We start from the raw sequence: 288,358 nt of genomic DNA, 5'->3' as shown, positions 1-288,358 counted from the left end.
CTTCCTGTGCAAGAAGTAGTGGGGGTTTTTCTTTCCCCCTTTTTTGTTAAGAATTATTAATTTTTTTAGCTTTAGATTACATAATCCTTTAATGCTTTGCTGCTCTTTTAATTAGCCTGTTATCACTATCTTTCAAGTATCATTTCTGAGCATCCTGCATGCCCTTTAATCTTGTCTATTCAGTGGTGCCTCTGTGACTTTTTCCTATACAAGTATTTTCCAAACAAAAACCTTTCACCATCCTTTGTGTCTTAAACCATCGCCTCTGCAGCAGAAAGAAGGTATCATCCAGTGAGTGTAGTCCGTGAAATATTGCAAAACATCAAAAGCACTTGAGCAGAAATTTTAAAAGCATGCAGAGAATGTAAGCTAGTTTAAAAAGTTTGCAGTGATTGGTACATCTAGCAAGCAATACCCTACCATGACCTTTTAAAAGCACCTAATACCTAGTGAAAAATACCAAGCAAGAAGGATAACAATTTTTTTGTGTGTGTTTTGTGTGTAGCCTCTCTTTGTGAAGTAGGGAAAAAGAGAAGCTGCTACCTTAAAAGCACTTTGTTAAGAGGCACTGTGCAGCTGCAGTTGTACCATGATGTCTCTGTCCAAATTAAACTCCAAATTTCTGCAATTACCTAAGTGGTAAATGCTGAATTTTAAACCTTTGCTGGGTCTTTTGTAAACTACTTCTGTTTCTCTGTTTTCAGGGAGCTCTGGCTTCTCTGTAACCACCAGAGCATGGAAAGAAAAGCAGAGAATAAAGGTGAATTCTTTAGTTTCGGCTCCAACAACAAAGCACTACTAGAGCTGCAGCTTTTGGAGAAAGAAAACAGATACAAGACAAAGGGTAGACTTAAGACAGGGCTTTTCGAGGAACCTGTTTCCAGCCTTTCCATTTGGGAGAGCATTTGTTAGATGAGTTACTTTGGGCTCAGTTACGACTGTCGTAAAGATCCACACTTTGAAAAACCATTTGTACCAGGCACAGAAATTCTGAAAAAGAAAATCCCTGCAGGAGGCACAAGCAGTGTAAATATTTTCTGTAACATAGCATTACAGTCTGTAACTCCCTGGAGCAATTAGTGCACATATATAACTATATCCAAGTTTGCACCTAACTAACCCCACGCTTTGCTTGGGGAAAAGTCTTCTGCCCTGTTGCACACACACACCAAGCCCCACAGACCATGCTTGCTGCAGAGCATCCGTACATGTGCGGGCTATAGGGGCTGCCCTATAGCTGTGACTGCTACCCTGAGGCTGAGCTTTCATTCTGAAAGTACAGGAGACTAGAGCCAGAAGCGTGCATGGGTCCTACACGAGCTGACACCTATCCTCACCAGTAAGAATGGTTTCTTCTTATCAGTTGCCAGCCCCTTCCCACATGCTGCTCTAGTGCAGAAGTAGCAAACCGTTTCCTCTGCAGCTACAGAGACGAAAGCTCTATTCTAACAGTCAGTGAGTTAGACTGTGCCTTTAGTGGGTTGTACTTTGTTTACACAATTATTTTGCTGCATATATATTTTAAACTTTAATCCTCAATGATTTATTTTTTTTTTTAACTGTTTTATTGGAGTAGTTTCCTGCTCTACTGCTTCCCTACCAACCATGCAGTCAACAGTCCTTTTACCACGTGGGCCACATACACGGCCAGCTGAGTTTGCAGCCTGGGAGCTAACCTGCTTCTGATACTCTATAGGAAGACTCTAGCAAGACTTCCACAGTTCAAATCGGTGTAAAGTGCTATGGTCTGACTTGGTCCAGGTTAACGCATTCTTCCCGTTTTGAAGTCCGGAGCCTGTTTGGCCTGTATTATACATGACATGAACACCACTGGCCTCCCCTCCAGGCAGTGCATCAGCTCAGCGGGCTGCTGGCTTGTCTTATGTCCTATGTCACATGTCTGATTTGGTGCTTCAGGTCTGATCCAAGTTTAAAGTTCAAGTCCCGTGGGTCTAAGTTTAGGGCATTTTGTTGTTTGTCAAGGCTGAAATATTTTCTTTCTTGATATTCTTGAACTGACTTCTTGTCAGTATTTTAGCTCTTTATTTAAACACCCACAGTTCCTTGCTAAAGCCAGTGAGAACTGTTTAAAAACATTGCTAATATTCTTTCAGAAATACGGGGTATTTTAATCTTGATCTTTCACTACATGAGTGAAAACTCATGAAAGAAACCAATGATTTTGGATGATGCTGATTCTGCATTCATGACTTGTCACATTAAGAAATCTTGTTTTTCCCCACTGTAAACACTCAGCACTTCAAGAAGTTAGGCATCCAGAAAACCTCTAAACACATTTTGAAAATTTAAACCTCGTTTGCATTAAGATCTCAGTGCTGCAGTTCTTTATCAGATCTTTCTTTCATTTCAGCCAACATCTGATACCAAGTCTGTTTTTCCTCTCTTCCTTCCAGTTTCTGCATCTATAATGATTTTAAGCTCTTTGGCACAGGACTTGCCTTTCCATATGCCTGTGCCATTAGTATCACACTCCGAATGCTGTGGCTGTAAATAGGACACAATAACAGAAGTACTGATCTTAGTTGTGTTCATGTCCAGCTTTTACTGTTCCACTCCCAATACACCCTGATGCAAGGTTCAGCGCTGAAGACACAGCTCTGGTGTGGCAGGTGAAGTAAGATTTTGGCAGGAGAACTACCAGCTGGAGCAAATACAAACTCCAAGAAGGTGAAATATTCTTCCTCCAAATTGATTTCCTTGGCCTGGTCTACACAGATACGGTTGTGCAGTGTAGTTCCTTATGTTAAGCCCTAGTAAAGATTTTACATGATGCTGTAAGTGACTGACAACAATGCCAGTGAGCAGCCAGCTGACTTTTCCATGGCACCAGTGCTTTCTCTTGTGCCATTTAGGTGAATGTGTCATAGCTTCACTAGGCATGCCGGCACTGAGTATCTGCAATATTATAGCCATACAGCCCCCCAAACCCCACCACAGCTACAGAGACAAAGCTTTCGCTATAAGAGGTGTCAGATGGAAGATGACACACTGTGTGCTTGTTCTACAGGATTACGCAAATAGAATTTTTGACAGATTTTCTTCGTGGGATCAGCAGCTCATTTAAAATGTATTCCTTCCATAGGTACTTTATTAACACTAACGCCTCGGGTTGTTAATTTGGCATCCTGTACTGCCTGCGCATTGAGACATTAATCAGGTTTCTTCTTCAGCTGGGCTACCTGTGTACATGTGGAGGAGCAGCAGGACCTGGAAGGCATGACAACCCCTGCTGACTGCCATACACTAGCTCTCAGGCGCCGCTGCTGCTGGGGCAGCGTGCTGTCAGTTACTGCCCGCAGATATATTTTTTTCTGCAGAGTCAACTCATCAGAGCAGAGGGCAGGCAGCCAGTAGTCTAGAAATAGTAGAAACAATTGCTGCAAGAGCATTTAAAAGCCATTGGAAACTTTTGAAGCTGGATCATGACAAAAATAAGACAGAATAGACTAATACCTAGAGAAGATGACCTAGAGGAAGCCTGTACCTCTCCAGAGATTTATCCCTGATTCCGTTCTTTCCTTTTCCCTCAACATCTTCACAATCCCTCCTCGTGGCTGTTTTCTAGACATAGGGCATGACCTGTGAGCATGAGACAGCAGAAATCCTCTTCCCTTGCTAATATTGTGAGACAAATATCAGTAAGCCTTTGCTGGGTGTTTGCCACTCATAAGCTCTCCTGCAAGTGTCAGGTAGGGGGGTGCAAGGGACCCACAATGGTAGGGCATTAAAGAAGCCAGAGCTCACGAGGCCACTCGCGTCTGAGTGCCAAAGCAGCTAAGAGTGCAGCAATCTTCCTTCAGACAAGCAACTTAACTTTAAGAAAGTGGCTCTTGAGGAGCTGCAGAGCTAGCTGACGCCTTGCCAGGGGATGCGCTCAGCTGCACTGCCCCATAGGCACAGTCCTGGCAGAGCAGCCCTGGCCATGCTGCAGGGAAGGGCTCTGATCATCCTCTGGCTCAAGCAGGGCTGCACTGTGACACCATTCTCCTTCTCTGGACATCACTTGACAGAGGAGGATCACATCCTTCTGGCTCAACATGGTGGGCAGGGACCTGCTATGTTACTGCTGGCACCTGAGTACAGTTATGCTATAAGTGGTCTCATAAGCCTTTAGGGGCCAAAGGAGAAAACTGCAGTATCCTTATCCCACAAACATTTTTTCCTGCTGTACCTTATGAGTCATAGTGTCAGAGAAATCAAAGTGTCATTTACTCCCATCATCAGCCTGTTTGCACAGAAGAGCTTTGCAGTGGCTACTAAACCCCCAGGAGGCTGAAGGGATAGGAGGTCACCTGTACTTGCTGAGGCACCTACAAATCCCCAGGTGCCAATAAGAAGGAAGATGTGACACCTGTTTGAAGAGAATCTCGTATCTGAGTAAGTCATATTTTTTTTTTGCAGAGAACACTCAAAGATTTAAGCCAACCCACAACTGAGTGGAATTTTCCCACTGAAGTTAGGGAATGTAGTAAAAAACTGATTTCCTATGAGTTAATCTTATGAAAACCACAACTCATTATGGGATTGGAGAGAATTATTTCAGTTTAGGTACTCTTAAGAAATATTCTCTCTCTTGTTTACATTTGTGTCAGATGCAGAGTGGAGAGGTAGAAACTCAAGAGACACAGCTGGTGGTCCTGCCTCAGGAAAAAAAAAAATAATCTGTTATGAATGACCTGGTGAAACACTAGTTACCCAGAATGGTTTGAAGATAGCCTCTTTTCCAAGTTTTATTCTTATGTTCTTCTTATCTGGGAAGCGTGTCCTTCTAAGAGATCAAAGACTATTATTCTTTCAAGCATTAAAGCGGAACTGAAAGTGAGTCAGAGCTGGGACATTACCGGACTGAGAGAGACAATTGAAAAAAAAAACCCAAAAAACTAGAGATTTCTTCTGAGAAAAGGCTTAAATATTTCCTTTTGAATATACTTTATTCAAGGGTGAGAAAATCCTTGTCAGGAAATCCAGTCTTTTCACCAGATACCGTGTGTGCTGCTTTGACTGATTTATATTGATAACGCCCAGTACATAGCGCTCGAGGTGGAAGAACAGGCACTTTCCTCCAGCCCATCTGTGTGATGCTGTGCCAAGGCGAGGCAGGAGAAGCCCTCACCAGGGAGCATCAGGCACCTGGATCAGTTGTCATCCCTTGAGCCCTGAATGCAGAGCAGATCACATCTATGTCTAAGGGTCCTTTGGGCCACAGTTTAATGATCTTTTAAGTAATTCTGGACCAGTCTTGATCATGCTTTCGGTACTGGATACTTATCAGAGGCCCTGATCATATTTAACTAACCATTTAGCTGTTCCCAGCCAAATAAGAATATTTTCCAAGTGTTCAAATATTCATGCATGCATCTCAGAACTGGATCTACTTTAAATTCACACCACCCCTCGGTTTTTTTTTTTTTTTAATGTAATGTCAACATACTGAATGTCTGTGGATGTACTCAGAAAGTTTGCTAGAAAACAGTCAACTACAGTCAATTCTGAATATAAAATATTTCCCCTTTTGTTTGAAATGAAAAATTACCTGAAAGCCTTTCCCTGATACTAAACCAAGCTCTGTAACTAACATGCATTTTTAGAAGAAAAAAGGAATTATGGAGTATTCAAAAAGAAAGAGACCTCATCATGGTATCAAAAATAATATGTACTCCTAAGCATAGAATATAACAGTATTCTCTTTGATGAATAGGAATTGCTCCGTTTTTAAGCAGGAAGTGCCTAATGAGGAGACACAGGCTGGCAAAGCAAAGTCTCAGAGCATTTGCATCCCAACCTCAAGTTGCCAGCAGGTTTTACCCACACATTGTATTTACATGCTCACAACTGAAAACTAGATCAAATTTCTCTCCTTGACCAGCATTTTATCCGTGTTCTTCCTTATTTAATTAATGGATCTTTGTTTTATTCTTAGATCGCAGTACTTAGTAGGGGGAGGAAGACTTTTGTTTTTAATTTAACAAATCAAACCAACAATCTTGTGATAAAGTGTGGCACATTAAAAACAGCTGTCTGCAGCCTTCTGTGTTTTCATGAATCCCATTCTCTCTTCCAGCTTGGGAACATCTCATTTAAATTTAATCAGAAAAAAAACCCCAACCCCAAACCAGAAAACATGTTTTGTTAGAAAACCACTAAAGAAAATAACATGGCTATTTAGAAAAAACCTCACTCGTGTGTGAGGAATTCAGGACTTCACACAAGTAGAAAAAGCTAGAGGTGTCTGACAACCTGCAAACTGCTAATTTCAGCATTACATTTGATTTAGAAAATTGGCTGTTCCCCTCAAGTAGCATCATCAGGTTGGCTCTGCTTTCATTACTTATTCTACGAAATGCTGGTCTCCCTTAAGTGACAGCAGTACATGGGGGTTGGGGTGGGGTAGGGGAACAGAACTTTAGAAAACAAATCTAGACTAATTAAAAAGATGAAACAAAAAATTCTTTGCCAATTAAATGTGTCTAATTTTTACTTAGTTACTAAATCTAGTTCGAAAATCTCAACACAACCAAACAAAATCTGATTTTGTTGGATGGCAGTTTAATGAAATTGGAAAAAAAAAAAAAGTTTTCAAATCACAAGACTCACAGTTTCCATAAAACCTTAGTCTGAAGGCAGAGCTGCTAAAAACAAATGCAAAATTGTCTATAACAACAGCAGCCCCCAAGGTATTTCCCTTTTCACAGCACAAGCTCAAATCCATGGCATAGTGTAATTACACTAGACAGAAAAAAAGCAAAATGTAGGATGTGACTCAATCAAGCACATTGTATCTATTATTCCTTACTTTTTACATTTCTCCAGTTCCCACCTATAACTGCTTTTAAGGCTGTAGAAGTCCTGATTCAGTTTATGTGTCTCTAGAGACTCACTGCCATAACTAATTTACACATATAATTAGCTCATACTCTGTAGACAGGTTGTGCTGCCTTGAGAGAGGGAACTCACGAGCTCACCAGTAATACTCTGGAGATCTGATTAATTCTTTAAAATGAGACTTTTTCTCCCAACTAGCTATATCAGGAGCCTGTTTCCTAACCTTGGCTATTGTTTAGTAGACATGATTCTGCAGTTTTTCTTTTTCCCAGGCTGTCAGGGAGCACTGACCTTGCGAGAGAGCCCATCCTCGCATATGCTTGGTTCAGTTCTACAGCTGGATACGCTGTCTGGAGAGTCTGTGACACAGATGATCTTCTTTACTCCACTATGCTTTAATTACATATGTGGTTCACCAATCTCAAGATGACAAGAACACTTGAAACCAATGGCATATTCCAGGAAATGTGATATTTGTAAGGGATGGACACTACTATTCTTCTGAAAAATCTAAGTTAGACTGGAGCCGAGGTACAAAAAAGTAAGGTAAGAATGAAAAAGCCTGAGGTCAAAACTTACTTATATTTGGGATAATCTTGCAAGTATTTGTATACATATCCAAGGTCTTTTAAAGTCATTATGCTCTTTTTTATCTCCCGCTATAAACAAAGACAGATGTGATTGTCTAATCTTTCATGAACTGGAATTACTAAAGCATTTGTGAAACCTTAGGTCAGGTTAAAATATGAGCCCTCCAGGCCGCGTAAGTGAATTAAATCTGTTTCTGGACTACTGCTAAAATGTTTTTTTACAGCGTTCAACTTCTTTTGATTTACTGTGAACTTCTGTTTTTCTGTCTCTCCTCTTGCTACCAAGAAAGAGTTCAGAAACCATATGGTTTCCCTGTCATTTTAGGTAGATCATGTCTTGGCTAAGGAAAGATAAAGGCAGTAGTGAGGTTTTTTGGCTTGTTTGTTTACTTGTGAAGGTTAACTAGGACAGCATCCCATAAGTTGTCAGTAATAAAGAACAGGGTTTATTCTTCCTCTCTAAAACTACAGCTCATCACACTAACTGTTTCAGTGTACAGGAGTTTTTATCAGTGTTATTTGAGCTTCAAAACCCATGCAAAGAGGACCACCACAAAAAATTTAAACCCAGTTCCAGTACAAGCTCTTATCAGCTTCAGGAGTGCATTGCCTTTGTCAACTTTTAGAAGTAAAGGTATGTGAAATATAGGTCAATTATTATCTGGCTTTAACAACAAAGCCATAATTCTGTTTTGCACTGAATGAAAATGAGGGTTTCTAATCTCTTTTGAAATCCTAATATTGTCAGGGGAAATACTGTATTTTATGAAACTCAATATTTATGAAAATGTTTTATAATGCAGCCCCAGTATCAAGCTTTTGGAAACAGCACCACATTAGGGCCAATGTGCTTTCTGCAGATGCAAATAGTTGGAGATAAAAGAGATATCATTTTAATGCCAGAGCTATAGACATCCCAATGACACTAAGCAACTCACAGACAGCAGAGAAAAATGGCACGTCTCTTTTTAAACATGTGCAAATGTGAATAACAAATATTGCCTCCCCCCTCAAGCATTCTTCAACTGTTTCGCAGAGTCAAAAAACACATCTCCTACACCTTACACTCAAAGTGTAATATTGCCCCTGTGCACCCTTCACGCACTTTGCACATGTGGTTTTGGGTATTGAAAGTCAAGGAAATGGATCCAGTCATAATCCCCCTGTGAATGCCAAGCCAGATGGTTTATGTGTCCACAGCTGTGAAGATCTGCCTTTACGAGGCCGATGTAAGAAGCGCCTGCATGTACATCCTTTTCCAACTAATGCTTAAACAGGGGTTTAGTGAATAAAGGAGCAGGTCACCGTGAATGACACTGTGCTGCCATCTGACTTGCTGAGGGTTTGCAAACCCTACTCCATGTCTGCCCCCAAATGGGACTGCTTGGGACAAATTTTATCAGAAATCTCTTCTGATCTTATTCATAGTAGCTTTCGAGGTAGCTCCCTTCAGTCTATTTGGAAAGAATATTTTGCAATTATTTTTTACAGTTGACTGCAGCACACGTTCAGTAACACTCAGGTAAAGTGTTGCGCCTCCAAAGCTCCCTTGACTCTGCTTGGCAGTCCCAGCACAGCTCCACAGTTTAGCTACGATTCACCAGGAACCACAGCTTTATGATAAGATTAAGCTAAATTTCAATAAACTTTGACCAAGTTTTCTGCAATATGCTTCCAGAACAGCTGTGGTTTATGATTGAGAAGAATTGGTTACCACAGCTGAGTTTTGATGCAAGTTTTTGAGTTTTCATACTGGGCCCTGAAAACAAAGTGCAGATTAAAATGCTCAGGGCTTCTTGAAAGCTGACAGCAATATTTCTACTAGAGCTACTGTTTCTCGTAGCACACAAAAGAGACACAATGTCAGCAGGGTGCCTTCTGAAGTGCTGTGGATTAGAGTAAGGCAAGTGCCCATTTCATTACACAACCAGAAAAAACATTTTCCATACATCACCACAAAGTGTTTCTACCGTATTTGATTGCCATGCAACAGAAGCACTGATGACAGCTTAAAATAAGGTTGTCTTTCTCTAACTAGGGCCTTAACAAGATGAACCACACAGAACATTAGGAGAAGAAATAGTAACTAAACGTATCAGGGGAAAGTCGAGATGTTTGAGATTTTGAATGCTGCAATATAATGATTTAAAACTAACAGTGAAGTAGCTCTGTCTTATCAAGGCAAACTTTCTTCTAGACAAGTCAGACTGTCAGAATGCATCCTGTTCACCTCCCCTGCTCTATACTTGTGTGTGTATAATTGTTGTGGCACAAATCCTACCTTTACACCTGCAGTATTACCTCTTGTGGATTATCTTATTTTCACAGTTATAAAGAAAAAATCTGATGGGTCACAGCTGATGTATTAAACCCTTAAAGAACAGCAAAACAGTTTTTCTCTATCACACCAGAGTTCAATTTGTCCTAGAAATTTCAGGTAATTTCAAGTCTACTGAACATTTTCCCTCCAAATTCAGAAAGCTCCTAGCAATTTTATATCCCTAATCACTCCTTTGCAAATTTGTTCTTATGCACATCCTCCATGCAGGAATGCAGCCTTTTGCTACTTCCATTAAAATTTTCATTCCAATTTTCTACAACGAAGGAGTATTCTGACTGTCCAGTCTGCTCACTCAAACAGAGTAAGCTCTCATAACTGCTGACAAAAAGGTCACTTTGCTAATATTTTGTTATTCAGTGTCTTTTCTAAGTCTTGATTTTTACTCAACACTATAATAAGTCATTTTGTGTTCTGCAGGCCTCAAAGGTTGTCAAAATGCTTTTGGAGCTATTAGAATAATTTATTTTGAAGGTGATGGCTGAGACTCTTTGCATGTACTGAAAACACTGAATTGTCGTTATTCTGATGTCTGCCCATGGAAGAATGTACATGCTCTCCTCTTCTTCTCATATTCTAGGTACAGGTTAAGATAAAAATAAAATGGAAGGGACTACTTTTATTAAGCAAAATCAAAGCTCCTCGTGAGGAACAGTTTATTCAGAATACAGTTTATTCAGAACTGTAGTCTTACAAATCAATCCCACAGTATTTTTCACAGAAGTAAGGTGCTACCCTCCACCACTTTGGACAACTTCCTGGTCTTGTTGCTAATGTTTTTTTCCAAACCTGTTTCTTTATTCAATTTCTGCGATAAAATCGGTCTTCACTGACCATCCCCAACTACACTGTAGTATTGCAATTAGGCTGTTAAACAATTGCAACATGACGTCCTCAGGCAAGGTGCACAGAAGATCAACAGTGCAATCTGTGCCTATTATCTTCTACATCATGCTATGTCACTGGAGCTTTTTGCTCCTGCAGAATAGCAATTTGCAGTAGGAGCCTTTAGGTCTTTTGGTTGCACTTGCAGTACCATGAAAATAACACACACTTCTAATGCTCGTTTTGATGGGAAAGGAGCTCAATCTTGCCCTCCCAGTCAGATGTCAGAGAGACTCTCCCATGCCCACACTCTTCTCCTCCAAGACACTGGGAAAAAAACCCCAACAACTTCTATTTCTTATTTATTATTTTAAGTAGATTACAGGTAGGCTGAAAGCTCAAGTTATCTCAGATTAGACGGTTGGACTTGATGATCTTAGAGGTCTATTCTAACTTAATGATTCTACGATTATTCAAGCCAAGGTAGTTTTTACAGCTTCTCAGGGTAATATGCCATATTCACATATGGCTTTTCCTGTGAAGCACTGCAGACTTCTGCCCAGAACTCTGCCTGCAAGTGTGGGACTTCAGAGCACTTGAAAACATACAGTCTCTACTGGTTATATGCTCGAACAGATTCCAGCTTCTGCTTATACAACTGTGGAAAGAGAGTGAAATGCGGACTTATTTTTAGTGGCACAGACGCACCTACTGTCTCTCATTGAGACTGGCACAAAGACAATGGCACATTACCAAATTGAGACAGCATCTGTCCTCAACTGTTTTTCCTCTTTAAAAGAGGATTCTTTCCTTTTTCACCCTCTGTCCTTCCTGTTTTTAAGGCTGGGAAAGGTCAGCACATGGGCTCTTGCTGCCTACCAGCCTAAGCAATGTTTGCCACAGATACTCCTTTAATACTGAGTAAAAGAAGAAGCTGGTGCCAGGTTTCAGGTTCAATACCTTCATTCCGCTTGGAGCTGAGAAACAGAACCTCCTCCACCTGTAAAGGCTTTCCCTGAATTCAGTTTCCTCTGGGGATCTCCCCCAAGACACATGCTATTTAAATCCACCAGCTGGGAGTTCTCCCTTCTGCTGACATGATGCCTACAGGGTGTAGCTGCTTTCCTGAGCCCTTACAGGGCCCATCCATGCCACCACAGAGGGATATTTAGGGTAAAGGCATTTCAACTACAATCCAAAACCACTAAGATTTTGGTTCAGATTTGCATTAAAAAAAAGCAAGAATGGGACACTTAGTATATAGAGATGAAGTATCCACAAGCCAGGTACAAGTAAAAAACTTGAAGAAACTGATGCACTTGAAATGAAGGCACAGGACAATTCACTCCCCAGAGTCTTGCGGAAAGCAACTGGCAATATGCCAGGTTTACATGGGAAGTAGCAGTCAGCAGTGTTATCTGACTGGGGAAAAGCAAACACAATGCCTTTATCTAATAAAGGTGCCATAAATTATGTTGGCAGCAATGGAGCCATTGGTTTGGCTTTACTGTTACCAAAACTCAAGTGAATTTTAAAGAAACATTATAGACATGGAAGGAAATAGGTAATAGCAAATAGGACAAGACACAATGTGAATTTAACAGTGTTAGATCAAATTAGACTGATTTCTTTCTCTGATGAGATAATTAGTGTTCACACAGGGAAATATATGGCTGATCTAACATTAGAAAATTGTTTAAATTGCTACCACATAAGAAGTTATTAATTAAACTGGAGAAGATAGGGAATACCTATGAGAATTGTGAGCTGCAAGAAAGGGGCTAAAGAGGGTGGCTTCAAAGGGAATGTCAAGCTAGAAAGGAAAAAAGACAGGGAGTTCCTCAGCAATTGGTCTCTTAGTCTCATCTTACATAATGTTCTTGTGAGTATTTGGAGCATGCTGGTGAGGTTTGCTGACCCTGTGAAGTTGGGAAGCATTATGGAGATATAATAGGGTTAGACAATTGGATTGGAAGAAATCGATGACTTTGCAGACTGGAGTAATAGAAATTGCACTAGTGAATGTCATTCCACATAGAAAGTTTATTCATTTCAGGACAGACAGCAAAAGCTTCTGCTTTAAGGGATGGATATCAACTAGAAATGACAGGAGAGGAAAGACCTGGTTGTTTCCAAGTGTGGGATAGTCACTGTCCTCTCTGATGATTAGGAAAAACATTTCTGTAACACTGCCACAGTCAGCCATCTTTGCAATAGGACAGAGGTTTTTTCCTGCCAGGCCTTTTCCATACACTCAGAAAAGCAGCACATTAGGAGGCTGGCATTTAAGACACCATGATAAGGCACTGTGATGAATGGAGCACTTGTACCTTTCCAAAGCCATTATTTCAGGTGTCTGAAAATGCAAACAGACATAGTACCCTAGTGCCACGACTATACTGAGGACAATCAGCTCTTAGAGCTTTCTCAGTGACCATGTTAGAGACTATTTAAAAAAAAAAAAGAAATCAGATTCTTGGGAACAAGATGTCAGTGAGAGAAATGTGCCAATATGTCATTTTGTGTTAGATCAGCTGAATGTGAGCCTGCCATGAAATCATAATCAAACTTTTTACATATCTGGCCAGTATGCTTACCTTGGAACTAATTCTTTGTGGGCTTCCAGTTTTTTAATTTGTCCTGCTTAAACTCAGCTTAAATAGGAGCACAAAATGTCAAAGAAAGGCAAACTTCAAGATAAGGGATGTCACAGTGGAAATGCTGGCTCTTGTACTTCATAAGGCTGTCACATTAAACTTTATGAAGGGCCAATCTGGAACTGGGGAACACATTTATTCTGAAATGAACTTCCAAAAAACAACAAAAAAATTGTGCTGCTTCAAAGCTAATTGGAAGGTACATCTCTTGAACTTGGTCTTCTGTAGCATAATCATGTGGTAATGCAAGTATTAATTCAAGGAGATCTAAAATACCCCCCCCTAAAATGCAAGAGAACTTTTTCCTTCACTTCAGTCCAGAGCAGGACTCAACCTTCCAAAATAAGAAGCTTCTTAAACACATTTGTGTCTCAAGGGAGGATGTGAAAAAACAGACACTCAATAGGGATGATCACATTGCTTAATACATTATTAAAAGGGTGCTCAAAGTGAAAACTATAGAATAAAAGTCCTTCAGAACACAACCAGAGATTGTATTGCCACCTAGCAGAATATGTAAAAATGGGTAAGATTGACTAAAATATCCTTTAAAGATTAGTGAGGAAAATCTCTTGATTTCCTAACAGAAGGAAAAACCTAAATTATTAATGAAGTTAGGGTACTGACTGCTGTTGAAATTGAAAGTAGGCTTGCAAACACATACATCAGGCCCTGAGCACATCTATGCTCCAAGTTTGGCAGAAGAGAAGACGCTTTGGCAAACACAAATATACCTTTCATTAGAAATACTTCCACCATAGGAAGGGATCAAAAGTTCCCCAGTTCTGTCTACCCCAGGGACACCCTATGATGAGTGCCCCATGAATTACTGCAGGTTTCAAAACACTCCACAGCTGCTAAGGGACAGAGTCTGGTGAACTGATCAATAAATTAAAAGATTCATCTGGTTCCTAACAAGCATTCTTAAAAAAAAAAAAAAGCTAGAGAATGACCACAGTATTTAATTACCAAACGGTCTGCCTGTTAGACACCCTTTTACCAAAACTCCTGTTCAAATTTTGCAACTTTAGCTGATCTGAGCAGATAGCAGGCTGTTCAGGCATGGCTAGAGCTGAGCTCTGCTCCTCCATCTGCTGCAAGATGGCTTTATGCACAGCAAGGCATCACATCTCTGGGAATCAGAAAAGTACAGGTCTCCAGACAGCAGACTGCTGGAGTGGCAAAGCAGCCTAGCATTCCTTGTCTGTTTTGTCATTGTGATAGCCCTGGGTGGCGGGACTGGTGTCACCCTTGCTGCCAAGGAAGGGCTCAGGGCTTCTGGGTCAGGCTGTTGCTGGTGTCTGTAGCAGCAGTAAACTCTCGCCTTCCTACATCCCATCCTCATTCAGCCTTGGAAGGAGCGGTAGGAATAGATCTCCCAGAGCATCCCACAGCCACCTTCCATCTCAGCCCTGCTCTTCTCTAACCCTCTGACTCCTCATCCTCTTCCTACAGTAGCAGTGGCCTGGTCCCTGTCCCACATCCTTGTGGTAGCAAAATTCAATTTTGCATTCTCTATCTAAAAGTCTAAGTGAGTGCTGAACTCTTCAGGGCCTACAGGGTTTGCTATTAAGGACTAGTATTGATATAACCTTTTGCATTTCAATGGGAAGGGCATGACTTTTGGAACACATGCAATGACAGGGTGAGTTTGAGTCTTAGTGAAAGACTGCAGGAGTCTCAGATATTCTGTTAATAAGGAGGACTTGAGTCAAAGAAGCAGAAGTTGTTGGTCCCAAAGGAAGTAGCATCTCCTCTGTGAGCTTTGTCACGGTCACTTGCAAGTACCTCAGTTATTTCTAGGAGTGCACGTTGGATCAGAAAAGCCAGATATTTTAGAGCTCAAATCACTGCTGCTCTCTGTGGGGCTACAGGGCAGGAAGGGAAAGTTTCTTAGGTGTCCCATAGGGAGAAAAATATGTATTTCTGGCTATTAAAAATGATAGGGAGAGAACCAGCCTTTCAGCAAGATACTGAGAACCTAAAGCATTCCTTAAAAGGACTGAAGAAGTTGAGGGTAATTGGTAAGACTTCAGTTTTCACTAAGAGTTTCTTCTCTTTGGGCTTGGTGGCAGCACCTATTTGCAGAAGCAGAAAGCCTCTGGAGCGCGAGTCACTGCTGCCGAGGCTTTCAGGGATAGAGAAGCAGCATGGGGATTGCACTCGTATGGCACTTAAGTTACTTAGTGGTATTCCCACGACAGATTTTGTATGTCTAGGATCTGAACCACTTCTGATTTGAGTACAACTGTATTACTCTTTTGAATGCCTTGTGCCATTTTAAACAGAGAGAAAGAAAACATAGTCAAGGTCTAAGATCACTTCACTGCACTGCTAAGGCATGTCATCCTCCCCACACCCCAGTTGCAGTACCTCCTTCCACTCCTTGGTTATCCACAGACAAAGTGCATGCCATAACGTGCAAGCTTAAGGATAAAAATGGCATCTAGAAAACTTAAGGTTTTTGCAAAAAACAAAATAGTTTTAAGGCATTGGCACTATTGCTGCAATTATGAAAGAGTTACTGGTCATTACTTGTGGTCATTAGGAGAACAGCCAGTGAAAAACTGCAGTAAGGGAAAAGCACAAGAGTTGAACATCAACAAAATGAACAAGGAATAATGTACAATCTCTGTCTCTAGTCCCTAAATGAATAAATACATTTGTCAGACACACTTTAAGTTGTCATTAAACAGAGCAAATAATATCAGGTTTGGACCTTGGAACCAACAGTTTCAGCTTCACATGCTGGTATACAGTTGTACAAGGTAGTACAGAATAAAACTGAGCTGTGCCAGCTTCTGACCAGAATGACGTTAAAAACTAGAATCAAAGACAATTGAGATTTGTGTTTAAATTTCATTGAGCATGTCGAAAACTAAAACATACTGGAACAGCTCCTTTTCACCTAGAATTGAGAAAGTTGTATTCTTCTCATACACAGACACATAAATGATCATCAGCATGCATGCAGAACAAAACACCACAGTCAACATGAGTAAATGCTGATTTTAGAAAGCCAGGCTTCTCAGACACTTCTGAAAATCTCAATTATCATCTACCTTCCTGTCTACACAGCATTATGGCTTTGAAAAATCTGACCCCATGACTCATTTGGGACTTAAGTACTTTGAAAGTTTTGCCTCTCAGCAGCATGTATCAAATTCAGACTTTCCTTCTAATCCATTGTTGCAAGATCCCCAGGAAACTTGGTATCACTGCCATTTATGATCACATTTGGCTCGAACTGAGCTTTTGAGTTTCCCTGTAGCTTGGCAGCACAGCAAGGACTGCAAAGTTGACACATATGAACAGAAATTTTTAGGAAAGGGATAAAAATCCTTTACAAGTCAATAGCACACTCACCTGGATCTGGGTTTTGATTATACTAAGATGCCAAGTGATGCAAAACACAATTTGTTTCTGTTCTTTCCCCTCAGAAACCTGCACTGTATGAGCAAGATTATAGCAAAAGGCCTGGCGCGTGAATAATTTACTTGAAGGATATCATTATCAGCTTGCTGTGTTCTCAGTCAACTGCCTGTTCCTATCCACCTCAGTATTTGTTAAGGAGTGTATACTGGTTTCATTTTAGAACATTCCATTATGCAGTTGTCTGTAGGAAACAAATTTGCCATGCATATTAGCCAGATTCTTCAGCATTAGCTTACCTTTGGTCCAACTTCTTTTCTATGTGGAGTGTGACAAGAGTGTTTTCTTCTCCTCCATACTCTTTCGGGGGTGGGGGGGGTGGGGGGGTGGGGTAGTTTAATGCTATGTAATCCATGCTTTGACAGTTCTAATGCACAAGAAAGACCTTATACTATGTGCAGCAGGTAAGAGTGCTTTTCTTGCGAGAGTCCTCAGCATTGTTATTGTTATACACAGTAGTAATACCCAAACTCTTTCTGGGTGAGTTCGAACATAAAACAGTTATTTTAAAAAATAGGTTTCCACCCTCCACACCCTGGTTGCTGTTCTTGAGGGGATGCAGAGTCCTAACACATTTGCATTTTGGTTGCTGATACATAGAGAAGTCCCTTGGTAGTACATGACTATTACATAGAAAATGAGTAGCAACTGTTCAAAGAGATTCCAATATTTTCTGCACCTTGCTTATTTTTTTTAACCATAAAATCTAAGAAAAAAAGCAGTGTACAAGGGTAGCAAGACCTTTCATATTGGCATACGGTTCACTTCTAGGTGTCTCACTACAGTGAGAATTGCAACAAAAATATCACAATAAACCCTAAAAAAAGTATATGCCTAGAGTATGTTAGTACCCAGCTCTCTCAAGGCAATGTACTTTTCAGATTCAGAAACAGATCATGTAGAGGGAATCTGTAAATCTGAATATACAGCTGCTCTCAAGTTACACCAGCTGTTTAGGCTTGTATAACTGATGCTGCTACCCAGCCCATACTTGGAGACTTTACTACCAGCACACCTTAGTAGTATTAAACGGCAGGTGAGGCAGCAACAGGGTTTAGCTAAGCAGGTTTGAAATTCTGATATGAATCTCACCCTGTCAGGAGGTGTATTAGTACAAGCATGTGCCTAGGAGTATTGCAAAAGTTTCTCTGCTGCTACAGAAAGTGAAACCTGTATACAGACACTTATGTAGCTGTTTGAATACCTGCAATATATCTACATAAAGTTCTAACTTTATTGCATATTAAGTTATTTGAATGTATGACAGGTTGCTTACCTGGCCTTGTACCGATACAGATGCATAGTCTTAGAAAGAATATGGTTTCTACACACAGATCAGAGAACTTCATAAATATCAAAGGAGTTTAACAAGGGTGTGACAAACGTGATGATATCATCATAGTGCCGTTCATCTAGTACTGCCTTTATCAGTTACAATGCACACATTTCCAAAACTACACAGATATTGCATGATTATTTTTAACATTATATTAATCGAGCGTATTTTTCTTCTATTTATAAAGAAAGGTGGGAGGATAACTGTACTAAAGAGGAAGAGAAATACAAATTTTCTGGAAGTGTTTATGAAAGTTTTTATATTTAGCTATCTTCTCGGTAAAGTGGTGAGATGAAAAAAGGACACTTGACATACTGCCTTCATGACTGAAAAAGATGTTTAGCTTTAAACAAGTCTCTCCCAACGACAGCAAATGGATTTTGGTTTATCCAATTATAACATTAGCTTTTAGAAACATGCTATTTTCCTGAATTATTATTGGATTGGACAAAGGGAAACCAAATAGATGTGTCACGCAGTGCAAAAAGAAGGAAATAACACTGTGCAATTCAAGAGGCCCTGGCTTTGTTTTTGGACTTCCGAAGAAGGAAGCAAGACATGCTTGTGCAGAAATGCACCGTTGCAGACATTCTCCATCAGCCTGATGCCAGGAGGCGCATTCACTCTGGGAGAAGGGGGCATTCTGGATCTGGTCTATCCTACAAAAACGTTTCTGCTATCAGTAGACACTATGGAGGGCAATTAAACCTCTATTTCAGTTGCACAGTGGACTAGATAGAAGTTGAAGCTCTTCCAGTTGCTGCTGCATTTTGGACTGAAGGACCAAGCCTGAAAATTTCTGGCAAGTACAGGAAAACAGAAACGCTGTATATCTAATATTGCTCTGCAAACAAGCTGTGGATCATTCATCACTGTTTCAGCTAAACATGTCATATAGGACTACCAAAGCCATACATATATTAATTCCATTTGTGACGGGGTTAAAAAAAAAAAGTGGAGGTGCTGCAAAACAAAGACCAGTGAGTCTATATGTACCAACTGAAATGAAATTAGGGAGGAATTAGATTTGTTCTATAAAACTGTTGGGGGGAACCCTTAAAACAAAACCCCAGCCCCTCTTGAGCCCATTTCTCCCTAGATAGGATTTGAGCCAGTTCATTAGCACAATTGTCAGTATTGACTGTTGGGCTGACTACATTACTTATTACCAGTAGGTAGTACATCTCAAAACACTCATCTGCACCCAGCCCGTTACACAGATAGCCCTTCCTTTGGGAAAACTTGGTGGAGGAAAGTGTTGTCTCTCAATGTCAATAGCAAAACAACCATTATCTTCATCTGGGTCAGGATTTCACCAGCTGTCTACCTCTTGACCTTAACTAGCCAAGATAAGGTCAACTCACAACTTCAACTAGCCTTTGGACAAATAAATTTATCATACAGCATTTTGTACAAAATAACAGTTACAAAACCACAATGCATAAGAGCAGGAGGAACAGAAATCCAACTGAGACACCTTGCAGAGGAAAAAATACCCACTCATCTCTGCACTGATGAATACAGAGTCTGAGGTTGTGCTGAACCTTGGCTCCAAATGTGAAAGTTTTTTATCTTTGTGTGGCAGTGTTTAAGGTATTTCCAACTCTAAAAGCATCTTTCTCATTGAGTGTAATTGTCAAAAGCCCCTCCATGCTGAAGCAGCACCACTTAGAACAAATCCTGATAGGAACCTCTGGACCTAAGCAGTCTTCCGACTGGTAGTGCAAAAGAAATTAACAGCAAGTTCAGCAGAAAACTGTGCAGAAGATGTCTGCCCATGTGCATGCAGATGCACACAGATGTGTCTACATACTCCTTTAGATTACAGTTCCCCTTATTCATGACATAGCTGTTTAAAAGTGACTCCTACATTATTACCATATTTCTTGGTGATAGGACTAATTTATCAAATACATAAACAATCTGCAAAACAAGTCAACCTGGGGACTCACGGTCCTAGTGCTAATCCCAGCAATATGCTAATCTCAGATTGCTTCCAACAAGGAAAAGTGTTGTTAGTATGGGAGCACAGGATCTTAGAAGGCTCAAATGAGAGGAGCTGAACACTGCCTCATTAATTGATTAGAAGCAAGTGCGAAAGAAGTCTTATTCTGTACATGCTGAGCCATCCAGGAAAAAAACTTGAGCCATAAAAGCAGTTTAGTAGAGTTCCACATTAAAATGTTATAATTCCTCCCAATTTTTTTTACCTTTTTTTTTTTTAATTGAGAACACATGGGGATATATTTCCTTTTTTAATTAATTTGAAATAAATATTGAAGCTTTTTTTTTTTTTTTTTTTTTTTACAATTACATTAAATGGTACATAATTGTAATGGGTCTGCCTGAGATGCAGCCCTCACCGTGCTGTGCAGTGGTAGGTAGATAACACACCAGTATTTTGACTACTGCTGAGCTGGGCTCACACAGCACCAAGGCTGTTTCCCCAACATTTCCCCAGTAGGCTGGGGATGAGTAAAAACTTGGGAGGGGCTATAGCCAGGACAGCTGACCCAGATTGACCAAAGGGATACTCCATATCACATGACGTCTGCTCAGCAATATAAGTTGGGGAAAACAGGAAGAAGGAGGGGACATTCGTTTCGCGTTTGTCGTCCAGAGCAACTGCTACGCGTACCGGAGCCCTGCTTCCCGGGAAGTGGCTGGACATTGCCTGCTGATGGGAAGTAGAGAATAAGATCTTTTGTTTTGCTTTTGCTTCCGCGCGCAGCTTTTGCTTCGTTAAACTGTCTTTATCTGACCCACGTGCCTGTTGTTATATTTTCTCTCCCCTGTCCAGCTGAGGGGGTGAGAGTGATAGAGTGGCTTTGGTGGGTACCTGGCATCTGGCCAGGGCCAAACCACCACAATAATTTAATAAGCACAACAAATAACAGGGTGCTTCACTACCCATTGTCCAGAAGTGAAACTCAAGGAGATTTGGTTATTATTCTTACACAGTACCCTGGTTGTATATACTATATTTGTATTGCACCAATAAAGGAAGTTAAACCAGGAACAATTAGGAATTTAATATGCCACAAAAAAGTTGCCGCCTTCCCTAAAATGTGAGGAAGGCAATATGGACACATTCTTGTGCTGTGTAAATATGAATAGAGTAGTTTAAATAAGCCAACTTCAAAACATTACTGAAAAAAACTCACACATCAACTTAAATTTTTTCCAATGAATGTCTCAAATTTCTTTTTGCGTGGGTTCCACGTCCCCTGCAAAACTGGGTACCAGAGCTCAGCTGTGGCAACTTGTGAAAAAAAATGAAAGAGAGAAAGCTGTTGCACTAGGCAATGTAAAGCCTGTTGTTTGAAGTCAATGATGTGCACTTCACCAGATCATGATTACTGCCAGTAACAGCTAGAACACTTATGTCTCCCTCTGCACAGCTATTTTCAGTGGCTTTCAGGTCCTCTTGCCTTTGTCACACAGCAGCTCTGCCAAGGTTTTCCAGGACCACAAACAGCTGTTATTTCATAGGGACTCTAAGCTGGTCAAAGCATCAATGCAAGCCCTATGACTTACAACAAGGTGGAATTTTCCAATTTTCCTAATAAGCAAAGAGCCTGGGATCAAGCAGATGCTCTGTACAACTCAATTACGTTGCTTTGGAGCAAATGATTTTGGGGTTGTTTTTACAAGCCAGGCTGAAGCTGTACCCTGGCCTGTCCCATCGGCTATGCTGATGCTGCATCAGTTTGCTGGGCAGTATGGCTGCACTGAGATGCAGTACAACAGCAACACGTCACTGGAGCTATCAGTCCCACTCTCAGTGCAGTAATGTTATATATTAACTCTGGGGCAAGAAAGCCCCTCATGGAAGCAAATGCGGGAAGCACTCATTTGCCAGGCTGCTTCAATAGGTAACTGCAGGCAGAAGGAGCAAAGATGCTATTTTAGTTACTAATTTAAAAGACATCTGGAAAAAAAAAAAAAAAGTATGTGGCTGATGGGGATTTGTTTCCCTTGCACTTAGGCTGGAAATGTTCCCATTAGACTCCAAATCCAGAAGACTGGCTGTTTCTTGTTTCATTAGAATGATCAAGAAGGAGCCTGAAACTCTAAAAGTGTATTTTTTCCCTCCCCCTTCATTGCACTCAGTATGCATATTAAATACAATGTGCTTTTAGATGCTGATGTAAAAGTTATTTTGTGGGTGGGTGTTCTGAGGACTTAATTAGCTGTGTACTGTATCTTGATTCAGACCAGCTAAATCTTGTTCACCTTTTTCAAGCAAGACCCTCTGAATTTGGCAGGAATTTACTTGTGGAAAGTGACTAAATAAGCCAGATTCTATTCATATCAAATATATCAAGCAGTGCATGGAAAATTGAAGGTCTTTATTACAAACCTTTTTCTGTCTTCTCAACTGCTTTGCACTTGTGACACTAATTATTTCTCTAAAATTGAAATTTTGAAACATAATTCAGAATTTTATTGTCAGTTCATAAAGTCTACTCTTTTTTCAGGTCTGACTCATTCTTCCCACTTAGCAATAATCTTGCAAGAGTGACTGGAGTCGCAACCAAAATACAATTTAATTTACATGTAAATTAAATTAAGTATAATTATGTTTCATAATTACCATTTGCAACTGAAAATGCCTCTTTCAGAAACTCAACAGAAATAATTTCTCAGCAATTTCTTCTTTGTAATTAACAGAGACTTGGTTAAAAAAATATAATAATCCTACTAGCTAGACATGCCTTGCAGACAGTGCTTGTGGATGAAATGATATCATCTGCTGCACAGTAATTTAAGTCACACCATTTTCACTCGCCTTCCTGCTTTTGAGGTTTCTTACCAGTTTGCCTCAATTTTGAGATGGCTGTTTACAGGAGGAGACTACAGATGCTGTGTCCTGGTGTGGGTTTTTGTTATTGTTTTGTTTGTTGTTGTTATTGTTGTTTTTAAACTCCTTGGCAGTGCATACCAACCCCTACCCAACAGAACTACCTGGAAATATTTGTTCCATAGCTGGGATTACTGAAATGAAGGCGGGGGGGGGGGGGGGTGGGGAGGAAGGCATTTGCCAACGACTCCTCACTTCTGTTACCACTTCAGGCCACAGAAAGTGATAATCGTCAGACCTGGCAGGTGCTGGAGGCCATTAGATTTTCATTGCTGGAAAAGGACGACTTTCTTCATCTTTCAGTTGTTGGCAGTCCCTCCTAAAGGGAGTATTAGTGCCACCTCAAGGGGGAAGCAGGAATCACTTTGAGCACTGCAATCCTTGCTGGGAAGAGGTTGAACATATTTTCACCTTTCTGTGTATCCAGGTGTAAGTAACAAGACAGTCGGATGTGTTCTGTCTCCTTCCTTTCCAACCTCCAAACTTATTTGATGCATTTTAACTTCAACAATGCTCACAGTGATGGTTTCATCACTAAATATCTTGAGGATTACAGGGAGGGAAGACAAAAGTATAATCGTAGAAGCAAACTATCAAGTGCTAACACTGCAGTGTCATTCAATACCAAAAAGTGTTTGTATGGGAAGCTTATGTGGCAGACAATCAAGGTAGGACTTTTTCCTCCAAAGTGACTCCGAGACAATACAAACTGTCTTTGACCTCTTTTCCCAACAGGCAGCCTCTAGCCATATATTTAACTTGCCAGTTAACATTCTGAGAGATTCTTTCAGTTTACGCAAGGTTTGAGATGTCTCCCGTGATTTTCCAAGCTGCCTCTGAACACTTGCAGTCCCTTTGCTTTGTGAGGGAAAGAAGTTTTTCCTAGTAATCCTAGTAGATACATACTCAAACCTTAAGTTACTACCTCAGAAAGGCCATCCACTTGCAGAGCAGAACTGTCTTCCAGCAGCAATTTAGCATTTTATGAAGAGAAAACTGGTGCAGTCATACATTGGAAAAGCTCAGACATAATCTGTTTCCAGACATATTTACATGGGTGGACATTTTATATTCAGCAAATAACAACTGTTTGTCTGTTGGTAAGGCTGACGCAAGATGCCGTTTGTAAGGAAGTCTATTGTGGGTTATTTACACATTGAAAGCAGTGGACAACACTGGTTTTGCACAGATCAAAAGTAAACCGATATCATAGTATTAACCCATATCTAAGCAAACAGCATGGCTTAGCTAGCAAATGAAATTAAGTAGAGGTCTTTTGACCTACCTGCATATATTAATCCTACTAGAGAATTGCTGAAGTCCTAATCCTTCAACTACACTCCTGATTTTATGCACCCAACTGAAAGCCATTTATTAGCTGGACATGTAGCCAACAAAAAAAGAAAGCCCGCTCCACAGGACGATCTGTCATGTCCAAATGGAGGCAACGTCAGTGCATGGGAGGAATAAAGCATTGAAAGTACTTTCTCTGCGCATCAAATACAGATGTCCAGAACAACTTGCCTAGACCAGTTTCAGAGAACAAAGTTCAGGCAAAATAAATCCAATTTCACCATATATACTGCATCTTATAAATGAGCAGGCAAATTCAACTTCACTAAAAGTCATATTCAAGTGGCTGAAAATACCATTGCAGTTTCTCATTGGTCTATCAACAGCTGCAAGCCATTAAGGCATATAACACAAAATTAAACAATCTCACTGAAAAATAAACTACCACTTGCAACAGCATTTGTGCTGGTATTAGAATTAAAGCCCAGAATAAATGTTATGATTCTACCACCACTGAAAGAGATCAGAAAGTCCTTGTAAATCAACATCTGATCAAGGAGAAAAAAAGAGAACAAGACAGAAATTGCAAAGTTTTCTATGAATGCCTACACACTGTATTATATAATATAATGTATGTACATGGAAGTGCTGGTCAAATTATGTCAAGACTTATTTACAAGGAACAATCATTTTCCCTTTTCTCGGATGACAGCAGTAGCTGGAGGGACTCAGGCGTATTTGCTTTGGTTCGGCACTGCTCTCGGAGGGGTGCCTGCAGTGGGTGTCCTCTGTATGACACCCTGCCTGCTATTCTGGTCACAGCACAACACAGCATTAAAAGCTGGTTCAATGTTAGAAATTCTATTTTAGCGTAAGAGAAGAGCTCGCTGGATAAAATTGAACTAAAATGCCTCAACCTTATCGCAACTAAATTGTGTTTTGACCTTCCCGAGATTAAGCATTTCAACAGAATCCAAACAAAAAAGTTGGTTTTGGCAAATGAATATTTTTTGACTTGTTTTATAATTCATTCTGACCACTTGTAGTGTGCAGACAGGGCACAAAGCTCAGCGCTAATGGGCCAGTAGGATCAAAGCATTAGGTATAAAACCTGTCATGACTAGAAAGATCACAGCACGTCTTCCTTTACTGATCTTGTTACTAGGCATTTTTCCCCTTCTTCCACAGGAAGACAAGGATATATGTGTAGCATCCAAGAATGTGCCCACAAGTCAGCTGGACTCAGAGCATTAGGAAAGCAGATATACAATGAAGGGTCTTGAATTCCTTTAATAATTACATTTAAGACTCGGATGCAACTCTTTTGGTGTTTTAATCAGCCTTAAAGATGTAGCTGCACAGGATCGTTCTGGTTCAAATAGATGGCAATATTTCAGGATACCCACATTCAGAAAGCTGCTACCAGCAGACAATATTGCTTGTGTTTCTTAGTATCTGATAAAATTGTTAATTTATAAGCAGGAAGCCTCACTGAGTAGCCTTAGTTTTATGTTAAGATCCCCCTAAAGATAGGCTTCAAGACATGCCATATACACCCAGAAGAAGCAAAGTTCAGGTTAGACCACTACTCTCCCTAATTGCCTGGTTTAGAATGACAAAATCAAATGACATCAAAGTAAACGAAGCAGTTAGGGATTAAAATAATTTCTTGTGTATTTTTAAATTGTCACACTTATCTTTTCCTTTTTACTGAAGGCCTCCTTGGTGCTTAGCAACTATGAGCTATCTGAACTGTTCATTGCAGTCACTGCCATCCAATGAGAGAGACTTAGAGAAAAACATCAAAAGGTTACAGAACAAGTTCATCAGGAACTCATTTACTATATGAAGCAATAAAAATGATCCAGAATTTGCCAGTTCATCCACGTGGTGCTACTGATTCAGAATACAACACAAATTCCCTTTTTTCATGTGTATGTATATGTTGTATACACATAAATTCTATGGGTATATATATATAGTATATATAGGTGGTTTTGGTTTTTTGTTGTTTTTTGTTTGTTTGTTTTTTTCCAGTGTTCAGTGAGTGCACAAAGGACTTAAGGGATACAAAACTATCACTGATACCTAGAACAAGTTTCAAGGTAAAAAAGCAAGGAATCCCTGATCCGATCACTCAGAGCTGAAAAAAATGATATCTCTCCTTCCTCACAGCAGAAAAATTACTTGCAAAAAGTCAGTACTCTGTGTAAAATTAAAGAAAAACTTATTAAAGACAAGGTATAGCTAAAAGAACTACATCAAAGGCTGAGGGAGCTGGGTCTCTTTAGCTTGGAAGAGACTGAGGGGTGACCTCATCAATGTTTATAAATACATAAAGGGTGAGTGTCAGGAGGATGGAGCCGGGCTCTTCTCGGTAATGGCCAATGACAGGACAAGGGGCAGCGGGTGCAAGCTGGAGCACAGGAGGTTCCACATTAACAGAAGGAAAAACTTTTTCACTGTGAGGGTGCCAGAGCACTGGAACAGGCTGCCCAGAGAGGTTGTGGAGTCTCCTTCTCTGGAGACATTCAAAACCTGCCTGGACACGTTCCTGTGTGACCTACTCTAGGTGGTCCTGCTCTGGCAGAGGGGGTTGGACTAGATGATCTTTCGAGGCCCCTTCCAACCCCAACGGTCTGCGATTCTGTGATCCACACACTCAAAGTTGTGTAAAGCCAACATATTGAAAGCATGAGGCCAATAAATATCATCTACTGATAAATCCTTGAGAAAGGGAGCAAAAGGTGTTTAATATATTGCTACATGGTACATTAACAGAGGCAGCCCTCAGAAAGCTGAAGAGGTGTGTCCAAGTGAGCTGAATAAAAAGGATCATGAACTGCAGATTAAAGCCTAAATATACAGTGAAGCAGACAAAAATACTTTGAAGTGCAATTTATAAAAGGTATCAGTAATAAATCTACTTTTAAGTACATGAGAAGCAGAACACCTGTCAAAGATTACAAAGAGTCAATTGATCATAACATTAAGAGCAGAAACCTGTGGAGAGAAGATGTTGTTTCTTGCACTGCTGTTCATTCTGGGAGAAGCTGGGAAGATTCCCATGTCAAAAAAAAAAAGTTGGGGGTCTTTTGGTGGATTTTTTTTTTTTTTTTTAGATGAGTGACTCAGAGGAGCTGTCTGAAATTAAAGTGACTATAGAATAAGTTATGGAACAAATTGACAAAATTAACTTAACAAATTGCCAAGACCAGATGGTATTCGACCAGGAGCTCTAAAGGAACTCAAGGATGAAATAACTCAATTACCAAGGATAGTGTGAAGCCTCTCACTACATTGGTACCTGAGGAACACAACAAATGTGATGACAATTTTTAATGAACAGTGTAATGGGCCTGCCTGAGATGCAGCCCTCATCGTGCTATATAGTGGTAGGTAGATAACACACCAGTGTTTTGACTCCTGCTGAGCAGGGCTTACACAGCATCAAGGCTGTTTCCCCAACATTTCCCCAGTAGGCTGGGGGTGGGTAAACACTTGGGAGGGGATATAGCCAGGACAGCTGACCCAAACGACCAAAGGGATATTCCATACCACATGACGTCTGCTCAGCAATATAAGCTGGGAAAAACAGGAAGAAGGGGGGGACATTCGTTTTACGTTTGTCATCCAGAGCAACTGCTACGCGTACCGGAGCTCTACTTCCCGGGAAGTGGCTGGACATCGCCTGCTGATGGGAAGTAGAGAATAAAATATTTTGTTTTCTTTTGCTTCTGCGCGTGGCTTTGCTTTATTAAAATGTCTTTATCTGACCCACGTGCCTGTTATATTTTCTCTCCCCTGTCCAGCTGAGGGGGATGAGACTGATAGAGCTGCTTTGGTGGGCACCTGGCATCTAGCCAGGGTCAGAGCACCACAAACAGTTTCAAGGGAACCCCAGGCCTCTTAACCTGATGTTTTTAGTGGGCAAGTAAGCGGCAACTTCAACTAAAAAACCCTCAGAATTCATAGGCATCTGAATGATCAACTTCAAGAGTCAACATGACTTTGAAGACAAGTTATGCTTTGCAAAACTGTATTTCGAAGGAGGCAAGAAACTCCACGGATAAGAGTGATAAAGCTGATATCTACTTAGATTTCCAAAAGGATATCTTATTAAAGTCACAGAAACAAGCAACTACAGCATAAAATAGGAAGGAGTTAGCATAGACAAATGATCAGTGAAAGGAGTAGAAACTGAAGTTGAAAGTAAATGGTCATTTCTTGATGACTACTGGTTCTGCCTGGACTCATGCTGATTCTGGTGAGAGAGTTTTATTATTTTGTAAAAATTAAGTTATCAAGGATGAGGGCCAACAGAAAAACAGCAGGACCAGAGAGCTGAATGGACATTAAAGGAGCAGGAGAAATTCAGTGTAGGTGTTAATAAAGGATGCACACAAGAAAAAGCATAATCCCAGCTTCAAATATAAATAATGGCCTTTACTATTGAGCTTACTGTTACCACTCAGAAGTGGTATCTTGAGACTATAACAGAAATAGGAACATAGTATATAACTATATGAATGTAATAGGAAGCTCCATGAAAACACCAGCTCAATAATTTGCAATACTTAAAAACTTAAAGTTTGGGCACTATTAAGTGAACAGAGAACAAAATGAGACCATTGTTATGCCATAGTTCATTTGGACCATGAATATTATGTGCAGCGTCCTCATCTCTTCTGGGAGTCTGGAACACTGAGAGGTGGGAAAAAACAGAGTAAGGACACAGGATTGCACTGCTCGGTCACAAAAAGAGATGACCTAAGGGGGATATGGTAGAGGTCATACCATGCCCTCTGAAAAAATAAAAAGAAGTCATGAAGATCATGAATAGGTTAAAAAGTTACTCCTTGTTTGCCTTCTGACAGTAAAATAAATGAGGCATTAAAGAAAGCCATTTGGAGCCAGGTCCAGAGCAAATGAAAGGATAAGGTTCATCATACAACTTTCCCTAAGACAAAAATACCTGTAGCTGGGAGAATATTCAAGGTTACCTATGTTTGCTCTGTTTTCATGTTTCCACATGCCTCCATTTGTGGCCAGCTGGACAGTAAGCCAGACGGATCCTTAGTTTGTCCTGTAGTCTCTTTTCTATTGTCATATTAAGTTGAAGATGCATAGCACCTCACTTCTAGATTAATTCAGACACATCTGAACCACAGATCCAGAACAGCAGCTTATCTGGATTTCAGGATAAATATCGACACTGTTTACCACAACCAACAGCTTTTCAAGAAGGAGGTATCATGGATCTGAATGTCATCTCTACAAAAGCATGCATGTAACAGATGAAGAGATTTTAAAAGGAGACAGATCTCTTGAAATCAAAGAGAGAATTGTTTCAGTGTGCTTTCCTCTTGGCAATTAACTATCAGATTTTCAGTAGCTAAATATCAGTACAGCTTCTGTCATTTCACTGCAGCTCCCCAGGAACACCCAGCAAAGAGTCTCAGAAAGGGAATACTTGTGCTGTTTGTCCTCATTAATTAAATAATGCTTAAGATTGTTCCTGGGAATGGGGATGTGATGGTCTGTACTGTTGTTAGCATGGTCCTATCAACTAGCACCGTATCAGAAACTTGCAGCCACACTTCTAAACCTAAGGTGTTCCAGGGACCCTTGCCGTGTCAGTTTGCATATTGACATCCTACTTTGATGTCAAGTGGTAGGACGTGACTTTTTGACCAAAGGAGGTAGCGGTGGGGAGGGGGGAGAAAAGGGAAAAGGAGGTGGGAAGGAGAAGGTAAAGAACTTCTTTATGCTTTCATTGCCATAAATCTGCACTCAAATGTCATGCTACTGTTGCATTTCCCTTCTCACATATTTTTCTCTTGCCTTCCTACCTTAGTATCCTGGCAAGCCCTGTTGCTCAAATCCTCTGTTTTTTCCTGTCAAATGGTCTAAAGGCAGCAGCCTTTCACTCATCAATTGCTCTGCTTGAAACTCTGAAATCTCCCTCGCCACATCAGCAGCAGCCTCCCCAGTGTAAGAAAAGCTATGGATATATGAAACAAGGCCAATTTTGTTTCATTGGTGTTCCCTGTACAAAGGCTAGCAAAGCTGGCAAATTTCAGGAATGTTCCAGCATATGTAGATATCAAGTACAAGGAAGCCATGTTTCTAGCATCTATTTAACGAACTATGTTTTCAATTTCCTACTGTCCCTTGAATTTAAGGTAGTATGTATAGCAGAACTCTATAGTGACCTATAGGTGGTATGAAGCCTACTAATCTTTCCAGTTGCGTATATTTTTGGCTTGCCTATTTCTGTTTCTTCCAAAGTGGCAAAAGACTTAACTGAGACTATATGCTGCACAACACATGTGCTACATGCCCAAAGTTTGTGTAGCCAGGGAAAGGCTGGGTGCATAGCTGTCATCCACTCCAGGAGACAGCTATGCAGTTGTGAATGGTATGTCACTGGTAGCAGTAAACAGACAAGAGATCAGCAGTCTCAACAGTCTGAAGCCCATTTCCTTTTGTTACAGATGAGCATTACATGATCTATTGATATAAAGGAGCTGTCTAGTACCCCTACCACCCTCCACAGTCCTCTAGAAATCCCATTCATGAAATGTGTGATTCTTCCAAAGTCAGTGAGAAGCTGTGGATGAGGGAAGGTGCATTTGTCTGCTTTACACTGTCCTGCAGTTTTGGCAATAGATTTGATCCTACTAAAATCCTGACTGTGATGCAGATCAGAGTATTTATGCTATTAATATTTCTGTTACTTACTTTGCAACAAAACAATAACATATGAACTTTTGTAAAGGGATTAAAGGGCAGCAAGATGGGTTTGGTCCAAGCTCATCAAGTAAACTTCAGGAAGAACATCACACACCATCAACACCACATTAAATAGCTGATGTAAAGAAACACATTTTGTCTCCAGATATAACCTGTGACAAGTATTGCAATAAAACTTCATTATTGCTCCTTAAAAAAAGTGAGTTAGTCTAGATTCTGTGTGAGGACCCTACAATTTTCTCTCATCTCATTAAAGGATGCTAGAAATCTTTCCCTCATTTCAGCCATATCTATCTCGGTGCCTATTCAAGCCTTTTGGACACTGACGCAGTACTAGCCCAGTTGACCTTTCTTTCCAGCTCTCCTGTTCTCTGCTCTTGGGAAACCCCACCCAATTAATATAGCTCAGTTTATGGGCGTATGAGGCCATTAAGAGTGTTGATACTTTTGTAGTTCTTATGCGATGCAGTCTGGCGTTTACTTGCACATGATGAAAGGCCCCTTTACACACCACTCGAATACAAATATTCTAGCCAAGTCATGCAGAAAATCCATACTTTTTGAGGTAGCTCAGAAATAGTATCAATTACTGCTTCACTCCTAAATTGTAACGCTGCAGGCACTTGTAGAAGTTACAGTAGCCTGAGTAAAAGTGATTTACCCTCTTGCCACATATGTCAATGTATAAAAATAATGTAATCCCACGTGTAGGCAAGACCTCACTCCAGTTGCTCCTTCCACTACCATGAACAACTTGCTCTAAGCAAATCTGTTCTCTCCCTTATTCCATTCGGCACAGAAGAGCACCTAGACTTGGAGAAGGCTGGGGGTCCATACCTAAAACGGAGTTCAGGGACTCATGGCCACATAGCCACTCAAAGCCTCATACTAACTCTGTGGGCAGGGAATCCAAAGGAATTCTTTTCCTGCCAGAGGTACTGCTTTGCATATATACAAGTATACACCTTTGATTATGTTTGTTTTTTTTTTCTCCCCTACTTGACAGCTGAAGAATCCTCTTCAGCCCAACCTCTTCCCACCCCAGAGACAGCCTGGCTAATCTCAGGGCAGTCTTCATGATCTATCCTGCATCTACTGTTCTTGAATAGAAAGGGAACCTCTCTGTAGATGCAGCTCTTAGTCTGTCAGTTTAAGGGGAAAAAAAAAAACAAACCCAAAAGATTGCACTTTACCTTCTCAACAGTCAAATAAGTAATTTTTCTGCCACTTTGGTTATATTAAGTATAAATGCTGAAGTGGAACTGATTCAAATAGAACTGACCATGTTACGTCACACTTCAAAATCTGTTAGCCCTGCTGTAAGAGTAAGAACTTATATATTTATCTTCGGAAGTTTTATTTTTTTGCAAAGTAAACAACAGTTGGGCAATTTAATTTCAAGGGAAGTGACATTTGTTGTTAAGGTTTCTTACAGAGATCACTGCAACAAACCGAACATTTAAAGTCAACGTTTTCTTCTTGGCAAAATGGCCCTGGATAAAGATGAATAAAACCTGAGATAAGAATAAAATTGAGATCTACATAGAAAAGATAATACCATTCCCTCTCCAAATGATTAGAAGTTCCCAAATCAGAAGTAGTCTGTATGTAAACAGAGATTTAGATAGTAGGGCCAAGCATCTATTCCATTCTGGGAAAGGGTTGTAAATCTCTCTTAACCAGAGACTTGATGCTAGGAATAGATAGTCAGTGGTGGAACTGGGGACTGAGAAAGGATAGGAAAAATTGCTTTGTGCACAAGTGAAGACTAGGTCTTTTCTAAAAATACTCCTAAATGAAAACAACTCACCTCCACATCAGCTGGATGAGTCTTGAAATGATTGAGCATCTCTTTTCCTTTTAGAGCAAATGTTTTGTTTTGTGTTTCTGATTTTATTTTTTCTTTAAATAAAATATGTTGAGAGATTCTGGCACAAAGTCATTCTACCATATTAACTTTACTGTAAGGTTAATGTGAAGAGACTATAAAGCCACAGAACTATTTTGAACATTAAGACAGGTCAGGGAAACCATAATTTTGGAAAAAGCAGTCCCTTCAGTAAATAAAAGAATTTAAACATAATCAAAGAAAAAAAGCCATTGACTTAGCATCCTCTGTGATGAATGAGGTTCAGCTAGATTCAAACCCTTTTTTTCTGCCTGCGGAAGAAGTGTGTTGGGGTAGCATGACTTAGCCCTCTGAATAATATTTTAAATATAAAGAGCTTCCTCATTGCACCATAATTTTTGCAGCAGTGCACCACTTTGCTTCTTGTAATGTCAAATTTTCTGTCCTTGTTACCTCTCCCCAGCACTTGCCAAGTGTTTAAAAAACCAGAAACCTATTCCTGGCCTATCCTCTCCCCATGGCTCCCAGCAGTGCAGCACCAATGGGGTAATAATCATTGCACTACCCACCTGAATCACAAGGGCTTTTGCAAAGAGCCTGAGGGTTTCCAGCTCGTATTCATGGGCACAGAGAAAAGCTCAAGGAAAGTTTGAGAAGTTTAAGAATTAAACCCATTGCAGTGCCTTCTTAAGCAAGGTGATCAAATGGGTGTGATAATTATTCACCATTTCAAAGAAAGAAAACCCCCACCCCGGGTCCCAAAACTGCAATCGTATCCAAGTTGCTTAGCTGTATAAGAAAGCCTGGGCTTTATCTTCCAAAAGCGTTCTGGGCACAGCAGCACACATTTAGGTGCCTTTTCATTAAAACAGCAAAAGTCTATTAGCATATATGTCCCACAGAGATTTTCTTTCTGCGAGAGAACAATTACCTCCCATATCTCTGAACTGTCATCCAGCCTTACAAAAACAGTCTCCCACATGTGTCCCACGGAGTTTTCTAAGGGAATAACTCAGTGTGGGGAGGTCAAGCCATCACTTCAGTAGAGGATCAATTCACTAGAATTATTATTTTCAGACAAAGAACAGAGTTCATATTCATGACAGCCAAGATCATTGTCAGTGTTACAACACCTCCTCCTAGGATTTGCAGTTCTACTGTATGGGATGAAGCACAGAACAAGCAATCCAAGAACACCACAGCATAAATGGGGTCCCCGTAAGGTGCAAGGTGGAGAGGACTGAAAATAAACAGTGTTTTTATTTCTGCCATCAAGGAACTAACTCTAAGTTGCATGTATTAATGAAGTATATGATTTTGAAATGTCATACTAATGGGGTTAAACAGAAAGCAAGAAGATATTAATGAGAGAGGTCACCTGCCTACACAAACAGGAATTCTGCCTGGTTTGGCCCAGTGCTATTCATGAAATCAAGACAGGAAAGACTGGAATGGCATATGGTTGACAGATGCAAGCATGTAATTTGATGGTGCAGTGGAAAGAATTACTCAGTACATCATTATGAACTTAGTATTTTCCAATTTCTTATGAGAAAAATACCTGACTTCTGGTTCAGCCATTTAGAAGTTAACCTTTCCATGAAGGCAATATGTGTGTGTTGCATTTCATATGTAAGCTTTATGCACAAGTCACAGCACTATACAAGATGGTTAGAAAGGTTTTTTCAAGTCACATAGTGTGTGCCCAGGTCCACCTTCAGTCTTGTCATTTCTGATGGATGTTTGTCCAATCTGTTCTTAAAGACAGCTTCCCAAGCCTAAGACAATATCTCATTATAGAATCATACAATTGTTAGGTTGGAAAAGACCTTTAAGATCATCGAGTCCAACCATTAACCTAGCACTGACAAGTCCACCACTAAACCATGTCCCCAAGCACCACATCTACAGGTCTTTTGAATACCTGCGGGGTGGTGACTCAACCACTTCCCTGGGCAGCCTGTTCCAGTGCTTGACAACACTTTTGGCAAAGCAACCTAAACCTTCCCTGGCACAACTAGAGGCCATTTCCTCTTGTCCTATGTCTTGTTACCTACAGGGAGAGACCAACACACAGCTCCCTACAACCTCCTTTCAGGTAGCTGTAGAGAGTGATAAGTTCTCCCCTCAGCCTCCTTTTCCACCCAAAACTGAACCCAGTATTCAAGGTGCGGCCTCACAAAGCCCAGTACAGGGGGACAACCTACTCCTGCTGGCCACCCTGTTTCTGATACAGACCAGAATGATGTTGGCCTTGGCCACCTGGGCACAGTGCCTGCTCATGTTCAGCCGGTGTCAACCAGCACCCCCAGGTCCTTTTCCGCCGGGCAGCTCTCCAGCCACTCACCCCCAGGCCTGTAGCGCTGCATGGGGTTGTTGTGACCCAAGTGCAGAACCCAGCACTTGGCCTGGTTGAACCTCATACAATTGGCCTCAGCCTGTCCAGATCCCTCTGCAGAGCCTTTCTACTCTCAAGCAGATCAACACTCCCACCCAATTTAGTGTCATCGGCAAACTTACTTAGGGTGCATTTGACCTCTTGTTCAGACCATTGATAAACATATTCAACAGAACTGGCCCCAATACAGAGCCCTTTACTTTATCTTTACTTTTTGACTGATGTTTTGTTTGGGTTTGTGTTTTTGGGTTTTTTTTTGTAATACCTGATCTCTCCCTCTGTTGTTGCAATTAAAGCTCAGTGAATTAAATGCTCAACAAACTCAGAAGTTTTTAATCTATTTTTGAAGGGTTGAGATCAGATTATTCTTTCACGTTTTGTAAAAACAAAAAAAACCCACCACCCCAAAACACCCTTTCATACAAAGAATCCAACTTGGTATCTCCAATTTTGAAGCTGAAGGAGAGCAGCTTATCTGGAGATAACCAATTTTTCACCCAACCCACTTTCCTGAAGACCGTGTTTCCCTGGTTAACTCGCAAGAATTTCATGTGAAATAATGTCAAAAGATTCCTTTCCTTTTAGGGCATTATCATGCTGTCCAGCTAGAACTCTACGTTCACAGATAAATACTTAATGCTCTAGCTAAGTTAACTGCAGGCTATGGAAGATAGCAAATAGACCATTCAAACTATTTTTCATTATTACAAATTGTAGGCAGTGACCCTACATGTCTTCTCTTTCTTGCTTCATCTTTGTTTTACAGGATGCATCTCTTGGAGGAAAGCCTAGAAAGACTATGGGATGGCGGTATACAACTGAACAGGTCCACCTCACTTTTTGGCCAGTGTATTTTGGTCCAAACCAGTCTCCTCTTCCACATCACTGAAGTTGGTACTTGACATTCACTTGGCATTGCCAAGCAAGCAGCAGCTTGAATTCTGAGTCATCTGGCAGGAATACTCTCTCCAAAACAGTAAGTTCAAAGTTTCATCCTCTCCACCTTTCCTGTCTATTTTTCCATCCTTTAAACATGGGTGGTTTTGGAAGAGTGAAAAAGGAATTCTTCTGTTCAGAAGTGAACATACAGAATACATTTTGTTTTCAGAAAAGGATGAACTGTACCCTATATTAACAGCTTAGATATCAATCTCAATAACAGGTATAGGTTTTGTCACATGGTAAACCACATACATCCTGGAATATTAAATTACAACCTGAAAGCATAGGAAAACGGGATTCGATACCTTGAGCCAAGGTCCAGTCTTCATTTGTTTAAATTTAAATTACCTTAATCAATTATTTTCCAAAGACCGATTTTTCACATTAGCTGGCTTAGCTGCAAGTATTTGCTTCACTGGCAGCTAATACACACATTTAGCAATTAGAAGAAGAGCACTCTACTAGATGTTAATTACTTGTGGTTTTTTTTTTCCCATGCTCAAAAATGTAGCTCAATCACATATTTAGTGGTGTTTAGACCACATAGTTGGTGCATCCATCCAGAAGCTTACCTGTAAGCAGCTAAGAGGCCGTTCTGCAAGATCTGTACTTTCTGTAATTGGAAATGCCTGAAGGTACAGTTGCAGCTCATGTATTCTTTGCATCCTGAGGGAACCAGCTGAGTCCCTACACATTTTTCTGGAGTGAAAGTGAAGTTCAAACAAAAGCAGAGGGTCATATTTCCTAAGGATTCTCTTTATTCTTAGCTGAACCTTTTCTCAGGCAAGCAACCCCCATGCAAGTGCAGATGCACTAGCTCAGACAACCATACGTCTAAGGTAATTTACCCATCCCATGCTTTTACTGCATCCCACACCTGTTTTTTAATCTGATTTCAGAAGCACGGCTTCTGTACTATGAGCTCCTGTGTGTCTATACAACGCCATATTACTGTATGCAAAGCCCAGTGGTAAAAGACTGTTTCACTAGCAATGCATCCAGCCCTTTTCAACTAGGGTATACCACTGTGTGACCTGTAATGAACTGTCCCTGTATGACTCACAGGCTTAATTTCCACTCACCCCTTCTGCCCCTCCCCATTAGCAAGCTGCCCCAGAGGGAAAAAAAAGTAGAGAGGGAGAAGCGGCGATGTTTCTGCCTCACTGAATTCTGCACATGCCCTGACTCAAAAGCATTAATGGAGAAGGAGAGAGTCTGGAAAGTGCTCTTGCAAAGCTGCCTTTGTGCGCTGGTTTAGATTGCAGAGGGATGGGTGAGGTATTGCTCTTGTTAGCTGTTACACTCCCCGTGCTGAAGTGCAATGTTTTCTGACCACTGCTCACATTTTGGCAGCTACAGAAAGAGGCTATGACTGGAGATAATGTCTGAATCTAAGGAATAGCCTTGAAGGAATTTGCTTGTTTTGCCTTCCATACAGCAAATCAGATTAACTCTAGCTTAAACCTCACGATTTACATTAACGAGTCATTTGTCTACATACCATGAAAAGATATTCCTCAAGTTAGAAAAAGGCCATGTTTGGGATCACTAGTTTCAAAGACTAGAAATGAATCAGCAGTTTTGAAATCACACAGACAGACCAACCAAGCACTGCAGCAAAATACGGCCCAGGACAGCGCTTCTGCTTGCCTCTCCTGTAAATACAACATGAGCCAAGGCTCTTGTCTAAAAACAATTGTTGGGTATTTCAGTAGAAAAGTAGTGATTCAGGATCACATGCCCTTAGGCTGAGGTTTGTAGAAAATCTGATGATACAAGGCCATGCCAAACAGCACAGCTGTGAACAAACCTTCCCTGGGAAGGGAAGTGGCTGAATCACAAAACAGAAACATGAGTGAAGTCCTGTGCCTTTATCCTAAATTTACAGAATACTTCTGTGAGAGATCTGGGATATTATTTAGAAAGGCTGTTCCTGAGCCACCTCCTCAGATGAGATAGCTCTTTAATTTGCCTGGTTCCAAATAATGACATCTTTGAAATCCCAGAGATGTTGACAGGTCCTATGCCAGACTGTAAAAGGGCTACCAGTGCCTAAATCGATGTCTCTGCCAGCACAGCTTTGATGAAAACAGCCTCTGGACACCCATGAGGCTTACTATGCCCCTGGCTTTTACATATCCTAGACCTGAACCTCCACACTTCGCACAGGGAGCCACCTCCTTCAGTTCTGTGGTGCCCTAGAGCCTCTCCAGAGAGGACTCCCTGGCTAGGAGACAACAGTCCTCCTGGTAGTATGTGACACACTGATTCCAGCCGCCTGCAGTGTGCTATCCAGGGACATTGGTGGAGAACAGCAAAATGGAGTTCAAAAGTACCAGCCCTGTTCAGTCTCCCAACTGAGACTGCTCAGGCAGGCATGTGTGGCCTGCTACAAAGACAACACTTGCAGCTGAAGAACTGGATTCTCATTTGCATCCTTTTTCATCCAAAAGCTTTGTCTTGAACTCTAACACGACCACTTTTACACTTATTGTACCATACCTTGAGCTTTAACACGACCACTTTTACACTTATTGTACCATACCCTCTTTAAATGTGGAGAGAGAAGAGAAGGCAGGATGATTTAAGGACTACCTTTTAAATTGCAAGTTGGCTTTGGCCATGAGCAATTCACATTAACTCAGAGATACGTGATACACATCCAGACAAAGCCTTGCTGATAACTTGTCCCAACTCTTTCTTGCCCAGCAAATAACAATCCAGAAATTAGTACTTTTTAATTGAAGTAATGCAGCCATTCCTCTCGTCCTGCATGCAGATATTGCCCCTGAGCTATTGCACCATAAACTGGCAGCTGTGATGAAAGACCAAATAACTAGTTGGGCTGGGTGCTACCAATGAAACCCTTACAAGGCTGAAACAATCAAGTCCAAAACCCAAGCATAACAAGAAGAGTAGTATACAGTCTGCTGTCTTCAAATTCATAACACTCCAGGTGATATCAAATGGCTGCTAGGCAATAAGGTCATGCCTTTTTTTATCTGTTCCAAAACATAGACTGAAAGGTTTAAGCATTATTACCCTGCATCTCTCATCCAAATACAGAAGAATCATAATCTGTTATAGTACTTCACTGCAAAAACGTGCGTTTTCCACCAACCTCTCCAGATTGTGGCCTTTTCCTCTGTGCACAGGAAGACCGCATTTCTTTCAACAAAAATTATTGAACCTATCAAAATTAGGTAGGAATACAAACCCAGAACTGGACATGGATTGAATAGAATTTTAAAAGTTTTTTTTTTGTAGCTTTTTGTTTATTGAAAGAGAAGATAGAGATGCTGAGCGTTTAAATATGTAATTGCCTAAAGGCACATGAAGGAAGCCATGCAAGTCACTTGTTTCCAAATGATTTTAGCAGGTCTTCAACCTTGCAGCTCTTATTGAGCATATGCCCAGCACGTTGTACAGCAATGCTCCTCATATAATTTAGTATTCTGTAAATAGGGATCTCTCTAGCATCCAGCTCCCACTTCTTAATGCCTTGGACATAGTTTTCTCTCATTTATTCAGCTAGTAATTAAAACTTTACATAGAAGCTAATATTAAGAAAATAATAGTTTGGGTGCAGAAATTCTTAAATAAAAATAGAAGTCTACTACACAGCTGTATTTTTCTTCCCTTTTGTGTATTGCAGCTCAGTCCATGTTACCAGTTTCCCTTACTGTCCACCCCTGTCCTAATCAATGATGAAGCAAATACTGGTCAGCACAGGCAAACCTAGGACAGATGACAAGGAAACACAGATTTTTTTTTTGCAATCAGATTGAGAATATAGCTTGTGCTCCTTGTGCAGTTTTAAAGGTCTTTTTTAGTCCTTTTTATTTAATAAATTTCATAGCTGATGAACAATTTGGCTGCAGAATCTAAGAAAACCAAGGGCCTGAAGCATAATGTTAATCAACTCAACCATTATAGCAGTTCTTATTTACTTTTTTTTTTTTCTTTTAAACACAAACCCCTTACAAGATATCCTGCAAACTGGAGAAAACTGTGACCACTATACTAGCAACACAACAGACTATAAACAGACTAAAAATAGACTGTTATTTTTAGATCTTTGTGTTTCTTAATTGCCTATAAACTTACCCAGTTGTGAGCACTTTGCGAATACTCTGATGAAAGAATGCACTCTCCAATTTTCCACAGGGCACAGAGACTCTACATTATATCTTGTGGATGGGATGCTGACATTAACTGACAGAAGTAGAAACACAGCAAGACAGATATTTTTAAATGAGAGGAGAGGAAGAAGGAGCCCTATTAGCTCTTTCGCCCCACCCCCAGCTCTGCTCCACCTGGTTCAGCTGTGGCTCACAACTGTGAGGAGCTGAGGGTGCCCATCAGACCTCAACCCTGACTGAATTTCAGATTGCCTCTAGTGAGACCTGGATCTCCATGGATTTGCACGTACCAAAGAGAATTGAAGCCAGATGGGAACATCCAAGTGAAAATGCCTAGAAACCAGCTTTTGACCTCACCAGGCCCAGAACCCACTGATGATTTATGCAGCACGCAGCCTCAGTCAAATAGTAAAATCCTTTTCACCTTAGAAACTATTGTTCTGAGAAATGATTGTTCTGAGATAAAAAGTGTCTGTGAGTCTGCATCCATGGGGCTAATCACCATTAACAGACAGATCGAAGTGACTGATGTTACAATTTTAATAACAAGTCAGAAACACCAGCAAAACATTGACAAGTGGAATTTGTTCACAGAGGTTTTGCAAGATCCTTAGGAGAAAAAACAACCTTAATAAAGACAGACGCAATTATTGAGAAAATTACTGGGTACTATGAGCTGTGTCGTTCAGTCCATGGCACCAGTGAGGTAAATACTTCAGAGTAAACCAGCAGTCTTCTGAGAGGTGCTGCATCTTCACAGGGAATGAATAACCACTGAGTGCCCCATGGCCTTCCCTTGCTGGCCTCCTCTGGGCATACGTCTCTGCCCGCCTGCTGTACCTGTCACAACCATTCACATTCTCCTCCAGTCTTATGCCGCTGTGATGCTCCACATGTGTTTCTACCTCAGCTTTTCAAGTGTTTCCACCATTTTCCTGCTGGTTAGTCTCTTGTTTCCAAGGCCTTCTCTCCTCCCTGTCCTCTAAAGTTCCTCAGCTTTACTTCAACTACCCTCTTCACACCAACTACCCTCTTCACCCTGTTTTTGACCTGATGACGACTTTTTTTTTTTTTATTTATTTATTTTTCTTACTAGAATGGAAGTACCTCCTCGGTTTGCATGGCTCAGGTTGCTTTGCACACTTTCGGTCTTGTAGTGCCTGTCTAGCCCCTCCGTCAGTGCTCATGGGCTTCAAGATGGACTCCATATGGCCCATGCACCAATATCCTTGAAAGCATCAACTTCCCAGCAGAGAAGAAGTCACTGAAAAAAGGTATGGCTCTTCACTCTAAAGTATTCAATTACTTACTCCTTGTTTTTTGCAATAGAGGTACTCAGACAGTGTGCAAAAAAACCCCTTTCTCAGGAATCTGAACAGTTCTCTAAGGCCAGATCTGTCTCAAGTATTTTATTTGGTTTGATAGGTGAGGCAAGGAGCCAATGCCTAGTTTTTGGCCAAGGACGTTTCACTAGAAAATGAGCAGCAATGCAGAATTTATTCAAAGATGTAGCAAGCTTTGCACAGCTGTAAAAAGAAGTTTTATCACTATGAGTAACAGTGCCATCTGCTGACTCCTGCTATAACCATACTGGGAGGGTTCCATAATAGATAATTAAGCAATAAATTTTTCCAAAATCCAATAGCTTTTCACAGAAAACAGCTGCTGTTAGGGGTTTTTTAAGCCATCTGACAGGGTTCTGAGGTAAAAATTCTTTTCAGTATGACTTCTGAAGTCAAGAAAGCCTCAGCTGTTTTCCTATGGACCCGAGAGACAGCAGAGTCTTCTATTAAATATTGCTCTGACATCTATAGGACATTTGAATTACTTTACGTTATTACACAAAGCACAGGAAAGCTTTACATAGCTCTTCCCAATTTGCCACCTCTCTAAGTGATTTTCTGGGCCTGATGAACTGAGTGCTTACCTTTCCAGATGGAAGCAGGACCCTTGAGGTATGCAGACAAAATCAAAGCAGCAGTCTGAGCTCAGCTATTTGGAAGAGAAGCTGCTGCTTTTCAGAAAATTTAAAAAAAAAAAAAAAAAAAAAGTTAAACTGTTATGTGCACTGAGTCTGCCAGTCTTAGGAGGCTAAAATCCAATTATTGGTCCCAAGGAATCTAATAGAATGGGGACTGGTGCTGATGACATCCATTGTAGGTGCCAGTCTCCACAAAGTCCTGATCACAGCCTTATTCGCATTCAGGCACATTAGCTGTTTTTATTGTGATTTTTTTAAAAGACATAGACCTGCTTGAGCAGGTCCAGAGGAGGTCATGAAGATGATCATGGGGCTGGAGCACCTCCCCTATGAGGACAGGCTGAGGGAGTTAGGGTTGCTCAGCCTGGAGAAGAGAAGGCTCTGGGGAGACCTTAGAGTGGCCTTCCAGTACTTAAAGGGGCCCTACAAGAAACATGGGGAAGGACTCTTGGTCAGGGAGTGTAGTGATAGGATGAGGGGTAAGGGTTTTAAACTGAAAGACGGTAGGTTTACATTAGATATTAGGAAGAAATTCTTCACTGTGAGGGAGGTGAGGCACTGGAACAGGTTGCCCAGAGAAGCTGTGGCTGCCCCCTCCCTGGCAGTGTTCAAAGCCAGGTTGGATGGGGCTTTGAGCAACCTGGTCTGGTGGAAGGTGTCCCTGCCCGTGGAAGGTGTCCCTGCCCATGGCAGGGGGTTAGAACTAGATGGTCTTTAGTGTCCCTTCCAACACAAACCATTCTATGATTCTATGATCAGTTATTTTTCAATCAAAATGTACTTGACGGAGCATTCCTTTCTAAATAAGGAAGATTACTTCCATATTTGCATCATCTTTGTTCTTGCCAGGGGAAAGCTTTTTGTCTACTGTTCACTTTGCCACAATTAGTTTCACGCAAAAGATTTTAAAGATGGACCACTAAGAAAAACAGAAGTTAAAAAAAAAAAAAAAGATACTTGTGTGGGGAAGCAGTATAGCTGCAAGACCTGCTGAGTCAACCCAAATCCTCATGCAAATGATGCTTTATCACATATTTCTTAGCAGTCCGGAAGAATTTGCCTTTCAGCCCGCTATTGCTAGGCTGATGTGGGCTGGCTGCAAACTGAAGATGAGATTTGCTGCTTCTTCAGATGTTCCTTTCCTGCCACCCCAGATGGCTGAGTAGCATCTACAGCTTACACACTATAGAGACCTTTGCTGTGGGGCTGGCATCACTATATAATACTATCACCAATTCTAAAACATTATCATATCACATATCAAATTTGCTAGACCCAAACTGGCAGAAAATGCGAGCAAGGCAGATTTACTTGTCTAATCTTTATTCTGTGTTAATATGACAAAGCTTGGATGGGCTAAGCATATGTAAATTAAAAGGCTGAGACAAAAAGTGCAGAAAATAAAGAGTAGAAACTGCATACAAAGTCTACCTTAAAGAGTAGGGATAAGTTTTGGGCTCTTACAGTGTTGGTCTTTGTGCGATAATGCCAAATTCTGAGATTACGAGGACCACAGCAGTGGCTAGGGGTGAGTGTGGGAAGGTAAATAGCAAGCAAATTTCTGAGAGCTGTGGTTGCCAAGGAGGGATTTCACTGACGGCTTTGGCAGAGGTTTTTGGAGCCTTGACTGAGATGCTGTTAGAGAGTTTCTACGAAATCATTAAATAAGACTGAAATTAATAATCCCTTTGAAGGAAGGTCTTTGGCTATGTAGCTGTGCACACTAGCTTGCAAATATACTGGAAAAGTTTTATACATTAACCTCTTCTTCTGGGTCTGCTCCACTCAAGTCAATGAGCATTCTGCAATTCCTTCCAGTGGGTGTAGGGCAAAACTGACACCAGGCCAACATTCATATGCGTATATTGCTGCCTCCATCTGGTAATGTGAAAGGAGGCCGTCTGCTTTTCCTTCCAGACTGGAAAAGGGAACCTAGGAGGTAGATTGAACTGTCATAATCAGTTTGATGGTAAATGAGGCAATAACTCTATCCCTGGCTTCACTTTCTCTTTTTCAATACTATTTGCTGTGCACAGAATTAATCTCTATTTATCAGTTTTCTCCTCATCTGGCTTGCTCTTTCAAATAGGAGAGGAGGAAGACTTTTGATGCTTAAAGAGGCCCTACTTGAACATCCACTGCCAATCCAGCCAAGGGTTACTTCATGTATCTTTCGGGCTGTGCTCCAGTTAAGTACACCCTAGCGTGAAATATGCTATTTTCTTTTCAGTGTGCTGTTTCTGACTCCAGGTCAGCTTGCTACCCTCTGAAATCCCTAGCAGAATTAATTCCCGGAAAGCTGCTACTCAAGCAATTCGTATGTATTTCTGCCTTGGCCCACCTTACTCTTCCACATCTCATGTCATTGTGAAGGGGGTCTTTAATTCGTCACATTTTTCAAATTAATCTTGATTTACAATCCTGTTCTCCAGCATATCCACAGTTCTTCCCAGCCTGGTGCAACCTGCAAATTTAATACACTTATGGTGATGTTGCCTGTGACAAGATGCTGCTCAAGATGTCTTCTGTGCTGGCACTTCAAAGATCCAGGCTGGACTGCCAGCCCATGAAATCACTTCAAGGGTTGGGAAAAAAAAAAAAAGATAATTCTGGAGCTTGTACCCAGTCTTACTGGGTAATGAGGTCTGTTCAGCAGGAAGTAGTGGGTAGGATCCAGTTCTGCCCACACAACCATATGATAGATACTGGTCGTGCTGGGAACTGCGGCAGGACACCTCAGCTGGTCCATGAGAGATCCAAGAGAATGGTTCTGGAGTTCCTCCCAAGAATGCAGGAAATGCCACATACCTGGACTTCGATAAAATCCAGTCCAGACTTATTCACGAGACATATATACATCATTCTGCTCTGTATTATTCAGCAGTGACCCTAGAACCATGTAGAAGTGTGTATGGGCCAGGTGTGGGGTGGCTCTTCCAGCTATATTTGTACATGTAAGGTTCAGTGTGTGCCGCAGAGTTTGGCCAGGTAGCCACAGAGGCTTCCAAGGAATCCTTCAGTGGCTGGAGTCTATCTCAACATCTTCATGTCTGTGGTGAGCATATGATGCCTCTCATTCCTAGTTATTTTTTATATATTTTGATAGGGTGAAAGACAGAGCTAAACACTTGTTAATTTAACTGCCCTCTTTTAATTCCTCACAGAAAACTCCTTCCTGATAGAGGCACCTTTATACCAAGCAGCTTCAACGCTATCCTAAGCATAACAGAGCCATCCTCAGCAATTCCTGAACCAAACCATTTGAATCCTTTACTCTTCAAAACCTCCCTTCTATGGTAACCTTTACAGTGGTCCACTTACCTGCTTGTAGTGCTGAGATATGTTCATGTCTCCTTCCTCACCAATACTCACTTCTGTCAATCCACCCTGTTTAAAGTTAGCTTGCAGGACATCATTGTACAGTGATTTATATTAACAACAAACTACTGAGCAGTCACAATGGTGTTAGGAACTGGTAATAACTTTTACTCACTGAAGAGTTCCTTTTCCTTGAATGAACTATAGCTGGGATCTTATCATGATCGTTATCACTTGAAAACTAATAATCCTTTTTTAACCAGAAATAGAACTCCCTGCTAATCTGATGACAGGACTGCTACCGGCTGCTTTGCATGAAGAGTGAAATCAGTGTAGTCATGGTACAACGAGTTCTACTACTGTAATATAAAAAAGGTTCTTGTGCGGATACCTATCTGCAATATGAGTGCCAATATTCAGTACTGTGTGCACACAGAGGGAATTTTTCTGTGGAACTTATATAGCAAAATAACTTCTTTAATTTCTATGCCAATCCGTTTCTCCATTTAAAGGCAAAAAAAAGTGCTCAGAGAACAGATCAGTCCTAATATCTGTTGCCTAACAAATCTATATGATGGCTTTTGATCTTCAAAGTAGACAAAGATTATTAAACATACAACACAGCCTCAAACTGGAAAATCTTTCCTGGACCCAGGAGCAGATGTTGGAATCTCCTTTCACATCTGTGGTTACCCTACATGCAGTATATAGAAAAGCTAAGGCTTGGGGGTCTGAAGAGGTTCAGATGTGGGGTTCCATTCCCATCACACACTAACACTTTGATGCTGGATCATAGTTTTGCCCATCATGGATATAAAGGAATTTGGAGCTAGATCTTCAGTCTTTATGATCTTTAGTTTGCTGTCTGACTCTGCAATTTAGTTTTATCAGCCTGGGAGGACCACAGATTCTAAGTTAATCCTCTGTACTGTTAACTGGAGTCGTCTGGGTTTTTAGCAGAATATTGCAGTGGAAAGAATACAAAAGACAAGGCACCAGTCAGTATGCTGCAGAGGTGCTACTGTTCCGGCACAAGTTTTTGTTTTAGTTTTGGCTGTTCACTGAATTCATCCTTTTGCTCTTCATATTACGCAACACAGAAAGAATCAGCAAACTGACATTCTTTTCCTTTAATACCTGTGTGTGATTTTAATCCCCAAATTTCTATTTATAAAGCTGAACATAATTTAATAAAAAAGAGACTGCATCTGCTAAGATTAATAAATTGTGAAAAGCTATTTCAGCTACTTTGATTAAGAAACTACTCAAGCTAGGAACTACTCAACACTTAAAACTGAATCCAATGTATTTATTGCATGCACAAAACCCATTCAAGACTATAAAAACTGACTGCTTATTCTGGAGATTTTTTAAAAAACAAAGTGAGTCAGAAATGTTTCCAACCCTCCGTTGGCTCATTATAACCCCCAAGTTCAGGATTTTTTTGTTGGTTCTTGTTTCTTCGTGTCATCTTCTATAGCAGAGCTTGGCTGCACTGCAGGCAGCACTTGGTGCTTTGCAACACCTCCCAGGTACAGGGGTACCATGTCCCCACGTCCCTGGGGGCTCCATCTATTTGGCATGGTAGCGACCATCTGTGGAGCTAGAACTGCTCCTTTGCAAGTCAAATCTCCCAACTGGAAACTGTGGGGTGAGGTAGTAGGTCACGGTGGGAAGACACGGAGGCAATGCCCCAACGCCTACCAAACTGACCCTGTTCCTTCAGTGCTATTCTTGCACTGAAAGTCAGCAGCATTGTCCATGTGGGGACATCATCCAGCTGCTTCAGTCCAGTGCTGTGTGCAGAAGGGCTCGTCCTCAGAGCAGGGCCGCATCTGAAGTTGTCTGCAGCGAGGAGCCGGCGGCTCCTCGCTGCAGACAACTTCAGATGCGGCCCCGCTCTGAGGCAGCTTGGGCCTCTATTTTTGTCCCTTTTCATTTTCTAGCAAAGTCATGAACACAAGATTATTTCTTCAGATGTCGGCAATACCCAGTGATTATTCCCCTGCTCACTTGTAACTGTTCAGTAGCTGAATCACTTCCCAGCCAGCAATTGTGAGCTCAGAGATGGAGGCATCTGTTCACACAAACTGAGGTGTGGGAACAAATTAACTCTAGGTTTGGAAAGGGGTGAGAGGGAAGGGGGAGACTCTTTTAACTACAAGTATCTCAAGCCCTAAGGCAGGCAAGACATTCCAGAAAAATATCCCACACTGCCCTGCAATGCTATTTGAAATGGACTTCTCAAAATCACACAGAAAGTATTTCTGAACTTACTAATAAAGAAATCACGAACAGCACTGGAGCTGCAGGGTTGCACCTTATTATTGGTTGTTGCCAGTCCAGTTCAGATACACATTTTGTAGCTTGGCCTAAATAGTTTACCAGATTCTATCACTATACATGGCAGTATGATTTGATACTTGTTCTGGTGCAGAAAACCTTTCACCAATGTGAGAAGATTAAGGACTCATCAGTCTGGAATTGCTGGGTTCTGCTGGCTGAGGTGCCCCTAAGCCTTTGAGCCACTAAACAGAGCACCCTGTTGTTTTTTTCCATTTCTTTTGCTCTCCTATATGGCTGTTCACGGTATTTCCTAAATGCAACAGACTGCCTCTCAGCATCCGAGTTGGCTTCCCACCCCTCCTTCTCCAATGGAAGCCTATTCAAGAACAGTCCTCACACGCTTTCCCCAAAGCTGTTATGTGGTCTGATAAAAGCTTCATGGACAAACACACAATCAGCCACTTAAAAGCATCTTTTCCAGGGGAATACTCTGCATTCCTGATGGCAATTTTCCCAAGGTTAATTAGAATATGTCCAATTTTCATTGTATTTCCATCATCACAGCTTCCCTGCAAACTGCTATAAAGCAGCACAGATCTTTACAGCTCTTACCTCTCACAGCGACAGCTTTAGACTTGGCAAAGGATGAGCAGGGAGGAGAAAGGAGGAGGGAAGGGGAGAAAGGAGAATGGTCCAGCCGGAGGCAGAAGCAGCAGTGAGAGTCTGTAACCTTGCAGAATTCACCCTGGAGCCTTAACCCTGCAGCCTTTCACACAAAATCCTTCCCCTGTAGACTAATGCACACGCACACACACGCACGTACACACCCTGTAGCCAGTGTTAGATAATAAAAAAGACCAAATCCCCAAAGAAAAAACAACAAACCCTGAGGTCTGGCATAACTTGAAAATAGAAGAATGAAGCCTCCAAATCAGATTTTGCAACATGCCTGATCCGGACAGCTTCATGCTCCTTTTGAAGGAATTGCCACATATGCATCTTCAATGTGTAATTGCCCTCACCAGTGAATATGTGTCAGCATTCCTGCAATCTTTTATATCTGTGTGCATTAGTGTCAGGAGCTCTGAAGGATGGTTAATGATTTCTTGCCTCCAAATCCACAGGAACAATAAACACAGACATTTTGCAGTGTGGTTTGGGGTTAGGATTGTACATGTGGTGCTTTGGGTCTGCATTTGGTTAGGTTTGCTAGCCCCCGGACATCAAGAGTCAGAGCAAACTGCTGTGCTCTCCAGCACGCACACGCTCTGATGCAATTAATGGTCACCACCTTTTTCCTTCGAGGTTAAGAAAGAGAAGCAGCAAATTAAATGTTGCTCCACTACTGTCATTTCTAAAACCACAGGAAGACTTGCACACGCAGCTGACTCTGAACAAATATTCATAGCAGATCCAAAAAAAAGGGGAAGAGCTGGGGACTCTGTTTGTTTGTTCTGATAAGGTCTCAAGAAACAGGAGAGTTATGCAAAAGCACAGGCCATGCTGCTACACTTCATGGGGAGGAGAATAGGGCCTGGGGCCACTTGGATCCAAAGGAAACCATAACAGCAGCACTGAGATCCTTCTTACAGAGAAAGCTCTGCAGGGGCCTCATTTTCAGCCCATGCTTCAAAGCAAGATGGCACAGCTGTAGGATTTGACTTTGGAGTGACAACACTGTGAAGGACAGGCATTTGGCATGCATTAGGGCTGGAGATGAAAAGTTACTGTGACTTGCTGTCTTCCTTTTTAATTAATTGGCTTATGAGTAAAATGAACTAATTTAAAGGAAAACTAGACCCATCTTCCCTTGCCAGTAGGTTGTACCTTCAGTACAAACACCTCTTTCCCTGACTGACAGCTTTCGAAAGCGTAGGGAAACTATAATTTTTGTGAGTTTCATGTTTCCAGCAAATTTGGCCAGAAAATGAAGAGGCAATGGGCAGAATCACTGGCCAACCTGCAGGCATCCAGGCCTCATCTCCACAGAAAACTAGTCTAGAGAGTTCTTCTGCCCAATGCGGGTATTCAGGTGAGCTCCAAAACTGAGTCAGAGCATCTGTGAGATCACACGTGTCAGCCCTGTCCTCCACTTGGGTTCAGTACCACAGACAAACCATTTCAGACACCCAGATGCAGGGTGACTCAGGAGTTTTGTGAACTAGATGGGCTTGAAACAACACCCTACAGAAGAGGATTTGCAAACAGGCAGCTCTGAATTCCCACCAGCTGTTGCGTGTCTGCTCAAAGGTCAGGCACCAGGGCAAAGTCAAGGGAGAAGCACAAAACTCTTTAAAAGGCTTTCCTTCAGAGACAAAAAAGTAGATAGGGATTCATAGAGGATTAGTATTATTATAAACAAAAATTATCTTACTGGCACCTAGATACTTAGGTGTTTATTCAGCTTCCACTCTTGATAAAGTTAATTAACAGATCTTGGGATAAATGGTTCAGTTATTTACTGGAGTCCTGGCTGTTTATGTGACAAACACCCTCACTATTCATATTCAGTTGATCAGTCTCTAGAATAAGCTGAGGCACTATGTGAACTGATAACTGCAGTCCTCATGCTGGGTGGGGTACTCATCAGCTCAAAAAGTCAGCTGCTCTCCAATATGCTCGCAATCACCAGGTAAAAAAAAAAAAAAAGAAAAAGAAAAAGAAAAAAGATTATGGAGAATGAGAAAGTCAACGCCTTGGTAGACCTCACAAATCTTTTTAATCAGGAAAAGAAAAATTATCATCTCCCCTTGTTGTCTTTGGAAAGGTTAGCAGTTAATGAAGGCGAGTGAGTTTGTGCTGATAAGCCGACCTGGAAGAGTACAGCAATACTACAGTCAAAAGAGCAAAAAAAAAAAAAATCTTTATCAGTTTTCAGGAAGCCTGCTGTTTGTGAGATTGCTTTAAAACAAAATTACATCAGAAAAGTGAACAGGAGAATTTTGGAGTTAATGCCAAAAGAGAATATAAGACAACTTCCTGGCGCTTGCCTGCTCTGCAAAAATGCTGTGGTTTCCTTTGTCCAGACATAGCACAACTGCTTCAGCTGCACCTAAACCTACAACAACAAAAAGAAACATGGAAGAAAGCCACTGTGAAGTGTTCTGACATTTTGGGTGTGCAGTTGGAGTTGCAGGAGATGATCACTGGGCATTTTCAACTGTTTCTGGAGGAGCCATTTAAAGAGCATTCCTCATCCAGCACCTCAGCTGTGCAGAGACAGGCTGCAAAGTTTAATGCTGAAATATTCCATGTTGAAGAAAAATCTCAGATGATTATAAGCTGGCAATTAAACTTGTATTGATGAAATTCATATTGCTCTCATGTACATTACATATTGGTCTTCATAGAACAATAGAGATGACGGTATTTAAGTCAAATTTGTCAATGTATTTTATTTCTGCATTTAACAACACTGTATATTTCATTACATTGGACAGAAATATAAGCACATACCAGGAAAACTCCTCAGTTAAGAATTTATTTTAAGTGTTTCCCACTGTCTTCCATTAGTCCTTTCAGGGAAACAAAGACCCTCTGGGCACTATACAACTGAACACAGCAGTCACCATGCCAGCAAGCTTTGCTACAACAAGAAATTCCACCAGTACGGAACAAGGAAAGCCTAGGTTCCCACAGATAGGTGTCAGATAACCCCTCATTGCTCTGGCCATAACTCTTGCTTCCTATATCTTCCCAATATTCCCATCAGGGACCATAAATATTTCCCAGAGCCATACATCTTCTTCCACTCCTTTCATGCTTGGAGACAGTTGTTTGCATCTACCCATAAAACATGCCTCTCTGCTAACTTGGCATCAGGTATCGCTAGCTCTCAAAATTGCCCAAGCAGCTAAGAGGAATCAATACTCTCCTGTTCTCACTAAGTCAAAAATACAAGCTGCATAGTAGCTACTGCAAGTCCACCTTATTATGGAATCACCACAGAGCATGAAGCATCTCTTAACCAAGTCTGAGATCACCTTTCACTGTTATAAACAAAGAAAATTATGTAACTAGTCAAGTGTATTTTATCAAATGAAATGGTTAAGCAGTTGAATAAAGAATTGGGAATACAGAACATTTAAAATGTAGACACTTATCCTTGCTTGGTTTTGAGACTCGAGTTTTTCCCCTCTTCTCCCTTGTTCCTCTTAAAATATATTTCCATTGCCTTCCTTAGAAACAATTTGGTATGGGAAACATAAATTGTGAAACATCTCATTTGACTCATTGCTTTTAATTCGCACTAAGTTCTGCACAGAAAATAGACAGGATGAGTTATTACCATAGGCAGACTTTTGTTCTCTGGATTACCTCTTCTTGTCACTTACTTTAGGGGCCCTGCACTCACACATACTGCAATATATATCCTCAGTGCTTCCAGCTCCACTTCCACCCCTGCTGCAGATTTCTATCTCCTGCACCCAGCACCCCTGCAATCCCTCCACGCTCTTCCTCTGTCCCCTTCCATCCTGCTGCCACACATAGCCTGATCCCATCCCACCACCTCATGATTGGACAAAAAGCAGAAAAATAATTGGACATAAAGTAGCAAATAACTGAAACAACCAGGAGCTGTTTATGTAATGACTGGTGAGCAAGCAGCTGCCTCAAGGCTGCAAGGCAATGGCTAAAGCCTGCCTCTCCCTCAGTGCAGGCTCTAGGAGGGTCTCTTTCCTCTGCATCTGATTTTGGAAAAGACTGTAGGAACTTAATATCTTTGAGATAATATCCCTCAAATTGCCAAATTTGACTGAGGTGACACAGCTGATGGAAAAGGTTAAGGGCAAGGAAGGAGAAGATCAGACAAAAAGAGACAGGTAGCTCTGTCACATCATCTTTGTTTTGATAGGAAAAGAGACTACCACTCCCAACCCACATGAAAACACCATGTCTTCAAATGCTGTGTTAGGTTTGTCTTCTCCTTCCCAACAGGCTTACTGAGAGTGAATAACCAGAGGACAAGCAGTTCAACCAGCCACACTGAAGGACAGGAAGAAAAGCCCTTCCGAAACAGAATGTAGGTATGCTCCTCCATCCACTCAACAAACATCCTGGCAGTATTTGAATGAGATGCAACAATGAGCAGACCTTAAAACATCATTCATACATACAAATTATCTCAGCCTGATTCCATTCACCGCACAAGTGTTTTATAATTTGAAAACAAGCTATTTGGTGGTATGACATATACAAGACATCAGATTCTGGTTGCACAGTGTCTGCATTTAGCCTGTACCCAGGGCTAAACTGTGACAGTTGCTCTATCACCCAATGAACCCTCGCCAGCCAGGGAACGGAATTGGGAAAAAGGAAGCAAACCCATGGGTAGAAGTAGCGAAACAGATTTAACGAAAACAGCACCAATACCAGTACAGATGTATTTAGCCAAACAAATATGCAGTTGTCACAATCAACCAGAGATCAGTCCTCAGAAGAAGCCAGCAAGAGGAGGAACCACAAGAACCCTACAGAGCTCTCTCTCCTCAGCAAACCTTCCCCCTTTATAATGGCCATGACACTATGGGATGGGCTGCACCTGTAGCTACCTCAGGGCAGGTGCCCTGGCTGGCTTGAGCCTGCCTAGCATGGCTGGTCTATGATTCTATCCCAGTCAAACTAGGACACACAGATATTCATTGTTCTGTTGCCATTAATACTCCTAACGTATGCCAGTGGAAGTGATGTACTTCCATTAAGAACACATGAACCAGACAACTGCGAGGATTGCTTCTAGCAAGGCACCTGTTCCCCACCCCTACAGAGACATCTCCTGGGAAGGAAGTGCTTCCAGAAATGTCCCTCAAGTGTGCATGGAGGAGCTCTAACTGTGCTGTGATCTGAGGCAGAGTAGAAAGTATGCTTGGAAACATGAACTATCCCAGCATTTAACCACATTGCTCTGGGGTATTTTTTGTTACACGGAGGGATAGTTAAAGGTGAAGGGAGCCAGACAAGTTCTTTGTAGGCACATGGGAAGGGAAGGCCTTCATTGCCCTGTCCAGTTACTGCTCTGAGGGCAACGGGCACTGGGGCGTGGGCAAAGCAGTTCTGTGTGGCTTTCCTCTCCTGTAATGGCTGGTTTTCTGTGCTTGTCCTCCAAACTTCTTTCTGTCATCCCTGGTCTGGTTCTTGCTGAAATGAATCACATACTTTTTGCATACTGCACGTCCCCAGGCAGAATATCTCATGGAAATGCAACCACAGTTTAGTCACAGTTTGAATTAGATCCACTCAGGCACACACTATAGGGGGGTTTTGTTGATTTGTTTGTTGCATATATACTGGCTGTTAATTTTTATTGCTTGTAAACTTTCTCTCTATAAAATCTGTGTGAAAGCTGAACAACCATGTTAAAGAAAAGTTACCAGATGGGGAAAATATGGTTGATTAAAGTGGCTGTTTCCATGTTTGCTCAGTGTTGTGACACATCTTCACATTGGGTAAGGTGATTGGCAGAGAAACAACAGCAGTGAGCACTGATGAGTGTATGCGTCATGTATAAATGCCTGGAGCTGAATAGGGCTTGGTTTTGCAAACTTCACAGAGCTCCCGAGTCTGATTTATTTAGGTTTTGCTGCAAAAATGAAGAAATTAAAAAAAATGTCAGTTCCTCCTTTAGACTACTGAATGCAAAGTGAAGAAAAATCAGGGAGACTGTCTCAGGCAGGGAATTAAGGTTATTTTAACACTACAGGTACTCTACAGAAGGTACAATCCTATTTCTTCATGGGTGTATTAGCTTCCTTTTTTCCGTTCCAGAAAGAAAGGATGGTTTTCTTGTTAAACCTGAGTTTCCAGATCTATCACAGGCATTGAGTATGATCTGGAACTCATGTCATCTCCTGTTCCTTCAGCACCCCATCTATAAAATGTGGATAACACTTCTCCCTTAGTCTTGAACCTTGCATGTTTTGAGTGCAGTTTATTCTATGTATGTTTGAGCGTGTGGAGTTATATACTGAGATAAAGGCAGAAATATACAGAATCTGATTTTGCTGGCCTCTAGTTGGTATAATAAAGTAAGAATAAATAGCTTTTAGTAAGGAGTGAGCATGGTGAACAATTCGTTAACTCACCCAGTTTACAAACGGACACCAATTAGACCTGTAAGCACTGGTTTCCATGATGCGCCGCAGGTAGCAAACAGAGATGCAATGGACAGGTTTCAAGAAGATTTGCACCTTGGGATATTTAAACATTTGAAAAGGGCTGGTTTCATTACAGAGGGACAGGACTATTAGCCATCCGTAGCTGCTGGGGTGGAAAGCCCAAATGCAACCCTGCCTAACCTGTTCCCTGGGTGCAGAAGCCCCTGCACTGGTTACCCAGACACTGTTGGACATCTTGGCCCTGTGACACAGAAGGATGCTCGCAGCTGGTCCCATCCTCACTGCATTGCTTACGGCAGGCATTGCTTCAGTCCTTGGGGATGCTGTACCAGCCGCTTGCTTGTCTCATCTCCCACCTACTCTGAAAAAGCCTGGTTTTCAGACTTTCAGCCTGCACCCAGTCATCTTCTGTCTTCATCAATAGCCTCTCAGCATTTAACTCTGCTCTCAATTTGTTTATTCACAGCAGTTAACCTAGAGCTTTCTTTCCTTCAGCTCAAAACGTACCTTGGTGTCAAGGCAGAAGCCCCTGAGGTCCACTTTGTATTTGCTGCTGGCCTGAGGCAAGGCTTGTTTTTGCTGGTCCCTTCATCAGGCATCACTCACTTTCTCCAGTCAGCTTTCTTCTGCTAAGGCCCAGCTTTCATGGAAGGCCCTAACTTGTCCAAGGACTGAGCTTTCTCCGAGCTAGTACCAGGACAGAGGTCCCCGGGAGGTTTCCCCCTCCTGGCTGGCACGTCACTGCATGGGGCAGAGCAGGGGTGCAGCACTTGGGAAGCAGAGCTGGGGCAGAGAAGGGAATTAAGGAAGGGTTCAAACAAGAGTTTCTTCCAAGACAAACGGACCCCAGGCTTGTATGGAGGAGGGGTAAGGTCACCGTTAAGCCTCATCTGACTCTCTGAGTCTTGGGACCAGCCTGCCATATAACCCAGTCCTGCAGCACCAAAGCCTGCTTCATCTGTGAGCTGCTGGTTACAGCTCCTCTAGGATCACCCGCGCGTTGCTGAATTCACTGAAGGGAATTAGTTAGGTTGCTAGAAACACACAGAAAACAAAGGGCCTTACTCCTCAGTCCTGCCTTTGCATCCAGTTATTGCAGCTACAGCTAGCAAAGTCCTATGGGGAAAAAAATCAGCTCACAGGGGAGCTGTGATGAAAGAAGAAAAGCGTTCGTAGCTCTTGCAGGGACCACCTGCAGAGAGGGTAGCTGCTCCCCAGTTGCATCAAAAGCTGTGCTGGACATGTACGCACTGTGCAACAAAGAACTCTTCCCTTGAGCAGAATGGGGGAACAAGGTAAATCCGGGTGGTGATGAGATGCGTTTCAGAAGACTTCCCACAATGTGGTGACAAAGTGAAGCTTGGCTGACAGATTATGGAGGGGTAGACCAGCTCTTGAATTTCCTAAACAAAAATCAAAATGAAATGAGGACAAACAACCCAGAGTTTATGATAATGCTAAGCTGACATGATTATTTGTAGACCTCACTGTATAGTATGAGAGACCTTTGCCGTTCAGGGAAGATGATTATCCTGGTGGCTGAGTGACAGTCCCCTGCTCCCAGACCCCAGAGGCAGCAGAAACACCAAACAGCCAGAGGCTAAAAGAAGGAGCTGAGGCTGGCCTAGTTGCAAGGGACACTTCTGATGAACACAACTTTCCATTTCTGTCGCCAACGTTTTTGTTCCCTAAACCCTACTTGATACCCAAAGAGCCACACTGCCTCGTGAAAGGCTTTGTGGTGCATTATCATTTACAGAGGACTAACCAACAATGTGCAAATGTTGGTGATTAATTTTATTTCAAATATTCTTATAAATGGAAGAATAATCAGACTTGCTTTGGCGGGGTAATTTATGAGCTAGCCGAATGTGATAGCTTATATTCTTCCCTTACAGGGCACAAAGTGCTTTCTGCCAAAACTATCAGTCCTTCAGACATTTTTAAAATTCTGTAAGCTACGCTTTTCCTCTTGAGCTTGTTAGCAAATGATGCCTGCCTACTCCAGGCACGTTCCGAAAGGAAAAACACGGTATGGGATAATTTCTGTGTGAGAATATGAAATGCAATTTAACTTGGCAGCATGATGTCGGGCAAAATAATTCATTACCAGGGAGGCTTTCCCATCACAGCAGCGGAATATTCAAATGTAGCCACTGGCCAAGAATTCAATCACCAAGGTGTCCCCTTTTTTGGGCTTACCTTTCAGGGCCTGATATGCAGAGGACAGACACCTTTCCCTTGACAATTCTCCCTCAATCACTCTGAAAATCTCAGATAAAGCTTTTGTTTTCAGCACCTAATGGTGCTGCTTCTGTTGGTGGCCAGTTAGCAAGAAGAAAAAGAAAAAAAAAAGGAGTGAGGCAGCAATTTTTTTGATTGTTAAATAATAATTTACTGCTGAACTTTGCAGAAAATTTGGAGATATGGAAAACGTATGTCCAAAAGGAAATGTATGCCCAAAAAAGCAAAACATGGGCTTAAATTATTACAGTATTTAGTTCTCAATGTGTAGACATGACACAACTCATAAAACAAACACAACACTCATGAAAACAACAAAAAAAAGCTCATTCTGCACTGTCATGCTTGTTCCTTCCCTGGTATCCATGAAAGGCAGCTTTCTAAGGCGACATTTCTGGTCTGGAGCTCTGGACACACGACTTTCCTCCAGGGGTCACTTTGTGGCACTTGGGGGAGCCAAGCGGCTAAGTGGTGCACACCGCTGGACAATCCAGGCACTGCAGCTCGGGATGCCATGTATCTGGAGGTCAGTGCGGCATTTGGAGACCGACAATCAGCCTGAATTCACTCCCACATACAAACAGCAGAACTGATAGGGATGAGTTATATCACCTTTTTTCCCAAGTTCAGAGCACAATCTGTTCTGCTGCCAGGTCCATTTAGGCTACACGGATAAAGATTTTGCAAAACATCCTTGACCTTGCCACAGTGTTTTCAAAATGTTTACTGAATTTCAGTGAAAGAGACACATTCTGCTGGGAAATAACTGGGAGAAGGAGGATGATGTCACTCAGGTGCTAGCAGTGGGTAAAACACTGAAGCATATTAAAAAAATTCAAACTAAATTTGAGTTTTACAGCACCACAGGAACTGATTAAATGTATGCCTTCTTTTGATATAGTACTCTGTTTGCTCACTTTGATGATGAAGGAGGTACCAGGGACTGGACCCCAGTCAGCTGCTGCACGGCAAACAACGCTGCTCATACTGCCAGGACCTCCCTGGGTTTCAGTCAGACCATCTGTGTCATGGCCTCTCCTCACTTGCACCATCCTCATGGGAAAAGAGTGCTTCCAACCTCAGCTGAAAAGGTGTGTGACTGAACACCTGTGACAAGCAAAGCCTTCCACTTTTGCTCAGAAGAGGGAAAGCTTGCACAGTGCCCGTGCAGATCTGACAGCATCTGCAAGCCCTCCCCTGCCTCTTGCCATATCTCCTCTGTGGACAAGGGGACAATCCAGCCCCTCAGCCCACCCATTTCGCTATTCTGCAGCACAGCTCAATGCAAATTGCCTTGTGGCAACTCGCTACAGCCTTGAGCCAAACCCTGCTGAAATCATGGGGCAGACCTGCTGCTGATCCCATAGCTCCCCATGGCTGGGGTTGAAACAGCATCACGCTCCTAAAAACATACTTCCTTCTAGCCTGAGAATACTCTATTTGAGGTTTGGTGGGGTTTTTCTCCTGATTTCATTTATTTCCCATCACTGTGCCTGTGATTTACTCTTCCCTCAAACCCTCTCTCTCCCTCTTACGAGCATGCCTTGCCTAATTCCTCCCGAGACGTTATCAGCCGGGATGATGAGCAGCTGAGCTCCCTGTATTACTGCTGACGCAGGCAGGCTGACAAATGACAGAGCGAGCGCGAGCCCCGCCGGGTCAGCTTTTATGGGGAGCGGGAGAGGGAGGCTGAGGGGCTGGCAAATAGCAAGAGCTGGCAGTTCTCAATCACCCTTCCCTTTGTGGCTCGGGGCATGGAGTGACGCAGGGGAAAGACCCATATGCTTCACTGCCCTCGGCTTGCCAAGAGCCCCTGACTACCTGGCTGATCTCAGCCCTGCCCAGCGCACTGTTACACATCCAGCTGGCAGCTTTGCAAAGGGATTCAGTGCTTTTTATTAGGTTGTTTGTCAGGGGTTTTCCCCTTGCATGCGCCCCTAGGATGAAGAAATGTGCATGGAGCGACTGCCCAAGGCCTGCTCTAGCAGAAAATGCTGCGAGGCAGTGGGAGGTGAAGCGCCATTTGAAGAACAATGAAGCATGCCCTTAGCCTCCCTCCCCAGAAGAGGGACTGGATCCTCAAATTTTCACAACATGGTTCCTGTGACCACATGGGCTTTGGGCTGTTGAGCTAATCAGCAAGTGGCCAAGGGCACAGTTTGATTCTGCTCATTCAAAAGCCTCCCCACAAACTGGTGTGTCCTGTATTGCTGGCACAATACAGGATGCGGAAAGCAAACCTAGGATTAGCGGTGTTCATCTCTGCACAGAGAGTGGCACAGTTCAGGAGGAGGAAGGTGATGACTGGGGAGCCCAGGGTCTCACGTTCATGCACATTTTTCACTGCCGTACCAGCTCCTGGCAGCAGCATTAGCACTACCGTCGCTCACAGGGTGGGCAACAGAGCAGGAGGCAGCAGGTCAGCCCCTGACAGATGCAGAGCCACGCAGAGGTGTCTAGTTAACAGGAAAGGATTTAGTATCAAAGAAAGGAAACCACACAGAGCCAGGAGACAGGCTGGGGACGATTGTGAGAAGGAATGAAAGGGTGTGAAAGGAGGAATTCTGCTTTGGGAAAGGAAGTACAGCACCCTTTGCTCTGCGCTGCTAGAGCATGCTTTGCCAACAGAGCATCCTTTCCTCACAGCTTTAAGGGCAGAACCAGAAATGTGCCTTTTCATAAGCACAGGAGCACTTCTCTGGCACTGAACCGGTGGCAGGATACACGTGGAACAACACAGTCCCCGCCCCAGGGACTGGCAGGACCACCCACACTTCTTCCCTTGCCAGTTCCAAAGGGCCATTGGGCACTTGTCCCCTCTTCAGAGAAACAGTTGCATTAAAAGGGGGAGCAGAGGTCTCTTCTCCATTGGCATAGCCCACAGACCTTGTGCCAGCAGGAGGGAAGGGTGATAAGATGCTGTGGTCTCTCTGTTTGCACTGCCCATGGTGGGTGCAGGGCTACGAGGCCATGTAGCTCCCCCTCCTCTGTCCACTAGCCCCTACTCAACTCTCCTGAATTTAGCACTTGGATATTCCTTAAGCCTCAGTCCTCGGCATCAGCTGAAAATCCGGGTGGTTCACCTTTGTTCTAAAAAAGGTGGGTTTCCAGTTCTGCATTTGGAAATGTGCACTGATTACACTCTAGTGGACCCCAACTGTGGAAGTAATTTTACAACATGATGATTTCCAGGTGACTTGCAGGCATTAAGTCTGCTTTTCCTTGTAAGATCGGCACAACACTTAGAACTGGGCTTGTTGCATTGCAATTACTGTGAGGAACTGCCAGAAAGTCAAATCAGGAAAATTATACATAACTAGGCAGTATTTCTGCACTCTGCTTTGCTACCAGCTCAGCCACCTTTCCCTGTGTGTTCCTCTGCTAGTGATGCTCTTGGTGAGATGGTGATTTTTCTTTCATATTTGACTGATTAAAAGAGAATTACAGGCTGGATCAATGGGCCGAGGCCAATTGTATGAGCTTCAACAAAGCCAAGTGCTGGGTCCTGCACTTGGCCCACAACAACCCCATGCAGCGCTACAGGCCTGGGGGTGAGTGGCTGGAGAGCTGCCCAGTGGAAAAGGACCTGGGGGTGCTGGTCGACAGCTGGCTGAACATGAGCCAGCAGTGTGCCCAGGTGGCCAAGAAGGCCAACAGCGTCTTGGCTTGTATCAGAAATAGTGTGGCCAGCAGGAGCAGGGAGGTGATCGTGCCCCTGTACTCGGCACTGGTGAGGCCGCACCTCGAATACTGGGTGCAGTTTTGGGCCCCTCACTACAAGAAGGATGTTGAGGTGCTGGAGCTTGTCCAGAGGCAGGCAACGAAGCTGATGAAGGGTCTGGAGAACAGGTCTTGTGAGGAGCGGCTGAGGGAACTGGGGTTGTTTAGTCTGGAGAAGATGAGGCTCAGGGGAGACCTTATTGCTCTCTACAACTACCTGAAAGGAGGTTGTAGTGAGGTGGGGGTCAGTCTCTTCTCCCAAGTAACAAGTGACAGGACAAGAGGAAATGGCCTCCAGTTGCAGCAGAGGAGGTTTAGATTGGACATTAGGAAAAATTTCTTTACCAAAAGAGTGGTCAGACATTGGAACAGGCTGCCCAGGGAAGTGGTGGAGTCACCATCCCTGGAGGTGTTCAAAAAATGTGTCAATACGGCTGTTTGGGACATGGTTTAGTGGGCATGGTGGTGTTAGGTCAACAGGTAGACTAGATGATCTCAGAGGTCTATTCCAACCTAATGATTCTATGACTCTATGATTCTATAATTCTATGCTTACGTCTGCTTCACTAATAAATCTGGCTTTGTGTGTGAAAAGCAGCAAAAGAGTTTGGGAGAAAAATCTACTCTAAAATGCAAAGTTCTTCAATGTTCATTCCTGCAATGGGCATAGTACACAATATAACAAGTAAATAAAGGTTTAAATGGCCCTTTATCCTGTAAAATTCTCATTTAACTCCTGGGGAGCAAGGTTGATGCTGGTGGTCATTGTACGGAGGCAGACAGACCCTTTCTGTATCTCATCGCAGGGACAGAAAATCCTCAGGCAGAGAGCCATTAGTGTCTGCTGCTTGCTCAACTGTGGTTGGCTCATATTATTTTCCATTACCTGCGTAAAATAAATCCCACAAGGACAAAAGCTAAAATAAGCATTACAACATACATTCTGCATTAGGTTGTCAAAGTGCAGTGTAAACAAAATGTGGCGCCCAGTGCTCTGCATGGAAACCAGTGGCAGATGGTGGCCCTTGGGGTGAGAGCTAGTGGGCTTTTTTCACCACTAGATGACAGTCGTGTCTCTTGAAAAGGATCCCGCCGCCCCCGCCGCTGGCTGCAGGTCACAGAAATGTTGAAATCTGAGATTAAACTGGAGTCTCTTCTCCAGGTGCGAGCTCCCAGAGTGCCTCAGATCCAGGCACTGCCTGATTAACGCAAGCAGTTGCACATTAGGGAACCTCCCTTTTTATTTTGCAAAAGTAAGGTGAGGAAAAATGATGAGTTGACTTTTCAAATTTTGGTTTCCCTCCCAACAGAAGGAAGGTAACATGCACTCGGCAAGAGGGTTTCTCCTACTGAGTTGTGGAGCATGGCTATGGATCCAGGAGAGAAAGCGTTGATTTGGTTGTCAAAAGTACGATGTGCCCAGGCCCCAGGTCCTGCAAGACCCCGGACTCACTATGAAACCATTGCCATGCTGTGCCCCCCCACCTAACACCACCTTCAAAAGGCCACAAATGCTTATGCCATGTTACTGCCAATACCCAAATGACCCTCAGCAAAACTAGGACAACTCCTTGCCACCCAGCACTCTCAGGAGACAGAATTGTTCCTGTATGCAAGTGCTCAAATACTGTAGGGTAACATGCTGTAGCCACCACTGCAATGGAAAACTTTCTGAGTGATACTCTCCGTTCTGTTTCAGTGCTTGATACTGCAAATTTTGGAAAGACGAGTCAGCAGAAAAAAAGCCTGAGATTAAAACACTGGTACGGCTTTAGGTTAACACAGCCATCACGTAGCAAAGCACTATAAAGGATGCAGGAAAGTGTAGAACATGGTGTTTAACAACAGCTGTAATTATATTTCTGAAAACTCTCCATGAAGAAATGTCCATATACTTCTGATTGTGGATGTATGTGCTCACTGATGCCCAGACAAATACTGAAGGGGTGAAGACCCCAGGTCTCCCAGAATAAGCCCCTAATGCTGTCCTCTGATCTACTTGAACAGGCTGGTAGGACCATGCAGAATCCCACGGGATTATACTTCCATAGATCTGCTTGCAACATGAGGGATTTGTGTGTTTTACAGCTTAGCAAGTGATCATAGAGATAATGGAGGCAATTTGTCTGCAAGCTAACCTTTACAGAAACTTCCTAATAAGAACTTCCTCTCACATTGTGCATCTTAACATGAACAATGATAGTCTCACAAATTTTGCTATTTCAGGTTTTCCCCAGCTTATGGTGTCTGTTTCCTCTTTTTCTACAAAAATGGAAAGCTGCTTCCCAAACACGGTCCCTTGCTTGCAGTGCTGGACAGGCAATTAACAATTTCATTCACAATCAATACGCGGAGTTTTCCTGAGTATATAATGCAGTAGGTAAGGAGATGAACATAGATTTTTCCCATGCAAGCTTTCCACAATAAACCTGAGTATTTACTTCTCTTGCAGTAAATCTACTTACCTCTTTTTAATCATGATGATGATGAAATCAATTAAAGACATTTTACTTGTCTGTCCAAAAATTAATGAGGAGAACATGTACAGGCAAGCAGGGTATTCTTGATAGGGAATTACTGGATGGAGACTCAAGAGACTCAAGCTAGCCCCTAAATCTGCCAGCCTGAAAAGTCTAGTTAAGACTTTTACAGTGCTGGACAAGTCTGAAAATACTCCAGATCGCCGATCCCTTAAACATTACTTTGTTCCTGTGGCAGAACAAAGCAAAAGCTGTATGTATGTATGATTAGTGATATTACCATGCAAAGGGGAAACCCGTCCATATTAGGATGCCAATTTACAGGAACAGCTTGTTTACTTTCGGACAAACAGTACTGCCTATGAGAGCCCCGTTTCAAGCACAGCTCCTGCTGACTTCAGTGGGAATCTGGTATGAGTCAAAAGTGGAGGCTCAGTAGTGCTCTACAGAGAAGCATAATCATAATTATAGTGAGGATTATAATTGGTGACTTTCAAAGTCAATCAGACTGCTTCTGTTAATATCAATAGCTGTTTGGTGGCCAAATTGCCTAGACTAATTCTTTTTTAACACCTCAGCCATAAGACATCATTAGACAAATGCCATATCCTAATATATACTGCAGCTTAAACACAATGAGAGCTTCAATCTGTTTTTTAATCTCTGTGATATTCTGTCTTGTTGCCCACATACTGGGAAAAAAAAAAAAAAGTTTTTTGTAGGCAGAAGACTGCACGGACTGTTCCCCATCAGAAGGTTCTTGCAGTCTTCTTATCCCTGAGAAGTGATGGGCTCCTGCAGACCTTTGGTGCATGCTGACATTTGAAAAACAAGTAATAAACAAAACTTAAACCAAACGTAAGTGGTTTGCTGCAGTTCTCAACGCTGCAACTCAAAAGTTTGCTGAAAAAAATTAGCATACTAATATGTATCAGATTGGTAAATGGAAGGAAAAGGTCAGTCAGCTGTTCAAAAAGCTAAGCATCCCCTGGGATTATTCGACTTACTTGTACAGGAAGCTACTCAGCCTGTGCAAGAGTACTTGGAGTGGAGAAAACAGACCCTCGCTTCTCCCAATCCCCCATTTTCCTCTTGTACAACAGGCAGAGTGTGGATTTGGCGTCCCAGCTGAAGAACCTGCCCAGGGTCAAGAAGATGCACATCCAGTGGAGGTGGCACTTGTCATCATTCAAGGTGAGGGCCTTCAGGTCTTGCTCTTCACTGGCACAGGCAGGTCAGTGCCACTGAACAGTGCCCTGAAGTTGTCTGGAATATTTTTATGCTTGCTCATTCCCTGGATCTGTTTTAAAAGGCAAGCATTGTATTCGGAGATGGCAGCCCATGTTTTCAGAGCTAGACTCCACCAGCAGTTAATTCAAACTGGCCTGATTTTCAGTGCCCCAATTTGAAGCAAATTCCTCAGCTCCTCACAAAATCAAGTCATTTTTAGTTAGAGACCTACCTTTTGGTAAGTGATTGGGAACATCATGACCTGCCTTTAAACTGTAATGTGTTACAAAATTAGAGGGACAATTTATGGGACAGCAGAGACTTCCCTTTGCAAGCTACTGACTCCCCAATGCATTATATCCTTATGATGAGTCAATAAAACAAGTCACAGCTACAGCACAATGAATGTCAAGAGGCACAATGGAGAGCAGGTATTTTTAATGATTTACTCTACCAGCCTCCTGAATAAGCACTTGTACTTTTTGGAAGTTCACTGTACAACACTGTACAAGGTAAGTGATTATCGGTATTTTGGCTGCACCTCTTGTACTGCAGTGAGATCAATACTGTGCACCAGTGTCAACCTTGCTGGAGGAGAATAGTCAGCTGAGCAGTTATTGGGCCCGAGGACAAGCACTGAAAACAAAAAGAAAAGTCTTCTGGGACTGCAAGGCTTGAGGCAACTAAAGCTAGCCACAGACAGTGCCTGCATTCATGGGTCTGCAGCAGCGAAGGTTCATCCACCGGTTAGCTGAGCTGTGCTTGAGGTTCGTTGCGGAGCAGTTACACATATGGTCTTTTAACGGGCAGAGGGATTGAAAGCCCCACAAAATCCTTCCCGTTCACACAGATCCACTCTCTTTCAAAAGCAGAATAGGGCAAGACAGGGCACAGCTTTGAAGGGCCTAGCTGAAAGCACTAAGCTTTTGTTATTTTGCAGACCAGTGCCTCTCAGTTACGAGGTTTTTTTGCTGTGTTTATTTATAGCACTACTCAAAATTGAGTACATATTTTGCTGTGGGGTAAATAAAAGACTAAAAAGATAGCTGTCCTTGCTTTCAGTCTCTCAGAAATAAGCCCAGGTCAGCTAGAAATTCAGCATTTCTCTTTCGTAGCCGCAGACTGCTCACAGGCTGGGTTTGGTGGAGCCAGGCCAAGACACAGCTCGGAGTAGGGACCCCCCTGGGCTCCTCCTGTCCCGACACCCCCCACCACCACACCCCCCACCCCCCCCCACCCCCACCCCCCCCCAAGTTTGCAGCGTGGCAAGTGTGGAAGCGCCGTGCGGGTGAAGGAGGCAGCACAGCAGGCGCCCACCCGGGGCCCGGGAGATGCCCGTTCGGGCCGGCGACAGGCACAGACCTACAGACCTAGCCCACGGGCCGTCAGTGGCGCCGGGAGGGCCGCCCTGCTCGGCCCGGCCTGGCCCTGCCCTGCCCTGCCCTGCCCTGCCCTGCCCTGCCCGGCCGTTCCCTCCCGGGCGGCGGGGCCGCCTCACGCCCCGCGCTGCTGGTTCGCTGGCCGGCCCGGGCTCCGGCCCGGCCGTAGGCGCAGCCCGCGCACGCCGGGGAAGGCGCTTGGCCCCGGTGCGGCCTGTGCCCGCAGGCGGAGCGTCAGCGGGCCGCGATCTGCGGGGAGGGCGGCCCGTACGGGCGAGGGGTCTCCGTGAACAACGGACTCGGGAGAAGGGACCAGCGCATCTGGCCCGGCGTTTTAGGGAGTCTTGGGCGTGTGCTGGGGCCTAAGCTGGTGGTGGAAAGGCACTTCTGTTTGCAAGCGCTCTGAAAAAGAAACGGATCTTCAGTTTGGCAAAGAAGCTCCCTTCAGTTTGGGAGCGCACTCAGGTGTTTGCCTGCTTTGTATTTTTATGAGGCTTGGAAACACCTGATACGGGTGCTAAACTCCTCAGAATGACTGTAAAGCTGTCATGTTTTGTTTTAATAAAGAAGACATTTTAGATTTTTACGTGAGACAATGGCAGCATCAGGACTACACAAAAAAACACAAGCCATTTAGTAAGCTAAATCGTCTCTTAATTGCCTTATTCACAGTGTATATTACCTGTTGGCGTTGACACAATTCACATCTCATTTTAGAAATTCCTCCAGGCAACAATCATCATTATGAATTTTTAAAAGTGGCTGAGTGACTCAGCCTCCAGATTTAGGTGGCCAGAGTTATGCATTGCCTCTATGCTATCTTTGACCAAAAAATGACTGTGGCACAACCTTTCTGTATGTTTCTATTTAAAGTATTACTTCCCCATCTAGCCACATTGCTGCCAGGGTGATAGTATGAAAGCAGCAATGAATCCAGCGGAACCTGTAAAAATGGATGGAACAAGGAGAATTTGGGCCCTGTAATATCTGAAAGAAAAGGACTTAACTGGGCTGTCAATGGTGATATCTCACAGCATCCTGCCCTGTGCATCCCAGTGGTGCAGCCCTGGCCCCTAGCAAAACTCCAGCTGAATTTCACTGAGCAGGGGCTTTATCTTTTAAAATGTCTTGCATCTGATTTGCAATTGTTCTGCACTGCACACAGGCACTGTTGTACCAGTGCTGACTGTGTATTAAGTTATATAGATGATATACTCAGCACACATGTGCTGATAGATATGTGGGAGAAAATAATAAACCTCTAGCTCTTGCTAAGAGGTCAATGAGAAGACTGGAAATAGAATGACACCTCATCTTGACTTGCTTTTCTGTGCATCCAGTTTCTAAACGGTATGACAGGGAAGCACCTTCTTCTTATCTTACCCAGGTTTCTAGATTTTCTTTGTTTTGTTTTGTTTTGTTTTGCAGTGAATAAATCAGTCTTTAAAAGAAAGCAGATAAGGATATAGATAAACACCCTAAACAGCACTTGAATATCTCAGTCTATGCATAAATGGTATTTCAGAGCATCAATTATCAAAAGAGTTTCCATCTGCAACATCACAGCTGCAATGTGTTAAGCCAGTAATACATATGGGAGAAAAAAAGAAAACACTGAAAAAAGCTAAGATGCCGATGAAGTCTTCGGTACTGTTAACACTGAACAGTTCAGCCGAAAGCCACTTAAGCACGTCTGAGAAATGTGCTTTTGGGAAACCCACCTTTTGCAATGGAACAACAGAAAAGCATTCGCTTGCTTTTCCTAATGCTTTTGATGATGACAGGAAAATGCTGTGAAACCCATTCTATCAAGAGTAAGGGAAAAGTGAGAGGAAGCAGCTTCTGATTCCTTCACCAGCTGAACCTCACATCCCCTCATGCCATATTTCTGTGGTGTAAGAGAGACAAGGGCAAGCGTTGCTTTAGGCACTTGTGACCAACTTCTGGTCTCTTATCTTTCTCCAGTTCCCAAGAGTCATATTTTTATGGGATATGTAAAACCCTGTGACATACAATTTTTCATCCCCTTGTCTACCCAGATGGCTGGGAATGGAGCAGCTTTAGTCTTTCCCGCATTTCTAGATCCATGATTCCAGTCTCTTCCAACAAAGGTCTCCAGGGCCAACTCAAGGTTTCTCTGTAGTGAGAAAAAAAAAAAAAAAACAGAAAAAATTTGTGGCCTTAAAGCTGAAGGGACAGGGTTGCGTTGTGGTCTCTGGCGTGGGCAGAGTAGAGGAAGGATGGATTTTTCACTGCCCCTTTGTGTCCCTTTAGCACTTTGTGCTTTCTGTGTGTCTGAAGTAGTTCTGGTTGCTCCTAGCCATGCCAAGCCAAGCTGAGTGCTTTGGTTGCCTCTGTACCCTGTCTGTAGTTGATGTCTTTTTGGTTTTGCCACCTGTAGAATCTCCAGCCACGCATGGAAATTAAATCTAGGACATTCCAGGTCACAAAACGGTCGTCTCTTTTTAGCAAGATGCTTCATTTATGTGACTTATTGTCCAGTTTACCCTTGCCAACATCTCCGAACATGTAGCTGCTGTATCCCTCCTTCTTGCATGTTTCAGCTTTGTGATGCATTGGCTTACACGCTGAGTCAGGCTTTCTCTTGCTGTCCACTCTATCTGGTCTTGTGAGCATTGCATGGTGGTCCCAACTCAAGGGTAGCTGGGAAAGATGTCTGTGATGCCCTGCTCCAGGCATGGAGTCCACTTCAGCTCTCTCAGGCTAAGGGTACAGAGGCCTGGCTATTGTTTTCCAAGGCTTGTGCTGCAGCCACTGGGCTACCATGTGCAAGGCAAACACCTCTCATGCCTCCCTGAAAGAGTGAGCATTTTGGTGCTTGCCCTTAGGGAGAGGCCCGGGTGTTGGGCAGAGGAGCCCAGGTTTCAGAGGCGTGTGCATCCAGACCTGACCCAAAGTGACATGTCCTAGTTACACTTGGGTCAGTACATTATCTCATTCTCAGATTAGCCTGCCAGTCCCTGAACCACTGTCCCTAACCACATTCTTATTGCCACAGAAACCAAAAGTCCTGTGTCCTGCCTGACCACCCCCCACACACCTCTTTTCTCTTATTTTGGCTAGTAACATCTTCACTGCACCTTCCTTTTGTGCTGTTGTCTTACTTCCGACGATGCAGACTGTTTCCTTTCCTTCCCTGACTTTCTACTTCTTTCCCATCTTTGTTCTTCTTTGAGATGGAGGACAATGGCAGCTTGTTTTTCTGCAAATGACAAGAATATTTAAATCATTGAAACATTACCTGGACTGTGAATCTGTTAGGGCTGATTCAAGAAATGAATGAGAAGAAAAGAGGGCTCTGAAAGTGAGATTTCTTTCATTCTGCAAACTGCTGTGTGATTATGCAAAGCTGTTCCCTTACGTTTTATGCCAGACAAAATATGTAGACACTTTTCTTGCCTTTTGGAGGGGAAATGCTGTGCATGTGCATAAATGCTGTGTCTGTTCCTTGAATTAAAACAAGACCTTACGTAGCTGGTAAATTGCACATTGCCGGGGTGAGCAGGCTGGCGGCTCAGAACTGAGCCTGATTTCACAGCACATTGCTTGTCTCAGCAGAGAGGCAGCCTGGAACGGGCTTGGTCTGGTTTTTGGTCTGTATCTCATTGTGTAAATGCCAGCCAAATTAAAGCAAAGCAGATGGGACAAGTCATTTGAAGATTAATGAAGCTGCTTGCGTTAAAAAGTAACTTTAAATACATTTTTTAATGAAAAAGATCCTTTCTAGTTCCTAATAGCTGGTCAAAAGAAAAGGATCAAGTAATAAAAACTGCTAAAGCTTAGCACAACACACCTACAAAGAATTATTAGAAGTGATTAACTCTTTATAGAGTTAATCCTCATTAAACTGAATTATCAAGTCAAAGACTTAATTTCGTTGTCTGGTACCTACATCGTTTTGTGAATGCTACCATTTTTCCTAAAACGCAGAAGTGAAGCAAGTATACTGTGAGAAATTCTTTAGGGATTATTCGGAATGCAGTCTGACATGTTGAAAAGTTTTCATTCTCCTGTGACATTTGCAGTTTCCATCAAAACTTTTCAAAACTTCTGCTTTATCTGGCTATACTTCATATGAAAGAGAAATGAACATCAGGAATCAGTACAGTAAACAAATTTTTTTTTTGCCACTACAAAAATGCAGCTCAACCTTAAAGCCGCCCTGAAAGATGCCCCCCTGCTCTAAAGAATCTCTAAATCTTTATTCAAAATTCCAGCCAATCACAAAGTATAATTGTAAAAATATTTCTAGTATTGCCCGAAGCTCTGAGCTCATCAGGTCTCTCAAACCGCACAGCTGGTCCACAGGAGGAAAGCCAGGCTTGTCTCTCACATACCACTCTGCTGGTTCCTGAAACTGCTTCTCCTTGTGCAAGTCCTCAGTGATGATTAGATCCTAAGAGGCTGTTCGACGGCGTTTTAAATGCAGAGAGTGAAATTAGCTTTGTATTTGGTTCGAGCTGGAGGTACTTATGGTGTGTGTGAATCACACAAACACAAAAAGAAAATCTTACCAGAATATTGAGACCAGCTCTGTAAGAAGCGCACACTCTTCTGCCAGAGACAGATCAGAGTTTCTGAACTGTTTCTCCTCTCCAACTATGTACAGAAATGCCTATTGCCGTACTCTTCTTCAGGAGTAAGTCTTGGCATTTCAGGGGAGAAGTATGCAAACTCTCCAAGTCAGAAGACAATTAAACTGCAGCATTTAGAGATCGACATAGTTTTCTGAGCTGTTCTTCATGAGTCCTTCCATGAGCAAAAATTAGAGGCTGTGTAAGCGAAAAACTATGCAAACTTTCTCAGGGATGATTTCCTATATGGCAACTGTTCAAGCCCTGCTCCCACTCCCCCAAATCCAAACCCTCTCTTCTGTGACTTGAAGCCACCAGATACCTGGCAAAGTATGCTTTGATGCAGCCATTTCTCTATTGCACCTCCAAAATGACTGTCATCTTAAAAGATGAAGCAATTATGTCTTGATTCAGAAAAGCTTTCCCAATCTGTTGTGTTCTGTAAAGGGTTTGACCCCACGTTTCGGTCCTTTGCTGCAGTTCCGTACTGAATAAGAAAGCACATAATTTAAAGCTTGTCCTTACACTTCTACTGAATCTGGCCCTGAATGTCCAAGCTGAGTATAAGCAGGAATGATGACTATCCAAATTCCAGAGCTTTTATTACAGGAAAACTTAAGAAAATATGAATGCTTGATGCAATATGGCTTATTTCTGAAATGTGCTATCTGTTAAACAGAATTTGAGCAATTTCTTGCACTGAATACAGCCAGTAAATTCCTTTGATATAAAGGCTTTAAATTTCATAAAATTATGGTGCTTAAAAGCGTCTTACTCCTAAAGGGCAAAAGAGTAAAAGTGCTTTATCCATGTCAACACACAATTTGGCTATCGGGCAACTTTGTCTACAAACTGGAGGCAACAATCCTATCAATTAAAACACAACATATAGTTTTACTTGTTTGTTTTTCTTACAGTAAAGTGCCAAAAGTGATGGCTCCTTAAATAACTGCAAATGGCTGTTTTGAAATACAGTTACATTTTGTTTTCCTTTTCGTACATCTTTCCCCACTAACTTAGCCTGTAATGTAGTGCAGCATGTAAAAAGCGGTGTTGATGCAAAGCTGATGCACGTGGAATTTCATCAGTCGTCTGTTTCTGGGTCCAACGCATGTAAATTCTTTGGCACAATCCAAACAAGGCTTTTTCTTTCCCAGGCTCCATTACAAGCTAAGTGGATATTTTGTTCTGGAATATGCACAGGGATTTAATAAAACTGCTACTGTGCTTCTCTTAAAACATCGCATACTCCAAAGTAGATGCAATTAAACAGTGTGACAGTAATTCACTCCCTCATCATATCTGTGTTGTTGAAATGATAAATGAGCCAATAGAGACGTTCACAAACCACATAACAGGTTTTGATGAAGCACATTACTCTTTAAAATGAGGAAATTATGAAACTTAGAATGGTGTATAACATCAGAGCTAGATTTGATAATGTAGATCTGGTAATGCTGTGTCTAAGTCAGTTTATAGCTGATTCCATGTGGGGATGGGTTGTGATCATGCAGGTTATTAGCTGAATTTTTGACATTTAGATGGCGATTATGCTGGAATTTTGGAATTGGATTGATTTTTACAACAGAATGTCATTATAGCGCTCTCAGTGACATCAAGAACAGAACTTCAGCTTGATCTTCCTTTACAGAAGCTCATTAGAGATTCACATAAGAAGACAACCAACACGTGCTATTGCCATGGAAACAAGAAAGAATATTATGAAGCAGTATAGCCCATATTCCAAAATAGAGAGGACAAAGTCAGAGCGATTATAGCACAAGACTGACAGGCTTTTTATTTGCAGCCTGTATGGGTCAAAGCAAAACTTAGCTTGTGCTCTTTGAAATAAAAATCAGCAGTGCACTTTTACAACTCTGGTTTCAATTCCTTCTTTTCAAACATAAAAACTCAAGCCAGTTAGTTTAGTTTATGTTGTATGGAGGAAGGAAGCCGAATGGAGGCAGAGGCATCACAGCAGGTGTGTAGGTGTGATGATGTACAAAGAACAGACACCACAGAACCGACAGAGGAGTGAGTCAAGTTGAAGCCAGGCAGGGAGGTACTGATAGCACAGAGGTGAGCAAAACCAGCAGAAGCCGAACATCTGGTATGTCCGTGAGATGCAGGAGAGGCTAGTTTCACATGCAATGGCTAGCCAGTACCAGCGGCCAGAATGCAAAGGGTAACACATCTTGCGATTTGCATTTGCATTACATAGGTGAGTCTCATGGTTTCTCATGTTGCCTAGACGATGAAATGCTTTTGGACATCCTGGACATACTGTATGTATACACGACGTAGGCAGTCCAACTTCCCAAGCTTCTGCTTGTGACTACATACACAGAAAGTTCTTTAACCCATTTAAAACAGCTCTGTCTGGTCTAGAGAGTTTTCACCATTTTAAGTTCTGACTGTTGTCTCTGACTACAGAGTGCTAGCTAGCAAGTATGAAGGCACATATTTTTTTGTGTTGGATGACAATACCAAAAAATACGGGAGTTCTACGCTAATGGAAGCAAGAGCTTAGAGGAAATATTTTACCCTTCATGTAGAAAGCCTGTGATTGCCATTTCATTCACACACTAGTTCTACCTTTAAGAAACATTTCAAAATTCCAGCCAAAGCTCTAGGAACCGAGGGTCTATCACTTTGAGCAAAGCCACTGTGGGCAAAACATAGCTTAGAAAAGATAAACAAAGAGAGTAATAGGGTTTTAAGGAGTACTCAACAAGCCTTGGAAGGTTGTGGCAGGAGTTTGCCGCTACAGAATTACTGTGAGATTCAAAAACATGTAAGAGAATGATGAAAGGGAAAAGTACTACAGTACACAGAAAGCTTGTGAGTGCCTACCAAACCAGGCTTTGGGAAGCCTTCCAATGCCTGCATATGAAAAGTGCGGTATGCCAATTATTATAAACACCACAAATTGTCATCCACTTAAGGAGCTCATGGTTCTGCCAAGTTCAATGACTTCAAAACTGATAGGTTACATTCACTGTTTCAACTCTGATTCATTCTTGACTGGTTCTGTTTTGAGTGGAAAAAGGGGACAAAAGACACTGTGATTTTGGAAGAATCTGAATGGAACATGAATTTTTATTGCAAAATTTTATTCCAGTAAAACATACAAAGTCTAATAGTAGTGAGTACCTTTATATGAAACAAAATACCAAACATTTTGTTAGAAAGAATATTAGATCAATTTTTGTCACTAGCACCAGGCAAAGAGATAAAATGTGATATAATTGACAAAAATACTGGAAAATAACACACATTCTTACTTATCTTTGCATATAAACTTTCTTTCCCAAACTGTTAAATACAATTCAGCAGTGCTAGCAATTACTTTTTTTTCCCTAAACCTTTTCCTTGCTTTTTTTTGTGTGCATTTTGGCTTTTCTTCTCTTGCTCTGCTTGCAGGACTGCTTCCTGAGCTGCCAGCTCCTCTTGTTTTCTGCGCTCAGCCTCTAGCAGCTTACTTCTGTATGCTTCCCGAATGCTGTGAATTCTGCTTCGTGTTTCATCTAAGGATGCCTATCCAAAACCAAACAGCAATACCCCACCCAACACGTGAATCTTGATTTCATCACGAGCAACTGCACCCTTCCTGTTACGTGTCACTTTGTGACTCTATACATACAGGGAAAGCATCTCTCCTTTTCTTTTTACGTGTATTTTTATTGTTTTGTCACAGTGACACAGTTATATGTCAATCCTTTTTAAATTGCTGGCATAATATGGTAATTGTGTGAAAGAGGGATAGTGCAACAGACTAGTTACCCATCTGGGTCTAGTCCCTCTTCAGTTACTGGCATGCTTTGTTGTCTTAAACAAGTCCTTTAAAACCTAGTTTTCAGAAATGCTGAAATGGCTTAGGAGCTCTAGTCTTTTAAGAGACTAAAGGAGCCTAAATCACATTGACCTTCCAACGAGACTTAGGGCAAGCAGGACTTGGACACTTCTGAAAACTTTTTCCTTTACATTTCCATCCTGGAAAATGGCGATGCCTGGATACCTTTATATAGTTCTGTGTGGCCTACAGATGAAAAAACTGTAAAAGTGCGAATCAGCACAGTATGCATATTCACAAGTAACTCTCATTTTAAATTTGTACTGTGAAACATCTTTAATGGACATACTTTCTAGAAAGAGCTGAGGAACTACTCTTAATAAGAATTTGCCCTTCTAATATATGATATGGTAGGCATCCAAAAACATCTGAAAACCTGGACATGCATTCTTATTAGGATTAATTAGTCACTGGCAGAGAACGATGGCTCCTTGCAGACCTGTAGCTGAGTAGTATGAATCAGGCTATCTGGGAACTTGTTAAGGAGATGTTTTCAAATGACTTCTGTAAATACGTTAGTTTGATGTAAAATTATTTTTACTGTCTCTTGTCCAGTTTTAAGAGCTCTGAATAGTCACCAGCTGATTGCTAGTGGTTACTGTATTACCACTGTATAACTAAACATTTTGTTCCTGTTGACACTCAAGGGTTAAGCCAATTTTGTCAAGGTATTTGTACCGATTTCATGTGCAATACATTGGCTGAGTTAATCCTAACAATGGATCCTATGGTAATGCTACCAAATTTATTATTTATAGAAAAGTTTTTTTAAGGATTAATAATACCAATTTTTTGTTTGCTGGCATCATGCATATTCCAGGAAAACCGTGTTCTCTAACTTTGCTGTAAGACACATTAGGAGCAACCTGCCCTCCCTATGTAAATTATCATGTCCTTTATTACTTTCCACAAAGCCCTGTATAATTCCATAACAAAAAAAAATAACCAAACCAGAGATGCTCTGTCTACTGTGCATCTGGTCATGTATGTCAAATGCTCAATTTATTCTAACTTATAACTATCCTTTTATGGTGATATTCTTAAAATAGCGTTTTTGCAAAGAGCTTTATCAAGAAAATACTAAGAATATTGTATTAAGGATGTTGTATAGTACTATTTTTTTTCCCCTAGAACCTTTAGTTTTAACCTTTGCGCAAGAGAAATTTCAGGCTTGTTCACTGTTTCTAATTATTGGTACTGAATACGAAAGTCTTGAGCATCATTGATCAAGATATTCGTACTAGTGGTAGATATCACAGTAATAGTTACTGGAAAGTAATCTGGAAAACCTACCTGCAGATTCTCATACATTTCAAGTATATTTTGCTTCAATAAAGCTCTGTCATTCTGTTCTTTTTCTCTTTGTTCCAAAGCCAGCTCTCGAAGTTCCCTAAAATGGTTGATTTTTTCCACTTTACGTATCTCTTGCTGTTGAATGATAGACTCATTTCTTAGCACAGACTCAGACATCGTTTTTCTGAAGGAAACAGAAAGATATTTGTCTCATTTAAAATACAGTTTTGAGTGGTGTATATTTTCTTTAATACCTATATGCATATATTTGGCTTGTATACTGCAATGTTATCATTGAATGGTTAGATATGGTTAAGGAGTCACTTTTCCTCTGCTTATATGTAACATCAATGAGAAGGTACATTCCTGAGGCCAGGTTGTCTTATACTTGAGTGTCTATTTTCTATAATGTTTGCAAAATCATGCTCATCTTTGAGCATATGAAAAACTCCTACATGTGACACTTATTTTTAATTTGCAAGAAATATAATATTTTCAGAAGTTTTTGATATTATAATTCAGCATCAAGACAAATGCAATTATTTTCTTTTTGCTGTTGGCATAATGCCAGCTAAGTGGATAATATATTTTTATAATTTGACTTAAATGACTAGTGTAAAAAACAAGGAATTGAAGACAAGTGAAATGCTTACAAGACTCAAGTCTGTGGAATATATTTTGCCATATTTTCTACTGTTTTAATGTTATTCACTTCAATATAACACCAGTTTCCCTTTCAATTTAAAATTAAATTTGGGGATTTTTTCAGGATGTTCTAACGTCTTTTGAAAGTTGTGAGCTGCATAAATGCCACATTGAATACAAATGGAGTTAAGGATGAACTGGGTTCTAGCTGCAGCACAGCAAGCATGCAGGTGCTTGTGTATTAGCTAGATATGTTCATATCAACACATGTAACAAAGAATTTTGTTCCTTTGAATAAATAATATAATTAATATAATTATTTTGGCTATTAACTATTAACTGAACTGAATTTGTTAACTGTATTATCTGAATCTAGCTTCACATCCTGAACAGACTTCATACGCGCTTCTTTCAAGATGACCACTGAAATCAACGTATTTGCCTGCACATGCATTTTTGTCAAATTTTTATGTCACGTTCTCATTACATGCAGTGCAGTAATTCAGCTCCTTTGATATGTATTATGTTAAGGAAAGGACATAAATTATAAATGGATGTGGGAAATCACAGATTGTAAAATGCATCCATGCCAGGAAAATCAAAGCTGAAAACTATCGTGATGCCATCTACACTTCTGCGTTCAGTACTGGGTGATTTTGTGTACACAACATAAAAAGGACAGGGCCAGGATTTTCACGGCAACTTTAACAAGCATGTGACAGAATTGTAGCTTAGTTCAATGACATGTGAAGCATAAAGTCTAAATTCCCATTTATTCTACTGCATCAAATTACAGATAGGATACAAGTGCATAAAATATATATTGCATTTATTCATTTTTATATATGAAAATCCTTAGCCAGTCTTTCATTTTGGTGTTTCACTGGGACTTAATCGTTCTTGCTGCAGTTTACCTCATGTAAGGACTAAGATCTATAGGCTCCCATTTTTTTTGCTGCATTTTTAAGCTTAAGTCAATAGATGCTTGTGACAATTTCTCTCTTGTGGTAAGAGAATCTACAACAAAACAGATTAAACAGGTTATTTAGTTATGCTAGGAGGCTCCATCTAAATTCTTATATAGTTTTTTCTTCTTTTGGCTCAGCAAAATACATTGTTAAATGAGAGTATGGGTTGGAGAGGATATAATGTTTCTGCCTTTTCATTTCCAACACTCATGATAGAATCAAAGATGCTGCAAAACCCTCACATATGCTAGAGTGAAATTAATATATGTATTTTAGCTAAATCCACAGTACTCAAGAAGGTTTGTAAATCTGAGCAAGAATATTCTATTTAAAGTGGCTAAAGAATATAAGAACTTCTAATCAGCAAGGAATCACATTCTTTTCTTTAAAGAAAAGGCAATAAAAATCTGATTGTTCAGTCCTGGCTGTAGTTTAAAAAAATTATATTCCCTTTTGGGCAGAGATTTAGTTTGGGAAATATCAGTTTAAAGAAAAAAGGTCCCATGACAACTTAAAATTGCCATTCTGAAGTCTTAGAATTATTTAACCACATGGATAGTAATCATGTTACGCTCTAATGTAGCATTCTCCCAGTACAATGACATATCTGATATTAACCATGCCACTGTGCTAGGCTGCACTGTGATTATTCCAACGCTTCCTTCTTCAGTTCATCTGGATGTGCTGAAAATGCCTATGAAATTTGATGAGATTTAACAATGGCAGCGATAGTTTGTTTCCATAAAAACTCTCCTATTACCCTAATTACATTAGCAATCAATTGAAGCATTTAACAAATATTACCAGAATTTTCTCACCACAAATAGGAAAGAGATTTCTGAGCACTAAAAAATTTACAGTCTATGTATTTACTGTCTATACACAGACAAATATACCAGCCTTCTCTGTTGGTCTAGAAAGGCAACATGGACTTCGGAAGGGCCTTAGACACTGCCCATCAGTAAAGTATTCTTCAGATCATAAAAATTCTCTTTAAGATACTGAACATTACAGAAATGTTCAAGCGTGTTATTGCCCTACTGCTGCACTCTATGGAACCGAACCATAACAACTTAAAGTCATTGGGGTGTCACCTCTTTACTTCATGAGACTTTGTATTAGACTCTGAATTTAGTTTAGAACAAAGCTCTTGGTAGACAAGCATTAATTTTGAAGTCCTTGTCCAATAACTTAGAGGAAATAGTATTTTTTCAAGTTCCTTTGGAATACAAGAAGTAACTAATGATGTGTTTATCTAAGGCATAAGGTGAGGACTACTTCTGCTTTAAGTTCTGAAACTCCTAGGAGGATTACTTACCTGACTGGCAAAATATAAATCCTAACAAGTCAGGTACTGGTCACAGGTTCTAATTCCTTGCACATAAGCCATGACCACTTATTATCATAATCAGACCCGGGTATTATACTTTCCTTTTTGTGATGGCCTGATCTCACCATTGTTCTCAGAAGAAAAGAAACAACAAACAGCCTTGCACCCAGTTCAGATTTTCATCAGAGTCCAGCAATTGCCAGGGAATACAAACGAACAATGCATAGAAGCTGTAACCCCTAAATAAAATTAGACAACACTTATGGAAGCTGATGCTACTCTGTATGCACTTCTTGACACCTCACTTCCAGAGCACTGTCCATGAACAGGTTCCATGTCTTACTGACATGCATTTTCAGCTGCTAAACAATTTTTTTAATATTTCTACGTTAATGACCTCTGCTACCCAACTTGGAATTGAGGAAGTAGGTATTTTCCATTGAACTTCCAAAAACTTCAGGTTAATTTAGTGTTAAAATTCTAGTACAGAAGGACTGCCTAAAGCTTGCTTAAGGGTAACTTGGCAGCTTCCAAGAGCGGTAAAGCTCTATCTGTGTCTGAAAACAGAGCAATGCAACACTTAAAGAGGAGAGAGAGAAGGTAGAGACTAAGCATGCCGTTGTGCATTTGGACACCATTATAGGGGCTGTTCTATCCATTTACTACCAGTATTTAATGCAGAAGTCTTTTCTAAGGAGCTGAACATGATGAACATGATGAATCAAAGACATACTTGACAGAAAGTTATACCCTTACCCCTTTCTCCTGAACTATGTGTTAAACTGGCAGACTCAGTCCCAGCTCTGGGCTCCTCTGAATCTCTCACAGCGTACTTATTAATAAACCGCATGCGTTCCTGAAAAGCCTGGAGATCAAAGTTTTAATCCAGATAAGAAAACTTCTTTATCCCAAAGAATTTTCAAAAGTAGGAATCTATAAGTGGTCAATAAGACAGTAAATCTTCAAATCCAGTGCACATGAGATATGATGCTCTTTATATTACCGGTGAGTATATTTCACTGGTTCAATCTATAAAAACATCACCTCTAACAACAGGAATACCATTAGTGAGTCACTGGGGAGAAAAAAAAATAAATGTAAGAGGACCATTTCATGTCAGAGTCATATTCAAGCCATCTCTCCAACAGATTTTTTTTTTCTCAAATAATAACCTGTCAACATTAAACATGCAATTTTTCTAGTAACATTTTTTAAACTTTATTTGTTTAGTTTTATTGTGTTGTATAGAGGAGAAATAAATTAGCATTAGTACTTAAACTTCATCTTTCATTTCTATCAAGTGTGTCTTGTGTATATGAATAAGAACCCCTAAGTAAACCTTTGTGAGAAGATAGTTCAGTAAAATGAAAAGCAGGCAGCACACTTTGAATGATTTCACTCCACTCAGTGCATACTGGCTATATTTAGCACATATCCCAAATGAGAAAATGATGCTGTCAATAACAAACCTAACACCTGAGGGCAATATACAACTCTGCCTTGGGCTGGAATCAGAAAAGATGCTAGGGTTCCCATTGAATCAGTCCTGAGACATTATGGATACTTACACTAAAGGTCATCATGCAATGAAATACTGGGAAATCACTGATGTCCAAGTTTAAAATAACCTTTGTATATATATAAAAAAAAAAAAACAAACCCTGAAAAGCAAGGTTCCCCCGTAGCTGAATGTATGGTCAGAATACATTCAGCTACTGCACCTCCTTAGGGAAGTATCACTTCCTCCTAGCAGCTCCTATAGCCTGGTGGTTTAGAATTCCTCCTGAGAAATGGGAGCTATGGGTGGGTGGAATTACCTGGAATTACCAGACTCAATTACCTTTGATGCCAAAACCAGGCATCACCACTTCTGCCTGTCTTTTCAGAAGGTAACTTTGGCTCACTGGGCTTTCTCTTAAGGGCTCAGATTGCCAGAATGGAGGGAGAAGCCAAAGGTCAGCCTGGAGTCAGGCACCCAATTCCCAGTCAGAGGGCATATGACCCTGAAACAGGCAGATGCTGGGGCAGGGTGATCAGGAAGAAAGAAGAAGGGGAGCTACTTGGTCTGGATAGCAGACCCCCAATTTAAACTTTTTTTTTTTTTTTTTTTTTTTAGTGTATTGCATGCAGTTACTGCAATTTTCTTAAAGATAGCTGTTCTAGAAAAATGTCACAGACCTACGGTGCTTTTAAAATGGAACACTTTAGTTGTAATACAGTTGTTTTTTTGATCAAAAAAGGCAACGGTGATAGAACCAGCATACTGAAGAGACTCTTTACACATCAAAGGGGGATTCATTTCCAGCTAATCTTTAGCAGGCTGTACTTGCATTTTCAGTCTCAGCACAGCCAATCAAAGCTGCAAAGTAGTGTCAGAAAAATATATTGAGCTTTGGATACACTGAAGAGAACTGAGAAAAAATTGAAAGTGTAACTGGAAAGACCCATGTCTGAGGTTAATTTCTGAAAGGTAATATAAAAAAAGCAAAATGCTTCTGAGCTGAGGTTTCTGGCCAAGTATCCCTCAATGGTCAATGGTGGTGGTGGTGATAGGGGATGACTGTCAGGTAAGTTTAAAGACTGCATTTTGTTCTTTTATTTTCCTTTTTTGGTAATGATGCTTCCAATTCTGAATCAGCAGTGTAACTTTTCACTTTGCTACCAAGAACATGTATTATTTCTCCATCTTAAGCATCCATCATGTCAAAAGAGCCCAGCTGCAGCTGACATTTGAATTAGTATTGCTTCTTCAAAACAGTGAACTCGTACAGAGCAGCATGTACAGGCTTATGGGTAACCTGCAACCCAGAATGAATTTGGGAATCCTGGCTGCAGGGGACAATTTGAGTGATGATATGGCCAGCTGCCAGTTCAAGAGAAATCTTTTTGGCATGTTTATAACAGTGTATTTCTCACTAGAATATATTCATGCTAAACACTAAATTTGTCACAAGTAGCAGCTTTGCAATTGTGTAGAGGTAGTGGGCTTTCTAAGGAGAAACTTTTCTCTGTTTTGGAAAGCAGAATCTAAAGTCTCAGTGACCTACAGAAGTCTAAAGTAGGTGATCTGGATTCCTGCCCAAAATTCATGCATGTAATCTTTAAGCTGTGTAAAATTGCCTGTCCTCCACAGAGTGGTGAAGAGGACAGCCATATGAAGTCAGGTCTCTGTTGTGGCAACTGCTCTACCTTTGCAGCAGCTCCTGGAACTTGTGAAGAAACAATACTGCAAAGATTGCACTCTGATATTACCTTGATAGCTCTTCCTGGCTCTGCAGACTCCCATGCTTGTTTCATGGCTTTGATCTCATCTGCTCGCTGGGTGTCTTTCTTCACCTCCAGAATGTCTGCCTCTCTCTGTTCACTAACTAGACGTAAAGTCCAGTATGGTTTGTTTGAAGCAGCTTGCTGAAAGTGAAGTATCATAAACACAATGTATTCATTCGTATACATCTACTACCACTGTTTAGGATGAAGTTATGATTCTGTATCCTGGTAACTTTCCCAACTGATATGCATTATACATTGATAGACTTTGACATATATTACCACACAAATAGTGGCTGCCAAAGGAAAGCAAAATTACTTTGCAATGTCTAGAAGCTCTCTGAGCTATTTTGCTTACATGCTTCCCCTCCACTCCCGTACAGCATGCTCCACACTCCCAGTTCTTCTGAACAGTCTGTCTGAACAAGAGTATTTGGTAGCAATTTTTCATGCAATTGTCTTATCTCCCTGGCAGCTTTTCTCCCTTCCCTCCCTCCTTTCCTTCCCTTCATTGCACAAGCTTTTTTACTAAAAGTCTTAATATATTTAACTAGGTTTTTAGTGTAGAAACACATCTTGCTCTGCCTTATGAGGCATCAGGTTCTTTCCAATCACTTCCCAAACTCTCTAAGCCACCTTGATACGTGGCTTCACCAGAACCATAGGGTACAAGTAGTGCCTGAAAGGTAGAAGACTGTTCTGCTGTCTAACCAATGAATGAGGTGCTGTGCTGCATATATTTCTGGAAACCGTACCATCTGCAGAAGCTTTAAACCCAAGATTTGCAAGTACAGATAGGAGTTCAGACTAACGGTGGGCATCTTCTTTATCTGCAAGCAGTCCCACCTCAAAACTTACATCTGTTTTAGTGGCAGACTGAAGAACTCTCAAGAACCGTCATCCCAGCACCCCTAGCAAACCCCATCACTGGAGCTGAAGGCAGAATTCTGACACAGCCTGAAGCTGCATTGCACTTCTGTGGCCAACAATCTCAACTGCAGCCACTCAGACTGCTGTGAAAGAAGGGTTAAGGCACTGTTCCAGAACTCTGTATAATTAGGTGTGGATATGAATCACAGGGAAGTTTGCTGTGCAGCAGGTTTAGTCAACAAAACAATTCAGTAGAGATTTCTTCGTGAAAAACTATGGAGATGCCCTCCCCTTAAACTACATGCCATAAGGCAGCAAAATTCCCAGCAAAAGCGATACCATTAAACGAGGAGCTGTCAGTTTCTTCTTTGCCTTCCATTAATCTCTTTGCAATCCATAAAGTAAATTATTCCTTTTAAGGCATACAGGCTGGCAGTAGCCTTTTGGTCCACCACAGAACACTCGGATTATCCCACCACAGATGAGAAGAATTTGCAAGTAGGTACCAATTTTTCTGCCATTGTATGTCCGCAAGCTAATGACAATTGTGACATACAAGACAGGAACTGACTATAGTGGAAAAACCTATTTCATCTCCCTGGGAACCCATGAAAACCACTACAATGAGGGACTAATGTGACATGAATATGGCGAATTCACGGAATTTAATAAACCTTCAGCAGAGACAGAAACTAGACCAACAAAAGGAACAACAAGGAGTTGCTTTATACATGAAAAAGGAAATGAGCACATTACATCTCTAAATGCAGGCGTAAAGGTGAAAAGGTGGCAAAGCAGGGCATAGAGAAATGCAAGGGATACACTAAAGGGGCTAGTAAGACTGATCTGCAGACCTGAAAATATCTTTACACTCAGTACAATGACGGCACATTCAACAAATCAAGTTTTTGGCTTTGTTCTCACCTGAGATTCAGGTCGAGATGCAAGAGATACAACCGATCCTCTTTCTTTATTGGACTTGTCTTTTTCTGTCTTCTCAGATGCTTTATCTTTTGATTTTCTGGTTGGTTTAGGAATACTTCCAGACTTTTGTCCTTCAAAATAATTAACCATTAGGGGAAAGCTGTGCTCCTCATGCTTTCCCCCATGTACTATTCAGATGTAGTTATGATGCATAATGAATTAGAGGATACCATTGTCATCCATAAATATATTTCCCCATATAATATCCAGGGTTGAATAACGGCACAAAACAGCCATACAGAAAGACAAAGAAAAGTCAGTTAATTAGTTGACACTTTCAAGCACTATGCTAACATTTATTGTTGGACCAAGAAAGAATGTGGGGACAAAACAACTTTTACAATCAGACCTACAAGGTGGACATATTGTGTCAGCCTTATCTGTCCTAAATAGCACTTTACTCAGGGCTTAACTGTGAGTTTGCTATGGTCCCTGCACATCAGTCACTGCATTGTTGCCTTGCGTATGGGTCAGTCCGAAGACTGCAATGTACAGAATCACAGTCTGTCTCTTACTTCTCTTATATAGTCTCATACAATCTCTGTCAGTGTTATGCACCAGGCAGGTAAGAAACTCAAAGGAGGTAAAGTCAATGTTCTCATCGTCTCATATCCTTGTAAGCCTGAAAGTGTGAAGAGCAGAAAGGAAGATACACCCCATCAAAAATGCAAGGAAGTTAAGGTAGAAACACATTTGAGACTTGATGCATATTTAAGAAATTAAAAATTATCATCCTCAGAACTATCTGAGAACATTTTGGATTAATTCTTTTTATCAGTACGTGTGTATGCTATTATATGGGTGTTGTATCTTTCTTTGAGTTGAAGGCACTAAGAACTGACACTACAGTGTCTTAGCTGGTGGGAGCTGTTAACAAGACTTTTTGCATGTCACATTCTTGTTAAAATAAATAAATAAATAAAGCCTGTAACAGCATATATCTTTAATAGCATAAGGAACATACCAAATGAAACAACCTGGAATAGAACCACAATACTATGAGAAAGATTAATGATCCGAGTCTGAAATCTCCATTTCCCTCAACCTTCATGCTGCTTGAAACATTAAACAAATGCTGAATACCTGGATTTAGTCAATACAATAAACCAGGGGATTTCTTTTAGAAAAAAAAGAGATTATGAGTGACTGTTTTACAATCTGGCAATAATAACAAAGTACTTTTCACTTAATGCTATGCTTTTCTAATTTCTTTCCACTGAGGGCAGATCACTGTGCTGCATGATTAATAAGCAATGTCATGGCTTGAGGTTATATGGATATATAAAATTTTAAATATTAAATATATAGAAACGTATTTAGAATACACATGCAACTCATACAAGCAAACAGTCTATGATATATGTGTATTACATCATACATCATACATGTGTTTACCTATAAATTGTATTATTCTTATCTCCTTATGCTACTTAAATAATGTACAATGGCAGCAAAGTGCTAAGCTTAAACTGATTCAATGCAACCAAAGGATACATTAAAGAATGAAAGCAAAAGTTAAAGTGGTCTCCACAAATATTTAAGATACTAAAACAACTCCAGAGGAAAAGCAGACATAAAATAAATAGTGATGACATTATTTGAAGTTATAATATCATGACATAAATGGCTTTCTATTTAATTTCACATTATCATAACATATTAGCACCATAAATTGGGCTGGTATACATGCATTATTCAGTGATTTATTAATTTTAAAAGCTAAATTATTTATTGTTTATCTAAACACTGAAGAGACCTCCAGTGTCATTAGCTAAATGATATCGGACAAAGACTTTCTATGTCATGGGATACCACAAGGTTTGTCTGGCTTCTATAAATATTTTACAACTCTGAATTTTAACATTTTGATGCTCTGGACTTACTGCGTACACTGAGAAGTTAGTAAATAACAAACAAGCATATGAAATGACAGGGCTAAAATGAGGTATCCTGCTCTAACTCCAGATATGAAGGCTTAGGGCAGGATTCAGTCGAGCTCTCTTAGTTAATAGTACGCTGCATTGTCCAGGTTCCTCCAGCCCTCCTCCCTCCCTCAACAGAGCAGGCAGTCTCCCTGGTGTTGGGATCATCCTCCAGATACTCCTGCAGGTGGCACTGGCTGCAGTTTGGTACTATAGCATACAGCCCACTCTGACTCTAAGGGAGATGCGAGTAGTTACTTGGTGCTTTTCCAAGGACCAAGCCAGGCAAATGCTTTGTATCGGATGTGGTGAGAAGAAAGGCAGGGACATGATAGAAAAAGTAAAAGGCCATTCCAGCTCACAGCTTATGCGTCAATCATCACAAACCCTCAGTGGCAGTTATTGTATATGTATGGCACCAAGAAAAGCTTGGGCATTGCATCAATTGACAGTGATGACAAACAGCTGAAAGCAACTCTTAAAATTAGCTTCTCTACCGCTTTTCAATTGTTTAGTCAGAGATTCATTTAGTCTAATGCCAGAAGGGACCATAGTGATCATCCAGTCTCATGTCCTGCCTATGACAAGGTAAATAATTGCACCAAAATGATTCCTATCTGGAGCTCATAACTTGAGATTGAGATACAACAATTCTCTTTTTAGACAAGATAGACAGCTACTCCCGATTCATGAAATTCAAATTACAGAGAATGCATCTTATTCATTGGTAAAACACAGAGGAGTCTTTTGAAGTTTTCTTTGAGAGGATATCATGCTCCCACTGAAACAGGTTCTGAGCATTTAGTGGGATTACCCAGTAGCTGGCAGGAATGACTGTTACTTGCCCCATGAAAGACTTTCAGATTTGGTTAGGAAATGTTGCTTTTCCTGTCTCTGAGTGGACCCTCAGAAAGATTCTTGACAGATAGCAACACAAAAAATCTTTCTAAAGTTGGGCTCATCCAGACTAAAGTTGCAGTAAAAATATACCAGGATAGAAGCAAGCCACCAATACAGTTGCAGTAGTAAGGTGGGATTAGAGCATGGCTTAGAGGTCTACAGGTCTTTAAACTCTAGCACCATCGTGCATCCTCAGTGACCTATTTTTTCACTGAACACCAGGCAAGTGATTAATGACTACAGGCAGGCAAGGTGGGAAAGAGATAGAGAGAGGGAGAACTGAACATCCTGTTAAACATCTCACGAAATCCTGCCCTTGGCATGAGCCAGCAAGTTCTCTTACGGGAAGAGAAAACCTGTGGGAAAAACTTTCCTAGCTCTGGAGAAAAACAAAGGATATTTCCTCTCCTGCCCTTTCAAACCTACCTTTGCTACCTGGCTTAGACACTTTATTTCCCCTTGCTCTCCCATTTGGATAAAACAGCCTTCTCTCATCAACAGCTAATAGTCTTGAGTTAACTTAAGGCAATATATAAACTACATGCTGCAGTGAGCATTCGGTGCACATTGATGATTCAACTCTACGTCGTGACAGTTGCACAGTAAAACTTCTGATCTTACTACAAGAAAAGTAAAACCAAAGAACCCAAAAAGGCCATAACTGAAAATCTTATATACAAAATGAATCTTAAAATAATTTTATTTGCACAGTTGAGCAACTTAAAATGGTATTAGCAGCTGCAAGACTGCCGACTAATTTTTCTCCTTTTAAGCAAGAATTATGACCCAGACCTTACTCTTTTTACTGTTTCTTCATTGAAGTCTCACCCCATTAACAGTTCCCAATGGAAGGAAAAAAAGGAAACAAGAGAAAAGAATGAAGACTGTATAAATAATAAACTATCTGGCACTTTCTAATTCCTGTGTACTTGAGTTTTCCTGGTTAATGCCTTTTTAATGTTTTGTTTGTGCAATGTGCTCTTTAATAAAACATTTAATGAGATTTCATATATAATAAATACGACTAAATATTAGTAATGAAATAACTTTTGCTAACACAGTTCTTTTTACAAGTACTGCCAAACTCCAGTATTAAGGATTTTGAAGAAAGAAAAGAATAACAAAATCAACAAATACAAAATTATCATAGCACCTGTATGCCGGAGAACTTACTTTCTTCAAGTATCAATGAATATCAATAGTATAATAACATGGGTCTTCATTTAAAGGGAGACTAGTTTAAAATACTTTAGTAAATGCTAATACAAAACTGAAATATGCTTTTGCCATGATAAATTAGCTTTAATACAAAACCAACTCCAGATGGCACTGTTGTCTTACATGAAGAAGTGATACCTGAAATGGTGAAAATTTGCTGCAGGAATTTTCCACCTGGCTCAATGCAACTTTCTTAAAAATCACATGGTGAGAGGATGCCTTTTTGGTTACATACCAACATTGTTATTGTATGTTATGAATTGTGTGTTTGACAACTGGTGTTGGCAGCTTTAAATGGTAAAGCTGAGTTTTCAAATTGCTTTAAGACTAGTTCACCATCAGAAAAAGATTCAAAGATTAAATGTTGTTTTTTCCAAAATACTTACCTATAGTAAGCACTCCAGATAAATATAATGGGGGTTAATAGGGGTACATAAAGTAAATGCTATGTAGTAAATACAGGAGTATTGGTGTTTAAACTTTATGATATATGCAGTTTTTAAACTCTGTTGGTGGCCTGGGCAACCTGTTGGTAGACTTGTATAAACAGAAACACACAGTTAATATGAATTATGAAATTGATTTGTGTTAATTTGAAAGGCAGCAATTATGAGAGGACACAGAAATCACAACATTTAAAAAGAACCCTAAGATAAAAGTGCTCGTTACCACTGACTGTGGCCTGAGTCTGGTTGACTGCAAATGAGCCAAAGCATCAGTCAACATGGAGAAGGGAAGCTATGAACTGGAATACTGCTACCTTGGACTAAACATGACAATACTCCTGACATCGACAAGCTTCAGTAATAACAGCTCAGAACTAGTGAAGAAACTTAGAGGTTAAGTGACCTCCTTTGACCTGCAGTTTCACAGACTATGGTGATAGCTGTATGAAAGGATACACACCATTAGCATGACTGGTGTGTTAAGTGCAAGCTGTTACTATGTAGTTGACTCAGAAGAATAAGGCCATGTAATAGGATGCCTATTGTAAGAATCAGTCTATCACTAAAGGGAAAATGAGAATAAATGGAGTCATCTAGGAAGAAAAGATGATTTTGTGAAGAATGAAACAAACAAAAAGCAGGTGATATCACCACTAAAAAGCTGTGTACAGGCCTGTAAGGCTACATGACATAGCTCCTCAAATACTACTAAAACTGACTAGGGACTATAGTAAATCAACAAGATACATCTTTGTAAAGTTCTGTAATGCTAGCTGAAAAAAGACTTCAAAAATCTCAAACGTTGCACTCATCTTAAAACCAAGAAATAACATAAGTCAGCAATTACTGCTGATGAATCTTACTTCAGTCCAGGGTAACAGAAATTTAAAAAAAAAATACGACCAGACATGTAAAAAGAAATATGTAACCAGCGTAAGAAGTGAGAAATAACACTAATAAATAAAGATCAAATCTTCCTAAGAAAATTTAAGGATATTAGCAAGTGTATATATGTGAGGATAATGCAAAAATAATTTCTCCTTATCTCATATTTTAAAAATTGAGTTACAGAACTTTAGTATTAATGATGTGGGAAATTTACTGAATGGTGGAAAGTAGTATTTTAGGTTCTGCAGGAACCTAGGGGTGAGAGCACAGGGGAGTCAGCTGCATGCATGTGTGTGTGTGATGGTCTGCTTCAACAGCTGGAGTAGGGCTGCAACCTCAGGAGCTCATACAGGATTCAGGGGCCAGGTACCGGGCAGACTAGGTGTCTTAAGTTCAGCTCCTGGAAGGACCCACCTTATATATATATCTATCTATAAATCTCTCTAGTGGACTTCCATTCTGTCCAGCCAGAGACGGAAGCAGGATGAGGCCATTGGTGCTGCCTGTGCTTGTGTGAGTGCTGTGAGTGTCTGTCTGTGATCTGTGTGGCTGGCAATGTCTATATGTATGTATACATGTATATATGTAGTGTGTATGTGTGTCCTGTGTGTGTGTGTGCCTGCTGGGACTACATCTTCAGCCTCGCTAATGATTGGACCTGGGGATGTGGAGCGGCAGCAGCTTCACCTCTCTTGGGCAGCTGGATCCAGCATGATAAATCTTCCTCTAACATAATCAAGATCTGAATCATTCTGTGTCAGCCCCAGTGGTAAAAGGAGAAGCAAATATGAGACATTTATCTAATTTGTAGGATACTGACTAGTATTCTAACTGCTTGTAATATGTGTTGGTTTTTTTTCTGTCCCTTAACAAGAAATGGTAAGAGAATCTGGGTGAAAAAAAAACCCAAGGTTTCTTAACTCCTCTGTCCCCTTACTGGCTTGAATACAGAGCCTGTCCTTGGGACTTCACCTAGTCTTGCCTCCTGCCTAAATTCTATTCCTAGCAGTACAGAAGTAATTTATATCCCAAAACAGGCTTTTTTTTCCCCTTTTGTCAGTGCATTCTCTTAAATTATTAGCAGGCAAGTTTCTCTAGTTTCAGTAGAAACTTCTATCTTTGGATGTACTTTGTCAGGGTACTGTGCCTTTATATTACACTTCATCAGTCTCTCTGACTGTAGAAGCAGTCATACTTCTACAGCTGTTCCAGATCCCTAATTAAAGTTGAGCCCTAAGCAGCGCAGGTGAGTTTTTCAGAGCATTCTCTGATTTCCTTATACTTTGTGAACTGATGGTATAGAATCATGCAATCAAACTTCATTTCTATGAACTCCAGAACAAAAAGCTTTGTTGCTTAATTATTTCACTCAAGTAGTGAATAAAAGAAAAAAAGTCCTATGGTCTTGGGTTGCAGCAATGTACCATTCTTTAAATCAGTAACATGATGCAATTGACTAAACACACACTTAGATCGACCTACCTTTGATTTCATTTTTCTCCATTTCTTTCAGTTCTTGAACAAACAGAGACTGACTCTCAGTAAGTGGCCAACTATTATATAACACCAATGCTTGTATTATATACTTGTGAGACTGCGAAAGAAAATGCAATACGTTAACATGCTGAGGACATAGCAATTATAGTAAGCATTCAAAAGCCCTGCAGGTTGGTAAACTGCCAGCAAATAAAACACATAATTAATTTACAAGCTTGCACTTACAATAGTCACAAGAAGCTTAAAAAAATGAGTGTTAATTCAACAGATTTTATTTTAATTCCTGTGAAATTAAACAGTTACTCATGCATTTATCAAGGGAAACTAAACTGGGCTATACAACAAGGAGCTACATTCCTTTAAGATGTCCATATAACTTTCCTATGTATGCCGTGTGCTAAACCAAAGAATTTTGTCTTTGTTTTCAAGACCTACTACAAGGCTTTGAGTCCTAATACTAGCAGTCAATAATGCCTTAATTTGAGGTAAAGGTGACAGGTCCGTGGGTTATTTAAAACATTGTCCACACTGAACGGGAAATTATTCTCTTGAAAAATTGTTTTCCAAATTACAAAGCCAGTTCTGAGTCAAAGGAACAACCCTGGAATTTATTTCTCAATCATCTTTCTTTTTTTCCCTTGGAATATTTTGTTGCAATTGAACTCAATTATCAGGAAAAATCACTTGGACAAGAATTGTTTTAGAAAATAAAGGTTATTTTTCTAAAATAGACAAATAATACTAGGTGAAGTCAAGAAAAATCCATGTTTTGTCATCCCTCTCTGAGAAACTCGGCTCAAGTAGCAGCTATTGTGTGTGTCTTACTAAGGTTTTCAGCTGACTGGCAATAGGTGTTTCACTATTAGAACTATTAAATATGGCCTTATCTTACATTGTATTTCAAAGAAAAGTCACACTGAAGCATCTTTAACTTCATTACTGGTAGTTTTTGGCCCTTAGCTGAAAGTTATGCTATACTTGGATTTGGCAAACGAAGAACATTTAAAGATTGAATATATCACCTTAATTTGAAAACAGAAGTGACCCCTTGTTATTTGATTATGCATACACATACATTATCCATTCTCCATAGCCTCATTCAGAAGCTACCAACAATCTTAATTTTGGATTCCTTGTTCTTGCCTCAGGATATCAGAACTCCACATGTACCAAAAGTATTATCAATACCCCTTCAATGTTTGTGCTGCCTTTTTTTTTTTTTTTCCCCAAATCCCAATGATTTGGAATCTCTTACTCGTTGTGGACTTCCATCATTATTTTGAAAGTTTTCCAAGAGGAAAGATCCATTTTCCAATATAGGTGGGCCTTCTCGTACAAGTCCTGGCTTGAAAGAAGCTTTAGTGTCCTTTGAAGATGAAACATGACCTTTTTTTTTGGATCCTCCAGTTTCTGATTCCTTCTTTGTACTACTTTGAATAATTTGGGTTTTACTTGCTGCAAGATGATAAAAAATATCAGTGTTAATTTCCAGAAATTCTATGCATTACTAGCATGAGGTAAACAGATGCCCCCAGCGACTATAAGAAAGAATAACCATAGTCAATTTTCTCATGCTGTATTATGCTCACAAGGTTCCAATTAAAAATATGCTTATTCCAAATTCTATCGTGATTTCACTCTGCACACAAATCACAGATCTCTTCAGTGTAAATAATGAGAAATTTGAGACTGTATATATAACTGTTGTTACTATTTATAAAGCATGTACTTTCTTTGCCCCAAAGCCCATACTTTTTTCCAGCACTGACCACCACAGCACCATACTATATATTACATAATACAGACAGCCTTGTACTCTGTATGATGGGGTCTCTGTGGAAGGAGGGGAGAGGTGCATTGGCTACAGTTCTGGCACCTCCTACTCTTACAGAAGTCTCTTACACCATCGTGACACAAAGATCATAGCTGACTGGAGTTTAGAAAAGGCTAGTCTTGAAAGGAGCTATAGAATCGGTCTATCCTTTATGAGGTTATATCATTGTCTCCTAAGGAAGGTATTAACGCGGAAAAACTGTGAAACACGAATGTGCTAAAGAAGGGCTGTAACAGAAGTACTAATCCAGAAAACATAAACTTGTGTTCACTTCTAATGCCGCTGAAATCTATGATATTATCTTGCTTGAATGTCTACAGAGAAATGAAAGAGAATTTCAAAAGGAAATAGTTCATAAAAAATTGAATAAAGGCAAAAAGAACAGCTCTGGGGAAGCAGCTTCACCTGTGTGTTACACTAACGATAGCTGGACTGACTTCACTGAGGACCTTCTTCCCAAGGTTTAGTCTAGAAGCAAAATAGGATACTGTATCATTGCAACACTTCAAAAGAAAAATGTACAGTTTCATGTGGGTTAACAAAACATCCAGGGAAGTTCACAGGAGCTGACAGGACTATTAGACCAGATTCAGCAAAATGTACTGGTGGTGTCTCAGTGTATAAATGCCAAATAAAAGTTTAAGTGTGCCACTAGAAACTCAAAGGGTCAGAAAATACTGTTTCTTGTGGAAGTCAAATGCCACAGATCACTTGCTATGGCATCTTTCCTCTGCATAAGGCAGTGCTTCCTTTTTCCTAAGAAAATCAGTATAAGTTGGGAAATGAAAACAAGACCTTGCAGAGATGCTTTCTTCAAGATGTTTCAAACTCCTAATCACAAGCTATGAGTTGCTTTTCTGCATGACATTCAGAATCTTTAGCACCTGAGCTATCACTCTTGCTGACCCCATGGTAAGGAGACCTGTGAGAAGAAACCTGAAGGAAGACAATACTTGGTTTCTTCTAACCCATTTCTTAAGAGTGATGCAACACCATGGGTGTTGTTTTGTAAAAGATACGCCTAAGCAAGCCTGTATCTGTGGAATAGTTTCTCACTCAAATAGAGCCTGCTGAGCTTTCCAGGTATCAGTTAGCTTCCTATGCTGTGAAAAGAGAGAGGAGACATAACTCGTAGTGTTAGAGTATCAAATCTTTCATCAGACAGAACCAAAGTCATGAGGCTTTCACTCAACAGAAGTGCACTTGGATGAAGAAGAAACATTATCCAGAGACCAGAATCTTGCATGTTCTTTTACATCTGTGTGAAAACCTGCTGCAAAGAAAAAAATGGCATTCTAAATAGAAGAATAACTCTACATACAGACATTTTCCAATTGGGCAACTTGCCTTTAGGGCACCATTTGCAATATTTTCATGAAAGTTTCTAGTCGGGAAGGATTTTCAATGCCTGCCTGAGCATTGTTATCAAGGCACACCACAAATAATTTACAAAAAGGTAGCTTTAAAGCAGTGCGACCAAATAAAAGTCAATGACCTTCTTGAAGTCAACAGAGAGGTGAGCTCCTCTCCAGGAGGTGTGGTGTCTGGGCTTTAGGAGCTGTGCATTGGCCCGTGAAGGAGTCTACCTCTACCTATCAAGGCAGCTGGGTTTCAGGGGAGGTTGCATTCCTTAGGCTATAATTAGCTTTCATGAATGCCTCACTAACCTCCTCTTTTCTCTCTCCTAGCCCTGAAGAGCTTAAGTACTGAAAATTTCTATAATGGTTTGCCCAGAGGATGAAGTTATCTTGCCATGAAGATAACTCAGCTCAGAATGATGGAATCCACTGTAAGAGTCATTCTGCTTTACTTGCTGGAAAGGACTTGGGAAAGTTCCCAAATGTGCATACACATCCAAAATAATAGTTCTAGCAATTGTCAGCAGGTGGTGCTGTGACACCAAATTACTTTTCTTACTACGTACCTAACTAGTCAGTCTTGGTTTTCCTAAAAAAGCCGTGACTAGAAGGAACTCTACGTACCTTGGTTCCAGATTCAAATATCTGAACGAGATTTTGATACTTTGAGACTGGATTGTATCAGGCTGCTACTATGGATAATAAAAGGATTATGAGCATGCACTTGCTCATCTGTGCTTACAGGACTGCTGTACTTGTATCAATAAAACGAGCTGTGCTTGCAACATGTCAATATGTAACTCCTTTATAGGCAAGAGAATATTCAAGGTCCAAATCATCTGCTACATCTCAGAAGAGGTAAATATATTCAAAATCAATTGGTTTAATGTAAGTTTTGAGCTATAAAGGACATTTATAAAACACCTGTGACTGGAGATGAATGAATAGGTTGTGAGTGGGAAAGGGGGATAAAGTTTTATTGGTGATAGTTGCACAGTCATGTCACTTAAGAATACTGGCAACACGGTGGTCAATTCTATGACAGGCAGAACGTGTGTGATAATGAACAGGTCTCAAATGTGAGGACTGTGTCTTGCTTAACTAGTAAGTTTGGTGCTGAGGGTATAGCAGTGGTTTCTGATTATTCCTATTCTGTGAAAACACAGGTTTTTTGAGAATAACTAGATACTGACAGTAGAGTCTTGTTCTATTGAGCGTCAGTTGTACAAACCTTCGTCTGAAATTGGCAACAGTATTCACGGAGGCTCCTATATTGTTATTGTATAGGCTCTATTTTCCTAACACTTTTGACAATAGCAAAGAAACATGCTTTTACAATGCCATAAATTGCACCTACAGACACTCAGCAGGTTGGGTAATGTGATACTGTCATGTTGATTACACTGAGTATGTTTCATAATCTTTTCATATAGTTTGGATGCTCTGAAAGATTTGAAACACACACAAAATGTCTTCTTTGTGACAGGATGCATATATATAGGAAGAGAACTTCAACATTAAGGCCACTTGTTCTAGTATTGTGAAAATAATAATAGAAAAACCAGCAAACAGTGACAGCTTCGGAGTCATTCCTTCCAAACAACAGCTCTCTGTACACTCGCACACACTTAAATGGCATCAGAATATTCATTTCACCTACAAAAACAGACTAAAATCATAACACTGCTGAATAGGAACCTGATACAACAACCTTCCTATTTTCAATCAGGTTAATGTAACAGGTATTTCATTGAATAATTCACAATGGATTAAAATAATTTTAAACTATCAGAAACTATTTGTATATCACAGCTCATAAGAATAAGAGATAGAAGCCTAATGCATGTATCTGATTTCTGAGGACATTCTGTAAAGTTCTTCTCACCTATGTCCCCTGCTACCATAGGTGAGAAGAACTTTAGCAAAGATAAAATGTCCCTCTTACTTATTTTGCCTCATCCTCTCCCTTCTAGCATCTGTTGGAACCCATTTCTCTTCTCCCTCAGCTCATTGTCCCTTTCACCTTATTTCAGTCTTCAGATTATGATCTTTGACAAGATTGTTTCCTGAAAGAAAGTTTCTCCTTTACTTTACTGAGGGTAACTTGGCAATTGATTTCAATTATAGTGATGATGACCCTAATCTGAGCTATTTTATACCTTTCCTGCTTCTATTTCCACCAGTCTACTATTAAGTTTACTAATCCATTCCCACATTCCAAAATACCAAAAATACCTATTGATTATCTTGGTAACTCAGACAGAATCATGACAGCTTCTCCATGATTTCCTTTAAAAACACAACATTGTCATCTGATGAGTTACACTTTAAAAACACGGTCTTCATAGTTCTACATTTCTAGTACTAACAAGGTGCAGTTGAGACAGAAATCAACATGTTTCATAAACATGATTAAATTAGTTATTTTTCCCCACACAGCACTGGAAATTTGGATAAAACATTTTTCTAAAGGATCATGTTAAAAAACTACACAGTTCAAAATAGTGGAGGTGAACATGTGAAATATGATGCTATCTCGGACTTTAGTAAAGCAATAATCCAGTATTTAAACAATTTCTCTTTGCCTCAGGTTCTGAATATACTCAAAGAGGCAGAAACTTATTGATTTACAGAAGAGTCATTGTTTAAAAGTCTTCATAAAAGGACCGAAGACTTTAATATCTTAACAACATTGATGTATAGTGGTGTCCATGCAGAGCAGCTGACTTGTTTGCTTACAAACAAATCCTTTATTTAACAAACTCGTAATGCTTATGAAGAATATAATTTTCAAACTGAAACCCACAGATATAATGAAAAAATCAAATTAGTATGCAATCTTACAAGTAAAATGAAATTAGCTTTACTAAGAAGTGAAGTGTATAGAAAACAGGGAAACAAATTAAGATTATAAAAGAAGTTAAGATGCCACGGCACTAGCATCTAAAATCTATTACATATAAGAAGTGTAGCAGAAGCAGGTAGATGGTATTTAATTTTTGTTTAAAATTACCTGAGCACAACAGGGACAATTGTTGAAAATATGTCTTAGATTTATATACTTCATTCAGCTGTATTTATTGTTTCTGAACAGTAGAATTAAACAGCACTTCTAAATCAAATGTCAACCAACTGGCTGAGAGTACTTTCAGACGACAAAATTTTCATTCCAGTTTTGTTTTAGCTTCTTTAGTAGCCCAGCACCAATTTTATCAATCAATAGAAATGCCAGTAGCAAATGGCTAATATTGTCTGACCACAGCTCTTGAGTACTGCGCTTGGCAGAACTCCTAACTTCCGAAAGCCTGGAAGTGAAGCATGAAGGAGGACGTCTGAAAAACCTAACTCTGCCCAATAGGATGTGCAGGAAGTTATCTCCCTACATCAGAGGGGGATGATGGCAGAGCATCGCTACAATCTCAAACTGAAGGCGCTCTCTATTAAGTTCAGTTCTAAATGAATACATCCTTAGTTGGACAGCACATCCAAGGAAACTGGATTATTTGTATATCATTAAGAAAAAAACCCACCATTAACTACTGACTGATATCACAGGATCACGGGAGGCTGAGTGGCCCTGGCAGAGGCTGGAAGACACCTCTGGGGATCATTTAGTTCAATACTGCTGCTAAAAGCAGGGTCAGCTAGGGCAGGTTGCAGATGGCCATGTCTCGTCGGGTTTTGATTATCTCCAAGGATGAAGACTCCAAAATCCCTCTGGGCAACTTGTTCGAGTGTTTGACACCCCGAGAGTAAAAATGAAACAAACAAAAAAACACCCCAAACCAAACATCACCCCTGCTCCGAATCACCTTTTCTAATGCTTAAATTGTATTTTCTATATTTCAGTTTGTGCCTGTTGCCTCTTGTCTTGTCACTGCGCAAAAGAGTTTGACTTAATTTTCTTTACCTCCTTGCTCCTTCTCCCAGTATTTATATGCTGCCAGGCTTGGGCATACAGTAGATTCAAAATGCTTGTTGGCTGGGCTACAGACAGTCAGATTTAACTGATGCCAGCTAGATTTTTGTTAGGTACAATCTCTATTTTCAAAGTACTTTGAGAAAATAACATGAATTTCAGCATACTTATGAAAGGTGACCTTTGAACACACACTAGTTCTCACCTTTAACAACAGCTGACCTGACAAGACTGCAATGTAATGAATAATAACCAAAACAAAACAAGAACTTTGAGCAAATAAACTTCCCAGATTCAACTGTTCAGCCAAAAAGGAGTAAGGTGTTTGCTGTAATTTTCAAATAAATTTGTCTCAAAGGAAATTTTGTTTAAATTCAAGTGTTCCCATGAGGTATAACTTTTTCTCAATATTTCAGTTGCTATCATAAAGAACTGACAATAGTATAGTAGTATAATAGGCATTTATGCCTTTTATGCCAACTTAGCAAGTCAGGCAAGTAGCTGTTCCTTCAATGTCATCTATTTCCAAGAATTACATTGTGCAGCTGTAGCAGAGATAGAGTCAAAATCTGAGAGTTTTTCTTAAGGATAAATATTATATAATTTATTCAAGATTCTTTTGCCATGTACTCTCGAGCTCATATGATGGATGAAAAACCAATGAAATGCGTGCTTCTGCTAAATGGCGTGATGCTTAGGATGGTGTATTTAAACCATAAGGCTCAGTGTAATCTGTCAATTATCTACCATGTCCCATGGTCTGGGCACCAGTCTCCTAACAGACAATATTTTTTTAACACTAAGATCAAACAAATAAAGGCAAGATCTTAAAAATAAAACATATTTCAATTCCCAAGGACAAGGCACGCATATGCATAAAAATTTTCAGATCTCAGAGTCTATTTCAATTATCCACAAAACACTTTACTCAGTTATAAAACAAGACCAAAAGGCAAAGGAAGAAAATAAGGCTGAACACTTTATTTCAGTCGATCCTTTTGGTACCTTTCCTCATGGCTGAAGACCAAGGATTCCCATTGATTGCTCAAAAATGCAGCTGATATCACTCAATCACAAAGCAATTAGAGAATCATGGAAGAAATAGGAAAAAAATAGTATTTTCTGTGATTACTTATAGTTACTGTAAGAATGTATATCCCTCAGTGATATAAAAGTAACAAATACAGAATACAATACTTACAGTGGGAACTCAAAAGCGTTTCATTACTCAAGAAATTAAAAGCAGGGATGACTGCATGGCCCTGTCCAGTAACACTCACAATTTCTTCCTCATTATCTAGGACTTGTAGTTTAATGAACACATCTGATTTAGAGGTTTGTACCTGCACTGTAGCAATATGTGAAGCTGTGACTTTTACTGCATACCTAAGGAGGAAGAAAGAAATTATAGAAATATAACCAACTATACCCGATCATTTTTTTCTATCGAAGTACCTAAATGTTGTGCTGACCTGGAAGCAAATACTTAAAATTGAGTTTGTAGTCAACAGTTTTCCTGTAATCTCATGGGCTAAGCTTCCTGTAGTGAAGTTTAGTGCAGTGAACCCATGACCAAAGTAAGTGCTGCAAAAAAAAGGGTGGCCTTGCGATTTTTTTTCATTGCCTTATCAAATGCGCATATATAAATTTTCCCTCCTGCTGTACTTGTATTTGTTGAAAAACATGGTTAATGAGATTAGGGAACTGTTTCAATTAAAAAGTAACAGAGCAAAAGAAAAAAAATACAAAGATTTGCTTTCAAAAGGGTAGAGCTATCTCATTCGATAGCAGCTGCTACTCTAGTCAACTTAAGAGACTGCAGAATTAAAAGACTGTCGAATTTGAGTCTTAGGATGAAATTTAAATTATAATTTTGTTGCGACTCATAACTTTATACATTACTTACTTTTTGTCCATAAATTCAAATTGTTAGACTAATCTCACCAAGCAAGAAAACAAACACCACCACACAAAAACTCCATCACGCTTCAGCACATGCAGCTTCAGCACATTTGGAGCCAAAAAACCCCCAAAACATTAAAATAAACTTTTTAAAAGACTGGCAACATCAGACAAGAGAAAAAGAAAGAAAACTCATCAAGAAAGAGAGTTTACAGAATTTGAGTGCATTTGTTATATTTCCATTACATGCTTTCTCTGTTTATACTGAAATGGATTCCTTCTGTCGAATAGACCTCTATTCCAAGAATAATACATTGATTTGAAACATTGATACTAATGGTCAGGAATCAAGGCAAAATGTTCTAGAATTAATCTTCAAAATATATACATGTAATCAGCTCTAAGCATGGGGCTTGTTTTAGTGCGGGATGTAGTCCTTTGTGTAAAAAAACTTAAGTATAGTGATTTAGTCAGGGTCAGTTCTGAACTCAAACTCAGAATAAACTGATTTTAATAAACTTTAGTCAACTAAAAAAGGATTAATAAAAATTAAATAATTGCATTTTTATTCAACATCTTCTCCTAAAAGAACCAGAAGGCTAAAATAAAATGGATATAAATTTTTCTGCCAACACTGCAAGATGAAAATTGGTCTGATATATCAGAAAAGAAAGTGTTGTTTTTCTGTATTATTTAAGGCTTTATCTGAATAGTTGAAAAACTATATCAAACTTTAAGTCTACTCCCCACCTGCAAAATCTTGATTGTAATATTTAATCCCCCAAAGTACTATGGAATTTCAGTCATTGACATATGGATAAGATTTCAAGATCAAGCTTACAGAAATGCAAAATACTGATATCATGATTTTAAAGTTATAGTCTGTGTACTTCACACCTGGTCTTCATTAAGCAGTTGCAATATTTCAGAAAATAACATTTTCACAAATGAAATGTTAAATTTGGTATTGCACATTGATATCTCTCAATATTTACCTTAACATTACATGCTTGTCATTGGGTATGTAATACTCTCTAATTTCTTTAGTAGAATAGACATTATTTACAGCCTCACGAGAGAGGAATGGGAGTGGACTATGAGAACCGATGAGCCGGAGCTTCCATCTTCCAGCTGCCACAGGTAGGTCACCAGTACGTGCTTCAGCCATGAATGTGTATCCTTTCTGACAGGTGAAAACAATTCATTTTAACTTCAGAATTACACTACTCAAAATTCACTCTATGACTACATGCAACACACTTTTTGTCCATGTTACACTTATTAATACGAAAAGATGATCTTCATAAGCAAGAATCTTACAGTTCTATTATAGTCTAACTTACGAAGCACCTCTTATGACAGGAATTTGTATTTGACAAAAAGTTTCATACAAGTCAAATCCAATGTCATCTAACTTCAAAGCTGGAAGGTATTTTTAGGGGCAGGTACAATCAAACTCCTGAAGTCACTTTCTAACCAAATTATTTGAGGATTCAAAGTTGTTTAATAAAGTCTAATTTAACAATTGATGAGTTTTTACTCTTATTTAAGCATGTGCAGCACTCTAGTCTGAGAAGTCTTCTTATAACATGACTAAAGTTCAGTAAAACATATTTATTTAATGTCTTTTCCTGCTCTGTACATCATACAACTATGCAAATAGCTCCCACATAAAACGCATCTATACATCTCTGGGTTCCGTAATATTACTGCTCTTTTTCTTGTAAAACCATTAGCAATAATACCAATCAAATTCTTTTCATTTGGTACAAAATATTTTTTCCCTCCTGATATCTGACCAAAACTATATGCGGTGGTGGTGATGACAGTAGTAGCAGTAGTAGTAGTAGTAGGATTAGATATAATGAAGAGTAAAAGACTGCATAAACAAAGAACTTTCACTCCAAGCTCTGAGACAACCACATCAAACCTACACTCCACTATTGCTGGGAAACCCCTGGACTGTATGCCAGATGTAAGAAAGATGTGTATTGTAAAGTGTTGATGTATTTGAAAACTGCAACAATTTTGAGTTTATAGACACTCCAAAAGTGACCACAGCTGAAGGTAAGGAAAACATAATATTTTGGCAATTCACGTACAAGACATTTAGCAAAAGCTATCAGTCCTCGCACATATGAAAGTAAAATTAGATAAAGCTAAAATGTAAACATGATAATTACTGCATTCACTGATAAACTGGAGATCTGAAGACGTCCCTTCGTGTTGTAGGCAGTGTGAAATTATGGGTAAATGCAGTTTGCTGCATGGAAATTTAGAGATCAGATTCATTGTGTCTTCAAATCTGAGGTTAAATTAATATTGCTGTGAAGATGTGGCTAGAATAGTTAATATCAAAGAGATAAGAGGCAGACCAGAATAGGAAAAGAAGTAGTAAACAATTATATAGATAAATTAAGGGTTAGGATTAGTTAGGTCTGATGAACTTCTGAACTGTCTAAAGGATAATTAAATAACAGATTAAAACAATCACAAAACTTTTAAATGATGTTTGATAACTGGTGGAGGACAGCAAAGGTATTGGGAGACTATAGAACTGCAGTGCTGTATTTTTTTAGATGGACAACGGTGCCTAGAAAATCATCAGTCAGCATGACCCAATGGCTGAAACTCCTTGCAACTCCCTCAACAATGCAAAAAAGATGGGGGGAAAAAAAAAAAGTCCTATCAGATCGATCAAGCTTCCTTCCTTCTATAGAAAAGCACATTATGGGATAGAAGGAGACAGCTGACACTGGATCTTTGATCGTTCTTATAAGCCTAAGGAAATGCTGTCATAATGAAGAAACTAGGGTGGCTGTTGGACAATCACATCCAGAAAGCACATATTCACGTCTCCTTTTGGAAGCACAGGATGCAATCAATGAGATTTCAAAAATCTAACCTGAACCTGATTCTACTAATAAAAAACATTGAATAATGTGGTTGGTGGAATGGAAAAAATATGTTTAATTAGCTGATACTGTGTCATTGATATTAAAAAAAATGTAAAATGTGATTGAAGCAACTAGGAAGCTGCTAAGAGTCCTTTGTACGGTCCTGATCCAATTTTGGTGAAATAGTAACTAGGCATGATTTAAGACTAGATTTAAGAGCTAACTATTAGATAATGTGGCTCTGTCAGAAAGGGTGATGGATTGTGGTTTGGCCAGCAAACCATGAAGAACTGCTTGGGACTACCAAGATTGGAGAGTAGGTAAGCAAAAAGTAATCCTAGCAAGGGAAGATCACGACCACCAACTCATTGACCACCTACCCAAATTATACCATCTACTCAAAAAGGACAGTAAAAGAAGACAATAGAGACTGCACACTAATTTGCATGAGAAGCAAGGAAAAAGAACTGATCACCAAAGGGAATAACAATGAATATATATTAATTAAGTGTATAATTATGGGAAACTCTGAGGCCAGGTGTGCTGTCTTGAGATGGACAACCATTGACGTGCATCAATGAAATAAAATAACTTGACTCTCATGTATATTGGCGTTTTGCACACCGGGTACCAGACCCCACTTGTGGGACAACAATACCACAAGCTAAGAAGGGCTGAAGCATTAGAGGAAGAGAAAATAAGAATTTAAGATTATTTTAAACTAGGGAAATAGCATTAAAAGCAGTAGTGAAATACACTGTATTTACTCAAGAATAATAAACTACAGAATTCAGTTCTTCAGGAAAGCACCTAGAGTTACAGAAGTACATGAGTCAACAATGGTGTTGCAAAATCCAGCAAGAAGCACAGTTGGATATATATATATAAGCAGAAGTAAAGCCCACAACAAAGGTAAAGTAATTGTTCCTTACTCATAATTCGTATGGTCACAAGTTAATCCTTGGTGTAAAGTCTGCTGTGCTCAGTGTTGTGCATGATAAACAAGAAAAAAACAACAGGAATTGGAAAGAGTCCAGAAGAGAGAGTAATCAAGAGTGTAGAACATGTAACGTGCAAGGAAGGACTGAGCAAACTGACTTCACTAGTCTAAAGGCAAAAAGGCAGGAGGAGAGGATGCTGTGATAATTATTTAACATTACAGTTATTCTTTTAGAAGCAATTTTCACTAATGCTTCTGAAGTATCATATGAGCTTTGAAGGGAAGCATATCTAAAGCTGTATTTGGCATCAATGCTGCAATTATCATTAGCACCTGAAGATGCGTTTTAATTTAATTATTGTAAGCATGACTTATAAAAGGCTATTCAAACTTCATTCTTAGTTTAGCCCCTGACTCTGGAAGGTTGTTCTGTCAGGTGGACAGCGTCAGCAGCAACCATATTGCCGTTGAGTAGCACAGCACAGGGAAGTTGTAGTGATAGGACAAGGGGTAACGGTTTCAAACTGAAAGGGGGTAGATTTAGATTAGGTATTAGGAAGAATTTCTTTACTGTGAAGGTGGTGAGGCACTGGGAGAGGTTGCCCAGAGAAGCTGTGGCTGCCCCCTCCCTGGCAGTGTTCAAGGCCAGGTTGGATGGGGCTTTGAGCAACCTGGTCTGGTGGAAAGTGTCCCTGCCCGTGGCAGGGGGATGGGAACTAGATGATCTTTATGGACCCCTCCAGTTGATATTCCCAAATTTAGAGATAATAAAAAATATCAAAGAAAAGAAAGGTTATTCCTTCACTGTAAAAGGTTTAGCACAGAAGCAAATCAGTGATGGTCTCTGTTCAAACTTGCTAATAAATAAGGGTGCACTTTAAGCAGAACATTATGACGCAGCTAAAAATGTCCACAGAATTTGGGCAATTGTTATTATTTTTAAAAATTATACTTGTCAGAAGACTTCTTGCATTTACCTTATTTTTGGGATAAACACGAGGCGCCACTTTGAAAAAGACATGGGGCATTTCCTCCAGTGTGTCGTTATCAACAACATGAAGTCTACAGGAAGGGATCGTGGTATACACCTTTGGCACTATAAGCACGTCTTCTGGAACAAGAAATATTTCTCTGAAAAAAAAAAAAAATTAAAATTATATTAAAATTATTTTCAAAAATAAAATTATTTGTGTAACATGAAGTAAAAGTATACATTAGAATTCAAGGAAAATAGACTTATGTAAAATTACATTTTTAAAGCTGGTTATTGAAAAACCACAGTGTATCTATACTACTTCCCCATAAGAGTTATATAGGGCTGTATGAAACGCACCTAAAAACCACAAACCACACATTTGGCGGCTGATCGGCATACGTTACAGCATAGTCAGCGAAAACAATCTTACACCATTCATCTTCATAACAAGGAAACTTTTCAATTGACATACAGTTTCTTTTAAACATTTTTCTAGAAAGCAGAAAACAAGACAAATATTTAAATCAGGAGGGTACATATACATTGACTTTAACTTAGGCTAATCATGAAGAACACTGCTTTGTGCATGAATGTAATGATATAAGGTGTGTTACTAATGTTTCTCTAATAGCTGTTCACTCTCAAAAAAGAGATCAGGTAGGAATCAGCTCTTTTAGAGCTAATGGCCTGTAATGACCACTACTTACATACAAATATTTCTATCAGTCAGTCTATCCATGAGTACAACTGCTTCTAATAGCCCAAAATGTTATGGCTTCTACAAAATTTTACTTATTTTTTTTCTTTTTAATAAATATCAGTTAGCATAACTTCCTTTTCTTTATATTAAACGGTCATCTTAAAGCTGAGGCATAATTAGGAGATTAAAAAAACCCCTTTATTTGCCTTTAAAACTGTTTTGAACAAAAAAGAAATAAAAGCCAAACCAAATAAATCTAAAATGGGATGAAAGATAATCCTTTCACATAGGAAGGAATGTAAGACTGTAAATTCAGAAGCTGTTTGTAAGGTAAATACGCTCACAGGTGTTGCAAAGTTCTGTGAAATTAGAGCTAACCTCACTGACACCTAACTGACACCATGAATTTGTATTTATCATATGCAGTATTAAAAATTAATGTTCCTCTGGACAAAGCAATGTGAAGACTGGCATACAAAATTCACTGTAATGTGAACAGGTTGTTGGGTGAAGGGCAGAAGAAAGATAACTCGTCTCACTCCATCTTTTGGCTCCTTCCAGTGATTTTCTTTGGAGATTATGAGTGAAAATATGCCTATAGAGAGGTGAAGGAAAGGATACCCTTCTCCCTGGCATTCCCTTTGCCTTGCACTATTCTTTAACTACCTGCTTTCTGCAGTAAGCAAACAATTTTTTGCTATCTTTTAATTGCTTTAATTCAAAGTTTGGTTTATATGGTTATGTAAAGGGGATAGTTTAAAAAACCTCACAACACCCATTTTTGGTGATAGCCGTCATCTTTTCTGTGTCAAATATGAATGTGTTCGAGTTGTTCAACTGCAAAAGTTTTATCCATGCAATTTGGACAACGCTACTCTGATGTTCTGTTATTCCTATCTAGTAATCAGAATTACAGAAAACTCCACATTCATGTTTTTAGCAATGGTAATAGCTGACCTTGACATTTAATCAAGGCAAGTCACAGAGTGGATGCACAGTTTAAAATCTTAGTCCATGAAGCTTTGCAAAGGATCCTTCCACCACTGATAAACAGCACACACACAAATTTGATACTTCCAATTTTTAATTCATTGAAAATTATACCAGGGACAAACATGGATAAGCTTACATGGGATGTACAATGAGAAACAGGTGGCAACCCTAGCACAAACTGAGAGGTTTTAGGGCATTTTAATTTATTTTTCTGCATGTTACTTTATTGGCCAAGGTGCTAGTTTGTTATAATAAATACCAATCTGTCAGCTGTTAAAAAAAAAAAAAAAAATTAAACAAAATCGCATTAACATGATTTTAACACTCAAATGTATCACCTGGGACAATGCCTAAGAATCAGTCCCGTAACTTTTAGAAGTCTGAAGGTAGACCAAAAACTGCATCTGATCTTTGCTGATTTAGAGATGCTGCAAATCTAAAACTGAGGTCTAATATTTGGAACAAGGCTGTGGTTTCAAAGTCCTGATCCCATCCACATAGAAAAGTTTTACAGGATTAGAAACACTAAAAAGTGAAATAAAATTATACCCCATATGAGTGTTCCTCATATAACTGCTGGTTATAAGGAGCAAGGATTTATACCCACAGGCAGTAATTATTGCCAGTTCTCACTCCTCACCCCTGACGGAACTGATCTACTGCTAGATCACTTGTGTGAACACTTGCAGAGAGATTTTTGAAGGACTTAACAAAAATACATGACCTCAAAGAATGTCATGCTTGGAAATGACTTAATGAACCCTGTTGAAATTAAAGTAGCTATCTTTACAAAAGCTGAAATTAAATACCAGGGAAAGTATGTACCTAGAAATACATCTACTTTCCTTCAAGCAAGTGCTACAAACAAATCTTCTGATGATATAAAGTGTGGTACAATTAAATAGTATAGCTGTCTCCTTTCTAAAGGCAACCAGGATTCCTTAACAGATGGCATGAATCAAAATGTTTCTTTAATTCGACTGGTTAGCTGTTTAACTAAGGAATCAGTATCATAATTATACTTGTGAAACAGCCTACGGGATGTTAAAAAATTAAATTTAGAAGAAAGGTAGTATTCTAGCTCAAGCTGTAGGAAAAAAACCTGTAACACACATACCTAAACATTAGATTTGCTATAGTCTTACTCATGTAGGGTACAAAGAATAAAGAGTAGCATACCTTCACTAAAAACTTCTCATCCCTTCTAACAGCATTTTGTGATTTTAAAGCTAGTAATGCTCCTACCATATTTATTTTGTGAAACAGCAATTTATGGCAATTCTATGGTACTGCCTGCAGTAAAATAGTTTAATTTATTACATGATTACCTTAACAGCATTACAGCACACTGTTCAAAATTTAACTCAATCACAGTCCACAATTTTTGCAATGTTTCTTTGACATTAGTATTTTCTTTAGTACCTGGAAAAAACAAACTAAGTTAGAAAATATAACATCTAACTTTTGTATGTTCTAAATATACACCTGCCAAATACTTGTGAAAAATGCCACTTGCACAAGAAAATGAATCACTAGTTTTTATTTGGAATTTTGTGGAAGTCTCACTGAGCTGAAAACTGATTTCTTCTTTGACAGAGAAAATTCCCTTCATCATCACCTCTGTACTTTTCAGCACTCCTACAACTGCAAAAATGATGCGATCAATATTTTCTCTGATATACAGTTTTTTTCACTGTAACATATTGTAGCAATATGAGGTGATCTCTGTCCTTGGAGAACACTCTGTTTAGCTCCCAGCAGCTTTTATTTGCAGATACCATGATGGGGTAGATATGTGCCTCGGCAATCTGTGTAGCTCAAACCAAAAAAATATGGGCAGCTCCAACAGGTAATTCATTCCACACGTTTGATACTTCTTAGATGACAGGATATGTTGTCATCTCAGGATGTCTACTTCTATCCACAGAATACAGATGAAGACTAGGCAACTAGTTTAGACCCATTGTCTAACTTTTCAAGACTAAAGTCAGATGAAATCCTTTCTTATTGTATAAGCAATTAGTGACAGAAATGGAGGGGGGAAACAAAAAAAAAGGGGGGGGTTTCGTAATAACACTTTACAGTAATGACAAGTAAGAGAAAAAATTATAGATAATGGGGGAAAGAAGAAGAATACTATGACTGAAAAAAAAAAACAACTCACAGTAAAGTGCTGTAAAGATAATATCAGAATTAAGTGTAACAGTACTGATAAATCAGAAGGTAAGACAGACTTTACAGACAATTCAGGAAAGAGTTGGGATACATAGTGCTCAAATGATAAAAATCTAAAATCTAAACTTCAAAAGAACAGATTCTGGTCTCTGGGATTTCCAGGAATTAATAATACTACTGAAAGTTTATGGAAATTCCAAATTTACATGGCACTTCATAAACAAAAATAGAAGGGCACTAGACTTCTTAGTAGGAAAGCTTAAGCAAGACTGGGCTACAGGTGATAGTTTGGGAGAAGCACAGGACCAGATTTACTGATGAGGAGAAGAAGGTACAAAAGGTCGGTTAAAGAGATCATCTGGTGTAGGTAAATATACAGGCGAAAGAACCCCAGCAATGATGGTAATTCAAGCAGGATGGAACTCCCAGCAGAATAGAGATGACTTACTAAAGAGGGAATGTATATCTCACAATGGAGCAGTTTTCTTTGTCACAATCCTCAGGCATTTATATACTGTGAGGCTAGAACTAATCACTGTGATCTAACTTTCTGTGTAACGGTCCTGTTAATATTAATTGCTATTTCATCATATATAAATGACTAATCCCTTCTGAATTTGATGAGTGTCTGTGATTTTAAAGTTTTCAGTAGTTGAAAGTATGAACCAAATCTTGGTTTATTCTGATAAATACCTTATCTTTTAAAAATAAATGCCACTGTTTCTAGTTTGAATGCATCTGGATTCAACTGACAATCTTTGAATCTCAGACTAAAGACTTTCTTGTTAACCCTTCAGATCTCAGACCAAAACCTCATTGCTATCAAATTCCTTTTCTTATACAGGTACTTAGAGATTATAGTGAAGTCATTCTTAATCCTTTCTTAAATTACAAACTAACAGCCTGAAAGTACAAGGCCTTTCTTTAATCCTGATCCTTACAACTCTACCCAGAATTTCTCAGTTGTTACCTGTCTTTCTTGGACTGTTGGCACTGCATTTGGACACAATATTACAGCTGAGATAACAGAACTGCTGAATAAGAAATGTAACACCAGTCTTCAACTGCTACCTAAGATTCCTCTACTTATATACATAAGAATGAAGGATAGTATCAGCACAGTTATCTTTTGAGCACAGTATCAGCCTTTGATGCTATTTTCTGCTGATGATCTATTATGCTGCTCAGGTTCTTGTATGGACTCTACTCACCTTTCCAGAAAAAAAAAATTAAAAATTAGCCCAGCTCTGAGCTAAATCTGCATTAATGTAAATTCTGGTTTAATACTTATGAAAATCTAGGGGGCATGTTTTTCCTCTACTTTTTAGTCTCATATGTGCTAATTGAGTCATTAGGTTGAACGCTATTCCTAGTTTTATAAGAGATCAGAGATTCTACTGTAGTGTTCCACTGCATTTCAGTTCATTTTAACTAGATATCAATTAGTAACAAAATCTTTACAGTAAATACTTGAATAAGGTGAAGCATGAAACACTTTTTTTTTTTTTTTTAAGGTGTTTTTAAAGGACACACCTGGTTTTCTGCTGTTCAGTACTTTCCTAACATAGGTCCCTCTCCAGATAGCTTGAAGTTTAACAGCTGCTGCTTCTTCTTCAGAAGTGGGAGTTCGGTTCTGCCAACTACTAAAGGCATTCTTCTCACAGCTCTCTGAAACTAGGGGAGGAAAATGAGCAACATCAATAAAGCTGGACATCCTGTATCTGCTTGCAATGAATTTTTAAAAATCTAAAAACCAAACACAAAACGAGAGAGCTATATTCCAGAAGAAGAGTGGTATCTGCATAAAAATTCCACTTATGACAAAAATACCACTCTTAAAATTTTGCTTTTATCACTGTAAAATTAGACAAAATATACTGTCTAATTACACAAAGTTGGCGTGCAACTACTATGCTAATTCCAAATACCAAATCATTGAATTCTTACTTCTCTTTACAGACAGCTATTGCACTGCATTTTTAAAAATCAAGTCTCCTAATGTAATTCCAAAATATCTTTCAAAACATGAACCAAGAGGATGTGATACACTAAAGCCTGACTCTGAATACAGCTTAAAAGAGCTTCACCAAGACTTTAAGTGCTTCTGTCTCTCAATCTGATTTTATTAAGTAATCATTTAAACACCAATGTTGCTCAAAACATTGTATTCAACCTTTGCTAAGGAGCTATAGAATAAGAGTAAGATCTACAATAAAGCGAGAGTTCATTTCTCTGACTGTGACTTGCTGTTACCAAGGAGTTTTGGAGTGGAACAGAAATTAGCAGGTTCTGACAGGTTAGTAATGAGCTCTTTAAAGGCATCCTTGCCTAAAATTAGCATCCTGGGAGTCATCAGCACCAGGGCTTAGGGGGAGGGTGTGGGGAGCAGCATTACAAGAAGCCAGTGCCAGGGGGCCAGTTTGGAACTGCACAGATAACAGAACAAGGGCAGTGAGACAGTGCTCCAAAAGGAAGCATCAACAAACAAAAATAAGGAGAAAAGAGAGAAATCTCCTTGAAAAAATGCAGACAAACTAGCTTAGGAAAAGATATTGCTGTCATCAGCCAGGAGATCATACATTTCAATCTGATCTCTTTTATCGAATATTGTTAAATGTGGCTGTGTTCCCAACTATCATTCCTCATTATTGTCACATTTCCAAACCCCAGAAAGACTCTTTAATATTTAGTGACTCTGAAAGGTTCCACAAGTCCACTTCAACAGACAACTGATTAGAACTCAACAATATGAATGGCACAACCACTTCTATAAAATGGAAGCATATAATCACAGAACAACATAGGCTGGAGAGAACCACTGAAGGTCATCTGGCCCAATCCCACATCCAAACCAGGATCAACTTAGAGCAGGTTGCTCATGATCTTGAGTAAATGTCCAGTCCATTTTTTATTGACTCCAGGGATGGAGACTCCACAACCTCACTGGGCAATCTCTTCTAATTTTTGACTAGCCTCAATAGTGAAAAATGTTTTCCTAATATCCAGCTGGAATTTAACATGTTCTAAGATGTGTTCTGTAACTGTGCATCTCTGAAAAGGGTCTGGCTCTTATCTTTTCCCATTTATTCATCAAAGTAACATATTTTGAAATGAATTTGTCCCACCTACAAGCTTGTCTATTTTATAATTAAATAACCCGGTGGCAAAATTACTTTTGACCCCACTAATCATTGTTTTCAATGAAAAGAAACAGACTTCCACTTTCAGCAGGTATTTAAAGCTCTGCTGCAGAGCCTATCTTCCCCATATAAGGCAAAATAATATATTATGAAATAAGTAAAAGTTGTATACTTTTTTATACAAACACACAGTTACACAGACCGACCTAACAAGTAAGGAGAGCCTAACACTGCACCTGAATCAATAATACAGAAAAATGTGACTACATCTAATGTTACTCCTTGTTCATCTAAGCATCTCTTGTTCTTGTTGCTTCTTAATCAATAATGAAGTAATGGACAACTTCCCACAGAAGACGGTGCCACCTGCACTTGGTTTCGGACAGGTAAGCAAGCAGTTTAGTAGTGTCAGGTTGTATGTCACTGCAAATAGGCTCTCCTCTTCAATCATATGAGAACCTTGTAATAGGTGCAGAAAAATGAATGCTGTATAAAGAGATTACATAGTGGCAGGTGAGTCAGATTAGCTTGCTGAATGAACAATTTCAATTTTTTTTTCTCTTGGCTTAGCTTCCTGTGAAATCAGCAAGCTGATCGGATTCCCTAGCATCTGTGCAACTGCTCATGGTGGGATTACATGTTCTGGATGGGAAAGGGAGAAGGGCAGGACTCTAGTAGTAGCATTTAGTGAAGCTAAGGTCTAAAAAGATCAGAATGTGAGCTGCATTTAATCAATGGCTTACATTGTATTTCAGTATTTGTATTGCTGACAACATTCATAAGATCCAGCGAACTGTGAATTGCCTATAAGCAGACTCTTAGGGTCCAGAAGTAACTAAAACTGACTTAAATATCACGACTCTAGTATTTTCTTATTATTGTGTTATGTTTCTGCCAACTCAGCAGGCTAAATCAGCTCAGCACAACCTTTGATCAGTGCTGGAACTGCAGGAAGGTGTGGGGATAGTACTGCAGTAGCCTGCAGTTACACTGGTTTAAGCTGCTGTGAAACATCAGCTTCAGCTTCACTTGGGAGGGACAGTAAGTATTTATAGCTCTGGTCAGAAATTACAGCTGGGTCTTATTCTTGCAGTTTCTTCAAAGGAATTGAAAGGGCTTGCATTTGCAAAAGCTGAAAATCATAGTGTCATAAGCACTTACAACAGCATTTATGTTTTTATATACCGCTATTGATTACAGAACTGTTCACCTGTACCTGTTCAGATCTAGCCCGGTAGCTGTTTCCCATGAGCCTTTATATGAGACCAGGCTGATGAGTTCAAATTCCAGCTCACCTGTCACTGAACCAAGATCTCAGTGTTCCCATTCCTCCCTCAGAACAGAATGCTGAAATGCTGATGGAGGAGTACTCATAGAGTGTTGGCTTAGTGTTGCCCTATGAACAAACTGAAAAGTTTATCCACTAGGCATGTCAAGTGGACTCCATAACTAGAAATAAATATGTATGTCATCAGAAAGAATGCATTTAATTTGTGGGCCGAAGTATATATGGATACATAGTCAAATGTTAAATTGTTTCTGAATATACAAACAGAACAATTCAGATGCAGTGTCACACAGAGAAACTAATTCTATTCGTAGAAACTCTCAAGTTTCCCCAGATCAGGCTGAAAACTGGAATGTTTTGTGAAATTATATATTCCTAGACATAGAACAAAAGTTTGTTCTAACTTTTTAAATAAAATATCATAAAAACAAAAATACTGTTTCTTTGCAACATACAAATCTAATGAGGTAAAAATTAAATACTCTGATCTTCAAATGTTTTTTTTTGACTTAACGTTTCTTAATATTTTATATTATAAACAAAGAAATATGTTACTGTGAAATACTTTAAATCAACCAATATTAACTAGTGGATGCTTCAAATTTGACATTATGATTGAAAACTGATTTGTCAAAAATTTCTGACATGCTTTAGTTGTTAATCAGAAGATACTCTGCTAATAATAAAACCGAAGTTCTCAAAGCAGCCTTGCAAGACTTTGTTCACCATAAAATCAGCCGCAGTTTTCTTGTAACTGTGGATGAGTAGGCAATGTAGGCAATGTAATATGATGCTTGTTTTGAAAAAGATCTGGTTTTGTGTGTACTGGAGAGGCACTCTACATATCCAACTAAATAATGGCAAACTTTCCCACACCCCTTACTTGAACACAAGTTTAAATCCAAAGTGCAAGAAACAAATGTCCAGGATTATCTCTCCAGTCACCCAGCACAATTGTATGATCACTTCTTTTAAACCATGCTTCTGTAAGAAAGAGAAGCTTCTCCTGGAAAAGAACAGGGCAAGAACAGGACTTCTCAAATACACAGATTTTTTTTTTTTTACACAGATAAGATAAGCTTATAGCTAACAGCTTGACTTCTAGATAACATAAAATTTCAGACCAGAAGGTTTTAACAGAACTGCACACAAAAGGCACTCTAATTCTAACTTTAAAGTTGAAATGTATCCATGAGAAAGAAATGTACCCTTTGAATTGTGCCTAAATGACTGTCAAGTGTCTGACACTCCTGGAAATCAGTACCACAGACTTCCAGTGAATTTATGAACTGAGTTGGCTTGCTATAGGGCCCAGTGAAACCAGGACAAGGTAAACAAGAGGAAATGTGCAACAGAGCAAGCAGTATTGAGCTGTCAAGACTGTCTTGACTTATCTTGTGTAACGTCATCCTGATATGCTTCCTTTCCCAGGAAGCATCGCATACCTCTGTAAATTCAGCACCTCATGACTGCTCAAAGTTCTGCAGGGTCTCTTTATCTATTGTCTTCCCAGCAGACCATAGAAAAGCCACGCCATGGAGAAGTACTCAGCTTCAGAAACTGCCATCTTTTTGTCATATGTTCACATGGCATGATCTTCCACTTTTTTCTTGTGGCTCCTGAGCTAATTGCTCCATGGGGATGGGTGGTATTTGGCAGACAAGTAAATGTCAGTAGGTCATTTTCAGGATGGCTTCTCACAAAACGTTCCAGGCATGACTGCTATCTGCAGCACATCATAGTATCCTTGCCCTCAGTAAATCTTGAGATTAATTTGGCACACAGCGCAAAATGAATATGCTAATATAAAATGGACATGGCATTTCAAAAAAAGCTTGGATTTGACCTGATCTACTCTCAGACACAGGCAACAGAAAGACTTCACTCATCCGTTACAGTAGTTTACACTGATGACTGTCAGGTTCCAAAGGGTAATAACTCAAGTCTTGACAAGATCTGAGCAACTAACCTGACAACACAGCAGTGCTAATGTGGGCCAGGCAAATCAGGTGCTGCCAGTCTTTGCAGGCCTTCCTACAATGCATTTCTCACCTCACCTGTTTTTTTCTTGCTATCTACCTATTTTTTTCTTGACACTGCACTAGATTTATGTTTTTATAAATGCAGCTATCTCCATTTGTTTAGAGTTCTGGGATAGAACCTGAGCAAAAGCATGCATTTATTCCAATGCAACGTTTATTAAGCAGGGCAAAATGTATATCCAAGGTCAATAAAGCCAACAGGAAACAATTCACTTTCCAGTCCAATAGGAATCTTTTGTAACTTAAGTCTGCAAAAGCCACTATTAGAAAAAGATATATTGGACACTGGAGGAAATCAAACTGAAAAAGAACTTTCCTCCTCCATACATTTATTCCACTTGTTTGATTCACCCCCCAAATCCTAAAAAATATTCTGCCACAGTGGATCTCATAATTCAGTAATATACATAAGGCCTTTGCTATACAACATGTGAACTGTGCTAATTATTCAAATCTAATTTAAAAATGTCTTCTATTGCTGACAAGTATTTAAGGGTTTTTTGGGGAATACAGAAATCAGTAGCATAGTCATCTTGAAAAATGTGACAGGTGTTGTTGACTTCAAGTGGTGTGACAAATGTCAATATGCCGACGCTTGTAACATATACTCTTGCCATAGGATATAATTCTGTGAAAAATACAATGAGTTGCTCAGTCATTCTAGCTGATCATTTATCTCTGATTAGTCACAGAAGAATAAAGCAAAGAAGAAAGGAGATCTGTAGGAAAGTCCCCATTAAAGAGTAAGAGATAAATATATGTCCTTTCTTAAACAACAACAGTATTACATCATTTTATCAGTGAAGATATTTGTGTAAATTTTAATGAATATTTTTGATACTAATTTTCCAAAATAAATTAACTAATGAAAGAAAGTTAGTATCATTTTGATTGACCTAGGAGAAAGACTCTATACTGTAAGTTAATAATAGCAGAAGGAACAGCTAAGTCACCCTGAATGACCTTCAAATGATGGTATCTTCCTGCCAATTTTCAGATAAATTATTTTGCTGTCATAATATGAAACCATACACATAAATATGAATAAGAATATTAGTAGATGTAAAAGTTATATAGACCGCAAAATGAGTTTCTTAAAATGTAAAAGAGCCATATATGTGGTTATCAGGCAAACTTAATCCCTACTGCTTATGTCTCCAGCCTGCATGCAAAATGACACAAAGAACCTGCGGGAAGAGAATTATCCTTGCTTGTAATAAATGTTTGCCTTCCAACAGCTCCTCCCACAGTACCTTCAGGTATATAGAATACCCTAATCACAGGCTGGAGAAGAGCTGCATGGTGCTGTAGCTATTTCCCCACTACATATGTGTGACTAGCCAGCTAACTAGCCAGTCCACATGATAATTTGCCAAACAATAGGTTTAAAAAACAAGCAAGCAAGCAAACAAACAAAAACATAATACCTCCTAAACAAACAAACAACTCTCAACCCATCACCAAGAAATAGCTGAACTATCAATTAAGGTCCTAACCTGAGTCTTCCTTCACTCTCATTTCCTGAACAGTATATGTATTTAAGATCTTTCCAGCTGGTAATTTGAATAAGAGCCAAGATCTGCAGTACATCAGGTAAAAAAAAGCATCTCTAGATGCTTGTTAATGCTTGTCACTACTGACAAATGCAAGACAAGGAAAGTAAAGGGCAATTTTATAAATTTTATAAATTAACAAAACATGAACAGACTTTCTGGAAGAAAGAAAATGATCATTTACGTTCTGAGATGAGTCTCAGACATGCTATCAACAGTAGAAGGCTTAGGCTTCTCATAAAAAATAACCATGCTTACTTAGGCAAGAAAACACAAGATTGTTGGAGAGCTGGCTTCCTTGCAAGTAAGAACAGGCAGATATATTTGAAGTTATTAGCAATACAAATACAGTACCTGAAGACACAGTGTCATCCTCAGAAACTTCAGTGTCTTTAAAATCCAAAGTGAAGGACCTGAAGGCAAATTTATAGCTGTAAGGAGCCTTCTTGCCTAATACATATTTGATCAAATACCAAAATGCACTATTGAAAACCTAAAACCAAAAAGAGTAAAAGCATTCAAAGAATGATTCATTTTTAAAAATTGATTTATATTGCTTCTCATTATTGTTTCAAAAACTGTTTAGCTCTTTTCTTTTTTCATGCAAAAATGAAGTCTTTAACTTCCTCTAACAAATTCAGTATCTGAAAATTAGTCTCAACTGTAGGATAACAATGCTTCAAACCAACAATCAAGAGAAAACTTGTTTCATGCCTGGCTTATTAAGTACAGGACTGACTCAACAGTGTAAATTTTTATCACCCGAAAATATCTTAGTATGTAAAGTGATAGTCTCATACCAGAGGACAGAAAAACATGTTATAATCACCATCATGACAATTGGCATTCTAATTAGAGGTTTCTACTAAACTAGGAGGTGGCACCACATGGAAAAGTAGGAATATGTTGATGGGCAAGAGGGGAAGATTTGTTGTCCCACTTACAAATTGATGGCTCTATTTTTATTCTCGACATACTGATGCTCTTTAAAGAGCAGAAATCCAGTTTGTTTTTCCTTTTTCCAATAGTTGGAAATTTTAGAGTGTGTTTTTCAGAGCTTGATCCATAATTTGAATTGAAGAACATACTAATAACCTATTGGAAAAGACATAATTTTTCTCTCCCATTGTCATTATTTTCATATTTTTCTGCTTTCTGGAAACATTTTATCCAAAGTTAAGTATTTTAATATTAAGAAACACCTCCTTTATTTTGAAAGATTTAAGACCAGTGGAGAAAGAATCTACTTTACTACATTCTTACGTTCAGAATAATTTCTCACTGTTTGTATTAAAGATAATTTCCATATTTTCATTCTTGAATTGCTGTTGGCTCAGTGCCTCTCATTTATCTCCTTTCTGGTTTTCTGTTCCTTTACAACTATACATTGGTCTCTTAGAGGGGGAAAGAGGAAGAGATATGTATGTTCACACCTACTGAATTTTTCTTCAGGGCCCTAAGTTTTACACGTATTTCATATTAGCATATACATTTAAAATTTATATTTTCCATTCCAGAGAGGTCAAGCCTATTTTTTCTGTTGGACTTGGCATGAAAACTACCTCTTTTGTGAGTGGTGTACCTGGAATCATTCTTTCTTAATTCTGTTGGTTTGCTGAATTTGAGTCTGATATCAAGTCCATGTATAAAAGCACTGGCTTAGATGTTCTATTTTATAATATCACTCATTATAAAAATATTAATCTTCTATTCAGTCTTCAAAAATACACAGTCTAAACTGCATGAGCTTTCTAGTACTTTGATGAAAGTATGTGAATCTGGAATATATAAAGTACTGACTATAGAAAAATCAAGTTACAGCAGTATTTTCAACATTTGCATATACATAAAAATTAGTATATTTTTTACATAACTTTTTTTGCTGCAATCTTTTTGTAATATTGAAAAGCTACAGTATGGAGACCTACAGAAAAGTGTAATGTTTTCATCATGTATCTAAAGACCCTTTCATTTATCACACACACAGAGCAGAAAAGTTGAATAAGAATGTTGCAGTTTCAAACATCAAAGAAAAATGACTCAAATACTGTGAGTGAAAAAAACCTCATTACTGCCTTCATTAATATAAGCTATAATAATATTTTCCTGTGAAATTAACATTAGGCACAGAAAGTAACCATGGCTGTTCTGCATCTCAGGCTGTGTCTTTTAAATCCAAAATTAAGTCATAAAATTAAAAAAACCTGATGCTTTCTGCCCCAAAATATGCTAAACTAAACTAACAAAAGACTCAAATTTAGACGGTACTACGTGTCACTTGGGCTTACACTTAATAACGAATGCCACATTTGGAGCACTCAGTAGGACCTTTTTAAAAGCATAGCCATTGGCTATGTTAAGCTGTTATCCAGATTCTGTAGCCTTTAGACACACGTTTATTAAAATTGTTTATTCACCCTGAAGTGTTCTTCAGCCATTCCAGTACCACGGAGGCCAGGAGGACAGTGAGCTAGTTCCAACTCCTTCAAGGCTTTAGAAAGTTCAGGCTTACCACTGAAACTATTTATCACATTTCCAACAGCTTTCAGGATAGCTGTAGCTTGTTCTATAAACCGGTAGCTCTCCTGGAGAGAAAGAATGAAAATAACCATTGTTCGAAAGAATGCTTTAAGATTTTCTTTTGTTTTCCTTCTAGGCTTTGAGAGCATATGACTGTTTTTTCTGTGATGAAGAATAAAACTTTTCTGAAGTCAAGCAATTGTTATTGATTTTATAAACTGTAAAATCAATTAGGTCTCTGGTATTCAAAAGCATAAAAATTTTCACTGATTTTAGCTACAGAAAAAAAAAAAAAAAGTTATAATACCATAACAGGCACCATAACAAATATCTATTAAGGATTTTATTTTTCCTGTATCATTAAGTCCTAGGACATTTAATAAAAAATAACATGCAAATAGAAACTTTCTACTGCAGTGATAATAAGACTCTGGTTAGCTGAAATGCTCAGCATCTCCTCTATTATAAAGGGACACATTTGTAACCTGCTGAAAACAATGTTCAAATACATGCTGCCTAAAGCATCATTAAGCTTCATCAGGATTTCTGTGCAAGAATGTGGACACTTTCCTGCAAATGACACTCTGCAGAGAAACTGCTGTCTTCAAAAAGAAGTGCAGAGAAGACCCCAGCATATAATTCTGCTTTATTTTCTTGGTGAGGAAGAATGTTTCCTGAAAACAAGTGGATAGTGCAGCCACAAGATATCTTTAATGGCCCAACTTCTATTTAAAATTCTTTGCTACAATAAATGTAAGAAATTTGTACAAACTGTTTTAATGTCCTATTATTAGGACTCTGAATATGCACTGCTATGTAAATTTGCTGTTACAGTCACCTTTCAAAATATTTTTTCACAACTGTGCTCTAGAAGCTATACTCCCTCCCCTCAGTGTCCATGACAAATATCTGGGCCTACAGCTTGCCACAGAAATCTTGAAAATACGGATGACAGTGATATCTGTCTGGATTGTAGGCAATGAAGAACAAAAGCTGTTGTAATTACTCCCCTGGGCCTCTTATCTCAGCTATGAAAAGTTGTTTGAATCAATTGTTCATTTTAGATACAAAAGCTGCTCTGGGACCCAGTGAGTAATATACGATCTCATGGGTCAAAACAAACTTCACTGATGTGCCAGTTTATTTTACTAGGCGGGTATTTTTGAATATTAATTAGTATTTTATCACTTTTACCACATGCCTCAAAAAGAGCTTATACACTACCTCTGATATGTATTTTAACACCCGTATTTTTACCATTACATTTTATGCTGCTGTTCTATGTAAACCACAATACTACTCAATGCTTACTTGCATATTTATATACAACAATTGTTGCAATATCCATCTCAGTGCCTGCTGTGCTGTAAAACACAATTCTTTTATGCACTCATCCATTTCATATTGAAATTAATATTTTACCATTAAATATGATAACTTTAAATGAAGATGCAACAGTACTTCACTTTAAAACTAAAAAATACCATTATGACAATGCTTGACTGGTTATGCATACCTTTTCAAGACCTGGCATCACAGTATCCTCTTCTCCAAAGACACACGGCACCATGCTACAGAGATGAATATGGTGCCCTATGGGAGAAGTTACGGTGAAGAGCAATGTGTGTCGCCTACATTCAAAGAAAAAAAAAAAACAAACAAAAAGCACCTTTTTTTTTTTAAATCACAGCAATACTTAAGCTTTTCCTTTCATACGTTTTGTAAAAATGAAATCCCTTTCTAGATGTCCTGGCTCTTCAAATCCTGCATTTCTAATTCCTTCTCAAAAATCTCCAAACATAGGCAGTAGGTAAAATAAGAGAAATCAGTATTATTTATTTGTTTGTTTGTTTAGGTTTTATTTTTATTTTCTTTAGAAAAATAGGTAGTTTCACTATTTCAAAAGGATACAAACACAAAGTTTTTTACTCAGGATTACAGCTAGCTACACTTAAAAGCATATCTGCTCTAGAAAGCTTAGAGAGGAAGTCAGGTGTTCTGGTCATGCATTACTTACAGCATAATTTCCATGTTTGCATTTAAAAACCAGGAAAAATTAATGCTAGATGAACATTACAGAGTGCCCATTTCGTGAAGCTGCTGTTGGCCAAACCACTCAACTGTAACCTCCTAAGGTGGTAAACAACAGAAATTCAGTATGTCTTATTGGGGTATACTCAGCTCTTTCTTGTTTGCCTGATATAGAGATCCTATAATGGATTCTAATAATAAAAGAACCCATTCTAACTATAGTTATACAACACAGGGGATTCATGGTCTTCTCTCTAGTCAACAATGTCCTGCATTCCCACTGAAATACTTGAGAAGCTTGCTGATACTAAATGGTGAAGCTTCATGGTATTATATGAGTCAGAATGGCATTTAGCTGGAGAAGCTTATCCAGGCCACAGCTTCAAAGTGTTAACCAGAGATGCAGCACTGAGAAAAGAAAGGAGTGTTATCCCCCCACACACATACTCGCACTTTTTTCATTGCATCTCCTTGTCAGTGAAATTTGAAACGTCCCCTGGCCACCAACAGACAGAGGGAAGAAAGCACCTTCCTGGCTCAGCAAGTCATTTCTCATTTGGAATGAAATGGGGAAGTGGTCAATAAGCCCATTTGTCTCCCACACCTGCTGTAAATTAAATCTTCCTGACAGCCTGCTGGCTCTGCCTTGAGTAGAGAGAATCAAAGTTGAGAAGCTTATCAATTTGAGTTGCTTGTATCTCTGGCAGCTTTGAAATTTCCAGGTGCAAAAACATACACGTTTTTAGCTTCCCTGCAGATCAGAGATATGCAACTTTTGGAAACTACACTAAGAAAATACATGTGGTGGCAGAACTAATATATATTCACAATAATAACTTTTCCATTTTTAGTTTGAATCAAAAGAAATGGAGAGCGCTACTAAAAATCTTTTATTTAATATCAATGTGCTAGTATTGTGCAATTTTCTTTCTATGCTCATTAATTTGAAACCTTACTTGATTTTTCAAAAATACATTTTGTCTCATCTCTTTGAGATGAAACTGGTGATTCCCTGTTTTTGGAAAAGTAGAAGGCCTCAATAAATTACTTAGCAAATTTATGCTTACAGCAAGATATGAAGATGTCATCTTCCATGTTTCACTGGAAGCATATTCAGAAACTAAGATATATCAAAGGCTCTTGCCTTTTATCTATTTCATTCTTTAAACAATCAGTCAAGGCTCTAAACTGAATACCTAGAGTTACATGCAAAGAGAAATAAATCATATTAAGCACTATGTGAATGTGAAGTAAGATCTACAAGGCTTCATGGATAACCTCAGAATTTCTCCTGTCACGTTTCATAAACTCTATTTCAAGAAAAGCTATGAAACCTCCTATGGTATCATCATACCTTGAAGTTCCACTAAAAAGCCTAATTCTTTAATTTTTATTGGTACTTCAGGTAACATCTCAAAATCATTCTAGTTAGAAACACTTTTAAGTAGGAATTTGTATTCTAGTTTATTTCTTAGCAAGTCAGTGTGATTTTTCTTGCTAAATGCTCTTAAATAAGAGTAAAGAAATCAAAATCTTTATAAAGGTTTGGGTAATTATTTTAATTCATAGTAATTTTGCAGTCTTCCTAGCTATCAATCAGTTTGATATTCAAAAAACTTATGTTTTAGGAAATAAACTCTTAGTTACTATGTAAAGTAAAAAACATCTCCAGTCTAAAGACTAAAGTGTTAGGACAGAAATGAAGCATCGTACATACCCAACAGGAAGATTCAACACAGTAGCTTTGGTTGCAGATGTATGCATTTTTAACACAAGTTCTCCAGGAGCCACACATTTCCAAGAGAAATGTTCAACCATCAGCACACCCTTTGAAATACTGGAACATTCTCGTTTAGTACCTAGAATAAGAAAGAAAAAAAAAACAACCACCACCACCACACAATTGCTGGGGGGGAATAACAGTAAAATTAAGACAAATACACTTATGCAGAATCTGCAGCTACTTCACAGTCTTTGGAAATCTTCATTCAGGCTTTGATAACTCAGAGAAAAAAGCCATTTATTTAAAATGCATAGGTGGTATACATTATGGTTTATTTGTATTAGTTACTAGAAAATAATAGCTAAAAGAATGTGTTAGGAGGATGTGTAAATCAGACATCTTCCAAGTCACTTAAGGCTGCCCTAAAACTCCATAAAAATCCATTCTGTCCACATGCAAATAAAGCGAACAGCCATACAAAGCTTATATTCATATTATAGTTTAATTATTTCAACGGGATGGTCGCTTTGATTTTTTTAAGCTTTCCTTTGGTTCTATCTACTCTAATCTAGATGCACTAAAATTATGTCCATACCAAATGTTTAGATGTCTGATTAACTTAAGCCGACTGTCATAATATGCATTAGCTTTTCTGAATGCCATTCTATGAATTTCATAAAATACAAGTGATTTTTATTTAAACCATCCAAGCTGTTGGATCTTGAAATAAGCTGGCTGTAAATATACTTAAGAGCTTACTAGGCACCGGTTTAAAAATCACTTCAAAAATAAACTTCGGTCATACTGCTGATTTTACTGCATTTTGATCAGCTAAGGCATAAAGTAGCTTGCAAGAATGGAATTTGTAGAAAAAGAAACCCTAAGAAACACAAAGAAATCCACACCAGAAATATATTAATGAATAGCTTGCAGCAAACCCTAATAAACAGTAAAGGGAGGGATGCTTTCAACAAAATATTCATCATTAATACTGAAACAACAAGAAAGTATTGCTCAAATATCAGTGTATTTCACAAAATCGATTTGACTATTTAATGCTAAACTCCTAAACTGTGCCAAAATATACCACAGCCAAACAACAGCACAGACATATTCAAGTATGGGAAAACCAAATACTAACATGCACTTTTCTATGTTGGCCTTACCTCCCGTATCATCCCAGCGTACTAATGCAGAGAAGCTAACCAGGATTTCAATGGGCATCAGACTGTCCACAAGTAAATAATAGAAGACTCGGTCATCAGTAGACTGAATAGAAAAACAGACATTTGTTCATCTTTCATTTTCATTGAATGCTCTCTGCCTGGGCTTTTACAAAGTATAACTAAGATTTCAGATTACGCGACCCTAGGCATGGTATAGGAAGTTAGTAATTAGCTGTCACTATGTCTTCCAAATTTCAGATATGGCATTTAAGACCAGAGCCTCATGCTGCATGTATAAACCACAATGTTCAGTTAAGAGAGAAAAGGAAATAGAGACATCTCTTGAATGAGAATATATCTACTTTTATGTAATATTCTTCATATGTATCTCAATGTAGTAGTTCTACCTGCCAAACAACATTCAATGGAAGACCAAAAATTTTGTTTTGTGCTGCATCTTTCTCATTCTAATTAATTACAGTAAACTTGAAAGAAACATTCCTTTAACTTGTAACACATGACTGATTCTGCCTCATTATGTTTTTTTTTCCTACAAAAATGTATGGAGGCAGCATTTTTCACTCTCACCTTTAATACATAATTCCTATGCCAATATTAGAAACTACAGAGAGATTCTACTGTTTCTGGAAAGTCTTCAAATTCTGAAGGTAAATGAGCTTCTTTGCTTCAGAACTCTTTTAATAAATGTCTTCCTACATTATCCAGAGTCATATCAATACAATTTTTGTATTTGAACCTGGAATACCACTACTATTATCTTCATGGTGTAATAGAAAAATGTTCTTTTATAAGTCTGATACAAAATTTACCTAATAGTGTACCTCATCTGTATCAATGTAAAAAAAATAGAACAGTTTTACAGCAAAGGGTTAGTTTTTCAACACAATAGCACAGAGGCTTATATAGTCTTGATGCTGATTACGGCTTGTGAAAGCATACCCATGCAGTGATTAGGAAAATTTCTTATGATGTGATTACAAATACAGAGAGGTGTGAAATTTCAGGTATACTACAATTATGAAGGGTAATCCATGTAGTTAACTTTCTCAGTACAGGATTTTACATAAAGTTCATGCATGGAGTTTTCATTTCAGTACTCTGCAATTACACTATAAATTACAGTATAAAACTCGAGCTGGAACAGGGTATTCAAACATGTTGAATAACCTTCTGATAATACAAAACCATGGCAAGTTTAAAGAAATACTGTAATTTCAGTGTAACTAAAGGGTATTTCTAATCCCTGCAAGAGAACCTTGTAAATTACTGAAAGACTTAGCATGTAAAGAGAAAATGGAGGGCTATGCTATACAGACTCCTAATTTGGATTCTAGTTGACAGGTGAAGATGAAGGAAAATCAAAGGGCAGATTCTGCAGCTGAATCATCATTAAATTTAATTTAGCCTCCAGATTGTTATAAGTTAGATTTAAACAGAGGATGGCGATCTGATTCATTGTAATATATACTCTCACTACCAACTTCCATAATTTACATACTCAATTTTTTTTATTGTGCAATAGCATTCCACATTTTATTCTTTTCTTATTTGCTAGCAAACACTATCTTTGTATTGACTATAGTAATCTTAATGCATTACTACTTTTTTAGTAATAGCAGTTCTATGTGGTCTACCAATATCATTTAGCATATATGTATTATCTAATCATGTAACACTTTGACAAATACAGTCATATACCTTAAAATCTGTCTTCTGATAGTTATAGGCATATGTATGTGGCTTGTGGAAAACATACAGGTTCCTAGGGAGAAAATAAAATAAAAATACACGTAGGAAAATCTTAGTATAAATGATATATTTCAGGTAAATATCTATTTCATAGCATAAGATACTAATTTTACTTTCATATATCAGACTCCCAGCTATTTCTCAAAAATGGTTCAAAATTTTTAGTTTCATAAACGGTGAACACAATTCATCTCCAGAGAAAGAAGCTGACATTAATTTCTACCTTTGCTGCACTTCTACAGTTTTCCATTGGAGGTCAGGCCCCTGATTTGTCCAATTTGAATCTATAAACGGTAATAAGTTAATATTACTCTACAACTCCCACATCTACCTGAAAGTTACGGTAATAAAGTTATCTATAAAGCATTATTGTAAGGAAGAACTATTTTGGATAGTTTATTAATGTGCTTTTTCAATTCGGTGATGTTTGTTCACCTTTAGAAAGCTACTTAGTTCCTGACAACAATTTTTCCTGACCTTTATTTAACCAAGGGCAACATAAATGACTTCAGCTTTACTTGAGGGTGGAAAAAGATGTGAAGTCCAATGTTTTACATGAAGTAAATGTTTTGATTAATCAGAAACTTCACAGGGACCCTGATCCACTGCTGACATCAATTCTAAATTTTCCTCATTTCTCAAAGTTGCTATGAACTCTGAACATTCATCTTATTTTCAATGTATCTGAGATGTAGGTATGTCAGACAAGGAAATGCTTGCAACAGAACCAACTGGTAAAATCACAGAATCATAGAATGGTTTAGGTTGGAAGGGACCATAAAGATCATCTAGTTCACCTCCCCACCATGGGCAGGGACACCTTCCACCAGACCAGGTTGCTCAAAGCCCCATCCAACCTGGCCTTGAACACTGCCAGGGAGGGGCATCCACAGCTTCTCTGGGCAACCTGTTTCAGTGCCTCACCACCCACACAGTGAAGAATTTCTTCCTAATATCTAATCTAAATCTACCTTCCTTCAGTTTGAAACCGCTACCCCTCATCCTATCACTACCTGCTAAAGAGTCCCTCCCCACCTTTCCTGTAGGCCACCTTTAAGTACCAGAAGGCTGCTCTATGGTCTCCCCGGAGCCTCCTCTTCTCCGGGCTGAACAACTCCAACTCTCTCAGCCTGTCCTCATAGGGGAGGTGCTCCAATCCCCTGATCACCTTCATGGCCCTCCTCTAGACTCACTCAAAAATCTGAGGTGCCTAATTTCTTCTGAGTAATAAATTCTTCAAAGGTCAATCAAGACACTTTGTTTACAGCTACTTTATCAGTTCACCGTGAAAATAAGTAAACTCTCACCTGTTCAGGGACAGTAATAAGAAACTGATAAATGGTCTATACCTTAATTAATATTACAGAGGTCTACAAAAGGTCGACAGTACTTTAATGTTTGGCTAACAAGCTAAAATGTTCATATTTTATGTTCTCTCTGTATGATACTGCAAGCAAGACTTTGAAAGGAAAGGAAATTACTTTGCTTGTGATGCTTTTTTCTGAAGGCCCTGGGCCTGATGGACCTAGGCTCCTTATAAGTCAGGCAAACATTAACAAGTTCTAAAGTGATCTATGATCATTTATTCCTAAAGTTCCTGTAGTGCTCCTGTCTAAAGTTATACATTCTCCCTCAGAGATGGAGTAGAGTTTAATATCTGCTCAAGAAAACACTCATTTATGAAAAGAAAAGCTTCAAAAAGATATCTCAGTTACAAATTCCAATGAAAAGAAACCTGGGTGAAATTTTCCCTGACAAAATTACTTCCCTCAGCAATGTCAGAATCTCTGAAGGATTTATATTGTACCAAGCTTCTTAAATCTGAAAGACAGAAGCTAAAGATACTATGCTAAAATTACACCAGCAGAGGTATAAATGCCTTGGAACTATATTGAAAAGGGACCAAAAGGAAGTATCTAGTTGACCAAATGGAGCTATGCTGGTGGCAACAGAAGATTTCGACAACTTTTTTTTGCTTTAGAATTGTGTTGTTCAGATACAGACCGTGTCTGCTCACTGGCTGATAGGTTGCATATGTGAGCACCCTAATGGCTGCATGCTCCATGACCGACTGTCTTCCACCCATATTACATATGGTGGAATATGTACCTGACATAACATTGTATTAAGCTGGTGGTTGTGTTCTCTGTACGCTGGAGGACATACCCAAGACAAAGTGTGTGGCTGCATCTACAGACTCACTGTCAACATACAGTAAGTCTGGTGTGAAGAGTAGCCTTGGGACTACCCTGAAAGTCAAGATAGTTACATGAAGAAGATCTGTCGAGAAGATAAAGTTTTTATACAGTCACATTTCACATTTTACCATTGTTATACTGCATATTTTACGGAATAAAACCTAAAACCTCTGTTCCTTACTGGAAACAAACACAGAAGTCTTCAAAGCTAATCCAGGTTTCCCTGGAAACAGAAGTTCTTTCTGACTTAATTTCTTCCTTTGATTTATCCCCTGTTTGGCTGTTCATATCAGTATCAGCTGTTTCTGACATTTGTTGTGCATCAAAACTGGTATTCTCATGTAATTCTTCTGCAGAGATAAGAAGACACACAGAGCAAATACAGTGACAATATGCACATTAAAGTAGTATCAGTCTTATATTGAAAAATTATCCTAAAATTACCAGGATATTTTCCATACATCTTAGAGTTTAAAAATAAAAACTAACCTGCTAACCTAAAAAGCTCAAAAGGCAGATAAAAAAAGCCTGGATAGATATTTGTTGTTTACATCTGCAACTGCTTAAGTATTCTGCCTCAATATACTATCACATATTGAACTGTGCCCTAGAACCTTTAATATGAGCGTGTTAAGTAAACATACATACAAATTCTGCAAACCTAAAGTCATCTATGCAAAGAAAAATACAACCCCTTGTCCAAAGCTCCTATTCAGTGAAAAGCTGATGGGGCAGTATCATAAAATTTTTACAACCCACAGAAAACAAAAAATACACAGAATTGTGGAGGACACAAAGACCTATCCTTGCCTCTGGTACTTATTACCCCCTGTAATGCTACTCAAACAAACCAGTCTAACTACTTGCAAACAGAAATAGATTTGAATTATGTTATATTAATTTTCTTGTAGGAAAATCAGAACTACTGCCAAATTCATACCAAAATATAAACACAGAAGTGTCATGTAGACACATTTTGCAATCATTTAATAACTTTTAAAGTTGTGTTGTAATGTCACTTTCTCTGCCTTCACCCTGTGAAATTCATATAAATAGTTACTGAAGATGTTTAATCTGGCCCAAAAAGAAGTTTGAGAATAGCTCAGAACAGCTGAGAATAGAAGTACAGAATAGCTCAAACATGAACAGCTATTAATTCAGAATGTTTGCTGAGGAAAAAGATGAGGCAATATCCAAACAGGTAAGGTATAACAAATGAGAAAACTAATAAGAAAAATATGTAATTTATATTTAAATGTGCTTTGTAATATTTCATGATCAGCAACACACATAGTGATGTGCTGAAAAACTAATGAGTTTATAAGATGTAGGTGTCTCTAAAACAGTTTGCAACGTTTTTCAAGAATTGAAAGAAATGCAATGCAAGGAAATGCACCAAACACCTTTTTCTCTTCCTTACACTATGGAAAAACTGCCTGAAAGCTATAAAATCTAGGCTTTTTCTTAGATTTAAGTTAACGTGGGTTTTAAGCCTCCAGCAAAATAACAACAGTGCTTGGCTTACAAACACGCATATCACAGAGAGAATTACAAAGGGGTCACCAGAGCAGAACTATGCCCACTGTCATCTTCCTGTGGCTCAATATTGCTGTTCTTTCTTCATTCTGAACATGAATACTAGAGCACTACCAATACAGCTTCTTCAGGATCAATAGGGTCCGTAGACTTCTGCAGCCTTCAAATAGATGATGTTCTCCACCCTACTTAAAAGTCAATACATAAACTTTTCTACTGATTATGTATGCAGACTGGGGTCAGAGGGAAGATAGCTCTCCTAGTGCAGCTAAAGGAAAGCAAAAACAGTGTCAACAAAATGTCTGAAGTTTCCCTGCTCCTCTTTGAAGAAGTAATGAGAAGCTTGTGAGAATGTAATCAAAATCTCTATTTTATCCTTTTTGATCTATACAGTCCAAAGACAGTGCTGTTCAGAGCTTCCCAATAAAATCATAAGAAAAAAGTAAATCAAACTGCTAACTATCCTTTACCTCGTACAGAAGTCCCATTTCCAGCTATGAGAAACTGCAAACACTGGATGATATAATGAAGATATAATTTATGGAATAAAACAATAAATGAATTCAAAGCAGACCTTAAGAGACATTCAGTATAAAATAGTATTTTAAAACTGACATATGGAAGATAATTGCTGCAAATAATTGTCCTTAATTATAATATAATTCCTTGATCAAATGTAAATACTAATCAAATACACAGGGATATAATATGAGCATATTAAACAGTGCAGAAAGCTTCAGAAAAGGGAACAGCATATTTGAATTCCAGAAATTTATGCTACTAACTCAAGCAACAAAGATTAATGTTACAATCAAGCCCAAGAGAAAAAAAGTAACTTGATGAATAAAGGAAAACTTTCAAGTACAGATGTAATAACAACACATGCATTGTAACAAAAAAATGAAGACAAATAAGAACAGATCAATAACTAAGAGCACAGCAGCATACAAACCAGAATAATTAATGCAAAAGGGGAAAAAAGAAAGAGTAGCAAATGAACACAGATTAGTTGAGTTTATCACAAAAATCCCTGTTTATACGGTAAGAAGATACTGTACTGCATGAAAACCTCAAAATTATCAGAAAGAGTAATGTTCTTAAGAAAGTGAGAAGACATACTTTAAGACAGTTTAGCATCAAATGCTGTCATTGCTTTTGGTAAGTGCTCATCATTTTTCAAGCACTGGCTCTTTACTGAGATGTTTAAATGCAAATCAAGCCCCCCATCAAACAAACATGGCAGTTTTGGGTGCCAACATTTATTCAATATCTGGACCCTTTGTATCTGGCTCTTTAGGAGAACAAAATAATAAGCAAAGGAAAACGTTTGCTAGCCAAGCAAGTGAAAAAACACAAGAAAATACTGCCTTGTGCAGAAAACGTTCAAAATGGTTCAAAAATTAAATGAGTCTCCTGTCTCAGGGATAGACAAGCTGGCTTATTGGAATAGAGGTGCAAAACCAGAAATTTCCTGTTTACAGCAGAAATTGCAAGAACTTAACACAGTAACTATGAAGATTGTAGCTAACTTCCATAACAGAGCACAGAGATAATGGCATAGGAAACCTCCAATCCACAAAATGGTACTTAAGATACCTTTAAACATAAGTCTTCTACCACAAGTTTGAAGATGAGCAAATGTGTTAAAGAAAATATGAAAAGTGATCTAACCAACTGCAGATTATTTACTCCAATTCCAATAAACCCAATTTCAAATGCAGGCAAATGGGTAGATGAATTGAAAGGCAAAATAACTTTATCCAGGCAGAACATGTCAGACTATTTTAAGGTCTGGTGTTTGACTGGGTTTTTTTTTGCAGATGGAGGGGATTTTTTGCTGGGGAAAAAAAAAAAAAAATCACACAGAGAAACAGAAGCATCATACACGCTCTGACTTAAATTGCATTTTCATTATGAAACAGTGCTACATAATGCTGCAAAGCTGAAGGCAACCAAACTATCAACTTCAGGTTCGCTTTAACAGAATGTCAAATTCTATCTGCTTTTATGGAAAATAATGATTGTCCACATGATCAAAGAACTTTTCCACCTTACTGTAAACTACTTCAATATATCCTGTATACACTGTACAGTAATGTCATACTTAATTCCAGCATGCTTATTTGAAATTTGACTTTCTGGTTTTGACATTTTCAGCCTGTATTTCAGTTTCATTGTGTCTCTGGACAAATACTGAAACAGCAAGATTTCTGTGAGATAACTGATAACCCTGGCAATAATGTGATACTACAAACAACTTCCATCAGATCCAATATCTGCACCAAAAGCAACTGGAAATCATAGAAAAGCACTTTATCTAGAGAATATAACTGCTTTATTGTAACAACAACAAAGACAGAATAAGTGTAAATGCAAAATCTTCATTTTACAACAAAGCACAATTAAGTGTAATTATATGTTTTAGGACAAATTTTTGTTTTGGTAGATTTGCCAAGCTATGATTTCCTACTCTGAGGACATTCTAGAGAACGACAGTGATACACTACACTTTTCCAAAAACATTTCCTTGCATGTGGTCAATCTCAATAGTGCAAAATTTCAATGAACATTAGCAGCCTAAGTAGTTTAATGAGATATAAACTCTAATGGGTATAAAAATTTTTATTTTTTTTTTAAAACAAGAAAAACCAGACAGAGATTCCTAAACCAAAAGGCTGAAATATTGAAAAGCAATTATTTACCCAGGAAAAGATTTGTTTATATCTGTGAGTTTACTTGTAAGATATCACTGTTCTCAATAGGAATGTGTTTCAAATCCGCTTCAAGTGAACAGAGAGAACTTTCCTGATATTAGACTAATTATATATTGAACTGTCTAATTACTGCCAACCAAACTCTGAAGAGATAAAGTTACTGAATTCTCATTTACATACTTTGCACAACGTGAGCAATTTTTAGCCATATTAAAAAGTGTATTAAAACTCCCATACTCAAAACATTTTTTCAAAGATTTCTGTTTCTCTCAGCTTTGGTTCATCATTCATGCTCTCAGATATTCTGTGGAGTTGAAAGAGTCCTAATGAATTGTTTTGAAATAACAGCAAGTAAAAGTAAAAGTAACCCTCATAACCTACAATGCATGGCACAATGCAAAGCATTAGGCCAAGGTGTATTACTAAGCCTCCTTTCCCAATGATTTGTTTGTTTGTTTGTTTTAAAAAGAATTTTTTTGAGATGGGTTTAGTTCATAATTAACTTCAGAATCAGTCAATGGTGACAGCTACAAAAATACTCCAAGATCTCAACATATTCATGGTAGCCTTAAAGAGTCATCTACTGCAAACTACTCTATTCTATTAGGTTTCGGCATTGAGCTGTAAGAGAATAACTGTAGTATATAGTTCCAGTTCATTAATTTGTAGCATTTTGGTACAGTGAGATTCTTCTGGTTTGGTCCTTTTTTACTGGGATGATATTAATAAAAATAAGAATTCATTAAAAAAAGACATTCAAGCACCATAGTACTTGCAATCATTATCAGTTCTTAAAAGCCTAACCTCAAAATCATATCCTTAGCCTCTACTGAACATAAGTCTACCAAATTTGTTTAAAAATTATTTACTATTGGAGAATATTACTATTTGGAGAAGTATGATTTACATTTACTTCAATATATTTAAAAATCATAAATGTATTCACTCTTCATTATACTTTTACTGTGACCCAGGATTTTGGTTGGTTGGTTGTTGCTTTTTTCCCCCCCTCTCTTTATAGCCTTATCTTGTATTACCCTATTTGGGGGTTACTAGATATGGTTGATAGGCTGCACATTTTTCCGGAATGAAGATAATGAAAATATCTGAACATCTTGGGTAAAATTACTGAGTTTAATTACTGTAGAAGTTAGGAAGCTGTGCACATGCTTTAACTGAGAGGATATTTGTTGTATTTCTCAATTATGGGAAGAGGGGATCATAGATATTTTATAGAGAACAAATTAAAAAGATAATGTTTTCAAAAATGGCATTCTATGCCTTTCCCCCCACGAATACCGACCTTCAGAAATGCTTAAAAAGCAAAGGTGCATTGCACAGGCTCCTACATGGGCTGAAGAGTTGAAAACCAAAACCGAGACAAGTGTCACACGTATGAATAGTGTAAATAAAGCATGAATCCTAGTCACATGTTTCACATGTTATTCTGCTGAGATTCACTTTCAGAACTCTGGTTAAAGGCAAGGTGTTTCCTAGCATGTAGTTTTAGAACAGGTTCATTGTGCACCAAGAAAATCTGGTCACTTCTTTTAAAAAGAAGGCTCTTACTAACTTCTCCTGAACAAACCCTTAAAACATTCACTTAAACAAAGAAGCGTTCATTTTGAAAAAATGACTCAGTTTGAATACTCTTCAAATACTAATCTCAAACACATTAAAAAAGTAACATATATTAAAATGGAAGCTGTCCATTTTTCTTGTCTTCTATTTCAGAAAAAAAGAAGTATAATTCACAGTGATTAGAAAAAGAGCTCTGTGTACAAAATCCAGTGTATTTTACTGGAGAGTAACTTATGAGAAATGTTACTTTTTCAAATTATTCTTGTTTTATGGTTTTTTTTAATCCCAATCTGAAGATTTTGCTCTATGTAATAATACATGCTATCACCAGTTCTTCAAAGTCTTTTCCCATAAAACCAACACCTAAAAATAAGTAAGACTTGATATTTGTACAGGAGGATTAACACTGAGGCCAAACAATATGGGAATGGCAGAAGTCTGAATATAAACGTCAAACCCACTTACCTTTACTGGCTCTCTCTGTATTTTGCTGCCAAAAGAGGGTGGTCTCCTGTACAGTAAAACAAACAAACAAACAAAACCCAACAATGGTGATTATAATCTTGCATTATTTTGTTAAAGAAAATACCTGGGTTTCAGGCAGACCTTCCTGAGATGGAGAAACAAACTAGTAAGTTATCATTGCAGTATTTTTATTTTTTTTTAATATTCACCATAACACCTACATATACATCACCAATAGACAGACTGATGTTTTTCTAAGAGAAGTACATGTGATCTGGAATCTGGGATAAAACTGTTCCATATGTCTACTCCTCTGCTATTAAAAAAAAACGTTCTTTGATATTACTGTTCTTTGACAATAAAGTAAGTTCTATTCTAAGAACTAATTAGACCTATTCTAGAACCAATTTTGTTCTTTTCTATTCTAAGTTTCCATTCTTGGAAAGTATAGGAAGGGCTCCTTTCCAACAAGCATTTCTTGCTGTGCAAGTGTACACAACTGTCATTGGCAACAGCATGCGTGATTGCTACAGCAACTTTTGTTTCCTATCAGCTGCATAAATAAAAAGTAGCCTGCTCTTTTTTGATGTTTTTGGCAAACAACTTTATCCTGGTAAATTCCATTTCCAGGCTAGAGCTGCTGAATTAATATGAATGCAATATCCACTTACATTTAAAGCTGAAAACAAGTTAGCCAGCCTTTCAAAAACTCCACTCATTAAATTTGCAGAGACAGTCCTTTTCTTTGAGAGATTAAAATCTTTGATGTTAAAAATGCATGGCTAGTCATCCTTCCTTCTGACTGCCCTCTTACCTGCAACATACTCTGCACAAGACTCACTTGCCTTTTTTTTTTTTTTTTTTAACAAGGGAGGGAGAGCGGAGAAAGAGATTCCAGTTTCCATCTTATTTCATATTTGAATGTGGTACTATTAATGGGTTAGCTGGACTAGCTTTGCTTTGCAAAGATAAATATTACAGCCTAAAAAGGCTATTGCAAATAAATTTGCAGGCTCCTTTTCATCCCAGGCCTCCCTTTAACAAGATTTGTCATCCTTCCCCCCACCCAAACTCCCCATATAGACCCATCTTTACCTGTGTCAAAGCTGCTAATGCTGACACTGATAGCATTGAGCTGGCCAACATCTGGACACACAGAGTGATTTTCTGTTCTGCATTTCAAAGAGGAGTTGAGGGAGCTATACTGACTTGGAGCTGCTTTTATACTTTCTCAGTATGATCTAGAAACATTTTCTGAGGAGCAGACTGACATAATTTAGAGGGTCTGAGTAAGTTAGACTGGATGGCAGGTCACAACAATACCTAAAGCTTGCACAATATCATTGTGCCATAACTCCAGGTCTGCCTCAACCCTCCTATTACAGACTACACTGCATGCACAATATAAACAGACCTGGGAGTGCTTCCTTAGAGGAAAGCCTTATGGCTTTCTACTTTAATCCCTAGCTGCAATAAAAGTCATCCTGCAGCGGTTTACAGCACCTCCACAGACCCAGAACAGGCTCAGGAATCTCACCTCTATCAAAATTTTAGGTGTTTGGTCTTTGAGAAGAGAATATACTACAGATTTAAGAGTCTGTTCCAAAGGATACTTATAATTTAACTGCAGTATTGTTTATTGAGACAATTTCAAATTTTTGCACAGCACAAATCCTAAATTCTATTCCAAATCTGTTGTGGGTTTTTTGAAGAATTTCCATGAGTCAAAGCTGGGGACAGATTTCATATAAACAGCAATTAAGAGAAAAATAGAGACATCATTGAAATCGTTAATGGTTGAACAATTTGGTAGCTGAAATATATTACTTCTTACACATCGCTTTTTAGATTAATTTCTTGCTTTTCTAGAGCAAATGAGCTCAAAAGAACACAACAGGATTTTACAATTGCCCATGTACTTCAGCTCCTGTTTCCAGACTTCTGTACATACAACTGTGCAGAACAAAAGGCAAGCTGTGATCACTTGTCACATGACGTTGACAGTCACGCCTCAACATTTGGGTCTAAAAAAATCTTTAGTAATACATGGACTATCTCTCCCTGCAAACTGTGACTTCAGAAGTATGCATGCATGGAGCTGTCATATTTCTGCATGGGAGTCTACAACTTGCAAGATCCCAATATTGCCAAATTTCTTGTAGGAGTCATAGGGTTTACCAAACAGGTACATGTCAACTGTACAATTTATCAAGTTTCTTCTCAGAAAAACTGGGCATGTTCAAAGTGTAAAATAAAAATAATCAGATCTACTATACAAGCCTTGGAGACTGTAATGTTTGCACCACGAGTCCAGCACTTTCTGCCAGGCTTGCTGTTCATGGACAGTACACATGATCCATGTTTCTATGGACATGTGGCAGCTTACTATACAGCTACTTTGTTGGTATTAACAGCTGGCAGCAGGAAGACTTGAAGAGATGCAGAAAATCCTCAAAAACCGCTTCAATAGAATTTCCAGTAAAGAAGCACATACCCTGGAAAATCTGGATGCTTAGTAATGTTACTTCCACCAGTTTGAGCTGTGAAAGCAGCCTAACCACAGCTCTGTAGAGACTCCTGTAGGGTCATTTACTCAGCTTTTGGAGTGCAAAATGTAACAGTCAGAAGCTGCCTGCTGCTTTAGTTGTACAGGATATGTCTGTCTACCTAAACCTCCCTGATTCTGAGACAGCTGGGAATCTCAAGGAAGTTCTCATTCTGTTATGCTGTTGCGTAAGCTACAGCGACTAAGACATTGGCACAGAAAGAGAAACTAAAGGCACTTTCTCTCCTTAATGAACACACATTGTCTGAAAGGTCAGCTCTGCTGACACAGTATCTGATAAAGAAAGAAATATAAAAAGACTTGGATCCAGCTGTGAAACATGAAAGGATGCACACAGTTAGATTCAGGGAGAATTTAGTCACTTACTGTTCTTCCTGCAATCAATGGGAAATCTGAACGCAAGATGTGAGGAAAATTCTCTGGGTAACTTAAAAATCTAATTTATCATCTATTATGTTTTAGAATCATTAACGCATAATTGCAAAAATAATGGCAATTCATAAATTTATAGCTATCTTGTTACTTTCAAGGATTCATTTATTTTTCAGCCTCCTAACATTAACTACACCATTATTTTATTCAAATCCACCAAGTAATATATTTTAAAGTCTATCTGATATTTTTATAAAAACAGTATCCCTTTCTATGGTAGAAATGATGCATGGCAAAATTTTCACACCAGTTTTTCTGTAAAAAACACCAGTCTTCTTCCAAAACTAAGCTCCCTGGATATAACTGCAGGTGAGGGAATAAAGGTTCAATTATACCATTTTTAAGACTAACAATCTATTTTAAATCTTCCTTCAAAATGACAAAGATGATCAAAATATTTTTTAAGATCCAACCCTGTATTAAATTTCTATGTTTGATGTTGACCTGAGAGTTGTATCATCAAAGGAATTTGCATCTATAGACACTTGGACACAATCTTTTTTGCCTATTCCTGAGTCACTGTTTTCCCTAAATGGAATACCACTGTTTTCACTAAATGGAATAAACATTCTCATTTTAGCAGTGATGTGGGAGAAGGTAACAGAGGTGGCTTTTGAAAAAAGGCAGTGGTACAAAAGAACAAACAGCTGCAAAGTTGTGCACAGACCGAGGTATAGGAATGGCTTAAAAATACCGGATTACCAACTTGGCTTCTCTCTTATTCAGTCTCTAACGTTGGAGCTGTCCCAATCTGTATAAGCAAGTAGGTATTTGTGGGCCTGTCAAAAAGATTCTCTATACCACAAATGTCTAAATTTGTGTTCCTCTTCTCAAATCCCTCTTCTAATTGACGTGCTTCATATCTCGTGTACACTTTTTTTTTTTCCCTGAAAAATTAAGCAGGGAATTTTCATTTTGTGCAGATTGAAGTAATTTTTAAAAATATAAAATTTGTAAAGAAAATTTTTTGTTTTCTGCCTAGCCCTCCTGTTGACTCATTACCAACTCACTGGGCTTACAAAATCTGTCACAAGAAGGATTACAATGAGGAGAAAAAGCTTGTTATGACACAACAGCCTGGAATGTTTATGGGGAACACGAAAAAAGCAAACAACAGAGCAAGCAAACTAAATAGAGTGGTATCAGTTGTAAAGCAGGAGGTAAGACTGAGCTTGCATATATAAAAGGGTGGCACTGAAGTATGAAAAATTAGGTAAACATGAACATTAAAGAACAAGTATATTGTGTTTATGCCACTGGGAGAGAGTGATGATTTTAACCCTTCTGCTGTAGAAAGTACTGTTGCCGGGGAGCTTGATGCTGAAGCCACAAAGAGAAATCAGAGTGTTTTGCTTAAGATTTCTGAATACAGCAATCGAGTCAGCCTATCAAAATATCAGCCAGTCATTGCAAACTCTGATGGTAAACATATTTGGATCAGATTTTCCTTGCTTTGTTACTGTTCAACATTTCCTCAAACAGAAATCAAAAAGCTTTCTTCTCAATGGAATAGGAAATAACTTGTATTAAAGAATTCATCACGGTGAAGAATATTCAAGTAGGCTTTTGAAATTTATTTTAAAATAATATTATAATATATATATATTTAAAGATTTTTTTTCCTAATGTAAATCCAAAAAGCTTTCATAACTGTAAAATCAGAGGGAATAGGAAATTCAGGGGAAAAAGTTTGAAAAAAATCAGTAATAAAGCATTTCTCTTTTTTGGCATGAGTACTTTGGGGACATGAGGGATAATGCCATGTCTTTCAACCTGATATTCTTCAAAGAAGGTACATCCAGCTCCTAAAATTTTATCTTTCATTTATCACTAGTCTCTGTTTCTGTGACAACAGACCTTAGGAACAGCGAATCAGATATTCAGTGATGTAACTTCATACCGTTAGGAGTGAATTGAAAGATTCCAATTTAAACTTCCTGAGGATCTGGCACAGCAGCTGACTGAATTTCAGTCAGCTTAAAGCATAAAACTGCTGCATCTCAAAGATTCACCAAATCTATATGAAAGGGTTTAAAGCAGACATCTCCTGAATAGCAATCGCACAGTTTAAAATGGAGACAGATTATTTGCACTCAGTATAATACAATACAAAATCCTACAATTAGCAATAACCTAGTGAGTCAGGGATATCAAAGTTTCTCTTTCAGTGTTTGCTTTTTTAATCACTAATTGATTTATTTTATTTAAAAAAGTATAGATACATAGCTATTTCAAGTTTTAAAACTACGGAAAGAAAGCTCTCCCATAATCAATACTCCCAGAGGTATCCACATAATTTTGTTGCTTAAAAGATTTAATATGTGAAATAAAGAAGATTGTTCTGCAAGTTAAAAACATTATTTTCTTTTGCAATCCATACAATTGCAGTCCTACTTACATACTGCAGCTATTAATAGGTATAGCATTTTTTGGCTGAGACTTAAATCGAAGCAAAAGTAAAATTCAAGTATAAGTCAATTAGCTGCTCATGACTTCTTACATTTCATGTCTGAATCAGTTTGCCCTCAGACTAAGTCACATTCATGTCTTCTTTCAACCATTCCAGTTTTATCAATGTGTCTCGTATTTTCTTACTTGCCCTTGCCTCTCCTTGACTGCACGTCCTACTGTGACAGACCAGCTTTCTACAATCACACGGTTCTTACACTCTTGGACTAGGGGAGAAAATCAAAGTGACATTCCAAACTACTTTTATGCTTCCAGCACATAATCGTCTATTAATTTGTAACTAACTAAAACTATATTTGTACAGCTAGAGAGACTGAAGTCATGCAATCAATAATTACTATATATTGTAAGATGCTACTTACAGCTCCTTTTTACCCTGCTGCTTTTGTAATGATTTTTGTAAGTTGCAATTATTAAAAAGATTTTTAAAGATGAAGTACAAATTAAACCATTGTTTATAAAACGTACACAAAATATAGTATAGCTAAACACATATTCTATTGCAAAGAATTCTCCTTCACTACAGAATCACCTTATTTTAAAATCATAAATACCCAATAACTATATCCTCACATGTACATTTTCTATACACAGAATAGATATAGAACAGTTTAAACCAACTGAGTTTCAGATCTGAAATATAAAAATGGTGTAAGAGTATACTCCGAAGAGGAAACATATAAATAGACACTCAAAAAATTACATAGAAAATTATTCCCGTTTTACTTCAAAATTTACCAAACTAAATTTTTTTTTCTTTGTTCATGAAGATATCTCATGACATACTATCCTTAACAGTATGTCTTTGATCTTCAAACACATTTTGTAACCCTACAGGCAGTCATTTTACATCAACCAAAGGCCACAAAAGTTATCCCCAAGTGTATTTATCACTTTGTCCCATAAAAAGACAAAATTTCTACAAAAGTAGAATATTACAAGGAGAATTTTGTTAAAGGTTTATCTAAAAGCAGATTTAGGTAGCACATGCACATACCAATTTAAAAACAAAAACAGAAACAAGGAAAAAAAAACAAACGCACAATAGTTATAACTGCCCAAAGTCATCCCAGTAATGTTTTACTGAACTTTGGTAAGATTAATCTTATCTATCTTGGAGAATTACAGTGGAGACTTCTACCTAGTAACCAGCATTTCGCTGACTAGCTTGGGCAACCTGTGGTCAGCGTGCTGCATCTAATGAACCTGTTCGGAGGAATGTTGCTGTCTCAGAGTGTTGCTCAGGAAGACTGAAGGTCTAATTCATGGCTGAGGATTCCCTCAGAAAGCAAAGCTTCTGAAATTTAAGAGCAGGCAGACTCAGCATTGAAGCCTTAACACTTTTACTAGATCTAGCCTGAAGTCTTTCTATTGAGAACCAAATGAGGATGCCATTTTAAGGCACATGTTTATAAAGTTAACATTTTTCAAGTAGTCACGTGCCTATGTACATCCTTCACTGCAGCTGAAATAACACTAATCGTAACACTAATCCATGAAGTAACATTTATTTATAAAGACCTCTGTCTACGTTCTTAGGATTCTCCCATCAAATTGATTTTAAAGAGCAAAATCAAAATAATTTATAATGTTAGCAATAGGACTTTCAGAACCTGAGGAATAAATCATAAAAAATTAAGGTTAGACCAAAAAGTATTAGGAAAGATTTCCCACCCAGTAAACATCAATATAACTATAAAGTAGAAAGGGCAGGGAAGTTACTTGAATAGTGGGGAGGGGGAAGCTTACTGAAAAGTCTTTAAAACCATGTATTTAAGTATTTTCTATTTTGTCTTTCACTAGTCTTTGGAATACAAAACCTGGTCAAGTTAAAAAAAGTAGGAAAATTATTACCTGAGAATAATCTTCTCCATTTGAGTGTCTCCCACTTTGATTCACATCCACATTACTGTCACCTACATCTTCATCACTTTCAGTAACAGAAGGGAGACAGGATATGGAATGAAATCCTTTTTTGATGGCAGACTGTGGAAAGTGGCTAAATAATAAAAGAAAATTCAAACACTTTAATCCATACATTTACTTTCAAACGACAGTCTTCATAATTACTATTCTTAGAATTTTGTCAAAATAATTTGTGCCTCCTTTATTTTGACAGCTTAATAGGGCAGCTCAAAATCTATATATGCATATATTCTTTATCATTACTGACTTGGCACTACACACATATAACTACGCTTGAAAGACCTGTACTGTTGCCCTCTTAACTAACCCTCAAAAAATGAAAACCCAAGTCAGCTGATGAAAACAAGAAGATAACACCAGAAGTGAATAAATTTCTATGGTCCCTAGACAAGAAAAAAAATTTCTAACATGCAATACTTTACTAGAGGTAGGGAAAAAAAAACATTTTGTGTCAGGATAGTTTTTGTCTTCCCTCAAAATATGTCTCCATAGCTACCAGAAATCTAAAACACATGATAACCAAGGAAACCTGTGCAAGGCCTATTCTGGTTGTAGTAAAAGAAAGCTCTGTTGCTGACTTCAGCAGAGGCAGAAGTAAAAACTGATGGAAATATAAATAACTCTTTGCTTGTTAAGTGAACTAGGAGAACAAGATCAAAACAATGTTGCATACATGCCAGTTAGACAAAAATGTGTAATTGTGTTATTGCAGCCATAAAGAGAGAAGAATGTAAGCATGTGTTATCTAGCCCCCTTCTTAAGGACTGGGATAATGAAATATCAAGATCTTTGGCAGTAACATGGTCACAATTATCTTGCCTTTAAGTATTTCAAAATGTTTTATTAGAATAAAAGCAAGAGATTAAAACCAGTTTCAGTCCCAGTTGTGTATCAAAGTCCCTTATCTTATTTAAGCAGTTATATTACTTTAATGAAATGCTAATACTTGCTATACATTTTTGGTTACTACCTGTTAATTGAATCACAAGAGATTAAATTAGCTGATTGTCATGGAAACTTAGCACATTAAATAAACTGTCCTTGACAAAATGGGGTAAGTTGACCATGAAGCAATCTATTAAACACAAAAAAATAATATAACATAATAACATGCAAATACTGCAACATCTTAATTATTATTCTCCCATTCTTTTAATAACCTGTTAATGGATATTGCTTAGAGGATTTTTATGTATTTCTACTCCTACTATTCGAAAACAAAAAGTAAGTAATTCAGTGTGGTTTTAACCAATAAAATGCAAGTGTATCAGCACAACAATGATATTCCCAGAATATTCCAAGGTCATTTCTTTCACGGACAAATGCTGCTGTTAAAAAAAAAAAACAACCCCCCCGCAAAAAAACAAAACCAAAACAACAAAACTCAAAAAAACTCCAACAAACTTACCTAACCGGTTTATTATCAACCTATCCGATCACAATGATCAAAATGCAGAACCTACCAAGTATGTAATTTATTCAGTTTACTTAAAGACGTACTTAGCAAAAGGTGTACACACCTTAAAAAAAATACACGCACCTCCAACAATTTACAAATTGTTGTTGGACTCAGTCTCAAGAAAAGAAATATCCTTCAAAATAACATAAACCTTTCGGTGCTCACTTGGTATGTGATATATTCAATGCTTCCTCTGTCAGGAGTTCAGTCAGAATAAAAGAGATGAGATTAATAATTCTAGCAGTTGTCTACCAAATGTTCACATCATAAGCTGAAGCCTGACAGAAATGTATTATGCAGTGGGTCATAGGAAAGAAACCAAGGCCCTAATACACTTAACGGTAATCCTTCTTTTCTTGTCAGTGAGCAAGTATTATGCTGAATATTGTCTAGAAGTCATATATAAACCAATTTCTGAAACTTCTTCTCTAAGACACTCTGTATAAAGACTCTGGTTTTCAAGGATCTATAGGACTTCCAAACAGGCTTTAATGCAAGGCATTTATACAAAGCTGTGTTTTGAGCACAAGCTTCTTCAGCTGCACTCTTAGGCTTCTTACAACAACTATAATGAACAGAGAACAGCCTGTTTTATTCATAAACATTGACATTAATTGTTCCATGCCAAATATGTGATGAAAATACTGACTGGCCTGTCAAGGACTTCCTTGTCATTGTACAAGAATTGAAAAAGACCGGTAGTTTGAGGAAAAATTTTAAAGATTCCAAGGAATATTCCTGTTTCTGGCGGAAGTGATCTACTGAATATTCTACGTCTTTGGGTCCACTGAGTAGAGGAACTGGCAAAGTGTTTTTGCCTCACAGTGCTCCCTGCCCTTCAATGTCAGATGCCTTGAGAAATGTGCATCCACCTAAGTGACTGTTCATACACAGTGTGACAAGCAGGGACCCACCCCTCAGGTGTGTGCATGTCCACCTCCTGGTGGCCTTTCTCACCAGCATGTAGCTTAGCAGACTGTAGGGAGTAGCGTATAAAGCTTAGAGCACCTCAACTTGCATCTCTCACAAGAAGTATGTGCAAGTAGAAGAACCTGCACTCCCAAAAGAGGTGTGCTCATAACACTCAGTGCCAGGAGGGTGCATATAATTGCATATGTACACTTCTGTGTGCATGACTAGAAATTCCTGGGATTAGTTACAAAAGGTGTTCAGAAGTTCACAGGTGTTTATTAACATTTTGCATGTGTCTAGTCAGTGGTTTATCTGTTGTATTGCTGATATTGATCCTAAATGCACAGTTCACTGACTGCAAATTAATTATGTCACATCAATAAATCAATAGAGTGCTCCGATTCTTATGTGCTTTAAACTACATGAGCTGAGCAATTTTTGCCTGTGACACAAGTAAACATAAGCTCTTGCGCTTTCACAGCGAAATGGACTATCAATACAATGCTAATGTTGAAACCACATTGAATACTTACATGTCTGTGGGTATTGTGATAAGATTCAATTTGTAATTCAGAAATAGGCTAGCAATCTCAACATGTTCTTCAGGTTTCTTTACCATCGGGTCTGGAAAAAAGCAACTTGTTAAATATATATTCTTAAGAAATATTTAATACTATAATCTTGACAAATAATTTCCATAAGGGATTCATCACCCTTAAATAATTCCACAAGTATCATTGCATACACTTGAATGGAAAAGAACAACCAGGGGTGGCTTTAGGTGACATACCACGAAGAAAATAAGTACCTAACACTCTGATCCTCAGCCTGCAAGGTATTAAAAGTACGCTTAACCTATATGTAAGATCATCCAAGGTACTTCAGAACAACTATGGCAGCACATTCTGCCTTTGCTAATTTCCTCTGTTTCTTATCCCAGTATTTTTTGCTAGCATGCCTGTAACACTTTCATATTCAAGCTATCTCATATCATGCATTTAACTTCATTATGCAGTATAGACAAACCCTAGAACACGTTTACCTCTAAAACTATGAGTTACTGCAGCAGGACCAGTCACATACTTTTAATATTAAAGAGGTGTGCAGAACCTTTCATGGATGTGAATCTGAGAATTTCTGCATTGCTTTGATAACACTCCCCCTTCATTTTCTCCAGTAAAGTACCTTTTACAGATAAATTAAGACACTTCTCAAAGTGTTCAAGAAATTATAGGGCTAAGAGGAAGTAATACCAAAGTGGCAACATTTAAAAAAAAAAACCAACAAAATAAGAGAGAGAGAAAAAGTAATCCCTAGGGAAGTACCATTGAAATTAAGATCACAGATTATAAGTATGGCCTTGAAAAGAAAACGTAATTATAAATTTTTTTTGGAGGTTTGAGTAGACAAACCTTGGGGTTCGGATGTCACAACAGTTTCCTTTTTCTGACGGAAAAGCTTCCAACGAGGAACTGGTGGTGGCTGTGGTGGTGCTACCAGAGGGCAGGACCGAGTTCTAGTGATCAGGACAGGATGGCTATATATGTGAGAAAGCCCATATTGCCTCAGCTTCTCTGAAGAATCAGCCTATGAAACATGGAAACATAATCTGACTGGGGTCAGATCTCCTTTCTCATCATATCTCCCTCACTATAAAAGAACAGTATGCACACAAAAGCATCTAACAGCTTGCATAACCAATGAAACAAAAATACTTCACCTGACAAGGCTATCCAAAAACATTCTAGTTAGAACTTGATATTCAGCAGAAAAAGTACAATTGAATACTTAGAAGTGTTTACATACACTTAATTTTTCATAATAGATTCAGGACTTCTTTGAACTTATTTATATAACCATATTCTTTTAGGTGCTACAGAAAACACATAAGTGAAGCAGAATGAAGATGTAAGAAAACAACAGGGACAACATTTTGGTTTAAATGAACAAATTTAAAAATAGATTTTTCTGAGAGAAAAAGTCCTTATAATTCATGCTGAATTTCTAAAGCAGCAGAATTCCAAAAGCAACTGGTCATTTAGATAACTTGTGAAGTTTCCATAATGTAGTATCACTTTGAACTAAAACATCATTAAAGTTAAGCTTTTTATCTGCTTGCTGATTTAGTAATCACATTAAAGGCACTGCAGTTGACCCATGTACCACAGCCCTTAGCAACAGACTTAAGAGCAATTTTAGATGTGGACATTGAGTGGTGCTCTTCCCATTAAAATAATAATGGTCCAGTACTTCACATTTTTCACTACTGAAAGTTCTGTTACAAGATGTGTACATTCTTTTTATTCTAAAAATCCACCTTCTTTTACTTGCTATACAAATCACCCATAACTTATTTCTTTAACACGCTCATCAGCAAGTCTCTGATTACTCCTGATCATTGTAAAATGTTCCTGATGTTCTGTAATTACAGACTCTGCAAAGAAGAATGTAGTTGTGGCTGTTAGTTATTTGGAGGGAGAGGATCAAATTAAACACACTAAGGTACACAAGCAATATCTCAGCCTCATTTGATCTCTGAATTTATAAAGATATATCGCAGGAGTGGTGACTGGGTACACACATATTCAAGCAACTTAAAAATGCAAGTTAAAACATCCAAGATTAGGAAGGAGTTTGAAGAAGACTAGTTATGTGCCATAAAAGAGAACGTGTCAGCTGCTGAGTAGAAGACGCACTTGAATGACTCAATTACTGATTTTTTTCATTTTATTTGAGCAAACTTAAGACAATTAAATTCAAGCCACATCAATCCAAAGACATACACACTAGAACAAAAGCTAAAAGGGATACTGTAAAAGTTCTGGTGGGAAATCTGGCACATCTGTGGTCAATGACATTTCTCCACATTAGGGAGCAACTCTTATCCCAACGAATTCACTTTTGCAAACTTTAATTATTTCTATCAGCGTAGCATGTCTCAGCCCTCAAAGAAAGCTTGAAAATGGGCTTTTTTAACCCACAATAAATTCGCTACACTTCTATATCTAATTTCTGTCAACTTTCATTTTTCTATCAGTCTTTACTAAAACACTAGTTTAGACATATAGATTCATCTGCCTCATCCTATTTGGTCTGCCATGCCTCTTTTTCAGTAATCTCTATACCCTAACAGACTGAAGCCAATATGAAACTCAAGGCATTAGGTGGCAGGAAAGATATAACCCTACGTTACAGTTTCCAGTTTGCTTTTTGATAACTACTATTACTTATTATTAGCAAAGAGACCATATTGTCTGAGACCTTAAATTAAAATAAATAAAAATAAAATTGCAGAGAATAAGCTAGCCTTCAAAACAGCATAAAATACACAGCACAATTTTTAAAAAGAGAATAGTGCAAGAATTAAGAGCAGCGAAGCATAACATCTTAAAACCATTTCTGGAAATTTCTTTGTTCTGTGAAGCCTATCAGTTTCCTGAGAAGGCAGCTTAAATTTTAATGTTCTAATTATGATAAATATGATTTAAATGTACAAAAAAATAAATCTAATTAATAATCAACTCAAGAAAGCCTGCTCTGGCATTATAAATAGCTTTCTGTAGAGTGTGAGTGACAGAGTGGAAATTTAAGCATTGTTTTTACCCCAGCTGCATGAAGTGCCACACTCTCCAGCTGCTCTCACCAGTTACTAATGATAGAAATGGATATAAACATGCTATTTCTTATAGAACAACATATTGGAAAATGTGTATCAGAGAAGTCATTAATTGCAGTATTAAAAAAAATACTAAAATTCATGGTTTTCAAGTAACCCTTAAAATAATTAGTCTTTCCATTCAGAAGTATCTGATTATGATGCATTTTCTAGTCCACATCTAGTCTCTCCCAGGAGACTTCAGCTTCTGTGATCCAGAGGAAAAGGGAGTAAAACTGAATAAATGAGCAGGCCATGGCAGGAAAACGCATGTTCAGAATACGGAAGTACTGAAATATAAATTTAACTGATAGTCATTACTGGTGACTGTTTCACTATACTAATTTTATTATTTTTGTTACAACACAGTTGCTACAAAATGAAACTCCCTGATAATAAAATACATAATGCTTTCTTGTCTTGAGAGCATAGAATCTTACCATCCGCCCTAATGAAAAAATATCCTCTTCAAACAAATGTAGTGGTATACAGCCAGCATACACGACCATTTCTGGCTGGGTTGGCACAGAAGATTCTGTAGAGAAAACATCAACATGCTTTAGAAGCGTGTAAACAGTAAATAAATGTCTTTGTACTTCACCCTAAATTATTATGCTTTCTTTGCCTTATTTTTCTTATTCTTTGTCTGACTGTTATTTCATTCAAAATAAGAACTCATTGTATAAACTCAGAAGAGAATACATGGATGGAAAAAACACATTGTTTTAATCCTTACCTATTTAGGCCATCAACAGCTTTTGCACGTTACTTCTTTTACATGAATGAGTAACAGAAACTACAACTTAGAAACACAACAGGTCAGAGGTTGCTCTCACCATTGTTCTTTAGTTTTTCTTCAAATTTTAAAAATACTAGATACTAGCATGAAGAACACAATACACATCATCTGAGCAGATGAAGTAAAAACATACTGATTGGTCAGTACTAGCTAAAGGCTTCTCAACAGTGAAAGCAAAATTTGATCTTGCCAACAAAAGGACAAACAGCCAGAACTCTGGCCAGTCCTTCCAACGGATATGAAGATTAAGATAAGTAGTTTGAGAAACAGAGTGCTTGTACACCAGGGTTACTGCTCTTACTTCTGTCAAGGAGATGCAAAAATGGAGGTAATGACAGCTGCTTCGGAAAGTGTGAGGGGGTGACCCCATAGCTTTTAACGCACACACCTCACAGAAGCTTGTTTTCCTATAATTCTGCCGTAGGCAAGGCAGGGGCATGTTCACTTTGTTACCCCTAGAAATCTGTTGCGCTAGGCAACCATGCAATCATCTTATACCTGTATTTGTGACAGAAGCCACTGTTAATTCCTGAACAATGAAGAGAAACCAAGGCTGTCTGGCTGACAGCCAGTTCACTCATGCTGAAGGTAAATTAAAAATCTAAAAAATATAATACTAGAAATATAGGTCTGTGGTTGGACCTAAGAGTCAGCTCAAAAAGAAGGATATCTATTTCTCTCTATTTTTCCTTAGTCATCTGGGAAAGCATGTGAAGACAGGATTTCAGTACACAGGTTGTGACACCTGTTTTTCATCAGAATGTTTCGATTTTGTTTCCTTCAGCTCCACCTAAGATATAGGATAATTACTTCCTAAGTTTAGCAAATATTCAACTTGAAGTTCCTCTAAGAACAGGTATTTTCTGTGAAATGGAATAAAACAGCCTGTCTGTATCCAAAGAAAAAAGCGAAAGGAAAAGAAAAGGGAAAAGAAAGGAAAAGGAAAGATAGACAAGTGGCCAGAAAATACAATTTATCAGACTTAAAATCCATTTATTTAGAAGGTATACAACATTTTTTTCTTAAAGCAGTAAGTTACCTTTGCATCTTAAATATTCTTCCAGAAATTCAATTATTCGATTAAATATAAGCTGATGGCAAGTCAGAATTACTTTCCAGTGGATACTTAACATTTCTCACTGCATGCTTGTGATTCCCGTGTTAACCACAGCTCTTGTGTCAGCTGTGGGTTTCCACTTATTTAAAAGCAAGGGTATAATCTAGCTTTGATCTCAGTCCCTACTGACATATTTGATCTGTTGCAAATACAGCAGTAGTAGCTACGACACCCTACACATTACAGAACAGTACGTGCCACAAGGCACACGAATCTCAATGCTATGCTTGTGAGAAGTATTTTTCAAATAAAAATATTTAAACAAACACCAGGTGGAATGTAAAGCTGCCATACTTAGTCCAGACAGGTTGTGAAATAAAATGTCTGCAGGGCAGACAAGAAACAGCAATGAACAAATTATTAGATCATGCAAATGATTAACGAGGCACGCCATATTCACTTTAACACTACTACTACTATGTTACTAGAAATATGTTGTTCGTTATGCCAGTACCTTTTAAAAATAATATATTATTTGATCCTTTTTCACTGTACAAAAATGAGGAGGATGTATGCAAATTATCTGCCACCGAGTGTACTGTTGATTATCACGAATTCAGCATCTGGGGAAACTAGTTAAAACTGATAGTCTTAATAAAATCGTATTATTAGATGAAAAATGTTAGAACATACAGTACAACAAAACAGTTAGATTCAGCAAAGCCTATTATTTGTATCCATCAGTGTGGATTTAAGAATTCTGCTGTGCTTTGTTAAAAATTTCTGAATCCTTGTAGCTGGTTATGTTTCACATTTGCAGCTTTGCAAATTCATTTACAGAAAGCGAGTACTACACAGCCTGAACAAATGTTTCAGTCTCTGGGAGAAGGGAAAGCATGATTTGAATTGATCCATGTAATGTATATATCCAGCCACATAAATGAAAGGCTGGGAATAAAAATTGTTGGTTTTAATAGTTCTTAACTGTCTTTATTTTTTAAAAAAAACAAACATAAGCTTTGAAGAATCACAAAGAATTTTCTCACTATATCTTAATGTTTCTCTTAAATATTTGTCAAACAAGAGCAGATGTTGAGTTTTAAAACACTTCAGTTGGCTTTCAATATCCTACTTATCAGGTGTGCAGCTCGTATGTTAACCTCTGCTGTTGTCTTAGGCAGGGATTAGCTTTGTCTGTTGGAGGGCATTTTTTTAGTCTTCAGAAAAACAACCTGCGGGCTTTTCAGAATTGACATAAATATTGCAGAACAATAATATGCATTTGAAAAAACAGAACAAAATATTAGGCTCTGGTCCCTACTTATAAGTGAAAACTCTTTTGAATAGGCAAAAGGAAAATGAAGAGAACTTTACAGTTATGTGTTATGTATCTCATTGACTCTGATGGTTAACGTTACAGATCTACTTGTATGACTTCAGAAATTTTTAAACATAATAATAGTGTCCCAACACTCCTGTGACATAGAAAATATTATCTCCAATTAGAAAACTGGTATCAAGGCACAATAAGACTTAGCAAAAAATAAATGGCAGGTTTGTAGAACAAACTCCCAAATTCCTGGCTAACGCCCTGTCCAGTGGAAGAGTATTGCCTTTCCAGCGGTTCAGAGATTTCATGAAAATCATTAGTCTAGAAACATAAATGGAAAGTGGAGTGGTGGATCTTTATAGGAACAAGGGGCCTAAGTAGTTCATATCATATCATATCATCATACAAACTCTTTATGTAACGAATGGACTCTCTAGGTATGAAAGGAGAAATAGTTACTAGAAGAAAAGTCTGATGAGTGGGAATGTGCAGATTGTGTACTAAAACGGGCCAGTAGGAACATATGAGTTGTCTACAAAAGCCTCCTGAGGACTGGCTGGCTGACAAGCCACAGGACCAAAGTGCTGGTTGCTCTCAGGAAGAGACCTGACTGATCAGGTGAAGGGCTCATTATTCTGCTGGATTCATGCAACAGGATGAATAGAGAAACGCTGCTCAATGCTTCAAGGATCCTGTAACTCATATTGTATGTGGGGGGTGCAGCAGGCATGGGTCCGGACGAGCAAGTCATTCAGAACTGTATTTATACATTTGTATTAGGTCTGGCTGGGATGGAGCTAACTTTCTTCAGAGCAGCCTGTATGGTGCTGCATTTTAGATATGTGACCAAAACAGTGTTGATAACGTACCAATGTGTCAGCTATCACTGAGCACAGCTTACACAGCATTAAATCCTTCTGTTTCTCACTCTGCTGCCCCAGCGAGCATGCTGGGGTGGGCAAGAGGTTCAGTCCTTCTGATTCCCCCATCCCACTGGTGTGGAGCAAGCAAATGACTGGGTGGGGGCTTAGCTGCCAGACAGGGTCAACTCACCACAACATTATAACCCACACAACATCAGAAGTCTATAAGAGGAGTTTCCGAATACTTAGAAGTAACTAGTATGTCAACGTCTAGAAAAGTAAACAAGGTAATGCATATACAACGTAATGAATACAAAAGGTTTTGCCATTTTAGAAATGAAATACAAATGATATCAAGAGTAGTTAAACACCTCTTTAGAAATAATTCATATTTAACACAGCAAGAACAATTCCCTTAAAGTCCTCACACTGAATAGATAGAGGGAAAAATTGAAGTAGGGAAATAAACACTTTTACGGTGCTGGAAATTAAATACTTTTCAAGCCACTTATATTAAAAAAAAAAAATTCAAAAAATAAAAAATGAAAAATAAAAGAAAAAAGAAAAAAGAAAAAAAAGGGAGGAAAAGGAGAGGGGGGAAAGGAGAAAAAAGAAAATAGCTGTTGCATTAAGTAAAGTCACTGTTACTAAATTCCCAAGAACAATTCAGAAACTTTTTTTAAAAACTACTGCCTCTGGAGTCTCACTTTGAACCTAGTCCTAGTTTCAGGTGCTACTTTATGTGCAACTGTCCCAGGCCACTCCCTGCAGACCATGTGTCTCATAAAACCTGCATGCTTTTTCTCTTGTGGCTACAATCTCACAACAAAAAATGCATTTTAATTCAGTATTATTTCAAATTGCAGTTCTCTTTTTTTTTTCTTTGCAGTCTAATAATCTTAAACTTGCTCCATATCTTACAGCCTCTGACTTTACAATCTCCACATTTACTTCTATTCAAATTCTAATCTGGTTTATTAGTGAGATATCTACCTCTTACTCTTTTTTTCAAAAATTTTCCGGTTCAGACTTAGGATAAAAGAGTTCTCTGACCATTGCATTTGAGCCCTGAAGTAATAATCTTTCTAAATAAACTCTTCACAGGCCACTAACTGTCTTTCATAAAACAGCATAAACTGTGCATTGAACGGCAGATCAAAATATTATGTAGTTTTTCATACGAAACACTGCCTGATGATTTTTAATGCTCCTTCACTCATTTTACACAATTTCTAGAATTCATCACTTGGATCCTTCTGCTTTTCCCTTGCCTTCTTTTCTCCATGACATGCTTGAGTACCAGCCACATTCCTTGTGTTCATGTGAAACGCCTCATTTCCTATTCCACAGCTACTACCACTAAAGCACCTAAGTTCTGGCAATACATTTTAAAATTTACTGGTGTTTAACTCCTTTAGCAGTATATAAGGTAGGAATTCAAATGAATATATTTGCTTCTGACAAACAGCAATATTGGTTTGATATAAATTAAAACTATTTAAAGCGCCAATTTTACTCAGGATTTAAATTAAGAAGTAGGAATGTGATTTACATAGTGAGTTTCATTCTTGTTACACAGTTTTCTTTCGTAGTTATTTCCCCAAAGAAAGACGCTCTTTCTGCCTGCTCTTACCTACTGATTTGCAACTAGATAGTATTCCAGTAAGAAATATGTTTCCTTTTTCTAGCCATATGGAAATGCTACATTTATGCAAATATAAGCAATGACAAAAGCAAATCAGCTTAATGTACATTTATAAAGATTTTCTATATTTTATGCTAGTAAGTATGACATTTCTTATTGACTGATTAGTTGACTGAGTAGTATTCAATTGTAGTTTAAACTGTGAGGTTTTTTAATAATTAAATCTAAATGCACAGAGCAAGAATTTACCTAATTTTTGTTCTATCATGAATGTATCAATACAACAAATAAATTCATCAAGATATATTTCCAGGATAAAGGAAACAAGTTTATTAAACAATTAAATCATGGAGTGAACTCTAATTAATATTTCCGGCCACTCTGCCCCCGCCCCCCGTCCTTCAACAAAGAAGCATTCCTGCTTTTTCCAATTGCAATTTAGTGAATAAAGTAGATACTGAATAAAGAAGTTCTTAGAGAGGAAGCTTTTTTTTTTTTTTGTAAAATACAGAAAGACAGTTTAACACTAGAATAAATCTTGGTCCTACATGACTGTCCAGCAACTTCCAAATATCCTGCATAATTTACCTTTGGTATCAAACACAAATTACTGCAATACTATTCTTAATAAAAATTACAGGATTTTAATAGGTTAGAGTGACTTCAGTCTGTAATGTAGCCTGTAAAGAATCACATTTTTTAAAGAAATCAGTGTATTTAACCTCCCCCAATTTAAGTTCAAAACAAATAAAAGCATAGCCCTTTGCTTTATATATATCTCCTGTTTGTATTTTTAGCTTCAAAAGAACAGGACTTACTTTCAGTAAAGGCCTGAAGAGAATGTTGGGTTTCTGCCAGTATTTGTGAAGACCGACGTGCTAACTTAGGTTTTTCTTTTTCTGCTTCTCTGCTTTTCTTCTTTCCAATTTCTCTCAGTTCTGCTTTTTCTATTAAGCAAAATAAAGATTAAATCTTTTTCTTTGTCAGATACAAACTTTCAGTCATAAAGTCTCATACTGTGTAAATGCTTCAATGACACTGATAAATTTAAAAAAAAAAATCAACCACAAATGCTCGAAGCCAGAAGAGTTGAGATACAATAAAGAACTAACATCATTCCTTTAAAAAAAATAATTAAAAATAATTTTTAAGATGTAAATGCAGATTTACTGAGAAGGGACCAAGAAAGCTTCAGTCCTACCTTCCAGTTAGTGCACAGCACTCGTGTCCCTACTATAATGTTTGAATTCCCGGGACTGCGTCAAGTATTTTCTTGCTCTCATGCATCAGTAATTTAAAAAAAAAAATCTAACATGGATTAGGCATAGGTTCCCAATTGACATGGAAGAAGAAAGTCTCCCACAGTTAGAACCTTCTTTCAAGCTTCAGAATTTAAGACTATAGGAAAATATATTTCTAATTAAAAAATCCTAAACGATCTAATCCTAAAAGAGCATCTGAACACAGCTGGTAGCCTCAAAGTTGGAGATCACAGAGCTGTACCGTAACATAATGCTTCCCTGATTCTTAGTTCCTAATAGAATTTCTAAGTCTTAGGCAGGATTAAATTTAGAAAGTTATCTGGGAATAAATTACAGCACCTTGTTGGAAACAGTGCTGTTCCCAGTGGCTGCATCCCTGTGCACATCCACTCCAAACTCTGAAATATCTACTACACTGCTGCACAGGTGATAAAATGATAGCAAGAATTTCTAAGAAGAGAGGATACTCCCTCAGCCAGGTCTCTTCTAATAATTTTGTAACATTTTTGACATTAGGACTTAGTATTTGGGATTCAAAGTGGGGAAGGCAGGGATTTTTCTGAAAATCTAGGAAGAAATAGAAATTTTAGTATATGACTTGTACCTTCCAAAGACATTAAAAGTGTTATTAAATTGCATCCGTGCCTTCAAGTTAGAAACATCAACTAAGAACACCCAGTCTCAAATATAAACATTGAAGAATACACTGGAACAAATAAGTTTCTAATCCTAAATTTTCCGTATAAATGTAAACAGGAATAGCAGCTCTTGAAGAAAATTAATACCTGTACCTAGTAGTATAAACAGAAAAGCTCTCACAAATAAAAACGCATGTAGACATTTCGATGTACTCGTCAGAACCCTCTGTAGGTAATCATGCTTTGTAACATCCATTGTGAAATTGTGCATAATTTATTGATGGTCAGAGTAGTGTTGTCTTTGAGGAAACTTTAATCTCTCTGATTGTTATCCCTCTGCAAGGAACCAGTCTTTAGAGAAAAGCTCTGTGACACAGAGCTGAACAAAACTCTGCCATAAAATGAAGCTGTTTTCATGAAATAACAGACTAGTACTGCTTCTAATGAGATCTATAGTTAAAATTCTTTTGAGTTTACACCACTGCAACATGTTCAGTGAAACAACAGAGTTGCATGTGGCATAATAAAGACATACAAATTTGAAGCCAGAGCTTATGCTAACTAGATTTATGCTTGGCCTACAAAGATAACACTACCTAAATTACAGACCTTTGCCAATTTTACCGGCTTTTTCTGCCTCCTCAGGTTTATCTGACTGATTATTCACAGACAAAACTTCATTTTTTAACTCTGAGACTTTGGTCTCTTTAGGTTTTACGTCTGTATCATGTTCTGGAATTTTCTTATTTGGCAACTTGAATTCTGGCACAATCTCTTTCAAAAAGCCCCAGACTTTGTCCAAGTATCCAGGCCTTTAAAAAAAAAAAAACAACAAACAACACGTATGTATACGTCAATGATAATGCTATTTGCAATAAGAAAAGAAAGTGCGATTTTCATTTAGACAACATTATACTACAACTGACAGTCCAACTCTTAGAAAAGTTACTGGGTTATTTTAGTAAATAAAACACACTTGCCTGATTTCGTGTATCAGCCAATTTGTTAAGAGACAGATTATGGAGAGACCCATAAAGAACAAGATGGTAGTTGGAGAAGCATATAAATAAAGCATCCTTTCTAAACCTTTTTATTAGATAAAAATTGCAGCAAGGAAATTTGCAGACCACTTTGTTACTGCACCATATAACAACTTGATTCTGGCTCTGTACATTAAAAACCTTCTCAAAGGTACTTCCAAACTAGGTTTTCCTAACAGTTTCAGAACAGCTAGTTCCATGCCTCTTCCACTGATTCCACCAGCTACAACAGCTTTTTGATATGACATGACAGTTGCAGCCATACTGGTTCTCCACAGAAACTCAGTGATTCCAGAAACAAACTAAAATGGAATGAATCGTTCAGGGCCGTGAATAAGCTCCATGCAGGCTAACTGCAACCTTCTTTTGTTATAAAATAAAATATTTGGTTGTACAATGAGCTAAACCCATCATATACTACTATTGCAATGATTCTGTGGTATTCTCATTTTCTTATTCCAGGATATAATATATTTGCAGTGACTGCCAGAGTTGTGAACACTGTTTTTTGCCGTTGCAGTTGTAAAATATAAAGAAACAAAATTTAAGTTACTTAAATTTTTAAGTCCACGGGCTACATACACACTACTGTAAGACATAAATATATCAAAAACCTAAATTGCAACCATAGCTTGGGACATAAAAAATGCTGAAATAAGGTCTAAAATAGCCTTTGACTGAACTTATTTAATATTGAAATACTGTTATAAATAAACAATTATACCTAAATAAATTATATATAAACTAAAACTATTTGTTATCTACATATTCATTAGAACATATACACCAAAAGGCAAAAAAGTGTAATTTAAAAATAAAAGTCTAAATATTTATAGCGCCTGTAACCCGGTCATTCATTCAGTGAAAAGAATGTCAAGCTTGAAAATTAGTGTGTCTTTTCTTTAAAACCACAAAATGGACTTAAGGCACACAGTAAACTAAAAAATGTTATTATAGGTTGGAAATACTATTTTTGGTTGGAAATAAAAATGTACAACTGTTCCAATTTAAAAGGCAAAAACACCACACTAGCTGAAGTTTATTACTTCGAAATTCATGACGTATACTTGCTATAGTACATTCAGATAAAAAGTTGTTATTATTATTACTGGCAGACATTTTATATCTGTATAGTAGATGAAACAGATTTCTCTGACTCTTGTTTTCACCAGTGTCTAATATTCGTTAAAAATAATTTTATAAAGAATAGGCATCAGCTTAACATAATAAATAGCTTTACAAGCAACTGTGTGACCTACAAAGAAAAACACAATAAAATTGCATTCCTTGAAGGCACGTTTCTCAAATGCCAGGATTAAAAACTGTACAATTCCCCAAATTGATGCTGAAGAACTTTTAGGGCTCAGCTTTATTTTTCGTAATGCCTTATAGAATTAAATATTAAACAACTAATATATAAATCGTTCAATAGAAGAACTTACTGGAGAGGAATAACTTCTGGTATCCATCCAGTCAGTGTATGTAGAACTGTAAATTCCTCCAGCTCTCTTTTTTGAGTTTCATGTATACTATAAGACAAAAGCAGACATCATGAGCAACTCACAGCAAACTCTGCAGTCTGCATTGCTTTCTGTAGAAGCAGGACCATACACAAACAGAATAGCTTTCTGAAAAACAAGTCACTACTTGCAATTTCAAGAGTTTTTCAAACCACTGCTGACTACTAGCCTACAAAGTCAAATTTGCTTTTATGCCTTTGCATCAGGCCCATTTTTTTAGCATTCCCTCTGGTACAACAGCAGAGCTTCAAAACTGTTAGCAAGCATAGTATGTATCCTTGCACATAGTAAAACCTCTTTTTGCACGGTTGGAGATGTGAGTTTGATATCCACCATGTATCTAGAATTTCCATTTCCTGATCAGCTGCTCTAACTACCAGGTTATTATGCACAAGTTGGCTGTATTTCCAGTGTACCACACTCTTTCAAATCAATACAGTTTCCTACTTTCTGGAGAGATTTTCATCTGTAGATCCTGAAAGGACCAAGGCTAAAGATGCCAGCACTTGGCCATGATTAACCCTTGTGCTCTGGAGAAACACAGTATTTCAAGTATGTTCCTGCAAATAGAGTTTCCTAATGGGCAGCTCTAGGCAACTCCCTAGCCTGTGTAGAAGTACTTTAGATCACTCTTCCAACAAACATAACTTGACATGACCAGAAAAGGGAAGCCTGACTACCCAGATCAGTGTTTTGAATTATTTTCTGAAGCTTAGTCATTTAAACACCTGGTGTTTGTTACCCATCTCACAGGAACCCGTGACCATAATTGTCAATCACTTCATCATGGGCCACCTTCTGCTTTCCAGGTCAGTTCTAGGGAAGTGGATCACCATACAAAAGCCCACAAAAGCAGAACTGTACCAAAAGCATCAAAAGTAGCTTACAATATTCTACTTTTAATATTGGTTAAGGCAATACTGGTTAAGGATGATAATCAAAACTTCATTAAAACTTCTTGGACATTTCCATTTGGTAGAACACCACACGTAAACCTTTTTAGGAATAATTGCAGGCAGATAAAGCAAACAGGAAGCATACTCCAGTTTCTTTGCAAAGTTTTCTGTGCATCAATTTACAAATACATCTAAAAAGGAAACACTGCACCTTCTGTAGCTACAGGGGAGTTTGCTTTACAGATTTACAGGGTCAGCTTTTAGAAAAGTGTACATTTGTCATTACAAGTTTTTTAACAAAATATATTTCCCATGTATACTAAAACAAGTTTTTATAAATTCCGTGTGACTTCCCAGAACAAACTGAAAGTAAGATGACTAAACAGACCTAGTATTTGCCAGCTTAATGATAGCTTTGGACAGCAACATTGGCCAAAGTTCAGTTTGACAGGTTGTAGCTGGTAGTAACAAATTGTCCTCTTCATCGAAAGGCATAGTGTCATCCACAACGATCTTTCTCCAGCAGCCCTATGATAGAGGGAGGGGGAGGAAAGAAGAAAGAAAACACCAAGTTCATGGGCTGGAAACAGAACAATCAGGTAAGAGAACTTTTAACACTTTCCCAAGAACCCAATTGTACTGTCATTTGATTTACATTACAGATGGCTTTAAAAGAAGTTCTCATATAGTATCTGAGAAGCATGGAAACAGTATTCATAGCATTTTATTACTGCTCTGACTTATTTATTTCAGAGATTAATCTAATTTCAGCTGTTTCCAAATTTATTTCCTCTCATACGTGTAGTCCATCATGTGCACGCATTCACTGCTGTTTCTTCAGCTGCCATGACAGCTGCCTGAGAAACAGTGATGATTAAAAAAAGGCTTAACGAAGACATCAGTTTTGCAAATGCCTCTTTAAGGTTTTAGTCTGGAAAATAACTGATATAAGCTGTTCCCCTTGCTTCCCAATAACTACCTGGGGATGTTGGCTGCAGTGATTAGCATCTTGGAAAGCATTAAGATTGTATCTTAGAAAACACTACAGGAAATAACACAAAATGACAGAACGTAACAAATATCCGTATTTCCAGGATAAAAAACAAACAGGTAAGACAAGATACTTGTGTTGTCAATATCAGATATTTCATTAGTAAATTGAGCTAGTATTCCACAAAATAATCTTGCCTACCATTCTCCAAAAATACCTCTCTCTTAGTGATCTAAGGAATTAGCGGGGCAATAGCAAGTACTTCTGTTAACTCACCCACAAAATGACGACGAATTACAAGTCAGTAAAATGTTCACCATACATTATCAGAAAGGGCAAAATTACTGCTCTCTGCTTGTCACTAAACTGTGGCTTCAAGCTGAAATGCCTGTTGATTAAGTCTATATGAGTTCTATAGGTTTCAGAAGAAAACAAGTTTAGGCTATATGGCAAACATACCCAAAAGGCATGGAAGAAGCTAATATTTTTCAGGGCAAAAACTATTTTCTGACAGCCAAAATTAAATTTTTATGATTTCCCAAGTTTGAAAAGGACCTAATAAGTGAAATGATCACATATTCATCTCCTCTTTCAGTAACTGCTGAAGTTTAATAGAGCGAGCAGTAGAAGTTGAAAAATAAAGGAAAAGATTGAGGAGATACTTGGTTTTATATAGCTCAGGATATTTTTTTAATTCAGAGTAGTAATTCTGTGCACGTAATTCTTAAAAGTCAATAGTATTTTTTGCATATGTAGCACCATTAAAAAAAATTCTCCTCCTTGCCAATTGCCTGCCTTTTATACTTAATAGAATCAATATCGCAATTATTTTGCATCAGTGATAACCATTTTACAGCATTTCACTATTGACTCTAAAAACAATTATGCTGGTTTAAGGAGATAAGACACCAAAAAAAAAGACAGAAAAATATAGGGGGCAGAAGGTTTATGAAGAAAAAAAGAAATCTATGGGTGAAAAAAAGCAGAAGTAAAGAAACAAATTCAATAAACCTCAGGAATGCAAAGTGAAAGTACAATGTGGGGTAGAACTGAAAGAATATTGTGCCAATTACGTGAAAAATTATTATCCAGAGGTTTGATCTGGTGGACGACAATCCCCTCAGGACTCAATACAGCATTTTACTGAAACCAGTTCACTATTCTTCCACCATGCTTTCTCTCCTTTTCATTTAATTTTCCACTTTCTCCTCTGAAAGCTGTTTCTCCTCTAAAAGCTGTTTCTCCTCTATCTCTACTGATATTTGCCTTTTCTCATTTGCACATTTTCTTTAATCTTCCACCATTTGACCTTCTTTTTTCCCCCCTGTTTTTCTTTCTGTGAAGTACAGCAGTACAACCAGAGGAAAAGAAATTAAATAAACCCAATAAAACCAAAGGCACAAAACAAAAATAAAAGTGACAAAGAAACTAAACAACCCTGATAACTCTTATAGAAGCTTTTAAATGCAGTCTTTTATCAGATGAATACACAGCCTCTGCAGCATGACATTCACACACAGAATAATGTTCTGTGCTGAGGAACCTGTGCAACATAATTTCTGGCTTCTCAAACTCATGCAACTCTTATTCCCGATATGAATATAAGTTATTCTATACATGGAGGCAGTAGTAGGGGATGAGGATTTACACAGCCATGTAATTCAGCTAAGTGCTCCCCCTTACAGGAAAGTTAAGAGATTTTTCCAGTTTAAACTGCTTTCCTATTTCTTCCTCAGTGCTGGCGAGCTGACATGTATCAATAGCAAACTGCATGAAACTTCCTTTTAAAATATCGTATTTGATCTATACTGCATTAGAACTGTAAGTTGTTCTTAATACAAATGCATGGTGTAGAATTATTTTAAAATAAAATTAATACACTTAGGGTTTTATTCCTTCTGAAAAGACACATATCAAACTGCCACGTGCATAAGTGCAGCCATTCAAAAGCTCTCCCCAGCTTTGTTTGCATTTATGTTCATTCCAAAAGATGGAAAGATTCATCAACAATTTAAAAGGGTGGCGGAAAAGTAAAAGAAATCCCGCCTCACTTTTATTCACAGAAAGTTTTTATACTATAATCACTAGAGTAATGGTTTCCAGCACAGAAATAGAATATAAGCAATTTTCCAAGGGTCATGGAAGTGTTTGAATAATTATTTTGTATTAGTAACCATAGAGATTTCTCAAGTAACTCCGTGCTGAGGTGTTTCTAAGTGATGTGCTACATGCAACTGCAGGGCTTTCTCCACATGTCCAACACAAAACGTGGCCAGCTTATCCATCTAGGGCACTGACCTGCTACTGGTCCTCTTCAGAAGCATTATCTGCTGCAGATGTGATGCAATTTCCTATACTCTGAAGTTCTAAAAACATCATGAGATGGGGAGTTTGTGCCCTCTCCTTTTGCAGAGCAACACTAATTATCTCAAATAATGGTGAACTGGAGACTTGCCATGAGGACCATTAGAAAAACAAAAATCTCTTCACTCTTCACCAGATTAGATATATATTCTCTTCCTCTCCTCAGGTATATTTTTCTCTCTCCTATTGTTATGCATTTGAGAGTGTTGTCCTTGAGTATATTCTGACCTGTACTTTTACATTCCATCTTCCAAATCCTTCCATTAACCACATCAGCACTTTTCACAAACACAGCCCTCACAAAACCTCTTTTTCCCCAAATTTAATTCATTCTTATACTTATTGTTGCTCTTTCTTTTGATTGCCTCCTGTTGGCTGAGAACATCTTCTCAAGAGACCTCTATTTTTTTTTTTTTACCATGGGTTAAAAATAAATTTTTTTTTTACATTTTAAATTTAAAAAAAAAAAACCAAAACAAACCCTCCAGGTTGTTCTTTTCTAATTCTTCTCTTCTCCTCTTGCATTTCCTTCAGTCTTGGTGGTTCCTCTTTACTGTATGAGAGTTTTTTGCATGCATATATATTAATAACACATTCTCCCAGAAAGCAAAATCAGCATTTTTTTTTTTAATTACTTCATCGCATTTTAAGGATATGAAGTAATGCTGAACATATAATTTCCCTCAAAAACTCTTTTAGTATTTAATTTCCTTCTAATTAATTATGTCATATTTTGTATTTAATTTCTCTAAAGTCAGATTCTAGCTATTGGACCTTTTTGTATTTCACACATGTGGTGTTCTTCAGTAGCATTATCTTCTTTTCCATTTGTAACTAACTATATGCAATGCCTTTGTAACTTCTATGAAGCTGGAAGAGATCTAAGTTAAACACATGACAGTCTAAATGATGCTGAAACTTCAGGAAAGAACCCCTGTGCCACCCTTTGGTTTTTGGTCCCTTGACATACATTTTTGCAGAGCAGTCACAGCTGTAGTCACAGAACTTTTCTTGCAGACGCTGGGAGTTTTAGTCCTTAACAGCTGAGAAGGGAAGAATATTCTGTTCTTCCACTCCCTGATAAGTGCTCTAATCATCATATTGTATGCAAAAGGAGAGGTAGCAGCAATCTGATAAAACATATGAGCTCTCTATAACTTTTCATGCACTCACAGAATAATCTAGTGCTTGGAATCTCCATAGACAGATGTACCTAATACAAAGCCCTAAATCAGCTGCTTAACCTCCAGGAAAACTCTCAGAAACTCTGAATGTCTGTTTGACTAATTCTAATAGCTCCTCACTCAGTATGTGAGACAACTTATCAGCCCTGGAAAAAACCCACACTTATCCCCATTGACAATAACAGATCACTTAACCACCTAAATTAATCTTGAATTCTGCTGCTGGACACAGTTGGTGTGCCTAAAGCAGGTATCTCAAGCAGACACTCTGAATATGTCCATAGCTTACCAGGATCTACTGATACAAAAATGTTTAATTTGAGCAGCTGAAGCCTTTAAACCTGCTTTGTTAGACATGGTTATGTGTGTTCAGTTCACAGTGTGCCAAGGAACAGACGTATCTCTTTCAGCCATCCAATGCACAGAAGAAATTTGCATTGAATAACTGCTTGTTCGTGTGGTTTTTTTCTTAATCTTGCTGATTATGTTTTTATTATCAGTAACTTTTGATAGCCTGTTTTTAAACATTATATATCAATACTATTAGCAACTTAAATTTCATTAGTACCTTTGGCCTGCTTAATCAGCTGCCTGCATTGTCTTAGCTCTTCACTTGTATTCATGAGCATTGATTTTAGCCTTCTTTTTTTTAAAAAAAAAAAAGCTTTTACACATTCTTTTTTAGGTTTTGTTTCCTTTTTTAAGCATAACATGAATTCTGTCTTTTTAGAAGTCCTTTTATGGGATGTCTTTGAGTTTTCATTAACACTTCCAACTTTATGTTTCCAACTGGCTGTATCAAAAATTTCTTCAAGTTTGGGCAACTGGAATTTTCATAGGGTCAATTATACGCCTTAGTGTTTTGTAAAATATTCTGTTTGCAAAAGACAAATGTAACAAGAATAACCCTAACAACACAGACAACATCTAACTTTTAGGTCAGTGATTATTTCTTTGTTTATTAGTGTGAGGTTCAACACTAAATTAAGTGTTCTCTGTTGACTCTTTTACATTCCCGGTAAGTGTTCCCTGCTGAACATTAAAAAGTTATTGTCTGTTATTTTTAGAAGCTGCACGAGAAGTCTTCGGTTTACCAGTACATCCTTCAGTTAATGGTCCTCACATTGGAAGTAATTAATCACCTTTAAATACAATTGCATACAAATAGCTCTGTAAAGTCAGCCAACTGAGTTACTTAAATAAAACATTCCTAATACACCAGTGGTGTGGGCCACTTGTCTGACTACAGTAAACATTTGCATCAAACCTCCAAATTCTGTAATTCACTAAACAGGAACAGAAATATTTTGAATATTATTTCAAAACAATTAAGGCATGCACACACAAAAAAAAAAATCAGCAGATGAAATTAAGACTGAAACAAAAACGGGGTAAAAGTTACTGAGAATTTAAATCATACAGTTTATAGTACAGTGCATACCTCACAATCAGTCGCCTGCTTTTTCTCTCTAGCAAAAATGAAATAAAACATACCTTCTTATTTAGTAAAAGCCAACCAACATTGGGAATTCAAGTGGCAAAAGGAATTTCCATTCAGGTAGCACACATACATGATGCTTAGTATCACCGCAACATTTTGAGACACAGAGTAAAATAACCCCGAAAATATCAAAAAGTACTTTCATAAACCAAAAACATATAAGAAAGAAACAAAAGAAAGAAAATTTCTGTAAGTGTGCCAAATCAAAACGAGTTTACATTGGACTATAAGAGGACACATGATTTAGAAATCAAACCCTGTAAAAATAAGATCTAAATTATCACACGCAGCTCAAAGAAACTACAGATGGTGAAAATTAAACACTTCTTAAATCAACATTATTTTAACCACTTGCTATATGATACAGAATGAACCAATTATTTTCTGTCAAACATATTGAAATTGTGCTTTGGGCTAAGGAATGACACTGAAAACTGCTGTTTGACCCACAAAAAATGTTACAAGTATCCAAAGAGTTATTTCAATCGAAAGTTTGAACATATGCAACATTAGCAACTGCCATTATTTGATCCTCTTTCTACAATGTAATAAACAAACAAATGTAGTATCTCATTGCAGTGCCCAGAGGGGGGAAAAAAAAAAAAATCTAACAACGAGCAAAATTCTCTATAATCTATGAAACAAGAATATTGCTTTTTCAAGTAATAACTGTTTTATCAAGTTCCAAGTTGTACAAAAATCACATGAACTGTAAGAGGCATTTTTATTAACATGCATCAACAATTGCCAACACTTCTACAAATCTGTATCTTTTCAATAACAATAAATACTTACCCTAACCATTAAAATTTTCCATGTTTGCTGCATAATATTTATATATTGTTGGAGGGAAGTACTCACCATCCAATAAAGTTTCACTACATATTTCCCATAGCTATTGTACAGCGGCATGTGTCCCTTGGCAGCTTTACACAGGGCATAAATGTGTTCCCATGGTTTCCAGAAAAGTGTGGATGTTCCATTAGTTAAGGCCTTTTCATTATATATCCTCCAGACCGCATAAATTTCACTTATAATCCATCTCATTAGCTGAAAACAGAGAAAAATAAAATAAAAAAAATTTCCACTTACCTCTTTTAGAAAAATAGAAGTTATATTATAATACTCAAAAGAATAAAAAAGATCCTGTTTTAAATGATGAAGTGACATAAAAGTATAGCTATGGTTTAATGCAAAAATTGATTTAATTGGTACAATTTTTCTTAAAATCATCATAGTACCTATCTACAATAACACAAAACTTCATGAAACTAAGTAAAGGCACAACATAAATTATCCTGTTCGTCATTTACCAAAGAAAAATAAGGACATATGATTTCAAAATAAACTACAGGACTCCTGAACTGTCACTTGTTTAATTGCTTATTACTAGATATAGCTCCTAAAAAATCAGTTTGGCTTTAACACTTGTTATTTGTACTTAGTAAAAGACAATCCTAAATCATTAAAAGTATTTCATAATTTTTGAAATTTAAAATAGAAGCTTTAACTAATCATGCTTTAGTGCATGTGTTTTTCTAACGTGCAGATTTCTGATGTGTGCTAAAGTTTCACAAGTATTACCAGACTGTTAACGGTGATTTATATAAACAAGAATGAGAATAAGCTTTTATTACAAGAATCTTGTCCTAAAATTAATTAGTGGTTCTGTGAACAGCAAAATTTACATCATCTGTTTTCTGGTGGCTTCTTCCCATACAGTCTCTCTGATGCTGAAATTTAATGTGCATTTAAACATTGAATGAAATAGAAGCTATGAAGTAATACTATATTCAGTAAGGCACTCAGATGCCTTGGTTCTGCCTGCTTTGTATTTTCCCCTCATCTGTAGAAATTCAGTAAATATTTATTCAACTCTGGAGAGAATGAAAAGACTGGCTGGGTGACAGACATTTGTACATACATGCAGGCACACTAAGAACATAACTTCAAGAAAGCTTGAATGACAAATATAAATCCTTTATAATATAGCTTTTCTTTACTCTTATCTTTAGAGAGTATTATCCCATAATAATCCTCATAGTTCATAGACTGTATATTTTAAAAAAAAAAAAGTTTGGAAAATCTCTTGCCATCATTCATTTAATTTTTCAAATTCTAAAAAAGGTAAAAACTAATTATAAAAATCTAATTATTTCTTGCCATGTTATTCCCATCATTCTTTTTTCACTTAAAAAAATTGTCACAAGTTACTTCTTCACGGCAGAAATTTGGAATGAAAACCAAAAAGTTAAAAAGACTTAAAAAGAATGAAAGAAATTTTTTTTCAAAAGGGACATGAATGTATTTCTACCTACCTCACTACAAAATATATGCTCGTTTGCTGAAAAAAGGTCAAATGAGGTTTCATTTTTGACAACCACAGGAATCTAGGAGAAAGTAAATTAGTTAAGTCCATAGCTAAATTATCCGGAAAAAATTAAATGAACACTAGTGTTTAACAGCAGTGATGTAAAAACGGTAGACATTTGGCAAACATCCGTTAGACATTTGCAAACTAAAGGCCGTCAGTTTGCAAACCATCCAGCTGCTTTGGTATTTCTTAACAAAAATGTCTTGAAATGTACATGTTCAGAATTTTAAAAAATCATTATATTTACCAAAAGATTAAAGAGTATCAAATGAAATAATTACATAAGTAAACTGGGATTCCCTCAATTTATTCATAACATTTGCAGTTCCACATTTAAATCATGATGATAACGCTTTCTCATGCTTTGAGACTTCCTTGGCCCCCCACCAAGATTCAAAGGGATTTGTTTCCTCATGGTCAGTTAGATAGTGGTATTGTCAGTATGAGCACTGACTTTATCAAACCTTTGACTGTATGACATAGTTTTGATGACTATTACTTCTTTATACAGTCCATTTTCTTTTTGTAAACAGTTTAGAAATAATGTACTAGGATTGTAGTTTAGTGAGCTAAATATATTTGTGTCTCTCATCACGTATTGGTGATCATTGCCTGATTCTTTGCTCACCACACTAAATAGGCTTGTTTATGCTTTCTTTTATAGTTACTAATAGATTAGGTAGCAATAGATACCATCTTAACAGCTTTTCATCACTTGACATTTACATTCATTTTTAACAACTTACAAAATTGCTAGTAATTTGGCTCAAAATACATTGGACCAAAAAAAGCATGAAAGTTTTAATCAGGTCTTAAAGAAAACAAATGCTTTCTTCATAGTGCTCTACAGATAGATTTTAAAAGCTATTTTTAATACAGATACAGTTTTCCATGGCTTTCTGGGCTGCCAGCTCTCTTGCCCTCACCCTTCAGATCCCTCTACTCAGTTTATGCATTTTGGCAGCATTTCTCATCCAATCTTTTGGTCTTGTCAATTACTCCCCTGACCTCCCCCTCTCCTTCCTCCATTAAAAATTAAAACTTGGACCTGTTTAGTGTCTAGTTAATAAAAACTGGAACTGACAAGCTGACAAAAGGAAAACTGACAAGCTTAAAAAAAGTTGGAAGGGTGGTCAAAGTGTTTTAAAACTTCAGCATTTCATCTGAAGAAAAAACACTTTAAAACTTAGATTAGCAACATCATTGTAGAACACTAACCTTTGAAATGGTAGGCTGTTTATTTTCTTTGCAATTAACTTTTAAAATAAACTGAGTGATAGCTTTGCATGATTCTAAAATGTTATGGTTACCTTCCAGACAAGTACTGTCAAAGATGTGGACATGTTCTGTATGCAGACTGGAGAAATGCCATAGTTGAAGTGAGAAAAAGTACTGTATTTCTGGTAAAGCTAATTCATGGTTTCAGGATAGCTATTTACTTCAGGTACCTGCTCAAGGGAAGCCTTAGTGGAACAAACAAGTCTTGTTTTGCCATGGCATTGATTTTTAAGTGAGAAAAGAAGAACACAAAGAAAACCAGGAAGGCTTCTCTCTGTCCAGGTTTCCTCTAAATGAATGCAGAGTCAAAAAGCAGAGCAGACTTGGAAGGATACACTGCCATGTCATTTTGCACCAGGAGATGCCGGTCAGTGGTAAGAAAGACTCCACAGAGTAACATTTAAAATGCTATTACTAGAGCTAACTATAAACAAAGGCATTAGTATAGATAACCTTATGTCCTTTTAGACATGGGGAAACCCAAGTTGTGCAGCATCAAACAGGCCTCTGATCCACACACAGCATTCTGTGTAGATCCCATCCATAGAAAGGGTTACCCCATTTTTGTATTATTGAGCTATGACAGGATTTGAGCTATTAGAGGATTTTCTTACAAGAAAACAACTCTGTTCATCATTTCTACTGTAAAACAGAATGGATGTTCACATAAGAACTCGCTGCTGCAGTCAGATAAAGGCAAGGAGACACAGATGGTGCAATTGCCCATAACAAGGGGGAGCTGTCTGCAGGCTCCTCCCTTGCAATGAGCTGCCCGAGTTTATCCAGGGACCAGGGATCACGTCCAGCACCATACAGGCCGCAAGACCAAGCTGTGCCTGCAGCACAGGTTAGGGGTTACATGGATCACTGACTCCTTGGTGCACAACTGTCTCCTGGACAGGATGACTAAGCATGGTCAAGTGGGTTTTATCTGTTGAACTACTTCCCTCTACTAATTTTCCTCTACTTGTGACATAGCTAAGCAAGTAGCATTTTTTCATTATGACCTTGCTAATTTCTTACCTTATTTGTTAAAAACTCACGTGGACGTTTCCATGAATGCACTTTTAAAGATGCTGGCAACTCTATTCTCCCTTCAGGATCCTCAAAGACATGCTACATAAAATATGCATGAACAAAAATGGAACATTTTTTATTAATTACAGTATTGTATCTTCCACAAGATGTAAAATGATATATTGTCCACATGATAATTCACTTAAGGGAAAAAATGGCATAAAAAAGAACTAATAGTATCTTTAACTCAACTAAAAGACTGAGAAGTCCAAAATAAGGATTCAGGACAAAAGGTGCTTATATTGTTCTGAGAAGTCTATGTGGTCTGCACTGTCTAAATAGGTCTATCTGAAATGTTTACTTTCTTTTCCACCTTTCAAAAAAAACTCCCCAAAAACTGTTTAGGCTTTTAAGTCAGGCACTCTTCTACCAAGTTGTTTCTAAGTACTTTTTCTAACTCACTTATTTCTAAAGCTTTTTAAATTGAAGACTAAAAGGAAATATCTAAAGTGGTATTTAGACACAAACAAAGCAGGTTCCACACATTTAAAACTGCTATAGAAACCACAAAGACCCATAATTACACAGCATCATGAATTAGCCCACTAAAGAGAGAGTCTCATATAATTTTCAAACTTTCATTTCCAAAGTGACAATTATCCTCTGTGTGAACAGAAGGTGTCTGGATGTATGATATTTGTTTACTTAATAGCACAGTGTAGGATGAGGAGATGCCTCTCATACTGCTCGTGCAGTTTCTCTGACTGAGAAACTAACCGGTTACATCATTATTGCCTTTTATTTGTGCCTGGAATTTTAAATAGCTTTTAGGCATATTATACATTTCTGTGTGTTTTGTGATGTACTCAATTTATCTTCTATAGACAAAACAAGAGAAAGTTTCTGGGAAGGAAAAACTATGATACTTTGGGTAATACTAGTTGATACTTTCATGGAAGGCAAAAGAAAATACATTACAAAAGCTTAAAAAACAAACACAAACCAGACACTCCAAAATAGTATTTTCCCCACACTTTTTTCTTATTGCATAAGTTCCTTCAACATATCAATCTGCTACAAACTACTTCAAGTACTTGAAGGAAAAAAGATGAGTTGGGGGAGAAAAAAGAACCTTTTAGGAATACGTATTTTTCTGAAAGCTTAAAGGAAGCCTTGTAGACTGGACCATACAGAATTGTATTAACAGAGCTTATATTCTGCTTTCAGAGACATCCAACCGTGACTACATGGTGTAACAGGAAAGTTTAGCACATAAACACTAGATAAACCAGAAAAAGGAGGCAGGTAAGAATGACATAACACTATGCAAAGAAACACTAAAAAAAAGGGAAAGATACACCTTTCCTTAGCGTACAAGTGCAAAAATACTTTGAAGAAGGATATCGCAGATTCAGCTAAACTTGGCTGACAAAATCAGGTTTGATTTATCTTTTATTTAAGGTGGCTGTAAGAGACAACTGCCAGGTCTCAGGAGTCCATGCTCTAAGGACAGGAGCCTCATCACACACTCTACAGGAAGGACAGGCAAGAAACAGGCACAAGAGAAAGAGCAAGGTCGAATGCACAATCTCAGCAGCACTCTGCACTGCTCTAAGAGAGACTATTGTGTATGGGTGCTTGGTAAATGAGCTTTAGTGTTCCAAGGAAAGAGCTCACTTCTGATTGATTCCTTTCCCCACACAAGAAAATAGGACTGTATACATTTTCTAAGTGCACTCAAAGGCACTGGATGCCATCACTAATTCTGTTTCTAACTGAAACACCCTATACGGTGTCGAATTCTGGCTAGCTGCTTGGATCAAAAGAGGCCACATTACAGAAGTCTTTAGACCTGTAAATTCATCTGCTGTGACTGACATATTTAACAACTCCTTTAAACATGTAAAAAGAGCAATGTTTCATGTAGCTTGTGGCTGAAGAACTGAATGGTCCCGTAAACACCTTGGAATGCCTCTTATGCTAAAAATAAAGATTTTTCAGTTACAACTATTTTTAAATTTTATCTACTATATAAATGTCTGGCAGACCTAACAGATTAGTGCTAGATAAACATTTAGGGTAGAGCCCAAAGACACCAAATGTGGCAATGGAAGAGAAGACAGACACAAAGAAAAGTATTTACTTGTCAAGTTAATGGCAACATTCAGTATAAAACCTGTATCTTCCCTCAAAAGAGTACTTTGGCCCCATACGGGTACAATATATTTAAGCTTGGAAAAAAAAACCAACCAAAATCTACAAACACATATGTTAACATACACACAGCACACAAGAATATATACAGAACAAACATACAAACAACGCTCAATTTGCACGTAAAAGAGAAGATTAAGCACAGTATTAAATGGATTTTAAATATCATTTAAAAATGCTAAGATTTTAAGAAATAGTTTTACTACTACTTTGCATAAAATGCACACACATTCTGTAATGATAACCAGCTTGAATATGTAAAAATACAGATGAGACTTGAAAGTAATTTCAAAGTTGGAAAGACTGAGAAATTTTTCTGCATCTGGTAGGTGTTCACTTTCTGAAAAATAACAATAGCCCCTCAAACCTTTCTCTGCACACTAGGTTTCACACGTCCAGAAACTGAGGTGTGCAAAAGAAAAGACTTCAACATCAGTTTTGCCCATAATAAAGATCGGTGTATTTCACCTTTTGAGCCCACAGAAATTGCAGTGCCCAGAGAAGGGACTTCTCTGACATACTACAACAGTTCAGCTGTTCCTACATCCCTTGTTTTAAGTATGTTATGAAAAAATTTTCCAGTTGCATTTTTTTAAATCATTAATGTGCACACATTAATGCACACACAGGTTAACAGTTCATTTAAGAAGCAACAGATAAACAATTAGTTATTATTATTTTAGTTTAGTAGAGAACTATTTAAACTTATTGAAAAGTTATGATTGAAAATTAATATATTTATCAGTAACAAATGTGACAAATACTCTATTAAATATAGGTACACAAAATGAACTGCAAATAATATATATGTGTCACACAGCTTACTGAAATGGGACTTTTTCCAGGTTTTTCTTTCTCTTTTCCAACTTTTCCAGTATCCCATTTTTCTGCATTGATATCTGCTTCGTTCCACTCTGGCCAAATAGGACATCTCCACTTCTCCTTAGAAACACCTACATGGGAAGACATACTTGCCCTGGGAAACAAATGGAGGCATGAATAAAAATGAACAGTATATTAGGCGAGGGTAGTATGTAGATTTCTATCTCATAAAATACCTTTTTTTAATGTATCGTAATAAAAATGTTAGTGTTAATAACTACAATAACTTTTTGCCACTAAGATAAGCAAGCCCTAGAAGTGCTAGATGGTGTTACTAGGTATAAACCAACAAAATATTTACATGGATTATACGAGGAGTTCTGCTTAAGTAAATGGGACAGCTGAAGCACAAAAGCAGAATCCAAGAGCAGTTTCCTCTCTCTTCCTTTTCCCCTACTTTAAGCCACATGGTTCTCCTTCCTCTCCTATGCCAGTCCTACCATTCATGATCCATTTCAACTCACTCATCCACCTGAAGGCTTTCCTCTTTTTTTTTTTTTCTCTTCCTTTTTTTTTTTTTCTTACTTATTTTCTTTAACCAACCAAAAGGAGCTTGCCATGGATAAAAGATATTGGGAAAAACAACTCCCACTTCTAGGCGCCTGTGAACTGCTAAACCAGCCAATTCTGTCTCCAGTTAGTTTCATTCTCAGAGCTTCTCTACTAGCATTCTCACTGCCCTCTTCTTGGGATTTACAGCTCTGGTAAAAAGTTTGCTGAGACACAAATGAGTAGTCTGGCTAGCGGAAAATGGTGTGTAGCAAGTGACACCTGAAAATACTACTAAGCCCTGTCTCCCAGAGGGTGGAAGCAGCGGCAAGGCACCTGGGGGAACAGAGACATCGCTCAAGTGTGGAGCAATGAAATTACAAACAGGGAACACTCAGCTGGAGTTGAAATAATCAAAGGACATCAAAGGCAAGGAAAAAAGCTTCTGTAAGTACATTGGCAGCAAAAGGAAGACTAAGTGTGGAAAGTGCATGTCTGCTGCTTTATAGGGCAGGGAACCTAGTGACAAAGGACACAGGAAAGGCTAAGATACTCAGTGCCTTTTTGTGTCTTGGATTTTGTTAGCAAATTTGTCTCTCAGGCCTCCCAGTCCATGCATCTACTAACAGAGTCTGTGGGAGTGAAGCATTATCTACACTAGAGGAAGGCAGCTAGGAGGCACTTAAGCCAACTGGGCACACAACAGCTCCACAGGACTAGCTGGGATGTGAGCAAAGGTACTGAGGGAGCTCACTGGAGTCACTCCAAGGCTCCTGTCAATCATATTCAAAAGACCATGGCAATCAGGCAAATTTTCTGATGACTGCAAAAAGGCAAATCACAGTCATCTTAAAAAACGAAGTACAGTGCTTGGAAATACTTTAATCTCAAAAGGACAAGGACCTAAGCAACCTGATCTAAGCTGGCCCTGCTTTGAGCAGGGAGTTGGACGAGATGGCTTCCAAAGGCACCTTTCAATCAACTTTTTTCTGCGATTCCATAATACTTCATTGTCAGCAATAACAAGGACAAAGACATGGGTAAAAATAAAGATTTCTCACTGTCTAGACAATAACTACATTCATCCACAATACCAGTAACTCTTACTGGAAGACAACTGTGAAAATTCAATACCATCTGTGCCTTCTGCTGTGCAAATAAAAAATATAGCTTCTACCATTCTAACTGGAAGGAAGCTGTATTGTCTGGAGTAATACGTTTTCCATCTTTGTCATCTCAGTCACCTATAAGTGACCTCCAGCCTCTCTCTATCATGTCTGATCTTTCGTTAACTGTATCATTTTTTTTTCCAGCATTTTCTTGAAGACTCAAATGATGCTTCATTCTATATTCAATAGTACTCAACAAGCAATTGAAAACCCTAAAGTGTCTATCAGTTTCTTCGGATTACTAGGAATTTCTATATCAGTTCCAGTTTAAAAGAATCCGCTGAATCTGCGTTAACTGCAGACAATGAAAACCAGAACGCTAGCTGTACCAACAGCTCCAACACTTGTGATATTTTGAAACTTTGCCCCTTTCAACATTGATTTAAATACAACTCCTGGCAGCTTCTTACATATACTTATAAGCAAAAATGACAAGTTAATTACCTTTTTCTTACTTCAGATGAAATATGAATGACATATTGTAGCAATTTTGAATATTCAATGACTACTTCAATTTTTTGTATGTTTTTTTTTCTCCAAGCCTGCATTTGCTCTACTAAATATTTTTATAGACGCATGGAAGTTTCACTCAATAATGACAATAATGATAATAATGATGATAATAATAATAATGATAAAAATGTTTTCAAGCCATTCCCAAAGAAAATTAAATAATAATTGCAATAATTGCTATAAGATTTCTGACTGCTTTGGGACAATAATGAGATAATTAAAAAGCACATTTTTAAAAAACAACAAGATATGGATAGACTTGCCTAGCTTATTATCACACTATGACACAAAATTGCTTTCCAATGTACTTTGACATAATGGAACACTCTCAACACTAATGATGTGCAAGACATGGAAACAGCGCTATCTATGACTGAGATGTCTAAACTAAGTTGGGGAAGCCCAATGTTCCTGCTTCTGAAAAAGGATGATTCAATAAGATTTTGGGAAAATTCATAAAGAACTGCAATTTAATTGGACTCAAAATATAAACAAGTAAGTGAAAAAGGACAGACGAATTTATTAAAATACTGTATTTGAGTAAGGCTATTAAGAAGTTCCTTTATTGCAAGAGTTGAATAATATAATTCATTGAGAATTCTTTGAAACAAACTAACAGACACAAGGACAATGCAAAACATTGTTGGTATTTTATACTCAAACTGGATAGCTTCATTGTGCAACAGTATTTAAACACCAACTTACTGGAAGGCTTCTTTTTAATCCTGTGCTAAACCCTAAAGGAGAAAAGGAAGAATACATTGCCAAATGAGGGAAACACTATGAAGTTGGCACTAATTCACCTCTGACCCTCTAAGCAGCTTCTCCAAGAATACTGGTATAATTGATATAGTGCCAACAGGGGAAGTAGGGAACTGCAGGACAGACAAAAACAACAGGGAAAAAAGTGCAGACAGATTGCAACCTAAGCTTTTCTGAAGCTTCAGATTTAATAGAAAGTCAGGACACAGGCCCACAAGGTACTGCAAGCATGCTCTCAAGTTAAACATAGTCATTTAGTCTGTAGATGTATACACTTTAGCTGCTCATCCACTCTGTAAGCAAGATTTTGTCAACATGGTCAATGGGGTCTATGGAGTAAATACCTTCTTAAAGTACATAAATCTACCTGTAAAGCATCTATGACCATTCCTCACAGAGGGAACCCAACAACACTGAAGGAAGACTTCTCAAGAGAATTACAGAAGTATTGGTATTTCATTTCAGAACAGCATGGCTACTCCACCTTCTTTTCACAGTACTCATGCCACTCTGGATCAACAGACAATAATAATTCTGTGACACTATGGAGATTTTTTAGAATTCAGGAAGACACCATTTTTTCTATTTCATTCTTTCCTCCATACAAAGATTTAATACTCTCTTTCCTAACTCTCCCTTGCAGAAGTTAAATGCACTTTTAATCTTCCTTAGTATTTTGATGCTGTCACTTTCCTAAACAATAAAAAACAAAACCGAACCCCAAAAAGGAAGGAAAAATAATTAGGTTTTCACTTGTGCTTAGATGAGCAGATCTGAGGATGAAAATGAGACATCTTCCCACAGTCATTTTGATGGGAGTGTTTGAAACAGATAAAATTATTTAATAGTTCAATAATAATGCCAGTACTGTTTCCACAATGACTCTGAGGCTTTATGCAGAAATCTGGTTGGAGCCTTGACAGATAAAAGTGCTTCAGCTTTTTCTGTCTCCATGCCTGTACTTTGGAAATTTTGAAAAAAAACCCCAGGGATTCCACCACATCGATGACTTCTTCAGGGTTTCTGGTTAGTTATTTGCATAGGGATATATCCAATCTTTTTTATTCTTTCTTGAGCCTTGTCATTGCTTATGACACAGGTTGCAAAGATGATACTTTTTGCAGCTACAATCTTTTTCTATTTTCATTAAGGTTTCACTTGTTTATTTCTATTAAACCTACTTAAGTTTTGAAGTTTAATATCTGCTTTATATTATCACCCTAAGCAATCAATATGGAGCTTTTCATGGACTTAGAACACAGTATTGGGATCTCTGCCTGATGACTGAGATGCAAAATTGAAAACTGTTTTGACTGATTTAACGAATCGCTACTCAGCAGTTGAGCTACAGTTACTATCTATGCATCTAACTTCAGCTGTGGAGTAAAATATCTGTTTGATAAAAGCCCATTTTGAAGAATCAAAAGACTGAGCATTGGTACCTGTAACAGCAACTGTTTAAAAAATCAGCCATTTTATTTGCAGTACGATACATCTATGTGGTACAGTGTAATTAGGAATTTATATGCTAGCCTTTCTGTAGACAATGATCGTTAGTTTTGTCTTCATTTGATTTACTTTATTAAGAATTTGTTTATCTCCACAGCAAGGCATTTGTCGCTAAATAATTGCCAAAAGGCATCACTTCATCCCATCTTAGTGCTCCCTGTAGGTGTTTCAAATGGTCACAAACATAACCGATGGCATGTTTGAAAGATAAAATAAACTGCATTTGATCATAACAATATCCCAACAGAAGACAAAATCTATTGGATGCTCATTATTTTCACTTTGTTCCCTGGAGAGCGCTGCCAACCTTTTATTGTTCATTAAATACTACCTATTCTTTCCATGAAATGTCTGCAACCATTACACTGTAAAACTTAATTTCATTCAAAGCCCAGAAAACACACTATTAACATATATCTGACATCACACTGACTACAGTCCTTGGCATGACCAATAATTAATGGAAATGATTCAGTAACAGGACATGATATTTAGGTAACTAGTATCTGGCATGACAGTGAATGAGGCTCAAAGCTGAAACTTTCATCGTTCTTTCCTTCTTCGACTTATCTGGATGCTCTGAACTCCTCCATACGTACAGTAGTAAGAGCTGTCTGAAGGAAGAGGTAGGAGTGAGGAATCTCACATCTCATATTCCCCACTGGATACCAATGTTGGGTCAAAAGGAGACGAGAGTTTTGGGCTCTTTCCACTTACCAGGAAGCAGTAAAGAAAAATGTGTCCCCTCACTTGGATTGTTTCAGCAGTCAGAAGAAACAATTTCTGGCCCCAGTAAAGACTTTTATATCAGGAAAAAGAGGGCAGAGAACAAACAGATGGCTCAGCTTCTCCTCCAAATGTGCCCTGTGGGGAAGCTACTTAACTTTTCCCCTAAACTCTTCAGAACTCAAAGACAAAAGGCCCCTTTGAAGACCTTATTTATGGCAGAAAGTTCTTTTAAACTTTAATCACTGATTTTTTTTTTTTAAATAACATCTGAATGTCTTAGAAACCCACAGCAGAAACCATGGCAACACTCCAGTTCATAAGAATCTGGAAAGGATATGAGAACATTTGACCAAGTATCAGTATCTCTGTGGCAAAATGATTTGCTCTTTTTCTTCATACCTAGTGCCATTCCAGAAGAGGAATGAACAGAATGAGTCATGATCAGGCGATCCAATAAGCAAAGGCAATACAGTCTTCTCTTTATTATTGCTACAGTCAGTAGCAATTACAAAATAAAATCAAAATATATATGTGTTGTTATTCTTATCTTTATTTGCCTGCATATTAATGGGAGATGAGATGTTCCTTCTTGGTTCGCTTTTGAAGTTATAGAAGAGGGGAAAAAAAGCTACATGTCAAATCCCTTGCCCAAAATGTACACAGTGGTGTTTCCTGGACATTATTTCAAAGAAAAATTGATGGTAAGTAGTGGCCTAGAAACATTGTGGGTTTTAAAACTTTTTTTTTTTAGTTTGTTCTCCTTATTTTCAGCCTGATTCCATTTGTTGCCCTATAAATATTGTCTGAATTTTGGTCTTGATAATTTTAAAATTCCAGCTAAATTTGAGTACCTTTCTTTAAAAGTTTGGATGAGTTCTCATCAACACAATTCAGACTTTTGCTATTTTGATCCATTTATATCAACTATACCTTTTTCCTGTATAAAAATTATGGTTAGTGGAGGTGACAGGCCAAGTGAACAGAGTACAGACTACCGTAAGCACCGAGGGGTCCCAGCTGCATCTTATAGTCTTTCAACAAGTCACAGATTTGAGTGCAATCTACATCTACATACAATTTGCAGGCCTAATTTCTGTTTGATCAATGCACTGACCTTCCAACTAGCAGCAAATGACTATGGGTTACATAGTCCTCAGTCAATGCTTCAAGACCAGGAGCTCTCTACATTATGATAGATCAGTTAAGATCTCTGTTCAAGTACAGTCAAGAAAAACAAATAAAACACCAGGATGCATTAGAAGCAGGATGTCCAATACAAGAAATTAGTCCAACGCCACTCAGGAGGATCAATTTTATGTGCTTTGCATGAAATTCTATGTTTGGTTCAGTTGCCCTAGCAATGTAAAAACAACTTTGGAAATTCAGTGACAGGCAACAGTTCAGAGCACGGAGGAATAGAAAGCATTAATGTATAAAATACCAAGTACTACAGATAAGAGTGTATTATTTATCTGTTCTCAGAAGAAAATGCATCTAACATGAAACACAGCAAATTTAAAACTGGCAAAAGGAAACACCCGACTGCTCAGAACATAATTAGCCAGCAGAACTCTTTTTCATCAGATGCAACTCAGGTGAGAATAATGATCTATAGCTTCTGGAACAGCCTATCTCAAGCAGCACATACCTCTGTCAAACTGAGGACAAAAAAAAAGAAGAAAAGGAACCTGGAGGATCTAAATTCCACTCCGCTGAGCTCTGTGTGAGAAACCACTAACCGCACAGTCACAGAGCATCCACTTGTTCTGGTTGTCCTCCGAGGCAGGAAGCTGAGGATCTCTTTACAAAACCTTCTTTACTGTACCTGATTCAAAGACTTTCCCCACATAATTCTACAGCACCTTAGAAATTATGGAAACAGTAACTTTTCTGAGTTTGTTTCTCCCAGTGTTTCCTGCTAGAAAGATTGAGCTGGCCTTAGATTCAGCTGTAAGAATGCTGGGGAGATTGCAGGACCTCTTTCCACACCAGGATTTGGGACTCAAGTATCTTCGAAGAACATGGCTTGTGCTTTGCTCCTTTTTTTGGCATTCTTCCTTGTTGGATTCTGTAAAATCTTTCTGTGCCTTCTGTATGGCACCTGGGTAATTAACTAAGAACTAAAAATCTCTGCATGGCAAAGCATCTCAGTACTTCTGTGGATTTAGGTCAACTCATTTACAAAGCTCGTAGCATGCGTTGCTAAGAAAACCAGGAAATCCCATTTCTTCAGTGGTGGTTACAGCAAGCTCACAGAAGAAGCTAAAGACCATTCTGCTTAAGTAGATGAATAATCCATGGCAAACAGAGTCTCTAACACGATATTTTAAGAATGCTCTCCAATTTCAAAACATTATTATTACTATTTTTCTTTTGACAGCGGTTTTTCTGTTATGCAGTTCTGCTGAAAGCTGCTTTTCTCTATTGCAGTGTTCACTACACCATTCATTGTAACAGAAGTCTAGACTTCCATCACACAGTCTGCACAGTCTCCAGCCAATGGCTCAAGGAGAGCATTTGCCTGCAAGATCCTCTGACATTGCTTTGAGTTCTGCAGAAAGAAAAACCCAAAACTAAGAGCAGTAAGGGAGCATAGCATTTAGTGTGATATTGCCACCGGTATATTACTTAATGTTTTCATGCCCATGAGTCCACGAAGTTTGAAATCTACAGATCAGGGTAGGCTGAACTCTCGGGGGTTCATTGTTTTAATTAGAATTAACTAGGAAAGCTAATTTGAATACATAATTTCCCAATTAAAATGTAATCTAGTTAATCAAAATTCAATGAACTGGTCGGCTTATATGCTATTTTAATATGAATATCGTATTTACTTGGGAAGAATCCATTGTCACACCACAAAGCATGAAATTAATAAAAAGCTGAAGGCAGAAGAAAAAGAAAAATAAAAAGTACTAACAAATTGTCTATCTAGATTAAAGCTGTACTGTGTTTACACACTGAAACATTTCAATGAATGAAACAGAGCCGCTGAAAGCAAGATCTTCATCTTTCTGGCCAGAAAATGCTAACACTAGAAATTCTACATGTGCTTAACTTTATTTCTGAGACGATCAAAAATACTAGCCTCGGAAATACGGGTTGCATGCAAAACAAATGGACAATAAAAGACAATAAATGAAAAGCAGATATTTTATGCTCAGAAAAGACAACGCAAACTCACCAGAAATGTCTCTAGTTTTTGGTAGATTACAATTTAGGTATTAATACAACAGTACAATAAAAGAGTTCGCACATGCACATTGATGCAATAAATAACTTCTGAAGAACAATAATGAACCAAAGAATTTCAGCCAAATTGAACCTAAGACCATAACACATTTATCCACTAGCATTACTGTGTCTGGGGAAAGTATGCATATGCATGATGGTACCATTTGCTCAGTGTTTCAGACAGCTAAATTTTAAGCTACACAGACACTTCTCCCTTCAATTCTGCAGCTCACCATCCTGGAATCCTGGGCCATTACAGATTTATGTTGCTTCTAAATTATTTGAGAGAACAGGAAATGCCTTGTCATACTGGTAATGCAAACAGCCAATAAAGCCTTCCAAAAGACTTTGGACAGCCGTTCAAAACAAAAGAATTATGTTCATCTTTGAGTGATTGCAATTAACAGCCTGCTAAATGAGACTGTGATCTCAAAACACCTGTTCCTCAGGATTATAAGGACAAAATGGAAATGAACAACTGCTGCAGCTCCAGATACACCACAGCTCAGTCCCAGACTCCTGTGAAGCCTTAACGGGCTTTGGTGATGCATACGGTTAGGAAGGATTTGAATTGAAATACTTGAGTCAGAAGAGCCTCCCAAGTTATCCAAAATCGGCTTTGTAATAAGGGTATAATACCTTGTAATACATTACCAGTTACAACTGTAAAGAAGGCTATGAGTGCAGTGAAGGTGGAACAATCTCCCCAGGGAAGTGATGGATTCTCCAACATTGGACACTTTTAAGATTTCAGCTGGACAGGGTGCTGGGACATCTTGTCTAGACCGTGCTTTTGCTGAGAAAGATTGGACCAGATGATCCTTGAGGTCACTTCCAATCTGGTATTCTATGATTCTATATGATTCTATGAAGGTTTAAAATCCTTCATATACATCTTCTTTCCCTTGCAAAGGCCAGTATCTAGCTGTACTGGTTTTGGGTAGTATTGAGCTAAATTTCTTCACAATAGCTGGTATGGAGCTATGTTTATGATTTGTGCTGGAAACAGTGTTGATAGTGCAGGGATGTTTCAGCTACTGCTGAGCAGGGCTTACATAGCATGAAAGGCCTTTTCTGCTTCTTTCATTGCCTGCCAGTGAGCAGGCTGGGGGGTGCACAAGAAGGAACCAGAGGGGACACAGCTAGCCCCAACTGACCAAAGGAGACATTCCTTACCATACGGCATCTTGCTCAGCAATAAAAGCTTGGGGGAAAAGAGGAAGGAAGAGGGGGCATTTGTCTTCTTCCCACGTGACCATTACATGTGATGAAGCCCTGCTGTCCTGGAGACGGCTGAACACCTGCCTGCCGATGGGAAGTGGTGAATGAATTCCTTGTTTTGCTTTGCTCACGTGCATGGATTTTGTTTTATCTATTAAGCTGTCTTTACCTCAATCTACAAGTTTTCTCACTTTTACCTGGATTCTCTCCTCTATCTGGCTGAGGGGGAGTAAGTGAGCAGCTGTGTGGGGCTGCGGGGTTTAACCATGATACCAGCATGTTTGAAACTCGAGTACTATGTTTCTCATAACAATAACCTTGAAACTAGCTGTATTTTTAAAGACAGCCCAGTTTCCAATCAATGGGGCAGAATTAAGCATAAAATGGATATGTCTAATCAAAAAGTAGCAAAAATCTGGACTACTATCCTCAATGCCATTGGTCCAAAATTTTAACTCTGTTTCAAGCCTCTCACAGAACTTAGCCAGAACCGCCAAGCCATACTCATCTCTGAATGAAGCTTATGCAAACTCAAAACCACACAAATCTAACTAGCTTTTACAATAATATAGCAATCCCTTCTCTCAATAACACGTTTCAACATATGTTGCAAGACAAAGATATACCACTGAGCTACCCTCTTGCACCACAAACATAAGAATGGGAGTACGGAGTCAGAGCAAGGTGAACTATAGCCCAACATCTTGTCTCAAACAATACTCACAACTGAAAGCCTACAGAAGAGTGTAAAGGCATATATAGTATATTTCTCTAATACTTTGATAGCCTCCAATCATTTTAGCTCAAGCACATCCCGAGCTAGATGTGGTTGCTCTGTATTTATATAATCAACGGATTTCTCTTCACCAGAGTTGTTCCATGGCCACATGTAAATTTTTAGTGCCCGTTAAAACTTACACTGACCAACAGGAGTGCTCCAGCACAACACTACAAGCAGCTTCAACTGCAACCACCATGCTGTTATCCACCAGATGTTAGTTCTTGCCATTCCCAAACTTCATTCAATCTAGCAAGCTCCACTCAAAACATAAAAAAATTAATCTGTTAAGTCTATATTCTCTAAACCAGTGCTGTAGCCCAAACCTTAAGAATACATACACGAGGAAACATGCTGGCAGTGGATAAAACCTCAATCATAAGCCTTGGCTGAATCCTTATCCTAGGCATATGGGAATTCAAGTATGAATTAGCCATGTCGCTATTTTCCTGTTCTTACTGTTCCAGCCTTTAATCTTAATAACAAACATCAGGTAATCCCAGGCTTTGCTGAAGCAACCCACTGTACACAGCAGTGCAGCAAGCTGCTACGCATTGCAATCAATCAGGCACACAGCTGAACTCAAATCCTTTCTTCCAGCCAGTCCTGGCTTCAGCCTGTCTCTGCAGGTCCTTAAGGATCCATCAGCACTAAATATTGCTCTTAGTTACTGCTCTCCCTAAAAAGAACTCCAGTGCCACTCTGGCCTTCCCCTATACATCGATGACCTCTGCCTGTGACACAATTATTCCTAAATCACTTGTCTCTCTTGGCACTGACCATAACTCCTGACTTTTGTTCCCAATAACCCAAACTCTAATTCAGATAGATACTGATGACTCAAGTTTAATTCAGAAGATTGCACTTGATAGCATAGAGCTTCATCAAATTCATTTTAAAAGTATTTTAATTCATCATCCATTCTTACTAGCCAGAATCTCTTTCAGTGCCGCCAAAGACATCAAGTCCTATCCACTATAGCTGGTGAAACCTGGGAAAGATCAGATTCTCAGTAGCCTCTAATGGTGCAATTAAGAAAAGCTATAAGGACAGCAGTTCTCTTGAGCTCTTCTGCTTGTCATCTCTAGCAACTGCCTAGCTCCTGAAGGGAATTGCTACCTAATTAGAAAGCAGTAATGAAGAGAGACCCAACGAAGCATCCTGCAGAGACCCATGTGAAGTCTGGCTTAGTGAGTCCAAAAGAATTTTCCTGCCCTCTCCATATGCTCCTGAGGTCCCACTCCAGCATTGCAATATATCCACCAACAATCCCTGCTGGTTTTACACAGTGCAGATATACTGTGCTGACTGTTGTAAGCATTTACGGGGTAAAAAGAAGCCTGATCTCACTAGAAATCAAGCAAATTAATTTTAAGGTGATCAAAATATATTGCCCAGATGTTGGTACACATTTACTCTCAGAGAGCTTCTGCATTAATGTTATCCACAAGATCTGAAATTATAAAACTGTAATTCTTTGTGGTAAGCATTGCCAGCTCTCAGGATTATTTTTTTTTTACAAATTATCTCTAAAAATTATCAGCCTTTTTTTTTACTGAAATTTCTATTCAGTATTTGAATCGTTAGAGACATATAAAACCAAGTCATATTTACTAGCAGAAAGACAATGTCAGACAAAAGACACAGCATTTTTGACATTTTTATCCCTGCAACTGCAAGTTGTTTTCAAAAATAAACAGAGATCCTCAGGGAAAAGCTGCTTTGCAATTACCACAGAATACTGAAATTAAAAGGCAACATATTCTCAGGCAGCCTGCAAACATCCATTCCTCTCTCAGATACAGGGATAGTAATATTACTTAAGTTCTCATAGACTTACACAAAATTTGTACACTAGAAGCCTCTGTCTCACAAATGCACTGAACGAGTTGAATAACAGAATGGACATAAACAGACGTCAAGGAAATATCTAACAAGTAACTGTCATATTTCCAATGAACACAGCTCCAGTCTTACAGTGTGCATGCAAGAGTTACTTCCAATCTCCACAATCCACTAAAAAAAGACTTGCTAACTGTCTTTGATAAAGCATTTACAATCATTACTAACACTTGCCTACTTTTAGAAAATCTTTACCTGGGGAAACATAGAGAAATCTGTCCAATACAGGGATTACCAACCAAAATGAGGACTAAGTCCTAGGGTTACACAGTACATTGTTTTATCACAGTGTTCAGTAGTTTTTCTCAACAATTATAAATATTAAGAGCATCGATATTAATAAATTTGTCCCAGAGTAGACTCCTGCAGAATCAGCTCGGTACTCTTCTGATTTTTCTTGACGACAATGATACAGATTTAGCCTTTGTAATGGGTTTGCATGGCAAGGTTTTGGTAGCGGGGTGGTTACAGGGGTGATTTCCCTAAGAAGCTGCTAGAAGTTTCCCCTATGTCTGACAAAGCCAATGCCAGCCGGCTTTAAGACAGATCCGCCGCTGGCCAAGGCCGAGCCAATCAGTGACAGTGGTAGTGCCTCGGGGATAACGTGTTTAAGACAGGAAAAGAGTTACTGTGCAGCAGTAATTGCAGCGAGAGAGAGGAATGAGAATACGTGAAGCATTTCTGCAGACACCAAGGTCAGCAAAGAAGCGGGAGGATTAGGTGCTCCAGGAGCCGGAGCAGCGATTCCCCTGCAGCCTGTGGTGAAGACCATGGTGAGGCAGGCTGTCCCCCTGCAGCCCACGGGCGGTGGAGCAGATGACTGCCTACACCCCGTGGAGGGCCCCCACGCTGGAGTAGGTGGATACCTGAAGGAAGCTGTGACCCCGTGGGAAGCCTGCACCGGGAGCAGGCTCCTGGCAGGACCTGTGGCCCGTGGAGAGAGAGAAGCCCACACTGGAGCAGGTTTGCTGCCAGAGACCCCATGGGGGGGGGGCCCATGCTGGAGCAGTCAGTTCCTGAAGGACTGCACCCCATGAAGGAGACCCACGCTGGAGCAGGGGAAGTGTGTGAGGAGTCCTCCCCTGAGGAGGAAGGAGCGGCAGAAACATGTGATGAACTGACCACAACCCCCATTCCCTGTCCCCCTGCACTGCTCAGGGGGAGAAGGGAGAGAAATCGGGACTAATGTTAAGCCTGGGAAAGCAGCGAGGAGGGTGGAGGAAGGTGTTTTAAGATTTGAGTTTATTTCCCATCACTCCTCTCCGAGTTGACTGATAATAAAGTACATTTTTTCCCCAAGTCGAATCTGTTTTGCCCTTGACGGTAAATGCTGAGTGATCTCCCTGTCCTTATCTTGACCCACAAGCCTGTTATATTTTTCTCTCCCCTGTCTGGCTGAGGAGGAGGAATGATAGAGCGGCTTTGGCGGGGGCCTGGCATCTAGCCAGGGTCAAACCACCACAGCCTCAAATCAAAAAATTGAACATTCTCTGCATTTGGGGCTGGAATTGTACTTTCTAGTAAATTAATGGCATTTGCATCTTCTTCTCATGAACCTGCAAACACAGAATGTCTTTCCTGTAATAAAGATATTCCTTACTATACAGCATCCTTCCATTTCCAGATAAAGAAATAGCATGTCAAGCTGTCTGCTATGAATTGCACTCCCACCGTTCTGACATAACAAATCCCATGACAACGGGGAAAGTACTCTAAAGCAATGCCGAAAATTGAAAACTGAAACATAGCCTCCATTTTGCATAAATCACCGTCTGTAGTTCTGACCATAAGCCTGACCCAAATAAAAAGCTCCCTGTAGACTTTACCAGACCGTAGTTCAAAGCTTGAAACTGCCTAGTTCTCTCCATAGAAATTCTGTAGCTTATAGCAGCAGTCTCCGAAGTGGGGCATGCGCACAAGGAAGAAAATACTAAAACTTCAGTAGCGTGTGTATATAATTCATAAACAGATAAATACACATATAGTGGGGATGTGTGCTCAAAAATTGTTACCGATAGGTTGTACAATCAAAAAAGCTAGAAGACCACTGGCATATAGCATGACTAAAGAAAAGAAATACGTTTCAATCCTTTCAGAAGGACTGAGAATGCCAAAATACCTTTCTCATATTGGGTTTGGGGTATAAATTCCAATCCATCTGAGAAACAAGGGCAAGCAAGAAGAAAGGCTATTCAAGATGCCAAAAGTGCTCTCAAGGGTAAACTTTTAGCCCCACTGTGTTCAGTTCCCAGCTATCACAATTTTCACCGATTTCGGCAAAACCAGATTTTCACCCAGGTCTTTGACTAGAGAGTACTAAAATGCATGTGGGTTTTCAGCAGGATGAAGATCTTGCTGGGACTAAGCACTGTGGTAAACAGAGCCTTTAATCAACTCAGAAAGTGCTTACAACTTACAGAGCAAAAAAAAAGTAGGATTGAAAGTGTAGCAAGTGCTGAATTCAACTTTTCAGGTATTTCATAGCACCATTCTCTACTGTTTCATGAGAAAATGGGGCTATGTATTCTGTAAAATTTTGTTTCAAGGGAAAAATTTATTTAAGCAAACATTTAGAATAAGCTGCCACCAGCTTTCTTTGATTTAAATTCATTATCTACAGCTCTACAGATGCTAAAGTAAAATCTTTCCTGACAGCTTAAACAAGAAGGTTTATCAGGTCAGTTGCTGAACTTGGCAAGACATGCATGGACCTAAACATTTTTTCATCCATCCATCTATCCAAAAGGCTTTTGTAATATTTCAGAATGATAAAAAATGAGCAGAGACAGGTTAATCAGGAAATTAGTATCAAGAGTTGCTGTAACTTTTGATTTTTTGTGTCACTGATTTCCTGGTTTCCCCTTTTACATTACCAGCATTTCTGTTAATATATGTATTAATATAAATATTAATTGATACAAACACACACAGAGGTAGTTCTGTATACTAAAAGCTGTTCCATCAAATAACATTTTATTTTTTTTAGAAGAAAAGATCATCTCTTTTAATATGCCTGAATATTGTTCAGGACAGTAAGATGTCATATGGAACGGCATACAGCACATACACTGAAACATCTAGATGCTCGCTGCTGAGACTTCTGTTTACAACAAGGACACCGTATCACAATGGCAGAGCAGATAATGCCAAAACATATGTTACAGTTTAAACAGAAGTTGCAGGCTTAATGAAAAAAACCTAATATAAGCTCTATACTAACATAAGTCACTAAGCCACTGTTAGGACATCTTCAAGCTACTACACTTTATGTAAAATAGCTTTAGCGAAGGGAGTAAATATTCCTGTGCTCTGGTTTGTAGCTAACACTGAATTAACATCGGCATATGCTAGACAGTAGTCCCACTGCAATTAGTTAATAATTGTAAAGTAAGAGATAAATCATGTCTCCTGTCCTTTAGGTCTAACATGACATTGCAAATATACTGCGAGCAGATCTCCTGGATTTCATTGCAGAGGTCCTTCAGTAAACCTTAATACCATTCAAATAGTTTCTAATTAAACATTCTCATCTCAGTTGGCACTGAGAAAGCAATTTTCTAATCTGATTTATCCATCATGGTATTACTGAATACAGCCTAAAGTAACCGTACTAAAGAAGACAACAGAGACTAGATGATCTTTTGAGGTCCCTTCCAACTCCTAACATTCTGTGATTCTGTGTGAAATAACTCATTCCACAAGAATGATTCTTTTACGAGTTATGATGTATGATATAGGAGAGAATTAATGATTTTATTATAAAAGAAGACTCTCCAAAAAAAAGGTGTATCTTAATTTAATGGAACAGCTAAAAAATTCTCACATTGTAAGAATGCCTGTTAGGAGACAACACCTGAAATACTGGACAAAATCTTTTGGATGACAACCCATTCATTTTCACACACACTGGAAAGTAAGAAAATACTCCTTTTTCTCTAACAGTGCTAAAAAATAAGTGTCCCTGACAGCTTGGATATCATCAGAAAAGTTTTGATAAACTGCTTGAAGCAGTAAATATGAGCGACTGCATGGCTGTGGGCAAAACAAAAAAGAAAATTACTAAGCAAAGGGATGCAGTGAGGAAAAGGGAAGAATTTGAGATACTGGCTGTCTGCAACAACAGAAAAGTTACCATGGTGGGAATCAAGGTGTAAAATATAAAACAGAAGTATGAAAATAACAAATCACAGAATCACAGCATGGCAGGGATTGAAGGGACCTCTGGAGATCATCTAGTCCAAACCTCCTGCTAAAGTGAGTTCACCCAGAGCAGGCCACACAGGACTGCATCCAGGTGGGTTTTGAATACCTCCAGGGAAGGAGACTCCACAGCCTCCCTGGGCAGCCTGTTCCAGTGCTCTGTCACCCTTAACGTAAAGAAGTTTTTCCCCATGTTGAGGTGTAACTTCCTGTGCTCCAGTTTGTGCCTGTTGCCCCTTGTCCTGTCACTGGGCACCACTGAAAAGAGCCTGGCCCCATCCTCTTGACACCCGCCCTTGAGATGTCTGGAAGCGTTGACACGGCTCCCTCTCAGCCTTCTCTTCTCCAGGCTAAACAGCCCCAGGTCTCTCAGCCTTTCCTCATAGGAGAGATGCTCCAGTCCCCTCATCATCTTTGTAGCCCTCTACTGGACTCTCTCCAGCAGTTCCCTGTCCCTCTTGAACTGGGGGGCACAGAACTGGACACAGTACTGCAGATGTGGCCTCACCAGGGCATGGCAGAAGGGGAGCATAACCTCCCTTGACCTGCTGGCCGCACTCTTCTTGATGCACCCCAGGATACCATTGGCTTTCTTGGCCACAGGGGCACATTGCTAGCTCATGGCCAACTTGGTGTACACCATGACTCCCAGGTCATTCTCTGCAGAGCTGCTCTCCAGTAGGTCAACCCCGAACCTGTACTGGTGCATGGGGTTGTTCCTCCCCAGGAGCAGGATCGTACACTTGCCCTTGTTGAATCTCATTAGGTTCCTCTCCGCCCAGCTCTCCAGCCTGTCCAGGTCTCCCTGAATGGCAGCACAGCCCTCTGGTGTATCAGCTGCTCCTCCCAGTTTTATGTCACCAGCAAACTTGCTGAGGGTGCACTCTGTCCCTTCATCCAGGTCATTGAATAAGAAACTACTTTGTAGCAAAGGTTGGCTAACTGGATAGGAAATAAGAACAAAGAGGCATTTGAAGGTTGATTTCAAGAGAGAAGTGATACAACTGAAACCTTTATAAGGAAAAAAAAAGAAAAGGCCGTGAGCACAGACATCAGATACCTTTTTCATCTAAATCCTGCCAGTGCCAAGCATTCAGGCTTAAATACTTTAGGATGACAAAGCTGCTCAAAACATAGAAATAGAACTCACAGATCAAAATAGCAACAGTGAAAGTCAAGGATTTCTATTTGTTTGTCTTCACAGGAAGAAATATACATTTTCACAGAAATATACAAATTCACACTAAATACGTAGCAAATAGTGAATAATTTAAAACTATCTCAAGAGATGCTACTTACACAGAAATGTTTAAGAAATGAATGGGAAGAATTTTTTTTATTATTCTTAATTTCCTCAGATTCTTTATAACATAAAGCAAATATTCAAGGCATTGGGAATTGCGTTTCCCGTCTGTAAATTAAACTGATGTGCTATACAAGTTGTTAACCATTTGGCCCTGAAAACTTCAGCTAACTTAGTTACTCTACCTGCTGAAAACGGGGTGGTGGGGGTCCTGTATTCCAAGAATTACTGTCCTGATTCACAGCTTAGAGGTTCATTTTAACCCAAACCAACATTTCAGTGCACACTTAACTTCTGTTCGCCCCTGACAATAAGTTGAACACTTCGTACCGTGTGCTGTGGCCAACATGTTGCCCCTCGCATACAGGAATGGCCACATCGCAAAGCCACCCACCCGCACGCCACAATCTTCTCGTTCCTATTGCTCTCCGCAAGGCTCGAGGCACCCACTCTGTTAGACCAGCCATGGCCCAAGGTACAGGCCGCAATATCATTTGGCAGGACAACGCTGCTGCACAGGCACATAAGAAACACCACAGGAGGAAGAAAGTACCACTTCCCCGCCGCGCTGGGCCTCGAGGTTAAACAAACTGAAAAAACCCAACAACCAAACCCCACCTCGTCTAGTGGAAACACTTTTAATTAAGCAACCACTCGAGCAAGGAAACTTTCTTAGCGTAAGCTATCGGCACGCACGGGAGTACGGGCAGGCACCTCCCTCCAGCCTGTGCCCGCGGCGACAAGGCCGCCCTAGGGCAGCGCGGGCGGCAGACGAGGCACCGCGCCCCAGCGGGCCGCCCAGCCCAGCCCGGCCCGGCCCGGCCCGGCCCGACCCGTCCCCGCCGGCCGCCCGGGCCCCGGGAAGGGCAGGTGCGCGGCCGGGAAGCTGCGGGGGAAGTTTCCATCCGGCGGCCCGGGCGCAGCCGCAGCACTCCCGGCCGGGCACCCCGCTGTGGCTGCCGGCCCGCCCGCCTCGCACCCCGTGCCCGGCCGGCGAGGGGCAGCCCCTCTCCCGCTCCCTCCCTCCTTCCCTCCCGGGGCTCTTACTCTTTGGCGGAGGCGCCCGGCAGTCCGGAGCTGTTACGGCTGCCAAGCTCCTTCTTTTTGCTCCCCTTGGAGGCCATGGCCGCGGGTCCCGCCGCGTCCGCCGCGTTGCCGGGCGACCTGTCCCGCAGGACGCGCCGGCTTCAGCGCCGCCCCGCGGCCCAGGAGCCTTTTGGCCAGGCCGCCCCCGCGGTGATCCCCGTCACCCGGGCCGGGAGGGCCGGCGGAGGCGCCCCGGCGGGAGGAGGGCAGGCGGCGGGGGCAGCGGCCGCCGCCTCAGGGCAGGGTGGGCCGGGCCGGGGGCGGCGGGTGAGAGGTGAGGGCCCGCGGCCGTCCCCACCCCGGGGCGGCGGGGGCAGCGCGGACGCTCTCCCCGCCGCGCCTTCGTGTTCAAGGAACCGAATACCTGTAATAAAGTGCCTTTGCGGAAAAAGGCTTAGCTTTGAAGGGACGAGATGCTGCTTCCGCGCTCACCCCGCAGCCTCGAGGATCTTTCCAAAGACAGTAATTTAGGAAAAGCTAAAGACGTGTAAAAAATGAGTTTTATTCTAAATATTCTGGTCGCATGACTAAGTTTCTGTTGAACGAGAGAAGAGCAAGAGTAAAAAGTACCGATTTGAAGCGGTAGCAATTTTTTGTCACTTCTTGTACCAGTTTTATATAAAGCACATGAGAATGAAGAAAAAAAGAATCAGCCCTGCAGCCTGGGGAGATTTTGGAGCTGGAATGTGCAAATATTTATTTTATTTTTCCAGTTCGAAAGATGCCGCTAATTAATTCCTGATATGGAGCCTATGATTACCAACGTGAATGGAGTTCCACCACCATCAGGTAAACCTAACATTAATCAGCTACTTCTGAATTCAGCGCATAGTTGACTTCAACTAAACTGGGTGGGCTTTTTCAGATACATTCCAGAGATTACATTATTGCCCACAACTCCTAACCTATTTGCTATTTCCCAGTCTGTAGTGCATGATGAAAAATCTATGATCGAACATATTTCTTTGCTTATTCAAGCTAAGTCTTTTTGAAATATAAAAATGAATGAAAATTTATTTGTCAAATTGCAGAAGGCATGAATAAATCAAAAGATACATGGAAAAATATGCAGATGTTGCTACGTCTAGAGGCTTATTTTGGACAAATGTCAGATCTTGATTTATATCAAAATGACAGAAAGCCACATAAACACTTCTGAATTTCAAAGTGGAAAATTCTTTCACATCTTTGCTATTCCTTCAGCATCATGTCCAACGACATCCATTTTAAATAAGGTACCTTGGGACACTTCTTACGAAAACCAAGAAAACATTTCAGGTTTATTTATTTATTTTCAAAATGAGCAGCTGGTCTCTCTTCAGACAATTATGCTATCAAATATTGATCAGGGCATGCAGATGAATAATAGCAGAGACAGAGGTGAGTTCAAACAGCTGGCTACCATTTCAGTACCAGTGCAGGGCTGTTAACCTCCACACCTTGCTGGATGCTGATGCAAACTTGGAGACTGAGGCTGGTACTTACAGGACTGACTTTGTGATCCAGAACACAGGTAAAACCACCTCAGATAATCTTTCATTTTCCTCTGTTCCTCTGAATCCCCTTTTCTTTCCTGTAATCACTGGGCAGAGAAACTACTGTGGAAAAGTATCTATGAAACATAGGTGTAAGAGGCACCTGTGGAAGTTTTCCTAGTAGGAAAACTTCCTTCCTGATCCCATTGCAGATGACCAGTGAGGTTTGCAGCATCCGGGCAAATACACTTCTTGTAATACAATTATGTGAAAGATAACAGAAAGGTAACTGAAATTTGAGTGCATCTGTCTGTAACCATTGTTGGGTTGGAGGAAGGACAGAAATCAGAAGAGAATGTATGTAAGCTGCAGAGCCTTTCATTCTTTGGTCTGTTAAATGATAGCTGCTACATATAAAGTTCAAAGTGCACCTTTTACCACAAAGTTGTACAATAAGTTTGTTTGCAAAGAGTGATGGCATTAAAAGCACCTATCTGGGTGCTTCATGAAGAAAAAAAAAAAAGTATCTCAAGTTTTGCATCCATCAAGTTACATCTTTTTATTTATAGAAAAACTTAATTTAGAATTTCATAACTAACAGCAATGACAGGGCTAGCTTGTTTGGAAAGAGACGTTAATATGAATTTTTAAAAAGCTACTTTTCTAACTGGTGAAGAATCTGTAAGGTCAAATCAGATGTTTCACTGGTCTGAAACCATGAAGTATATGACAGACCCTCCCTGAAGGGAAAAGTTGTTAGGGCAGAGGCAGCCTTATAGTTGGAAAATGTGAAATAAATATACAAAACAATAAACCAAGAAGAGTGTATACTAGGAATCCATTGAGATGTAGCTAAACAAATACTAAGGTAACAGGTACTGTTTAGCGATGAATGGGTGGCATTCTGGTCACCATTCTTCTAAGACACTATTCAAAACATTGTTGTTTGTTTTTTTTTTTCCCTTAAACCATCACATCATCAACTGCCATAGCACACACAAGCCACTTGCAGGAAAACAGCCTTTTAATCCTAAATATTTTGCACTTTTTTGTAGCTAGAAATACCGGTTGGAGAGAGCAGAAAAAGAGTAACTAAGAACAGGAATGCTACCCTCTCTGAGGGCTCTTGTTGCTCAGACCACTCAGACTTAACTCTGGTTTTACAGAAGGCACAAGGATTCCAGAACAAGACAGGAGAAAGTTTTTGTCTAAGAGAAGGCCTGGGAGTATGGGGGGGGGGGGGGGGGCGGAAATCCTAATGTGCGGAAGTACCTGATGGGGAGACTAAAGACACTCAGATTCTTCTCAGAGGTGCCCAGTGATAGAATTAGAGACAACGCAAAAATTTAAATACAGGAAATTCCTCGTAAAAATAAGATTTTTTAATTATTATTGTTTTTCCATTATGGTGAGGGTGGTCAAACATTGGAAAAAATTTTCCAATGAGCCTGTGGAATCTTCATCAAACTGGATGTGGCCATGAGTAACTTGCTCAAGCTCTGAGCAGGGGTGTAAGACCACATGATCTCTCAAGGTCACTTCCAAACTTAAACATTCTGTGGTTCTGGTAATTTTTCCACAAGAAAAGGGTTACAGTTAGATACAGAAGCTTCTGTCAGAACAGGTGCTGTATCTTCAAGCATGAGCTTGTGGCAAAGTTAGGAAATTGAAGGAAAGTAGAATGGATTTTTATTTTCTTTTGTTTGGGCTTTGGAGATTATTTTTTCATTTCTTTTATCAAAGGATAGGGAAATTTAGGTTCTGAAATTAATTATTTTAGCAGATTAGAAAAAAAGGTGCTCTTACTTCCACTACTCTCTTCTGCTTATTTACTAAGTGAAAGAGTAGGTGGGAGTGAGGCAAGGAAGGCACAGGCCAGTGGGAAATTGTGAACAGGGGAGGACAGCAGTGGGCTGGCATTTGAGGAACAGCAGGCAGTGAAGGATCAGAAAAAGAGTGAGGGGTGATCAGACAAAGGGATATCATGAGTGGAGATTGGCAGCGCCTGAGAAAAAGGAAACCCTGCAGTATGTGATAGAGCTGACACAGGACAGGGAACTGAACTTGAGCGAAACCATCCTCAAACAGACTGAAACTATTCACAAGCAGCTGTGTTCTGTTCACTCTTAAGTCAGCCTGAGGTTAGGGAGCAAAGTGGGGAAGTGGATTATATAAGTATCTTGGGTAAACTGATAGAGTAAGACAAGGTAGGGGAAGAAAATTGCAACCAGCTGCATAACAGAAAATAGTCTTCTCCTAAGCACAGCACCTTCTTTCTGCCCACTGCCATTTCAGAAATATCTTATGGTACTGTGTCTCATCTGATCTTGCCAGCGACATGCTTTTTCTAGTATTCCGGCTTCCCTTGAATTTGACATGGTGCTAGAAAGGATTCTGATGAACTCCATCTGGTTTACCCTTTCCACTTATCTTTTTGTTCTCTATTTGCTAGAGCACCTTTTTGTCATGATATGTTCTCATTTTGCGGGGAGACAGCTGCAAAATATGCAGTGCAATATTCAGCAGCTGTCCAAGCCCAATTTAAATATAGCAGTACCATCAAGTCCCGTGGGACCACTCAGGGCACATACTTAGCATCAAGCCAAAGTGTTTTCGTGAACTGCGGAAACCCACAACTTTGATTCTCTCTCAACTTAAATACTAGGGAAACAAAATGTAGGCAGCTGAGCAGGCAGCCGAAGAAAATTAAAGTAGCTCAGATAACAGGGCACTGCCATCGCCTTTCTTTTGTAAATTTATGTTTGATGATTCCTAACAAGAGTATCTTTCTATGTCAAAATGAAAGACTTCCTAGTTTTGATACTGTGTGAAAACCCCTGTCTGAAGTTTGCAGTTGAGAGCAACCACGGTACTCTAGTTACTGGAATTGTTAAGAAATGGGGATGCTGGTGGAGGAAGTAGTATTACCTCTTAAAACAATTCTAAATCTTTGGCTAAAAGATATGATGAATTTTGATTATAGCCTGAGGGATGGAAGGGTATTTCTGTTTTTAAAATGAGTTTATACAATCAATGCAGTGTTAACTACTAAACTGTGGAGCCTATTAAATCTCTTAGTAAACCATTTTACTCTAGTATTTTCTTATTTACAATTAAGGATGTAACTTTTTTTCAGGAGATTGAAAAAGTTAAGTCATTTTGTTCTAAGTTAAGGCAAGCTGCAGATCGTAGCAAATCATTTTTAATAGTGATGAACTTCAGTGCAGTTTTAAGTGGGGTTGCACTTGTATATACAGGCTAAAAGCAAATAGTTACACTATTTTAAAAATGCAAAATTTAATATTTCTAGATAAATATTTTGTAATATAAATGTGATTAATGTTCTTCAAGAAAAGGCAGGAACAAGACCATAAATAGGTATACCTGTAAGATGTCTTTCAAACTTGTTTTTCCAATCTACCAAGCAAAAATAAATCATCTTCTCTAAATTAAAATAAATAAATAAATAAATAACCCTCTGCAAAGCCATTTACATTCTTTAACTTCTGAGACACATAAAAATGACTGGAGTCATTATGACACTTGTGCCATCATCTATATGACATGACGCAGATGCCATCATAGCCATTTGAGCTGTAGTTGTCTCATCTAATTGTGCTTAAAATAATAATCTAATGAAAAAAAATGGCATCCCGATGGAGAACCTGAATGAAAGCCCTTGCTCCTTAAACTACTAAATACTGGGAGGCAGTGATTTTGGGTAGCTTGAGGCAAAGCACAGTCAAAACCAGCAATTCTTTACGTTTCAAGCAAAGTAGTTTGCCTGTGTGGTGGGTTGACCATGGCTGGACACCAGATGCCCACCAAAGCCACTCTATCACTCCCCTCTTCAACTGGACAAAGGAGACAAAATATAACGAAAGGCTCATGAATTGAGCTAAGGAGAGGGAGACCACTCTCCAGTGACCATCACAGGCAAAACAGACTTGACTTGGGGAAATTAGCTTAATTTATTACCATTCATACCAGAGTGGGGTAACAAGAAATAAACACAAATCCTAAAACCACCTTCCTCCCACCCCTCCATTCTTCCTGTGCTTAACTTTACTCCCGATTTTCTCTACCTCCTCCCCACCAGTGGTGCAGGGGGATAGGAAATGGGGGTTGTGATCAGTTCATCACACGTTGTTTCTGCTGCTCCTTCCTCCTCAGGGGGAGGACTCCTTACACTTTTCCCCTGCTCCAGCGTGGAGTCCCTCCCACAGCAGACAGTCCTCCACGACTTCTCCAGCATGAGTCCTTAGCACAGGCTACAGTTCTTCATGAACTGCTCCAGCGTGGGTCTCTTCCATGGCATGCAGTCCCTCAGGAACAGACTGCTTCAGCGTGGGTCCCCTGCAGGGTCACAAGTCCTGCCAGAAAACCTGCTCCAGCGCCTAGGCTTCCCATGACGTCACAGCCTCCTTTGGGCACATCCACCTGCTCTGCCATGTGGTCCTCTATGGGGTGTAGGCAGAAATCTGCTCCACTGTTAACCTCCATGGGCTGCAGGGGCACAGCCTGCCTCACCGTGTTCTTCACCACAGGCTGCAGGAGAATCTCTGCTCTGGCACCTGGAGCACTTCCTCCCCCTCCTTCTTCATTGACCTTGGTGACTGCAGGATGTTTCTCTCACATATTCTCAATCCTCTCTCCATCTGAAGTTGCTGTTCGTGGGTTTTTTCCCTGCTTCTTAAATAAGTTGTCATAGAGGCTCTACCACCATCGTTGATGGGTTCGGCCTTGGCCAGCAGTGTATCCATCTTGGAGCCTACCGGCATTGGATCTGTTGGACATGGCAGAAACTTCTAGCAGCTTCTCACAGAAACCACCCCTGTAGCCCCCCGACTACCAAACCCTTGCCATGCAAACTCAGTACATGCATCCATAGAAGCATTAGCACTTCAACCAGCCAGATGCTGCCCAGGGAAAAGGGACTAGAAGTAATCTTTGTGCACAATACAACTATTTCAATATTGTACTGAATAAATACTGACCAAGTATAAAACCACATTTGAGGCATAGTAATTTAAAGTTAATACTGAATGTATCTTGGTGGGGGACATGTTTTGCTACATCAATGCTGTGACAGCACTGTCAATTAAAATTCACTCATGATAACCAAAGATGCTTGGACATAATATGAAGGATGGAGATGGATAATGTGGCCCAAGTACTATACTACTTCATTACCACAGTCTACAGGACACTTTTGAAGTACGAAAATTAATAAACAAACACTTCTGAATGTGAGAGGTTGAAAGTCCATTATTCTGGATGGATACTACGCACTACTTCGATACATAGCAGAAAAGGGCAGAGGAGTTTAGAAATGGAGTTAGCAGAATGCCCGTGATATCTTTAACTTTTAGGAAGCCATGAACTTTCCAACAGGACCGATAATTATTATCATAACTTAAGCTTTCAGAAGGGTCATGACAATGAACAGGTTAAAAGTTCCTAAGTTCCCCCCCCCCCCCCCCAAAAAAAAAAAAATGAAGCAGACCAGAAGTCTGTATGTTTTATCAAAACGCCAAACACTTTCTTTCATTTCCTAGAACCTGTAAAAGACAGATAAAATCCCTTAATGATAAAAGGCCACATGACATGTAGCAATTACCTTTTACTCCCAGTTACAAGTTAAGGAAATAAGGCCAGGAATCCTGCGTATTTTAATTTCATTTAGAGTTCAGGCCAAATGAGGATTTACCCAGTGCTAATAAGATGCAAGAACAGTTTCAGTTGGAAGAGACCTTCAAGCTCATTGAGTCCAACCTTTGTCCTAGCTCTACCAACACCACTAAACCATGTCCCTAAGTACAACATCTACCCATCTCTTAAACACCTCTGAGGATGGTGACTCCACCACCTCCCTGGGCAGGCTGTTCCAGTGCCTGGCAACCCTTTCAGTAAAGAAATTCTTCCTAATATCCAGCCTGAACCTCCCCTGGTGCAGCTTAAAGCTATTTCCCCTTGTTCTATCACTTGTTACTAGGGAGAACAGACCGACCCCCACCTCTCTACAACCTCCTTTCAAGTAGCTGTAGAAAGCGATAAGGTCTCCCCTCAGCCTCCTCTTCTCCAGGCTAAACAGCCCCAGATCCCTCAGCCGTTCCTTGTATGAGACGTGCTCCAAATCCTTTACTAGCCTGGTAGCCCGCCTCTGCACCCTCTCCAGCACCTCAATGTCCTTCGAGTAGAGAGGGGCCCAAAACTGGACACAGTACTCGAGGTGCAGCCTCACCAAACCGGAATACAGGGGCACGATCACCTCCTTGCTCCTGCTGACAACACTGTTCCTGATACAGGCCAGGATGCCATTGGCTGCCTTGGCCACCTGATCACACTGCCAGCTCATGCTCAGCCAGCTGTCAATCAACACTCCCAGGTCCCTCTCTGTGTGGCAGCTCTCCAGCCGCTCCTCCCAAAGCCTGTAGCGCTGCTGGGGGTTGTTGTGGCCGAAGTGCAGGACCCGGCCCTTGGCCTCATTGAAACTCATGGCATTGGCATTGGCCTTGGCCCAGCGATCCAGCCCGTCTAGATCCTCTGTAGAGCTTCCCTACCCTCAAGCAGATCAACACTTCCACCCAGCTGGGTGTCATCTGCAAACTTACTAAGGGTGCACTCCATTCCCTTGTCCGAATCATTGATAAAGATGTTAAAGAGGAGCAGCCCCAGTACCAAGCCCCAGGGGACACCACTTGTGACTGGCCGCCAACTGGATTTAACTCCATTGACCACAAAATACTTATCTCTTGTTACCTTCGCAAAAGGATGACGGAACCAATATTGAGATGCTACTCTATTTGTACACTTCCCAGGCCGAAGCCATGCAAAACATCATCTCTACCCACAAAATGAAGTTTTTCTTAAGGGACTTTGGGCAGAAGCATTTTTTATGTACACAGACTGAGATAGTAAAATAAGCATCTAGCAAAATTTATACATATGAGTATGTAAGCAAAATGGGATGTCTAAGCTACAAATTGTCACTGAATGAACACTAATTTAGGTGGTGATAAGAGTCCATAATCACGTATTTAAAAATACACCAAGTATTTTTTTTTCTTCTGTTTAGACACAAATTGAAACAGAGAAGTGAGCCTACAGCTTTATGATGGTCATGTATAATGCAGGCACGATTTCTTTCAAATAATCTTCACCATATAGAGTCAGATCTGAATCTAGTGTGCTCCTTATTTTCAATATTATTCTGCTACAGGACAAAGAACTCTGAAATGACCTTTGGCATAGCACCGAGTGAATGATGTATCTCAATTTAGAATCATAATTTATTTCACTGGCATTTAGTTAATATATTTTTTACTCCTGAAAGTATACTTCTACCCCCATTTCTTAAATTCTTTAGCAATTCATTATATGAAGGACAAAGGCATCCACACACTCAGAGAAATGTGTTTCTGTACCCAATCAGGTGTTCTGTAATGGGAGAAAGAGGCAGCTAATTCTCTGTTTTGGAACCAAGGTCAGTAGCAAGACGTTAAGACTAGAAAGATAAGGGAGCAACAGTTTTTAAGAGCAAAATGTTTCACCATTCAATACCATAGTTTTACTACATGTTTTCTTTATAACTATTTCTTCATATCACCCTATATCAAATGGTTACTCAGGCAATGAGTCTGTAAGAATGACTCAAACTATTCCCCAACAATTAATTGCTGCAGATGAACAAGGATTTGTTCAATTTAAGGAGGCTGTATGCTATTACAACTCAATAGGTCTGAAATAAAGTTTAAACAAACAAAATTCTGGAGCTTGGAATAGCTCATATTCTTCTACTACCGCAGTTAAGATAAACCTAGAAAATCCCATACTGAAGGATCACTAATTGCTCTAACTTTTCTAGTTCTCTCAGGAATTATAATGCCTCATTAAGCTTTTTAAATGAATAGAGGCTGACTTTGCATTGTCTGCACAGACATACTGCACAGCTACAATCCAGGAAGACTGTGCCATCTCCAGCCTTTACAAAATCAGTTGATGGAAACAGGCCAGGAAAATCATTTTACAGAGGCACTGATTCAGGTTTTTACTCAAGTTTTTCATCTCAAATCTGTCCCTTAAATATAGGGACGAGGCAATCAGGTACTTGCTTATTTAAGATTGACATATTTCAGAATTGCAAGAGATAATGAAATAAAATATCATGGGGCCTCTGTTCATCTCTGTTTGAGATGAATTATCACTTTACTATATATCATGTACACGTAAAGCATTGTTGTTTCACGCTTTTTGCTCACTTATTAGCCTGGGTCTGTCTAAACTTCCACATACCTTTCCAAATCAAAGTTCTCAAGTTAAGACAGAACTTCATGACTAGTTTAATTGACCTAAACACTTCTTCACAAACTACAGCCTCATTCTTCTTTACCATTGAGATGCTTCCATTCCCTTCCTCAGGCTAAACCACCAGTTTTTTCTTATAGTTTTCACTTTCTGGCTGGATGGGATTACCTCATCCACCCCACCAGTCTCATACATAGCAATGCTCCCTTCAAGGAACAGGAGGGAAAATGCACCTTGTAGAACAAAGGCTGGCCATGTATTAAAGCTCATTCCCACCCACGCCCCCACCCACCCCCCCGAAAGGTGAAAGAAAAAAAACACAAAACCAAAAAAAACCAGACAACCTCCATCACGGAGGTAGAAGTCAAATTGTATTTTATACTACTAGACTTAGGAAATATCATTCTGCTCTGTAATACAATCTGCACAGTCACTTTAAAATTTTAAGGTTTTATTTTTGTAGATGGTAGTTCCTGAACCTCACCCTGCCTCAGCTTCCTCAATCAGTGACAACCTGTATGAAAACCAGTATACTGTTCCACAGTTTGATACTCATGGCCATTCTACATTCATGTAGAGGTTTAGAAAAGGACAAGCTACATACAGAACAAGGAAAGTGCTTAAACATAGCAGCAATAGCTCTTCAAGCAGATTTAGACATTCTTGAAACTAATCTGCATAGGATTACATTGTCACTGACAGGACCCAAGTGATACTCATGTATTCAGAGGGAGTCCCAAAGCTTCAGAGTTTGGTATTCCTTCCGCTGTTGAACCTGAAAACTAAGAACAGGCAGCAGCACAATAGCTGTTTGTAAAAAAAAGTCTACCTCCACTGCCAGTTTCGCCAGTAAAGTAAGTATTTGAAGAACTAGCATTTGAACATAGGCCAATCTTCTATGCCATACTAGACAGATTCAAGTATTGGCCTTTTTTTGCCCATTAGTGACAAATGGCGTTCTATATTGCATAGGCTCAGTAAACTTACAGTTGCAGCCAAGTGAACATGACATTGCATCTTGTTTAACATGTCATCAAGATTTATCATGTTTTGATCTAGTCCAGAAGCATCAAATAAACAGGCTATGCACATGCCACTGGCTAGTTAATGGATTTGTGCATCTATAATTAAAGTTTAGAAATACTGTATACTGGAGATTAAACAGCTTATAAAAATTGAGTTTACAGTCTAGATAAAATTGTTCTTTAAGCAGCTGAACAGGATTATGGTAGTTCTAGGTTAGCTAGAAAGGTTAACAAACAAGCCATCAAGCAGGGAACATTGATGATGTACACCTTCCTTTCTGAAGTGCTACAGGCTTTCAACAAAAATTAAAGTAGCAATCAAGCTTCAGGTGTCAAGTAGATCTGGACAAGCCTAGTGGACACATTCTTTACAGTGGTGCATAGTAGCAGGACAAGAGACCATGGACATAAGTTGAAGTTAGAAAGGTTCAGACTAGATAAACTCTAAGACAACAGTCAGGCATTGAAACAACTTTCCCAGGGCTGTACAGTCTCCACTGTTGAAAGTTTAAGACCAGACCACATGAAAGCCTAAGCACCCTGGTATGATCTTGCTTAGAGAAGGATGTTGGCTTAGAAGACTTCCCAAGAATGTTTCGTCTGAATTATCTTATGATTCTTAAGCTAGTTAAACCCAGTTTTAGCTTATGCCAAGCCTTACTGTGCTAATTTAAAATAAGCCTTTAACATAGCAGCCTGTAGAAGATAAAAGTTGTTTTCAAATGTCAATGAAAGCATTTGTGTATAGGGTAGGACACATGATGTGAAGATTCATGTTCTCAAAAGCACACACCAACAACATAAGATGCCCAAATATATTTATTTGTCTCTTAAAAAGTAGGTTACTCTTTAGAAAAAAAAAAAGACAGCCTAGGAAATCTCAATACAGATTAAAGTATATTCAATCTAGCACATATTTCATGCTGACCTTTAAGTAAACATCAGCACAATCAGACCAAGCAAGATAAGACTTCTTATGTCAGCAGCAGTGAGGTACCAGGACAGAAGAAACACTTAGAATAAAGAGGAGCTTCAAAGCCTTTCAGCCAAGCAGAGCCCAAGTTCCAGAATGCATTCAAGAACCATGAAATCTCTCTAATCCTTTTGATCTTCATTTGCTGCCAAAAATACATATGAATTATAACAAGGAAACATAAGCATCTCACTATACAGAGTTACAAAGTGGTAAGCCAGTTCGCCAGCTCTGAGCAGCCAGAAGTGCAGCACTGTTTTAAAACTGAAAAAGATAGAGCTGGGGAGGGTGGTGTGTCAATAGGCTAGCAAGTACCAGGTTAAGCTATTTCCTTCAAGACCTCCCTCCTTCCTCATTGTATTCAGAACCATTTCAAGACAGAAGGAAAAAGCAGCAAGTTCATTATCACAGGACAGCAAGACAGATACTTTTTACACTCTTGGTAAAGTTTTCGGTGTTAGTGCATGAAAAAGTTACTGAATGGTTATTTCTGGATGTGCATATGGATGAGGTTACCATAACTATGTGCCAGCAACACAACTGTATTCATTAATGTGTTCCATATGTAAAGTATTAGCTGAAAATATCCTGCCTTAAAAGGCTGGAGATGCAGTTTTGTTAGTATCTCTATAACCATGCCTTTCCCCATTAGGTACAATCATTTAGTCATCTTGTTCTTACTCAGTGGTAAAAGCCATCTACTTCACTCAGTCCTAGTGAACACACTAAGAAAGATACCTCCCATCTGTCATTGACCCCTTCAAGATTTGTGGGATGTCTTGATCCAGGAGAGCCAGCAATGAGACAGGTCTTTGTAGTGAGGGATAATAAATAGGGACAAGTGTGTAGGTGAGGGGGCTAAAGTGGGACATTCCTGATGACAAAGGAAAAGTTTACTTTAAAGGTGCAAGTGTCTGTTCAGCTAAAACCATGATGAATGAGTCCTATTTGGAATGTAGCATATGTCCTAGAAGCAAACTAGACACTGAATGTTGTCTTTGATCCTTTCTAAAAGTGTAAACACTACCTTATGTTCTCAAGTAAGAAGATACTAATCAGATTTAGGTGTAGCCACTCAAGAAAGTGGAGTGATAACGCAAGATACTCAGTTTCATGCTAAACAAGAATATGTAAACACCCACAAGAATCACCTATTCAGATAATACCAGACACCCCATATGGATTGTCACAATGCAGCACCATAGCAGCAGTTTGATTTAAGGAACAGTCTCGCTGCTTATCCCATCACATTTACTGAACAGTGGTAGCTTTAGCAGCACTGTGATTTACTCTCTGCTTTCAATGGGTCTAGGTCCAGTTTTGGTTTCCCCACATCATTCTCTTCATTAGGAAAGGTTTTGTAGTTGGCAAGGATGTTTTCCACCAAGAATCGAGCAGCTTCATCTATGTTGATGTTGTCCTAAAAAATGTTGAAAGCAAAGTAGTCAGTGATTTACTTGAAATAGTCACACAATCCTATTAGAAGCTGACCAAATACAAAAAAACCCCACCCAGATTCTTCTACAGTCTCATCAGGATGACAAACACCTTAGATGCATCAGGTCATTGGTCATACACTTGCTTTTTGAAAAAAGTTAACAGAAAGGTTTGAGGCAAAGTTATTCACCCCTATTACAAATATGATACTTTGACTCTAGTCTAGTAGGCAGGTGGGGGATAAGTGTCACCTGCATTTGGAAGACTCATAAGTGCTAAAAGTGAGTTTCTGCATCAGGAAAGATAACAGGCAATTACACCGTTCATAGTAGTGTTCTACCTTTCGGGACCTTTTTCTGCTTCTGCTGCAGTTTGGATGCGCTTATTTATGTAAAAAGACCTTTTCTATCAGCTGCAAAACCCCGGCTAAATCAGGGTGCCTCATCTAGCCACTCTGCATTTTCTTGAGCATGCTTTGAAAAGTACCCTCATCTACACTCTAAAGAAGGTGTGTATGCAGGATTCCCTGATGAAATACATCTCTAGGCATCTCAGTTATTGAGGGGCCAAGCTGGCCAGTGCCAAGGGGCCTTTGGCCACAGCTTTGACCTGGCTGGGCCACCTGTTAGCTCACCACAGGGCTACCACATTTGGAATTGCTCATCTTTGATTCCAAAACAAATACCACCCCCATACACTCTTCCGCCTCTAAATGTAGATCTAAACTCTACAGAAGCAAGGTTAGAGCATAAGAATATTTGACCCATCACTACTGCACTTCACAAGCTTGTGGTTGTCAGTCACAAACTGCATTCGGAAGTTTGCAGATAGGCACTTTTCCCTGCCCAGAGGGGAGGAGGATTCTCCTCATTTTAGTGTAAGGATGTTCATAAGATATTTCTATGAATAACTGTACTCTCTGCAGTTCTTTTGCCTTTAATATTCTCCCTAATCCACAGGGAGTGGGACCTATATTAATGATGACTAGACTAAAGGTTCAAGTATCAGTTCCAGCAGAAAGGCAAAAGGAGATTATCAGGATATTTAAGCAGGCAGGACTTAAAACCATAAACTGATTTGGTATGCTTAGAAAACAAGAAAGCTGTCCTGTATTTTTGCTAAGCTTTTTTAGCTACACCTCTTCAGAGTCCTAAACAAGTCGGTTCATAACTGAACTAGGACTAATATTGTCTGGACATCTTTCTGCACCAAGAACCTTGTTTTACATTGTCAGGTCTTAAATGCCACGTAAAATGTGAGCTGTTACTACTCTTCCATGTTAGATTTTGTTCCAGTGCTACTTGCATTTAATTTTTTACCCATGCTGAAGTTTATACATTGCAGTGTCATGGGCAGGTGAAGCTTCAGGGAAGATTTAATCCAAAGCAGAATCTTGATATTCTTTTTGAATATAAAGAGCCATAAAATGTAGGTTTTTAGTAATAAATGGGTGGGTTTCAGAATTATTTGTTCCAATGCAAACAAACAATGAGCTCATTTAACTAATTTCTGACACTGTGTACCCTTTCTTCCGTATTTTAAAAGGATCAGGAAGATGTTTGTTACTTTATTTCTTATATTCATCTTACAGACTTTTTTCTTTAAAAGCATTGTCTAAGGATCATTTTGTGCCAGTTCAGCAGCAGCAGTTAAAGGAAGTAGGCAAGACAAGAGAAAAGAGGGACTTTGAGGTTTAGTTTACCATATAAAGGAGTTATCAGCCAGACTACTAATTTGGTCTGCCAGACACATTGCCTTCATCTAGAGGAACCTTTCATTTTAAGGATCAATTGAGTTAAGGAACTGCTGGATTTCACTTCCAACTAAGCTACCACAAGCTTATCTGTGCATTGACTAAACCTGTAGACTAAAAGTGTACAATATATGAAGCTATTCAAAGTTATCTGTTTGAATAAAGCAGCCATCTATCTTAGCTTAAATTACTATACAGAACAATTTGTTATTCTCCAGTTCAGTCTTGACACTGCCTGGTAAGATAGAAAAGTGCTTTAGTGACAATAACATCTGGGTAGGTAGTATCAAGTGAGCAAATAGCTTGTTCCCTTCTCAAGTCTACCACTTCCTACATGCAACAGTGAAGACAGAAGCTGCAATTTAAGAACTTGCACCTAAAGCTTACTTGTATTTTTTGATAGTTTCATCAGCATTTAGTAGTATTAACAGCTAAATAATTACTCCGATCCTGATGCATGGAGGATAAAAACCCAACTCAAACTCAGTTAATCAAGGTTTCTAGTTAGTTTTAAGGTTCTGAGTTTAAGATGCAGTTCTAATCTAAACCAAATATGCCTCAAGTCTTCACCAGGAGCAAACCACTGCAAAACAAAGCCTGCATACCACTTCCAACTTTTCCTGAATACTGGAGACTGGACTGTCACTTCCTATACCTGATAATTTTATTCCCCATGTGACTATATTCGTTCATTCTTATGCCAATACTTAGAGGAGTTAAAGCATCTTTCTTATTTATGCTCACCTTGGCAGATGTTTCAAACCATCCAACAAAACCACCTTCTCTGCAGAACTGGTCCATTTGAGAGGGATTATGGCTGCCGTCTTTCTTCTGGTCACACTTGTTTGCAAGAAGAACAGCAGGGATGGGGCTGCCATTGGGAAGTAATACTTTACTGTCCAAATCATGCTTCCATTTTGAAACAGCCTCAAAAGTGGAGCCTCTTGTGACATCAAAGACCACAAAAGCACCAACTGCCTCTTTGTAGTATACTCTGGTCATATTTCCAAAGCGCTCCTGGCCTGGAAGAGAGGACAATGATAGAGTATATTCATATTTAAGCATGAACTGCAGTCAATGTAAATGGACTTCTGTACCAGGTTAGTACATACAAGTTTGTATTCGGGTCTAGTCACCTAGTTCATACAACATTGCCTCTTCTATCCTAATGTAAGCTGATTTTAACAGCCATTACGTATATTACACACGACAAGTCAGATGCTAAAAGCAGTTTGCAATCCCAAACTCTTTGTTTGGGGTTTTTTAAACTTCTTTGTTGAGCAGTGTTCTTTGAGAGGTAATGCCTAAAAACGCATAGCTATACACAAATCATTATTTCATCAAAAAAGCTTCTGCAAAATTTAGATACAAATCTAGTTACTTCAGCTAGAGAAAGAAGGAAAATCAGAGGCTTTCTGAAGGGTGAGCAATGGGGGTTTCTACAAGCTCCAAGGCTAGCAGCAACTTCTAAAGAAGTCGTACCTATATTACACATTTTTTCCTTAGGGACAAGCTCAAAAGGAGCTAGTTTAACAGTTCTAGCTAAACTTGTTATCTTGTACTTCATCTTTTAAGTCTAAGGCCTTCTCTGGAGTATTTTCTCACTATAGGAGTTCTACAGCAATCACAGGTTTTGAAACAAGATTATCAGAATAGTTGAGTACAATTATTCATACCAAAAATCCAGAAGAAAACCAACAGTCAATGAGCATTGTAAACAAAAAAAAAAGGCTTTTCTTATTAAGTGCAACTATTGTAGTCAGTATACTTGAAAGGTAGAGTTAAGACTGCCAGTTCAGTTATTCTTCTGTTTGCAAGGTCAGACCATCATGCTGTGTTTGTACTTGAGTGCATACAGCAGTGTCAAATGCTAGCATGTTGCTTGGGATGTTGAGGCTACTAAAATAGTTTTCTGCTTTGTTTGGAAATCTTCATTGGGAAAAGCAGTCCCTGCACTTTATAATTTAGTTTTACAGTGTATCATCACTTCAGCTTTTAGCATTTAGTGCATATGTGGGTTTGGAATAAGAGAAAGTAAGAATTTTATAAACAGAGGACAACTGTTTCCAGTTAAACATTCAAGTCTGTCTTTGATTAGCAAGAACAAACAGTTACAAGGAGAACTGGCTATTATCATCTTCTCAGAAAGAGCCAGAAATTCATTAGATGAAGGAACTTGACAAGGGATCCTGTTCAACAGCATGCTTTTCTAGCTCAATTGCCTCGTTTCAACATCAGTACTTCTGTGTACTGATTAGTTCATTCCCTACAGACGTTTTCAGAAAAGGTTGACTAATCAGCTGTTAGAATTGCCTGAAAGCAGCAGCAGTTCTCCGGAACTTCACTGTAGCTATGAAGCACTATGAAGCTGACTATTTCTGGCTGTTCATCTTTAAAGTATGATGCTGCATAAAACAGCATCACTAGCCAGTACATTCCGAGGAGTAGAAATTACACATGAATTTCTTCACTACCAGCTCATTATCCCCTGTGTGAGAACAAAGAGCATGCAAGAGGAAAGCTCTTCCCTCCATATTCAAAGCTCAAGTTTTGAAGCAGCGTTTATGCCATGGACTCTCAGGCCAACAAGCCAGGCACCAAGCTTGCATCTCTGTGACTGCCACTGGAAGAGACAAATTGCTGATACAAGTCCCCTAAACAGCATACACAACTTATATACAAGTAACTCACATTTTCTCCCTAGGCTTTTCCAGGCTGGATTCTTATGCATAAAAGGTTGGTTTTGTGTAGCCTTACTTACTATACATTTTTGTATCATGTGCTCACTGTTCTCATGAATCAATTACCATTAGGAAAGTTTGGCCAGAAGGCTTTGACTACTTCTGCAGATCACTTGTGTCACATATAGAGAAGCTTTACCTTTAGATTGGGGGTATTGTGGGTTTTGAGTTTGTTTTTTTTTTTAAATGGAGCTGCACAGGGTCAAATTTAGTTATATTAAGCCAGTCACTGCATATGTCACCACACAAGCTATGAGGAGCTCCTTCTCAGATTCCCCATCTGTTTAGCTGTCAGCCTCACCGTTGATTCCTGTTACATGGGAACACCTCCAACTGTGCTAAAGCACCAAGTCTTGTGTCCAATTCGGTAGTATATCCATTCACACCATAGGACAGGCCCACCAAATAAGTGTCATCTCAAGGTCTACAGTTCTCTGTACCAACCTCAGTCTTCTACAGAAAGATTTCTTCTGTTTGACTCTGAAACGGTCTAGAAGTGAACACCTATTGCTGTTATTTCCATAAGAATCTGAAGCAGCGAGGGGAACAGTCCCATTAGTCCTCCCTATTCAGTTGCTGGAGATCTGTGGAGATTTCAGTCTTTTTTTAAATTAGGGCTACAAGTTTTTCCAAAAAACTTGATGGACATTTACATAAGAAATTTAAGTTGTACTGAATAGTTGCAGAAAGGGTTGCTAGACTGTTACAAACAAGTAGTAAGGACAGCATAATCAGTACATATGAGAATGAAGTTGTTTGAGAATTGCAGAAAAAGTTATCAGGCAGTTCCCATTTCTCAGATAGCTGTGCATGCTGTAGGTAAACATGGCTGCGATCTGTTACCACAGTGAAGGACATTACTATTGACTGAATCCCTTCCTGCCTACTGCCCTCCCATCCAAAAAAGCTTTAAAGATAAAGAACACTTAGCAAGAAGGCCATACCAGCCTCCTATAGCAATAACCCTTGCTGGACCGTGCACAACACAGTGCATTTAAGGTGTATAAAAGAGATTGAATTACTACAGCATCACTTATAGCTTCCAAAGAAAAGAAACAGTTATAAAGTATGTATCGTGACAAAACTTGAAGAGTCCTAAACACCACCAAATGTTTTTTCTTAAAGAAATAACAGGAGGCTTAGCCTTGGCCAGAAAGTCTGATCCTCACTCAGATAACTGTCAATTCCATTTCCAAGAGAATTACCATCATCTTACCATAGTCAGTCTTCCCCACCCACCTGGCCCAGTGAGCTGGAGAGCTGCACTGACTGGTAATCAACCAAGATTGCCTGGCAGTTGGTTCCTTGACATTGGTGACTTATCATGCCCCAGTATCCCCCAGCCTACATGAAATGTTAACACCATACAGCTTCTTGCCAGATGTGCTATCCCAGAAAGGCAACAATGGTCTTGTAGTGGAGCAGCAGGCTATCTGAAACCCCTCATGGGGTCTTGACCAGGAGAGAAGGCACTGCAAGTGGGATTGTGCTAACTGGCAGATTCAGGAGCTCTGGAATAATGCAGAAGCCAAGATTAGCTTTGTACAGTGGCTTTTCCCATTGTGTGAGAAGACAGCAGTTCTGGTAGGAACATAAACCTGCATTGAACTATACTCTACTTTGTACTCTACAGCAGTCACTTAGAAGGCATGGGCTTCAGCTGCCTGGAGCAATCATTTAAATATTATTTCTAGCTGGCTTTATTGATGGAAGTCAAAATTTTTGCTCTTACAGTGCAAGTTTTAAATTTGGAAAACCATTAATACATATTCTTCTGTAATATAAATTTGGGTGAAAGTAGACAACTGATGTGCATATCAGCATAAAAGTTTTATCTTTACTTATTAGATTTAAGCTTTACATTAGGAGGATTTGAAACACCTTACCCCTAAATACACACAGAAGCTCAACATCACTGTAGTATTAAAGATTAATGTTTTTTAATAGGTCAAATACACTCCAGTATGAATGCTGCCCTTTTCTAAAGTAGCCCAAGCTCCAAAACAGTTCATTACACAGAGCTGCTTTCACCTCTAATTCACATCCACTAATGATAAACCTGACCTGCATACTAGCTTACAACTGCTTTTTCATCCTCTCTGGAGGCCTAAGGAGGATGGATGCATTCTTTTTATTCCATAGAAAGAAGATAGAAGCAGTAATACATGACTTGCCTAAGAGGTAAGAGATTTTTTGTGGTAAAAGGTATCCAGCACGAGGCAGGAAGAGAATTCAGTATAAACACAGCAGACTTTCTTTACAATACTGATATTACTGACAATGCATATGCTGATCTTCTTGTCGGGGATGTAGAGCATTCTAGACAGCCTTTTGAAAATTTAACAGGTCTTTCGGGCAAAGATTTTGCAGATGCTTTGCTGCTTGCAAAAACTCATACAGAAAAAGCAAACTGTAGAACACACTACTCCTCTAAAGTCTGGGGTCTGTATATCATTCTCTATTTATGTTATTAAAACTAAATGACTCAATTTTTGCAATGCTCAGTTCAGCCAGCAATTTTTCATTCCTTTTCCGATGTCCAGCACAATTTTTGCTGTAGTCGTTTCACCATGTGCGAGAACAGTGTTGAGCAGTGTAGAAAGTGGATCATACCCCCAGAGGGGGAAAAGTCTAAAAGTGATCAGATGAAACTAGGCTTAAAATCTCCAGTGTGTGTAACCATGGAAGGAAGAGGACAGGAAGATAACTGCTTGCTTGCTACAGCAGTATGGAAAGGACTTCTTAGGATTAATCATTCTGGTAGGCCTACTGCCTTGACAGAAGTGGAACCTGATGGTACCACAAAGGTATACTTTCTCTGTGTTTTAGGGGTCAGGTGTAGAGGAGGAGCTAAGCTACAGGGCAGTCATGGGGATCAGAGGTTTTGTTTGGGGGTATGGAAATGGCTGCATGCAATGCAGAGTTCTGCATTCTCTAACCACAAAGTTTTCACATCTAAACGACTCTGCACATATCGTCACCATATTTTCCAGTAACTGTAACAACATTAAGTGAAATACTTGCATAATGTCATGCATCAGGACTCAATACAGTTCCCTACAGCGGCGTCACAGGAATTAAGTTTAGTTTAAAACTGTATCTGAGCTTGGGAGCTACTCTTGCTTCCTGTTTAATTTGTAACAAGGGTAAACTGTAAGCTAAAAACTACATTAAAAAAATTATAGCCAGGTCTGAAATTAGAATCTTTATCTTTGTCCTTTACTTCGTGACAAAAGATAAGTTATCATTGTAATATTTGGACAGTGCCAACCTTGCCTTGAAGTACCTTTTAGAGAGCTCCTACAGCAATCTTTCCCAGTGTCATGAATAAACAAGAGTACTATTTATCACAGCAGTGTGACTTAACATTGTGGCAGTTCTTGCTTTTAGTTAGCAGGAGATACCCTACACTCCTACTATTATTTCTGCTCCTAACTCCTCCTACATGATTGGAATTGAGGCTAGAGAGAAAGCAAGTTAAATGTACAAATGACCACCGGATATGCATGATACTGAGTTTGTCGGGGTTCCTTCTCCCAGACTACTTACCATACCTGGAAGTCTTAATATGTAGTTTATATGAAGAAGAGCTTACCCAAAGTAAAGTGACCTATCTAGAAGAAGCTTCCTCAGCTATACTTTTTTGCTATGAAGGCAAATTTTGGTTTCTCTGTCAATACCAACAGCATAGCATGAGTTCCCTTACCTTGTAAATATCTAAGCTTAGTCTTACCCGAAGCCACACAACTTGGAAAACAGAGTTGTGCTAGTTGTATTTAAACCCTTGACATCTCATCAGGACAAGGTTCTGTCAGATGAGGCTGACAGTTCTGGCATCCTCCAAAAATCATGTCATTAATGAGGAAGAGAAAGATGACCAAGGGTTATAAAAGCCTGACAGCTGGAAGAATGATGGAACAAATAGTTTCTTTCACAGAAGTAATGTTAGTTCAAGTCATCTTTGACAGGCTAATCAGCTTAATGGATGGCCAGAGCTCAAAATTTGATTTTAACATGTTTGACAGTTCCACATCAAATAATCCTGAACTATAGATGTATAGTCTAGACTGCAGTCACCCAAAAGTCAGTGCACAACTAGCTGAAGAGTTTCATTCCAAAGTTGTTTGCTGCTAATTGAAGACCATTGCAATGAAGTTTTGCAGTTTTTTCCTGCACCCAATAATACTGAGTTGTCAAGAGTCTGACAAACAAAGAGTCCTTAGTTTATGAATAAAACCAAGCAGCTCTTGCCAGCATTGTCCTTCAGAATGAATTCAGAGTTCAGCTAGTTTAAAAGACAGTTTAAGTTCAGCAGAAAAAAGGAATATACACACAAGAAAAGTTTAATCTATAAAACCAAGACAAAAAAAACCACCCCAACTATCCAGCAATACTGCAGAGTGAAGAAAATGATCAAGACACCTAGTGAATCAAATTGAGGAAGTTCAAAATGCATAGAAATAGTATCCTGCTAGTGTGTTTCAGACATTCTGCTTTTCTGTCAACAGGAACTAAACACTGCAGCGAACTCAGGCATGACTGGATGCTTATTAAGCTACAGTGAATGGTTGTAATAAATCAGTTTTAGTCTGGGAATACTTGACTATTCACCTTCCATTGTGAGAAGAGTTCTTAGATCAACTATTACTGTGACCACTAATAGTCAACTAGTCATGCCAAAATTCAAGAAGGGTCATTAGTGACAGTCAGTCTAACTTTAATTTGTCTGCCAACACCATGGCTCTTAGGTCCTTGCTACCAACTACTCTGACCTTATTGGCCACACTGTGCAAGCACAGTGCTGCTATTTAGGATTCTGTGCCAAACTCTACAAGTTAGCTGTTTCAGACAATTTCCAGGACCATGAGATGTTTGTGCTTTTATTCAACCTAGACAGGAAAACACAATTCAACAGTAAGTGAAACCCCCTTTTTTCCAGTTTTCCTTCTGCCAAGAGAAGGCCTAACTTAATGAGCACTCTCCTCCCTGCTCCAGTTGTGCTGCTGTAGAAAAGGTTTTTCTCCAACTCCCTGAATTTCTAGCATCAGGCTTTCACATATTAACATCAAGGAACATCTGAGTGACAGCTCCTTATTTACAGTTGCAACTCTCAGTAAAGTTCATGTCATTCAGTATGGTAGATTTAAGCTAAAACACAATCCAAAATGGCTGGGCATGCAGCCCAATTCTCTCGCTGAGTTAGAACCCCTGTTATTTTCAAAACTCACCTAAGCCCTTTAGGAGCCACAAGCAAGAACACACTACACTTTGGATGCCTGATGGTCCTACAGCTGGATGCTTGGCACAATACAGCAAATATCCAGAACTGCCCTGAGGATGCATCTACCTGTTCTCCAGGCATCTAATGTTCATTTAGCACTACCAGGGTCAGGTGTGAGCTGACTGAGGCTCCTTTTTAGCCAGATATATCAATGTTACTGGCAAGCTACTGCTGCTGACTGCATTCCACCCCATCTCCCCAAACCAGAACAGCTTGTCCCAGAACTGTCCTACCCAATTAGATTGAATCTGTTATTCAGCAAGAAGTAGGTTAACCAAACCACTATCAATATCACAGGGCATGTTCAAGTGTCTACCTGCTTTTTCACATGGATAGCAGCCGTAGACTCTGAGATTGTCAGTACTAGATGTACTCCACTCTTCACTCTTACTCATTTAAGCTGTTACTGCAAAGTTGCCACGTGTTTAAACCACACAGGTGCTGAACTATAGTGGAAACTCTAGCAGATATTGGAAACCTGTAAGAGTTAAAAAAGGCACATCTAGCCTGACTTTTACTTTCCACCATTGTGGAAGTAATATTTGGTGTTTGTGGTTCTGGTGACAAACACCAAGAGGTTAAAAAGCAATAACTACAAGAATATTATATCTTCCTATATTAGACAATGCTAGAAACAGGTTCCCTGACTGCAGCTTTTAGTTTCTAACAGACAAAAGCAGCCTCAGATTATTTTAAATGAATTGCTAGTTGCCTTTCTTACTATGGGTGGTGTGGGAAAGTTAACTGACCACCGGATGGACCTCTTCCCAACAGTAACTGTCCCAAACACTTCAAGGGAAAGTTAACAAGCCAGTTAATCCCTGTTCAACGGACTCCCACTTTTCCATAAGAGATAACCTTTGGTCCTCTGGATATGTCTACATTAGAAAGTTGCAGGGTGCAGTTGAAGCAGTTCTACTAAGTGAGACAGTGTCAGATAACTGACATCCACAGTATGTACGAGACTCTAGTAATTGAAAAGTCACAGAAGAATGGTTACAGAAAGTGTTTTCCCCCATGTTCTTAGAAGTCACTATTTCATTCTGAAATGGTAAGAAGTAGTTTGCTCCCAAGTTTCATTGCACAACACAGCCAGTTTCTAACAGTGAAACAAGCAAGAGCACTGAGGTGCAAGCGCTTAGAAGTTAGACACCTGATTTCGATCAGGAACACTGACCACATCTATCACCCTAATAGATGGAAAAAGCACACCATTCTCTTTCACAAAGATAGAAAACCTTCCTCAAACTATTGCACAGCTCTCAGGGAATTTTACAGGAGGAGTGATAAAGTTCATTGTTGTCTGTAGCCTTGGGCTAGTCTAATGATTTAAGATTGTCCAAATTGACGTTAGCATCTTTCTTGTCTTTAAGAAGTTTAGAGACAATACCCTGCACTTATGGTTCAACACGCTTTGTCCTGCGTCAAATGCGTTGTATGTAAAAGTATGAGTCATATTTGTGTAAGAAAGTTTCACCCGTTTTGTTTACATCTTTGCTAAACAGCAAATTAATGAGAGGAAGTCCCTGACTAAGCACTAGATTTCCATCCCCAGAAAAGTAGAGTTCAATGAACCTCAATGATTTCCAACTAGCTGTCAAATGCAGCGTGTGTAGAAAAACTCTCCTGGCATTAGTATTCAGAAAAATTTGACATAGTCCCAATTAGTGCCGGCAACAGCATGAATTAGTACCTCCTACCTTGCTTTAACTAGACTTACCCAAACAAGTCATCTGCCAGAGTTAAGCTATTTCATGCCTGACACCCTCTAATCCACCTCCTTTGGTGCCAGAGCTGCACTGCGTACTTAGTGATGCTGCACAGCACTACAGCATTTCACAGCACACAGGAGAACAATTCTAAAGTCAGTTTGTCTCAAGAACAACTTTATCACGAGACTGAAAAAATGTTAATCTCTAAAATGGTCAATGTGTCATAGCACATTGTGTGTGATTGGAATTTTGTATCAAATAGCTGCCACTTCGCTCTAGCCTGGGAGCATTTAAAGAACAAGTTCCCATAAGCTGCTTGCAGTGACACTCAAGAGGCTGCTTTTTAATCTCTTGTTTGAAAACCAGCTGAAATCCATACAATAAGGAACATTGGTTTTCATTTGCTGCTAAACTAGAAGCCACTGCTACACTTTCTCTAGACAAAGTTGAGATACTTATTTCTAAGCAAGCTCTCTAAACCCCTGAAATCCCATCATTTTTCAAAGCATAATCTTACCACCCCATCTACCTTTGTTATGTGTCTCCATAGACAGAGGAGAACTTTGAACATCTAATGTTCTACCACAGGTAGCTTGAGAAGCACGTTGTGCTTTGTAGTCGCTGCTTACTGCTGGTCATGCAGCTCTAACACTTGCAAGAATTTCACAAAAGTTATTCCTATGCTTTCATACAAAAATATAAATAGAAATTCCCTTGCTGCAAATCACTTCCTTCTGACATGGCATATATCACACTTCAGAACTGAGGGGAAGTTGAAGGGAAGAGTTTACAACAGACTGCAAAAGCAAGTCAATGGTTACCACTGGAGTTCAAGGAAGGTATTTCCAACAGCTGTGAGACTGAATCCCAGTGGCCTTGCTCACTAGTGAAGGGAAGAATCTTACTTAATACAGCATGCTGGAGCCTTTTTTGGAACCAGGCAGCTAAGATTTTCTCTCCCGTCTTTCATAAGAGAGGCAATCAATTGAGAACCACCCCTTTACAGCACTTGCCAACTCAAATTGTACTTATCTACATGCACTTCGGTGACACCCTGTCCTAATGTGCATATAAAGAAAACCGAGCTGGTAAGAGGCAAAGTGGAGAAAAATAAGGTGAAGACACCAAGACTCTGAAGCTGCAACACTGACAAGGAGAATTGATAAAGGTGGATTTACATTCATGTAAACTCTGTACATTAAGAGAAAAGTATATATTTAATATTGCCTACACCAGTTTGTCTCTGAAGGGTAATGCACTTGACTCAAACCAGCTTAATACTGACTCAAGTAGTCAGATATTATACAAAGGGCTAGAATTCAGCCAATACTTGCCTCAAAAAAAAGCTTATGCTCAATGTAAGTTAATGAGTTCTGCAAAGATTCCTAGTTTGGTTTATAACCTGACCCAAAAATTAGTTAAGTTGTGTGATATATACTATTTTTCCTCCCGTCTGCTTTATTGCACATAAGTTAGGTATTGTTTCCCTTTAAGGTAGCTTCCCCCCTGCCCATTTGATGAATACTTATCCATCCATCCTTTATTCTCCGTATCAGTGCACTAGGGAAGCATTTTTCTTGTGATCTTGTAGACAGCATAAAGCTTCTGAGCAACTGCTACATACGAGATGACATATTTGAAAATAGGGCTGAAACTCCTTAGTGATTAGAAGATCAAGCACTAAGTGCATTTCCATTGGTGACAGAAATTAAGAATCAATGCAGAAAAATTTCTTTTAAGCCTACACTAGATCAGGTGATCTAAGGTCACATCTTTAACCTTATTTCTTATAGAACACCTAGAAAAGACTATGGAGAAATTCTAAGCTTATTTCCAAGACACTCAAAGAACATCTGTCTCAATTCTACCATTTAACTGAAAATTAACTGAATAGTCCTGTCTTACATAATCAAAATTACCATACTAAACTGCCTTACAACACTAACTTCAAGACAGTGACATTTCCCATATGCTTATGGAACTTGACCAGCACACAGGCTTTAAGAAGTTTAGTTTAACATACCTATACAGCCCTTCACGTTCCCATATAATATAGTACTAAACACAAGAACCTTCACCAGTGTGAATGATTCAGTACTCCACTGGAAAGACAAGGAAATTGCTTCATCAGCAAGACCAATAACCATACCTTGCTTCACAGCATTACTTAAACAGAAGTCCAAAAAAATAAAGCATGTTGACATCCGGAGCATGTATTTAAAGATGTCTGAAGGCTGGAGACACACCAAAAAGAAACAAGTTTAACATGTTCAGCGCTTATTTGGCTACTTAGCTGTAGAACTCCAAGCACAGCAAGTCATTCTCAACTGAAAGTTCATAACTAATTCAGCTGTTGCAGAAGAGTCACAAGAAAGGACACCCACACAAGATTTCCCACAGAGGGATGGTTTCTAGAAGGAAACATACAGTACATCTTTAGTTCTGTTTCTTGCATCTACTGCTTCCAAGATAGTGTTCAAAACCTTTCAACAGGAACTAGCCTTCTACTTTCCCCTCCTCAAACTTTACCTGCTAGTCTTGCATGTTTCTAGCCAACATCATCCTTCAGTAATTTTTTTCTCACATGAGATTTAAACTTAAATGTGTGTGAGCAGGAAGTATTCAGAAATCAGTCACAGGTCTTCCAATTCTTTTTCCTCAGTCTGGAGACTATCACATAAAAGATTCTCCAGCCCTGACTGGGAGTCTTCTGACCTGCCTCAACTGTTAGGAAAATGATAGTGCTCCCACCTGCCCATGAAGGCAGCTGCTGCTGGAACCTCCATCACCTTATAAACTAGGAAATAAACTCAGATAACTTACCAGTTCCTGAAAAAGCTCTGAGCTCCAAGTTCTGCATCCATTTCTGATGCAGTTATTTATGTGCACATTTTTAACTCATTAGGTATATTTATAATAGCGAGGAAAAAAACCCACATTGGATGGCAGTTTATGCCTGCATTGTCTTGCCTCCACCCTATGCTCACTGGTACTAAGCACATTAGCTAAGCAATTTTTTTTCATGGTTTCTTTACAGGAGTTGCCATTTTAATCCCTACATTAAGCTTCAAAATATGTTGTGGGTAAGGACAAGTTCTTACAAGAATACCTTGACTACCTTTAGAGAGTGCTGCCTCCAAGCTCTCCATATGTAGGTGAGATTCCTCGGAAACACAATCCAAGTACATGCCTCTATGGCACAGAGCTATGTACATATAGGAAGTGGAAAAAGTTTTCTGGTTCCCCCTATAGACTTTCAGGGATGCATTAACATTGCTTAAGGCTTTTTTTTATTTAAAAAAATAAAATCAGTCCATAATGCAAGAATCAAGTTAATGACCTGGTACATAGAAGCAACTCAGCAGTCATCTAACATGTCAGTAGCACAAATACTGACTGAGGAAAAAATGAAATATACAGCTGCTTGAAATAAAGTTTTCCACATGTAAGTACGCTATCCTACATACTGGAACAGCCCGGATGCCTTTGAAACTCAGCCACCAAAATACACAAGCTATGTTCCACAGAAGAAGCATTGCTACCAAGAACTCCACCTTTCCTGAGGAGATAGATCTTATTCCATTGGGACAGAAAACATTGTCAGGTGCAGCATCGCTGCTGCAATTGCTCATTTCCATTTAAGTTTTCTTCCCTAGTGTGAAGAAAATGTTAGAATATCCTCCTCCTTCTCCTACATCCATGGTTTCCTGCACTCACTTCCCCATTTCTCATGGCTGCATTTCCCTTCTCATGAGAGCAAGTTAACTTTGTAAATAAGTTAATAGCTTAACATGAACTCACATATCTAGGACTCATTTTTCTTCATAGGAAGCTCTTCCTCAACTTGGTATTTGAGTAAAATACTTCATCTGCTTTCTCCATCTTCTTGGGGACTGGTATATACTTCTAACAAGTTAGAGATCAGATCTTTTCATGGAGACATACAAGAGTTTAGTAACAAATTTGCATGCTACAAGTCTTATTATTTGACTCCTGAAAGCTTGCTTAGAGCATGTTTAGAATACCAAAGTACAATCATTCTTCTTCTGTCTGGCCAATATCATAGCCACACTCTTCCAGTTAAAGTCTTCTTTAGTTTTAATAAACAATTTTAGAAATAAATTCTATTAGAGTCCTGGAAGAAGGGTGCTATTACACCAAACTTAATGCAGAATTACCCAGCCTAAGCTTTTAAAACAAATTTGTCTACTTGTTGTCATTAGTGACATTCTTCAGGAGCAGCCAAGCTCAAGCGGTCATCTATGACTTTTACCACCACTGCCCTCCAGCAAGTTGCATGATCATACAGGCTGATGTGAGTGACAGTGATAGCCAATGTGATCATAAGGCAGCAGCTAACACTACTCAGTTGCCGGTCTTATTAGATCAGATCAAAATATTTTGATATAGAAAATCCTTGAAGTGTTCTTTCAATGACATTTGGCTGAGTTTCATCAATATGCTATATTCACCTCTTACATTGTGTTGTGGTCAGTGCAGAACACTCACTAAAGGGGCATGCTTATCAAGTAGCAATTTCTAGTGTATTGAAATAGTCTTTAAAAGCACTTCCCTATCATTAGGATTCCTTTAGTTTGTATCTCTTTACTACAATGACTCATTCCTATCTCCTGTTTATTTCACAAATTATTTACATCCTTTGATCAAGGGGGTTAACCTGGTTATAACACTTTCAGAATATATCCAGGAAGAGATATTTATCATAATACCACATGTCAAGATAAAAAAAAGAGTAATGCCTAAGGGCAGCAAAGGTTTAGAAGTTTTGCTCCTGTATGAACATGCACGTAATCTGTTCAGCTTCTTTCAGAATACTTCAGGCTGCAACAGAGATAATTTGACAGTGACTGATCAGTCGTACTCCCATGCTTTTTCATCTCCATTATTCAAGAAGCTACAACCTGTGTCCAAAAACTAAAATGCCCGAGTATCTCTGGAATACAGAAGTCTAGGCACAACAGTACCCTTCTTCCCCCTTCAGTATTTCACACCCCCTCCCCTTTGATTCTGCTGCACCTTACTACAAGAAAGCTACTTTCAGCAGAAAGGAAAGCAATGACAGTGTAACATTGACATGCTCTATTTGATAGAATTATCTAGTCATTAAAAAAAACCTCAGCTAGCACAAGAAATTGAAGTCACTCGGGAACCTGATGCATTGCAATACACAGCACAACATCCATCATTTTGGCTACAATCACACCAGAAGCCAGTGCAGTATCTGTAATCTTCAGCTAATGACTGAGCCACATGGTTATTTCTTATTGATTTACGTACAGAACCTTAGACTACAGCACCCAGCTCTTTCAGGAAAGCTTTTTATGATGAACTGTGAAATACAAGCTTTGATCTAGTGAAAAATAACATACCTTACTATGCTTAAGGGTTAGACTTTTAATTCAGAAGGCTTTTTAAATGCATCAAAATCAATTTAGAATGCCAGCACCATATTGCTTGCAGGAAAGTCACATGTAACATTACTTACCATAAGATTTAGATCTGTTCAAGAGATCTGAAGCTGTTTGTCTGCACAGACCAGCAGACGAAATTATCTGCATGAGCTGTTGAAGGCCAGAAGACAGTTGAGCTGATGAGTTAAAAGGGAATGACTATCACATGCTCAGATACTTTGTTACACACTTCAGTAAAGTGCTTTAGGGAATACACACTGTGACTATATAGAAGCCATCTACAACCTAGTTCTCTAACTAATAATTTCTGTCTAAAACTGTGAACATCCTCAGGTATTTCAAAATATTCAGGAGTATAGATGTAGACAACACATTCCCAGGTCAAGGACTTCAGCAGTTTTACGACCATGAAACAACCCTTATGGATACTAAAATCCCCTTTATTTTAATGATTAACACTTAACTGAGATTTCAAGTTCTATAGGAGTCTCAACTGTTACTCTCACCCTGGCTAAGCATAGCTCAACCAAAAATCACCAAGACTAAGATTACTTCTCTTCTTGGTCTTGTTTTCCAACTGGGGAAGACCTTGGAAACAGAATAGCCTAAACTACCAGAAAAGACATAAGAGCTTGGAGTGCAAATTGCAAAACCATTGTATCTTCCTTTTTCATTTTTGCTAGGGAGAGACTAGTCAGGAGTTTCATACAAAAGCACACCACATTGTAAAATAGGAAAAATATTTCAGCAACAGGAGAAATTTTAATTCTTCAATCTATCACCAATATTAGCACAAGCCTCTAGGGATTTATCAGCAGCTCTTAACTCAGTCTTCGCCTAGCAGTGTCCAAGGTACACTAAGAGCAGTAATAAATAGTGAAAAATAGCATCCTCTAGATCTTGAAATTAACGCATGGATGTATTGATAGGACTTCCCATAATGTAACTAGGATCTGTCCAAACTTTGTTACAAGTTACAGCTAAGTTTCTGCCTAGCCTGTTGAAACAGATTGCTTTGGCAAAGCATGCAGCATACCTCAGTCTCAGAAACCAAGGGCTGAGGAAAGGAAACACAAGCGTGGCAGCCTGCCAAGCCCCAGGATCCTGATAGCCTCCCCTCTTCAATGTTTGGAACCCCAGACTTGCTAAAATATATCCAGAGCATTGTAGCAGCTTGTACCGATACTGCTAATTGACTTGCAGAAAGTTAAAACTGATCCATAAAAGGAACACATCAGAAGAGAAAGCTTGCCAACATTCTACTTGCTCTCCAAAAGAGCAATTGGAAAATAGTTTAGTTTGCCCTGCAGGCCAGTGGCAGAAAGATCTATGGTGTGTTTCAGCACATGGCAGTAAGAAGGCTTTTAGTTTGAGGAATCGTATTTGAAGTGTTTTAAGATAACCTTTAGAGCAGAAAGGCCAGAAGCTGATGTACAGCTGGTCTGTCACAGGGTTACAGCAGCCACATGTTACGCTTCCTCTTTTCTGAGCTTCCACTTGATAAAAGCATAGAGTTCATGGAAACAGTACCCGTTGTTATCCTCGTATCTTCCAGTAGCATAAGTTTAAACGCACAAATTTGAAAGAGTCTGCTTTTTTGTATCCAAGAAGATGTTCTGAACATGGTGGAGAGGGATGAAGAGAGCTGCAGGTTGTGGGCTGCATGCAGAACTAGAAATGCAATACCAACTTGAGATGAGTAAGGAGTTCAGGGAACAGACTTCCTACAAGACCACAGCAAAACAGAGTTTGTTCTGTGGCATTTAACACTGCAGCATAAGCAAAGTTAGCCATGATAAGTGTAGAGTTGGAATCTTTAGAACAGAGGTATTTAAGAAGAGTTCTTGAATTATATATGGGAAAGGAATGATACGTAGTTTGGGCACGCAAACAGGCTTTTCTGCTTCCATGTGCTCAAAGTACCTTTTTGATACACAAACCCATGATTTGAATGTAGAACTAAGTGTAACACAAGTCTCATTCCCTCACTCTACATTGCAGGGACAGAAGTTACTTTCAAATTAAGTAGGTGATTCCAAACATGTAGAGTTGGAGCATACTTCCTTTGAGGACAATTATAGCTATTTGAGTTACCTTTAGCCTGTCAGGAGTGCTTACTAAACATAACCTACTTCGAAAAGGTACGTACTTCCCCTTGAAGCGCTACGGAGCCACAACCATGAATCAACTTCAGCAGTACTCATGGCCAAGGCCACAAGCGCCTGGGCCAGTGGGTCAGTAGGAGCAGTATGAGCAGGAACCCCCCGGGAGCCCTGCAGCCAGCAAGCAGGGCAAAGCAGCTTTTTGAGGGCTGCTGCAAAACCCTGCGCCAAGCTAAGGGCCCCACAACACCAGCCTATAAAAAGTCAAACACTTGGCTCCCACGTCGACACCTCCCTCTACTTACACCTCCAACGGGGACAAGAAGGGTCGCAGGTAACAGGGGGAAGGAGGAAAAACCAAGACGACAGACTTCAGGGCCAAAATACACTTTCGCCTGCAGAGGCCGGGCGCCAGGACCCCAGACAGGCGGGCTCACAGGCCTTTGCCCCCTCAGGGCTCACCCTGCAGAGTGACGCCCGCCCCCCGGCCCTTACCTGCTATATCCCAGAGCTGCAGCCGCACCAGCGTCTTGCTGTCCCAGTTGATGACTTTGAGCGCGAAATCCACCCCGATGGTGGCCCGGTAGTGCTGGGAGAAGAGCTGGTGCACGTATCGCTTGATAATGCTGGTTTTACCCACGCCCAGCTCCCCGATCACCAGCACCTTGAAGAGATGCTCCCGACACTCCGGCACGCCGGAGCCCGCTCCTTCCCCGCCGGCCATCCTCGGCCCTCCCGCGGAGCGGAGCGTTGCGGGGCCCGGCGCGGGGGAAGGCCGGGCTGCCGCTCTCCCGCCTCTCAACTTTCCCAGGCGGCAACTTTTCCTCCGACTTTCCCCAACCCGCTGGGCCGGCCCACCCCGGGCGGGGAAGGCGAGAAGGAGGGGGAAGACGGAGCTGGAAGGAGGGAGGGAGGGAGGGGAGAGGGGAAACCCCGCAACCACCTGACCTGCAGTCACAGGACGCGGAAACTCCGCGGCCTTATAAAAGGCCGGGGGAGGGCGGCGGGGAGGGGCAGGGGGAGGGACTCGGCCCGCCCCCGGCCCCTCCGGGATACCGGGGTTGGGGAAGTGGCGGGATGGCGGGGGGTCACTGGGTCCTCGGTTCCTCGCCCGGCCGGCAGCCGGCGACCCGCTCCGCTCTCCCCGGGCGCTCCCCGGGGCACGGCTGTGCCGTGCCCCGGGGAGCGCCCGGGGAGAGCGGAGCGGGTCGCCGGCGGTAGCGGGATCCGAGCCCGAAAAGGGAGCTCAGACCATTACAGGTAGGGGCAGGAAAGTTTTCTCTCGGTGAAGTCTCGGGAGCGCCCCTTCTCTGAACACACTCAGGCTTCCCCCTCCCTTCTGCTCGGTTGCACACCGGGGAAGGGAGGTGCTGAGCTCTACCTTGGGCAAACGGGCAGAGGGTAGTGACGTAAGGTAGGCCATCGTGGGTAACAGGCTCAGGTAACAGGGGATGAAACCACCTCTTCATCTGCAGGGATTCCCATCGAACACCTACAACTAAATTTGGTTCCCTTCTGTTCCTGAATTAATCCAGTAAAATGTTTTTTTTATCGCTCCGTGGTTGTCTTAAAAAAAAAAAATACATCAGACGAAGCAGTATGTGAACAGACACATTGTTAGAGCCCAACATAAAATAAGTTTCCTGTCCCTAGGGCCATGTAGTACCATGTGTGCGGATAGTGTCGGGGGAAAAATACCCATCTTTGCTAACATGCTTTCCAAATGAAACACCCAACCCCAGGCATCAGTCCTTGCAATGAGAGGACGGAGCTGTGCAGCTAAGTGGTACTGTCTTGGTGCTGTCACGTTTAGCTGTCATGTAAATTCCTTATTTTGTGCCAGGGAGCACAAACTCCAGCACAAAATTCCTATTTTGTGCTGGAGAGCAGTGAGGATGGGTCCAAAAGGAAGATGTTATGTGACTGTCTAGGCAGCTTGTGTGCACACAAGCTAGGAGCCCAAGAGAAGGTCTGATTGGGAGTGAAGGGATGCCTTCGATGGGAAATGCAGTAGCAGTTAAAACATCTGGTAAATAGTCTGGCAAACAATCATCAGTTGCTCCTCATTTGTAGTAGGTTAGTGCATATACTACTTTTGTATGTGCTAATTCCTTTGCTATGCTTTTAATTAGTGGCTTGAGTAAAATAATCCAGACTTTCTCAGCTGGCTTGAAGCATACTTACTTCCATGTCACACGAAGGTGATGCACACAATGTAGATGGAAGTAGGTGAAGAGAACAGCTGTTTAGCAAAACGAGGCAAAAAAGCTAGACTTCTTGGAGAAAAATCATATTTAGCAATTTTGTGTTAAATTTATTAATTTAAGCTGTCATGCTATGTTAACTTCAATATAATTGTTTTAATCAGTGTTTACTTTCCAGCAGAAGTAATAACATCAGAATATAAACTAGGAAAAGATGGCTACTTGAAAATCAGAGCTGTTTTTTTTTTTTTTTTTTTTAAGGAGGGTGACACATGGTAGCACGAGTTCTCTGGCAAGAGATGAGATAAACAAGAAACATTGTCATTAGTTGGGAGGCTGAAGATGAAATGAGACATCTTATTTCAGGTACATGTACTTTAACCACTACAGGTTATGGTAAACCTCTTTAGCTGTATTTAGACTGACAGTCTATCTGCGTGCATTCAAATTGGGGATTTGGCTGGCATGCACTGAAGACCTCTCCACACACAGGTGCCCAAGTTTCTCTCCTTCTTCCACTTGTGATGGAAGCGAATTGAACATGCTCACGTAAAGATGAGGCTGGGGTCTAATATGGATGCAGAAGCCTAATTCCTCAGGCTTAGATATAGTCTTTGCGTCTTCAGTCCTTACCTGTCAGATGGTGATTATAAAAATTTCTACCTTACAGGAGAGTTATGTGAATTGATTACCAGGCACATTCTGCCGTTTTATGGCAGAAGATGGAATACCTGCTTGTTCTAATTGCAGACTTCTCGTAACATTAAATTGTTTTTCCTTGCATAAAGGGGGTGGAAATTTTAGGCATTTCCTACCCTTTGTTAGGCCTGCCTACTACCCTCTTTGTCTTACATGCCATAGAAATTCATTATTCCTATTAGTTTCCTCATTCCTCCTCCTCCATTTATAGGGGAACACAGATCATATCAGATGATTAAGTAAGCAACTATACTATTGTTAGTAAACTGAATACGAGTACTTCAGTATACTTGAAATTTGGTGGCAACAGTACAAAAGAAGGATGTAGGTTAATTTTTTCCTCACGTACTGATTTTGGGCAATTAGAACTAACATCAGAAGCAAGGAAGTCTATAAAAGTCATGATCTGTTCACAGAAGAGTCACTAACAGAAACAAAGGCGAAATGTGACTGATAATTTTTCACGATTAATAGTTTGATCGGTTCTAATTATGTTACAGCATGCCAAACATACAGCAGTGGCTCCTGCTTGAACTAATAATTTGCCTTAATTTCATTATTACTCATTTCATTCAAGTTGGCTGATATCTGTGTAGAACAGCTTGGCAAAATTCAGTCATTTGCAGTCCTGTTATTACTGTTCTGTCTCTCCGTGGTGCGATATAATCAGCCATGCACGGGGTTATAAAATAAAGTATAATCACCATCCGCCTAGTGCAGGGTAGATAATCTTTATACTGTGAGCTAAATTTTGGTGTCACTTAGTCTTTTGAATGTAATTCTACCTTTTAACTCACTCCCCTTTACCAGTTGAATGTCAGCAGAAATCCTCTATTGAACAAGCGTTGTTGGCATCATGGTACAGTAATTTGGATTACATTATTATATTTTACCTTCAGTTGCCTACCCTAGGAGACTGGGAAAGGGTTATTATTGTGCCATTTTAACTAGCTTATGTGGTTGGTTGCCTTTACATAAGATGCCTGCTTCATATTTCAAATAGGAATTTGCAAAAGCTATTGTTTTTTTTCTTTCCCTGCACCGGAGATATCAGGAATGAGGAAGAAAAAATGTAAGTCTTACAAAACAGGCTTTTGGTATCCTCTCAACCTGAAGGCTGGAGGCTGGTCTGAATAAAAACTAGCTATTTTTTTTACAGTTGCTGTTTGCTGGTATTAGCTTGCCCATTCACTGGGGTCCCTTGCTAAACGATCAGTTTATCCACGTGTCAGAACGCTGTCTCCTGACAACACCTGGGTTCGAGGAACTGTCTGCTCACTGGAAATGTTTCAAAACTTTTAATAGCCTCATGATCAAAGGACTGGTGAAATAGCTTTGCTTATAAGATGACATTGTAGTTTCCTTTTTTTCCGATCCTTACTGTCTTTTTGTATCTTTCTTCCTTCACAACTGCTTCTTCTAATCTTTCCCATGTTAGTCTCTCCTCCACTTCCTCTACGACAGCATTTTGCTTTATCTCCCTTCTATTTTTGTCATACCAACTGCAATTCTTTAATATCTTCCCTTTTTGTCTCTTTTTTTCTTGTTTTCTATTTTTGTTTCCTTTTCCCTTGAATATTTTTCTTCACCTGACTTCATTTTAGGCTTTCATTTTTATTTTTTTTTTATTTTCATGATTTCTCCTTTTCATACTCCCCTTCCTGTTCTTCTGAGCTTTTTCTTTGAAGCAGATGAGGAATTCTTCATGTTTCTTCATGTCAGCCTGCAGTGAGGAAGGGACAGCAGCAGGTTCAGCCAGTTAGTCAGGTCAGGAAAGCTGAAGCAAAGGGGTGCATTTCATTTACTCTGCCCTGTAGATGCATTAGAAGTGAAATTCATAGCTGACGGGGTGGTGTGAGTAGCTGGAAAAGTGGAGGAAGTATGGCACATGGAAGATTTCTCTGTACCCAAGTAGGAAACACAGCTGCTTGGACACTATGACTAGGCAGATTTGCATGACGTGTTGTCTATCTCCGTGCACTTCTCTGATCAGGAGTAGTATTGATGGAACACTTCCTCTGCTCCGTGTAGCATTTCACAATAGTCAAGGGGAAAAAAAATCTGTCTTGTAGAACAGTATTGTTATAACAGACAGATTGTATTGCCTAGAGCAGTGTAGGTGACTGAATGCTTTCTTTTAACAGTGTTTTTCTAGAGAAATGTCCCAAAGTACTGCTTTTAGTGATAGTAACATAGAAACAGTAGAGATCAAGGTAAGCACTCAAGGCTGGGGTTCTGTTGGTTCTGTTTGGCTTGCTGTGCCAAGCAAAACACTGGACAACAAAGCACATACACAAGAGGACTGGATTAAGTTATATTAAACTGATATACGAGTTTGCATGCTTAGTTTTTACCCACTGAAAATTTTCTCCCTCAGTTGTGTGAGAGCACCCGTGAAGAGAAAGCTAAGATTATATGTTAGCCTGTCTGGGACTTTACTTGCTACAAGGTCGTATGACATACTGTTGTCTCCTGAGCACAAATTTAACTGTATTATGTGGACTTGAACTTGTGATATACACACAGCCTGCGTATAGGACAATTCTACTTATACTTGAAAGATGTGGTTGCAGAAATACAGGTACCATTTCTGTGCCAGTTGTAAAATGTATCTTGAATGACTGCAGGCAAATCTGTTATTGAACAACCCTAAATACATGTCAGAAAATCTAGAAAAATGAATATTAAGGTTTTATTAAAACCATAAAATAATGGTCTATACAACGGAGTAACAGATGAATGCTTTTGCCTGGAAGAGGAAGAGAAACCAGCTGTGAGGAAGTCATGCCAAACAGTGGCGTTTGCCAGTCTTTGACAAATGTCTGGAGAGAGCCTCGATGATCACAAAGGCCTCTCTCACGAGGTATTGTCCCTCAGACTAACCTGTCTGTAATCTACACAAACAAGTGGTGCTGAGCCTGGACTGCCATCTTTCCATGGCAATTGAGCTTACTTCTTCTCCATTTACAGGCTTCCTGTTAACCAGATTCTGGTCTGTATTTGTTTTATCGTTAATTCTGTTCTTTTCAAAAGTCTTTTGTGCCTTTGTGGTAATCAGGAGGTGAATGGATACAATACTGCTGAGGCTAGAAGAGGGACTGAAAGACTGTCTCATCCTCTGGCTGTGACTGCAACACATGATGTGGGGGCAGGTGGTAGCGAAAGTGCTACAGGTCTGCTGAACTCTTCTTTACCGCCTTCTGGTAAATCTACATCTAAGCAGATAACAGACCAAGAGAAACAGCTTTTGAATCCTCTTCACAGCAAACATTTATTTTTTTCCTCTTTGCGTGTGAGAATGTAAATCCTTTGCCTTCATTATCAGTGCTCCAAAGAAGGTAATGATGCAACACTAGAGTCTTGAACCAGTGCAGTTCTTCCCAGGAGTGTCACTGGCAGGCAGATTCGCAGCAAAATAGGAGTGCTTGTAAAGCATCATTGTGGATCTGAAGACTGAGGGCCAGGAGGGAGGACAGCGGCTGACTGGGGTTGAGGGAAACAAGACCAAATAGTTTGTGAAATATTGAGGCAAGTATTATCGTAAACTGTTTCTTCCCTTACCAGCTGTTCACTCCAGTTTGCTAGGGGACCTTGTTTCCCCAAATTCCCCCAACACTTTTTCCAACATTCGTTAGTCATCCCCCAGTACTCCCAAGCCATGTGCTAGGAAGAGAAGAGTTCTTCCGCGCAATGCCCTTACTTCCCATTCGCAGCACCTCCACCTGATCTCTTCCACAAACTCAAGGTCATTTTGATATCTCATCAACACAGAAGGCTAGGCAACGGCCTACCTGATGGTGATTAACTAATGGCACCTACAGAGAAATATCAAGGCAGCTGAAGGTAGGGGTGAGGTGAGAGGATTTACTCTAGCAGCAACTGGTAGCACCTCCAGCTGGGCAAGGGCAGACTCAGCAGTAGGCACGACCCAGATGAGAGCTGCCCTAGGCAAACACTTTTCATGTATTTTAAACCAGTTCTGAAACTGAAGCACTGGAAAGCACTAGAAAGTCCCAATTATGTTTATGTTGATAAGTCAACATAATGTTTTATGTCATTCTTATCTAAAATCCTTATTGTTCTTAGCTTATCTCAGCTGACAAGTGTACCACACTGAAGAGTATCTGCAGATACGGAAGTATGACTAAAGTAAGATGTGACTTGGAAACACAGATACTAAATTACATAGAGTGACACGAGTGAAAACTGGACAGTACTATAAAGAAATCTGCGTTGATCCACATATTTCATTTTAATTAGTTAAAATTTATTTCATTTGTAACAACCCTTTTAAAGCAGCAGCATTTGTTGTATCTTACACATGGAACAAAGTTGAAAAATAGAAAAAAAAAAACCTGTTCTGTGACTTTATTTAAAACGTTGACTACTAAGATGCTTATGCATCTAAGCAAGTGTGGAACTTCAGACACCGTGAGTCATCCCATCAACCTCACTTTCCAGAGGTTATTCACGTGTGTGTGCTTTGTCGTGGGACACAGAGTGAAAAAGGTCAATATCACACCAGACCTGAAAATGCAGCTAATATGTATGTAAACATAAATATGCATCATACTTGTTCACTCATCACAGGTTCAGCTGAAAACGTAAATACTTTCCACTGCATTCTTTGCTGCAGAGTTTCACAGCTATGACAGGAGAGATGAAGATGCCTTTTCCTTTCTTTATTCCCATTCAGAAAGGCAAGATTCTCTGACAAAGATTTTGAATGAAACTAACCATACTTACTGCATTTTGTGTTGTCCTCCGTGCTGTTCTGTGCCTTAAACAGACCACGAGCCCATGTAATGGAGCAGGTCATATTATGACCAAAATAAATAATAGTTTCAGTCAAATTCATGTGGACATTATGATGGTATTTAAGTTGTAAATACATGTCTTTCTTATGGCCAATTTTAACTGCCAGTTGCTAAAATTAGTGTTTGAACTGAGGTGTCTAAGAGGCCCTTGATCAATTTTAAGATTTTTTTTGGATTTTGGGTATGTAAAGTTTGATTTGTCCTACCTTTGTGTGACCCCTGTGCCAGTTTTCAAGATACTGCTGCTGAGCATGAGAGTTCAAATCTTTCCAGCCAAAAGAAAGGCTTTTTTCCTTGACTTGGGACAGCAATCTTTCCCCTCTAATTTATTATTGAGAAATGGCTGGACAGGTCTTGCTGACAAGTTCTAAGAGGTTTTCAGCCTGAAGCAGGCATCTGGCACGGAAAAGGTTTGCTTAAGTTTCAAGCGGGCCAAAATACAGTAATGGAGATTCCCAGCCTTCATTACTGGGAAAGCTAGTAGCTCCCACTGCAATACTATGTCATCTTATCTCCACTGCTCCTCAGTTCTGTAGGTGTTTGGACAAGTATTTTACAGGTGTGGCACCACTTTCAACCATAAAAAAAAAAAAAAAAAAAATGTCCTACCTGTTTCCATTGTTTCCATAGTGGCATATTTTCCATCTAAATGTTCTATCTGGTAATCTTTCTTTAAAGACCTTCAGGCTCGATGCATCTACATTAGCAAAATGTGTTTTGCTAACCACTTTAGTAGTTTTTTTCACTCAGCATTCTTTAAGGGAAAGTGTAGAAATAACATATTTGGAATACAAGTATAGTATGTGACTACTGTGACTGTGTGAGAATAAAGCTGGCTTTAAAGCCCAATTGCTTTAGCTGTATTTGCAGATAAAACAGTCTTCAGCTTCATCATTCACTGAGAAAAACACTTTTCTTTCTTTTTTTTTCTTTTCTGTAGGGGGTATGTGTGTGCGCGCAGGATTAGAGTGTCCTCGAAGATATTTTCTTTCTTGAGTGTGTACTCCACAACAGTGCTCCGGTTCTTGACCTGACCCCGGTGTATGTGCCTTGTTTGCCAGATCCTTCCCAAGGAGCAGCACCACCCAGTCCATGGAGAGCTGGCAGCCGGGGAGTGCGGGCTGAGTGCTTCTGCCAGCTGACTGATCAGCTGAGGGACAAAGACAATGGCTTATCTATCCTTGCTCTGGTCAGCTCCCGAGGCATTCTTGTCCTTCAGACTGGCGTGACTCTTGGGTCAGTGCCAATTTTTGTCACTGTAATGCCGTTTTATGTACATTTTGCTCCTTTTCGCTATAGATATTTATAATTTTTGCATACTTCTGTGTCTGGCGGTCAACTAAAACACTGCTGCCTACTTTCTACATTGTTAGCAACAGACAGTTCAATGTAAATTACTGTCAGTTAAGTCTACCTGAGCTGCAGCATTATTCCCTCAACCTCAATTTATTCTATGGAGACGTCATTGCCTACACATCTCTAAACTGTCTGAACATAAAAGAAAACAAAGACCTCACTCTAGGCAAAAGTCCTGGCAACTGAGTATCTATGTTTAATGCTTACGATATACTTTTCTAAAAGGTAGATGCAGGATTTTTTTTCAAAAATAATTGCATGCTTATCCATACCTAATGTTTCAAAAGCCCAGGTTCATTGGTTTTTGCTCATTTGTTTTTTTAATTCGTTAAGCTCCATAGCTAGTGAGAGGTGAACTAATTAAACAAGTTAATGAACCCTACCCATATCAAATCATAATCTTTGGAAATTTTTTTGCAAGCTGGATAACAATCAAGCTGAACAACAATCAAGCTGAACATTAAAGATGTAAATGTTGCTAATTCCGTGAGCAGCAATGAGCAAGGAAAAGGACATCTGTCTTACTGTCTGCTATCAAGTTATACTAGAGATTATTAACGACTGATTATTATCTGCTAGTTTTCAAACTACTGCCAAGAGAGTACACAAAACTGCCACTGGGTTATGTATTTAGGTCTTAGGATTTTTCTTCCAACTGGACAACTTGAAGTGCAATTATAATCTTGATCTTGCTTTCCATCTCACCATGGTAACATGAGTTACGCAGCAAATCTCTCCGCTTCCAAATTCTTTGTTTTGTGAGCACAGTCTGTTTATGTCAGAGATAATATTCTCAGGCTTTACACTTTATATAATTCACAAGCAACTAATTCAGCACAGACATGTCGCAGTCCAGTAGTGATGGTTCCCTAGCAGTCTATGAACAAGCTTTGATTTGCTATAGGATTTCCAAAAGACATTTGCCTCTAAGCTTACTAGAGGTGACTAATCACTCTGATTAGGGGACAGCAATTGCCTTCTAGTCTAGGAATCTGGAAGATGGCAAGTGTTTTCCTAGTGTTCTTTGGATAAGGGAAGCAGGTTTCATCCTAGGGTACTTCAGCTCAGCGTAATTGATTTTCCTAGGGCAGCTTAGAGATGCCAGCAAAATTGAAAAAGATGGCAAATATGGTGAATTCCTAAAATCGGACCAAGCAATGCTGCAAGGAAATCTGGAAGAAATGGGATATATTCAACTACTGCCAATTTTCAAGAAATTAAAGAGAATAAAGACAGACAAAAGAGGGAGAAAGAAAAAGAAATGTGTGTATTTGTCTTAATTTCAGAACCTTACATTTCAGAAAGTCATCATATCATGAAGAGAGCCCCAAAACGCACAAATCAAACTAGACAAAACCACAAAAGAGACACAGACAATTGTAGCAGGTTCACAATGAAAGTAGGAAGGCAACAAGAAATTTCTGCTGCTCAGTGGACTTTGTCACAGATTCCTCAAAAAAAGAGTGTTTGCCTGGCCTTCAGTCCTAAGTCATCTCTTGTTTCTAGGAGGGCACTGCGGTGGGAGATATCAAACCAACATCCCAGAATCTCAGTTTGTGTTTTATTTCCAGCTGCTACCCACATGCCACGTAATGCTAGAAAAGTCATTTGCTTTTCCTGGTCGAGGCTCCTCATCTACAAAATACAAATAATGATGTTAACTTCGGAAAACTTGAGATGAAAACCTATAAATTAAAAATAGTCTTGTAAGTAATAGTCTGACGCATGGTTGGCGACCTAGAGTCCTTGGGTTCATATCTAATTTTGATAAAAGGCAAGAAAAATATTGTAGTCTAAAATGAAGTATTTCTACCGATTTTCTATCGGTACCTATTTATCTTTCTTCATTTCCCCTTTTTATTCTTTTCTCCTATTTTCTCCTGGTAAGATATTCTACTAAAGAAATTTGACTTCTTTAAATATCTTTTAAAAATACCCTGTTAAGTTTACAAATCAAGCACTATTAGGTACTCTGTCATTCAGTTTCTAGGAACAAAAAGTTCCTGACTACTTCAGAAACACTGCAGTATGCAGTTTGTTCCCTTGTTTGTTTAATCTAATCCTCTAACTACTGGTGTTGATCTCAATAATTTGAAAGGTGTCTAACCACTTTTATCATAGAGATAGTTCTCAAATGTTAACCCAGTCTCAAACATCCACACAGCAGATTCGGTGGGATAAAGTACTGTGGACCACAAAGCGCAAGCTCACTCCTTTCCCTGCTGCTGCAGCTGTGTGTCTGTGATGGAGATACTCAGTTCTTCACACATAGCTTCCAGATGACAGATATTTTCTTTCCAACAACGAGCAAGCTGATCGTAATGCTCAGGTATCCGCTCTTCTGAGCTACTTTTGCAGTTTCTTGTTGTAATAGTGCAAACCAGCAAAGAATCCAGTCCTTGGCAGAAGGAAACTCACGTAAAAGAACGGTGAGTGTTACAGATTGCATATACAGAAGTTCTGTTTAGAACTGAAGGTGTTTATTTAGAATGTCCCGAAGCTACAGTCTACATTACTTCCTTTTGCTGGACCTAGCAAACGCTTACTTTCTTACATGTTGCTGTATGCGTGCTGCAGATCAGAGAGCTTTTCTTCCACAGATGTGTATGAAGTTTTAACAACCGTAAACAGTCTTTTCAAATAGCAGCCTGTCACATGACATGTCATAGATACCAGCCAAGGTTTTTTTTTCTTTTTCTTCTTTCCTCTTAAATGAAAACATTTCTTCCAGCAGCCTGTTATAAGCTACTTCAAAGACATCTTCTCAAGTCTTTTTTTTTTTTCTTTTTCAGCTGACCTAATATTCTGCTTCTTCCCTCCAGAAAGTTGCCCAAGATTTTTGAAATTTGAAGAATTTGACCTAATGGCCACTTTGATTTTTTGAAAATAATAATGTATTTCAAGACTCCTGATTTTAGTTTCAGTGATTCTTTAGTTTATAACTCACAACTACGGTGAAGATCCATTTATAAAGGGGTGGGGGCTGGAGTAAATTTAGTAGCTTTTGAAAACTACAAGACTAACCAAAACATAGGCTCAATCCAACATGGTGTTTAGGATATGCTTAGTTTCAAGCATATGAGCCTCATGCCTCAAAGCTGACATGTTTAAGTGCTTTATTAGATGGCTGCTGAAAGGGAAAGTCTGTAGGTTACCTACACAGGTTGGCCACATGAGGGAAAGGGAGTTTCTCCCATGACAGTCATCTGTCGGATTAAAGAACCCGTCATCCAGTGATCTCTTAACCTCCTTGTTTAATATGCCGCCAACTGCTGCCCGTTGCACATAACGCAAATTCTAACCACATAGTGTCACTTTGGTGGGTATTTTTCTGATGATTTTTTTGCACAGTACAGTTGACTGAAACTACGTTTTTACTTAATTAAGAAATAACATTCCATTTGCAAAGCCAAACATTAAAAGTTATGAAATGCCAGAAATGAGGCTGCCCATCCAACCTTAATTTGGCACCATATATGTGCCAGTCCTTAATAACACAACCATATTCTTTCCCTGTTCCCGGCTTTATTCAGGGTAGTGAGGTACGCTTAGAGAATCCAACATCTGTTCTCTACATTTATCCCTGTTACTTAACTAGTGGATTCACCATGGAATGAATGCAGAATTATTCCTGTCCTCGTGATCTTTTCTAGAGCGTTCCTCACAACAGCGCCCAAATGAATCATAAAATTTAATGTGTCTGATATGAGGTGAAATGCATCTTGTTATGTCCATTTACCATCCATGGAAGTGGAACAAAATCCCTCTCTGGAGGCCATGCAGGGAAGCAATGACAGAATTGGAGCTGGAATTCGAGGCCCAGTCCAATGCTTGTTCTCTTGGATTAAACCACTTTCCTCTGGGAACTGCCAAGCAGCCTCAATTCTCATTGAATTTGTAGCTTTGAGCATTCATAATGCCTGTTCACACTCACTAAAAAAGCTCAAACAGAAATTAAAAGCCCAAACAGGCAAAAAAGTTTCTGTCCCTGAAGCAACGAAAACAAATACCTAAATTTAACAAGCTTTTCAATGAACTGATGAAACTGAACAAAGTTTCATCTTTTCATTGTCCTAGTCCTTCCCCCTTCTCACTTCAAAAAATTCAGTACATGCTGGAGAAGACACCACACTTGTGCTAGGGATGGCAAAGAGCTACACTTGTGCTGACTGTCAGGCCAGAACTGGTGTGACCACTGATGGACTGAAACACTGCTGCTTAGCTGAATGTAGGATGGACAGATTTTGTCCTCTTTCCTGTAGTGAGATTTGGGCATGTAACGTAAATCCAATTTTGAAACTTCTCAGGACTTAAGGCTGTAAAGTTGCTTCCCCTTTCTCCATCTATGTATGACTGAAATGAATCAGCTTGTTCAACACCTAGTATGGGAGGGACTGACAGGCAAACGAATGTGTAGACCATGTAAACATACAGGCCATCTTTCCTTGGCAAACCAGAAGCAATATCCATTTCCTACAAAAAATCCTCAACAAGAGAAGGATTTCTAGGTCTGAGAACACAAAAAGTTACATAAAGAGATTTTGCCCTTTTGGCCACCTTTACATGAATGCTGTTCAGATACTTGCAGTGATAATGGCACAATAAAATCTTTGGGTAAGTAAATAAAAGTAAAGGGTTTCCTTTCAACTGTCATTTGGTTAAACTAGACAATAGAGTGCTAATGTTTTTCAGACACACAAAAATAACATAAATCAGTTTTAGAAAAACAGTCTAGAAACTAAAATCTCTACACTTTAATACCAGTTCCTAGTGTGGTGTAGTTTCTTTAGATGTTCTGAGAAAATATGCCCATTGGTTAGTGTAATTTAGTTCGGTTAAACTTGTTAAAGAATAAAGGTAACATCTCCTATGGTAGTCTATGAAAAATGTGTGATGATCCTTCAATTTCTGCTAAAAGGTCTTCCTCAGTAAGTCTGGAGTGCATATTTTCAAAGGCATTTCAGAAAATGGACCTATTTCCTGGGCTTGTCTAAAATGTATTTGTTCACGGCATAACAGTTCAGTCAGATAATTACTGAATCCTTCACCTGCTTTGGAAGCACCTAACTGGGTTAAGTGTGGTATATGCCTCAGATTTTTCAGGTGAGACTTTAGAACTTCAAACTAGATCATATGTGCTTTGATTTGTAGGCATTTTGAATAACCCTAATGGTTGCATAAAAGCAAACTCTGGCCTTTAGCAGAGATTGGCAACACATTAGAACAATTCTGTGTGAAAGACATAGCAAAAAGCAAAGTCATCTGGACCTTCTCACAGTTCATCATTGACTAGCAGATCCATTTGCTATCTCATGCTATGCTCAGTGTTCTTTCAAGTAGTTCACTGTGATTAAAACATGTCATTGAATTGTCACAGAATTGGGGTTTTCTCAAAGTTTGGATGAAAACTAACCGTCTCTGCCTGCCTTAAGCTATTACCATGTTACACCTGTGGTTTCCATTTTACATCCTCACTCCATGAGAACTCTGAACAGCTGTGAGAATGACTGTTTTGGGACTTCTGGTACCTACTACAGTATTCTAAACAGCCCCAAAATGAAATACTTAAATCGTTGGGTTTTTAAGTTCGTGTATCCCGTGTATAAAGGCTGGAACAAGAGGCTACAGTCTCATGTGTGGCATATAACTAAACCTCTTTAATGACACCCACAGAGCTCTTAATGGAGAAGCATCTCACAGTGGTGGAAATATTTGTAGATACAAGCGGAAATTACTGCCATTGTGACTGCCAAGAGCTTGCAGCCTACTGGCTCATAGGGAAGACACCAAGGAAGGCACTTCTATGCTATCAAGTTCACAGTCTAAATAAGGCCAATGGACAAGTCAAACAGACTTATACAATGATTCTAACATAAAACATATTGATAATTAATCTATTTTGCTCTGTTTTGTATTTCAAACAAGAATGAAAACTCACTCCTTTAAGTGAATTTGCCTTATGGATATAATATTTAAAAGGGAGTTCTAAAGAGGAATTGTTCCCAAAGATTTAGGGAGCATGTCATTGGGAGGGAGATCGTACGATAGGCACGGAAACATTTAAAAACATTTCCACACAGCATGACATGCTACTAGGTTGTTGTTATTCCGTGACAGCACTCCCTATTTGCAGTGAAACAAATCCATTCTAGAGCTAGTGAACAAGATGTGGTTGTCCTTTCTTTTTGCCTCTCCTTTCTACTAGGAAGGACTAGCAGGACTAGGAATGACTTCTCTTGTTGAATTATGAACCTTGCTTGAGGTATTCTTACTTGCTTGACAAAGAGTTTCTTGAATTGTAGGCTTGCTGTGAAATACAATGAGCAGACCGTGCAGATATGAAACTTCATGCCAGAGAAACTAATTTCTTTACGTTACCATTCATTTCTACTCTGCAAGCTTTTGCTTGTACACCATGTTTCTCAGCTTTGTCACCCTTAAATTAAAAACAAGCATGCAGGGACCTGTTTCTATTTAATAATGATCTCAGTAAGATGAGTCTCATAAGGTGTAAGTCTAAAGAGAGTGTAAATCTTTCTCACATTTCAGTTCTTCTCTGTAAACTAATCACATTTCCTCATTTTACTTTTAGAAGATGTAGTTATTTGAATGAATCAATTACTCCCTCAGTTCTAAAGAGTGATAATCCTCGTTCTTAATTTAAAACTGCCTACACTACAATTTCCACCAAACAACGTGGAACAGTAAGGATATCATGTCAATTGCAAAGGTACAAATCATTACTTATATGGCTCAGGGCCCCTGTTCTCACAAGATTTTTTTTCACCCTTTCTGAAGTTCACTGGAAGACTGGGTTCTGATAATCTTTCATTCACCTCCGTTTTTCCCAGTAATCTGACATCCTCTGTCTACAACTTGACTTACAGAAGACGGAAGTGCCAGTGACACATCTGATTATCATGTTATTATAGCACATTGTCATTTTATTACCTGTGTTCAAAGTTCATGTGCACATGTCCAACTGTTGAGTTGTAGTCGAGAGACAGGTGAGGAGAGCCATAGTATTGCTAAATATTTTACATTTTAGAACTCTCAGGCAATCATAATTTTTCAAATATTTAAAACAGGCGAAAGCAAACTTGTGCCAAAGCATTATGAAATGTAGGAAATTAGAATGTATTTTCATTCTAACAGTACTTATATGCCTCACATTTCTGTGATCTTTTTTTCCCCAAAAAGAAAAATTATGTTCATGTGAAAAGCAGTTGTAACAGTAACCACACACCAGTTTTCTCCCATTTTCCCCATCTTTTCTTCTGAAAGTATTATGACAGCTTTTATCTTTTTTAGACTAATTTGAGATACTTTGAGTCCAGAGTTCAGATTCTTTTTCCTACTTATTGACAATGCATACAGAGGGGTATCCCCACCCACATAAAAAAGAGACACAAGATCTCCAGATAGGAGGAAGGTCCTGCTTTTATGATCAACTGTAGTAAAACCAACACATTAGCAAAACCAACACATTTATAACTTCCTATTGTATATGTCAGACAAAAAACATTCCTTATGCTTTGCTTTTTCACTATCACTTTTCTGACTTTATTTACACAGCAGTATTGGTTTTGAAGAAAGGGAGGATGTCAACATTTCTGTTTGATTAATGAAGATCTTTTCTAAGCTGCTGTTCTGCCCCCGTGACCTCCCTACATTCCTTGCTATTGGCTAAAATGGGACAAGGATCTTCTGCTGATGCAAGGTCAGCCGTTGCTGTGCTAAACATCTCTCCATGTAGGAGTATTTGAACAAAGCATTAGACTTCTTAATGGGATAAGTTCTAGTTTCACAGCAGTCAGGTCAAATGCTTCACAATTGATTGGTATCAATTATGGTTGCTGTTTTCACAGGCTGACTTATCTCTTGTGCTGCGAACTACCAAGTTTAAAGATGGATCTAAATGCCATGGACATGTCCAGACTGAACGCTGCTCCTTGGGAGGGTAGGTCTAGTGCGACCTGCACAGGGTAGTAGCGTCAGCTGATGCTGCAAGGAGTTGTATCCCCTTACAGGGTGACACTGTGCAATCATCCCCCCTTGGCAGACGCAGCTGTACGGAAGGAAGACAACTTTTGTCAGCTCCATTTATGTTGACTGTGTAGCTGATGTAACCAGACCAGCAGGGAACTTATTCATATATGCTAAGTTTCCATTCAGGGGCTTTGCAGAAAAAGCCTTGTTCACAATTGAAAATTGTTGGTATTGCTTCTCCCACCAAAATCTGGGTGCGTGAAACAATAAGGACTGTCATGACTAATCACATATTCACAAAGTAGTGTTTGTATACATCAAGCCAGCTGTTCCGGTTAGCTTTTCCCGCCTATATGTCAATTCAGAGCAAGACAAGGTTACTGTTATCCTTATTTATAATATTACCCCAGTTCTCCCTAGCACGCTGACATCCACTTGTTGTGATACGACTTCCCACAAAGTAAATTAGTCACAGCAGTAGAATCTCTGTAACACAAGCGTGAGATCTTTGCCACACAACTCACAAGTGATATGGGATGTACAAGATGAGCTCGGCTGCCTCTGCCCTGCACATTTGGAGGGGAGCTTTGAGGACTCAAGGCAGCAGCTCCTAGGTAGCCTGTAGGAATGAGGCAGGAGCAGGACTCAGTGTGGAGGAACTCTGAGCCTCAGGAAGGCATTTCTCAGGTGGGGCTGAGCCATACAAAGATGAGAATCAGTGATCTAGATCAGTTCACTGCCTTTATTCCTGGCTGTATTATTACTTAAACTTTGTAAAAAAAATAGCATACCGCTTACTGCAAGAATAAATATTTGAACTTTTTAATTTTTAAATTTCTTCTGGACTCAGAGAACATGACAAAAGTATTTTGTGAAAATAGTAAGGAGCCACAGGCACTTGAAAGCAAAAGGGGAAGCTAAGACATGACAAGAAACAAGTACCAGATAATTGAGGCTGGGATTGTCTGAAAGAGGAGAGTGTTTGAAAGGATTCAACAGAAGTGCAGAGTATAATCTAAAACCTACGTAGTCAGTCTTTGCACTGAGCTTGATAAGCCTTGGATCATGCCCAAAGAAACAAATTGCGTATCAAGTCACCCTCGTCAAAAGTTTTTACACAGGCATTTTGATCCACTTAGTGAATAAGGTCACTCAGCAACGTCCTTTCCATTTCTGGAGTTTAATTTGCAACATACTGTGCATATCTTACAGAGAATTCACAAAATCCATTTTAGTCTGCAGATGCTCAGGAAATTGCAATGGACACCTTGAAGAAATGGATCTCGGATACAGTCAACAAATACCGCACTTCACAACCAAGATACCAGTCTTATTCCTTCACATATGAATAGATTAGTGTTCAAAAAGCTATGTAACCACTGGCTAATTGCAAAAGTATTATTCAAGGCCAGCCAGCACTCATGTATCTTTAGGTGAGTATCATGTGTATATACCTTCTGGTGTTTTTTAATGTTGCTGCTCTTATTTTTGTAAGATGTTTACTGCTAAAGCTTATAGGCATGAACGACACTAAGAAACTGGATTTCTTGCCACTGGAAAGACTCTTAAAATTATTAAATAATAAAATATTGCTCCGAGCATAAAAAAGTTGGTTTAACATGGAAATATTCACATGCCACTGTGATTCCTGTATCACTTAACCTAAGGGAATCACAGTTTAATAAAGTGAAAACTCCATTCAGTTTAATGAAAACCAATTTGACAAAATGTTAACTGCATTATGAAAATAAGGTCAATATAAGGTAGTTTTAATCTGGAATGGCTGGCTTACAAGAGTAAAATGAAAGCTTTACTCAATTTTAAATATACTGAGAATGTCTCTGAAAATACTTGATCCGGATATCAAGTTTTTGGTTCTCATCATTCATGTAATTGTTAGACAAGAGAAAGACTGGTTCCACTTCAGTGACACTGTGTTATTATACTAAGTCCAACAGCTCTTGGAGGATGGGCATTCATTCCACTGTGCCAAGTGTGATCCCAGAGCACAGTGAGGAGGAGACTCTCCACCAAAGAGACAGAGAAAAAAAAGGTTACGAAGGGTTGTTGTTCTCATTTGATAGAAGATAAACTGAACACCAGATGATGTTACTCACAGGAAGTCAACTATCAACAGAACAAGCAGTGGTAAACTGGATTTTCAATTCACTTGCAAATTGGACGAATTGAAAAATGTTTTCCAGAAAAATAACAATATGAAGAAGATTTAGTTGAAACTGTAAGAAATCAATGAAATATGCCAGTTCTGATGAAACTTTTAGGAGAAAATAGTTAAGCCTACAGTAATTTCTCTGTTCAAAATCAGGATAATATCACTGATGTACAATTGCCAGGGAGTAAGTATAGGCAATATAATAGAATGGAGAACCTCTTGATTCAGAACAGGGCCTTAAATTAAGTTTTCTTTCATTGTTTCTTACTGCAAGGTGAGTCATAGACAAAGTATTAGCAATGGCTGCCCAGAGAGGTTGTGGAGTCTCCTTCTCTGGAGACATTCAAAACCCGTCTGGACAGGATCCTGTGTGATCTACTCTAGGCGGTCCTGCTCTGCAGGGGGTTGGAGTAGGTGATCTTTCGAGGGCTCTTCCAACGCTTGACAGTCTGTGATTCTGTGAAATGGATACATTTTGTATAAAAAAAAAAATCAAACATTCAGTCACTAAGTGACTAGAGACAGGAAAGACAGAGGTTTCTCTACCTGTTGGTATTGGTCTTTTATGTCTTGAAGTTGTCCTGTACCAAGTCATATAGCCTATTGCGTGATATGGCCAGAAAGAAGGAGATGGCATACACTATGCAATGAATTTCACATGACACTCTTGTTTGCTGAGTTTCTCATCCAAATATCTTGTGGGGTTCATTTAACACAAGAAACACCTCTGGAGATGCTTTCTATAAGCAACTTGTAACACAGCCTTGAACACACCACAGCATCCGCGTCTTTACCCTTTACCTTTTGGAAAACCAGGAGACGCTGGAGTTACGCCATAGAAACTAAAAATACCACTGGCACTGTTTAGCTGAAAATTCCCACCTACCTATGCAGAAGGGTATAAAAGTCTCCTTTATATAAGACATATAAAACACTTTCCCTCTGGCCTCACCTGCTCGGGTGCTCATGTGAACAAGAGCGGGTGCGGATGGCTGTGCTCCGCGGGATTACAAAGCATAGCCCAGTCTGGCCACCTGGAAATAATGCTGCAGAGTACCTGCCTCCAAATGAAATCACATTGACAGGCTTAAATTCACACCTTCACACCTGGCACAGAAGCTGACTGCAATTTAGTGTTCGGGTTGGAAACCATTACACCAAAAAGGACCGTGCTGAGTTATATGGCAGGGTAAAATCAGCTAGAGAGGGATTGCTTTCTGCAAAATCCCCGCTGAGGGCTGTGGTGAGTGTTTCACACAAGCACACAGGAAAGCGGGAGGATCTGGGAGCTGTTTTTCCTCAACAGCAGGTTGATCAGGCTGGCAACTGCAACCATGCCAGGCCCAAGCACAGCCCAGCCGCTGCTGCTGGATGTTGCTGCTCTCTTGGCTGTGCCATCTCCTGTCCCTGCCACGTGTGATGGATAAACTGCAGCTTACGCCAGGCTTTGTTTCCTGCACCTGCCTCCCTCTTTTATCTACAATATCTCCTGAGTCCAGGAGCTTCGTATCAAGCTGGCCACATATTTTTTCCAGGATTTCAGCCTCTTGGCAAACTTTGGCATCCTGTACTGTCAACAAAAATAAAGTAGCAGTCTCCATAATTTAAAAGATTGACAGACTTTTAGGACAGCAGAGAGTATCTGATCAACCAGTCTGGTCCCTATGTAGCACAGGTCATAGCACCCACTCAGTACTGAGCTCGATAACCAATTTTGACCAACTCAGAAAGCAATCTTCTTTGCTCTTGTCATCAATTAATTCAGAAGGGAAAAGCACTGAAGTATATACCTCGACTAAGGGGAGAAGAAAGTTTTAAATCAGAGAGGACTGGAAAACTCAGAGCTTGAGTAAGCATAATCTATAGCACTTCCAGCTGTCTATCTTTTTTTTTTTTTTCTCCAGATGTCTCCTGCTATCTAGGTCATTCTGGCACCCTTAAGCTTGAAAAAGTTGTGAAATGTAAAGACTATTATCCTGAATGAAAATTATGCAAATAAGATAAGGCATAGATAGTGCCTGAAACCAGGGCCAGTGCCTGAAAAGAGCAGGCACTAAGCAAATCACCATCTGCACAGCCTGAAGAATAACAACACTGAAATGCTAATCTATGGATTGGTGTTGCTGTCTGCTGTGGTTTCCAGCAAGCTTTCACTGAATTTTTCAGTGCAGCTGATACCTATTGTCATGTATCCTCTAAAAAAGGCCAATGACTGAGCAGAATTAAATTTCGTTTTTGTGTATGGCACTAAAATACAAAGCAAACTCGAGAGCGTTGTGTTCCTGCCACCATTCAAGTACAGTCCTGTGCTCAGTCTAACATCCAAATTTTTGCATTTCGTTAGTTTGCCAAACTCAGACGATGCAATTTCAAGAAATAAGGAACTCCATCAGCTGGTCTGGCCAGATATTTTCTTATGAAAAAGAAATTAAGGAAGATGCAATGTTTAATATGAGAACTTTGGAGGATTTTAAGAAAATAGTCTTTCAAAAACTGGACACTGTAACCGAAATATTTTCATCTTGCTTTTCTTCTTTTCCTCTGCAACAGTTTTCAATCAGCTCAAATTTTCTGTCTTGCAGGATCTGGCAAAGCTACAATTTGTTCAATCTACTGTGAGATTTTTTGGAAGTAATCTGCAACATATTTTACTCTGTGCGCCTTTAAATGCTAGCTGCTGTGGCTTGCTTGGCATTTTTAAAACAGAGATATAGCACCGTGTGTCTGGAATTACTTCTTGACATTGCTGAGCAGCAGCTGATCCTTCAGTAACTTTTTTTTTTTTAGCAGTACATTGATTTAAATGGGATCTGACTGGGGCTGAGTTGGTGCACCTTGTTAAGCTTCCTTTGGTGCTCAGAGGCCTTAAGGAGAAAAGCTGGTGAGACTCTCCTGCATAAAGGACAAGGGAGGAGGGGGCTGAGAAAGGGAAAAGTCAGGAGCTCCTTGGGCCAGAACAGGTGAGGGAGCACCTGGTTGTGGCAGATGAATGAGACTATCTGGGATGGCAGAGATCACGCTGCCCTCATTCACTGCCCGAGTGTGGATGATCCTCCCGTTATCTGCCCTAGGAAACTAAGCAGAGCTAACACAGTCTGTACCACTGAATTGTTTGCACGGTCCTTTCTTGGCACATTTTTTGGTGCCTGCCTATGAGGAGTCTCCCAAGCAATTTCTGGGTGTTAACAGGTCAAGGGCCAGCATGGGCTGAGAGCCGTCCCCAAAGGCAATCCAAGTATGACTGCTCTGTGTTGGGGAGTGAGGGCCTTTAGCCGTTGAGATTCGAGCTGTGCTGTGCCAGTACGCTTCAGGGCCAGAGATTAGTTCTGATCCATTTCGTCCAGCGTCCCTGTAGCCACCGGGGCTGCAGCGGACGGTAGCGAACGTTGAGGTGGCAGGTGCAGACGGCCTGTGCCCCGTCCCGCTGGGCAGAGCGCGCTCCTGCGCAGCGTGCTGCTGCCTGACATCTGGACCCAACGGCTGCACTGGTCCCACGCTGCACGTTGCGGACAGCCTGGCTGCAGCCGCCGTGCCCTGGATGCTGCTGACCTGCTCCACACGAGGGCTGTGGTGAACGTGAGGTGAATCTGGAAGGTCTTACAGCACCGCGTACCCTGAAAGCAAGTTCCCCGGAATGGGTCAACCTTGTGAACTTGTGAAGAAGTAAGAGCTAACCCACATCATCTCATCAACCTTCCCACCAGAGAGGCTTGTCGGTGGGGAGAGCTCTGTTACACTGAACCTAATTCTCACCTGAGAGAGGCTTTATCCTCACCCAAACTTTGGTGCGAATCTGAAAACTCAGCTTCCAAACTCAAGAAGAAATTGTCCTTTAGGATAACATAGATGGAAGAAACGTGATTAAGAACATTATCATGGGAAAAAACTCAGACTGCGCATTCCTCCAATAGGCTTATGAAAGCAGTTAGTGTGCAAAAACTGATGGCCTTTTTTCTACACAAAAAAAGATTTTTTTTTTTTTGTGATTTACCACTCTGTGCTCTTTAAATCATGTTTTTTCTGTGCCTGTGTTTGGAACCGGCTTTCAAAGAATACTGATATCGTTAATAAAAATGGTAGTTCAAATGTCTGTTAATTGTGTACTTTGATTTGTGACATTTGCATACTAATATTGCAATCTGTTGAACTGACATCAGAAGGACAAAAGGTTTTGACAGTTGATTTTGTTCAGCTTGGATTCAAATGGTACTGTGTTTCATTAACAATACAATGAGGTCTGTGCTTTTTTCAATCCTCCTGTGAAATTAATTGTATTTTAGCTAGCAGAAGCTGATTTCTGACTTTTTTTTTTTTAATCTCTGAACACCAAAATAGTGAAGTGGCTGAATTAAAAACTGAATGCTTGAATTGTGGTCCAAATTAAAGCACATAATTAAAGCACACTCACCTTTACAGAGTCTAGCATTAAAAATTAGAACTGTAATAATTTCTGTTACTGGATGAGGTTTGAATTATTTAATCTAAATGATATCAATATTTTGAAAGTTTTTTAGACTAAAAAGATAATGTAAAATGTACTTCTCTCTACTCATGATGCAATCTGTAGACAGGTCATGTAATATAGGCATCTCTCACCTTCAGGATCACGTGGCAATTTGGAAATGCAGCAAACAGTAGTTGAGGGTTCCAGCAGTTCTAAGGTAATCTCCGAAACAATAAGGTCATCCATCATTTTTGTAATAGTCTCATGTTCAGTCTAGACTGGCCATTTATCTTGTTCTCAAGAGGTGTTCTAGCTAATACACTGTCAATAGGGTCATTATAAATCCCAATTTCCAAGTGTTTACACAAAGATCATAAACATCTTACAGTTTCTTGTATCTCAGATTTTATCTGAATTTTACATTCTGCTAAATCCGTACAGCCTCCCCGACCTCAGCACCAGCAGTGCAGTAACATATATTCCAACCTGGGCTGCTGTAAAACAGTGTGCTGCTGCTGCAAATGGTGAAAGAGAGACATCAGGTGCCTCCTTTACTCTACAGAAAATGTGGAGAATGCAAATCATGGCATAGTGGGAAGATGAAGGTCTATCTATGAGGCTTTTCCTGCAGAGGATAAGGCAAACTCAAAGCATTCAAACTACAGCTTTCGTCGGGCAGACACAGATGCAGATGAATAGCTAACCCACTCTAAAAGGAAACACTCCCATAGTTTCTTCATGGAAAGTTCATATAGCTCCTCAGTACTGTGGAATATTCCATGTGACAATTTTAATTGTGCTGAAAACTCATTTTCCTCAAATTAATCGAGATGCACATTTCTGAGCAGCTCCACTCAGAGGCACATTCAAATTCTGAATGAACATATGAAGTTTTACAGCTAAATATTTTAATGGAACAGCCAGCGGTCTCCTTAGCCTAGAGGCATGGAGCATTCTCCGGCTTACTAATCCTTTCATTTATTTTTTTAAAGTTTTGGTGTGTCATATGATACAACAAAGTGGTGAGGTGTCACAGTGGTATTGCCAAGTGTTATTTCACAGACTGCTCATTCATCCCTTGAATGTGTTCTTTTACCACTCAAGTCAAGATTTACCAAATCACCAAAACAGGAAACCCCATTTTCTGTTTGTATATATTTTAATCACAGACCTTGATCCAGCCTTCACCAAAAGAAACCCTGCGAACCATGCTAGGCTCACATTTCATTTTTTGTCTTCAGTCACTAGTCCGACCCTGACAGAATTCCTCCAATAATCTTCCTATGATATTCTGCATAGAAAATCTACACCACTTCATCATTTGGAATGATTTTCAGTACTGAAAGAAAAAGAGCAGTTTAAAATCCCTAAAAAAAACCCACCTCATCTCTTTCCCTCAGCTGTCATTCCACACACAGCTGTTGAAGTGTCCATTGTGTTCTGACAGAGTGTGCCTGCCAATGCAATGATCTAGCTGGGTTAGTTTTGCCACTCTTTCACATTAGTGACTGTGCTTAACAACAGAGGAAAGCTCAAACCTTGAGGCTGAATTTGGAATGCTGAATTTAATATTCATTGAATAGTCACTGAATATTAAGAAGATCGTTGGCTACTAATAGTGTTCACCTGCAAGAAGAACTATTCTTATATTAATCTTAAATAGCACACGCTAAAATTCAACTCTTAAATATCATGGTGTGAAATTAAACTCTTACTTCTTCTTGGTCATTCTATGTAAGATATTTAGCTAGATAACACTGACTTCATCTCTGCCTCATCACAACTTACAAGTTACTGAATGGCACAGAGCTTTTAATGAAATATTCAGGAGGAAAAGATATTGCCTTGTCAGTTCCAGGTCTCTCCCTCCTTCACTAAATCCATGTTTTCTCTCCCAGGTGTAGAAGACAGTCATTTAATAAGTAATAAGGTGGTGTGAGGTTAATGAGCACGACCACACGGCCACTTGCTAAGCTGCTGGGAAACTGCAAAGTCTGGCCAAAGGCTGATTTTGATTAGTTACCACAATTACAGTTACACCTTCTGTTTAGCTTTGTATTTACTGAGAGAAGAATCACCTGTGCCTTTAGACAGTATCTTGCCAGAGATTTACAGTATTCATTCCCTTTTTGGGAAAACAGGATTTTTCAGAGGTGTCATAGTAAAGTGGCACTGGAAAACAGGTAGTGGTAAAAGCAGCAGTTGACTTCAGAACCAACACAGCAAATAAATATTATTTAATAAATACATTCAGAACATGTTCCCAAAATTATGAAAAAGTAATGGCTGAAAAATAGGCTTACCTACATTTGCAGTCTCCCTGTTAGTGTGGGAGATAAGGTGTTGCAGGGGACATGTGCCCTAATTCTGGAAAACAGCTATAAGTCTTCCTGGAAGAGATGCCTCCTGTGCCACAGCAGTAAGGCAGGAGATGTACTTGAATTTTTACAGAGTCTGGCAAAGTTTCTGTGGTCCTCAGACACAAGGGCAAAGGAAGTTACTGAGCGCTTGCTGTTTTGTCAGTAGTCTTCGTGGCTGTGCCCGTTTGAATAATTTGATATTATTTGAATAGGTTTTTAGACATATATTGAATGCGTTTGTGTGTGTAGACACAGATATTTTTATCTTACTGGAGACTTAATCCTTTGGCAGTCAACTCTGAAGTGCTTTGGAGTGCAGCCAAGATATTACTTTCAGAAATCTTTTTGAAGTTCTTTTTTGAACTGTGAAAATACTTCATTTCTTCCACCTCAGACTATTTTATTTTTTTTTTTTAGCATACTGCCAGCTTTATCAGCCTTGCACTATGGATCACCAAGCATGCTTTGTGAACAACCCCAGATGAGGTTGGCGTTCAATGCATGTGTGCATTGGCACCCTGTGGAGAGGACACACTCAAGGACTCCTTATGGATGACTGGGGGTCTTTGCATCACTGTGGGATAATAACAGACTAGATGCTCAGTGATGTTATGAGACCGCAGCATGTGATAAATGACATTTTTATGAAGACTACCGAATGTGAGTGATTTACCTGCGTGTCCCACTGACAATTATATGCATCAGTCAAAATGGATTCATACAAAATACTCTCTTTTCTTTCTATCTTCCAGTAACAGAAAGTTCACTTATTTGTCCAGGAATAATGAATTCTGTATTAATGGAATCTAAAAAACCCCTGGTGCCCTGTCTATAGAATAAAAGTTTGTATTTCAGGGAGAACAAGAGAAAGGAAGAGGCAACTAAGAAAAAGATATAAGCACACATTCTCACATTCTGTTTCTTCCTGATTACCCCCAGTAATGTTTGCTATGCTCTTACTAATTACATAAAATGCCCCACCTCCCCCTTTTTTTTCCTATTTAATTCTTTACTATTGGTTGATCTGTACATTTTTTTAAAGTTCAGATGTGTAAAAGAGGAGAGAGTTGGAATATTTTTAAGTGTCAACATCTAATCTGTACCCAGAGCTAAATGTAACCATTGCTCTATCACCCAATGAACCCTCACCAGACACAGAGGGGAATCAGGAAAACAGAGAGGACCCATAGGTGGAAGTAAAACAGATTTAGTGAAACCACCACCAGTACAAACAGAAAATACTTAGCCAAGTAAATATGCTGTCATCAGAGTGGTCCTCAGGAGAAGAAGAGGAGGAACAATAACAATCTCACAGGAGCTCTCTCCCCTCAGCAAACCTTCCCCGCCTTTATGATGACCATGACACTATGGAATGGGCTACACCTGTAGCTACCTCAGGGCAGCTGCCCTGGCTGGCTTGAAACTGCTAATGGCCTGCCTGGGCCTGCATGGCTGGGCTGTGATTCTGTCCCAGCCAGACCAGGACACTGAGCTGATGAAAGGTTTAATTAAAGTGTTTAAAAATCCCAACCTTTTTGTCCCTTATTTCAGATAAGTTGCTAAAGCTATAAGGAAATGGCCTGAGATAACCGAATTTTACATAATTTTCTCTTCTTTTCTACCTGTTTTTCTTCAGTGAGATGCTTGACTGTCTTAACAAACACAGGATAACTTTTATGCTATTTTTGAACCATGGGAATATTCAATTTTTTTTTTCTTTTCTGATTGCAGATGGGAAAGGTTTTGGCTTGCCGTGGAGAAGCTCACTGAGTTTTATTTTGGATGTGAGAAAAGAACAAGTTGGCAATACCAGTTATTTGTCCTTTGTAAATGATTCAGAAGGGACTATTATATCACGTTACATTTATCTGTATTAGGTAAGTAGTGCATCCTCACAAATAATGTGAATTACGAGTTAAAATTTTAGAGCTTTTTGGTGTCCTCATCAATCTGTCTTTTACTTCACACAAACATAGACACCAGAGACCAGAGAGCCCCTCTGTGGCTTCTTACCCCCACCACCTGCAGCAGCTTACGCTCCCTTCCACAGAACGTGGCTCATGAAACACCAGGGCCCCACTGCACATGCACATAGTTAAACCAAAGAGAAACGGACATGCCACCAGGTGCAACAGGGCTGGGGGTGCCTGTCTGCCAGTGTGCGTGTATGTAAGGAGCTACGGGAAAGAAGGAGCTTTCTCAGTCTTTGCTGCATATTTCACATCCTTTGTTTTGTGTCTGCATATTGTGTCTGAGCACGTGACACTGTTAAAAACTACTGCAGAATCCTCTTTGCTAAATTGATGAAAACCGCCCTTATAAAGAGACAGAATATCAAAATTAGCCCTGCCTAGCAAAGGGAGTTGCCAGATTTCTTGGATGATCTATAGCATAAGCAAAAAAAAAAATAATGATTGCCTCTGATTTAATTAATTGTAGTGGCAACAAAAGCCCAAAATAACACCATTTATATTGTCAAGTGATTCCCAGATGAATAACTTTTCTTTCATCCAGATAGCACACAGTCACAATAAATGTCAGGGAATAATGGGTGCATTTAGATTTTCAATGAGACAGACTGCTTGACAGTAGTTTAGAACAGGAATAAGAACAGAAAAGGTGCTTTCCTGCGCTTCTGAATTTGGCTGACAGTCTACCCCAACATGTGTTGCTGAGGACTGCTACCCTGGCATTGCGTTAAAGATTTACAGCATCTCCTGCTGTATGACTTCGCTTGCAGCTGCTTGAAAATTTCTTAAATTGTTTGGGCTGTGATTTTCCAGCACTTCAACCAATCTCAAATTTTAAAAGGTATAATAAAAGATTTCATTTTGTGAATCAAAGAAAAATAAAAATCCAACAGCTTCTTTGACAAGCACTGGGAGTCAGTCCAAATTTACTCTGGGGATCAGGCCTGCAATGTGTCTGCCAAGGGAGTATGAGGTACTGGCCATGGAGACCGGGACCCTCTCCCCTGAGCAGGGAAGTTGTAGGAGGTCAGTGGGGAAGCAGACATGTCTGACACAGCTCGCTTCTCCCAGAGTGAGCCAGGGGCCCCAACACATGCTGCAAACTCACTGGCAGAGCATCTCACCACCCTGTAGCACTGGGCTACTGAGGGGGTGAGAACCCTTATGGCCACTCAGTTACTGCAGGGACTATGCAATGACTCAACACAGCCCAAGCCATGGGCACCCACCAGGAGGCTGCCACTGCTCTGCTGCTGGATGCAAACCCCAGGCTATGCTTCAGCTTGAAAAAGTCGGTAAATTCTGCCCACAGGAACAGTATTGCCATGCAGCATCTGCAAACTTAAACTCTTAAAAAGTATAACCTTGTTTTATTCCCTTTGTATAGACATGTGAAGACAGCTTTTAAAGACAGGAGCAAACACTATTTTCCCATGGGCTACTTTTCTATTCAATAACAGGATGAACTTGTTTTAGGAATGAATCAGGTTTGTGTCGTAAATGAAAATCATGTAGTAAATGAAGCGGAGGATTGAGATATGGCAGAAGACTGTCTCTCATCAACTTAAAATATTAGGCTTGGTTTCCAGCTTTGGGCAGTCATAAGTGGTACTGAAGTAATGAACCTGTGATTTTATGTATGAATTCTATATAATATTACAAAGTTATGTAAATTGAAGTAGCTTGGCCAAACTGAGGACCCACAGCTAGTGGTTTGACCCTTCTTTCCCTGTGTCTCAGTTTTGTATACAGCTTTGTGGGACTAGTAGCGTCCTCATGTCTCATAGGAGAGCTACAAAATAAAATTAATTTTATTAATGTGAGTGATGCTTAGTAAAGAAATCTTGTCCACCTTCTCATCAGTGAAGAACAACAAAATATTGAGAATCTACTCACTATCTGAGCACAGTCCATCCCCTGCACTGACAGAGAGGTAGAGCTCCTGTAAAGGCAGGTAGTGACATAATTAAAGGCTTTGTCCCAAGGAAAGGCTAAAAAGAAATCAGAAATGCAGATGAATAAGCAGTCTTACTTTGGGCATGTCCTGTTTCAGAAAGCTAGATGGTACCAAGCAATACCAGTGTAGCTTTTAATGCTCAAGATGAGTATCAATAAACTATCCAGGGTAGAAAGAGGAGAATCACTTCTCTTTCTGCTGAATGCCACAGGTCTCCCACTTGTGCTACAAGATCTTCCCCTTGGAGCAATAGTTTGAAACATTTCCTCAGAAAGACATCTAAATCCATTAGAAGTTAGATCAACAACTAAAATTTTATATATATGCTTAATAGCTGTAGCTGCCATTAACTTCAGGAGAAGATGAGAACTGAAACGGGCAATTTATTTTTTTTCTTTAAATGTCAAAATAAGAACTTAGTGCTTAGCTTTAGGAAAATATTTGCAAATGTTGGTGTTAGTATACGATGTGTCAGCCTCTTCACCTGCCAAATGGGGAGGACAGTGCTACATCCCACACATACACACTACATCACAGACAGACTGAATCCATGACTATATAGAGCTGCAAAGCTCTAGGAGAGAAGTGCTCATAGCCTTCCAGAAGCCAGCCTTTGAAGAGCCCAAGTACCAGGCAGAATAATGACATAAATCTCAGAGGCAGAAAAGACTTAGAACTAAGCTGTTTAAGTGCAAACACAGTATTTTGCAAGACAGCACGTCATCAGTTTGAAAAATCTCAGAGGTACATGTGAGAGAGAATGCAGATATTAGCGAGGCTTGAGTTGGACTGGAGTAATTTTAGTGTTTCTGTAGGCATGAGAAGGTAAGTTTGTTTACTACCTCTTACATTTTCCAATGAAAGTGCTGCTTACTGACACTTAAAAGGCGGACTGGTGTCTCAATTATTGGATTAAGACCAGTAACTACTTTTCTTGGATAGCTTGAGGCGATTGTTGATGACGAAAACTGAACCACACAGTCATTAGCAACTAGATACTGCCTTATAAATATCAGGGTTTCTGTCTACGTGCAAAAATCTTTCTTTTCCCCCAAGAAACCAGCTTTACACTATTCCTTTCTTTAGGGTTGTCTACATTTAGCCTGTACCCAGGGCTAAACTATAACAGTTGCTTTATCATCCAACAACCCCTCACCAGCCAAGGAGGGGAATTGGGAAAAGAAGAGCAGACCCATGGGTAGAAGTGAAAAGAGATTTAATGAAACACCACCAATACCTACAGAGATATACAGAGCTATACTCAGCCAAATGACTATCCAGTCATCACAATCAACCACAGAGCAGGCCTCAAAAGAAGCCAGAAGGGAAGCAGAAGGGAAGCAGAAGAGATCCCATCAGAAACCCCCCCAGGAACTCCCTCTCCTCAGCAAACCTTCCCCCTTTATAATGACCATGACACTATGGGATGGGCTGCACCTGTAGCTACCTCAGGGCAGCTGCCCTGGCTGGCTTGAAACTGCTAATGGCCTGCCTGGCATGGCTAGGCTGGGATTCTGTCCCATCCAGACCAGGGCAAGGGCAAGCATGTTTTGGTCTTTTGTTGACAAACATCAAGCAACATATTTCTAGGAAAAGAAGCAGTAGAAATTATAACTGCTCTATGGGTTTATGCAAGGCATTCCTCACAAAATAAAAGAAATATATCAAAACCAATCCTCTGTTAAAGACCATTTTTCTTTGTCTGAATCTGTTTAAATGCATATTAGTCACTCGTGACAGTTATGAGTTGCCCATAAGAGAGCTACCTTTTGGAAAAGTTAGCAAAACTGGCCTGACCAGATAATTAGCGCCAGGCGTTAGCTCACTACATCATGTGTTCAGCCTTAGTCAAGCAATACAGAAAGCCTGCATACCGCATTTTTAAATGTGGTTGCTTTAGTAGAGACCTGTGAAATTGCCTGTGGTCTTGAAGGGACTGAGAGGTCTCCATCCACCCTGTCTGACATGCCCAGGCTGTGTGCAGTGTGGGGGCCTTGTCTCCTGTGCACATGGGGGACCCTCCTGAGGGACGTGCCCGGCCTCTGTAAAACAGTGGTCCCAGGACAACCCACCTTTAACACCGAGAAGCCTTTACACAAAGGAGTGTCTTTCTTCCCCATTTCTTTGTTCAGGCTTGCTTCTTTGTGTCAGAGATGAAAAGTCATCTGTGACAGGAAGATAAGGCATGTAGGTAAGGGAAAGTCCTAGCAACTGAGCTGGGGAATTGAGATTAAAAGGTAAATATTGCTTGCTGCAGTGTTTTCTGCCAGCTGCGTGTTGTTCATGCCACCGTGAACAGAGGTACTGAGGCTCCCAGCACCCAGCAGGGCTCAGAGCGCGCTAAATGCAGGAGGAAAACCTGTGCGATACAAACGTCTCGAAGCAGTGTGCCCTGCAAGGAAGCTCATTCGCTCCCTGGGTCCTGATCTCGCTGCTGGGCTGCAGAGTGCCCAGTCTGTCATGGCCTTGCATTGAAGTTGATGACACCTATCTTCAAAAACAGCAATAAGAAGAAAAAGGTTTTGAATGTTTTGTAAGTGGTGGTAGCAAGAGGTGGGGGACGGTCTGTGCACAGTAGCCATTGGAAGTCATGGTACCTATCTCAAAAAAAAAAAAAAAAAAAGCAGTAAGAAGAAAAAGGCTCTGAGTGTTGTGCAAATGGTGGTATTGACAACACAGCATTATGCTGGAGATGGGACTCAAAGCCTGGATCTTGCTGGGAAAATTAATTCTTGGACCTGCTGGCATTTCTGTCCCCCTGGGGGTTAACTGTGCTGTGGATTGTGGCCTTATTTCATGATTTATGTGGATGCCGCACCTGAGTTAGCACCAGCTGATGGGTCTGTTGTGCCTCCTCTTCGTGTGGTCTTTTTATTTCACAAGCTTTTACAGATCTCCAAAATCTACTTTTGGCACTGATCATGAGGTAACTGGAAACAAGAAGGAAAATGGGGGTCCCATCCAAAACTATTGAACTAGATGGTGTCACTTCCACAGCTATGCCATATATGCTGTAGAAAAAGGCCAGAAAAGAATGAGCAAGGTTGAAGCAGCATGGAGATGAAGCTGGGAAAGAGAGTAAAAGGGCTGTTGAAATCCTCATGTCTTTACACACCCCTCTCTTGTGTCCAGATCTGAGATGGAGGGAAACACAGGCTGAGATTTCAAACGTGTCTAAAGGATTTCCATGCCCAGTTTTTACTTGTGTTAATTGCAAACTGGTACCCAGCTGCCTTACACAGCTTTGAAATACCCCTGGGTAGATGAATGTCTCAAAGTCGCTAAATGAATCAACAGCTGAACTGGTGACAGAGCTTGGTCCCAGGCTGTGATGCACTGAGTTTGTCCTCAACAGTGTGACTCCTGCCAGACTGCCCTATGTGAGCACTGGGTCCGTGAGTCTATGTGAATCCTGCTGTCAGGGACAAGAGAAGGGCAAAACTTTCTTATTCTGTGTTTTATAAAGTGAACATCCATATTGCCCAAGGGCAAAGAGCAGGATGGAGGGGAAGACAGGCAGCATAGCCACCTCTGAAAAAGGGAAATAGTGCTCAGAAGGAAAATCTCTCAGCACTGCTGGGGAATTGCAGCCCCACAGGCACTTCCCACCCGCAATTGTGCCAAGGCTGGTGCAAAAGCACCGCATGACATGATAAGAACAACGAGCAGCAGCAGCAAAACCAGAGATAAGCCAAAGATCCTCACAACTGCAAAATGGAGCTTGGGGTGGGAAGTGAACCTTTAGGAAACTCAAAAGTTAATAGCACAGGTAGTGGACCAGCTTCTTGAGGAAAATAACATAATTCAAGGACTTAAGGCTGATTCATGCACATTGAGGATCTCAGCACTTAAAGGCTTCAGTTTCTAAATTACCATTGCACAGATGCACGTGAAAATCCTGGCACAGTTAATGTTGACAGGTATTCCAGGCATTATTTTTAAGCAGAAAAAAAAACCAAACCCAAGAACTGCCTCCCAAAAATTGCCAAGGTACCTACCAAATTAAAACACAGCTGAATTGTTTTGCTTAGCTGTTCAAGTAACTCATGTATAATACATCCCAAGGAAACATGTTTGTTCTTGCCTCCTTCCCCAAATAAAAGGACATCTATTTCTCAGTACATTTTCAAGCCTAAAAGGTACATTAAAAAACTCCTATACTGTAAGTTTCTGAAAACATTGTTCAGATTCAGCTTCCATGAGAGCCAGCACTCCCAGCAGTGGTATTTAAGCATCTTGCTTTGATAATTTTGCAGTTTGTCTATTTTAGTGTTAACTAACAAGAGTAGCTAAAGAACAAAGGGCCAACCCTTCAGGTCTGTCGAAATGCAAATCGCAGGAGCTGATGGTACTTTGTCAGAAGTGAGGCTCTAGCTGAAGTCTTTAGGGATACACTGCTGGCTCTGCAGCACAGTCCTGCCTGCCTTTCTTGTAAGAGAGATAAAAGTAAGTTGTTCTCTCTCTTCTGTTCTTTCTCTTTCCCTGTGTCATTAAGGACAGCGAAGGCTACAGCGAGCCCTTTGTGCCTCTCAGACCTCCCAGTCCCAGCAGCTGAGGGAGCAGGAAAGCGAGATGTTTCCACCAAGCACGCGTGCAGGGGCTGTATGTGCATCGCACATTTAGCAGCACGTACTGCTGGGCATTCAGGAAAGTAATGGTTCATCACACACACACCCCCCCACATCCACACCCCGATTTGGGCCTTAGGATAGACAGGTCTGCTTAGCTGAGGTGGGGGGCATAGGTCTTCATGCGGTCTGTTGGAGGGGAGCTGGGGAAACAGCTCTTGTTAAAATATTGGCTTCTTTCGAGGCCCTCCACAGCACTGTAATCCTGCATCTCTGGGTGGTGCCTGCAAGGAAAACAAGCTCCCAATGCCTTGCAAAGACACCCTGCGTAAGGAAAACGGGGAGTCAGAGGGAGCCGACTAGAGACCTGTCTACCCTGAGACAGTCCCCCAGGCACACCACCTTTCCAGCAAGGAGGTCTCACAGATCCCTATTCCTGATACAGGCTGAGAGCAGCACAGAGAGGTAGGAGTCCCATACACCATACCGTGGCGTGCGTGGGGGGGATGGATCTCATGTCACCTACATATTGCATGGTGTGCAATAAATAAGTGGGTGGATTGAATGTCATAGATATATACCGCTCCTAAACTCTTATCTGTCTGCACTGGTATCTGTGCCAGCTGCTTTTCCACCTACCTAGAGGCCTTTTGGTTATGGAAACCCACAACTCACAATGATATTTTACTTCTGTAGAGATACACTGCTTACACCCACCTTTAAAACTGAGTAGATAACAGATGCTCTTTCTTGGTACCAAATAGTGACCTGCTCTCTCAGATGGGGAGCAGTCCTCTTTTGTGTGATTTACTGAGAACTGGAAGTTGAATTAGCAAAGGCAAAGAATACTTTGCTTGGTTTTTGATTCAAATAGGGTTTACCTGTAGCACTGGAAATGGCAGCCAGTCACTCCTGCTGTCATCTACCATCTCTGTTTGGGAGCATGGAGCGTTTGCCGAAGTGTGGGCTGAGGTCCAGATATGGACCTCAGTGTAGCACCACACACTTGGCTGCATGACATTCCTTATCTCCCTTTTTGCTAATAGCCATGTTGGAAATCTTACACAGATAAAAATAGGCCTTGATATTTGTACAGAGTCTGCTTCTCCTTCCCAGTGATTTGCAGACAGGTACTTGCCAAGTGTCTAGTGACTCATTTATTCGGGGAAAAAAGCCACCACAACAATAAAATCTGCAAAACCACGCTTTTCCCACTCCCGTGGAAGAAACATTTTTAACAGCCACTCAGACCTTGCGTAGAACAGCTATTACCAGCCTGCTTCTCTGTTCTTCCCTTATGAGTGACGAATACAACTCCAGGGGCCCAATTTCCATTGTCCTTTGCTTCTGGTAGCCACTTATTCTGTGCAAAGTGGATGTGACACACTAGCCTGGGTCCAGAGACCCAGCCTACTGAGCAGACCTCGGGCAGAGAGGCATGGACTGGGCTGGTGGAGTCACCAACACTCTGTCCTTGGCAGGAGGCTCAAGTATGATAAGCTGCTTTGCTGCTCTGTGGTCCTGGACCACTCATGCATTTACTCAGTGTAAAGCTATTTTAGATGGCCCTTTTTGGCAGCTTGTGAATATTATGATCATTTAATCTGACCCCCTGCATAGCAGAAGCCTAACAATTCTACCCTGTGAATTCTTCACCGGTTTGAAAACTTAAAGAAAATTTGCTTAAATCTCCCAGCCATCTGCTGCAATAGTCAGCTAACTTGACAATTCAGATTTGCTTATTTCTAATTTAAAGCTTTCATACTTTTGTCTCCCCAGCCATAGATTTTTGTTATGCCTTCTCTTAGATTAGATTAAGAGAAATGCAGCTGAAGGCTTAAAACTCTGTTCCCTTTCCACCTATCACATTATCTGTCCTTGAGTCTGGGGCCAAAGGACTCTAAAAAGACTCTACAGCACTGGAGCAGTCTTTTCATTTGTCAGACTAAAGCACATTAAGAACTGCTCTGGAAATCTAGAGACTAATAAAGCAGCTTTAATAGGCTGAAGCATCTGGCCTTCTACATATTTTCCTTTAGCACTTCCACCAACTGTTGTTTGCTCATATCTATCTGGAGTCTGTTTATATAGGTTTTGCCCAATCTGCTCTTTCTGGTAATGTTCATATTGTTGTATGTTTACGTGGAGAAATCAGGAAAAAAAAAAAAAAAGAAAAAGAATATGAACTGAAATATTTATATGGTCTAGAACTACTTAAACTGAAATGACCCTCACCCATGCTGGAAGCTGAAAGCACAGCAATACAAAAACTGAAACTGCATCAAAAAGAAAGTAAGACTTGCTGAGCTCGTTATGCTAGACAAACTGTTTGGAAAGTCATGCATAAAACAATTAGTACTAACCTCCTATGCGAATACTGCAATTTGAAGATGAATTCATTTGCACAGCATATGTGTAGCTAATTAGAGACCAGATAACAATGCTTGTAATATTTCTTAGATGATTCTCAGATGTTACCATCGTGCTTATGCCCATGTTCATTGTACAATGTAATGCCAAATGCCACATGTGAACTGCTGGGATGTGCAGGGGGCTGAGGACAAGATGCTGTGGGCTGGGTCTCACAAACAGTAACTGGTTGCAAGAATGGTGCTGGCAGCAATGCTGCACAGGGTGCTCTGGAGGGGAGTAACTGCTGTGTTAGCCTGAGGGTGTTTTTGTGAGTCCACTTGACCGGTGGAACATTTACTAAGACATAGATTGCCTAGTCTTTAATTGAAAAAATAAATAGAAAAAAGACAAAAGCCAGCCAAAACCTACACAATTAAAGAGACTTACCACTGAATGTAATGTCGTTCTCTACACTCCAGCAGTGCAGTAGCTGTGGGTGGACTGACTCCTCAGACGTGGGCTCTTGCAAGGCCAGATCCAAACCAAGGAGCCACTAGAAACAAGCCTATTCGCAAGTTTAAAGAGAAAAAGCTAGATTTTCTATATTTAGTGCCACTTGGGTCTGAAAATCTCAGCAGCGCTCTAGAAAAAGCATTTATATTCCCATCTTACTGAGCCCCAAGCTGAGGCACACAGCAGTTCAGGAGTCACCAAAAAGCCACAGTGTGTGTGAGTTGCAGAGCAGGAGTCAAGAGTCCCACTACTTTGCTCTATACAGAGGCAGAAAAGGAAGGAGGTACAAGAGGTCTGGGATGGATCAATGCCTGTTGCTTATAGATGTCAAGAAAGTTCCCCTGATGGGAGAAGCTGACATCTCACAGAAGCAAATACATGGAATACTTCCAGCAAATGCTGGTGTTTCCCCATGGCCTTGGGGAGCAAAATTTCCTGTCATTTCCCACCGAATTCTCTTCTACAATATGTCAGCCCAAATGCATATCTATGATGCTCCTGTTTTTTGTTAGGAAGCCAAAAAGCTGGGTTTTGTTTTCTAAACAAAAACCTTCCAACCCTTCACCATGTCACCTACATGCCACCATCTCATCAATACCTACCTCCATTTGAGCATCCCACCATCTCTCTAACACTATGATGAAAAGCCCCAGCCATGGCTGTCTTCTACTTAGGAAGTAAAAATTAACAATCTTGGCATTCTATTTTTAAATAATAAATAGAAAATATTTATTTTACAGCATTTTCAAGATCATTTTGACAAAAAGGCAGTTTGCATCAAGCATTTGACAGACCAAAAGAAAGAACTTTTACAGGAAGCTTCATAGCTCATACAACTACATACACAAGGTGAGTTCTTGCTCTTTAGATATATTAACATATGTGTATGTTTCCAGTTTTAACAATTACAAACTAAAAGCTAATATACTGATCTTCAAGAAAACTCCTACCCATGATATAATTACATTGCAGTAATAAAATCAGTGCTTATTACATTCAAAACAGACAGATATGAAACAATAGTACCTTGCCACATTGCCGTCTCCCATCTATACAAGCCTGTTAGATAAGAAAAAGAAATGTATCTCATTTCTTCAAAGACCGGATTCCTAGTATCATCTCTGTGCTACTGACAGTGTACGTTTTTGGAAACAACACAACAAATCTTATACTAAGATTAGAAGAAGATAGAATTCATTACCAGTGCGGTGATCAGCAAAGAAAATACGGCATTTTTCTCATTGCTTTAATGAGTAATCTGCATTAAAAAAGAAGAAACAACCAAAAAAAAATCCCCCTAAAAGCTACAAGCAGACAAAAATCAAACAACTGACCCTCAGGTGTCTTTAGTTCATTATAGGGACATCAATCTACTGACAAAGACATAACCATGTCTTTGGGCAAAGTCATTTCATGCTTTCCACATCAGGACAATGATAGCAATTGGCCACTGGTCATATCGAAAGGAGCAAACATCGTTAAAAGAGGATGAGGAAAAAAGGCTCTATCTGGTTTTGAGCGCCAGCCAAACCTTCCAATACCACTACTGTGTAATTAGAGCAAAACAATGAGATTTGGATCTTCAAAGAAGAACTGATAACTGGCAGCAGGACTTCTTACAATTCAAGTGAAAGAAAGAAAAAAGAGTGGAAAGACGCTGAATTCAGAATAACCCTGATAGAATATTCACAAGAAGCATGATTAAAATCAGGTTTTGCAACTATATTAACATGAAGATACTCCTTAAAAATATCTTTGGAAATAAAGAATTGTGGGACAGTTCCTCAGCTAAATTCAACAGCACAATAAAAGTTCATAGCAGCTAAAATCCCATGTTGTATGTTTATAATATGCACATTTTTAAATAGGGTAATAATAAGTATAATTTGAGTTCAAGCCACAGCAATCAGACCTGGACTTTGAACATGCCAGCCTTTAGAGAGCTTTGGATTAGGCCCATCTCTAGGAAACACATGAAGGACAGAGGAGGAAGAATGAATGACAGAACTACAACTGCCTGGAAGTGATCTTTAAGATACAATATTATATATTAAACAGAAGTGAAAGCATATGAAAACAACACACAACTAAACATCATAAAGAGAGTAAAAGATCAGTTTATAACAAACTCTGGGAATTTATGCACACATTAAGCACTGACGAAATTTCTTGTTGGGACATGATTTTATTTTAAATTATCTGAAGTCACAAAATAATTTACTTTTCGTGTCTCACCTTTGTACTGGCATGTGCAAGATTTCAAAACCAGACTTTTTTCTTTTAGAATTTTCTTTTTTTTTTTTTTCATTAACCACACTTGCTGCAAACATGTAAAATAACAAGTTTTCAATGCACTGGTTATTAATACCATATGCCTACTTCATAAAATATCTGCAAAATAAAGCACCCTATTATAAGGGTAACAATTGTCTCAGCTTGTATATGAAAAAGAAGTGTTAGCACAGCATACAAACCTCCAGAGATCTACTGAATATTTGTAACAATGCGATATAAAACATGATTTAAACATAAAAATATTCATAGTACATACCATAATCTTCCAGTGGTAGCTACTGGACATCACGCTTCACACATACCGTACACACGCATACAGAAACACAAACGTACGCTCACTCTCTTGCTTCAAGACTGACTCTATAACCCCCAGTATGGAATTGCCTTTCATTTAGAGTAATAGTTGTTGCTTTAAGTATACAGCTATTTTCCAGTGTATTTGATTCCAAAGTAACACAAAGGAATGATGCAATCACATTGCCAATATTTTGTATTATGAAAAGTTAGTAAATAAATATTGTTCTGCTACAGGAAATGTTGTGTAACAGTTTAGCCACATGGTTTGCAATCTTATACAAAAGGGCAGTTTTTCTAAGTCCTTACCATATTACAAGTACTATAGCAAGGGTTTTCTTCAGAAACCTCTCGAGTCTTAACTTGATCGTATTTCTCGCTCTGTTCACAATCAGTTTTAAAAAAGCCCAGATCCCCCAAAAAGCAGCCTACTATAAAGAACAAGTTGTTCAGACAGAAGTCAGTAAGAGCCGTGTGCTTTCACGTTATGTCAGCTTCTCTCCCCCGAACACATTATGCAGTTATACCACCTATAGAAACCAGGAAAAAATATTTATGCATATATCTCTCATATACAATAGCTTTGTTCCTCCTCACCACACTCCACCCTTCCAACTCCTGGGTGTGTTGCTTCCACTGCAGACGGACCACAGTCATGAGATGCGCCAATGACCTCCAGGTCACACTTCCCAGAGTCCTTTTCAAGCATTGCCAAGAGAGGGTGTGACTAAGTGTGATTGGTTTTATTTTTTACTGTGTGTTTATTCATTTTTTTTGCTATAGAAGTTGTCTCTTCGATTTGTGCTTTGTTATGGTTTCCTATCATTTTCTCAAAGTACAGTATTTTTATTTTTAACAGCTAGAGAATTTTGAGCCCTCAGAATGGATTTTTTTTTCTTTTTCTTTCCTTTTATTTACTTAAGTGCAGGATGAAGTTTTTGCCCTGTCATATGTGACTTTGTTCTCTGCTCTCTGTCTCCCACCAGCCCTGAGAGACCTGTCTCCTCAGGACCTCCCAGCGGGCAGCTGCCAAAAAAGTCCTTCTCGTCTTGTCTCTTGCAACATCTACAGGGTGGACGAGCTTTGCTTATAATCCCTTAGGATGACAGAGGCATAGGTCACATCTGGGGGGGTGCAGAGCACTGACTCTGAGACGGGAGAGCTGGGCACAGAACTGCCTGAAGCCACCGAATCCCGGAAAGGGGACGGGGGCGTCAGTGCCGGAGAGTCTTCCAGAGTCAGTTTGCTGGTCGCCGGCTCCTCGTCCTCTTCCTCCTCTGGGTTCTTTTCATAGACGTATCCCTGAATGAGCTTCAGCTTCTCGCTCTCTGCTTCGTCAGCCGAGGGAGACAGGGGCTCCTCGCTGAAGTCAGCCACCTGGAGAGGCGGCAGGGCTGGCTGCTGCGGCAGGGCGGGCTGGTAGGGGGGCTGCACACTGTTCCCCGAGCCGGATGAGGGGAGGACGGCGGCCAAGTCGGGGATGCCGGTGGTAAACTTGTTGACCACTCCTTGCAGCTGGTCCATGAGACACTGCGGCTGCAGGGGCAGGGTCTTGGGGGGCTGCTCAGGCAAGAAGAGGTGGGTCTCCTCCGCTGTGGCCTGCAGCGGGGGGGTTGTTGCCACCCGCCTGTGCACCACCATGGAGGGGCTGCTGGGCTGGTTGAGGCGAACGGGCTCTCTGTCTTCTTCCTCCACCACATTGTACAGAGTCTTACTGCTGATGTCGGTAAAAGTCAGGCTCTTGCTTTGGCCATGGTAGCTTTTAGTGAGGGGTTTGATCACCGCTGTCTGATTGCACCCTGTCTCCTGGCTCTTCACATGCACTGAGAGTCTGTGCCACATGTGTTCCCCCTTGGGAGCTTGTCTTCCACCTGGTTCAGACCATGACACAGACTTTCCATTAGAACTATGAATAAAATAAAGATGGGTTTATTTGCATTTACATTACACAGACATGGGCAGTATAGCAAACAAGCCTACAAAAATACTGATCGCTTTGCCTCATTAATAAGCCTCCCCCCTCCAGTTCTTCGTATCTTCCCAGAAATACTACAGAAGGAAACAACAGTTTCTTTTCACAGTAGTAATTACTGTGATTTTCATCCAAAGGCAATTACTTCCTACTGCTTACCCACCCTACAGCAGCCTGGAAAGTCTAGCCCGTGGGAAGGGCTCTGGGAGGGATGGCTGTGTTTTGAGGACTCAAGTTATATCATTTTGTATCTAGGTTTGCTCACCCCACCTTGCAAGGGGGAAGAAAAAAAAAAAAGGGGGAAAGCAGTCACATGAAAAGCTTTAATTAAGCATGATTTACAGCTTGCAGGAAATATTTCCAAACTGTTGGAAAAAAAAAAAAACAACCCACAGCCTTAGCCCTTGGAATTCTGGGTAGAGAGAGGAATTGTTACCAACCTCTCCTTTCCTTTTTTATTCCCTGTCCCCCGTTTGCACTTAGGAACAGATTAGCTATTACAGAAATGAAGGACTCACAGGGCCTCCATCAGGTAGGAGGCAAATGCACTTCTTCCCAAGCGCCTATTATTTACACACCAGGATAAAATGCTGGGATTGAAAACAGTTGGTTTGTGTGGGTGGAGGAACAAGCAGCAACACGATCATGGCGAGTTGAACCCTCTGACTCCGCATGCAGGCTGGATCCCATCAAAGTGCTGGGCTGTTTGGCTGAGTGAGGACCTGAGGCTCAGGTCTGTCCCTGAGGAACTGTAGGTTAGTTGCATTTCCCTGTACCTTTGCAGGGAGCAGCACTTAAAGCAGAGTGGTATCTCATTAGCAGCTGGCAGGACAGGGAGCTGAGTGGTGCTTAAGAGAACCAAGCAAGTGTTTAATTGCAGGTCAGGCAGTAGAGATCATTCACAAATTATAACATACATCACCTGGGTGGAAACCAGAGATGGAGAGAAAATCTGAGATGATTTTTGTGAAGCTGCTTTATCTCAGGGTTTCATCCCTCAGGGGGCAGAAATAAAGAAAAGATTACATTTCAGACCCTGGGATTGCAGCACAGGTGGGAGGCAATCTGGGTGGGAGGTTGGCACAGCAGCATTGCCTCCTGCTACTGCACGCACCAGGGGAGATTGCTTCCCTTACTTACAGCCTGCAGTATTGTTGTAAGTATCTTACTTTTCCTTGCTCAGACTCCTGCACTTCTATTTTTCAGCAACAAATAATTACCAGTTGAATTTTGTAAAAAAAAAAAACCACAAACCCATAGCTGGAAGGAACTAGTACAACACAGACAATGTTGTAAATCTAGCAAAACGGAAAAGAAATTTACGTGACAATGTGGTGCTTTTCTGCTGAGCAGTAAATATTCCTGGAGAAAAAAAGCGCTTGAGATGGGTCCAGGTTGGGAAGTTCATCTCGACTCCAGACTCCAAATGCTGGACCTGTGACTCACCACCTCCGTGGGAACCGGCTCACAAGAAAGGGCCAATCTAAAAGATTCGTAACTCCCCAAAGCATGTAGTTGGTAGGACCTGACGCTGTTTAGATTTAGAACTTTAACCTAGAGGGAAAAAAAGCCAGGTTCCCAGCTAAAGAATGAAACATCTATGTTATCATGATCAATGAAAAGATAAGAATGAAGGTTTAGAAGCACTCTTGTTTTGATCAAAATGAGCTGTGGTATGACATTTTTTTGAAGTACTATAGAGATAAGCAAATGAATGTAACTGTTGGGCGTAAAAGATCTTTAAAGTAACATTTTAACATACCAAGATCTACAAACTCTTCACACAGAAACACATTTTGTCTGCTTTAGCTTCAAAACAAGTATCTTCTTGTACAGAGGAAAATAAGTCGTGTTCTCATATTGTATTTTGCTGATGCTATAGCTTACAGGCACTGCAAAGGGCTTTTCTGAAAAAAAACCATGATAATTATCTGCTGTCTCTTATGCTAAGTCCACTTCTGCATCATTTACTTCCTCGTTTCTAGCTCTGGTGTGTCATCTCACTTTTGAATCCCTCCTCACACCATCTGTTTAGTCTCTACCTCATTTTGTTCTCAAGATTTTATACTTTACATCAAAGGCAAGCACTGCTATTTTAAGGCACTCGCTACCTCTGTCTTCAGATCTCCCTCCTATTCAGTTTGTTTTCCTCCCCCTCGCTCTCAAATTCTGCTCTTTCTTCTGTAGCACTCTCCACAATCTACTTAACTGAGCCCAAGTCAACAGCTGTGCTTGGATCAAACTGCGCTGGGGCTGCAACACCCAAACATGAACAAACCGCTTAATTGGGATTTGTGTGTTACTGACTCGCTCTATGGGGACAGCTGGTGCTGCTGAAGCACCTTGCCTCTGCTTGCCAGACCTTACCGCCCACGGCTCCAATGGCCTGGTGACAAACAGCTTTAGAGCCACAGTGGCTCTCCATAGGGTCAATCCAGGAAATCTCTCTTTTGTGCTGCTGTTCTCCTCAGCCTCTTGTTCCAGCACTTTCCCTCAACTTGGTCTCCTTGCTCTGTCCGTGCACCATTAGCCTGTTAATGACTCACGCCTGAGACAGAGTCACAAGACTGTCATAGAAATACCTGGGTTCTGTCTTGCTGGACAGCTGGTAGGGAGTCACACTGAGAATGACAGATTCAGGCAGAATCAACAATTAACACGCAAGAAAAATGCTTGGTATCCTGGAACAAAGACCAGCCATCTTGAACGGCATTAATTGACATTTAGACAAAAAGCGAAGGTGGGGCTGGAAAAGCTCAGACCTGAACTGGCCCTTGGCAAGACAGGAGTCAACTCACTTGTGCAAAGCGATGATGACAACCCTGACTGCTTGTGGGATGCATAGTCACCATTCGCTAAGTGCTTGTCACCTTCTTTTTTGAAGGAAGCACCTGTGGGAGAACGTGAAGATCAAAATAATCTGCCTGGTATAATGGAAGAAGGGATGATTTTTCCACACAAAGGCAGGAGAGGGCACCAAGCCGGATCACAGTTGGGATATTGAAAACATGGTGTTCAGTGGCACAGTGACGAGGTGGGACTAACTGGTGTTTTCTTGCTTTTGTTAGGAGGATGGTTACCCATTTCATGTCCATCATGTATTTATTTGCCTTTCTTAACTTTCTCTCTCCTTTATACTATTTCCCATAGGATTTACGCTTCACACATACTTCTTACAAGTTAACTCCTTGGAGTCTCAAGGGATCTTAAGGTCTGTAGTTGTATACACCCAGTGTAAAACTCCAAGAACTATTTCTTCAAATCGTTGCATCTAGCCTAAATGTTCAGACAGGTACTTGGATATCCTATCAACATATAAGATGGGCTTGCTTTTGCCTTTATAGGCAAGGACATATATTAAATTTAGGTGCTGTTTCTAAATTTTCACCACAGCTTTGTCTAGGGTTTTGTATTTTGAGGGAATAGACATAAATATATTTCTTGTGTGAATTTTTATTAGTTCCATGAGCAGATCTGTTACTATTTTTGATAATTCAAAGTGTTGTTTTTAATACATGTATCGATTGATCTTTACAACATACTCTGCACGACTCTGGGGCAGTCATTTTCACTTTGAGCTGCTGATTATAGACACTCAACAAGATGGAAAACAGCTTCAGTCCTTAATAGTTACTTGCAGAAAGTCTTTAAAAGAACTGACATACCCCAATCTAAGGCTGTGGTCCAAAATACCCCTGTCTAGCTGTAGGACATGCCTACAGCTTTTTCATTGTTATCTCCAGCCACCCAAAATCCTGCTCCTGCTTGTGATTAGGAGTGCTCCATATTCAAGTCCAGTCACAGGACAAGAGCAGAGTCCTGCTTCTGCCAGTGCCTGGAGGATCTGACCTGGTTGGCTTTCTTGGAGCAATGTTGAATCTGAGCACTCCACAACAGGTGGTTCCTCCCCACACTGCATGGTCCTGAAGATGTCTTTAGACATTAGGCAGCAAAGGTTTCTTTAAATCTTAGAGGCTGAATGCTCCTGAGGTGGAAGATCACCCCAGTGGTCTAACGCAATCTAGTCTGTGCATTCTCTGATCCTCTCACCAGTGCAGCTGTAGCCTGAGATCCTGAGTACAGAGAATTAGATGAACTTTCAGTCCTGTGTGCCTGAACCTTTGTCTTTTTTCCTTGATCATTTTGTGCATAACAATCCCTAATTGATATCACATGAAAGAAGCTGTGGATGCCTCTCCCTGGCAGTGTTCAAGGCCAGGTTGGATGTGGTCACTACAGTAACTGAAACACCACAGCCAGTAGGAAGCACTGGGATAACCCAGCAGCCCCTTCTATGAAGATAAAATCTTAGGAATGAACATTAAATGCAACCCGAGAAGGGCCTATCAACTTTGTCAGCACAAGTTAGGTCCAAACCAAGCCCTGAACTATCTTATCAGCAACCAGACAAGGTCGATGTCAGGTACTGCCCAGTCAACCAATGATGCTCCCACCTTCACAGAGCAGAGCACAGTTACTTGCCACCTGACAACTGTGCTCCAGAAAGCAGCACACACAGGGCTGTCCCTGCACACTGACACAGAGATGGCCAGCCTTCGGAGACAGCGGGGAAGCAGAGCAGAGGAAAGGCCCCATCCAAAAGCTGTACGTTGGACAAAACCTTTCTTAGCCCAAACAGCAGTTGCTGATGGATGCCCTCCTAGGGAAGCCAGCAGAGGAACTTCTGCCCTGCCCAGGCAAAAAGGCAGTTAACCATCCACAAGCTTTCTCCAACCCAGCAGTCGCATAAGAACCATTAATGAGCCTGAGCAAAGCCCTGTCCTGCTGCGGCCTCACCGTCCCCAGGACCCAGGCTAACAAGCTTAAAATTTAAGGCTAGTACCTGCACTGCAGCACATTGCAGGTGCTTTGCTGGTATCCCCAAAGTCTCTTCCATTATTTTCTCCATTTCAGTAATGCCACCGGGACATGAAATTTAATTAAGGGAATGAACTGGTTTTAATCTGAGTTAGTAATATCTCGCTGTGCTAAACAGGACCCTCTTCTCGGAGCTGCAGCAGTCAGCCCTGACACTCAATAGCAGAGCAAGCCACGACGGTTAGCATGTTCTTCCAAGCCTAATTTTTGGAGCACTGCTTCTAAGGACGCATCTCTTTTACTAACCCAGGCTTAAATTCTCTGTGTCTCATCCAAGAGTGAGGGAGCCATCATCAACTGCAGTCCATATCTGGTGTATGCTTAGGGGTTTTGCCTAATATTATCCCATAAATGAATAAAAAAAATCATAAACCAGTCTCAGCCTTAGTCTGTTTACACCATAATCTCTATCTCAGTGACAAGAGGACCTTACAACAGTTCTCACAGTGTGACTCCAGTTCTCACAGTGTGACTCCAATGCTTTCTGTGGTGCTGTATAATCAGAGCAAAGTCTAACCTCCCACTTGTGCTTCTGGAAATTTAATTACTGAACAAACTTTTCCTTATTGCTCCCCTCCCTTTTTTTTTTTTTTTAGGACAAAATTGCCTTGGGCATGGGACACAATATTCGATGCAAATTAGAGAGCTGCTTTGAATGTGTGATGGAAACTGCTGCACAAAATACAGGATGTCTTGCAGGGGCAAAACCTGATGAGACTTGGGGTTGTTGTGAGTGAGCGCAAGTCCAGAGCTGCCTTTCCAACCCCCTGTCTTGCCACTGGCTTGTGTCAAGTAAATCTAACCTACTCGTTTCCTTCATTAGTTACTCTGCTGCAAAAATTAAATACTACTTTGATCTGAGCTACACATAGGCTTTCTAATGTACATCAACCGTATCGATAACTGATGTTTTTCTGATTTTTTTTTTTTTTATGTTGGAAAGTTAATATTATAGTCTGTAACACGGATGCAGTAGCTATGTTTAGCCTGAGTACACCGTGACGTGATCCTGGTTTCCACCCACAGGGTCCCCAGGTTGGGGTCAGACCCTTGGGGCAGGATCAGAGGGTGACAGCCCCCTCCCCAGCCACCCAGACAGGGAAAGCAGGAGCCAGGAGTGAGGTCGCACACTTTGCTACCGTGGAACTGGGTTGCTGCTAGGCTCACACATGGTCCCAGGGGCAGGGAAGTACTCCCAGATCCAACAGCTCAGATATAGCCAAACATCCCTAAATAAATAGATTGATTCACTTTGGGACTTAACAATTACATAAATGTACATAGGTACTTTTATAAAACTGTAAATTTGGGGTGGGGGCGGCGGGGGGAAGAGATGCTTGCTGCAAAGTCCCACAACTTCAGCATGTGTCAGAGATTTAAATTGCCTAGCTTAAAAAAGGTATGAGAGTATTTCACTGATAATGTATATAAAAGGCTGACTATCATAATTACTGCTATAAATTTTTTGTCTCATCTGAGATATAGATCCTATGTCACATTTCAGTCATCCATCTAATTATTGTGAGGAAACTTTGTTCACCAGTGTGTTCATTAAGTATTTTGAATTTAAAAAAAAATCGAATTGCTACTAACGTGTTGCTTGGAGAAAACAACTTATTCTAATAGATAATACAAAGTGTAGGATAATAAACAGTTTATCCCAAATAGCAAGCAAATTCTTTCAGTGTTCAAGAAATGAAGATCAGAAACCATCAAATCAAGGTAAAATTAAAAAGATCTCTTACTAGTGAATAATTTTAGAATCTCTTTATTTTATTGTTATTAATAAATAAACCCCACCAAATATTCAGAATGAATGCATCCTACTGGATCACCTTTGTAATTTTTTTTAAGGATTTTAAAGTTAATGCACAGAAAAAGCGTGGTGTAAATCATCATAGATCCTCTGATATCAATGGAGAAGCATGTTGGTGTTAGCCGATGGTGTCTCATGCTGCACGTTCAAGTAAATCTGTATGACAGTGCAGCCGACGACAATACCTGAACTGAAGCATTTATTCGGACAGGCTCAAATAGGAGCACAGCCAATAGAACCTGAAAATTGAAAATTACAGTGTTTTGAGTGCAAACTTAACCTAGTTGCCACAGGAAGCTTAGTCATGAGGCCCCTTGTTGTGGTATACAGCTCTCCCTAATACGCTGCAGTAGATAAAGCAGTCAGTAAAGCCTGTGGGTTTTCTGGGTGTATCTGAAAGTTACCATGGTAACGAATGTGCAGCTTCAGAAGAAAAGAGCCCTGAAACTCAAAGCTGATGTTTCTGAGTTTCTTAATATGATAATAAATTTTCATGATTCCATATTTTCATGAGGTTGCATTTCTGACCATCTCCAGGATCATACGGAGAATGGAGATCAACATTAGCACAATAACTGATGCGAAGTGCTGTGTACATCAAAGCACAAGAGAGTTTCAAGTCCCTACATCTAATTGCTTGCAACTGGGAGGCGAGGGAAACCATAGCACCCATGGTGATTTCTAGTATGTTGGGGTAGCGAAGCAGGGCTTCTGCAGGAAAATCCAGACTTGCGAACTGCTGCAGCTCTAGTGACTGAGACTCAGGCATGAGGCCAGGCGGTGGTGATGGGCATCTGGCGAGATGACAGACACATGCCTACTGCTCAGCCTGGGCTGCGTGGAACACAGAGAGCTCACGCAGTCAGTAGCTGATGGAGTGTGTGCCCATCGCCTGGCCACAGTGCAGCACTGGCAGGCCTCTGAAAGCATCAGCCTTGGCTGGAGGGAGAGGGAAGCCTGAGAGGCAGGGATGGGTGGAGAAGCCAAAATAGCAAGCTTCATGCTTAGCAGGTCTGAAAAGCTCCACTGTGTTTTAGAGCCTTTCTTATCTGTGCCGCTGCCACAAGCATTTGATGTCCCATTGACTGGTTGAGGTCCCACCAGAGGTGTTTCTCAGGAGTTTGTGTGGATGAGGATTTTTTTTCCAAACTGAAAAAAAAATCCCAAGCGTTGTCATGCAAAAAGCAGGTGGTTCAGCTTTCCCTGTGCTCAGTCTTACAGCTTGTGCCCGTGCTTTTTGAATGTAATCTTTTGTTGTATTCGCGTTTGCCTCCTAATGGTACGCCCGTGTTGGACTCCCGTTTCATCATCAGTCTTTCGAGACAGACAATCGGCGATCTGTACCCTGGGAATCTGCAGTGCTTGTTCCAGATCAGAAAACAAGGGTATATTGTTGTCGAATTGGAAGCTAATAACAAAATGTTTGTACTGCTCCTTACTCTGGCTTTGTAAAGTTTGCCTTTCAGGGTGGCAAATCTGCTTGCCGCACAGACCGTGTAAAACCATCACTATTGCTCCAAATATGTGATGCATTTTATGTATTTCCTCCGATCTGAAAATCAGAGGGGCAGCTTTGATTGAATTAACATCATTGCTACCTGTCCACAAATAGCATAGGCTGTCAGAGACATGTACAGAGCTAGAATGCTTTGCCGCTGATTACAGAAGCTGAAAGGCATCCCTGGCCGTAGAGAGATGGCGCTGCTCAAAATGCTGTGTCAGTGGATCACAGGCAGCTTTCCCCCTAGTCACCACACAACCTTCCCTGGGGCAGGGAGCAGGACTGTTTCACATCTGCAGTTTATCAGATGGAAACGAGCATAAATCTGTCCTGGAAGAAATGAGGCGAGGCCTTTCTGTTTCTGCAACAACTAACATGTTTTCTCCATCGGGTTTGTGTTTGCTCAGGGAGGGCAGTACTTGCACTTCTTGTTTCTGAAGAGCTGAACTTTGCTATTGTTCACTGAACGCAGAACAAGCAGAAACTGAACATCTTTCAGAAATCATAACAGGAAAAAATTCTCTGCTATTGTTTAGGACGACTGATCCTAGGCCAGATTCTACTGGTTTTATTTACATGTGCCTGCTCATGATTTCCCCTGTTCTGCGAATCCCACCGAACCAGTGCTTTCTGTGTTCCCTCTGCTGGCTCTGCAGCAGCAGTTCACTAACAAGCACAGTTAGCAGGAGCTGTGCACAGCAAAGGGGTCTTGCCGTGAGACAGCCACTAGATTGTTGTTTAAAGCACGCAGGATAATGTCATCTCCATGCAAAACTGTAAAAAAGAAAAATAATGTTGGCTAAATGGAAAAAGAAGATAAAATTAGTACAAAAAAAAAAGGGATGTATTTGCAAAGTTGTAGGCATTTACAAATAAAATTGAAGGCTTTAAAAAAAAAAAAAAAGTAAAAGCTGCAAAAAATTAGTGTCCTCTTCACCATATCTGGACCATCAGATTAAGGCATTGTGTGAAACAGAGGACATCATTAGCAAATTTCCCATCTTTAATGGCATGCACCACATTTGTCCCATCATTAGACATGATAAACCACTGAGAAAGAGAAAGCAAGGGGTAGAACCACTCATTGTCATGCAGCTTCTCTTACACATTCACTGCAGTGTGGGATTTTTCAAAGCTGCACATGTGCCGACGGACACTGGCTGGTGGGCGAGAACTCTGGCTGCCTCTTCCTGAAGATTGAAAAGAAAAAGACACCCAGTGAGTGGTTATACACATGTGCACACATGGTGGCTATACCACTCAATAGGGTGCCTGTCCCTGACCTACACCTAAGAGTCGCTGTCGGCTTTCCCATCTTTTCTCCTCTTGTCACCTCGACTTCCCCATAGGTTTCTCCTTGGCTCCAGCACGGTACTGTTTAAAATAGGTTCTCATGGTGTTCATTCCTGTGTGCTCTGCTGAGCCCTGATGCAGTTTACATACCAGATGGCAAGGGCTGCTGTGCATCTAGCTGTCAGAGGGACTTCTCCCCTGGGGTTCTCAGTGCAGGATGAAATGACGAAAAAAGAATATCTGCCTTTCACTTCTTATTTACAAAAGCATCACCAAAAGTTTTTGTTGGTGGAGTTTTTAATATACACTCAGCTCCTGTTTTCTCCTGTGTCTCTTATTCCCCTAATCTGCTTTTCTGAAGGTTTCCTTTCTTTTACTTTCAAGTTCTAGCTGAATAGTCATTAGCTTTCATTATGTGTGATTTCACTAGATGTGCTTCTTTTTTTTCAAGAAAATGTTGGCCTTATTGAGGTAGACACAAAATGAATAGTCTCCTAGATGCTCTGACTGCAATGGCGATTCACAAAGGGGTTGCAGTTTTGGCCATTAATATAAGACAATTTCCACTTCATTTTTATCCTCTTTCTTACCCTATCAAGCAGATGCAAACTCTCATTCGTCTTTCCCAGTATCAATAAAAATATATACACACACACGCGTGCTTTGACAAAAATCTCAGGTATTTTTGCACATGGAAACGTATCAACGAATTTCTGCAAAAAAAAATTGTCATCGTGTTGCAAATAAAAATTCCTCATTTCTCCCCATCAAACAATCATAGTGCATGCTTGCCAGACTTCTATTTACCTCAAAACAACAGATTCATGGATGGTATGTGCATGTACTACATACTCGGTACAGCTGCTTATGAGCCAAACAAGCCATTCGTCTCACCACGTACTAAAGCATGGGAGCACAGCGTGATGTACACAGAATACATGCATACCCATTTTGGAGAGGTAGATGCCTTGAGATGACTTCTGAACTAGTATGAATAAAACACAAATAAGACATACTGCCGAGCAATTGTGTAAACCTACTCACTTTGAAGTCTCTAGAATAATTAAATTCCTTACCAGGTGTAATGAGATCACTGAGATTTGACAATTTAAAGGCAATCGTAATTAGGACCTTAGCTACTATGGTCTCTGCTATACCCTATTAAAGTTACAGAGATTATTAAGCTTCTAATTAAACAGAATATCCAACATTTCTACAGACCTCCAGTTTTCTTCATCTATTGAGAGAATAAGAGCTTTCTACTTTCTGTGCTTGCTTTGTTAAAAGTCATAAACTAGTAGTTTATTCAGTCACAGGAGCTAATTTTACAAACAAGCAGCAACATGCAGTTGATTATCCGAGAGAAAAATCCAGGTTTAAATGTATTTCACATACGTGCAGTGCTGTACGCAAAATAGAGGGCACACAGCCTCAGAAAGCCTTGCTCAGGGACCCTGGAAAAGGTGGAAGACTTTTGTTTCAGAGCACTGCTTGGAACATGGGTCTTTCTGAGTTAACAGGCTTTGCCAGCTATCATCCCCCAGCTACTGCAGTTTGCTGTCACTTCTGGCTTGCTTAGTTGCATCCTTTGTTTCCCCCCCTTGTATTTCTTCTTATGCAGGTATATCCCCTGAGTGAGTTCAGAGCATTTTGCTCTCCAAGTTTTGGGCATCTGTAGGTCTTATTATGAGATCCTGCTATATGAAAGGAAGAAAGAAACCTGCTTCCTCAGGCAGTCCAAAATGCTTCCTAACTCATTCAAAATACAGTTAACTCTTTTTTCTTACTGTGGCTGCAGTTGTGCTCCTCAGACAAAATCAAAACCAGATATTACAGGTAATAGAGTACGCAACCCCTGAATGCCTTGCCAGGTTTGCATTCTGTGGGAGGCTGTTGTTAAAATGCTGCCAAGCTCCATCAAAGCCTTTTGGTCAAGGTCAAGGGCAATCCCCATATGGTGATACATAGCATATACATCACAGAAATTAGCTCTAAATCTCAAGGTTCATGCTTCAGTAGAATTTGGATTTGGATTTATAGCGAAATTTGGATTTATAGCGAAATTTAGATTTGTAGTGTTATGGGAAATGTAGTGCATGTGTTAATTATACTTCAGTGAATTATTTTGCAATTATCAAATCATTGTCAACTGCATAAATAATGATAAATGCTTTTTGAAGCATTCAACATGAAGTAGCCTTGTAGGCTTGCTTTGTCATACTAGTAGTGTGTGCTAATACTGCAGAGCCCTGATTCAGAATTAGAGCCCAGATCTCTGTACCTCTTTTTTTCTTCTATTTTTAACTATGACAGTGTATCCCCTTTCTTCCTCCCAGCCTTGCAGGCAGTGATGGCACTTTGTATGCATTTCTCTGGTTGCCAAAAAATTAGGTAGACTGCCCATCTTTACAATATGAGGATTAATGGGTCATTTTGGAGGCAGTTTTCTCAAGGGTAATTCCTGCTGAGTGGTTATTTGTATCCCGAGCCCCGAGGCAGAATGAATCTTCTGTGCATTTGAACAAGGAGTTGGCATACCATCATGAAAGTGTCTGAACTGCTTTCTAATGAACCCCTGGGTGCAGTAACAGGGAATCTGGCAGAGGAAGCAGGGTGGCAGTGCAGAGGGCTCCTGAAAGAAGTGGATTAATTGCTTTATGTTCTTTGAAGCAGAAAAATGCTTCTAGCCAATCGTTCAGAACAGGGTAGGTAACAGGCCGGTTGAAATCTGCAGTAAGGAACATAAAGGATCTGAGGGAAAAGTCACTCTTGCTGCTATTTTTTCTCTCAAGTGTAAATGAATCATCTCATGAGGCAAACAGCTGTGTCAGGGTTGTAGAAAAGTGTAAATTGCTATCTGTAATGTTTTATATCTGAACAGCTGTGAAACTAGAAACATTCACCTTCTGCTCTGGAATTACTCTCTCTGCTCAACCATACTCCCCAAACAGACACATACTGATTGAATCTGTCTGCTGTCCAAGTTAACTGAAGCTCAGGACACTGTGTTACCTATCATCTGAAGCACAGTCAGAGACCCTCCACACTGGATGTCTGAGCAGTAAGAAATGCTTTCACATTCCCCACATCCAAAAACATACAGAAAAGCACAGCTCCAGATCTTATACAATCTAATCTGAAACAACTGACCATCAATAACATTAGGAAGAAAGCAAGGTGGGGAGGAAACTCAAGAGAAGTGATGACGGCATCATGCTGATACTCACAGTGATAGCCTTGAATCATCCCCTAGTTTTTAAGAACTTGTGTATAACCCCTAACTTCAATACAGGAAAGGAGGAGCCTTGTGCCATGTGCGCTGTGGCACACTGCCATTGCATCCTAGAGTAGTTTCTGCTCCAGCATTCAGACTGACTGCCCTCCACACTCCCAAGGGACAGCTCAACAACACCACAAACTTTGTAGCCTGCTTTTCACCTCCTCGACGTCCTAGCAGTCTGCAAGGTGACTGGGGAGGTAAGCACACTTCGCGTGTAGAACCAGATCAGTAAAGTGCTCAACTAAACACTCACCCCAAATCTTCTTGCCTTTCTAAATCTAGTATCTTCCTAGGCAGAAGCATGTTCATCTTCTGACATTTGCATCCTTGAAAGGTCAGGTTTTATATACAGTTGTGATGGCTGAATCAAAAGATAGCTACATAAAAAGAAGCAAGGCCATGTCCTTTTCCTGTAGGAAGAGGAGCTGAATTTTCAATGCATTTCCTATGAGCCAGGATCTGATAGAATATTTCTGCAATGCAGTTCCTTAAGCCAATAGATGAAGTTGGGAAGATGGACAGGTTTTCAGTACAAATTCATTTTTAAACACAAGTCCTGAATTCCAGGCTAAGTCTTAGTTGGAAATGACGGCTCTGAGTTTTAACTAATTATGCTAATCAATGGGTGTAAGTGGCAGTTTTTGAAGAGAAATAAATCATTAAAAGTTGTGAAGCAAAGAGCACTGCAAGTAGGAGGGAGGTTATAGGATCATTCACCCATGCCAGGCAGAGTGAGACATACAGATAATTATCACCATGGAGGACTGAAGAGCAGGAGGGATTTCACAGCACACCCTCTCTATCAAGGTGTGAGCATCTGCCAAAGAGGACAGAAGGGTCACAGTCACCAAGGAGAACACAGTCCCAGTAGGATGACCAGAAAGACCCAGCACTGAGCTGCACGGTGGAGATAGAGCTAAGGCTGCACTTCAGGCCAGCCTGGGCCAGCAGGAGCCAGCTGTGCACCCAGGGGAGCACTCCGGCCCTCTCCGGCTGCTCCCTCCTGCTGCTCCACCCGCCCCTCCATGCCAACACAACCCTTGGTGCAATTGCTCAGTCAACTGGCAGAGAATGACAGGGACAACTAGTCTGGGTCACAGCTAAGCCAGAAAAAGAAAGGGGGGAAAAAAATACTATCAAATCCCTGCTCCAGTTCACAGCACGGCCATCCAGGCTCTTGTCCCTGCATAAGTGAGGGGACAGCATGGGGTAAAGGAAGGCTTTGGGTGTCATTTCTGGCTTAGGGCAGCTTAAAGCATTTGTGGATTTACAGGCTATGATAGCCCAAAGTAGCCGCAGGCAAATCTCTTGGCTGTCCGGGATGGTGGCAGGAGAGATTTTTGAGATAACTTATATAACCCTAAGGATTAAGAAATGTGTATAGCATTACATTTCAGAGGGTATGAGAAAGTAAAGGAGGAAGGACTGTCACTAACTGGGGAGCACAGAGATGCCTGGGGCCACACTTCGTACCCCATGGAAGCCTGTACAGCCCAGACATGCGAGCTGCCCCTGCCCACACATGCGAGCCCCCGCTATGCACCCATGAGAGATCCCACGGCACCCTCGGGAGCCCACGCTGCGCACAGATGAGCTCCCCAGGACCCTTGTGCAGCTGCTGGGGTTGCCTCTGAGTGCTCGCAGCACTAACCTGTCACCTGGGGCATGAGGAGAGCAGGCGGCAGCGTGGGTTAGTGCCGGCTGGCCAAGCCCTCGCAGCCCACGGCTCAGCAGGGTTAATGCCACCCACACACGTCATCTGCTCGCTGGGCATTTTCTGCAGTTGTCTGCGCTGCTGTGGCTATGCTTTCAAGCATAGCCCCTTGTCAGTCCTTGTCAGTCTGTTCAAGGTAGATAATCCCTCCATGGGGGCTTACACAGCCTCTGGGATTTGCTTTTTTTTTTTTTGGTTGATTGGTTGTTTTTTGGGTATTTTGCTGCTGGCTGTCTGGTTAGTTGGCTGGTTTGGGGGCCTTTGGGATGCAAAGAAATGAGTAATGTGGAGTAAATCCCAATTTCCAGACAATCTTTCATCTGCGAATGCAAGGCTTGCAAGCCAGTCAAAACAGGCTGAACTGAACCATCTGAAAGGATCTAGCTAGTGCTGTGAAAAGAAATGGCCAGAAGAGAACATAGAGAAACATTTTCCATGGAAGTAGAGGGGAAGACTAACAAGAGCTTTAAGTAAGAAAGCAACAAGAGCAGACATTCCTGGCTTCAATACACTAAGGTTGAGGAAAGAGTAATAATGCTAGGTAAAGAGAAGGAGAATGTGCTAGCTAGAAGGTAGCTTGCAGACGGGCATTTAAACCGAGCCTGTGATTCTCTGGGGTACCTGGGACTGATCAGATTGAAACTACAGACATCAGCAAACTTCTACTAGTGAGGAGCTGCTAGAATCAGATCAGGGGGCACTTGTTTTGCTAGAGTTTAAGATCAGCTTTGGCATCTCCGGCTGTGGTGCTGCAACACATCTAATCAAGATAATCTCATGATCTGCTGCTGAAAGGTACAACCCTCGCCCCTCTTCCCCAAACCAGGGGCAGCAGGGACACCTTCTCTGCTGCTGACATTAATTTTTATCTGACTTTGATATCTAGCTCAAGGATAATCCAGCAGACAGTAATTCACTTTTTTTCTTTTTTTTTTAGGTCTGCGATGTTAATTTTACAGAATGGAAGAAAACTACATCCTGCACGCTGCAGAAGAACCACAGAGCAGAGAAGAGGAAACAGCTTAAGAAGAGATAACTGAAGCAGTAAGTTGGAAATGGTAAATTGTTTATAATGCAGTAATAAGAAACCTGGAGCTTTTAGTTTTCAAGTGGGCTTTAAAGTGGCAAATTGTGTGATTACTTCTAGGCTGCACAATTGTTTGCTGTTTACAGTGATAATGCCTTTTAACCCATGCTTGTCAGGTGTGGGAGGCTGAATGCCTGAGCACATACATGCTCTGAAGAATTAGCTGACTTGTTATTTCAAAATCAAATAGTCTTTAACAGCTTTAATGTGGAGGCAGCTGTTCTATTGATACAATATACTTTCCTTTTCAACACACAGTTAAAGTGGTTTCTTAGAGTCCTTTGGCATCACAGAGAACATAACTTCGGTCCATGGCCATGATTATTGGTGACTCTTTGACAGTGTATGTCTTCTGTGTGGACATTACATCTGTCATAATTTGTTCTGCAGACTTCCAGACCTGGGTCCGGAAACCCTTAAGAAAGATCTGGCAATGCTGATTTTGCCTATTCAGAGTCCTTGGGGCACAAAGCTAAGACCTGGGAGAACAGAGGAGAATGTGGTCAGATATTTGCTCTGGCTGTGAATGGTTCTCACTCCATTTGGGACAGATGGAAAACAGTATCAGAAGACAGGAGAAAAGAGCATCAAACCATATTAGCTAAAAAAAATAAAATCAAAGTCAAGCAGGAAGCAAAGATGGAGATTTTTAAATTCCTCACTCTTCCCTTTAAAAACTCTTAATTTACCACAGACCAAAACAGAGAAAAAAGAAAGTTGCTCCATTACAAACATCTGTGGGACAGGGATTTAGCAAAGACTACATCCAGATTTTGGACCAAGTTGTGCACCAGAAGTTAGCCTCTGCTTTGCCGCACGTTGTATCCAGCACCAGTTTCTGTATCTTCTGTGTTCTATGAAATTAATGTGAAGAATGGAAAAATTAGGATGTCATTAAATGCTGTTGGAAGTAGTACAGGTGCTCGTAAATGAATGTGTCTGAATGTTGGGGTATTTTAAGAAAAACAGGCTTCTGCAGGTGCCTGGCTAGCGTGCTGTGTCCTGTCTCTGTAATAACTGGAACTCAGCTGCTGCTGATGGTAAGGCACAGAGGTGTGCAGGTTGTGGTCTCACAAAGGCTAGTGCAGTCAGCGGTGGTTCATGCTGTTGAGGCATATGTAAGCTGAAACTGCTTGACTTTTGTTTCCAAAATTTAGTAAAACTCCCACTGTCAAAAATACTCCCAGCTCTGGGAGCACAAAGAGTAGGGGGGAGCTGACATGAGCTACTGCTGGTGAGAAATTTTTTCAAATCCTTCTTGAGGATAGAGAATAGGTGTGGAGGGCGTTCCCAAACTACAGTGATGATATAAGTCAGGATAGTCAGGTCTTTGTGCCTTGGTGACAGCAGGCATCATCTGACAAATTTGTTTTGAAACACATTACTGATCAACTGACAGAGTAATGTGCAGGCCTCTTCCCACAGCAAACAAAACACATGTGCTAGTGTGACCTACCAAGGGCTTTGAAGATATTTCTGTAATGAAACAGAGCAATACTGGACCATGACTAACACTGTGTAATCAGGATAAAACCCTGCTCAGACAATTTAATTTCTAACAAGGTGGAAAAGTATACATGCCTACAGTCCCTCAACAGAGACGGAACACCTTCCCTCTCTGGGGGTGTGATTTGCCTCTGAATTACAGTCTTGCTGAAAATCACGTGTTCCGTCAGCATGTGTTCGCAGCATCTGCAGCTTGTCATGTAGTGTTTTTTTTTTGTGGGGCACCCCTGAGCAAGGGGGAGCACTCATTGCGGGCAGGGATAAGCTCGGTGGACAAGCCAGAACGAGAGATGTCTTTCACATCAGTGAAAGCGGTGACATCCAAGAGTGCTGTCATCTTCTTGGGCTCTTATGTGCTTGTGTGTCCCTACGCATGAAAAAGGATTAAATAAATCAGCAGTAGTTCTGCATTTCGCATTAGTGACTTTGCACTGAATTGCTGGGATGAATCAAGAATGTTTTCCAGACTACATCTTAATCTGAGGAAAAAACCAACCCTCTGTATTAATTGTATACAGAGGTGCATAGTGTTTGTGCTGTTTTAAAGCCTTATCCTTATATAAAGTATATCAGAGATCCACATGATATTCTTCAGTACCCAAATTTTTGTTCACCTCTGAATTAGCCCAAAGATGTATGAAATCATAAGATGCCTCTGAGATCCCCACAGAATAAACACTTGCAGAATATCCTGTGTGTTTATTCTAGCAAGTATCTGTACATGAATTATCATGTGTTTGTGAGATGTCACAGCTCTGTTACTGCTCAGGGGAGGTGAATAACTGAAGCACAGGGATGAAATATCACAACTTTGAGGACAGGAAGGAGGTAAAATGCATTCTTGGCTTTAAAAAACCTTAAAGTAGCCTCTAGGAGACTTGTATTTTAAGTTTTTATTCCCTTTCCATTTTAAAATGCTGAATTAAATAAATAAACAGCTGTTATGAATTTTAAAATGTCTGACTTCTATATGTAATATAGGGCAATATCCAGGTTTCTTGGTGTTTATCTGGATGCAACCTTCAGCACATATTTATTTACCTGACACTGTTAAAAGGAGAAGATTGCTTCCCTATTTTTCTTACAGAGAGAATTCTAACCAAAACAACGTGAGATTATAATGCTAAGCAGATAAACATCACTTGCTTATACCTACATGTGAACATTTGTTTGTCTCACTCAGTGTTGAGTTGGCGTATTTTTGTAACATCCTAACTGGATTGTTATGACTACATTTCAGAATAAAACTGCAATAAATAATATATATAAATACAAAAATACAAGGAAGTGTAATAAGTGATCCAGTCAAGCAAGAAATTAAATTATAAGTGGTGTCCTTATCCGTGTGTTTTATGCCAAGAAAGACACTAGCCTTCCCCAGGACTTCCGTGGTACTGCCTTTGCTTCCCTTCAGTCAGGAAGCAGAGATTATGATACACACTGTAAAGCTCCAACCTGATGTGATTGTGTATCTATGCGTCATTGTGTTTAAGTAGTGAGATTCATTACACAAAACTGCCTGGTGCTACAGCAGTGCCCATAAGTAAAACAACATTTTGTGATTCAGCATCTTAAGAGGAGCAAAACAAGACAGGAGCTATAAAGCAAAGTTCTCTGGGAGCCCTTTGGTAAGAACTAGGCTGCACTCAGAGGCCATTCCTTGGGTTTATGTCCTGTCAAAATCCCCTGGAGAAGAGAGTTGTGAGTATCCATGAAAAGAAAGAGGCAAAACTGTCCTGGACTGGGAACTTCTGAGAAAGGGAGGAAATTACATAAAACCTTACACAACAGCTCTTTCACTTAAAGCGACCATCCAAATAAAATGTGGCTCTGGCTGGTGCCAAAGAAGCAGGAGTCTGAATGGGAGCCCAGGGTGCAGGTACTGTGACCCTTAAACTCATTCAAAATAACCTGTGTTTTGTCTGAGGGGCGTTTATCCCCACTGCTCTTACTGGGAGGCCACTGCAGAACCTCATCTTTTTTGTAATTTATTTCTCTTAAATGTAGTTTCAGGCAGCCTCTGTTTGGTCATAGAAGGAAACCCAGAGGAATAAGCCTAAACTGCCAGACCTCTTGGCTTGTACTTGATGACAGTCATCCCAATCATATTGTATATCTGTCCCCACTCCCTCTCCTCAGCTTACCTTAGGAGTGACATGTGGTTGGTTATGCATGAGGGACTCCCTTTAGCTGGGATAATTTGCAAGTAAAACTTACAGTGCCTTATGCAGCCTTGCCCCTTATTTCTCATTAGAAGCAAAAAGTAAATTCTCTATCTCCAGACTGGTTGTCTTGCACATATATACACAGATACACAATTTAGTATGTAGTTTGGTGTACACATTTGCCATACCTGTTTTTTAAATAAATATGATTTTTAGTAGTCATTAGATAACTAGAAGGAATGTTAAGTGCGGAAGTGACATCTCAGAGTTACTTATCACCTTTTCTGTGCTTTTTTGGTACATGGGACAGAACTACATCATATCTATTAAAGCAGAGGCAAATTCAAGGCTATGGAGGACAATATTCAATATAATTACATAGCTCAAATTTAATGGACAACCCTGCAGCAGGGCTAGAAGAAATTGCTATTGGATTATTAAGTTTTATTTAAGTTATTATTTATTATTAAGTATTATTTAAGTTTATTTTGTGTTTCTTTCCAGTTCTTTAACATCCATTGTAAGAGTCCCTTTGGAAACATGTACCTGTCTTCTGTGAGTTTTAAATATTCACTTAAATCAATATACTGACAAGAACTGAAATGCTTGACTGAGTGTGTTAAATTTTCTTATTTGAAATTCACATCACATACATGAGAGAACTGGGTGAGAGCTGTTAGCTGTCACAGTGCTATGTGTCCACAAAATCATTAATGGTTTAAGCCCGGTACATAGCCCAGCAAAGCCAGCAAATGTACCATCTGCTGAGAGAGAGATGTTTGGCATTAAAAACTTCAGCTGTCCTTGTGAGCATGTAAGGTGTTTTCCCAGAAATGCACTGCAACCTCAGAAAAGTGTGAAGGACTGCACTGCAAACAGAAGCTAGGTCAATGCCAGGGAGGGCCATGGTGGGGAGATGAGTTGGGCCAGACCAGGGTGCCACCTGTCTTCCCTGTGACAGCTGTGGCACCAGGGAGCCACGTCAGAGCTGCCTCATCTTCATCCACACCGCAAAGGAAGCAGACTTTTCCACGATGTGCCCTGGGTGGGATGCAAGGGTGAACCAAGTGCCCTGTAGATGTGGAGGCCCATGCCCTGACAGGGAGCTGGGAGCCACACAGCCATGGACCAGCACTGTACCTTGGTGCCACTGCTCTCCCACTCCCATGGTGCCACTGCTCCACAGCACCAAAACCAGTGCCTGGATGTCAACATTTTATTGCTAGGTTAACGGAGAAATCGTGTATACAATGACAAAGAAATTGTTTAAATAAACAACCTAACTTGTCCTGTATAATCTTTCCCACTATCTTTTTTTTTTTTTTTTTTTTTTTTTTCCCAATCTTTGTATTATATCCCACTTGCAGGATCTTACAACCTTTCTGCTGTTTCAAAACTCTCTTCTGTAATATGCCTTTTACCTCTGGGGTAAGCCTCAGCAGGACGGCTATGAAGGCCCAGCAGGTTTAAGGGCCTTCTTGAAAGTGCCTTGGAAGCTGATGTTTTCCAAGGTCTGTAACGCTAACAAAAAAAAAGGGCTGTCTTATTGTGTATGCAATACTGGTACAGGACATGAGAATTTTACCCACTGTGTCAGTTTTCTAAATTGCAAAGCAAGCCAGCGTACCATTTCCTATTAGATTCAGCAATTGTCTCTATACTGGTTTGGCAATGCTGTAAGAAGATAAAACTACTCTAGACAGTGATCTCTACAACAAGCATTTAAAGATAATTCTTACATGCTGCAGGCTGGGTGACACGATTTAGGACCAATGAAAATACTTAAATATATCGTAAATTTCTCAGACTGGGCTTGTGTCCTGAAGTACAGGAGTTCAACAGTACATTCTCTTTTATAGGAGAAGGCACAACGGTGATCAGTTATTATTAATCCTCCTCGCACTTTCCACTAAATCCTCTTGTTTCAGATCTTTTGATGCATTTCAACCAGAGAGAGTGAAATATTCCCTGTGCAGCTGTGTCAGCTTGAGATTGATTTTGTTCGATTTCCTACACTTTGCCTGCAGTGATCAGGACAAAAGTCTTTGCTTTACTTACATTAATTAGAAGTGTTTTCATGTCTTTTGTTCACACTTCTCTCCCCTACCCACTTGCGTCCATAACCGCCTACTTAAAGATAGCATGTTGACTGAATGGAGTAGTAACGTAAGAGTGAGAGAAGGGAATACTCCTGAGCACCTCTTCCTATGATGAGGCACTCAGATTGGACAAAGTGAGAGGCTGTAAAAGGTCTGCATTTGTATGATTGCAACTGAACATGCTGAACATTTACTCTCTGTTTCCAGAAGCTCCAACTCTTGCCATGCTGCACTGTGCATTTGCCGCCTCCCACCACCACGGAAAAACAGTGAAACAAAATGTCCTGCCTTCTGGACATACTTATGCTAAGATTCCCCTCATTGCGTGTCTGTGGGAGGCTTTGAAAACGAAGGAGCTGAGGAGCTCAAAAGCCTTTGTGCACTGTGAGTCGCCAAGTGAAATGAGTCCCAGAAAAACACGGCATGTCAGGACAGCTTGCTCAAGATGAAATGGCAACTCAGCAAGTCAGTTCAGAGAGAACGAGCTACTTAAGAATACCTGGAGATAATTTTATAACTGGCAAGACAAAAAAACAGATGGTTCCCTAAGCATTAGTAAGGGAACAGACACATGTTACTAGAGGTAACACAGAAACCTGATTCCCAGTTAAAAAACCTGTATGTAGGGACCCAGTACAGAGGGAAAGAGGATGAAGAACAGGAATTGGTTCCTGTAAAGGAAGCAGGGAGAAGGTAGGGGATGTTGGGTTGCCTGACACTTTTAATATGTATAAATATAATTTAATAATATAATATAAAGCCATTTTGAGAGATCCTTGGCCTGGGTGGCTGCTTGGCTACTGCTTGGAGCGGATGCCTGTGAGAGCAGCATAGAGGCATGGACTGCCAAAACATGTTAAAAGGGAAATAAGAAGTACATGTTTGGAAATACTTAAAAACAGCCATTGATTTCTGAGGGCAGACAGCTGGAGGAAAAATAATTGAATGCAAATATATTAAAATTTCAAGGTGGAAGCAGGTGGCTTACACATTACTGTGGAGTCCTGGCCACTTAATGAGTCTTGCTAGTTGGCCTTCCTATCAACTCAGATTTTGCTGCACAACTTATGTTGACAACTAAATCCTTACTTACTCTGATTCAAAATGCACTACAATGGTGTTCAGACCTGGGATCTCAACCATGAGTTTAAAATCGTTTATATGTGAAGACCAAGGCAGCAGCTAAACATCACTGCCAAACCTGGAGCTAATCACCAAAAGACACACAATGAACTTTTTTCCTGAGGTCCCCTCTGCAACACTGATCCTTCTCGTGCAACTGCATCCCACAATAAGCATGGGAGGTGAGCCTTGCTGTGTGGCTCAAACTCTGTTTGAAGTGTGCATGTCAAGTATAGAAAAGCAATGCAACAGACCTGCAGGCTGCAGGCCTGGCTTCAGCCTTCCGCATATAGACTAGGGTCCATTTGAAGCAGTGGCTGGAGAAAGTGTTTCCTGAATCCTTCTCAGGATGAACATCTTCGACATCACCGGTTATTTTTTCTGGACGTGGTATAGAAAGGAGCATTGCTTC

The 288,358-nt window shown here is 39.6% G+C and overlaps 3 protein-coding genes across 5 annotated transcripts in view; all 3 read right to left on the bottom strand.

Annotated features, from left to right (window-relative positions):
* Positions 1 to 68,049: 68,049 nt before the first annotated feature.
* Positions 68,050 to 190,665, bottom strand: ADGB (androglobin). The gene is made up of 38 exons (XM_086460412.1): positions 190,529 to 190,665; positions 172,333 to 172,483; positions 169,300 to 169,392; positions 166,943 to 167,014; positions 165,486 to 165,674; positions 158,973 to 159,112; positions 157,611 to 157,697; positions 155,738 to 155,940; positions 147,975 to 148,069; positions 145,292 to 145,466; positions 144,413 to 144,503; positions 141,437 to 141,581; positions 134,116 to 134,161; positions 128,001 to 128,169; positions 125,571 to 125,634; positions 123,852 to 123,954; positions 122,680 to 122,821; positions 120,448 to 120,562; positions 118,829 to 118,996; positions 116,761 to 116,904; positions 112,166 to 112,170; positions 109,922 to 110,103; positions 107,542 to 107,635; positions 104,878 to 105,012; positions 104,522 to 104,675; positions 100,703 to 100,890; positions 99,003 to 99,191; positions 91,950 to 92,145; positions 90,680 to 90,791; positions 83,764 to 83,894; positions 81,955 to 82,110; positions 79,441 to 79,567; positions 77,319 to 77,388; positions 75,760 to 75,943; positions 73,963 to 74,150; positions 70,977 to 71,100; positions 69,144 to 69,241; positions 68,050 to 68,155 (listed from the first exon to the last, which is right to left on the bottom strand). The coding sequence occupies exons 1-38, from the start codon at positions 190,663 to 190,665 to the stop codon at positions 68,050 to 68,052; spliced, it is 4,968 nt and encodes a 1,655-aa protein (XP_086316538.1).
* Positions 190,666 to 204,253: 13,588 nt separating this feature from the next.
* RAB32 (RAB32, member RAS oncogene family) lies at positions 204,254 to 224,264 on the bottom strand. Its single transcript, XM_009954671.2, has 3 exons — positions 224,018 to 224,264; positions 206,999 to 207,276; positions 204,254 to 204,484 (listed from the first exon to the last, which is right to left on the bottom strand). The coding sequence occupies exons 1-3, from the start codon at positions 224,244 to 224,246 to the stop codon at positions 204,335 to 204,337; spliced, it is 657 nt and encodes a 218-aa protein (XP_009952973.2). The 5' UTR covers positions 224,247 to 224,264; the 3' UTR covers positions 204,254 to 204,334.
* A 40,314-nt stretch (positions 224,265 to 264,578) lies between these two features.
* The window catches only part of GRM1 (glutamate metabotropic receptor 1), a 189,165-nt gene continuing 165,385 nt past the window's right edge, over positions 264,579 to 288,358 (bottom strand). Inside the window, exons 8-9 of one of the 3 annotated variants that reach the window (XM_086461083.1) lie at positions 275,920 to 275,958; positions 274,810 to 274,870 (exon numbers count right to left, since the gene is read on the bottom strand). In XM_086461083.1, the coding sequence (XP_086317209.1) occupies positions 274,810 to 274,870; positions 275,920 to 275,958 (100 nt within the window). Of the gene's footprint in view, positions 265,420 to 274,809; positions 274,871 to 275,919; positions 275,959 to 288,358 lie in introns of those variants that run through there. The other 2 variants (XM_086461082.1, XM_086461084.1) reach the window with 2 other exon arrangements.

The sequence above is a fragment of the Leptosomus discolor genome, chromosome 2, assembly GCF_034619465.1.
Source record: "Leptosomus discolor isolate bLepDis1 chromosome 2, bLepDis1.hap2, whole genome shotgun sequence".
Classification (NCBI taxonomy): Eukaryota; Metazoa; Chordata; class Aves; order Leptosomiformes; family Leptosomidae; genus Leptosomus; species Leptosomus discolor.
The sequence above is the reverse complement of the archived record's forward strand: the minus strand, read 5'-3'. Positions and strand labels throughout refer to the sequence as shown.

What these genes read in the sequence shown, in the direction of transcription:
- ADGB (XM_086460412.1), bottom strand. Translation starts at nt 190,665, where the DNA reads ATGGCTGGTCTAACAGAGTGGGTGCCTCGAGCCTTGCGGAGAGCAATA. An exon ending in ATTAAGCTGGCAAATACTAG is followed by an intron (nt 157,698 to 158,972) that starts GTCTGTTTAGTC and finishes TTTGTCTTATAG; the next exon opens with TATACATGAAACTCAAAAAA. An exon ending in AACAGTCTGCATCGTCGGAA is followed by an intron (nt 68,156 to 69,143) that starts GTAAGACAACAG and finishes TTCTCACTACAG; the next exon opens with AGAAACCTTGAGTTGGCCCT.
- RAB32 (XM_009954671.2), bottom strand. Translation starts at nt 224,246, where the DNA reads ATGGCCGGCGGGGAAGGAGCGGGCTCCGGCGTGCCGGAGTGTCGGGAG. An exon ending in GCAGCTCTGGGATATAGCAG is followed by an intron (nt 207,277 to 224,017) that starts GTAAGGGCCGGG and finishes CCTCTCTTCCAG; the next exon opens with GCCAGGAGCGCTTTGGAAAT. An exon ending in GGTTTGAAACATCTGCCAAG is followed by an intron (nt 204,485 to 206,998) that starts GTGAGCATAAAT and finishes AACATTTTTTAG; the next exon opens with GACAACATCAACATAGATGA.